This window comes from Cavia porcellus, unplaced genomic scaffold (genome assembly GCF_034190915.1).
Source record: "Cavia porcellus strain 051 isolate PalLab524CR breed Dunkin Hartley unplaced genomic scaffold, mCavPor4.1 scaffold_34, whole genome shotgun sequence".
NCBI lineage: Eukaryota > Metazoa > Chordata > Mammalia > Rodentia > Caviidae > Cavia > Cavia porcellus.
In genome coordinates this window covers 1,484,066-1,772,423 of record NW_026947517.1, presented here as the reverse complement: position 1 = coordinate 1,772,423, position 288,358 = coordinate 1,484,066, and the positions used below count along the sequence as shown (strand labels likewise).

The following is a 288,358-nucleotide window of genomic DNA, read 5'->3' as shown; positions in this document are numbered from 1 at the left end:
TCTTCTCATTCCAGATGAATTTTAGGCGTGATTTCTCTAGATTTATAGGGTATATTGATGGTATTTTTATTGGGATTGCATTGAATCTGTATAACAGTTTTGGGAGAAGGGCCATTTTCACAAAGTTTGTTCTTTCTATTCATGAACAAGGTATGTCTTTCCATTTTCTGAGATCATCTTCAATTTCTTTTTGCAGTGTGTAATAATTTTCCCTGTATAGCTCTTTCACTTCTTTCATAAGAGTAATTTCTAAATATTTCATTTTTTGCTTGATAGGGTGAAGAGTGTGGTTTCTCTTATTTCCCTCTCTGTGATTTGGTTGTTATTGTACTGGAATGCTGTTGATTTCTGAATATTGTTTTTGTATCCAGCTACATTACTGAATTTATTCATTATATCTAAGAGTTTATCAATGAAGTTTAGGTGGTCTTCTTTGTAGAATATCATGTCACCTGCAAACAATGATAATTTAACTTCTACTTTTCCTATCTTTGCCCCTTTTATTTCTCTCTCTTGTCTAATTGCTCTGGCTAGTACTTCCAGTACTATATTGAATAGGAGTGCTGATAAGGGACATCCATGTCTTGTGCCTGATTTTAAAGTAAAGGCTTTCAATTTTTGGCCATTTAGTATGATGCTGGCTGTTGGTTTGACATAAATGGCCTTTATTATATTGAGGTAAAGACCATCTATTCCAATATTCTGTAAAGTTCTTATCATGAATGAATGTTGGGCCTTATCAAAGGCTTTTTCTGCATCTATAGAAATGATCATGTGATTCTTACTTTTGGCTTTATTGATGTGATGGATTGCATTTATTGTTTTATGTATGTTGAAGCATCCCTGCATTCCTGGGATGAATCCCACTTGGTCATGGTATATAATCTTCTTGACGATTTGCTGCATTCTATTTGCCAATATTTTATTGAGAATTTTTGCATCTGTGTTCATTAGGGAGATTGGTCTATAGTTCTCTTTTTTAGTTGGGTCTTTCTCAGGTTTTGGTTCTAGAGGAATATTTGCTTCCAGGAATGACTTAGGAAGGATTGCTTCCCTTTCAATTTAATTGAATAGTTTGAGAAGTGTCAGCATTACGTCTCCTTTGTATTTCTTGTAGAATTGTGCAGTGAATGTATTTGGGCCTGGGCCTCTCTTTGTAGGTAAGGACTTAATTATATTTTCTATTTCATTAGTAGAGATTGGGTTACTCAGCAGTTTTACATCCTCATGATCTAGCTTTGGTACTTGATATATTTCTAGAAACCTGTCTATTTCTTCTATGTTATCAAACCTTTGAGAGTAGAGGTTTTCAAAATAGGTGTTGATGATCTTCTCTATTTCTGTAGAGTCTGCAGTGATTTCACCTTTTTCATTTCTTATTGCATGAATTTGAGCTTTTTCTTCCCTTTTTTTTATTTAAGAGGAAAAAGAGAAAAACACAAAACAAAACAAAGCAGTGTAAGGTTACACATAATACAGAACTACAAAAAAAAACATAACAGTAAGAAATCACCTGTTAATAGATTACATAATATCATCTTGGAAATAGTTGCTCAAATCACAGTATCAAAGAATACAAAGTAGACATTCAAACGGAGAGACTGCAAACAGCCATGTACTAAATTAAAATTTTTCTTCCCTTTTTAAAATAAGGTGCCTAGGGGATTGTCAATTTTATATATTATTTCAAAGAACCAACTCTTTGATTCGTTGATTCTTTGGACTGTTTTCTTAGTCTCACTGCATTGATTTATGCTCTGATTTTCATAATTTCCTCTCTTCTTTTGGCTTTGGGCTTGACTTGCTCTTCTTTTTCTAGCTGGTTGAGATGTAGGATCAGGTTATTTATTTGTATTCCTTCTGTTTTTCTGATGTGGGAATTCAGTGCAATAAATTTTCCTCTGAGAATGGCTTTCATTATATCCCACAGATTCTGGTATGTTGTATCTGCATTTTCATATTCTTGTAGATATTGTTTAATTTGTTCTGTAATCTCTTCTGTGAACCACTGATTATTCAAGAGTGTGTTATTCAGTTTCCATGTATTTGTGGGATTTTTGCAGTATCTTTTATCATTAATTTCTAATTTCAAAGCACTATGATCCGATAACATGCAAGGGATGAATTCAACACTTTTGCATTTTTTAATTATGTTCTGTGGGCTAATATATGGTCTATTTTAGAGAATGATCCATGTACTGCTGAGAAGAATGTGTACTCTGATGTTGTTGGGTGGAACATTCTGTATATGTCTATCAAGCCCATTTGTTCACAGGTGTGACTCAGTTCTGTTATTGCTTTGCTCATTTTACTGTCTGGTTGATCTGTCCCTTGGTGTCAATGGCGTGTTAAAGTCTCCTGTTACAATTGTGTTACTGATAATTTGAGTTTTCATTTCTGTTAATAGTTGTTTTATATAACTGGTTGCTCTGTAATTTGGTGCATATATATTTAAGATAGTTATGTCTTTCTCTTGCAGTTTTTCCCTAATGAGTAGGTAGTGACCTTCTTTGTCCTTTATGACCATTGTTTGTTTAAATTTCACATTGTCTGCAAAAAGAATGGCTACTCCTGCTTTTTTTGTTTGTTTGTTTGTTTCCTGTGGCATGAAGTATTGTTTTCCATCCTTTGACTTTCTGTCTGTGAGTATCCTTCTTGGTTAGTTGGGATTCCTAAACAGCATATAGTTGGATTTTGTTTCTTGATCCATTCTTCTAGTCTGTTTCTTTTGATTGGTGCATTGAAACCATTTACATTAATGGTTATAACTGTTATAAGCTGGTTTACTGTTGACATTTTATCTCTGTGCTGTTGCATCTTTATCTTTCTGTTCTGTTTAATTATCTGCTTTGCTTAGTAGTTTTTTCCTTTGTGTATCTAAACTGTCTCTCTATATTTTTTGCAGTGTTGGCTTGGTGTTGAGCTGTTCTTTGTCATGGAAGTATCATATTTCACCATCGATATTGAATCATAATTTTTCAGGGTATATCAACAGTGTTCAAAACCAAGCTATTGGTATAGCTGGGCTTTTCACCATGGGAAAAGTGAAGTGGAAAATTAAGGAAATAAATAACTTTCTCATGTCTCAAAAATGTCACATCATTTCCCATCTGTTATAGTCAGGGTTTGCAAGGAAAGAAGGCAAAGAAGGAAGGAAAGAAGATTTAATATGTAACTTATAATTGCTAAGGTCTTTTAAAAATATTCACCCCCTAAAAAATGAGATTTAGACAGGTGTAGATCTGTTCACATACTAGAGACCTAAAGAATCCAGGTGAGAACCTGAATCCTATGACAATATCCTGCACAAGTCCTGCTGAAGACCTAGAACCCATGGCAAGGACTGTCACAAGTTCACCTGGAGATCTAAAGTCACTGCCAATTTCTCATGCATGTCTCTCTCAAGGTTGTGTACTAGGAAGGGTCAAAGCAGAGTGCTGGAAGCTACAAAGTCTGTGGGCTTGGGTACAGAATCTGTGCCATCAGGCTGAGTGATCAGTACTGGAGCCAAGACATGAAGCTCAAGATAAGGGGCAGAGATCTGTTAAAGAGGACAGTAACCATACACAGTAAAATGAGGCCCTGAGCTCCTCTAATGATGATGATGGCTGAATTCATATCTGGAAAATCAGTACTACCAGATTCTCCATGAGAATGAACAGCCTAGCACCTTCCCTCCATTTCTCCTTTGATGCTGTTTGCAACAATACTTCAATGCATGCTCTGTTCCCAAAACCATGATGACTCAGTTCACTGGCTGATCCAAGTTGACAATTACTAAGTGGCCAAAACACCAAAGCAGTTATTTAGATACATAAATTCTAAAACACACTTTATGGGGACTGAGGATTTATCTCAGCGGCATAAGCATCTGCTTGGCAAGTGCAAGGTCATGAGTCTGATAGTACAAAAAAAAAAGTATTTTGTATCACTCCATAACTTAAAGTATTCCTCTGGTCTACCTCACATAAACAACAGTGAGAACATAAGAAGCTCATTGAAATGAATTATTCAGGAACACAAACCTTCACAATGTATTCTTCACATGTGCCTTCACATATCTCACACAGAAACTATGTACTCTGTGTTTGCTATACTCTAATTAACTGCAGGGATTTGTGTGAAATTGTAGACAGGGTTATCAACTCTCTGATTATACAAGGAAATTTTTTTTTAAAAATTTTTTTTTGTCTTTTTCATTTTTATTGGTACCAGGGATCGAACTCATGACTGCCTGCTTGCAAGGTAGGCGCTTATGCCATTGAGCTAAATCCCCAGCCCCTATACAAGGAAATTTTAAAAATCTTTTCCAGGACAATTAGAAAAAAAACATTATATACACGTGTACACATATGTTTAACTGCAGGACACTGACAGCACTGAACGCAGGACAAAATGTCATGAGTCTGGTGTTATGCACATCACCACCTCAATAAGGTTACAGTGGCTACAGATAATGGGCCTAAATGTGCCAATATATTAACAACCAAAATAGTTGGAATGAAATATACCGAATATGCATTGTATTTAATATACCAAATCTAAACTGGACCTGGTGGCATGTGTGTGTAAGCCCAGTACATGAGAGGCTGTGGCAAGAAAATTGTTTGAGGCCACTCTGGGTTATAAAGTTATCTCAAAGCCAGCATGAACTGCATAGCAACATGCTTCCTCAAAAAGACAAATATATCAAATCTAATGAACACAGTAGTGTAATAGTGCTGGCCTTGTTACAGTAGCATCATGCTTATACTGACCTGTTGTCTACTAGGAAAACCTAACTTAGAGCCCATTTCATAATAAAATGTCATATCACTTACTGAATGGAGTACACTGATGAATATTTGTTATTTATCATTGGTATTTGATGGCTGACAGAGTAGTGCTTGCTCCTGCTCTTCACAGAAAATGTGACTATTGTTGCAGTAAACAAGAATCTTATGAATCACTGCAATAAGCCCTTAATTCTTTGGGAAAGAGACCCACTAAAGAAGTACTGCACTGAACAGACTTACTACTTTTGGTCTTTTGCATACTTTGAACACTGACTTCAGTAGTGGTTGATCTATTACTTACATTTCCACCAACAAAGTTAAATAGTTCCTTTTGTCCTGCAGTCTCATGAACATTCTTTTGATTTTGTGGTGATTTGTTCTCCCTGCAATGAGATGATAATCCTATTTGTATTTCCCCCTTGTGAAAAAATGCTCAATAGTTCTTCAGGTATTTCTTGGCAATTTCTAACTACTTTTTTTTGTCTTTTTCATTTTTTTTTAAATTTTATTTAAAAGGAAAAAGAGAAAAAACAAAACAAAATAAGCAGTGTAAGGGTACAAGTAATACAGAACTACAAAAAATAAAACAGTAAGAAATCACCAGTTAATAGATTACATATTATCATCTTAGACATAGTTGCTCAAGTCACAGTATCAAAGCATACAAAGTGGACATTCAAACAGTGAGACTGCAAACAGTTGTGTTCAATGATCCAGCCAAAAACATTAATATGGGCAGCTATTTAACACCCCTAAACACACTTGCTGTTGTGTGTTTTAGAGCACTTTTTTTCCTTCTTTTTTTACAGCAAAATTTACACATTTTGGGTTTTATTACTCCTTACTTCTTATTACTTTTTTGGGGGGAAGAGAATAAAGTCAAATATGGCAAAAAAAAAAAGCTGTCAGTCAAAACCAAGGATAGACATAACACATGATGTAAAAACAGAGTACGAGGTTATCAACAATGGTTACCATAACGTCTCTTGTTTCCTTCAAAAGAATTGTCTATCTCATTAGGTATTATAAAGTTGAACAAAACAGTAGAGAACAAGATAAAACTTAAGCATTGTAAACATTACAGGACTTCCAAAGGAGAAAATAGTCAAACCAGAATGGGCATCTTAGTGAATCTTATTGCCTTCAAAGTAGTTGCCTATATCCACAAACTTGATACTATCATACAGAATGGAACAGAGTCTAATCAGTCAAAACAAGATAGTGGGAGTATTACAGTAATTCAAAACAAGTTAATAGGAAATCAAAATGTTACTATAATATATCCTGCTAATTTTTAAAAAATTTTCCTCTTAATTAAAAAAACTATAAAAAGTTACTAAATAATTTTTTAATGAATAAGTGAGAGACTGAGATAAAAGAGGACATAACAATATAACAATTCAGGTCAAAGCATGACTGTTTCAGCAACCTAGTGCTTCACCACCAAATAACCTGACTTAATAGGAGTTACCATAGTGTCTGTCTTTTTCCTTGAAATATTTGAATAAAACTTCATATACTATAGCTTCAAATATTTCCATATCAAGAAGCCCAGAATAAATCCTTTCTAATTAATAAGTGAAAACTTTATAAGACTTCAAGGCCACATAATGGTGAATCGTGATTACCACATATTTTTATATATTTGAATTATTATTTACATTAGAAAAACTATTTTGTATTCACATGTGCGAGATTGATTTATTTCACTTATGAGTATGGTCTCAAGCTGTGCCCATTTATTGATAAATACCTCAATGTGATCATTCTTTACAGCTGAGTAATACTCCATTGTAGAGAAATACCACAACGTTTTATCCATTCCTCAGTTGATGGACACTTGGGTTGTTTCCAAGATCTGGCGATTACAAATTGTGTTGCTATAAACATAGGTGCACATATATCACTATGGTATGCTGCTTTCAGTTTTTCGTGGAATAGATGGAACAAATGGGACTTCCAATCCCAGCTGTGAGAAATCTCCAGACTGACCTCCACAAAGGCTGTACTAGTCTACACTCCCACCAACAGTGTAGGAGAGTTCCTTTTTCTGAAGGCCTCTCCAGCATTTGATGTTGTTGGTTTTCTTGATCCTGGCCATTCTTTTTTTTTTTTTTTTTTAATTTAAGGAGAAAAAAAAACAGTGAAAGGGTACATGTTATACAGATTTACAGAAGAAAAAAATGAAAAGTAGGAAATCACTAGTTAACAGATTACATATTGCCATCTTAGAAATAATTGTTCAAGTCACAAAATTAAAGCTTGTAGAGTGGACATACCAACAATGATACTGCAAACAGCTCTGTTCAATGATCCAGTAAAACTCTGTGATATCATTTTCTATCTTATACACTTAAATATACATGCAGTTATATAGTTTAGAGCACTTTCTTTTCCTCTCTTTTGTACAATGACTATTACACATTTTGGGTTTCAGTGCTCCCACGGTTCTTATTGCTGTTTTGGAAGAGAGTAAAACCAAATGAGATATAACAGAACAGAATCGGTCAAGTCAAAAGGGTGGACATAATAGATAATATAAAAGCATAATACAAGGTGATCAACAGTGGTTACCATAATGCCTCCCCCATCTCTAATAGAATTGCCTATATCATTAGTTATAATACAGTTGAACAAAACAGTAAAGAACAAAACCGACAAAACCAAAACATTGGAGACATTGTAGGTCTTCAAAAGTAGATAAAAGTCAATGAGAATGAGCGTTACAATGAATCTCATTATCTTCACAGCTGATGCCTAAACTTTCAAACCTGATACTATCCAGCAAAACAGAATAGGGGAACATCAGTCAAAAATAAGATGCTGAGAGTAATACAGGGCTTCAAATCGAGATAATAGAAAGTCAAAGTGGGTTACTTTATTATATCCTGCTATTTTTTCCCTTTAATTAAACGGATAAAAATAAAACGGATAAAAGTAAATAATGGAGTGGAGATTGAGAAAAAAGAGGGCATAACAGTGAAACAGTGCAGATCAAAACATAACCATTTAAGCAGAATAGTGTTTCACCACCAGATGATTCTGACCCAAAAGTAGTTACCATATTGACTCTTTCCTTGAAGTCCTTGAGTACAACTTCGTATACTGTAGCATCAAGTATATCAAAACAATATAAAACCATTTAAGAGAATGACAGCATTACAGAGTATTTAGAATCAACTAACAGAAAATGAACAATGGTTTCTGTATAATCTCCTTGTCTTTAAAAGGTTTTTGCTTATACTATCGTACATAATAAAATCCAATAAGATACAACCTGTTTAGACCTTTGGAGACAGAAGAACAAAAACTAGAAGAGACTTCAAAACAAGATGATACTAAATCAGTATTACCTATTAAGATGTCATTTTCTCCAAAATAGCTGTTCCTATCATCCAATCTTCTCTGTCTCATTTCTGTTGAGCTCTTTTTCTGTCAGTAGCTGTCAATTTGTCTTCTTCATTTTGTTCTCTGCTCCATTCGTTGTGGCCTCCCCACCACTATTTCTGGGTTCTTTGGATTTTTCTTTTTTTAGAATATCCTGCAATGCTTTCTGTAGGGTTGAATTGGTGGTTGCAAATTCCCCCAGTTCCTCTTTATCCTGGAAGCACCTTGTTTTTCCATCAATTTCCAGGGAGAGTTGTGCAGGATATCTCAATCTTGGCTGGAGATTATTATCTTTCAAAGCTTGAATTATTTCCCCCCATGCTCTTCGTGATTTGATGGTTTGTGCAGAGAAATCTGCTGTAATTCTGATGGGTGTTCCCTTGTAAGTGGTCTGTTTCTTGTCTCTTAAAGCTTTTAATATTCTGTTCTTGTATTGAATTTCTGGAATTTTTATTATTATATGCCTGGGTGTTTCTCTGTTAGGGTTGTAGGTAGCTGGGGTCCTGTATGCCTCATACATATGAGTATCTTTATCTTTTGCTAAATTAGGAAAATTCTCCTGGATTATTTCTGTGAGTAGCTTTTGTAGTTCACTTGTTTGTGTCCCTACTTCTTCTTTTATGTTCTTAATCCTTAAGTTATGGCTCCTCTTATCATCTTCTTGTCTATGTATTATTGCTGTTTGTTTCTTTGTTATTTTTAAGAAGTTTTTCATTTCATTCTCCCATATTACAAGTCTGCCCTCCAGTTCAGATAGTCTGTCCTTAGTTTCTTTCAAGCTGTTATGCCAGTCTTGGATAGACTTCTTAATTTCTTGATAGTCCCTTTGAACCTGCTTCATGTACTCTATGCTTTCTCTGTTTTCTCCATCAAACAATTCTCCCCTCTTTTTCTGTTCTTCCATTCCACCATCTGTTTTTTCCTGGGTGGTGCTTAGCATTTCTCTAACTATTCTGCATACTTCTAGCTTCAGGTCGTTGATAACTTCATTCCTGAATTGGTCTATGAGGCTCTCTATATGGCGCTTAATGTCTATTGGTGCGGTGTCCGCTATTGCCTGTTTCTCAGAATTGGGGGCCAAGGAGCCTTTCTTGTTGCTTCCCTGCCCCATATTCTCTGTTCCTTATATATATGCAAGCTTACATAGGAGGCACAGTTCCCTGCCTGTCAGCCACAGCCTGATCAAATTGCGCTGGCTAAGTGTTCCCGCCCACCGCTGCACACCAGGGAGTTACGGACTAGGTAGCCTAAGCGGGAGTCAGTCGCCCCTCCGGGCCACCGTCAGGCTCTGGGATCTGGGTTAGGCCAGCCTACCAAGTCCGCCTGCAGCGTCACGCAGGCCAGGCACTTTTCACCAATCCCGTCCGAGAGGGGAATGTGTGGCTGGAGTCGCCCCCAAACCCTGCTCTTACAGGACTGCCCAAGCCCAGAAAGTCCTCCACTGGAGTCAAACTGTGGTAGAGTGTCAGTTTCTCTCACTCACCTTGCCACAAGTCGGTGTACGCTTCCTTGTCCATCCTGTTTTCGACTCCGTTCGCAGACTCCCATTCCCAGAGCTTCTGCATCTCTCCTTGCCGAGCCACTGTGGAGGCAGCCAGCCGCCGAGTGGTGGGAAACCCAAATCGCGGTTTCCAATGGCGCAGGGTCCAGCCTCCACACCGAGTCTTTTCTGTTCCTATTTTAGCACCAGGATTGCATTCCAAGTTGGTTTCTCTCAGCCCAGTTCATTCCTGAGTCAGCAGAGCATATCTCTACCAGCTCATGTCTCCTTAGTCTGCATCATTCCTGACTTCTGAGCCAAGCCTTTCAGAGAGCCTCCGGTAGTTTCTGTTATCTGTCCACCATGTTCTCCCGGAAGTCAATCCTGGCCATTCTTTCAGAAGTGAGATGGTATCTCATTGTGGTTTTAATTTGCATTACTCTAATGAAAAATGATGATGAACATTTTTTCATGTATTTATTTGCCATTTTCATTTCTTCATCTGAGAAGTGCGTATTCATCTTACATGCCCATTTTTTTATTGGATCTTTGAATTTTGGGGGTCTGAGCTTTATTAATTCTTTATATGTTTTAGACAAGAGTCCCTTATCTGAGAGAGAGTTCACTAAAATCTTTTCCCAGTTTGTGGGTTTTCTTTTCACTATGCTGGAGATTTCTTTTGACATGCAGAAACTTTTTAATAAGAAGTGGTCCAAGTTATTGATTCTGGGAAGTATTTCCCATGCGGTTTGAGTCCTGTTCATGAATTCACTGATGGGAGAATGGCCATCTTCACAATGTTTGTTCTTCCTATCCATGAGCAAGGGATGTCTTTCCATTTTCTGAGATCATCTTCAATTTCCTTTTTCAGTGTATTATAGTATTCACTGGATAAGTCTTTCACTTCTTTCATAAGAGTAATTCCTAAATATTTCATTTTTTTGCTTGCTAATGTGAATAGTCCAGTTTCTCTTATTTCCCTCTCTGTGATTTTGTTGTTTGTGTATAGGAATGCTATTGATTTCTGAGTATTGATTTTGTATCCAGCCACATTACTGAATTTATTTATTGTATCTAAGAGTCTTTCAATGGAGTTTAGGGGGTCTTCTATGTAGAGTATCATGTCATCTGCAAACAATGATAACTTAACTTCTTCTTTTCCTATCTTTACCCCTTTTATTTCTCTTTCTTGCGTAATTGCTCTGGCTAGTACTTCCAGTACTATATTAAATAGGAGTGGTGATAAAGACATCCTTGTCTTGTGCCTGATTTTAAAGTAAAGGCTTTCAATTTTTGGCCATTTAGTATGATGCTGGCTGTTGGTTTGTCATAAATGGCCTTTATTATATTGAGGTAAAGACCATCTATTACAATTTTCTGTAAAGTTTTTATCATGAATAAATGTTGGACCTTATCGAAGGCTTTTTCTGCATCTATAGAAATGATCATGTGATTCTTATTTTTGGCTTTATTGATATGGTGGATTACATTTATTGATTTGCGTATGTTGAACCATCCTTGCATTCCTGGGATGAATCCCACTTGGTCATGGTGTATAATCTTCTTGATGACTTGCTGGATCCTATTTGCCAATATTTTATTGAGGATTTTGCATCTGTGTTCATTAGGGAGATCGGTCTATAGTTCCCTTTTTTAGTTGGGTCTTTCTCAGGTTTTGGTACTAGAGTAATATTTGCTTCCAGGAATGACTTAGGAAGGATTGTTTCCCTTTCAATTTCATTGAATAGTTTGAGGAGTGTCAGCATTAGGTCTTTTTTGTATTTCTTGTAGAATTCTGCAGTGAATCCATCTGGGCCTGGGCTCTTCTTGGTGGGTAAGGACTTAATTACATTTTCAATTTCAGTAACCGAGTTTGGGTTATTCAACAGTTTTACATCCTCTTGATCTAGCTTTGGCTCTTCATATGCTTCTAAGAATCTGTCTATTTCTTCTGTGTTATCAAACTTTTGAGAGTAGAGGTTTTCGAAATAGGTGTTGATGATCTTCTGTATTTCTATTGGGTCTGTAGTGATTTCTCCTTTTTCATTTCTTATTGCATGAATTTGAGCTTTTTCTTCCCTTTTTTAAATAAGGTTGGCTAGGGGCTTATCGATTTTATTTATTCTTTCAAAGAACCAATTCTTTGATTCATTGATTCTTTGGATTGTTTTCTTAGTCTCTATTGCATTGATTTCTGCTCTGATTTTTATAATTTCCTCTCTTCTTTTGGCTTTGGGCTTGACTTGCTCTTCTTTTTCTAGCTGTTTGAGATGTAGCATCAAGTTATTTATTTGTATTCGCTCTGTTTTCCTGATGTGGGAACTCAGTGCAATAAATCTTCCTCTCAGGACGGCTTTCATTGCATCCCACATATTCCAGTATGTTGTATCTGCATTTTCATTTTCTTTTAGGTATTGTTTGATTTCTTCTTTAAATTCTTCTGTGACCCACTGATTACTCAAGAGTGTGTTATTCAGTTTCCATGTGTTTGTGGGATTTTTGCAGTATCTTTTATCATTAATTTCTAATTTCAGAGCGCTATGATCTGATAACATGCAAGGGATGATTTCAGCTCTTTTGCACTTGTTTAAATATGTTCTGTGAGCTAATATATGGTCTATTTTAGAAAATGATCCATGTACTGCTGAGAAGAATGTGTATTCTGATGTTGTTGGGTGGAACATTCTGCATATGTCTATCAAACCCATTTGTTCACAGGTATGATTCAGTTCTGTTATTTCTTTGCTCATTTTCTGTCTGGTTGATCTGTCCCTTGGTGTCAATGGTGTATTAAGGTCTCCTGTTACAATTGTGTTACTGATAATTTGAGTTTTCATTTCTGTTAATAACTGTTTTATATAACTGGGTGCTCTGGAGTTTGGTGCATATATATTTAAGATAGTTATCTCTTCCTCTTGGAGTTTTCCCCTTACGAGTATGTAGTGACCTTCTTTGTCCTTTATGGTCATTGTTGGTTTAAATTTCACGTTGTCTGAAAACAGAATGGTACTCCTGCCTTTTTTTGGATTCCTGCTGCATGAAGAATTGTTTTCCATCCTTTGACTTTCAGTCTGTGAGTATCCTTCTGGGTTAGATGGGTTTCCTGTAAACAGCATATGGGTGGATTTTGTTTCTTGATCCATTCTGCTAGTCTGTTTCTTTTGATTGGTGCATTGAGACCATTTACATTAATGGTTATTACTGCTAAATGCTGGTTAATTGTAGAAATCTTATCTCTCTGCTGTTGCATCATTATCTTTCTGTTCTGTTTAATTATTTGCTTTGCTTAGTGGTTTTTTCCTTTGTGTATCTAAACTGACTTTCAATGTTTTTTGCAGGGTTGGTTTGGTGTTCAAGAAGTTCTTCAGCTGTTCTTTGTCATGGAAGTATTGTATTTCCCCATCTATTTTGAATGGTAGTTTTGCAGGATATATCAGTCTAGGTTGGAAATCATTTTGCTTTAGGATCTGGAATACTTCACTCCATGCTCTTCTTGACTTTATTGTTTGTGATGAGAAGTCTGCTGTGATTCTGATAGGTTTTCTTTTATAAGTGATCTGTCTTTTCTCTCTGACAGCTTTTAATAATCTATTCTTGCATTGGATTTCTGGGATGGTGATTATTATATGCCTGGTGTAGTTTTGTTTTGGTTATGACTATTTGGAGTTCTATATGCTTCACTGATCCTGATGTCAGTTTCTGATCTCATGCTTGGGAAATTTTCAGCTATTACTTCTCTAAATATCCTCTTGATATCCTTTATGTTGTCTCCTTCTTTTTCATTAATCCCTATCATTCTTATGTTATTCTTCTTTGCATCGTCTTGCAGTTGTTGAATTGTTGTTTCCTGATTCCTTGTTATTTTAAAAGATCTTTCCTTTCCTGTTCACTAGCTGCAATCCTGTCTTCAAGGTCTGAAATTCTATCTTCACTTTCATTAAGGCGGTTTTTACAACTTTCAGTGGAGTTTTTTATTTCCTGTGTATCTCTGTGCATCTGCATTATGTATTCTGTTTGTTTCTTATATTGCTCGCCTAGGGATTCTATCTTTTTGTTTAGTTCCTCCAATTTTTTATCTGTGTTTTCTTTAGATATATTTAGAATCTCTTTCATTTCTTTTATCATTTCTTCTTTTATCTGGGAAATTATTTTGAGTTTGAATTTCTTTAAAGCTTACTGGAGTTGCTTGTCAACTTCAGTAGCTATTTGGTCTGATATATGAGGTGGATGGGATATATTTTCTTCTAAATACATTCCTCCTAGAGTTTTCTGAGATGGGCTGGAGGTTTGAGGTTGTAATTTGGTCTTTCGTTTTGTCATTTTCCTATATTTCTGTGTTTCAAGTGTTATTTGAAAGCTTCCTCAGGATCTGTTGAAAATCCCCTTCTATGTTTGCAGCTACTGAGACTCTGGCACCATGCTACCCCAAGCCATTGGGCCTGCAGAACCAATGGCCCTCCTCTGCTTGTTCAGAACTCTGCAGTTCCAGACAAGCTGGGCCTCAGGGACACTGTGCGCCCACCTGCCCCTTGGAAGCTCCACAGCTCTTCAATCGCAGCTGGGTTAGGGTACTCACCACAGGCCTCAGTGCCTCAGGAGCCTGTGATCCCTCCCTGCTTGCAGAGATATCCACCGTCCTCCAGACAAAGGAAGGGGCTTCTGCAGGCACTCCAGATCCGCCCAGCTCCTCCTCTGCACACCAACGGCTAGGCGTTGCTGGGCTCAGGGGATAGTGTAGGCCCACCCACCCATCGGGAGCTCAGCAGACCTCCAAGTGCAGCCGGGATGGGGAAGCAGATGTAGTGGTCTCTAACCCGCTGCTCCACTTCACTGCACCCGGAAGCCTGGGGGGTCCAGAACAGTCTGAGATTTGGGCAGAGTGTGCTGAGCACTTACCACAGGCTGAGGTGCCTCAGGAACCTGCAATCCCTCCCTGCTTGCAGAGATATTCAGTCCTCCAGACAAAGGAAGGGGCTTCTGCAGGCACTCCATATCCGCCCAGCTCCTCCTCTGCACACTGATGGCTAGGCGCGGCTGGGCTCCTCATTTCAGTGGCACTGCCTTTTAAACATGGTGTTTGCTTGTGTCAGTAAAGGTTTCTGCAGCTTTCGTTGAGTTATAGGAAGCCAAGCAACTGAACTGAGAAATATGGAATTTCATTAGCTGGTCTCAGGACCACTTGTATACAGAACCCCCACCCCCATTTCAGGATCTAAACAAGAGGCTCTGAACTGGAAAGTCACAGATGTTTTAAAAGATAGAATCACAAAATATCCTGTTGGAAATCATTTAGCTAGACTCTTATAATAATTTTTGGATGACAACTGTATTCTGCTTCTTTTGTTGAGCAGATTAGTTTTTTTTCATTGGGTACAGCTCATTTTGCTTTTCTCCTGGGACTTCTACCCTAAGTGATTTTCCATTGTGCTGGGTGAAATACAGGGCACCATTTAAATGCAAAGCTCAAGATGGCATCTATTATTCCAAGCTATAACATGGCTAAGTTACAAGCCTCAATATTTTCTGCAGTAAAAATAACATATCTATATTCCCAACAGTTAAGAGGCTGAAACAGGAGTGCTGCTTTGAGGTTAGGGCAATTCTGAGCTCTGTAAGGGGTTCAAATCTAGCTGATATACATAGAGAAAACTTGTCTCAATAAAACAAAAATAACTAAACAAATAAATCCAAACAAAACAGCTGAATGGAGATTAATTCCTACAAATCTTAATTGCCTTGTCTCAGGCATTAATTTTTTGTATATACACATTTTTTGAGACAGCAAATTTAATACTAGATTGGAACTCACTGCTAATGCTACAGCCAATTAGGAGCACTGATTCTTGTGGTGAGTCAGTGCAAGAGTCCCTATTCACTGTCACTAAAGCAGAGCTTATAGTAGGACCCTGTAGGATCAACACCCATAAAGCCCAGAGACAGACAAATATCTCATCAATCACTTTGATATACTACCAATGATATCTCTTCAAATCTCATTTAGGCCACTGAGTCCTTTGTTCTTAATATACTTAAGCAGCATTTTGATATTTGAATTTGGTTTCATAGAATAAAACATAAATAACATCAAATATGGTACATAAATAATAACTCAAATGTTCATGGAAAACTGCTGTATGTAAAAAATGAATAAACAATGAAACCAGGTAAAAGCTTCAAATTATAGCTCAGTGTCACCAAGTGATCACTTTACATTCAGATATAATAAATATATAGGGAGGCTGATGCAGGAGAACTTCCTTGAGTTTGGGGCTAGCCTAAGTTACAGAGCTGTCTCAAATAAAGAAACCCTGACTGAGAAACCTCACAGACAATGTGAAACTTGAAAAGTGACTGCATAAGACACATTTGGTTTGCTTTAAAAATTATAGCCATGGGGCCTGGGGATTTAGCTCAGCAGCATAAGCACCTGCCTTTCAAGCAGGCAGTCATGAGTTTGATCCCTGGTATTAATAAAAAGGAAAAAGACCAAAAAAAAGTATAGCCATGAAATATAGAAAAATTCCAAAATATTCAACATTTTCTGAGGAACAATGTTGATATCATACATAGTATACAGAAAACACTTTCAGAGCTGGGTATTTAGCTCACAGCATGAACACCTACCTAGCAACCTTGAGATCATGAGTTCAATCCCTGTTACAAAAAAAATTCAAATTTTACCTTCATGACACTTTGTCATAATTAGAGATAATCAAAATTGGATCTCAAGGGAAGAACACAGAATTCATGGGTTTAAAGAGATGTGGAATAATGATTGTTACCAGAGCTGGTGTTATTCACCTCAAGGAAGAAGCAATAAGCCACCTTTAACTTCATGCTTGCCCTAAGAATACCTGACTTTTAGTGAGGACGCTCTCTGTTGTATGTCCTGCTATTGGCACATTGTTTCCTGCCAGTCACTTCCACATCCTTTCCATGTTTGTCTGATCCCCCCGAAGCAGAAAACCCTTCATGACTAAACTATTGATATTCCTGCACAATTTCAATTTAGGGCATCTCCTTTACACCACTTACGAAAGTCCACTGCAGAGAATTTCCATATTTAAACAATGTCTATGATCAACCAAGCTATTAAATCAGCTGTTAATTCAGAGATGACACCCATATTCCTTTCCATTCTGAATAATATCACCTGTATATGTTCATGCAAATGACTAAATTTAGGAATTTTTCAATGAGGATCTAACAGGCAGCCCTTTCTGGAATTTGTCCTTAGCAAGCACACTTTACTCTGCCCTTGATAACACTTTTAAATCGGTTTCATTTTTGTCAGAATTCAAACTTCTATCACTGTTCTCACAAACATAGTCTATGAGCAGGTTTGTAACAAAAAATATGCTCAGAAATTCTTTGCATTGTTCTGTGTAATACACAGGAGTTCACCAGGTGTTTGGGAAGCCTTCCTCTACTGAGGCACATCACTACACATCTCTGAATTATTAGGACTTTTGGCAACACCTGTCATGAGGATGGAAATGTGAGAATATACCATAAATTTAGGCGATCCTTATAAATACAAAAAAGCACAAGTTTAAGGAGAGCTTTTGTGGATATGAGGCCCTGCATTACAGATATTTATAAACTTTAGAACCTAAAGATTGCTGCTAACTGGAATGAGAACAGAGACCAAGCTCAGTACTGCCGCCCCAGTACAAAATGCATCAGATTCAGGGTCTCCCCAAGCTCCTTCCTCTGCCCCCTATAACGGAGGTGCCAGGGTAGTAGAGAACTTCAAATATGATACTCCAGTCTGTTGCTATCATAGTTAGCTCAGGGTTCTGGGGACACAAAATCATGCTTATTCCCAGCAGGAGTAAAAAGGGACAGTGGATGACCCAAAGCCAATACTAGAATACATCAGGAAATGAAGCTATCTAAATACCTGTGTCTACAGACACCAGAACTGCTTCTAAACACTTGTAACTGGTTTCTCCCAATTCCACCCTATTTCTGGGCTCCCATCCAAAGCCTCACCATTCTGAGGCTACGGGGTCTCCCAGGTACTTTGTTAATCAGGCCACAGGACTTCGAAACTAGGAAATGAGATGCAGCAAGTATTCTGCTCCCGGTTTTGTGCTCCAAACAGGCAAATAATGCCTAGACAATGGAAGAGACCCAAGAGACCACCTGTCATGGCTCACCTAATTGGACATTTCATATAGCCTGCCTCTTCATCACTGATTGACTGCTGCTCTACTACCCTCCTTCTGAGTTAAAAATAAAGAGGGAAAGGAACTCCTTCCTGCAAGAGAGGATCCCAAATGATAGACTGTAGTCAGAGACTTCTGTAGCTGGTTGTCTTCTACAATGTTGATCTCAGTTACATAGAGGAATATGTGTACAAAAGGGCTTTACTTCAGGCTTTTGATTTCCAAATCAATTTTATTTCAAGGATAAAATGAAAAAAATAAACTAAAACTAAATTTCAGGACATGTGAATCAGAGGGCAACACTGGTATATACATTGCACACTGTCATCCCCAGATCAGTCACCCAGAGCACAAGACATCTGTATTCAATTTTCAGAAAAATACTGTTATGGGAAGCTGAGTTAGTTAAATACTATTGGCAGTGAGACAGGGCTAGGTCCTCCAAGGAGCCCATGCAGAAACCCAGATACCTTGCACCTATGTATAAGATGGATGTGATAGTTTGGACTCCGGAATAAAACCCAAGGAAGCAAGAAATTAAAATTAGGGGAGCAAAGGCTTTATTTTAGGCCAGGCCTGGCAATGCAATCTCCAGGAGCCAATTTGGAGACTGCCAGCCTTACAGCTAAAAAGGTTGGGTTTTAAAGCCAAAAACCACAGGAATGTTGCAAACTTTGACCCAGTTTGATAACTTCCTTGTAGTTAAACTTTTCTAAAAGGCAGCACATTGCAGGTAGGCTGAAGGGGGATGGGGGATTACAAGAAACTGAAACTTAAAGTTTACTTAATCTAAAAAGAATAGGGAGGGGAGGGGGATTTACAACGAGCTGAAATTTAAGTCTTTACTGGAGATGGAATTTTAATCTCTATTGAAATGGCGCATACAGAAGAGAAAGGGGGTCCATTGGTTAGAACTATGTTACAACAATGGACAGCTCCTGTTAGGGGCCAAGCCTCAAGACAGAAAATCAACAAATTCATCCATACTCTAGGGACTGATATTCTAAATAGTTCCCTAGCATTCTGAAGAAGTCAGGAGTCACCATTCAAATATCCTGGACTGATACTGTAATTAGTTCCTATCAAGAGTCACCCTTCCAACCTCCTAAGGGAAGCTTCACTGCTGCCTAAGAATGCCTGCTTTCTATGTGACTCCCTTCCCCATTTGTTCCCAATTTAATTAACTTTACCTGTACTATTTATCTTATTGACAACCATAGATCTGTCCCATCTTATGCCCATCTGCATTTTGAGTTCCCAGTTTTTTCCAACTTAAACCCATCTCACCATATGATTTTACTCTATAAAAGTCCTTGAAAAAGACAGTCTTTGCCAACCCACTCAGGATGAATTTGCTCTCTCCCACAGCTGTCTTTCTCCAAATAAGTATATTATCTTGACTTTTGTTGTTCCTAAAATTCATTTTTTGACTTCAGAGAACACAAACTCATACCAGGATAGTAGACCGGGAGTTTCATTCCCCTATAGCAATACCACTATAATTTTTTCTTTTTCTTGAAGTCAGAGAAATCAGTAGATGATTGTGTTCTTAAATGTTGATCTCACCTCTTAAGGGACACTTGCACTGAAGGGCTTTATCCTTGCCTTTAAGTGCTGCTTCTGTTTTCTGAAAGTGAACTGATCTGTAGTTTTTTATACTTGTACAATGCATTAAGGAAATGACTAAAACCTTTTCTTGTGAATTGTTTACCACTAACTGTGGAAGAAGACACATAGCAAAAATTCTTTATTTTCATTTTGTAATTCAAACTGAAGGATGCACTTGAAAGAGTTTGGCCTAGAATAATTAACAGGACACCATGGTGGTAGTTCATCAGGGTTAAAGTTCAAATCAGCCATGTTTACCCATATGGCTATTTCCTCTTTTTTTCCCTGAATGCAACTTCCTTATTCCTTTCCCAGGGGCCCCAAGAAAATTCCTATCAGCTCCTTGCATGACATCAATGTCAGTGCCAGGCACCACATAGAGCAAAATTTCACATATACCCCATAATCCCATAATCAGTCAGAAAAAAAGGCAAACCCTTGGTGGCTGTAGGCTCCCCTCCACATTCTTTAAATAGAAAGGACACTTTTACTTTTTCTTATATTCTGCTTCTCTATTGGTCCACAAAATCCTAACTGACAAGATTATATAGTAAGTCCAAAAGATGAGAAGTATAAAACAAAAGAGGCCTTTATTCTGAGAATGCGAAGAGAGAAAACAAAAGCCCCCTGACCACTGGAGTCTGGCTTTCTCTCTCATGGACTCATGGCATGGGGGCATATAAGCAACCTAGGTTTAGGGTGGAACCTGAGGGGGCATTAGGGATGCACAGGTAGTCCATTGGTCTTTGTTTGGCACCATAGGTAAATTCCTAGGTGCAGGGAAGTTGCAGTTACAGGGAAATTCCTAGGGGTGGGGGAGATAGGAGCTCCTTGGTTCTGCCTCACTGGCTACAGTGTCTGTCTCAGCCCAAACACTTTCAGTAACAGTACTGATTCTTGTATATGTATGAAGCTAATTTAGCTCTTCAGTAATTCTCATGTTAAATGCCACGAGGACCCAATGGAAATTAATGAAGTGGGCTCTTGCTTCACTCTATCAGCGTCAATGCAGTAAGTTTAATCCTAAGATAAAAATAAATCTTCATATAAATTTCAAAACACAATTATTCATCAAAATACAACCAAGGTCCTAGAGACCTACAGACAGCTTTCAATAATATAATAGAAGCCTTCTAGAAACTGACAAAAATACACAGTTTTTCTAATGAAAAATTGTTCAAGCAGCCCATAATGTAGAAACTTTTCTGAACAAAATAGGTGAATCTTCCTTTTAATAAGATATAACCTACTGCAATGGCAATGTCTAGTTATTGCTAAATAATACACTCAAACCAATTATTTAACATCTATAATGACTGATGTATACAATTTTATATATTGCCAGGACTACAATCACTGTGATTAATCACTTAAAACTGCAGGAGAAGGAACAAATTTCAGACCTTATATAGTATAGTCATGTTAATTTGGCTCATGTTAATGGTTTAGGGGAATGAAACTCCTTACCTACTATATGTCTGGTATGAGTTTGTGTTCTCTAAATTTAAAGAATGCATTTTAGGAATGATGGAGTTTAAGAATGGAACATATTTATTGAGGGAAGGAAAACTTCTGAGAGACAGAAGGGGTCCTGAGTGGGTTGCCAAAGACTCTGTCTTTTTGAGGAGCTTGTACAGAGTTAAACCATGAGGTCAGATGGGTCACAGGAGGGGAAAAATAGGAATTTTCAAGATTAGCATAAGGCGGGATAAGACTGTGGTCAACCAATAAGGTTAATCTCTTAGGTAAAATTGATTAAATTGGACCAAATGAGAGAGCAAGTCACATACTAAGTGGGCCTGTTTAAGAGCAGGGACACTTCCGGTAGCTGGTTGGGATGGTGACTCTTGAGTTCCTCAGGGTGATCAGAGAACTATTTGGACTGTTGGTTCTTGGCACTTGGTTGTATTTCCTTGCCTTTTCTTTTGAGATTTGGCCCACAGCAGGAGGTGATTGTCTCTTCCAATGCTACAAGCAATCTGAACTTATTTTCTGGCTCCACTGAGGGCCCAGCCCTGTTGTTACAGGCAGGTGAGTTGGTTAGAAATATATAGCCAGGGAGACAGGATCAGGTCCTAGAAGTGGCCAGTGCAGAAGCCCAGACACCTTGCAGCCATGGGGGAGACAGATACCTCTTGTTATGGGCCAGGCCTCAAGACAAAATATTTCTTTAAAAATGCAGATCATGCAAAGGTTTTAGAACATTTAGCAGATGTTTGATATTCAAATTGAAATAGGACAAATATAATCTTGCCCTGTTTGATGTCAAATGCACCAAGTTTGTTGGCTCACAACATAAAGGAATGAAGTCACAAAACAAAAGAAGTTCAACAAGTTTTCTGCGAAAAAAGAGAGAAGAAGAGCCCTGGATTTTCAGGAGTGCTCTTCAGTGTTTCAGTCACAGACCTATTGTCAGGGGTCATTTATGCAGCAAAGTCACACTGTGGCTACAGTGTGAGTCCCAAACTACAACCAACCTATAAGCTAGTAGTGAATGGCTTAACTAATACTAATATTATTTAACCTGGGAAGAAGTCACCCAGAAAAAGTATGTTGAAAGAGCAAAGGCATTTTGTGGGAACAACAGTCCAGTTGTTCTGGTCATTGAGTATGGTAATTGATGACTATCTGGACTTCCTGGAGGAAGTAGTGGTAACAGTAGTACATTTCAAGCTATTCTTTTTCTCTTCAGAAGGCATGTAGACATGGTCACTGCATCTTCACCTTTATGTCTGGCTTTCTTCAGCTGAGCCTGTATAGGGATTGTTGTGTTTAGTTTTTTATGTAGACTCCTTTGAGGTTCCAATTCCTCTCTGGCTGTGTATCAATTTTTCTCTACTTTGACCTCCTGTAGTAAAATCACAATACCATTTGACTGGATAACGTGATGCTTATACATTTAATAAAATATTATTCAATAGAGGCCAGGGTTTAGCTCAGCAGGCAGAAGTACCTGCCTGGGAAGTGCTAAGTTGTGAGTTTGATCACCTGTACCTAAAAAAAAAAAACAGTGTTTTAAACTGCAATGAAAGAAAATAGCTTCATTTGTGAAGATGTACATTAACAAGAGTTTTAATTAAATATGTCAATGGTAAAATAAACATTGGTAATAGTGATATATAGAACCTGAAGATCTTGGGCTGGGTTTTGAGCTTAGTGGTCAAAGCAATGTTACAAAGCCTTTGCATGAAGCTACCTGCTTGCTCTGAGTTTAAGATTTCAATGAGTTTTTGGACCTCTTCATTCTAGCAAATTGCAGATTTATTGGAGGAAGGAGGTCGCTGTTGTGCTATAGCACAATAGGTACCATTCTTAAATCTGTATTTGTCACAGCTTCCAGGATGCCACTACATGGCCAGCTGTCTGCTGCAACATCATTCCATAAGTGCCAAGTAGGTCAGCTTTCATTCAACTCTATTATTTTTGTTTTCCTTTAATAGTCTTTCTCTCTCCCTTGGTTTTTTTTTTTTTTTCATTTTTATTTTTTTGTTTTTAAAGATGTAGTCTCACTTTGTAGTTCTGGCTGGCCTTTCACTCACTGTGTAGGTTAGACTGTCCTTGAATAAATGGCCATTCTCCTGTTTCAGTCTCTTTAAAGCTGTGAAAAAGAGGTGGGCATCATAACACATGGTGTTTGTCATTTTCTTCCCTCCTTTTCAGCATTATTCTTTCATTTCAGGGGCACTTACATTTAATGCAGAGGTCTGCTTCTGTCAGTAATCTTTCTGCATATTGAGGTGAGTTTGTGAACAACAGTATAGGAATCCAAGCATCCAGAGGGTAAATTTGGAATTTAAATATTTGAGCTCAAAACCACTTTTATATAGACCCCCTTCCCCATTTCAGAATCTAAACAATTGGCTCTGAACAGGAAAGTTAGGCATTTTTGAAAGAGAGAACCACAGAAGACATGCCATTGGAAACAATTTAGATAGAATCTTAAATTAATTTTTGGTTGACACCTGTATCCTGCTTCTTTTTTTAGCAGATTACTTTTTTACTTGGGTAGAGCTCCGTTTGCTTTTCTCATGGAACTTATATCCTGAGTGATTTTTCATTTTCCTGGATCAAATACAGGGCACTAGATAAATGCAGGGTGCAAGATGGAATCTGTTATGCCAGGCTACAATACAGCTGAGCTACAGTGTCAAGCCTCAATATTTTCTAGGATCAAAAGCACATAATGTTTGAATATTTCACTGTTTATGATGTTCTTCCTTAGAGTAAAGCGTGATCTATAGTTAGGACATGCAAAGCTCACCAGGACTCTCATTGCTTTCCACTGGTCTTTTTCTCATCATCCTTAAATACAGTACTCTGAATTCTTAATACTAATGCTCACATTCGATTCATATTCCTACCTGTGACATCTCCTTTTTCTGAAGTAGTCTATCCTGGTATCCTGGGCTCATAAGAGATAAAAACACATCTTCTGATTCCCTACACTCAAAAGATGTTATGTGTTATATTGGACACTTTTCCTTTAAAGGAATGGTAGTTAATGAATGCATGTGTATCTCATGACTGTTTCTTCAGGTTTCAAATAACACCAGGAATTCTTTCAAGTTTTATGTGCATACCTGTAATCCCAGAACTTGGGAGGCTGAGGTAGGATAATCAGTGTGAATTGACTGGACTAGGAAGTGAGTCCATAGTCAGCCTAAACTGGATGGGGAAATCCTGTCTCAAACAAACAGAAGAAAATCCTATTATTGTGGATATCCTTGGGAAGAAGAACTCAAAAGTTTGAAACTCTTAAGATCGTACCTATTATGTTTCATCTGGTGAATATAAGAGACCAGTAAAACTACCTTCAAGGATATGGAAAAAACTCAAAATATCTTATTGCAAACTGTCATACAGATGTAATGCATTGCCCACCAAAATACCACTAGGATAGCTCACAAATGTAGAGAGAACATTTCTAAAATTCATCTGGAAACAGAAATGCTCTAGATCGCCAAAGACATTGCTGGGCAACAAAGGTAACTCAGGAAGCATCACAATTCCTGACTTGCTATTATACTAGAAAGCTACTATTAGAAAATCGGCATAGTTCTGGCAAAAAAACAGACCTGAGAATCAACCAAAAAGACTAGAAGATGCAAATAGAACTACAAACACACTCTGCTACTTTGTGTTTCACAAAGAAGCCAAACATGTCCACTGGAAGTGAGATAGCCTCTTCAATAAATGGTGCTGAAGAAAATGACTTTTCTCATACTGAAGACTTAAACTGGAGACATGTCTATCACTATGAAACAAACAAAAGTCAAACTAGATTAAAGATCTACATATTAAAACAGAAAAACTAATGAGGCTTCATGAACAAAATGCAAATTTTAAAGAATCAACCCCTGGGACCCCATCTTATTAAAAAATATTTCTACATCAAAAGAAATCACTAACAGAGTGAAAAGACAATGCCCAGAATGGGCAAGGAATATCTTTCTATTTATAATAATCTGTTCAATATCCTTTTCCAGAGTACTGTAATTTTCAATATGTAAGTCCTTTACTTTCTTAGTTAGGTTCTTTCCAAGTATTTTGTTTTCTGGGAGGCTATCTGTAAAGGCTGTAGTTTCTGTAACTTCTCTCTTGGTGAATTCATTGATTGTGTACAGGAATGCTATTGATTTTTGATTCTCAACTATGTCTCCCGCTACATTATTGAATTTGGTTATTAATTCTAGGACTGTTTTGGTGGAGTCTTTGGTATCTTCTATTTAGAATATCATATCATCTGTGAATAAGGATAGTTTAATTACTTTCTGTTATATATTTATTCTTATTTCTCTCTTTTGTCTAACTGGTCTGCCTAATGTTTCCAGAGCGATATTGAATGGGAGTGGTCATAATAGTGATCCATGTCCTTTTGATAACTGTAAAATGAAAGATTTCTGTTATTCTCTATTTAGTATGATGCTGGAATTTTCTTTGTCATTGTCTGATTCTTTTTGTCTTTTTGTTTTTTATCAGTGCTGTGATCAAACTCACAACCACACAATTGCAAGGCAGGTGGTTATGCCACTGAGCTAAATCCCCAGTTGTGTCATTGTTTGATTTTATCAGCTTGAGGTAAAGGTCATCTGTTGTTATTTACTGTAGGGTTTTTTTTTTTATTTAAGGAGAAAAGAAAAAAAGTGAAAGGGTACAAGTTATACAGATTTACAGAAGAAAAAAATGAACAGTAGGAAATCACTAGTTAATGGATTACATATTGCCATCTTAAAAATAATTGTTCAAGTCCCAAAATTAAAGCTTGTAGAGTGGACATTCCAACAATGATACTGCAAACAGTTCTGTTCAATGATCCAATAAAACTCTGTGATATCATTTTCTATCTTATACACTTAAATATACATGCAGTTATATAGTTTAGAGCACTTTCTTTTCCTCTCTTTTGTACAATGACTATTACACATTTTGGGTTTCATTGCTCCCATGGTTCTTGTTTACTTTTTTGGAAGAGAGTAAAACCAAATGAGACATAACGGGACAGAATCGGTCAAGTCAAAAGGGTGGACATAATAGATAATATAAAAACATAATACAAGGTGATCATCAATGGTTACCATAATGCCTCCCGCTATCTCTAATAGAATTTCCTATATCATTAGTTATAATACAATTGAACAAAATAGTAAAGAACAAAACCGACAAAACCAAACAATTGGAGACATTGTAGGTCTTCAAAAGTAGATAAAAGTCAACGAGAATGGGTGTTATAATGAATCTCATTATCTTCTCAGCTGATGCCTAAACTTTCGAACCTGATACTATCCATCAAAACAGAATAGGGGAACATCAGTCAAAATTAAGATGGTGAGAGTAATACAGGGCTTCAAATCGAGATAATAGAAAGTCAAAGTGGGTTACTATATTATATCCTGCTATTTTTTCCCTTTAATTAAACGGATAAAAATAAAAAAGTAAATAATGGAGTGGAGATTGAGAAAAAAGAAGGCATGACAGCAAAACAGCGCAGATCAAAACATAACCATTTAAGCAGAATAGTGTTTCATCACCAGACAATTCTGACCTAAAAGTAGTTACCATATTGACTCTTTCCTTGAAGTCCTTGAGTACAACTTCATATACTGTAGCATTAAGTATATCAAAACAATGTAAAACCATTTAAGAGAATGACAGCATTACAGAGTATTTAGAATTGACTAACAGAAAATGAACAATGGTTTCTGTATAATCTCCTTGTCTTTAAAAGGTTTTTGCTTATACTATCATATATAATAAAATCCAATAAGATACAACCTGTTTAGACCATTGGAGACAGAAGAACAAAAGCTAGATGAGACTTCAAAACAAGATGATACTAATAACCTCCAGCTAAGATTGAAATATCCTGCACAACTGTCCCTGGAAATTGATGGAAAAACAAGGTACTTTCAGGATAAAGAGGAACTGGGGGAATTTGCAACCACCAATTCAACCCTACAGAAAGTATTGCAGGATATTCTAAAAAAAGAAAAATACAAAGAACCCAGAAATGGTGGCGGGGAGGCCACAATGAATGGAGCAGAGAACAAAATGAAGAAGACAAACTGACAGATACTGACAGAAAAAGCGCTCAACAGAAATGAGACAGAGAAGATTGGATGATAGGAACAACTATTTTAGAGAAAATGACATCTTAATAGGTAATACTGGTTTAGTATCATACTGTAGGGTTTTTATCACAAATCAGTGCTTGATTTTATAAAAAGCTTATTGTGCATTTATTGAGATGATTACCACGTGACTTTTGTTTTTGACTGTGTTAATATGACATTTAAATTTGTTGATTTGCATGTACTGAAACATCCCTGACTTCCTAGGATTAATGCAAGTTGATCATATTTTAAACTCTTCTTGATGATTTGCTACATTCACTTTGCTAATATATTGCTAAGGATTTTTGCCTCTTATTCATTAGGAAAACTGTCCTATAGTTTACTTTTTCTGGTTGGGTGTTTCTCTGGTGTTAGTATCAGGGTAATAGTTGCCTCCAGGAATGAGTTAGGAAGAACAGCTTCTCTTCCAATGTCATTAAACAGCAGTGGCCTTAAATTTTTTTCTACATTTATTGTGGAATTCAGCAGTAAATCCATCAGGACCTAGACTTTTTTATGTTGGCCATTTGCTTTTCTGTTGTCATTGTTTTTCTTTTTTTTAATGTGCTCATGAGATAGGCTCTCATTATTTAGTTCAGGTTGGCCTTGAGCTTATTTGTAGTGCTGTTATTCTCGAACTCACAACAATCCTTGTACCTCAGCCTCCCAAGTTCTGGGATTACAGGAATGCACCACCATGCCCAGCAGCTGACACATTTTTAATTAGATCTTCATTCTCATTTACTGATACTGTATTTTCTAGAATTTTTATATCTTCTTGGATCAGATTTGGCATTTCATATGTTTCTAGGAATCAGTGCATTTCTATATTTTCTAACCTATGAAAGTATAAGCTTTTCAAGTAGATATTGATGATCTTCTGAATTTTCACAGGATCTGTAATTATTTTATTCTTCTGATTCCTCAGTGCTTGGTTTTCAGTCTTTATTTTTTTCTTTTATGATATGGTTGTCCAAGGGTTTATCAATTTTGATTATTCTTTCAGTGAACCACCTCTTTGATTAACTATTTGTATTGTTTTCTTGTTCTGCATTGCATGAATTTCTTGCCTGGTCTCATAATTTCCTCCCTTGTATGGGATTTGTGTTTGTCTTGCCATTCTTCTTCTGGAAGAATGAGATGCAACATTACATTATTTGTTTGTGTTCTTTCTATTCCCTGATGTGAGATTTGACTACTATAAATTTCCCTATTTGGATTTATTTCATTGAATCCCATAAGATACAGGATTTTGGGTCTATGTTCTTGTTAGGTTGTAGGTATTTTTAAGTTTCTTCCTTTATTTAATCTGTCACCCATTGGTTGTCTAGAAGAGTGTTATTTAATTTCCATATAGTTACGCAGTTTTTGCAACTTCTTTTACCATTATTTCCCAATTTAAATACATGCTTAAGAATACTAGCCTTAGGCTGCAAAGCCAATAAAGTAATAAAAGGATTAAGTTTTTTATACCTCCATTGCTATCAACTCAGCATGTGCTCTAAACCAGTCAGACTGTTGGTGGTGGGAGGAGGTGACTGTGGTGCTCATCTCCCAGCCAATGCAATGGCTAGCTCCCAGGAAGTGTAAGTTACTTTCTTGTTTTTCTTCAGAGAACCAGAATAGCTTCCACAGAATCACAACATGGGAACATTGGCTAGTTTCCCCTACCATTCCACATATGACATCCACCAGCTCACAGCAAGGGCATATTAGCTTTCTATTTCTCCTCTCAGGCCTGGGATGGCTCTGGATTGTTAATTTTTTCTTCAGGATGACTTAGTGGAGACATATTAAACCTGCATATCTGTGTGTATGTCCTACAGAAAATAATTCATATTTAGGTCTTTGATTGGAGTGGAAATAATTGTCTTGAGGAAAGTTGTGTCATGTAAGAGGATTTGGCATTGGTGAACCAAAACAGTACAGTGGAATATAACAGCTTTTGTATATGTGAATTGTCTTAAACAGGTTTGATACTTGTTCCTGTCATCATCCAACAATACCAGATTTCAGTGCTGAGTCTTTAAAACAGATACATTTTATGTTTCATGTTGGGGTCTTTTCCTAGAAACCAAGATGCCAAATAGGTGTACCAAAAAGGCTCTAAGAAGTGAGAAAAACAGCATGGTCTTCAGGACTGTAGGAGGAGAGAGAGATCCTAGGCAGAGCTCATCACTCTGCTAGCCAGTTGGCCAACCTGATGCAGGCAGGAGTTGAGTGGACAATGGAGGAAACCTGAACAGGATCTTGGGAGAGGTTCAAGACCCACTCCAAGCAACAGATGATGGTAACTGCAGAGAACTCTCCCACAGAATGTGTGTAGGTGGCCTCAGCTGTGGCCTACATTGCCACTTGAGGCATCTCTTGATTCTCAGTTCAATCATGCCTGTGCCGCATCACAGCCCTGCATGAGTATTCAGCTTCAATGACTTCAAGATATTCCTCCATTTTGTTTGGTTGATACACAGATGGGTGACCAGGTGAAGATGTAGAAGGTGTGTTAGAGCTCCCACCACTGCACAATCCATCCATCCATAATGGTAGTCAGCTATCAGCATAGATAGCAATTGTCAAATGATGTTGGTGATAGGAGATTCACCCACAGACAGTATTTTAAAATTGCACAGTACCTCCCAAGTCCAGACTTTTATGTAGAAGGTTCAAGATCAAGCTATCATGAGGAGTACACTAAAGACAATTGGTTCTTTACTTCCTATCAAGGCCAGTTCTTATAACCATGCATAGCTCCTCATATCTCTTCTGTCAGTGTCTGCCACCTGGAAGAGTCATGGCCATTGCTTGACCATGTTGATTTCTGTGAAACCTTAGGAGACTTTTCTGGTGACTCGTGACTCTCCTTAGGCATACCTTGCATCAAAGGTCACTTTCCTCTGTGGTCTCATCATCTTCCTGATCATAATATTAGGTACTCACTGGTTATCTTCTGATGATGAAAGCGGGATTTCTGTTACATCTTGAGTCTCCTCCAAGCTTTAAATGCTGTGGACAAAATACTGGCTATCCATTTAGCCCATCTGTGTCTCTCATTTTTGGTCCTAAACCTTAGCTGTTGGACATCCAGAAGAAAAGATTGATCACAATATAATACATTAGAGGCAGTAAGGTTAACATTACTATTTTATCTAAACATGAAACACCTTAGAACATTAAGTGAAATGTATTTTCTACTATCCATGGATATTTTTTAACATTTGAATACCTGCAGTGTTAACAGTGACATATTTTACATAGTAAATCAGAAATCAGAACCGTACATATTATTGTATTATGACATCCTTGCAATAATCTGAATTTCTCTTTTGACATAAAATATCCATTTTAGTCAAGCACCCTTATGAAATACCCAAGAAGTCTCTTATGTATCATTGACCAATTTATTGACCTTTAGTGGAATGTGAATCTCACAAGTCTTTGGTATTAGGAGAGGTATGAACATGGAAAAAGTCTGCTACCATAAGCAATCCCCATTTTTCAATCTTGGAGGCCTATGCCTCCAGAAATATGAATATATCAAATACATCATCAATTTGACAACAATAAACTGTCATAACCATGTGAAACCTTTACATAGACATCTTCAATGCAAAAAAATGCATTAATTCTTTTGATAGTGACCAATGTGAAAATTTTGGAGTACATTTCATAACTTTAGTTAAGGTGTCTCCTATAAGACTATGGAGATCATTGATGTCTTTGATCAATAAACAAGCACTGGTTAAAAATGTTACCCAGCAGTTAGTTTATGATTTATCAATCAGAGCCTTGTCCAGCAATCTTAGTCCTAAGGGACTTTGTTTATTCATCCTAATAATATCATTTCTAAATAATGAGACTATCAAGCCAATGATAAATAACAACACATTTCATTCATATACCCTGTCTCTGTGACATTCGGAACACCTGGCAACCAAGATAAAAGCATACTTTATAAATTCACTGCCAAAAGTAATCTTTGATTATGTGATCCAGATATGGAAAAAGACAAAGATTCCTGAGCTCAAAATGAAAGGAACAACTGTTCACACAGTGGACAAGTGGATAAACATAGACAGACAACCTGTGTGGATTCAAACACAGAAATAAGCACAGAACTTGTGCGGGTCCGTAAGAACCCTTTAAGTTCCTCAGAGGCCATTTATGTACTTGTACCATACCCCTTTGTTAAACTAGCTCATCTCTTACACCCCATGCTCCCTGTGCTGGAAAATCTGTACACTTCCAGCACTCAGGTTGTTCCCAGATGTTCTGGGACACTTGAGCACTCCTGTATGGGCAAAATTGATTTCTGCTTTACAGGTTTGAACAATCACTAGCTCAGCAACTCCCAGAAACTGCTTACAAACTAACTGAACAAACAGACAACTGATATATGGATAGACTGACAAACATCTTATAATATCAAGTGAACTTGAGCTTATCCTGAAGCCAAATTACAATACATTTTACAAAGTTAGAGTCTACAACTTGAATTCAACTGACTGATGTATTAATGACCACTTTCTTGAACAATTTCTTGACCAGTCAGTTGAATTTTTTATAGTCCAACTAGTTGAGATCCTGTATAAAAGGAATTGAGGCTTGAATCAGGGAGAGCTGAAATGGTGGAATTATGATGTGGAGCCTGTGGTGCCAATGCATTCATGCAGGGCAAACACAATAAGCAGAAATCCACACAACACCTTGGCAATAACACACAAACATCCCTCTTCCCCAGATCAGCAGGGGCAAGGAGCCTCTGCCCACTAGGGTCTGGGGGTGTTTTGTATAATACAAAAGGCCTTGTCAGAGGTATATTCTGGTAAAAACATATTTGAACTAGGGAAGATGAACGCTTTGTTGGGAAAGAGAAGTGACTTAAAGTAAATAGCACCATCGACAGAATAGTAAGAACCTGAGCAGGAAGTGCATTATTCTTCTTTAATTGTTTCAAGAGAAGAGATTTGAGGGTATGATGAGCTTGTTCAATGATTGCTTGGTCAGTGTCATTATAGGGGATACAAGTTACATGAGAAATGTTCCATGTGGAACAAAAGAAAGCAAAAGCCTGTGAGGTATAGGCTGGACCATTGTGAGTTTTAAGGAAGGAAGATACACCCATGAGTGCAAATGCAGCCAAGAGATGTTGAATTACATGTTGGGCAGATTCAGCATGCAGTGGTGAAGCACAAATAAAACTAGAAAATGTATCAACAGAAACATGAAGAAATGAAAAAGAAATCAAGGAACAGTGTGTGGCATGTTTACCAAGGTTCATTGGAACAGAGGCCATGAGAGTTGACAGCATCACAGGGAAAAGGGTGAGGCATGGCAGTGCAATGGAAATCAGTGTAAATGAAAGCACTAGCTGCAGAAGTTGGAATATGAAACAATTTGTGCAAGGAACACGCTGATTGTTGAAAGAAGGTGGGGCTTCCTTTAGTGTTATCAAATGAGCATAGACTACAAATTAATCTCAAGAGCAGCCTGAACTGCATATAGAAACAATGTTATGAAAAGACCCTGCCCAAAAAAAGAGGGAACAGAATATTCAGTGCTTGATCAGTAATTATCATATCAAACAACAGGTAGGGCTTAATGACTACCTGTATGTAAAAGAAAAAGAGGGGCATGGTGAAGTCAAAGAGGAGCCTGTAGATGCAAAACAGGGACATTAAGTGTGAGCCTATTGCTAAAGGAGAGATAACAAGAGAAGATAAGTGTGGGATAGCATTATGTACCGATAAAGAGGCAGTGACTAAGTTAAGGACTTAGGATGAAAAAACTTTGCAAAGCAAGGATAACACAGAGAGCTCACTGCATTGACAAGAGGTTTGTGGTGGTGAATACAGGTGTTTCCAAGTATTATAAAAACATATGTTATAGCTTCATGAAGGGGGGTTCCATCAGTGAAGACAATGAGGACACTATTTAAAGGGGTGCTAACCAAATAAGTTTGAAGAGAAAAGGGAAGTAGGGTAAATAGAGACAAATAATGATCATGGAGCATATCAAAAGAAATGGAACCAACATAGACAGCAAAAGCCACTTACAGAGGCCTTGATTTTTTTTTTTTTTTTTTTGGTCCCAGGGATCAAACTCATAACTGTGCACTTGTAAGGCAGGCGCTCATACCACTGAGCTAAATTTCCAGACCTGAGTCTTGCAGAGGGAACAGCAGGGGACAGCAAAAAGGAAAAGTCAGCCTTGGTAAGTGGTAAGACAGTATTTATTAAATCAATTCCAAGGACTATAGGTGTTCCAGTACATCCTCAAGTGAAGAGAGGGAATAGCACTGACAATGGGAAATAAAGTATTTCCAGCTGAGTGGAGTAAAACAAAACCATCATCTCCAGTGTGCAGCAAACTTGAAAAGGAAAGCTTGTCAATACCTACAGAGAGGCTTCAGCATTCATCTCCCAGGGGAATAGCAGTAGCCACCACAGTAGAGTGAAATGCTTGATTTCCATGAGTAACATCACAAGTTTTAGAGGAGACAAGGCAAGACAATTAGCTGGGCTACAGATTCAAAAAATTAATTGAATGGGTAAAAGAGATCACAATTGAAGCAACAATATGCCCATATAACGTGCATCAATAATGTCAAGGATAACAAAAGTGCCTGTTTTTTTATGCAGGTGAACAGGAAAGAACTGTCCAACTGTCCCAGGAGGTAAAGGATCATGAAAAGTAGTAGGAACCTTCTTAAACATAGCAGGGAATTCCAAGCTAGTGTCAGGTTTCATAGAAACATCTTTCAATGCATTTCTGTAGCCTTGGTTTGCATTTTTGTGTGTTAATTGCTTTAAGAAGATAGAGGCTACTGCCTTGTTGTCCACCTGGCATTCAATAGCTTTATTTAATCTTCTATAAAGGCAAGGCAAGGTTCAGTGTTCTCCTGTTTAATAGTACTAAAAAACCTTGTGTGCCCACAGATTCATGGATTCTTATTCAAGCTTTTAAAGCAATTTGAGGATAATAGCCTGAGGGTGGCAATGAACATGTTGACAAATATCTGAAAAATCTCTTGCCCCTCATAATTCAGCAACTCCTATAGGAATATAGCAATCAATATTATTTATAGCTTGCATGTCCTCAGCACAAGAACATTCTTAAGCCACACCTGACGTTGGGCTGGAGTGATAATAGTACACACTGAGACTTTCCAGTACAAAAGGATCATATCACAATCATGAAGGATACCCTCAATAATGCCAATTACAAAAGTACTTTTAAATCTTTATCCTTTGACAGGCATTTTAAACTCTTTATCTTTCTTGTTTTTGTTGTTTGGAACATGGTATTGAACTCACAAACTTGTGGGTGTCAGGCAGCCACGTAGGCCACCGAGATTACCCCCTGCCCCTTTTAACTCTTTAAATAGAGTACTGCAAACTTTCAAAGTGGGGCTCTTTTCCTGTTGATACAAAAGAGGTCAAGCAATTAATTTGCCATGTTGTTTACCTTCTTGCGCCATCTTTTACCTAGGAGGTCCAAGAGGTGAAGAGTTGCCCAGAGGTTTTACAGGGTTTGCATATTTTGGAGGCAGCAGCAAGAGGAGGTGAGAAGCAGCACAAGAGAGGCATCCAGCAAAACTGGGAAGCCAACCTTGTGTTGTTCCATTTGCCTGCCTGCCAAATGTCACAGAATCCTCGCAAAGATACCAAGTGTGCAAGACAGGGATCACAGCTCAAGGCTCCTCAATGCAGCAGTTTATGTATGTTTTTCCCAATCTGCCACAATGACCACACCAACCTAAGAATAACAAGGATCATGAATTTCCCACATGAGGTGTACCAAACTATCCTTGAAAGTAACATGGCCCACCTTCCTAAGGAAAAGCACTTTGCATTATATTTCTGTTGCACCTCAGACACAGAATTCTCCATGATTTAATGGGTCAAGGGATTTTTTTCAAAGAAAATGAAAGGATTTTCCAAAAAGTGAAATAGACATGTTTCGGGGCTGTATTCCATCCCAGGAACTCAACAAATGTAAGTTACACTCCACATCAGACATCTCCACTCTAGAGTCCCTGTTCAGGAAACAAGATTTTGGGTTCCATTCCTGGATCCACAGCCCCTCAAACAGGTGCATGGGAAAGGCCCAAAACAATGAAACAAGTGACACAATCTTTAGGACTGCAGGAGAAGTAAAAGTCTTGGCGGAGCTCATAAGTCGGCGAGCCACCTGGCTGAATGATGCTGGGTAACAAGTATTTAATCAGAACCAGAAAGGAGTTTACTGGACAATGGAGGAAACCTGAGCAGGATCTTGGGAGGGGTTCAAGGATCCCTCAGAGCAACAAATGATGCTAATTTAGGAAAACTATATTGCCCTAACTTTCCCCCTGGGATGTCTCCTCATTCTCAGTTCACTGATGCCCAGGCCATGCCACAGGCTTGCATGTGTATTCAGCTTCAATGGCTCCAACATTTTTGCATATAATTAGATCAATCACAAATGCACATCACTCAGGTCTCATTCATCACTGACACTTTCTCTCACTCCCAGACATGACCTTTCAATTTTACTGAATACTGATAGACATTTGCCTTATCTCATCACATTTATGCTTAATCACCATGCTCCACAGAAATGAATTTGTCAGTCTGAGCCATGAGATGCTGAGGACAGAGTAACACTTCTTTTTTCATCAATACTGTTTCTCAGCATGCATAATATTTTTAGACCAAGTGAGTATAAAACTCATAGTGGTTATAATAAGGAAAAATTAAAAGTGCAAAATGCTATAAGAAAATGAGAAAAGGCAGTGTGAAGCTCATTAGCTCAGTTGAAGAGTAAAATTGCATTTTGCCTAGAGTTGTTTGAATAACACAAATAGGTTAATGAGACAATGTTAATATAGTATTGATGGCAGAAACAGTAGTTTGAAGCAAAGACATGAGGGTCTGCTGACCATAGAGACATGGCATTGTTAAACACTGTGTAAATGTAAACCAAAAATGAGAAGGGAGGCTCTGAGAAACTTATCCCTCTTGTGCTTGTAGAAGTCTAGTAACAGGTTGAAGAACCACTTAGGTTCAAGGCCAATTCTAGATGGAATAGGGGGAGTCTATAGTTGAATTTTCATGAGTTCAGATAGGTCTATAGAGTTGATTATTGGGAACTCAGATTGTGCCTCCTACATTTTTTTCACATCAGCAAAATCACTAAAAGATTTGGGAGACTTGCAAATTATATATTTTTCAGAACAGAACAATTTTAAGCAACACAGTATTTCACCTCAAGACAACCCGATATATCAGTAGCTACCATAATTTCTCTTTCCTTGAAATAATTGAGTAACTTTCATATACAATAGTATAAAACACAATGAAATAGTATAAAACCATTAAAGAGAATGAAATAATTACAGGGAATTCAAAACCAAATTACAGAAAATGGAAAATTGTTATCATATTCTCTCATTATTCATAAAAGATTTGTTTATACTATCACACATAATAAAATCCAATAAGATAAAACATGATGTAACCAATGGAAATAGAAGAACAAAAGCATGGCAGCACTTCAAACAAGATGATATTAAATTAGCAGTGGCTATTATACTGTCTTATTTTCTTAAAAATAGCTGTTCATACCATCACAGATAATAAAATCAAACAACCCAGGATAAAACCATTCCAACTAATGAATGGGAACATTATAAGTCTCCAAAGCAATGTAATGGGGAATCATGATTACCATAAACTCTTATGTACTCTTAACTGGCTCTTACACAAGGGAGAGTATACAGTATTTATACATGTGTCTTTGATTTATTTCATGTGTGAGTGAGGTTTCAAGTTGCATCCATGTATTTATAAATATCTCAATGTGATCATTCTTTATAGGTGAGTAGTACTCCATTGAATTAAAATACCACAGATTTTTATCCATTCCTCAGTTTACGGACACTTAGGCTGTTTCTAAGATTCAGCTATTACAAATTGTGCTGCTATAAAAATGGGTGTACATATATCACTGAGGTATGATGCTTTCATTTCTTCTGGCAATATACCTAGAAGTGGAATAGCTGGATCAAGTGGGACTTCCTTTCCCATCTGTTTGAGAAATCTCCATACTGACCTCCATAATAGTTTCACCAGTCTAAACTCCCAAGAACAGTGCAGGAGCGTTCCATTTTCCCCACACCCTCCCCAGCATTTGTTGTTGGTAGTTTTCTGGATCCTGGCCATTCTTCCTGGAGTGAGATGGAATCTCAGTGTGGTTTTAATTTGAATTTCTCTAATGAGTAATAATGAGGAACATTTTTTCATGTATTTATTTGCCATTTGTATTTCTTCATCTGAGAATTATGCATTCATCTCAAATGCTATTTTTGGATTAGATCTTTGAATGTTGGGGGTTTGATTTTTTAAAAAAAATTTTATATGTTTTAGACAGAAATCCTTTGTCTTAGGGATGGTTCACTAAGATTTTTCCCAGTTTCTGTTTTTTTTTTTCATTATGCTGGAGATTTCTTTTGACATGCACAAACATTTTAAGAAGATGTGATCCCAGTTATTGATTCTGGGAAGTATTTCCTGTGGGGTTTGATTCCTGTTCATGACTTCTCTACCTACTCCTATGTCTTCAAGAATTGCACCCTATTTATCTTCCAACAGATTTAGTGTTTCTGTTATAATATTCATATCTTTAATCCAGTTACATTTTAGTTTAGTACATTTTGATAGGCATCAGTCTAGATTTAGTTTTTGGCCTATGGTGAGCCAGTTTTTCAAGCACAATTCATTTAAGAGACTGTGGTTCTTCCAGTCAACATGTTTGGCCCCTTTATCAAAGATAAGATAGTTGAGTTTCTTTGTAGTTGTGGTTGTATCTTCTAATTTATTCCACTGATCTTTAGATCTGTTTTTGTTTCAATACTATGTTGATTTAATTATAATTGCTTAGTAGTATAAGTTTGACTCAGGGATTGTGATGCCTCTTGCCTTTCCTTTGCTGCTTAGAATTGTCTTTGCTATTCTAGGTCTCTTCTGGTTCCAGATTAATTTTAGGAGTGATTTCTCTAGATCTGTGAGGTATGTTGATGCTATATTCATTGGGATTATAGTGAGCTTGTATAACACTTTTGAGAGAAAGGGCATTTTCACAATATTTAGTCTTCCTATGCATGAACAAGCGATGTCTTTATATTTTCTCAGTTTCTCTTCAATTTCTTTTTCAGGATATTATAATTTTCCTTATATAAATAAATTTGCTTCTTTTGTGAGATTAATTCCAAAGTATTTCATTTTTTTTTGGTTGTTAGTGTGAAGGTTGAGGCTTCTCCTATTTCTTTCTCAATGATTTTGTTGTTAGTGGATAGGAATGCTATAGATTTTTGAGCATTAACTTCGTATCCAGCTACTTCGCTGAACTTACAGTATCTAGGAGACTTTCAATGGAATTTTGAGGGTCTTCTATGTAGAGTATCATGTCATCTGCAAATAATAATAATTTAACTTCCTCCTTTCCTATCTTTACCCCTTTAATTTCTGTTTAATATCTCATTGCTCTGGCTAGTATTTCCAGTACTATTCTGAATAGGAACAGTGATGAGGTACATGCTTGTCTTTTGCCTTATTTTAAGGTAAAGGCCTTAATCTTTTTGCCATTTAATATGATGCTGGCTATTGGTTTGTCATAGATGACCTTTATCATATTGAGGTAAAGATCATCTCCTCCAATTTTCTGTAAGGTTCTTTTCATGAATGGAAAATGCACCTTATGGAAAGATTCTTCTATATCAATAGAAATGCTCACGTTTTTCTTACCTTTGGTTTTATTAATATGGTGGATTTCATTGATTGATTTACATATGGTGAAATATCCCTGCATGCCTGGGATGAATGGCACTTGTTTGTGGTGTATCATCCTGAAGATTTGCTGCTTCCTGTTTGCCAATATTTTATGGAGGAATTTTGCATCTGTGTTCATTAGGGAGATTGGCCTGTAGTTCCCTTTTTTAGTTGGATCTTTCTCAGGTTTTGCAACTAGAATATTATTACTTCCAGGAATGATTAAGGAAGAACTGATTTTCTTTTGATTTCACTGAAGTGTTTGAGGAGTACTGGCATTAAATTTCTTTGTATATCTTGAAGAATTCCACAGTAAAACTATCTGGGTATGGGCTCTTCTTTGTATGTAAGGAGAATTATAATGTTTTCAATTTCTTTAATAGAGACTGATTTATGCAATAGTTTTATATCATCTTGATCAAGCTTTGGTAATTCATACGTTTCTAGGCATCTGTCCATTTCTTCTGTGTTATTAAACCAATGAAATAGATTATTTTAAAATAGGTGTTGATAATCTTCTGAATTTCCCAAGAGTCTGTCGTGATTTTGTCATTTGCATTCCTTATTTCATTAATTTGAGCATTTTCTTCCCTTTTAAAAATAGGGTAGGTTAGGTGCTTATCAATTTTATTTATTCTTTCACAGAACCAACTCTTTCATTCATTGATTCTTTGGATTGTGATCTTAGTCTCTATTGCATTAATTTCTGCTCTGATTTTTATAATTCCCTCCCTTCTTTTGACTTTGGGCTTCACTTGCTCTTGTCTTTCTAGATATTTGAGGTGTACATCAGGTTCTTTCTTTGTATTCATTCTGTTTTCCTGATGTGGGAAGTCAGTGCAATGAATTGTCCTCTGGGGGCTGCTTTATTGCATCCTACATATTCCAGTAAGTTGTACATGTGTTTTTGTTTGCTTTTAGGTATCATTTAGTTTGTACTTTAATTTCCCCTGTGACCCTCAGATTGCTCAAGAGTGTGTTATTTAATTTCCATGTGTTTGTGTGATTTTTGCAGTTTTTTTATCATTAGTTACTAGATTCATAGTTCTATGATCCTATACAATGCATGGGATAATTTAAACCCTTTTGCATGTATTTAAAAATGTTCTGTGGCCTAGTATATGGGCTATTTTAGAGAATATCCCATGTAACTCGAGAAGAATATATATTCTGATTTTGTTGTGTGGAACACTCTGTATATGTCCATCATGTCCATTAGTTTACAGGTGTGATTCAGTTCTGTTATTTCTTTGCTGATTTTTGTCTGGTTGATCTGTCTCTTGGTGTCCATGGTGTGTTAAGTTCTCCTGTTAGAAATGTGTTTTTGCTTATTTGATTTTTCTTTTCTATATATAATTGCTTTGGATAAATTTGTGTTCTGGAATTTGGTGCATATATATTTAAGATAGTTATCTCTTCCTCTTGAAGTTTTCCCCTAACCAGTATTTAGTGACCTTTTTTATGTCTTAGAGTCATTCCTGGTTTGAAGTTCACATTGTCTGCAAACAAAATAGCTACCCTTTTTTTTCACTTCCTGTTGCATGATGTATTGTTTTCCATCCTTTGACTTTCAGTCTGTGAGTTTCACTTTGAGTTAGATGTGTTTCTTGTAGACAGCATGTGATTGCCATTGTTTCTTGATCCATTCTACCAGTCTGTTTCTTTTAATTGGTGAATTGAGCCCATTTACATTAATGTTTATAACTGTTATATATTGGTTTATTGTTGACATGTTATGTTTCCATACTGGTTAATTGTCTGCCTTGCTTAGTAGTTTTATTCTATGAATATCACAAGTGTCTTTCAGTATTCTTTGCAGGGTTGCCTTGGTAGTCATAAATTTCTTAGATGTTCTTTGTCATGAAAGTTAAAGATACAACAGCAAGAAATAACATGCCAATGCTTACAAATTATTTGTCAATATAAAATGACTGCATCCTTTATTGGCAATTCAAGTACACAGAGGCCAGGCAGCATAGGCTACAAGGCTAGGTTCAGGTGACAGGAAACACCATGGAGGTTCCTAACCCATGTGCTTCTCGATCATGCAACACAGAATGTAATGCCTTAATATCTGTAGAGAATCTATCAACAGCCTTCAAAGCCAAGCTATTGGTATAGCTGGGCTTCTCCACATGAGAAAATTGGCATGGAACATTAGCTAACTAAAGAAATATGTCATGTCTGAAAAATGGCACCTCTTACCCTTTCTCAACTATTGTAGTCAGGATTTGCAAGGAAAGAGATTTAATATGGAACTTATAATTGATAAGATTATATTAAAATATTCACTCCCAAAAAGTCAGATTTAGAGAGGTGTAGATCTGTCCACATACTAGATACCTAAAGAATCCAGCTGACAATTTGAATCTTATGACGATATACTTCTTAAGTCTTGCTGAACACGTAGAGTTCATGGCAAGGACCAACACAAGTTTACCTGGAGACCTAGAGGCACTCCCAATGTCTCATGCAAGTCTCTATCAAAGTTGTGTACTAGGAAGTGTCAAAGTTCATTGTTGGAACCTACAGATCTGTGCACTTGGGCACAGCATGTGTGCCATCAGACTGAGGGATCAATACTGGAGCCAAGACAAAAAGCTCAGGATGAGTGCCAGAGATCTGCAAAAGAAAACAGTAGCCATACACAGGACTAATGAGTTCCTGCCCTCCTCCTCCTCTGATGATGATGATGTCTGTGTTCATATCTGGAAAACTGTGATACCAGCTTCTCCATGAGAATTAACAGCCCAGCACTTTCCCTCCATTTCTCCTTTGATGATGTTTGCAACAATCCATCAGTGGATGCTCTATGCCCAAAACAATGGTGCCTCAGTTCACTGGGTGATCCAAGTTGACATTACTAAGTGGGCCACACCACCAATGCATTTCTTCAGATACTTAAATTCCAAAACAGACTTTGTAAGTGCTGAGGATTGATCTCAGTGGCATAAGCATCTGCTTAGCAAGCTCAAAGTCAAGAGTTTGAGACTCTGTAAAAAAAAAAAAGGACGCTTTATAACTTCATATCTTAAAGTAGTCATCTGGTACACCTCCCACAAACAACAGTGAGAAAACCTGAGGCAAATTCAAATGTAATAATTAGGAAAACATACCTCCACAGAGTTGTCTTCTCATGTGCCTTGACAAACCTCTCACGGGAACTATGTGGTCTCTTTCCTGTGTGTGTGTGCTGCACTCTACTTAACTGTGAGCTTGTGCCTCAAAGTGTAGACAAGGTTATTGATTATATAAGGTAATTTTAAAATCTTTTTGAAGGAAAGTAGATAAACAAACAGTTATATACATTTAAACACATAAGTCTCACTGCATTACACTGACAGCACTGGACCCATGAGAGAATGTCATGAGGATGGTGGTATGTACATCACCACCCCAATAAGGTCACAGTGGTTATAGATGCTGGAGGTAAAAAGTGGAAATACTTTAACAACCAAAACAGTTGAAATTTAAAAAAAAATACTGAATATAAAGTTAACATACCAAATCTAAACTGGGCCAATGGCATGGGTGTGTAACCAAGTACTTGAGAGGCTGAGGCAGGAAAATTTTTTGAGACCACTCTGGGTTACAAAAGTGATCTAAAATCCCACCTGAACTTCATAGCAAGATGTTGCCACCAAAAGAAAAACAGTTCAAATCTAATTAACACAAGAGTGTAATGGTGATGGCCTTGTTACATTAGCATGACTATCATGCTCATATCATGCTTATCACACTATGAATACCTAACGTAGAGCCCATTTCATAATAAAATACCATATCATTTACTAAACAGAGAACACTGATGAGTATTTGTTGTTCATCATTAGCATTTGGTGGTGATGGGGCAGTGCTTGCTGCTGCTCTACACAGAAAAGTGACTATTGCTGCAATAAACAGGAATATGCATGAATCACTGCAACAGGTCCTTAGATCTTTGAGTATGAGACCCATTAAAGGAAGCATTGCACTTTGTGGACTTAATATGTTTAATCATTTGAATACTTTGAACACTGACTTCAGTAGTGGTTGAAGTACTTGCCTACATTTCCACCAACAAAATTAAATTGTTTCTTTTCCCCTACCATCTCATGAGTGTTGTTTTGATCTTGTGGTGATTTGTCTCTGCAATGACATGGTGTACTGATTTGCATTTCTCTACTGTGCATAAATGCTCAATAGTTCTTCAGGTATTTCTTGACAATTTGTACCTGTTCTGAAAAGTGTGTATTCATCTCACATTCCTATTGGATTTACATGTTAGCTGTCAAGGAGTAACATGCAATCTTCTCCTATCCTGTAGATTGTTTCTTCATCATTTTTTATTTGACTTTTTTTGGTTGTTTCTTTTTTAGCTTCTTCATTTGTGCACAAATATTAAATTATTATAAAATCATTTTTCATGTTTTGTTGCCCTATCTTATTTTGTATAAAAAGCAGCAGCAGTAGCATTGAGTAAAAAAGTTTTGATAATGCCTCTACTTTCAGAACCTAGAATGCCTGCCTCATTCATGTTTCACTATGTTTTACTCTAATACAGGCATATTTAAGACTGCTGCACAAATTACCATGAAATGCACATTTCCTGGGACAAAAAAAAAAAAAAAAGAAATCATGATTTTCATGATTCAGCTATCCTATCCTACATTTATATTCTTGACCTAAACTTACCTGTTTCCTTAAACTTTAAATGCAGTTATAAAAACAACTTCCACACATTCTGCTAAATCATCTAGCAAAATTGCCTCCCAAAGTCAGCTTCAAAACCATGACTGTTCCATCTCATCCTCTGCTGATGCTGGGACTAAAGGAAATCACACTTAGCCTAAGGCTTTATACGTAAGTCCTTACCAGTGCAATTATTTAAATAAAAGATAATTAATTAAATATTGCATACATTTGTTAGTTTTTCTAAAATAACAACAAATATAAAAGTGAGTATTGTAATGTGTTCAATACAAGAATCAACTGGTTAAAATGACAACTACCCCGGTGACGCTCAGTATAGTCAGTGCAAAAACAAATGTGCTTCCCAAGTGATGTTGGGGGATAACTGCTGAGTGGCCAAGTGATAAAAGTATGATCCAAAAAATTCACACATATATATCTCAAAGGAAGATTGAGACTCATGGCCTGGGATATCTTAAATTCTCTCATAAAAATCTGAATCAAAAGCAGAGTTGGTGCATATTTATAATCCCAGGACTCAAGAGGCTGAGAGAGGAGGGCTGTTGTGAAGTCAAGGAAATTGTAGGCACCATACAGGTTTCAAATCCAGTGATACACATAGTGAAATCCTGTCTCAATAAAACAAAACTAAAGTAAACAAAGCAGAACCAAACATCACAGCTGAATGGAGACTGAATTCTTCAAAGCTTAATTCCTTGTCTTGGTGATTAATTTTATGGATAGACACATTTTTTGAAAAAGCAATTTGGATGCTACATTGCAACTCACAGCCAAATGGGAGCACTGATTTTTGTTCTGAGTCACTGCAATGGGCACTGTGTCCCCACTGTCTCTAAAGCAGAGCTCACAGTGGGATCCTGCAGGACCAGCATCCACAAAGCAAAGGGGTAGGCAAATATCTCATGAATCACTTTGATAGACTACAGATGATATCTCTTCAAATCTCATTTAGGTCACTGAGTCCTTTGTTCTTAATATACTTCAGCAGCATTTTGAAATTTGAATTTAGTTTCATATAACAAAACATAAATAACATTAAATATGGTACAGAAATAATAACTCAAATGATAATGGAAAACTGTGTATGTAAACAATGTATAAACAATGAAACAAGGCACAAGTTGCAAATTATAGCTCAGTGTCACGAAACGATCATCTTTCACTCAGAAATAAATATATCTTGGGAGGCTGATGCAAGAGAACTGCCTTGAGTTAGAGGCCAGCCTCAGTTACACAGCTGTCTGAAATAGAGAGAAAAACCTTGACTGAAAACCCCACAAAAAATGAAACTTGAAAATTGACTGCATAAAACACCATTGGTTTGTTTTAAAAATTATATCCATACAATATAGTAACATTCCAAGAACATTCAAGACATTCTGAGGAAGAATGTTGATACTTTCCATAATATACAGAAAACACATTCATGTTTGGGTATTTCTCTCAGTGGCATAAACACCTGTCTGGCAAACATGAGCTAATGAGTTCAATCCCTGGAACAAAGAAAAAGTGATTCAAATTCCTGCATCAAGACATTGCCACATAATTAGAGAAAATCAAAATTAGATCTCAAATATGGAACACATAATTCACGGGTTAACACGTATGTGAAATACTGAATATAGAAAGAGTTGGTGGTATTCATCTCAAGTAAGAAATCAGAAGCCAAATTTAACTTCATGCTTACCCTAAGAATACTCGATTTTCACTGAAGATCTTCTCACTTGTAAATCCTGCTATTGGCACCTTGTATCATGCCAATCAATTGCACAATCTTTCCATTCTCCTCTGATCCACACTACACAGAAAACCCTTCATGCCTAACTATGGATATCCCTGCAGCAAAACTTCTATTTAGGGATTCTATTTTACTCAACTTAGTAAAGTCCATTGCAGAGAATTTCTATAGATAAACAATGTATATTATCAGCCAAGTTGTTAAATCAGCTGTTAATTTAGAGATGACACGCCTATTCCTTTCCATTCAGAAGGATATCATGTGTATGAGTCCATGCAAATGCATAAATTTTGGCATTTTTCAATGAGGGTTTAACAGGCAGGTGATTCTGGAATTTTTCCTTAGGAAGCACACTTTACCCTGCCCTTGATAACACTTTCATATATGCTTCATTTTTCTCAGAATTCAAAAATCCATGGCTGTTCTCACAAACTGTCTGTGAGTAGAGGTGTCACCAAAATAATTATGTTCAAAATTCTTTTGCATTGTTCTCTGTGATGCACAGGAGTTCAAAAGGTGTTTGAGATGCCTTCCACCACTGAGGCACATCACTACACATCTTCAAATACTCAGTACCTTTGCCAACACCTGTGATGAGGATGGAAATAAAAGAACATACTATAAACTTAGGAGATCACTCTAAATACAAAAAAAAAAAAAAACCCACAAGTTTAAGGAGAGCAGTTGTGGCTATGAGACCCTGTATCACAGACATTTATAAACATCAGACCCTCCAGGTCTGCTTCTCACAGCAATGAGAGCAGAGACCTTCCTCAGTACTTTTGCAGCAGCTACAAAATGCATCAGAGTCAGGGTGTCCCCAAGCTCCTTCCCTCACTGAGCTTGTGGAGGTGCCAAGGCAGCACAGAATTTCAAAGATGATACTGGAATCTGCTGCTGTCAAAGTGAAGATAGAGTCACTCTTGCCACCAGAAAGAGGCAAAATGCACAATGGATGACCCACAGCCAATGCTGGAGGACCTCCGGAGCTGAAGCTAACTAAATACCTGAGGATTGAGACACCCAGAACTGCTTCTAACCACTTGTAACTGGTTTAGCCCATTTGCACCCTATTTCTGGGCTCCCATCCACAACCTCAGCATTCTGTGGCTTGAAGATCTCCGAGGTTCTTTCCTAACCAGGCCACATGACATTGAAACGACTAAATGAGATCAAGCAAACATTCTGCTCCAGTACTGTGCTCACAACAGGTCAATAATGCCCAGATAGGAAGACCTAAGAGACCACCTGCTGTGGCCCACCTGCTTGGACAGTTCATATAGCCCACCTCTTCATCAGTGATTCAGTCTTGCTCTACTGCTCTCCTTCTAAGTCAAGAATAAACAGGGAAATGAACCCCTCCGTGCAAGAGTAGATCCCAAATGATAGACAGTATTGCAGACTTCTGAAGCTGAATGTCTTCTACAGTGCTGATATCCACAGAGGAGTGCTTGTACCAAAGAGATTTACCTCAGGCTTTTTATTTCCAATTCCATTTGATTTCAAGAATAAAAATAAACTAAAATTAAATTTCAAAACATGTCAATCAGGGGACAACAATGGTAAATGCTTTGCAAACTGTCATCCCCAAATCATTCACACAGAGCACAAGACATTTGTATTCAGTTTTCCAAACAATGCTGTAATGGGCAACTGAGATAGTCAAATAATTTTGGCAGTGAGACAGGGCTAGGTTCTCCAAGGATCCCATGCAGAAGCCCAGATACCTTCAACTATAGGGAAGGCAGGCACTTTCTGCTAAGCATCAGACTTCAGGACAAAAGATTAAGCAAATGTATTCATATTGTAAGGTTTGATATTGGAAATGGTTCTCTAGCACTCTGAGGTAGTCAGCAGTTACCATTCAACTAAAGCCTGATATTCCAAATAATTCCTATCATCCTGGTGAAGTCATGAGTCACCTTCTGAACCCCTTAATTGAAGAGTCACTAGTGCATAAAAATGCCTACTTTCTGTGTGACAGGCTTCCCCATTTGATCCCAATTTAATCACTTTTACCTGAACTATTAATTTTATTGGCTCCCATATTTCTGTCCCATCTTATGCATATCTGCCTTGGGAGCTCCCAGTATTCCCACCTTAGATCCATCTCACAAAATGATTTTACTCTATAGACATCCCTAGAAAAGACAGTCTTTGGCAACCCACTCAGGACCCCTTCTCTCTTTCAGACAGCTTTTTTCTCCCAATAAATAAATTCTACTCTTAAATTCTGTTGTTCCTAAAATTTATGCTTTAATTTTAGAGAGCACAAACTCACACCAGACATAGTAGATCAGGAGTTTCTTTCCCCTGTAGCAACACCATTATAAATTTTTCTCTTTAGTGAACTCAGATAAATGAGTAGTAGTTTGTGTTCTATAAAGCTGATCTCACCTCTTCAGGGATACTCTCATTGAAGGCCTTTATGCCTGCATTGAAGTGCTGCTTCTGTTCTCTGAAAGTGAACTGATCTGTAATTGTGGTTATGGTATCTACAATTTATTAAGGATATGACTCAAAATATTTCTTGTGAATGGTTACCACCAGCATTGGAGGAAGACACATAGCAAAACTTCTTTATTTTTGTTTTGTCATTCAAACTGAGGGATGTACTTGAAAGAGTTTTGCCCTAGAATGAGTTACAGGACCTCCTGGTTGTAGTTGAACATGGTGGAAGGCCCAATCAGGGATGCTAACCATATGGCCGCTTCCTCTTTTTCCCTGATTACAACCTCCTCATTCCTTTCCCAAGGACCTGAAGAAAATTCCAATTAGCTCCTCACATGACAGAAATGTCTGCTTCCATCTCCACATCCAGGCAAAAATCACATATACCCCTAACCCCATAGTAAAAAAAAAAAAAAAAAAAAAAACCTTGTTTTTTTAGGCTCCTCCTCACATTCCTTAAATACAAAGGCCACTTTTCCTTTTTTCTTATATTCTGCTTCTCTATTGCACCAGAAAATGCTAACAGTACTGATTCTTGTCTATGTATATAACTAATTTACCTCTTTAGTATTTCATATGATCAATGTCATGAATATATAATTGAAATTACTGTAGTGGACTATTGCTTCACTCCATCAGTGTCAATGCAGTGAGTTTAAGCCTAAGATAAAAATAAATCTTCATATAAACTTCAATGAAGAAAAAGCATCAAAATATAAACAGGGTCCAACAGATGTACAGACTTCTTTCAATAACATAATAGAAGCCTTCTACAAAAAGGCAAAAACACACAGTTCATGTATCTTAAAATTGTTGAAGCAGCCAGTAATGTAGAAATTGTTCTGATTGAACGCCTTGTTCTACTCTTTCCCCCCTTCTCACTAGTGCACTTGGCTAGTCTAAAGAAAAAAAAAGAAATTGTTCTGAAAAATTTTATTTGAACATTCACTTTTATATGAGATAACCTACTGCCATGGCAATATCTAGTTCTTGCTAAATTATACACTCAAACCAATTATTTTACATTCATAATGACTGATATACACAACTTTATACACTGCCAGGAATACAACCACTGTGAGTTGTATTGGTCACTTAAAACTGCATGAAAAGGGAAAAGCATTCAGACAAATCATAAAGATATTTATGTGAATTTGGCTCACATTAATGATAGAGGGGAATGAAATTCCTGACTTACTATATGTCTGGTATGAGTTTGTGTTCTCTAAAATAAAACAATAATGTTTAGAATGATGGAGTTTAAGAATTCAATATATTTATTGAGAGAAAGAAAGCTTCTGTCTGAGAGACAGAAGGGGTCCTGAGTGGGTTGCCAAAGACTCTGCATTTAGAGATTAATAACGGAGGTTAGATGGGTCAAAAGAGGGGACAAATGGGAATTTGCAAGATGAGCATAAGGCGGAATAGAGCTGTGTTCAACCAATAGGGTCAATTGATAAGGTAAAATTGATTCAATTAAGAACAAATGGGGGAGTATGTCACATAATAAGTGGGCTTCCTTAACATCCGGGACTCTTCCTGTAGGGGGTTGGGATGGGGAGTCTTGACTTCTTCACTGGTTTAGAGAACTATTTGGACTATTGGTCCTTAGCACTCGGTTGTATTTCTGTTGGCATTTGTCTTGAGATTTGGCCCAGAGCAGGAGGTGATTGTCTCTTCCAAGGCTATAAGAAATCTGAATTTATTCTCTTGCTCCTTTGAAGTCCCAGCCCTGTTGTTACAGGCAGCTGAGTTAGTTAGAAATATATAGGCAGTGAGACAGGACAAGGTCCTAGAAATTGCCAATGCAAAAGCCCAGATACCTTGCAACCATGAGGGAGATGGATACCTCCTGTTGTGGGTCAGGCCTCAAGAAAAAACACCAAGCAAATGCATCCCTATCCTAAGGGCTGAGCCAGTGCTGACAGACAGGCTTGGACTGGCGCTGACCTGGCTGCTGCCCCAGTCTCAGCCCCACTCCTGGTCCCGTTGTTCTGTTGCCCCCTACATCATATAACTTTTTTCTAGAAAATATCTGGTGGATCATAGCACAAGGAGTCAAAAGGGAATTTATAATTATCTCTTAACTGTAGCTGTTAAACATCCAGAAGATTAATACCATACAGTACAGGACAAGCAGTAAACTTAATATAGAACATTAAAAGGAAGTGTTATTTTCTATTAACCATGGGTGTTTTAACATTTGAGCACTGAAAAAATTTGTGACATATTTTGTACTGCTCACTATTACATTACATAAGTTTTTGTTAAAAATTATTATTTGACTGGTGACCATGTATTGGCCTGATTTAAATCACCAGGCTGGAACACACAAAAAAAGGCATAAGACATCTAGATATGAAAGAAAACATTTGTCATCATAAACAATTGCAATTTTATATTTGAAGGCATGAAAATTCCATCAGATCAGCAACAATGAATTGTCTTAGTAATATGAACTTTACTGGAACTTTTTCCAATGAGGCTAAAGTGTTTATTTGGACCTCCCATCAGTGAACCTGACCTGCTTAACGTACCTGGTTGTTCATGTGTAAATACCATATAGTCTCCCTAGTGTGAGAATTGGTAAGAGTACATAAGAGTTTTTGGTAATCCTGCTTCCCCATTACATCGCTTTGGAGCCTTATAAATTTCCATTCATTACTCAGAATGGTTGCATCCTGGGTTGTTTGATTTTATTATCTATGATTATTTGAACAGCTATTTTGAAGAAAACAAGAAGTTATAATAGCTAGTGTTGATTTAATATCATCTTGTTTTGAAGTGCTAACATGCTTTTATTCTTCTGTTTCCTTAGTTCTATCTTGTGGCATCTTACTGGATTGTATTATGTGTGATAGTATAAATGAATATTTTATGGACAATGAGATAATATAGTAACCATTGTTCTTTTTGTGTTATTTCATTCCAAATAATCTGTAATAATTTCATGCTCTTTAATGGTTTTATAATATTTTATCTTTGATACTATTTTGTATGAAGATATACTCAAAAACTTCAAGGAAAGAGACACTAAGTTAGCTACTGATATGTCAGGTTTTATTGTGTTGAAATACTGTGTTGCTTAAACTGCTGTGCTTCAATCTCATATGTTAAGTCCTCTTTTATTTTAATCTCTTTAAAATTAAAATAAATTTTTAAAAAAGTTCCCAGGTGGCCACGTTCTTGTTTATCAATTGGAGTGCTGTCTGATGTTGCCTCACCCCAAGGGATTTTGTTTAACCAATTTTAGCATCATTTTGACCAGCTGGCAACTTAGGTGGAAGCATGTCTTTTAAATCTGTTACCCAAATAAACCTTTATTACATGATCTGAAAATATAAATGTTGAGGAAAACGTTGTTGAGCTCAAATAAAAAGAAAAAGCTGCTAACAGAGCAGACAATTGGACAAATGGACAACAGATATATAAACTGACAATCATCTTATAAAATTAGAATGCACTCAAATATATTTGGCCAACTTGAACTATGATAAATAGAGTAGAGTGAACCTTCTTATAGATCAATTAATAGAGATCTTGAAAGAATAAGAATAACAGAAAAGGAACATAATTGATGGCTAACCTGAGGTAGCTCAGAAAGTTAAAAAGACAGAACACAAATATTAGTTAATCTTTTAGGCCCAGCCTGTTCCCAAAGCAGCAGTAGAGATGAGCCCAGCAGGTGCATGTGTGTAATCAACATGGCTGCTGGCAACCATGTGGCCTGCCAGAAGGCTGCAATGCCTGAGACTGAGTATGGTGGGCAGGCAGAGAAAATGGCAATGCAGGGGAAGGAGAAAAAGAACCTCAGATGGGACAGACGGCTAGAGCAGGGGGATTGAGAAATCAGAGCCTTGTGAGAAATGCTACGGGAAGGATGAGAGACCCTAGGGGAAGGATTGGAGACCCTAGGGGGAGGATTGGAGACCCTTGTGTGTGACGGAGGAGGAGAGGATGACGCAAGACTTATAGAAACTTTTGGCTGAGAAAGCAGCGGGATTTGGTATGAGAGATATGGGGAGAAGCTGTAAAGACAGAAGCCGCATCGTAAATTTGGGGAATTGGAGATCCTGGTGGAGCAGAGCGAGCCAGGAGTACTTGGGCCATCACAGAAGACAGAGTAAGAAAACCACATCCTTAAAGTGAAGAAGGCCTAAAAATGAAGGGGTTTTGCCAAGTTCTCACCATTTTGACAAAAGCATAAATAAGAGACCAGCTTTTTGGTTGTTGTAGCCTTTTAGAGGACAAAAGCACCAAGGTTATGAACCAGGCACCAAAAGGTGTGTTTTCTGGAGGACAGGAAGTGGTCCCCATGACAGAATTATAAGGGAGCTGAGAGAACAGTTTCACATCAGGAACTAAGAGCTGTAGCTCCTCCAAGGAATGTGGAAGCTGTGCTTGGTCACACACAACATTAGAGATCATAATCTATTTTGAAAGTTTGTTAGGCAGAGTCCCAACACCCATTCTTCTTGGCAGGTAACTAAAGAGAGCAGGGCGGGGTCCCAGCACATAAAAATCTCAGCGTTACCTCCAGCTGTGTGGACTAAGGGATGTGGAAACTAGTAACCCTGTTCAGGGATGGCAGGATGGGTTTTCTGTCACAAGCTTGCTAAAGAACAGAAACAAACAAACAACCAAACAAAACCGGAAAGTATCTCACCCATGTTCAGTGAGTAAGGTTGCTGTTGCATGCATATTAGCAGTGGCAAGTAAACCATCCAGGAGGAAGAAACTGGTGGTTTTAAAGCAAAGGGACTCAAAATGGGAGGGATTCCCAGGAGACACTCAATCTGCCTTAAGGAACCAAATGATAGGATTTTTGACGTGGTAAAAGAGAGAATACACAGTAAAAATGTCATGTAGGGGCATACATATAGTTTAGCACTGGGGTGGTGCTAAAAGGTCGCATTGCTGATGTGCAAGTACCTGATTGGGACTCTTTTCATGCCACAGATAAGTTGCAAAGGAGAGGGGAAAGTGACCTCAAGGTAAATGTCCCCTGGTCTCACCTCCCAGTGCTGAAATGTCCCATCTAGAGCAAAATCCTGTCAATTTATTTCTCTCAAAAAATATATTCTGCTCTTACCTCCGTTGTTCCTAATTATTCATTCTTCAGTTTTAGAGAACCTAAACTCATACCCAACATAGTAGGTCAGGAGTGGCATTCCCCTATATCACTGTCTGACTGCTTATATTTCTAACTAACTCAGCTGCCCATAACATTAAGGATCATTTATCAACTTCTCTTAGCATAATTGTAGCAAATAAAATGTACTTAATGAATATAGTGAAATATATGATTAAAATGAAAAAAATAATTATCACAGTTTCTCTAGCATCACCAAATATTTTCAGGTTTCAAGTATGTGAAAAAATAAAAACAAAAACAACTCTCAGCAAATACCCAGGAGTATACGGGACAGTATATCATTCACTGTATTTACCATGTTATCTGTAGATATTTTGTAGAACACAAAAGAAAAATTGAGCCACTGAATGAACAACTGTCAATTTCAGTAATTGTGCTTGTAGCACTACATGGTTGACAACTGTAGAAATTTTATTTTTCGTACCAGGGATTGAACTCATGACCTTGTGCTTGCCTGGCTGGTTCTTGAACCACTGAGCTCAATCCCCAGCCTGAACAACCTTAGATTCTAAATATGACTATTATCACTCTTTAATTTGCCATTGACAGATTTAGATTTGAAAATTTTATTCATCTACATATTCACAAATGAAATTATTTTCTTTCCTTGCATTTTAAATCATTTTTTTAGGTACTGGGGATCAAACTCACAACCTGGCTCTTGCCAGGCAGGTACTTTTGCCTGCTGAGCTAAAACCCAGGCCCCTATTAAATAATATTTTCTTAAATGTATAAATATCACTATATCCATTCAGATAGTATTGTGATTTTACTACAGGAGGCCAAGGTAGACAGAAATTGATATACAGTAAGAGAAGAAATAGAACCTCAAAGTAATCAATGTAAAAAACTAAATACAACAATCTCTGCTAGAGGCACAGCTGAAGAAAGCCGGACCTGTAGATGCAGTGACCAGGTCTACATGCCTCTTAAAGAGAAAAACAATAGCTTGAAATGTACTACAGTTACCACCACCTTCCCAGGAAGTCCAGGTAGGCATCTATTACCATACTCAATGAACAGAACACCTGGGCTATTGTTCCCACAAAATTCCTTGGCTCTTTCTGCATACCTTTTCTGGGTGACTTGCTGCCCTTCTGAATAATATTAGTTAAGCAGCTATACAGTTATAGGTAAATTGTAGTTTGAGACCCACACTGTACTTACATTCTGAATTTGCCGTATAAATGACCCCTGACAATAGATCTGTGGGCTAAACACTGAAGACCCCTCCTGCAGTAGAAGGGCTATTAGGTCTTTTTTCCAAGAAATCTTTTTGAATTTCTTTTGATTTGTGACTTCATTCTTCAATGCTGTGAGTCAACCAAGTTGCTGCATTTGCCATCAAACAGGGAAGGATTATATTTCTCCTGTTTTAATTTGAATATGAAATATGTGCTAACAGCCAGGTTCCAAAGTCTTGATTGCAACCTGCTTGTTTGCTCTGAGTTTGACATTTCCTTGAGCTTTTGCACCTCCTGTCTAGTAGACTGCAGATGTATTGGAGGAAGGAGATCACTATTGTGATGTAGCACAATAGGTCCCATTCATAACTGTATTTTTCACTGCCTCCTGGGTGCCACTTCATGACCAGCTTTCCTCTGCAACATCATTCCATAATTCCCATTTTAGTTAAGTCAACTTTCATTCAGCTCTAATATTTTTGTTTTCTTTCTCTATTTCTCAGTTTTTATATTTTTTCATATTTGTTTTTTGTTTTTAAAGACATAGTCCCACTTTGTAGTTCTGGCTGACCTTGCACTCACTATCTAGGGTAGTCTGTCCTTGAATACATGGCCATTCTCCTGTTTCAGCCTCTTTAATGCCAGGTAAAGAGGTGGGTATCATAACACATGGTGTTTGTCTCTTTCCTTCCCTCCTTTTCACTATTATTCTTTCATTAAGTTGACACTGTATTTAATCTACATTCTTGCTTGTGTCAGTAAACCTTTCTGGAGCTTGAGGTCAGTTTGTGAACAACAATATATGAATCCACACAGACAAAGGATAAATTTGGAATTTAAATAGCTGTGCTCAGAACCATTTCTCCCATTTCAAAACCTCCCCCATTTCAAAATCTAAACAAGTGATCCTGGACTGGAATGTTAAGAGTTTTTAAAAGAGAGAATCACAAAGAACATCCTATTGGAAACAATGTAGCTAGAATCTTATGTTAATTTTTGGTTGACACCTGTATCCTGTTTTTTGTTGTTGTTGTTGTTGTTGTTGTTGTTGTTGTTGAGCAGGTTACATTTTTTTCTTTGGGTACAGCTCATTTTGCTTTTCTCATTGTACTTATATGCTGAGTCATTTTCCATTTTCCTGGTTCAAATACAAGGCACTAGTTAAATCTAGGGCTCAAGATTGTGTGATTTATGCCAAGCTACAACACAGCTAGGATACAATGCCAAGCCTTAATATTTTCTGCTAAAAACACACATAATATTTGACTATTTCAATATTTGTGACATTCAGCATTATAATAAAGCCTGATCTAGAGTTATGAAAGACTAAAGTCACCAGGTCTCTCATTATTTTCCAGTGGTCTTTTCGCTCATCTTCCTTAAATACTCTCTTAATTCATAATGCCGGTGCTCAAATTTGACACATATTCCTAGCTGTTATGTCTTCCATTTTTGTAGTAGTGTAGTCTGTTACCCTCAGACCATAAGAAATAGAAACACGTCTTCTGATTCCCTAAACTCCAAGGGTATTATGTGTTAATTTGAACAATATTCCTTTAAGGAAATGACAGTTAATGAATACATGTGTATCTCATGACTGTTTCCTCATCTTTCAAGTAACACCAGGAATTCTTTCAGGTGTCAGGTGCACACCTGTAATCCCAGAACTTGGAACCCTGAGGTAGGATTACCAGGGTGAATTTACTGGACTAAGATGTGAGTCCACAGTCAGCCTGAACTGCATAGGGAAACCCTGTCCCAAACAAATTGGAAAAAAGTATCTATTATTGCTGATATCCTTGAGAAGAAGAACTCAATTGATTGAAACTCTTAGTATCATACCTTTTAGAATACATCAGGTGAGTATAAAAACCAGTAAGACTATGTTTAAGGATATGGAAAACTCAAAAAATATCATATTGCAAACTATTATAGAGATATAATTCAATGCCCATCTAAATAGTATTAGTATAGCTCACAAATATAGAGAAAACTTTTCTAAAATTCATTTGGAAATAGAAAATATCTAGAATACCAAAGACATTCCTGGGCAACAGAGGCAAGTCAGGAGGCATCACAATTCTTCACTTGGTATAATACTAAAAAGCTACTGTCACAAAATCACCAGAGTCCTGGCAGAAAAACAGACCCAGTAATCTATCAAACACACTGGAGATGGAGATACAACTGCAAACACACTCTGCTACCTTGTCTTTGATAAAGGAGCCAAATATATTCACTGGAAGAGAGATAGCCTCTTCAATAATGCTGAAGAAAATGACTTTCTCCATACTGAAGACTTAAACTGGGTCTATGCCTAACACCATGAAATAGACTAAAGTCAAACTAGCTTGGAGATCTAAATATTACAACAGAAACACTAATGCGGCTTCATGAACAAAACACAAAATTTGAAGAATCAACTTCAAAGTATCAATCACTGGGACTCAATCTTATTAAAAAATATTTGTACATCAAAAGAAATCATTAACACAGTGAAAAGACAATGCACAGTTTGGGCAAGGGATATCTTTCCATTTTCTGATAATCTCTTCAGTATCCTTGTACAAAGTACTGTAATTTTCAATATGTAAGTCCTTGACTTTCTTTGTTAGGTTCATTCTAAGTATTTCATTTTCTTGGAGGGTATTGTTAAGGGTGTGATTTCTGTAAATTTTTTTCTTTGTTAGGTTCATTCTAAGTATTTCATTTTCTTGGAGGGTATTGTTAAGGGTGTGATTTCTGTAAATTTTCGCTTAGTGAGTTTATTGTGTACAGCAATGCTCTTGATTTTTGGTTGTTAACTTTGTCTTCAGGTACATTATTGAATTTGGTTAAGTCTAGAAGCCTTTAGGTGGAGTAATTGCCAAGCTCCAACTGTGTGGCCTAAGGACTGCTAGATATGAAAGAAAAATACATAGAATCTACATAGAATATCATGTCATCTGTGAATAATGATAGTTTACCTACTTTCTGTTATATGATTATTCTCATTTGTCTCTTATCTCTAATTGTTCTGCCTAATGATTCCAGAGCCATATTCAATAAGAGTGGTGATAGTAATCATCCTTTTCTTGTTCTTAATTGTAGTGTGAAAGTTTTTAGTTTTTCACCATTTAGTATGATGTTGGGTGTATTTTTGTCTTTGCTTGTTTTATCAGATTGAGGTAAAGGCTCTCTATTGTTACATACCACAGGATTTTATTACAAATCAGTGCTTGATTTTATCTAAAGCTTATCATGCATTTATTGAGATGATCACCATGTGACTTTTGTTTTTGCCTGTGTTGATATAACATTTAAATTAGTTGATTTGCATGTACTGAAACATCCCTGCCTCCCTGGGATGAATCCAAGTTGTTAGGTTTTAAAATCTTCTTGATGGTTTGCTACATTCACTTTGCTAGTATCTTATTAAGGATTTTTGCAACTATGTTCATTAGGAAATCTTCCCTGTAGTTTTTTTTTTTTTTTTTTTTTTTTTCTGGTTGTGTCTTTCTCTGGTATTAGTATCAGTGTCAGTGTAATGCTGGCCTCCAGGAAAGAGACAGGGAAATCTGCTTCTCTTTCAATTTCATTAAAGAGTAGGGGCCTTCAATTTTCTATACATTTCTTATAAAATTCAGCAGTAAATCCCTGAAGACTTGGACTTCTATACGTTGGTCAGTTGCCTTTTTGTTGTCTTTGTTTGCTTCATTTTAATGTATTTTGCAGAGGGTCTTATTATGCACTGGAATGGCCTTGAGCTCACATTGTAGCCCTGGTTCATTTCAAACTCCCAACAATACTTCTACCTCAACCTCCCAAGTTCTGGGGTTACAGGCATGCACCACCCGGCCAGTACCCAATAAATTTTAATTAGATCTTCAGTCTCATTGACAGATACTGCATTATCTAGAATTTTTATATCTTCTTGATATAAGCTTTGGCAATTCATATGAATCTAGGAATTGATTCATTTCTATGTTATGCAACCTAGGGAAGCATGAGTTTTTGAAGTAGATACTGATGATCTTAATTTTCACATGATCTGTAGTTTCTTTACTATTTTCAGTCCTCAATGAATGGTTTTGAGTAGTTCTTTTCTTCTTTTGATGTGGTTGGGCTAAAGGTTTATCAATTCTATTTATTCTTTCAATGAACCAACTCTTTGATTCATTAAACCTTTTTACTGTTTTTATGTTCTGCACTGCATTACTTCCTTCTCTGATCACTATAGTTTCCTCCCTTTTATTGGCTTTGGTGTTTTCATGCCATTTTTTTCTGGAAGTGTGAGGCACAACAGTATATCTTTATTTATGCTCTTTCTATTCCCTGAAGTGAAATTTGAGTACTATTAATTTCCTACTTTGAACTGCTTTCATTGTATCCCATGAGAACCAAGGTTTGTATCTATATTTTTGTTGTATTGTAGAAACATTCAGGTTTCTTCCTTTATTTCATCTGTGACCTCTTGATTGTTTGGCTGAGTGTTACTTAATTTCCATATATGTATGAGGATTTTGTACCTTTTTTTACAATTATTTCCCAATTGTATTGCACTATGGTCAGGTAACATGCATGGGGTAACTTCAGTTTCTTTGCATTTACTTCAGCATGTTCTGTAGACTAGTTTATATGGCATGTTTTAGAGAACCTCCCCTGCACAGCTGAGAAGAATGTTTATTCTGAATATGTTGGGTCACATACTTAGTAAACATCTATTCAGTTCATTTGATCACAGATTCAGTTTTACTTTCTTATTTGTTTGCTGATTATTAGTCTTGGTCACATATTTGTGATAGTGGGATATTAAAGTCTCTTGGGTCTGTTGTATTATTTTTTGTTTGCATTATTTTCATGTCTTTTAACAATTGCCTTATCTTGTTGGATGCTCGTATTAGATGCACACATATTTATGATTGTTATCTTATCCTTTTAAAAACTTTCCATTAACATCTATGCATTGAGGCTCTTTATCTTTTTGGTCATTCTTGGTTTGAAGTTCATATTGTCTGCACAGAGAGTAGCTACTCATGCTTTTTGCTGGGCCTCTGTTGCATGGAAGATTGTTTTCTGTCCTTTGACTTTCTGTCTCTGAATTTCCTTTTGAATTAAACATGTTTTTCTGTATACAGTATATTTTTGTATATTGTTTCTTGATCCATTTCACCCATCTATTTCTTTTGGTTGATGAGGTGTGACCATTAACAATGATATGTATTGGTTTGACTTTGTTGTAATATTGTTCTGCTGTTGATTCTCTGCTTTTCTCCTCTGTTTAATTACTTGTCCTGCCTGGTTGTTTCTGTGTTTTTCTTGGAATTGTGGCCATTTTTACCTCTCTCTAGAATAACTTTCATTACTTTTTCTATGGTCAGTCATATATTTCTTCAGTTTTTCTTTGTCATGGAAGTATCTTATGTTTCCATTAATTTTGAAAGTTTTGCAGGATACATCAATCTGGATTGGATGTTCTTTCCTTTCAGAACTTGTACTTCTGTCTAACTTCAAGAGTTGTTCTTCTGTTTCAACTACAGCTTTCTTCTTTACTTGGATATTTGTGTTGAGAAGAGTGAGGTAGGTTCATGAACAAAAATAAAGGGATCAAAGCATACAAATTGATAAATTTGGAATTTGATTAATAGAGCTCAGGACCACTCATTTAGATTACCTGCCAGTTTCAGAGTCCACACAAGTGGCTCAACTGGAGACTTACAAAGCTTTTAAACAGAAAAACACAAAGTGACATCCTGTTGGAAACAATTGAGCTAGAATCTTACATTAATTTTTAGTTGACATTTGTATCATGTTTCTTTCATTGAGCAGGGTAATTTTTCTCCAGGTGATGCACCTCATTCTGCTTTTCTCACAGGACTTGTACTCTAAGTCATTTTCCATTCTCTTGGGTTAAATATAGGCAAACAGTTAAAAGAAGGGATCAAGATGATGTTAGTTATGCCAGGCTACAACAAAGACTGCTAAGAATTTGATGTGCTTTCAATTATAAGTGATCTGTCACTTTTCCTTAGTAGCATTTTAAACTGTGTTCTTGTGCTGTATTTCTGGAATCTTGAATATTATATGTCTTGGTGTAGTTTTATTTTGGTTATGTCTGTTTGGTGTTCTATATGCTTCACTTATTTGTATGGCAAGTTCTTTAATCATGCTTGGGAAGTTTTATTCCATTATTTTGTGAAGTATTTTTTATAGTATTTGAGTTGTCTCTGGCTTTCTCATTGACCCCAATCAATCTCATTCAATTCTTTTTTGATGCATTTTGTACCTGTTGGATTGATCTCTCATAGTCCCTTGCTAATTTTAAGATAGTATTGTTTTCATGACAACTAGGTACAATTTTGTCTTCAAGATCTGAAATTCTAAACCTATCTTTTTTTCAGTCTGTGCATATAATTTTAATCTCAAAGGTCCACTTTGTATTCTTTGATACTGTGATTTGAGCAACTATTTTCAAGATAATAATATGTAATCTATTAACAGGTGATTCCTTACTGTTATGTGGTTTTTTTTTTTTTGTAGTTCTGTATTACATGTACCCTTACACTGCTTTGTTTTGTTTTGTGTTTTTCTCTTTTTCCTCTTAAATAAAATTTTTAAAAAAAGGTTTTATATATCTCTTATATAGCATTGAACTTGTTGAAATCTTGTTTGGATCTCTTTCATGTATTCCATTTCTTCACTATGATGGCCAACCATTGTTTTTCATTGTTTTCCTATGTTCATCTATTCTTTTATTTGTGTGTTCTCTAGTATATTTGACTTAAAGTATGTTTTTGTATCTGAAAGATTTTCTCTGTAAACTTTTCCACTTTTTTTCAGTTCTGGGTGATCAATGCAAACAATTTTGAGAACAGTCTCTAGTTCATGGGTTGCACTGTCATGCACCACATAGGATCTAATATGCATTCTGCATAATAAATAAACCATGTGCCTATCGTCAGTGTAATCAATATATACTGCAAAAAAGTGTATATTGCATCAGGGATGGGGTCCTTCTGGCAAATGCAGGCTCAAGAACAAAGCATCAACTTTCCTCAACTTAAGACCTCACTAATGGAGTTTCTGGGAACAATCTTTCTATCATAGGAACATGCACATTTATACTTTGCTGTATACACAACCTAACAGAGACACATGGAGATCTCACTGTGTGCTGACTGCCCCAGATCCCCAGAAGCAGCCCACTCTTTTGGAGACAAGTGAATCCACACCGCCAATATCTGGTGATGACTGAGTCATGGAACAGAAAGTGAAAACGAAAAGCAGGCAAATCTTCTGGAGGAGCCCTCAGTCTGGCTCCAATGTCCTGCCTTTGTAGCTCTGTTCAGATCACTGATTCTAGCAAAGTGTTCAAAACTGCTGTCTCCTCTCTGACCACAGGCTACAGGCTCAGAAGTGGATGTAACAGTGCCTGCTGAAGGTGCCTGCTGCCCCTCTGTAGCTGCTGTCTTGGAGGACAAAGCCACTTGTCCTCCTTCACCTCCCTCCCCACCTCTCCCACCCAGCTTTGAAGGCTGAGCTGTTACCAGAAAGTCTGGGTGGAGACACTTAGCAGGGCCTTGAACATATACTTATCTGGCATACAGCTTTTGAGTAATATATCATGGGAAGGAAAGTTATAGTAAAAAGTGACATCTGAGTGGCAGGAATCTTGCTCTGTACATCATGACTGCAGCAACAATGTGGTGGGGATCAAAACACATAGGGTTCTTGCCACACTCCACAGCTTTTCACAACACAGCAGCCCTATTGCTGGTGGCACAGGTGCTTGCCTCACACCAGCACACTGGCCTACAACCTCACTGTGCAGCTGGACTTGGGAAATCAATTCTGCTGTGATTCAGGTGAGAACACAATGGAAGCCTGGCAAATAGGTGACCAAAACAAAATAAGAATTGATGGTGGCCATATCCTGAGGCTGGGCACTGAGACAAAGTCCCATTGTAAACAAGTGAGGCTTGCACCTCTCTCCTGTTCAGGTGCTGTCCAGCTTCTCAGGGGCCCAGAGGCTGGGCCATTAGAAGACTGACCACAATGTCACACCTTATAATACCTTCCATTGCTCTTAGGACAGGACCGAAATGCATGAGCACAGGGGGCAGGAATTTGCACGCAGACACATTTGGGCTGGGGCACACTTATTTGCCTTTATTCAAAAGTGTAGCACATATCTGAGGGTCCTGCTTCACGGTCTGGTGCACCCAGCCTTTATTCCCTGAGCAGATACAATTCTGCCCATATCATATGAGCCATTTCAAAGATACTGTGTCTACCTGGATTCTGACAGACAGGAGCACCAGCATTTGTCTCCCCACATATCCAGGAACACATGCATCACACAGGGACCCAAAGCTTAGGTCAGGTCCTGGGTTGCTCCACAATCAGATTGATCTTGATCCCCCAGTTCTGACCACCATGTCCTGAGGAGAACTCTAGAGCTTAGAGCCAAGAATAGAATTCCTGGTAGCCTTAGTCCCACGTTGTGAATCAAGGACAACACATTTTGGTTCTAGTTTGTTGTGGGTGACAACAAATCAGCCATACCTGTGGGTACTGGATTCTCTCTTCTGGGGGAGTGCAGAGCAGCTCCCAGTCCAGCCAGGGCTAGCACAAGCCAGATGTGTGCTCTTGAGAGGAGAAGTGTGTAAAAGAGGAGGATGGAGGGATACCTGGGGAAAGAGAGAATGGAAGCTGGAAGAAGAAGGCTGAGAAGTCCCTGAGCTGCACAATGGTTGGCACTTCATTTTGTTACACATCATGGGTGACACCGTTTTGGCTGATAGCACCAAACTGCACCGCTATATTTTGGGCAGCTACACATGCAGTGTCTCCACTTGTAGCTCCACCAAAAGGTTCAGAGAAGACTGGGGTGGACAAGGAAGGACCTGGGTAGACAATGTCAAGCAGTCACACAATCTGTGTTGTGCAAATTCACTGCCAGACAGAGCCAATACCCACTGCCACCCTGACCCAGAAATAGCAGGCCAGGAACTGCCTTGTTCAATGCAAGAGGCCCATCCTGATGCCCTCACAGGCACTGGGGTCCACACATCAGAATAGGGATGCCCACCTCTGCTGTTCCCACATCCCCTGAACCTGCCCTTGTTTTGTGCCCTCCCTCATGGTGCTCAGCTCCCACATGGTACCACACAGAGGGGCCTGGATTTTTCCATGCTACCTGGCACTGATCCTGTGCTTCAGCTTGCTGTGCACAATACCAGTTCAAGTGACTCCCCTCAGGCTCAGGGAGTAAGGGAGGCCACAATCCCAGTTATATTGCTGACACATGTGAAAGTGGGGCCAAGAGATGCTATTGCGCTGGACTTTCAGCCCGGGAATGATGCCCATCAGAAGGTGGTCAGAGCAGCAAGCAAGGGAACAGCACATCTGCTGCTTGGAGAACCATGTTGAAGTCCAGTTCAGGACAGCTGAGACCCTCAGTAACCTGTGCGGCACAGGGGCTGGATGGAAGTGAGGCAAATGTCATCACAGGGCTTAGGAAATGATGCCAGGGAAGAAGAATGAAACTCAGTCTCCTCTCAAAAGGTGTACTCACCAGGGATTTGAACTTTAGTTAGTCATCAGTGCCATGGATCAGGGTACAGGGCATTTGGGTTTGTTCACTGTGTCTGAGGTATGACAGTCCTTGCAGGCACTTGGTAACAATGAATAAAGAGGATGAAGTTGCCTCAATGGACAATTCAGTCAAGAACAACCTCCAACCCTCCCAGTTTACTGGTGGCCCAGGAGGAGACAATCCCAAAGCAGTTAGCTGCTATGCAGGAAGGGATAGGGTTAAGCATTCATTCTTTGGAAAGGTGGGGTTAAGGAAAATAATACTAGTAACTGCAAACACCCCTTTAAATTGTTTACTTATATCAGATGATATCCTCAAGGTAATGAGAACCACAGAAGTCACTGCTTTAGGCTGAGGACTTCGCTCAGCAGCTTCAACACCTGCTTAGAAAATGCAACATTGTGAGTTTGAACGATGCTACTGAAAAAACCAAAACAAAAATGAGAAATTACTTTAAACCAACCAAAAGAACACACACACACACACACACACACACACACACACACACACACTTGTAAGTCATCTAGAGTAAACAGTGTTTGTTAAATTACCCTATGAAACTGGCGTAGTTGTGCACAACTGCAATTCCCATACTGTAGGAATCTGAGACAGGAACATCAGAAGTTCAAGCCTAGGCTGAAGAATATGGAGACTCAAAAAAATGGAGAGAGAGTGAGACAGAGACAGAGACAGAGATAGAAAGAGCAAGGAAGGAAGCAAGACTCATAAGGCCATGAGTTCAGTCCCCAGTGAGTGAGTGATAGACAGAGAGAGAGAGAGAGAGAGAGAGAGAGAGAGAGAGAGAAGTTAAACAGAAAAAAGCTATGCACACACTATAATACCCAAATCTCTACTCAGAAGTGTTCTAATCCACCATTTGTTTAGGTTAATTTTGTCTTTTTGAAACAAGGTCTCACTTTGTAGTTCAAGGCTATACTTGAGCTCACTGTGTAACCTAGGTTGGTCTCAAACATTAAAGAATCCTGACTCAGCCTCTTGAGTGCTGGGATTACATGCTTGTACCACCCTGCCCTGCTTCCACTATTTTTTAAAACACAGGCTTCAGAAAGGTTTGCTAGAGGGAGACACAAAATGCACTCAACTGTGGAATGTGGCTGCTCAAAGAGATGAGCCACCTAATCCACCAGTTTTGATGCACAGTGAACAATGCAACAGGATCTATAATGTGATTCCAGGAGAACAGAAAGTGCCTCCCTCTAGAGGTGAGGACCAGTCCTCCCCATATGTGTGTGATAGATCTCTCCAGTACAATCCAGCTGTGCTTGTATTGGGGAGGCAGTTTTGACAGTTACCCCAGCAGCTCTCTTCACTCTGCTATTGCCTGGCAGTGTATACTTTTGGCATTGAACTCTGCAGGGTGCACCCCCAACATTTTTCCTTTAGTAGTTAGGAAACACTGTCAGCAAAACAAAGGGGCCAGAGACAGGGACTACTGAACATTTATCACAATTGTCAAGACTGTTTTGAGAGATGAGCCTTCCATAATCCTGCCTCTTGGGCTGGGAACAATGACCCAACCAGGTTGATGGCTGGGTGCAAGGAAGGCAACTGGCAGCCTGAATTTCTGAAAATGCTGGCAGATGCCAACCAATGATGACTCTGCTCTCAGTCAAATACTTACCAGTCATGAGGTCATTTAGCCACTAGTCCATGAAATTAGTGCCCTCTGGAAGAGCATGGGGTGGGATGCAGCTGCCTCCCTTGTCTGGGGCCTGAGGCTCACAGAACAGAAAGGGAGGTTGCCAGACATCTTCCAGGTCTCTCTGCCTGTCCATGGGAGCCTGGCAGGAAGTGAAAGGGTGCAGAGTAACCTCCCTGGGCAGACACGCTACCTCCCTCCCAAACCTTGACCACATACTGAAATCCACAGTATCTTGTTCCTGGGACCCACCACACCCTGCCTGACATGGGGTTCATTCTGCAAGTGACAGAATATGGTCCCCTAGGGTATGGTTCCCACTGAGCACAGCTTCCATAGATGTGTCTGCCTTTTGAGGCCCAGGTTCACCCTTCCCCTTTTGGAACCTTTATTAAGTGCTGCTCTGTTATTCTGAGACTGTGAGTCAGCTTCAACACAGACAGTCATGGCCTCGGCCATAACCAAGTGCTAGGTCACAGGTTTGAGCAGCCATAGAGAGCTTGGTTGGAGAGGATTACATGCAGTGTCTTGGTTGCTGACCCCAACACACTATTCTGTGCACCCAGCAGGAGGGGAGCTTCCTTCCTGTGTAGACAGAGCCTTGTGGTGGGGAAGAAGCCACTGCCCAGCTCCTGGCTGCAGACCGCATCATAGTGTTCTCTTTTGCTCTGCATAGCTCCCATGGAGCATGAAGCCCACTCTCTGAATGGACTTTTCCTACTAATAATCAACCCCAAACACATCAGGAGTCTGACTTTGACAGAAACTTACTTTTTGGAGCTGAGCAGCCCTGTGCCTGGATTTTTTGGTGTGGGATTTCATCAGTCCAGGTTCACCATGCTCTCACAGGTCAAAGGCCCAGTCTCAGACAGCATAAGACTTGAAAGGTGGCCTGTGAGACACAAGGTCAAGTGCAGGTCTCTAATTACACAGGGCCAGCACTGCGCCCTTGGGTATCAGATGCATGGTCTATATGGGAAATGGGTTACACTCAGCTGAATTCAGCAACGTGGGCAAGAATTCCTGAGGCTGAGAGCATGGGAACATATAGCAGGCTGGGCCTCTTGTGTGCTGTCTTAGTTACTTTTCTCTTGCTGGTGAGGCAAAATAACAGACACCCAAATTTAAAAAGTTCAGGGTGTTTTAGTTCACACTTTGGAGAGGTTTCAGTCCATTACCTCCTGGCTTCAAGGCAGGGTGGGACATGGCAGAGGGCAACAGTCCATGGCAGTGGAAAACAGTAAAAACAACAGGTGAGGAGGGGAGACGAAGTCTCCTTCCATCCCTTACAATGTACGCAGGTACCAACCCTAGGGCAGGTGTGCCACAAACACCCTTAATCTCAGCATTAGACCAAGAATCCATCACAAACTTAGTTTCAGCAACTTTTGAAAAAACCCTTCTCCTGTGACTAGATGAGGCTTTGGGGGTACAACCAGACACAAAATATAATGTGTGCAATATGTACTACCAGTGAGAGATGGTACAGCCTTCTAACCTGGCTCTAATGCAGAAACTTAAATCCAGAAGCTAGGGACTCACTGCTTAATTTCTAAAGAACCTTCCTGTGTACATAAGAAGCTCTGTTACCCAAGGGCTCAGTCAGGTGGCCATGAGTCCCCAGCAGGAAACAGGAATAAAGATGGAGTTTTTTCAGGCCTCAGATGCAAAGCAGAGGCCAGGCAACCCAGGTAGAGGGAGATTCACTAGGGCTCTGAGGAAGGCCACCTGGGGGCTGATAAGTGAGCCTGAGCTGGTCTAGGGTTTGGCAAACCACAGGGTGAGAATAAATTCTAGATGGGGATGGGAAGGTGGGTGAGATCAGCTTCCAGAAGACCTGGCTTCCCCACCAGGCCAGCAAGCCCCAGGTGCTGTCTGAAAGGCTGCCATGGGGAACTGTACTAAAGGACGTGGTTCATCACATGGCTGGTGTCTTCTGTGCTGTCACTAGAAAAGTGAATCCTTTCCCACTTAGGCAATCCCAAAACAGACAAAGTTAGACCTCCTGGTAATCTGTTCTGGCTGGCTGGTGGCTTTGAGGGCTTCCTGGATCATAAATGCTGGTGAACACCCCTTAGTGACTGTCTGCTCTGTGGGCCTGGGTGTCCCTATCATCCCTACCATGGGGGAGCAGGGTTATGAGACAGGGTGTGACCCCTCCAAGCTCACTGTGCAGGGCAGACCCTGCAACTCTATGTACAGCCTGTGCTTCCAGAAGCTGCCAGGTGTCTCTGTGCTATACTCAGAACTCTGGGAAGATTTCAGGGAGTCCTGATGGTCCCATTCTCTGCTTGTCTGAGATCTCAGAAGCTTCTTGCACACTACTAGTCATTGCACCATCAGTGCTGCCCCAGACATCACCCTGGAGCTAGTCCCTGCAGGGCTGCAATCCACATACCTGTACCACAGTGGGGCCTCGCAATAACAACAGATGCCAGCAGGGGGAGAGAGTGAGCTAAGGGGATTCTGTAATGAGGCCCAAAGAGGGCAGGGAATATTCAGGGTCAGATTACATTTTCAGCACTTCCCTCAAGGGTGTGTAAACAGCAGGCCTGTGGTCCTGTCCCCAAAGGAAACTGGGGTCTAATTCTTCAAGTATCACCTCCTCTCTGCTCAGCCAACTCAGCCAGGTGCCAGGTCACTGTCCACACATTAGTGGGAGCATCAGAATAGGGACATGGACACTAAGTCACTTCACCTCCTGTCATGATTTACTTCTGCTGTTTTAGTTCACTGTAACTCCTGGGCCCATTTATTCCTTTGGCACTGATGTGACTGTGCTTCTACACTGTCCCAAGCTCTGACACATCATCACATCAGCAGGGGTGCACTCACCCAAAACCTAGGCCCTTGCTACTTTGTCCATGTCTCAGGGAAATTATCCAGCCCCTCAGGTCAGAGGTTGAGGCCCCACTAGGCTAAATGACATTGTACCAGGAGAGAGTGAACACAGCCACTCAGCCTTTCATGGCTAAGGAAACTGGAACCAATTTCTTCAGAAGCACCACAGGGAAGTACCCTGTGTGTCATCATATACAGGTCCCCACTCCCACACCCAGGACAATCCTGTTTTCTCATCTCCAGAATGTGTGGTTGTCACAGGATATGTGGGATGATACTCTTCATATAGGAAGCTAATGACTTATTTGCTCACAACTGATCTGAAAATGCTATTATTTCTAACTGCACCTTCTGAAATTTAACCTTTGAGTATCACTACAGATTCCAGCACTCACGGTGGGGCATGGCTGGGCCAGTAACTTCAGGCTTCCCATGTCTCATCACAGACTGGAAATCAGTCAGTGGAGAACCTGGCAGTGGTCTGCACAGTGAGGGTGACACAGGCAAAAGGGCTGCACAGCCTGATGGAATCCCTGGAGCAGGACTTTCTGCACAGCTGCCCTATCCACAGCTCTTCCTTCCCAGGTCCCTCAAGGGCCAACATTTCCCCCCCACAGGTGGGAAGGTGAGTTTGCTCTCAGGTGCACAGGTGCCACCTAGAGCTGAGTCTTTGAAATGTGCTTATATCTCCGAGCCTCAGTTCACTGAGAAATGAGAATTGCACCCAGTAACAGTGCAATTCTCAGAACAGTGAATTGTACCTAAGGACAATCTTACAGGGTCCCTATGGAACAAAATGGGGTTTCCAGGCAATTGCTGACCCCAGCCAAGGCTCTGTGGAAGGCCTGCTTGAGTGGCCATGTTTATTCTCCATTGAGCTGCTCTCTCAATGGTAAAGGCTTGTTTCTCCTGCACTGATCCCTACACTGAATAAACATTCTCTCTTTATTGTAGAGGAGATTGGAGAGTTGCTCTATGGGCATTGGGATGTATTAGTCAGAGCCAGATTCTCTGAGGACTGGCAGAGGCATCAGGCCCTTTTAGACATCTGGGCAGGAACCAGTTGTTACCATGAGTACATGAATATACATAGAGCTACACCATGCACAGACACTTTTCCGGGCACTGACCATGATCCAATGACCAGGAAATATGTATCTACTCCCCTCTTGACCCTCCACACTAGTGGGGGCTACCCTGAATGGCAGATCATGTATCACTGACATTATGGTACATGAGAACCCCTCTTGTCTTCCCTAGACAAGGATGCACAACAGTGGAAGAGGAGCCCAGAGGAAGCACAGAGTACTGGGTGGCAAGTCACTGCGCAATCTAACAAATGAGGAAAGGTGGAACAGGACACATCCCTCTCTCCCCTCACTTCTCACATGTTTATGGAAGACAACCCCTGTTCCATAGCAGACATTTTCCATCCCCCATGAAGGCAACATGCCACTGGAGAGCACTAGACAGATATGTGTACAGCTTCCCTGAAGAAGGGAGAGATGATCACCCCAGTGTCCACAGACTCTCCCGTGGAGTCATCTGTCAGTCTCTCAGGGCTGTCTGGGCCAGCACTGCTTCACTGATGGTGGAGATAGAGTGAACTCGGCTCTCCACTGCTGGAGCAGCAGGCAGGTGTGGAACTCAGCAGCTTGCCTTAGGTGAGCAGTTTGGGAGGGAGGACCAGACCTCACACTCAGCTCCCCACACCTGTCTCCTCCAGAACCACAGCCCTGCTTCTTAGCTCTAAGCAGCAGCTCCAAACCCACATGGACCCTCCAATGAAACTCCACTTCTCTGAGCTGGAGCACTGTGAACCCACTGAGGCAGAAACAACGGTGAGATGGACTGGGTATAGGCTTGAGGGTATGTGAGGAGGACAAAGCTAAGGGACCACCCTGCAACTCTGAGACACAGCAGTCAGTGGGTGGATGCAGTGTGGGACACTTCCTGATAGTGGATTTTTGCACAGAGCTGTCTCTGACATGCACTGGGAAGGTTGTTTGCTCTGCAAGGAACATGGGAAATGGATGATCTTTCCTCCTTTTGTTGTTGAAGGGTTGGCTGGACACCAAGTTCAAGGACCAGCTGAAGAGTTTGTACCTGATTCATCTCCAGTGCCTTCATCAGCTCTGGGACCACGGGAAGAGGCAGCACCAGGAAGCCATCTCTGACAGCTCCACAGCCTGTGTCAGCTCCTTAACTCCACTGAGGCCAGCTCCTGCTGAATTCGTGACTTTCCCATCTCCTCCACTATGTTTTCCATTTCCTTGCACTTACCTCTATACTCTTTTTAAATATTATGGCATGAATTAATTTTAAACAAATTATAGGATTTCATTCATTTTAATTAAAATCCTCAGGAAATGGCACTATCACATTCTCAATGTGCACAGCCTTCATTTCTGCCCAGTTCCAGAATGTTTCCCCCAACTTCATTCCCATTTGGACACCATTCCCTCTCTTCCCTGCCATCCCAGCCACCACTAATCTATCTGCCTCTGTGATTTATTACCCCAGGTTTTCACATCAGTGCATCACAGCTCTGTTTGGCCAAGCAGTACTGGAAGAGATTAACTGATATTTGTCTTTCATAAAGGGGACTATCCTAGATAGACTATAGGATATAAGTAAAAGTTAAATACATTCATCTTTGAGGTTGGAATTACCTTTCCATTTGTTTTGTGAGATACGAGATGAACTCTTACAATTCAAAAGGGGATCTGCTCATATGGCCAACAAGTGTATAAAATACACAGTATCCCACTGCAGATACATTCACGGACATGTCACTGAGATGTGCTGTGTCCCCATTTGACTTCAGGTTTTAAGGCAAGTGGGGAAGTGCAGTGGGGAGAAAATGGAGGGGCAGAGCAGAGCCCTTTCCCTCAGCTCCCATCAGACCTCTACACAGGTCCCTGGACCTCATTTAGCTAAGCATAAAGGTTTCTTCCACACACAGAGCTACACAACAACAACACAAAACAATAAAGAAAAAGCTGCATAACTTCTTAACTTTCCTTTCTAGATTGTTGTTCACAGCACTGTTAGAAGCAGAAAGGAACTGGGACCCTCCCTACCCTGCAGGTAGATGGTGCGGGCACCAGTGTGGGCCATGGGAACCAGGGGAAGCTGCAGGGATGCTGAGCTCAGTCTCCCTGTGCCCACAGGGAAAGAGGCCAAGGAATCTGGTCATGAAATAACCATGGATGCAAGATGGATGTGTCTGAGGAAAGTCTCAGTTTTTACAATGAATACCTCTGACATCCATGTGCATACACACAGAGATGTGTGTGAGGCAGAGTGACAGATGAGAGTGAGGCAGAGCCTGGAAGACTTGCCCATCACTTAATGAAGTGGAGCTGCAGAGGATGGAAAATGTGAGCACTCTTCTTGGTTTACTCTCAAAGCACTTTATTGTACAATGACATCTTTGGGTGGGGAAGTGGCACAGGGAAGTAACAGGAACCTGGAGAAATAGATAAATATACCAAGATTTTCTTTTTTCTTTTTCTAAATATGGCATTTACAATAAGAGAGAATATATTAATGACATACACATAGTTCTCCAGTAGCAGAGTCATCCATGGGCTTGTCATTAGCAGACTCAGAAGACAGAAGGGTGAGGGAAGGGAAGGGAGGTCCATATAAAGGGGGAAATGGGGTTTAACCTTAGTTGAAAAAAATGTCACCTGAGACTCCTTACTTAAATCAAAGAGAGATGCCACCATTTCCCAGTGTGTAGGGGGGAGGGTGGGGATGCAGCACAGAGTACAAGGCTGGGCTGGAAGAAGACCAGGGCTCAGCTGTGGGAGAGGGAATCACAGTATGCCTACCGGGCCACTATGTCTCTGCTTTTCTTTCGCAGTTAAAAACTAACAAGAAAACAACACAACTACCAGGATAGAGGAGTTTCCAAAAAAGGAGCCACCAGAGACATGAACAATAGAACCATGTTAAATTTTTAAAAAGTATTTACATGTCATCTGTTTGTACATTGGCTAGTTCTGTAGGAAAGGTGGGAAGCCGTGTACCACTCAGCTGCTCCACAGATATGAAAAGTGTTGCTGTAGGTTCCCCTCATTAAAAATCCTTCAGTGTAGAAATATGAGGATGTAAGCTGAAATAGTCACTGAGATAATGGTGTTGACAAGGGGAGAGACAGTGTCTCCTCTTCTGGAAAGGAAGAGAACTTGAAGATTGTGTCATTAGCAGCTCTGGGAATGTCTGCCAGTCTCAGTACTCCTATAGTGAGGTGTCAAGGTGGCCCCTTCCACAAGTCACAGACCACGGGTAAGGTGGAAGTAGGAGAGTGTGTGGAGCCTGCTGTGCACTGTTGCTGGAGAGAACCCTGCCCTGGCACCATGCTCTCAGACTACGGATTGCACTATGTGTTTACATAAAATCCCGTCATGATTTCAGGATGGGTGGCAGCCTCTTGTCTACTGGAAATTATTTTTCATGTTTGGGCATAAAAAACCTTAGACAATGTGCTTAGCCAGGTGAACAGAAATGACATTACTTGGAAAAATCTAGGCAACACATTTTGCAGTGGCAGATTCAAGCTACTGAATCTACTGAAGCCCATATTTTGGGGATAAAAAGACATGAGTCAGGGTTTGCTGTACAAGATGCTGGGAGGCACAGAAATGTGCCCAAGTTCACTTTCTGCTTCGCTTCACTCATTCTACCAAGCTGCAGAGTAGATTCTGAGCATCCAAGACCTTAAGGTTTGAACTGCAGTAGAAATCTGTAAAAACTCAGGCAAGTGGAGAGTAAAAACAAAAGAAAAGCTTTTTTGGCAAAATGCAGTTTTAAATATATGGTTAAATAAATAAAAAAAAAACCACAAAATGAAAAAGAACAAAGAAGAAGAAAAGGTAATGCTAATGCTGTGTTTGTTCCAATGCTGCAGCCATAGTCAGAAAGGAGAGGAGTGAAATTTGCAGATTGGAAGGGTCACTGTGGTGAACGCACTTGGCCTAGGAGGCTGAGGGTGTGTAGACCCACTATGTGAGCAACACCCAGGCAGTATCAGGCACCTGGTGGAGGCGGACATAGGACTGATGTGGCAGAGTCTTGGCTGCATCCTGGCAGCTCTGCCTTGCTGTCCCTGCAGGGCTGCAGCATGGATGTGGTGGGGGAGAGGAGTGTAAAGCAGGCGGTGCTGGGCTCCTCTGCACACTGCACACTCCGTGTTCAGCCTGGCAGCAGGAAGATTCAGGTCCTCCTCACTGGTAAAAGAGACTCTGAAGAAAATCTCTTGTTCTCCTCTGAGAGGTATTGGCACAGGTGAACCGGTGCTTTCTAGGGGAGGAGGGCATTGCCACCCCACCATGGAAGGGCTCCGCATGTGTTAAGGTTTTAAAAATTAGTCATAAATGATGTGTTGTTTTTCTGAATAACAAAACTCCTTATTTTATATATCTATAAGGTGACGTTTGAAGTTTCTGTACTGGGCATATCCTTCATTTTACATAAATGAAAATTAAGTCATCCATTTTCACTCATCTGTTTGAGAAATTACATACTATTTTTTTCTTAACTAGGTTGGGTACAAGAGAAGAAATAGTGAGTTGGACACTAGCAATAATTCAATGGAAATTAAAAATTGAAAAACCACAAAACCATCCCTCCGAGGATGAGTGGTCTGCCACTGACCAGCTCCTCTCTCCTGTCCTCACCTGCTGTGCTGGCCTGTGTCTCTTCACTGCTGGGTGGAGAGAGGGCTAGGCCACAAGCTCTCTGTCATCTCAAGTAAGACTGAGGACATGGCCTAGGACATGGCCTTCTTTCAGCATTTTCAGTGCCTGTAAGTTTATAATTCACTCAGCAGCTTTGCTGTCATGGGTTCATGGCTTCTAACTTTTCACACCTTAACTGAGTAAGAATAGAATATGGGAAACTGTAAATCTCACTTTTTGTTATGAAGACTTAGCAGTGGATGTTCCAGAAAAAATGTATACATGTTGAATTTTATAGTGACAGATTTCACACCTGAAGTCTCCACATTGAGTTGGAGCCTGGAAGAGCAAGTCTAGGGGGTGCTCAGATCCCTGTGGAGATCTGATGTCAGTGGAAAATGGTCCAGGCAGACATAGAGGACACCATGGCACCAGGGGCAAGAAAGGCCCAGGTCCAGGCCTCCTGATCCACAAGTCAGCTTCCAGCAAAACAGCATACACTGCACGCTGGACAGAAGAGGGCTGGTGCGGCCCTGCTCCCAGAACTCCTTCCTGAAAGCTCTAGGCTCCTTGGCTGACTCAGGGAAGCACTGTATGAGAAGGTCAGCCTGTTACCGAGCCCACCTTGACAGAATGTCTTCCACCCAGGTGCAGATTTCAACTGCCGCGTGTGGACTCACCACAGCTATGGAGCAGGACAGGTGTTTACAGGGAGCAAATCAGGAGATGGGGACACTTCAGGCAGGCCAGAGTATGAAGCCTGAAATAAGATATGGGCACTGACCAGCTCCAGTTTCCTTCAGCGGTAAACTCCCGACAAGAACAGTATGCATTAAGACTAAGTAACTGAAAGGAGTTACTGACAAAAATATATAAAACACAAAAGTAAATGGCTGCATCCCTAAGTAAAATGAGATGTGACCCTTAATGGGAATGTGGTCTCCTTTGGTGTCACTGACCCACACCCATAAGGAACAAACACACTGATGAACAGAGCAAAAATTAATATAGGTGATGGGTCAACAATCAAAACTCATTAATAACAACAACAAAACTAGGATAAGGCAAATGACCCAGTGAAGTGTATAATAAAAAATAAATAATAATCATTTTTGGATTCTTCCAGGAAATTGAAGGGAAAAATCCAACACCAACTTCTTTTAGATGACAAAGTTACCCTGAGAATGAAGCCTGACAATAGTATATTGAAAAATAAAATAAAATAAATGAAAACACCCTACTGACCAATATTCCTAATGAACATAAGCAAAATTATTCAGCTAAGTACTTGTCAGCTAAATTGGCCCGCACATGCAAAAGTTAAGCACCACAATCAACACTCGGCTCAATCTCAGTGATGCAACAACTGTCCCACTGTAAAAACCATTCAGTGCCACTTCTCACTCATAGAATGAGACAGAAGTAACCTCTCAATACATTTGGAAAAATAGCTTTGAAAAATACTGAGTTTCAACATTTTCTTATTGTAAGAACTACCCACACATGATATTTTGGAATAATGGACCTCAGCACATCAAAGATCATGCATGAGAAGCCCATCCCAGACATTGTGCTTAGAGGCTGACAAGCTGCAAAATTTTCTTCACAGATCAGGAACCAGACAAGGCTTGCAATGCCTTTCAACACAGTACTCCTATCCCTAGAATTTACTCAAGAATAAGAAATCAAAGGCTTCCATATCAGAAGGGAAGAATTAAGCATGGTCTCTGTTTCCTGAAGACACCACCTTTCGTATAAGAAATTTATATATCACTGAAAAGCTTTTAGAACAAATTCACAAATCACATAGGGTGCAGGGTACAAGATCCACATGTCTTAAACAATTCATATCTATGTGCTTCAAACAAACTGCAGCCTCAAATACAAAGAACACAATTCACTTCGTAATTCATCAATTAGAATTAACACTTAGGATAAATTTAATTAAACTCACCTGTTGTTTAAAATATGTAGAAATTGATGCAATCAGTGAAATAGCACTAACAGAAGAAAACACATAGCATGATGGTGGATAGGAAGAATTCATGTTGTTATAATATATGTGCATTCCAGAGCACCCAGACATTTCAAAGCATTCCTGTCAAAATACCACTGATATTTTCTTAGAAATCAAAAAAATTAATATGAAAATTCACAAAGAAGTACAATATGCTCTAGCCATGTAAAGAACATTAAACTTAGAAGTACCAAAATCCCTGGTGTCAAGGTATATTTTAAAGTGACAGCAGTTCAAAAGGTTTTATACTGCAATAGGACCACAGATTAAAATGACTAGCCCAGATACAAAAGAACTCATAGAATCACCAGGAATTTGATATTGTATCTTCCTTCCATTCCTGTCCTTTCCTATATTTTCCTTTTCTTTTTCTGGTCAGGGACTCCCTCTGTCTCTCTGGCCTAAGCTGAAATCAGAGTGTGTTGCAGGCTTGTCTGGAACTCCCAGGAATCCTGCTGCCTCAGTGGCCTGAATGTAGACATGACAGGCATTTTCACCAATCCCTGCGCAGCCAATGAGTTTTTAAGAACACCATGATGAAACCACATCTGCTGGTGTGGCTTGTAAGCTTACCACTCTGGAAGACTAAAACAGGAACATTATAAATTCAAGGAGAGACTCACCAACTTAGCAACTTATTAAGAAACTCCTCAAAAAAGGAAGACTTTTAAAAGTGGAAGGTAATGGAACTAAATACAAAACCTCTGTATTCAATTCTAGAAACTAAGTGTAAAACCAAAACCATAACCAAAACAAAAATTTTGGAAAGTAGAAGTGGAAGGCAAAAATATTTTACCCTGGCCTGACCTTCTGGAGGGCAGTGGGCCCCAAGTAGCTTTAACGTCCACATCTTTCTTGGGATTTGACGTCAGTCATCAATTGCCATGAGTTTATCAGAGAAAAAGAGACTGTGCTTTCAGGATACCAAGCCGCAGTCCCACAGCAGAAGGCATTTGGAGTGATCTCCTGAATCCCAGGCTGACCACTGTTACAGTTAAAAAGCTGTGACTCTACTAATATTGTTAACAGGATTTTGAGTCTTGCTCACTATGAAAGAAACTGTGGATTAGAAAGGTAGGAGATAGCTTAACTGGATGAATTTTTCTACAAAGAGTCTAAAGATCAAAGCCAAGTATTTTATTCCACGAATACACAAAATTACTGCCAATTGTCAACTCAGGATAATGCACACCTGTAATTCCAGCCCTCTGGGAGTGAGAGGAAGGAAGAGGAAGAGTTTAACTCTAGCCTGGGAAACTCAGAGAACTGGTGAGACCATGTGTTAAAATCTTTTTTAAAAACTTACAAATGTATGAAATTATTGATCATTAAGAAATCCTGCAAATCACTGTGCAAGGTACTTTAACCACTGTTATTCTACAATTATTTTTATCTTTCCATAGACTTAAAAAGAGTATCTTTTATATGGTCCTTATTTTTATTTTAAAAAAGGAGCAATCCCTTGATCAACTTCTGATTGTAAATATAAATTTAGGTGATGATAAAAAGCAATGATGATTTCTCTTCATACTGAGCTATGCAAATCCTAAGAAGGTATATTCAGTAGCATATCTAGAGTCATCTCAGTAAAACTTTCAAAAAAGTGAAACAATGCAAATCTGGTAACACATCAATGGCTACATGATGGTAAACCTTATGGTAGGTGTGCTGACTAAAGTACACTTATTAGAAAACCTCACATATGTTTTTATTCTGAATTCACAGTCAATATTTGACTTTGTGTTTTTAATTGTTTTTTTCCCTCTTCTTTCTCTCGTTCTTTCTTTCATTCTTTGTTTGAGACAGGGTTCTGCTATGCAGTTGAGGCTGGCCTTGATCTTCCCTTGTAGCCCAGAATGACCTCAAACTTACAACAATCCTCCTGCCCCAACCTCTGAGTACTGGAATGACAGTGTGTACCAACATTGCTGACTATGTCTTCCTTTTTAAATTTTCTACAAAAAATACTTACTAAGAGTTATGTGATATTCTTATATTTTCTCAGGTTGATTATACAAAATCAAATCAGAATCCACAGAAAATACAGTTTCAAAATCCTCACCAACATATAACATAATATAAAATAACATAGCATAGCACAGTATAATATAATAAAACAAATCAAAATAAAATGAAAAGCAACCACCTAATTCTGCTAATCAACTGCTTCCAATGATACTTTAAAATTTTTTAAGTTAGCCATAAACCAGCAATATGATCCAGTAATTTCACATTTAAGTAGTTTTCCTTTAAAATAAAAGTCTGCATCGACTTAAGCCCATGTATAAGAATGGCTATGGCAGGGGCTGGGGATTTAGCTCAGCGGCATAAGCACCTGCCTTGCAAGCAGGCGGTCGTGAGTTCAATCCCTGGTACCGATAAAAATGAAAAAGACAAAAAAAAAAAAAAAAAAAGAATGGCTATGGCAGCTCGCTTTCACTGGTTGACCCAGAAACAGAAGAAATGGCCATCAGCAGATGGGTGAGGGGTGCATGAACAAGTCACAGCTGGTTTTTGTTCAGCCTCCCAGTGGGCATCACACTGGGAGCTCAGCATGGAGACAGTGCTTGAAGGAGACCAACCAAAAAGCATTGCGCCTGATCAGCCTCAGGGTCATCACCTCTAGGAAAGGTAAACTACCTAGCAGGGACAGAAAGCCCATGGTCTATATGGATGGGAGGACAGGAAGTTATACCTGTTGCTATGAGACAAGTTCCCCAGGAGGCATGTGCATGTGTCTTTCCTCAGCATGGGGTGATGATGTCCATGGACTTGGAAAGCCACTCCTTGCAATCACCACCTGCTGACCCCTCCACAGGATGTGAGAGGGCAGAGTACTACATTGTGTGGCCGAGTTAAACATCTAAGGATAAGAAATCATTCATATGCACGTGAGAGTAAAACTTGCTAGGAATCCTCCCCTGGACATATGGGGGTAATAACATGAAACATTTAAATCCTTTGGGAAAATTATTTTGGATATTCTGGAAACTTCTCCATACTCTCTAATTGAATTGAAATGAAACTAACATGAAGCCAGGAAAGAATCTCATCCTAAAATTTGACAGATCTCTAAGTGAAACCTAATTCTCAATGAAAAGTACTTTTGGATGGAAATATGCACTTGGTATCCAACCTGCCACATCTGAGGCATCTACCTGTTTGTTGTATTAAAAATTTCAAAGTGAAAAAAAGTGTAAAACCACACTCAATTTTCTATTTTTTCACTTGCCATTTCTAAGGAACACAATAAAAAGAAAGGGGGCGTCAGAGGGGACAGCGCAGCTATGGACCCCAGCACATGACACAACTTCCTTGGAAACAGGTCTAAACAGAACTCTGAAGGCTCTGGTCACCAGGCACCTTTTTCTGGCAACAGGCACTTGGTTCAAGAGAGTGACCAGTGAATATACTGTGCTGCTTTCCAAGGCCTTGATACCCCAGCCTCAAGATCCCGCCTGGGAAAACTACATGGGAATGAGGGAAAGGATGGTTCAGTGGACCAAGATGCTTCAGGATGCTTACCAGGAACTGCCCAAATGTCAAGGGCAGCATAGGCTTCCCAAGAGACCAGAGAAAAGAGGGAGCCTGGGACAGGTGTCTCTAGGCTTGGCCACTTGCCCTTCAGAGACACCAAGTACAGGACAGGTACATTAAGGCCTGGCCACCTAGGTGAGTTCTCCTAAACATTCCCCATTCTAAATCATCAGTGAAATGGCTCTGAGGACAGACACCAAGGGCAGAAGCTCTGCAGAAGGGGCAGGTGCTGGGATGCATGAGCCTGTGCTCCTGCAATGTTCCCACCCAGGACAGGGCATCCTCGAGGACAAAGGCAGAGCTCATGTTGATCCACAGTCTCCAGAGTCATCTCTTGTCCTCCTGGGTAGACGTCTGGTACAGATCTGTCTGTCTTTAAGGAACATAAAGTTATCTGGGTTCACAAAGTGAAACCTGTGGTGTCTGAGTCTCAGGCTTCCTGTTGGCGGCTGGGCACTGCCCCACCCGAGCTGCCTACAGGAGATCAGCATGGAGATGGAAACTGGAACATGTGTGCCACATCCCTGATCCAGACATGGTACCCACAGTAACAACATATATCAGCTCCGGTGCAGGGTGTGTGAGCAGAAGTAACTGTATGGAGACCCACAGATGACTGAGAGGAACTTTGTGTCAGGTCAATCCTTCCAGCACCTCCCTCCAGGACTTTTCAAACACTGGGCCCATGGTCCTGCTCCAAAGGAATCTTGACTCCAAGTGCTCAACTACCATATACTCTCAACTCTGTCTCTACCTTGTCACAGGCAAGGTCACTGTACACATATTAGTGGGAGCAAGAGAAAGGGGAGAGACGAAAGTCATTTCATTTCTTGTCATGATTGAATTCTGCCATTGCACCTTATTGTCAGTCCTGGGCCTGGTGTCCAAGGACAATTAGTGAGCTGTCTTTCCCCTGCTGTCTCCAGCTCTTACACAGCATCACCTTGCTAGAGATGTGCTCACCTCAAATGTCATCCACTCTGTCCATTTCTCTGGCACTTGTTTCATGGGAGTTTTCAGGTTCTGCAATTAGTATTGAAGGAGCCTCTGGGCAAAATGAGCACAAGAAGAGATCAGTGAACACAGCTGCTCAGCCTCCCATGGCAATGGAAGAGGAACTTAATTCCTTCCTGGGAACTTTTCATCAGAAACCTGAGAATATTCTGAGGTGTCTCATTAATGGACCTGGACATGTAGAATCAGCCTTTTCTCATCCCTAAAATGGGGGGCCGTCTTAGGACTCATAGCTTTTGTTCATGCATAGACTTCTTTTCAACCTCTCTATCGAGGTGATCTGAGCATACTAGTATTCCTAAGTGTGCCTTGTGAAATGTAACTTTTAATATGACAATTCCTTGTCTGCAAGGACCATCCTGTGAGCCCATTACCACGAGGCTCTGTGGACCAATCGGAGTGTGGGCTTTGCTTCATCCACAAACCCTCCTGAGAAGCCACATGCAGGACACCAATTCCATATCCACCCACAGTCTCACCACATTCTCAGAAGTCTGGCAGCAGAGAGCCTGGCAGAGGTCTGTACAGGAAGCACGGTGCAGGCAGATGGGCCTCACAGCCTGAAGGAGCCTATGGAGCTGGCTTCTGGATAGATCCTCCAGATATATGCAGATCGCTTGGCTCCTCCAAGGATCACATCTCTAGCCCACAAGCACCAAGGCTGAGAAGGGGAGTTCTCACCTTAGCAGCCCAGTGGGACTTGGCTACCTTTGGATTCAGGTCCTGGCTATATGCAAGGGCCTCAATCAACCCTAGTTTACAATGCTGAATGGGTGGGGTCTGAGTGGATTAAGACCTTAGGGTCACTAAGGATGAAATGGGGGCTCCATGCCAAGTGTGGCCTTGGCCCAATGAAGACCTACTGTGGAGGCTGTGATGATTCTAATGGATGATCTTCCATCTCATTCACTGACCAATAATTGGTGGTTGCAGTTCTGTTCATTGGAAAGGAGATTAAAGAGTCACTTTTGTGGACTTCAGGGTTTGTTCAACACAGGAAATCTTAAGAATAGCAAATTTTCCATGGCTGTCAGATGTCATGGAAGAGCAGATAGATGTCATCAACCCACAAATGTACATGAAGACACACTGTGTGCAGACAGTTTTCTGGGCATTGACCATGATCCTATAAGCAGAGCCAGTGCAACCACTGCCCTTTTGAGTTTTGATGTTCTTTGGAGGCCACAAAATCACCCTTGGCAGCAGAACAGATATTGCTCACCTCAAGGCCATTGTTCTGGTCCCCAGGCCTCCCTAGATGTGGGGACAGACCATAAATGAGGAGTTATACAGAGGCTAAGAGAACTGGGCAATGCATCACTGCCTGAGCTAGAGACTGAAGCGACACAGGACAGACACTGATTGATCCCTCAGTTCTCAGATATTTATGGAGAGGCAGCCCTGAGCCTTTGAGTGCAAAGACAGGAAAGATTCCACTCTCTGTGTTCACCACACTGAATTGCACTGGGGATGGGCAGGGAGAAACTGTGTCAGGATTCCCTGTACAAAGCAGAGGTATGATTCAATTGAGCAAGAAATCCCACCCACTGAGACTTATGTCAGCCTCTAAGAGTTCCTTGGGCTGTAAATACCCAATTATGGCTGGGTGAGGATGGGGATGGATGTTGTACTGACTGAAGAGGAGGCCCATGCACCCCTCTCTACAAGTGAGCTGTGCAGACATTGTGGCAGGAAAACCCAGGCCTCTCACTCTGCTAGCTCCCTGTCTCCCCAGGTCTTCTGTGCTTGATGCCCCATTGGAAATGTATGCCCATGTGGATCCCCAGGCTGAGCTTCTCCTGGAAAAGCTGGAGCCTCTTGAACCACCAGGGACTGAGCCCTAAAATGAATAGCCCTGGAGTGTGGGATGTGGGCTTTTGGGACGTGATGGCCTTGGAACTCAACAAAGTGCCCATATGCTTGGTGACCCAGGAGTGTGACACACTCAGCAGTCAATGTGTGAATACAGTGAGGGAGGCTTTGTTGGGGCTGTATTGGTGCACATGCCTGCCTAAACAGGCAGTGGGAAGGTTTTGCTCAGGAAGCCCATGGACAGTTGGCGATCTTTTCACTTCCTGCGACTACAGGGCCAGGTTCAGCCCATGCAGAAGTTGCACCTGCAGACCTTGTGCCAGCTTCCCCTGCAACTCCCTCACCTGCTGTGATCCCAGAGCAAGAGCCAGCACCTGGATTCCTTTGTCCACCAGCTAAGCCTCCTGGTGCCTCCACTCAGGAGTCATCTCTTGAGGTCTACTTGCGGGCAGCTCTTGACCCACACCTTCCATTTCCGTCTTTTCCAGATTTACTTATCACTGTATTCATGCTACACTTATTTACCAGATATATGTTAGTGATAGAACAAACAGATAAGATTTAAGATTTTAATGTTGTTTAAAATAATCAGCTTGCTGGCATTCAGTGCATTCTCAATTTGAAGCTAATTTCCCCAAGGTCCACATCCAGAATATAATCTTCAAATATTTACACAACAGTGTTTTCTTTTCTTTCACCTCTTGCTCCATCCCAACCACCACAGAGTATATATTCTCATAATTAACCTATATTACATTTCGCTCATCAGTGCCATAAAGTTCAATTTAACCAGAGAATGCTAGTAATGACTTTCTATGGTTAGAGTTAAGTTTTGGGTTTGGCTAGACTTTTGTTTTTTAAATTTTATTTGAGGAGAAAAAAAAAGCAGAGAAAGGGTACAAGTTATACAGATTTATAGAAAATAATAAACAGTAGGAAATCACTTGTTAATGGATTACATATTGTCATCTTAGAAATAATTGTTCAAGTCACAAAATTAAAGCTTGTAAAGTGGACATTCCAACAATGATACTGCAAACAGTTCTGTTCAATGATCCAATAAAACTCAGTGATATCATTTTCTATTTTATACACTTAAATATACATGCAGTTATATCATTTAGAGCACTTTCTTTTCCTCTCTTTTGTACAATGACTATTACACATTTTGGATTTTATTGCTCCCACGGTTCTTATTACTTTTTTGGAAGAGAGTAAAACCAAATGTGACATAACAGAACAGAATCCGTGAAATCAAAAGGGTGGACATAATAGATAATGTAAAAACATAATACAAGGTGATCAACAATGGTTACCATAATGCCTCCTGCTAACTCTAATAGAATTGCCTATATCATCAGTTATAATAAAATTGAACAAAACAGTAAAGTACAAAACCGACAAAACCAAAACACTGGAGACATTGTAGGTCTTAAAAAGTAGATAAAAGTCATCGAGAATGGGTGTCATAATGAATCTCACTATCTTCACAGCTGTTGCCTAAACTTTCAAACCTGGTACTATCCAGGAAAACAGAATAGGGGGACATCAGTCAAAAACAAGATGGTGTTAGTAATACAGGGCTTTAACTCAAGATAATGGAATATCAAAGTGGGTTACTATAATATATCCTGCTATTTGTATTTATTTTTCCCTTAACTAAAAGGATAAAAATTAAAAAGTAAATAATGGAGTGAAGATTTAGATAAAAGAGGGCATAACAGCAAAACAGCGCAGATCAAAACATAACCATTTAAGCAGAATAGTGTTTCACCACAAGATAATCCTGACATAAAAGTAGTTACCATATTGTCTCTTTCCTTGAAATCCTTGAGTACAACTTCGTATACTGTAGCATTAAATATATTAAAACAATGTAAAACCATTTAAGAGAATGACAGCATTACAGGGTATTTAGAATCAACTAACAGAAAATGAACAATGGTTTCTTTATAATCTCCTTGTCTTTAAAAGTTTTTGCTTATACTATCGTACATAATAAAATCCAATGAGATACAACCTGTTTAGACCAATGGAGACAGAAGAACAAAAGCTTGATGAGACTTCAAAACAAGATGATACTAAATCAGTATTACCTATTAAGATGTCATTTTCTCCAAAGTAGCTGTTCCTATCATCCAGTCTCCTCTGCCTCCATTCCATTGAGATCTTTTTCTGTCATTAGTTGTCAGTTTGTCTTCTTCATTTTGTTCTCTGCTCCATTCATTGTGGCCTCCCCGGGTTTGCTAGACTTTTAAGGTTAGGGTTGGGCTAAGCTCCCAAATATTGTATCATTACCCACTGTATTGGTCATAAAGAAAGGACAATCAAGACAAAGCAGCACCTTGTGTTGCCAATGTCTTAGTCCTGAGATGTGTGCTCAATGCACAAAACTTTGAGAACAGTCACTGGTTGTTGGATTGTACCACTGTGCACAAGATGGGGCCTAATTTGCATTCTATGCATCACATTTGCAATGGACCTAGCACCAATGTAATCAGCATACATGCTATATATGTACTAATAAAAATATACAATAATCTATAAACAAAAATTTTTTTGTAGTTCTGTATTACATGTACCATTACACCGCTTTGTTTTGTTCTGTGTTTTTATCTTTTTCCTTTTAAATAAAAATTTTTTAAAAAAGAAAATCTATTCAGACATGTGGGAAAAAAAGAACAACTGATGAGAAACCTCACACAGGAAGGACATGCTCTAACTGGCCAGCAGTGGGTCCTTCATGCGGATGCAAACCTGTAGAGCAAAGTATCAGCTGTCCTCAATCTACATCCTCATTAATGGAATTTCTGGGGCTAACCTTCCTATCATAGGAATATGCACTTTTATACTTTTGTCTATGCACATTCTAACAGAGACACACAGAGGACTAACCGTGTTGAGTACCAGAGATGTACAGAAGCAGCTCAATCTTGGGGAGACAAGTGAACCCACACTGCCAACAGCTGGTGTTGACTGAGTCATGGAACAGAAAGTGGAAACCAAATGCAGCAAAGTCTTTTGGAGGAGCCCTAAGTCTGGCTCCCAAGTCCTGCCTTTGTAACTCTGTTCAGACCCCTGATTTCTAGCAAAGTGGTCAAAACTGCTGTCTCCTTTCTAGCCTCAGGATACAGGCTCAAAAGTGGGTCTAACAGTGACAGCTGGAGGTGATCCTTGCCCCTCTGTAACTGCTGTCTTCGAGGAGAAAGCCCCTTGTCTTCCTCCTCCTTCCTCCCCTGTCACTCCCACTAAGTTTTGAAGACTGAGCTGCTGCCCAGGGGTTTGGGAAGAGATGCTCAGCAGGGCCTTCAATACACTTATATCAACATACTTTTATATGTGACATACTGTGTCACATACAGACAGTTTTCCAGTAAATTATCATGAGATGGAAAGATGTAGTAAAAAGTGACAGTTAGTTGGAAGGAACCCTGCTTTGTACACCAAGATACCCACATCAATGTGGTGGGGAAGGAAATGTATGGGATTCTTGCCCCACTCCGTGGCCACTCAAAACTCAGCTGCCCCATTGCTGATCACATCCCACCACACTTGACTAAATTCTCATGGACAACAGGACTCGAATACTAGGTATTTCCCTCATAATCCAACGAGCAGGAAAGTGAGAATGCAGCAGTGCCTGGCAACTAGCTGGCCAGACAGAAAAAAGAGATGACAATGGCCATGACCACCTTACCTGGGGGTCAGTCACTGAGAGGTACATTATGCACAGGTGAGCCTTGGGCCATCTCCTTTCCAGGTGCTGTCCACTCCTGAGGGGCCCAGAGATATACCAAAAACAGGGGATGACAATTCTAGGCCTTATAACATGGTCATTTGGTCTTGGGACAGAACAGAGATGTACTGTAACAGTTGGGAAGAATTTGTCCCCGGACACAGTTGGGCTTGGGCACCCTTATTTCCCTTCCTTGTAATGTGTGGTCGAGATCTCAGGGTCCTGCTTTAAGGTCTGGTGCACACAGATTTTGTTCCCTGGCCAGATCCTACAGGAGTTATTTCAAAGTTACTGTTTCTACTTGGATTGTGCCAAAGAGGAGCGTCTGCATTTGTCTTTCCACATATCCAGACACATGCATCACATGGCAACTCACAGTTTAGATCAGCTTCTTAGACGCTCCACAGATTGGAGTTTCCAGACTGACCTTGAGACCTCTATTCTAAGCACCATGTTCTGAGAACTTCTAGAGCTGTGAGACAACATTAAGCATTCTAGGAACCTCAATCCTAGGCCTTGGACCAAGTTCAACACAGATTGGATTAAGCTTGTTCTAGGGGATAACCAATACTGGTGGGAACAGGACTCTCTCCACGACAAAAAGGGATGGAAGGGGCCTAGAGCAGCTCCTAGGCCAGCCAGGGCTAGCACAAGCCCAGCTGTGTGCTCTTAGAAGGAGAGGAGTATAGAAGGAGGAGGGAGGGATGCCTGAGGAATGAGGGAATGGAAGGAGGAAGATTAGAAAAAGGCCCCAAATTACTCAGTGATGGACACCACTCAGTGATTTTGTTACCCACCATAACTTTTGGGTGACAGCAGACACCAGTGACACTGGATTTTGGTCAGCTACACGTGCATTGCCTTCTCCTGTGACTCCATTCAAAGGTCCAGTGAAGATTGGAGTGGAAAAGGTGTTCCTGGGTATACTAAGTCTGGTAGGGGAATGACAAAAGAATGACTTTATGGGAGGATGTCCTGGGCATGGAGCAGAGGTACACACTCTGTGTTGCCCAACGTGGCTGCCAGACATAGCCAGTGTCCACTGCCACCCTGACCCAACACCCCCAGGCAGGGATATCCCTAGCTATTCAAGAGGGCCATCCCTATATCCTGACAGACACTGGGGTCCACTTATATCTGAGGAGGGCTGCCCAACTCTATGGGTTCCATAGCACCCGATCCTGCCCTTGCTTTGTGCTCTCCCTCATAGCACTCACCTACAACGTGGTGCCACATATTAAGAACAGATGGCTTGCAGAGTACATGGGGAGCTGCTTTCAGGAGGGTTTGTGCTGGACATGGGTTCTCCCTACCATGCGTTAATGCTGTGCCTGGTTTTAACACACTATGATACACAGGAAAAATGAGTCTCCATGTGTTCAGGAATCAAGGGAGGCTAAGATATGCTGGCAAGTAGCTCCACCTGTGTGTGAGAGGGGCCAATGGACCCTATTATCCTGGCCTACAGCCTGGGACTGACTCACCTCAGACCATGGTCCTACCAAGCTGCTCAAGAACTGCTGCTAGGGGAGCTGTGTTCCACTTCCAGGTCAGAACACTTGGGAATATTAATGCCCTATGGGGTACAGAGGAGGGATGGAATTGGGGCAAATGTCCATAACAGGGCTTAGGAAGTGCTCACCAAGACACATGCATAAAACTTGGTCTACATTCTTAAGCTGTATCCCAACACAGAATTGGGCTTTTGAATGTGATGCATGGCTTGGAACAGGGCACAGGAAGTTTAGTTTTGTGGGGTATTAAAGTGTCCTGTGTCTGTGGTATGATATTTTCTCAGAGTTAGGGAGTTGAGTGGGTATTTTAGTGGGTAAGATCCCCAGGGAGAAGAAACCACACAGAGTCAACATTAGCAACAGTAGTAAGCAAGAATTTTTATTATCCAGACTGTATATATCAGCCATCCTCAGGAATTATTTCTTGTATACTGTCACAAGCCTGAGCATATTCATGGCTGTCTACATTAACTCATGCTTATATAACTATGTCCATGGTGTGCACATGCCACTCGGTTGAGTGAGGTCCATACCGGTCCTCATACCCTTTGATATTGAAACAATATGCAGTGGTTTTTCTCATTCAACCAACTCAAAAATCAGGGAAAATGTGCTTATTGTAAGTGACCCATAGGGTGGACTCACATACGCAAAGAACACGACAACACTAAATGTAGAGCATAATACCACTAATCCCACCACAGTGCAGCTTATGGCCATGCAAAGCTAGGTGGATCCCAAGGACTCTCACCACTGCATGAGCAGGCCCTGCTTCAAGGAATGAAAGGCACAAAATTCCAGGTCCATTACTTTTTTTTTCATTTTTTACTTTTTTATTTAAAGAAAGAAAACAAAATTAAACAAAATACAAAAAAGCAAAAAGGTATAGAATATAGAATTCAAAAAAGTTAACATCTTAAAATCACTAGTTGATACATTACATATTGTCTTAAAAATAGTTGTTAAAGTTACAAAAACAAAGCATAAAAAGTCACTGAACACTGAAACATTGACAGTGCAAACCCTCCTGTTCAGTGATCTAACAGAAATTTAGTAATATGGTCATCTATCTTACATACTGTACATACCATTATATCCTTTAGAACACTTTACTTCACTTTCTTTTTTATAATATCTATTATACTTTTTTGGGTCCCATTACTTTGTCAGTTTTTATTATTTTTTTTCAGTAGAGAGACAATGTAATATTTTCTAATGTGAATCTTATTTATTTTACTAATGAGGATATTCTTGTTACCTTCATTTACCTATAAAGGCCTCAAGATCATCCCTTTGTATAGATGAGTAGTATTCCATTGTGTAAAAATACAATTTCTTCATCCACTTGTGGTTGATGGGCAGTTTGGTTGTTTCCAAGATTTAGCTATCACAACTGTGCTCCACATATGGGTGCACATATATCACTGTGACATGATATTTTCAATTTTTCTGGGAAAATACCCAGTAGTGGAACAGCTGGATTAAATGAAACTTCCATCCTAGTTTTTTGAGGAATTTCTACATTGATTTTGACAGTGCTTTCACCAGTCTGCATTCCCACCAATGGTGAGAAATTTCTTTTTCCCTTCATGCTCGCCAACATTTGTTTCAGTTTATTTTTGATGGCAGCCATTCTTCCCAGAGTAAGATGAAACCTCCGTGCTGTCTTAATTTGCATTTATCAAATGACCAGTTATGGTGAACATTTCTTCGTATATTTGTTTGTCATTTGTATATCTTCCTTAGAACTGTGTGCTCATCTCTGATGTTCATTTTTGATGTTTTTCAATTCTTTGTATGTTCTGCATTTAAGTCCTGTGTCTTATATCCAGATGCTTTCTCAATCTGTTAGGTTTTTTTTCCTCACTTGTCTGATTTCTTTTGAAGTATAAAAACTTTTGGTAATATGACATCCCAGTTGTTGTTTCTTTGAAATATTTCCTATGCACTTTGCATTTCATTCATGAATTCTCCGTCTACTCCTATATCTCCAAGATTTCTACCTACCTTGTCCTCCAGTAGATTTTTGTTTCTTTTTAAATATTTAGATCCTTGATCCCCTAGGACTTAAGTTTAGTGTATGGTGATAGTTATGGGTCTAGTTTCAGTCTCTGGCATGTAAACTCAATGTTTCCAACAGCATTTATTAATGAGGCTATCTTTTTCGAGTGAACATGTGTAGCCCCTTTGACAAATGTAAGGTGGCTCTGTGTCTTTGTAGTAGTGTTAGCATCTTCTAATCTGTTCCATTGATTCTCAGGTCTATTTCTTTGCCAGTACCATGCTGATTTTATTACTGTGGCTTTGTAGTATAATTTCAAGTGAGGAAGTGAGATGCCTCCTGTCTTTCCATTGTTGCCCAGAAATGCTTTTGTTATTCTAAGTTTCTTCTGTTACCAGCTGAATTTCAGAAATATTTTCTCTACATCTGAAGGTATGTTAATGATATTTTGAATGGGATTGCTTTGAATATGTATAAGAGTTTTGGAAGTATGGCCATTTTCACAATATTGACTCTTCCTAACCAAGAGCAAGAAATATCCTTCCATTTTCCAATATCCTCTTGAATCTCCATGATCAGAGTAGTATAATTTTCAGCATACAGTACTTTTACATTCTTAGTTAGGTTGATTTCTCAGTATTTCTTTTTTTTTTTTTTTGATGCTGAGTATTTCATTTTATTGTGAAAGGCTACATTTCTGTAATTTCTCTCTCATGGAGTTTTTTTTTGTGTGTGTGTGTGTACAGGGATATTATGGTTTTGTGAATGTTGACTTTGTATCCAGCTATTCGGCTTAATTTTTTTAATTTGTTTGTTACCTCTGTGGTCTTTCAGTTGACTTTTTGGGATCTTCTATGTAGAGTATAATGTCATCTGCAAATAATGATAATTTAACTTCTTCTTTCCCTATTTTTATTCCTTTTATTTCTCCCTCTTGTCTGATTGCTCTGGGTAATATTTCCAGAACTATATTGATTAGGAGCGGTGACAGTGGACATCATTGTTTTGCTCCTGATTTTAGTGTGAAGCCTTTCAGTTTTTGTCCATTTAGTATAATATTGGCTGTAGGTTTGTAATAAATGGTCTTTATGACATTGAGGAACATAGTGTCTATTCTGAGTTACTGTAGGGTTTTTTTTTAACATGAACAGTTGTTGTATGTTATCAGAAGATTTTTCTGCATGCATTGCAATGATTACACGATTTTATTTTTGGCTTGTTGATGTGGTGTATTACATTCACTGATTAGTGTATGTGGAACCATCCCTGCATTCCTGGAATAAATACTACTTGGTTATGTTGTATAATCTTCTTGATGATTTGCTACAGTCTATTTGCCTATATTTTATTGAGAATCTTTACATCAATGTGTATTAGTGGGATTAGTCTATAGTTCTGCTATAGAGTTGGATCACTCTCTGGTTTTGATATCAGAGTGACACTTGCTTCCAACAATGAGTTAGGGAGGACTGATTCTCTTTCAATTTCATTGAAGAGTTTAAGGAGTATTGGAGTCAGATATTCTCTGAATTTCTTATGGAATTCAGCCCTGAATAAAGCAGGATCTGGGCTTTTCTTTGTTGGTAAGGTTTTAGTCATGCTTTTGATTAAAGTAGCTGATACTGGGTTATTCAAAATTGGTATATATTCTTGACTGAGCATTGATAAGTCACATGTTTCTAGAAATCCATTTCTTCTGCTTTCCATCCTATGTGAGTAGAGATGTTCAAAGTAGGTGTTCATGATGTTTTGAATTTCCATGGGATGTACAGTAATTTCTCTTTTCAGTCCTTATTGTGTGTTTTTTTCTTGATAAGCTTGGCTAGAATTTTATCAATTTTATTTTCGCAAAAAAACAATTCATTTATTCATTTATTCTTTGTACTGTTTTTTTATTTCAATTTCATTAATTTTTCTTTAATCTTTAGAATTTCCACTCTTCAATGAAAGTTGGGTTTGATTTGCTCTTCCTTTTTTAGAAGCTTGAGATGTAGCATTAGGTTATTTATTTGTGTTCATTCATTTTCTTGATGTGACTACTTATTACTATGTATTTCCCACTTAGGACTGCTTTGTGTCCCATAGGTTGTGGTATGTTATTCTGCATTTTTATTGTATTATAAGTTTTGTTTTATTTCTTATTTAATTTCATCTGTAACCCATTGGTTTTTCAGAAGTTTATTATTTAATATTCATGTATTTAGGCAGGTTTTGCAGACTTTTTGTCACTGATTTCCAATTCTAGTGCACTATGCTCCCATAATACATATGGGATAATTTTACTCCATTTGCATTTACTTCAAATATTTTATGGGACAATATATGGTCTATTTTGGAGAATATCCCATGTAGAGCTGAGAAGAAAATATGTTCTTATGTGGTTGAGTGCAATACTATGTAAACATCCACTAAGTCCATTCACTCACAGGTATGATTCAGTTCGTTATTTCTTGGCTGACATTTTGTCTAGTTGATCTATCTCTTTGTGACAGTGGGGTGTTAAGGTTTCCTATTGCAATTGTATTCTTGTTTGTTTAGTTCTTCTTGTCCATTAGGATTTGTCTTACATAGTTGGGTGCTTCTATATTTGATGCATATAAACTTATAATTGTTAGTTCTTCCTGTTATATTTTTCAATATACAAGTTGTAGTGGCCTTCATTAACTCTTTTAATCATTTTAGGTTTGAAATTCACTTTGTCTGCAAACAGAATAGCTACCCCTGCTCTTTCTGGTTTCCTGTTGCATGGAAACTGTTTTCCATGATTTGATTTTTAATGTGAGCTTCTTTTTGAGTCTGATGTGTTTCTTTTATGCAGCATACTGTGGGATTCTATTTCTTGATCCATTCTGTCAACTTGTTTCTTTTGATGAGTTAGTTGAGCCCATTTACATCTATGGATATCACTGATATGTACTGGCTTGAATTTGCCATATTGTGTTTCTATTTTTGGCTGCCTGCTTTACTCCATTGTTTAGTTTTCTGTCCAGCCTGGTGGTTTCTTTCTGTTTTTCTGGAGATTGTGGTCGTTTTTATCTCTATATAACATGTCTTTCAGTATTCTTTCTAGGGTTGGTTTGGTGGACCTGAATTTCTTCAGTTTTTCTTTATCATGGAACTATCTTATTTCTCCATTAAATTTGGATGAAAGTTTTGCTGGATACATCATTTATGGGCTGAAAGTTGTTTTCTTGTAGGGCATGAAATACTTCACACGAAGCTGATCCTTAACCTGAAGACTTGTGCTGAAAATTCTGCTGCGATTCTAATAGGCTTTCCTTGATAGGTGAGTTGTGTCTTTTTTTCCTAACAGTTTTCAGTATTCTGTTTCTATGCTGTGTGTATCAATCTTAATTATTATATATCTGGGTGTAGATTTATGTTGGTTGTGACTGTTTGACAGTCTGTATGTATCACTTTTTTGTATATCAGACTTTTACCGTATTGGGAAATGTACTACTATTATTTCTCTGAATAGTTTATTTATGTCATTAGTATCAACTCCTGTACCTTCACTGATGTGTATTACTGTGATATTTCCCTTCACATCATCTTGAAGCTACTGAATTGTTATTTCATGTTGCTCTGTTGTTTTTAGAAGTTCTACCCCCCTATGTATGACACTGTCCTCAAGCTATCCTCTGCTTCTTATAAATAGCTTTACCAGCTTTCAATAGTTTTTTGTCTTGGATATCTCCTTGCACTTGTTTCAGGGATCCTGCTTATCTTCTACATTATTCATTCAAAGTTTCAATTAATTTCCCATGCTCTTGTCTTTTTTAAAATCTATTTCTTCTCTAGCTATGTTGTGCAACTAGTTTAATAAGTTTGGTCTTTCTGTATTTGCATGGGACATTCTTTCTAATTTGATTTCTGCTATGGCCTCATGGATTTCTCTCTTTACTTCAGTTGCTATCTTTCCAGAGATTTCTGTTATATGACTTTTAAGATCCTCTATTTCAGTGTTACCTGTACTTGCTCCTGATTGACTAGATGTTTGAGATTGCATTTTGCCAATTCACCTTGTCATTTTCATCCTTTGGGTACATATTTGGTCTTCCAATACCAACACAGTGTGGATTTTAGGGTCCTATTGTGTGGTTGATGTTTGTGCAATTGCTGGGCACCAAAATGAAGAGGAGAGCCCATCACCGGAATTCTTCCTGCAGGGCCTGTTTTGTGAGTTCTATAGCCTTCCTGGACTAACTATCCTAAAAGCATAGATCTAGGCAAACCCTTAGTTCTTGCTATTGCTATGTCTTCAGGTTGGTGCAGGTCACCAGATCTCCCTGTCTATAGTGTTTGTGTCAGCTGAGGCCCTATTGTGTCACTGGGTGTTTTATAAGCTCTTTTAATTTTCTCCAAGTGAGGGGAGGCCTTATTGGTCCACTCCTCAACTTGTCTGTTGTTCTCTGTGTGGAGTGTTACTCACTGTCTTGCCAGGTTTGCCAAGGGCTTGTAGTTGGAGGGAGCTTCATTTCTGCTCCTATTTACCTACTGCAGACCTCTATTTTAGGGGCACACTCACCACACTGACTGGAGCCTGCTGACAGCTTCTGTTTGCATGAGGGGTTCCTGAGTCTCTCATCGAGCCAGCATGGTAATCCACTGTAGTCCAAGGTTTTAGGAGAAAGGGTCAGAGCCAAAGTTCAACTGTAATATTTGGTCCAGGAGGTGGAGGAGTTTCTGACTGTGTGGGGCTGAGTGGCAGTCCAGTGTGTCCTTGGTTGCCAAGTTGTGGGGCAGACCCATGGTGGCAGTCCGGGGGTCTCAGATGAACATCCATTTATTGGAGGGCTTCTTGTTCCTATCTCTTGTTGGTCAGAGATATAAATGCCATATTCTACATGAAAGACAGTGCAAGTACCTTGTTGGGCTGTGGTTCCCAAATCAAGTCTCATGTGGTTTTGCAAAACCACCTTTCACATTTGAGAAGTTTCATCCATGAGCAACACCAAGCCTAGCAAATAAAGTTAATGGCATGGGCCCTGCATTAACAAGGGTTTAGGTCCATGATTTTTGTCCTTGGTAGCAACACAGCCACCAGAGAAAACCACCAGGCCATCTGTACAATATGGTGGCACCTATAGAACAGTTTCACAATATTGCAGTATGTCCATAATAATGGGTTTGATGGTGTCATGGAAATATAGGAATACATAGGTGGTATCCTGGTCAGTGTAGGGATAGTTATTGTCAGCCCTAGCTGACACAGACTTAAGAGGCTTCCACAGTAAGCCAATCTGTGGGCATCACCCTGATGAGCTTGTTGCCACCCCAAATGTCTGTATCATTTTTTAGTGATACACAGTTACACAGGTGAAGACATATCCACACCACAATGGGGTGCCCCAATGCTGCATTTACCTGTTGAATAAAAGTGGGGCTGCATCCAGTTATGCTCCTTAGTTCCCTGTTATCCATCCCCAGACACTGTACATAACAGACCCCAGGCCCTGTGGTGCGGTCATGCTCTCCATATCAGCACCTTGCTGGTCTGGCATCTCTGATCCCAGCTGCTGCTGTCAACAAGTTTATCAAAGTCTGTTTATCTGCTCACAGGTTGTCCTTTTCACATTCTGTAGAACTTGTCACATAGAGGCAGTGCTGGTGGAATAAATTTGGCACATCTTCTGTGGGCTCAACTTTGTGTTATCACCCCATTTTCCCATAGCTATAACATCCATGTTGAGACAGTTTCACTCACATTTTAATTCAACTGTCTCACCAGCTCCCATATTCCAGGGCTATGCAGATTGTATATGTGTATCATGGGTAGAGAGGAGCAGTCCCTCAAGTCCCCCTCCTTGGGCTAGGGGCTCCTCCACATCCACCTTCTGTCAAGTAGCAGGTCTGAGGGAACTCACAGAGACTGTCCTGGTCATGGGGCCTTAACCTCAGAAGGAGGCGGAGCTCCCTGGCTCATGCAGTGTGACTTCAGCAGGAGCCTGCAGTGATTCGAAGGCCTCTGTGGGATCCACATGTCTATCACTTCTGAAGGCCTTCAACATGCCCTTGGGAGTCATATGGACCCTTCCCAGTCTGTGCATGTCTCAACATTATCAGTAATCAGGTAAGTGAATATTCATCTCACAAGGAAATACCTTGCTTATGTGTTGAAGAGCAGTAAGAGCCGACTTTGTTTTTTAGGTCAAAGTACACTGGTTTTGGTGAGGAAGGAGACTCCTTTTGCATTGCTAGTAGTATATTCACTTCAGAAATCATCTTGGTAGTTAATTTAACAGTAGCACATCTGACTACCTTAACATTCTGTGAATCCATTCCTATGTCATGAAGACAATTTCACAATCTATTCACATTAGCTTTGTTTTCAATAACTGAAAACTACAATGTGAATATCCAATAATATCTAAATGAATAAAAAACTACAGTAAGCCATTACTTGAAATTCTAATAAAAAATATAAAAACACTGTACAGTAACCTCAGAATGATTGATTGGCAGAGAGGACAAATTTTGTTCAGTCATTACATACATTTGCAAAATATTTAAATATACAAGGCAGGTCAGTCTGTTCCTATCTGATACATGAGGTAATACTCTATTCTAATAAGAGTTGCTGTGGATCAGGAATCCAGGAGGCTTTTCTGTGGCTGCTACCATAGTAGCTTGGTGCACAGAGCTACATACTCAGTGAACATGCTGCTAGGGCAGAATTTGGTCTCAGGCTTTGTCCTCTGTCTACACGAAGAACTCAGGACAAAAGCCTAATGTCTCCTCTGTCTGTTCTCCCTTTTCTCACTCAAGTTTCATCAGCCTCTCCTCAGGGAAGCTGCAGAGATAGGAGCGACTTCTTTGAAGCCAGAGATCCAGAGAGGGATCAAAAAAAAAAAAAACCCACCATACTGGAGAGAACAAAGGAAAATATCAGGAGATTGGTCAGAGTTATTTTGTGTGAACCTTAGTAGTACCATCACATAACCTCTGTCATATTCAGTTATTTAAGACTGAGTCAGGAACTGGGGAGAGAACTCATGATACAATACTTGCTTACCATGCATGAGGCCCTGGGCTCAATTTTAGCACTGCTAATGCAAAATTAAAATAATAATAATAATAATAATAATAAAAATAATAATAATCCACAAACTTAGGACCATAGGGCTGGGCATTTAGCTCAGTGGTACAAGTGCCTGCCTTGCAAGCTGGCAGTTGTGAGTTTGATCCCCGGTACCGATAAAAAGGAAAAAGACAAAAAATAATTTAGGACCATAATATAGTGAATAGGTTACTCAAGATATGGCCATCACAAGATGAACTTTCAGCTACTGAGTAGGAACAAAGACCATAGGCCTGGTGGCTCACCCAGGTGTGAATATAGGAGCTATGGACTTAGATATGGGGATGTATCTCCATCCATAGTGCTTGCTCAGCCTATGTGAGGTTCTGATTTGAGTCCACAGTACCAATATATAGAAGAAATTGTGATGCTTAGGGAAAATATGGATGGCTGAATCAATGCATTTCCACGTCCTCATGAAGCCACCAGGGAAACATGTCCCAGGAGGTGAGTCTCATTTCTACCACCACACAGCAGGAGCCAACATTTTGAGCACTGTGTTCCACGTCCATCCTACCCTTTCCTGGATTTCACTTCTAATTCTGTGCTGTATGTATATGTGAAACCAGCCCACAGATTTTACAAGTGTTATCTCACATCACCGAAGATGTTCCCAGGTGGCAGATGCCAGGATGACCTCCACAGAGTACACTAACACATTGGGAAGCTCCTGAGAGTCATGGTGTCTTGTCTAGGTTGACATAAGAAACCAGAAAAACAAGTTTTATCCAAACCCCTGACGTTGGCATCAGAGCTGAGACCCTGCCTGCACTGCTGGTTTTCTTAGCCATGGGAATATTTGCATCCTGCCAAGGATCCATCACATGGGTGATGAAGCTGCTGTTTATTGTGAAGGACAATGGAGATTTATTCTTTGGGATTCCCTATTATCCAGAGCAGGAATTTCTGTAAGGTATCATGGTCCACACAGAAATCATGCAGGAAGCTGGAGGATGCATTTTATTATCAATTTACTAGGCTCTGACAGATGCAATGACCAGATTAATCATAAACACTGTTGTCTTGTGCTTTAATGCTGTACAGGCCACAGTCATCCTGGAGAGAACACCATGTAATACCCACATTTCTGTGACTGTGCCTAACTTCCTGGCCTCTGTACATGTGAACACATAATAGGGTTAGGGGAGTTCCTCTGAGGTACACAGAATGAGGTGATGCATCATTACATAAACTGAAGATGGAGGAAAGGCAGGCAGAACCCACACTCTCTGTCCACTCACTTTGCAGATATTTATAGTACAGCACCTCTGTAGAGTGACCATGAGTAGAGTAACACTGCAGACACCACTCTTGCTCAGAGACAACAGTCCCCAAGGGTTCAAAAGGGAGGTGTATGTCAGGCTTTCCTGAAGAAGGGAGGACAAGTGGTCACAGCACTATTAGGGACTTCTGTCAGCACGTGAGGACAACCTGGGATAGCACTACCCCATTCAAGGCAAAGAAAAGGCTGGGGCAGGGCTCTGCAACTGCAGCAGGAGGTTGATGTCCAAATCTATAAGATGCCCAGTTGACTTAGGCCAACTTGAGCTCACTGAAAATGAGGACTGAAGTCAGAAGGGTTTGGCCTGGGTCTGTGGGCCTCTGGGGAGTGCATGGGACACTTTAGACAGACAAAGACTCCAAGATTTCGGGCCTCCTGCAACACTGAGACATGCAGAAGTGAGCAGGTCAAAGAAGAATGGGAAGCTTTCCTGTGGTGGATTTGTGCACAGAACTGTCTGTGACAGGCACTGGGAAGTTCTAGGGCCTGCAAGGAACAAGAATAGTTGGTGATTTTTCTCCTTCTGCTGACACAGGGTAGTACCTAACTGAGCTCAAGTCCCACATGCAGAGTTTATGCTAGATCCATCTACAGTGACCTCACCAGTTTTGGGATCAAAGTGAAAACTAAGGCCAGGCAGCCTGTCTTGAGGAACTCTAGAGCTGAGGCTTTTACTGGCTCCACAGCAAGCATCCTGAACTCCACTTAGGGCCAATCCTGCAAAGCACCTACCTTTCCTTTCCCCTCTCCTTGTACACCTTGTATTATTTTCAGTTTACATTTCTACTGCTAAGTCTATAATTCTTCTAGACATTAAATTCTAGTAAATTTACCTTTAAATATAAGATACAATTTGTTTCATCATGTTCAATTAAGTGGCATGCAAGTACATCATCATCTATTTGTAAATTTCCACATCTGTTGATTTCTAGCTCTCTACTCAGTTTTGGACCCATCCATACCCCTGTCCTCTCCTGCTATACCCCACCCAACTCTGACCTTTTTCTCACTGCAATTTAGTATTCTGGGGCTTTAATAATCATTTATCAGATTCTGTTCAGTCAAATTTTACAGGAAGACACTGGCTGCTGTTGCTCTTTGATAGAAGAGAAAACCCGAGGTGGACAATTCTATCAGGAAAATGTAGAGACCATTGTGTACCTACTCATCTTTTCATTTTGGAAAAGTGTTCCCATGACCTCAGTGATAGAAGGGAGCTAGAAAGGTCTGATTCATTGCATTTGAAAAACAGAAACAAGTATAATGTAAAAACTACAACAAGAAACCTTTCCTTACAAGCCATAGTCAGACAGATAGTTTGTGATACAGGTGTAAAAGAGGTGTCATGAGTCCATTCTGTGAGAGATGAAAAATTCTTATAAATCAAAAGAGAATCACCACAAGTGACCAACAAGGGCAGAAAACACTGAGCCTCCAAAGCTGATTCATGCAGGCACACATCCCTGGCATGTGCTGTGTCTCCATCTGATGGCAGGTTTTAAGGCAGGTCCTGAACAGCACTGGGGAGAACATGGGGGGCAGAGCAGAGCCCCATCTGGCAGCTCCCATCAGAGTGCTATGACTTACAGAGGTTTATGTCTTACAGAGAGTTGCACAACTTTGTAAGATTTATTTTCAGGAGTTTGATTCATGGATGTTTGAAGCAGGAAGAAACTGGGACCATCCCTATCTTCCATGTAAAGGGTATGGGGCATCAGTGTGGGCCACAGGATGCAGGGAAAGCTGGGGGGATGCTGAGATTAGTCTCCCTGGGTCCACAGGAAAAGTAGCCAAGGAATCTGATCATGAAATAATACATGGGTGTGAGAATAAGGATCTGGGTTTTCAAAGTGAAATGTCTCTGACATTATGGGGTCCTGTCCTAAATCCCGGATCTCCCAAACTAGTTTATGGTGGAGGTTAAATAAAAAGTGAGAAATTATATGATTTGTAGGGCTCCACTTTGAGGGTAAAGACAAAGGATTCTCTGTGTCAATCCACTTACATTAGGACCAAGGACAAAAGGCAGAGAAACTGAGGAAAGCACAACCAATGAGCAGGACCGTGGGAGTCACTTCAAGGATGTCTCCAAGTAATGAATCAAGTCAATTCAGTAGCACTGTCTTATCATGAAGACATGGTAGAAGTGAGACTGTAGGAGTAATCTTTGCATCTGCAGTCTCTACCTAGTTAATTGGTGTTGGAGCCAGACTGTCCACAGCTGTAGCCTTATCTTGCCTTTTGAGGTATCTCTGGCCTCACAAGCCACTACAGGCCTCAGCCAGGACCTGTGATTCATAGAGGTTCACTTACTAGGAATCAGCTCCAATCTCCAGGCAAGGGGCCTGGGCCTCGGACAGATTGACAGCTAAAGATAGAAAGCAAATTAGTAAAATTTAAATCCTGCTCAGAGCCGCTTCATCTCCTAGTGGTTTCCAACATGACGTCAAGGTGCATCCACACATAGACATGTAAGAATCTATGTCCAAAAATGGTGTCTCAGCACTGTAGCTCCTTGTGGTGACCCTGGCTCAAAATAAAAAAAGAATATTAAAACAGAAGTTAGTCTAGTTCAGTGCAAGGCCCTAGTCATAGTTTATGTCTGTGGCCCCCAGGCCTCATGCATTTATATTATGCATTTGTGACTGGTTCATTGTTTATCCCTTGGACTGGGGGTGTGAGTGCTACACAGACCTAGGGGTGGAGCCAGGATGTGATGTAATGGCAGAAAGAAGGCCTGTCTTGCTCTTTTGCCTGTTTCCTCCTTGCTGTTTGTAGCAGTCATGAACCTCGGCCCTGCCATGACAGCCTGCCTTAAAGCCAACTGAGTATGGACTGAAACTTCCAAAAATTGTAAGAAATAAACCTTTCCTTTCCCAATTTTTGGCATCAGGTATTTTGTCTCAGCAAACAGTATAAAGTAACTAAGACAGCCCTGCATTCAATTCCTAGAATTCTGTTAAGGAAAAAAACAAACAAAAAAACCAAAAAACTGGGAGCAAGGGGAAGGCCTGCAGAGTACCACTGCTTGGGCTTTCTGAAGAGCAATGTGCCCCAAGTACCTTGAGCCTTCACACCTTTCTTTGGCAGTCTGATTTTAAAAATTGATCAGTTCCACGAGGGATGGTGAAAGGAGGATGTTCACCCAAGAATACAAAATCTCAGTCACAGTGGAGAGGAAATTTTGAATTCTCTACTAAACATTATGGTAACCACAGTTAATAAGAAGGACAACTTTCAAAACTGCTAAACAATAGGATTTGCAGTCTAGTCACTGTGAAAGAATTTCTAGATTAGTAAGGTGGTAGGTACATTAACTAGATTGATTCTTTCTACAAAGGAGCCATAGATTAAAGGCACATTTTTATCCCATAAACATACATAATTATTGTGAATTTCTAAGTAAGGATAGCCTGTACCTATACTCCCAGCACTCTGGGAGGACCACAAGTTTAAACTCAACGTGTGAAATTGAGTGAATTATTTAGACCCTGTCTCAAAAAAAAATTTTTTTTAAAGTGCAGGGGCATATAGCTCATGCAGAAATCCCCAAGATCACTAAACATAAAATATAAAAATGCATAATATGAAACTGCATACTTCATACTAGTTTCATACTGTGCAGTTTTAGAGTATATAGTTATATAAAGTATACTATAGTTTATAAATATACTATTGTTTCATAGTATATAAACTGCATAGTATGAAATCTTTAATCTATTTATAAGGGTTTTCATAATTTCTTTATTTTTATCTACTTGTGCTACATTAAAATAAGATAAGAGGAAAAAGGGTTTGTTCATTTTGTTCTGAGATAAGGTCTTGCTATGTACTGCAGCCTTACCTTGAACTCACCAAGTATTTCAGGCTAACGTGGCACTCCCTGTTGATGCACCTGTCTAACCCTCCAGAGTGCTGGGATTACAGGCATGAACCACCATGCCCAGGAAGAAAATTTTTTTTTAATTTATTTTAAAGAGAATGAAGCCAAATGAAGCAAAACAGAATAGAGTCAATCAAAATAAAAAGACGAACATGGTACATGACTTAAAAACATAATCCAACAGTAGGTTGTGTGGCCTGTCTCACAGTCTGCACCGAAAATGACTCAACATCTTGCTGAACTCCAAATTTCCCAAGATAATTGGACAAAAACCTAGATTATGAAAGATGTAAACATGACTTATTTAGGCACCAGTTCATGTCAAGTGTCAGGGAAAGAACAGAGAACTCTGAATTAGTATTTCCAAATTCTGGAATTTATCCCAAGAAAAAATGATGTATGCTCAATGCAATTTTTCTAAGCCGAACTGGACTTTTGTACATGGTCAGTAACAGGATAACTAAGTAAACTTCTACCTATGCATATAATATAAATATTCAACACTATGCAAATATATAAATGATATGAGCAGAACTGGGTAGTAATATTTACAGACAGCCGAATATGGGCAAGATGGGTATTCTGTAGCAAAGTTCAATTATGTGGGTGAATTATTTTTATTTGTGGATTTAAATTTTTAACCCTACTGATCACACTTTGCCTTGTTGTCAAAGCCCCATGCTGCATTCAGTCTCCTCACAAAAGCTAAACACCTAAGTGGCACCAATATTAAAAGAAGCAGAAACCCATTATCAATGGAAGGGACTTGAGCTAAAGCATGTGCAGGTAGAATAATAACTGCTATCTTACTGTAATGTCTTGGTCCTCTCTCAGTCTCTGCAGGGAAGAGCACAGAGTGAAATGAAATCATCGTTTTGGGGGTAAATGTCCCCGGCTCAGCACAGCCAGGCTCAGTGACAGCAGAGGCCATGTGAGACCTGAGCCACCTCCTGCAGGTCCCACACCAGGACCGGGCTCCCAGCAGCGCCTGGCGGAGGCCAGGGACTCCGGGCCGCGCGCCAGGCCTGGCTGTGCGGACCCCTAAAGGAGAGGAGGGAGGAAGGGAGAGAGGGGCCTTGCGGGCTGAGGCCAGGTCACCACCAGAGCCACACCCGCCGCCATGGGCCCGCGACCCCGCCGGCAGGACTCCCTGCCAAGGCACCTGCGCCCGCTAACCTCAGGGCCACCGGGCCACGCCCCTGCTCACAGCCGGCTCCCTCCTGCCAACCTGGCCCAGATTCCAGCCCCTGCCCCGCCGCAGGCTAGGCCACTGAAGAAAGAGTGTTCAGGTCTCCTGAGGGCTTCTCTAGCGGCAAAATGGCCACTCCGTGCACAAGACAGTCATCCACTGCGAAGGCGAGGCCAGGGCCAGGACTGACTGGGATGTGCAGGCGCAAGGCGAGGGACAGCCCGTGGGCACAGCACACGCAGGTTGGGCCAGGTGGAGTGTAATCTTCGCTTGAGGCCAGTGGCTGGGCTCAGAAGCTTGGGAGGCGGGGCAAGGGGCGTAGCCAGAAAGTTGGGGCCCAATAGGTATGTAGCCCGCCTGTGGGGGGAGAATGAGGAAGGGGGCGTGGCATTGGGGGTTGGGTCAAGCTGAAGGGAGGTGTGGTTGCAGGTCTCAGATGAGGCTTGTGGGAACTCTGAGCCCCAGGCCTGCTATGACAGGAAGCAGAGAGTGGACTGAGTCTGAGGCTTGAAATTTATGGATGTCTGGACTCAAATCTTCCCAGGCCTGACACCTTAGGCACACTGCTTCTCTTCTGGGAGCCTCAATTTTCACTATTGTTATTCTCCTATTATTTCACTTTGAAATATTGTGCGGTTTTTTCCATTAAAAAAACAAACCGTTATGAATGGCAATACTCATCTCTTGGCACTGCTGTGAAGATCCAATGAAGAGATCTTCCCATGGTTCCTAGCATATAACAAGTGCTCAGATACAATTGTTATTTGTGTTGTTGCCCTTCTTTTATTACAGAGAAATGAGTGCTTTTGGTATCCATCCTCTGATTTCTTTATATCTTAAAAGTATCTTTACGTGGGGGCTGGGGATTTAGCTCAGCGGCATAACTTGCCTTGCAAGTAGGCGGTAGTGAGTTCGATCCCTGGTACTGATAAAAAAAAGTATCTTTACATGTTAATATAACATATTAATATGTAACACTTATAGGTATCAGGCCAAGGCCCCTTTGAGATGCTTTAAATATGTTAATTCTTACAACAGTGTGAGATAGGAATTATCTTCATTTTCATAGCTGTGTGAGCCTACACACCAACTTTTCCAAATACCTTTTCCAATAACAAAGCAGTGGACAGAATTTTAACCCAATGGGCCCAACACCAACATCTCTGTTAACTAACCCATAATTAGCACAGCACAGCTGCAGTTCTGCTTTTGGATTTTTCACATGAGTGAGGAAGAAATTGTTCATGGGAGGTTGCACAGGTAGCTAGAGGCAGTTTGTGTTAGGGTGCACTACAGGATCAGATTTAATTTGTGTGTGTGTGTGTGTGTGTGTGTGTGTGTGTGTGTGTGTGTGTGTGACAGATAAGGATTTACAAAGCAGGCTTAGGAAGGCCATCTGCAGAGTCCTGTGGAGAAGAAGACAAAAGTGCCAGGTGCTCATTGGAGATGCAAAAGATCAACACACAAGTCTAAGGCCTGGAGTTCACAGTCCTGGGAGAGTCTCTGGCAGGAAGCAGAAGAATCTGTGCTAGGATCCTGGAAATGACACCTAAGGTGATGGCAAGGACTCAAACTCTTCTGAAGAGGCAGAAGCCAGACTTTTTACTACCTCCGGGATGCAAGACTATTGGTTGCTCACCACACACAGAAGGTCTTCCATCTTCAATGCGTTAGTAATCTACACACAAACACAAAACACAATCACCTAGGAGTTCTTTGTTTGTTGGCTGTTAGTTTTTGAGGCAGGATTTTCTTTGGAGTTCAGGCTGGCCTTGAACTCACTGTGTTGCTCAAGCTAGTCTCAAACTCAGATTTTGCTGCCTCAGCCTCCCAAGTGCTGAGTTTACAGGTATGCACCACCATACCCAGTTCCTCCTTCATTTGAATGCACTTATTCCATCATTCTTGCCATTTTCTTCTGAATCAATTCTGGAAGTCCTCTTATAAGGATCTTTAGTTTTGCTGTTGTGGTTGCCTCAAGGTCTTGAATCAGTTCAAACTATTTACCTTTCATGATCATTTTGATTTTGGAGAAGAGTCAGAAGTCACAAAGATTCAGATCTGGTGAATGAGGTGGATGAAGACACACCATAATGTCTTTATGAACCATTCTTCCCATTGGATGGCACTCAGCAGCAGCTCTCACTATATTTTTTATCTCAATTTGTAAAGACACTTGCAAAAGAGGACTTCCAAACTGCTCCAAAAATTGCAAGAACAAATGGAGAAGTGTGTTTGAAGCAAGGAGGTGTATTTTATTTAGTTTATTTTCAGAATGTGATTTTTAAGGAGGATTAATGAGTATGTATCTCTTATTGTAGTAAATTTAAAGAATTTGAATGTTAGCGGTATATTTTCATCAGCCCTTGTACTTCTTCCTTGAGGTTATTAATTAAACATCTGCATATTCAGTGTCATTTATACAAAATGATTGGGACAAGAAGTGTTTTGAATTTCTGATTTTTTCATTTATTGGAGAACTTGCATAGACATAATAAGTTGTCTTTAGGATGGGACCCAAGTCTAAACATGAAATTTATTTATAGTTCATATATACTTCATACTCAGAGCCTGAAGATAATTTTATACCATATTTGTATTAATTTTGTGGTTAACGTGTGTATTGTGTTGTTTCTCTGGTGTGGGAAACTGAAAATGTAGATAAGGACTAAAATAAAATAGATATTTGAACATTTTCTAATGAGAAGGGGAATTATGGATGGAGGAGGGAGAAAGGAAGAAGGGAAATGAAAAAATGATGAGAAAGAAGGAAACAGGCCTTCCATAAACAAGAAGGGGAAGGGAGTTGAAGGAAAGCTGCAGGAATGGAGAAAAAAAAGATTCAAATCATGTATAGTACAAATTTCCCACGATTAACATGATCATTATTTACATCTAAAATGTACCAATAATCTTAATTAAATAACATTTTGTGTTTGAAACAAAATTTCTTTTTGTGGAATTTCTCAATTTGGCACTACATAAGTACTCAAAAGTTTTGGATTTTGAAGCATTTCAGACTTCAGATTTCAGATTAGGAATGCTCAGCCTATATTTGGATAGTGATTTGATAAATATCCCCCTACCTCAGTAGACCATAAGCTTCATGCTGAGAGTATGAGAGCTGTCTCTTTGCCTCTACTGGTGTCATAGTTTATGTCAGTGCCCCTCCCAAGCATCATATAATTATGAATGTGGCCAAATCCAGTATTTCTGATTGGTTCATTGTCTAGCACTCAGATTGCTGGTATGAGTGCTACACCTGCCCAGGAGTGGAGCCAGCATACAGTGTACCTGAGGGAAGAAGGCGTGTCTCTCTCTTTTGCTGTTCATGCTTGCTGTTTGCAGGCACGATTAACTGCTTCCTCTCAACCATGTCACTTTGCCTTGGAGCTAACTAAGTATGGACTGAAACCTCTGACCTGTAAGAAATAAACTTTTCCTTCTTGCATGTTGGGTATCAGGTATTTTGTCTCAACAACCAATGAAAAGTAACTCACACAACTGGTAATCAGTGTTTCTCAACTCAATGCCTGACACAAGAATGGTGCACTCTTGTTGATAGAAAGAAAACTAGCAGTAGCACACAATTATAGATTTGTATCACACAGAATTTCACTGCTTCCAAGGCTCTGCAGTGAAATGAGGTCTCCCCTCTGTAGGCACTAAGATTGTCATTTATTTTGCTTTATTATAGCAAATAATGCTCCTCTATCCATGTTCCATTCTCCCTATGGTCTTAAAAATCAATTGTAAGCTTTTATACAATCTCATGCTGGGCATGGAATTCAGGACCTCCTGCATGCTAGGCAAGTGCTCTACCCTCAAGATACGTTCCAGTCCTCCCTTTCTTATTGCTGGACTTTAGGCCATGGGAATGTACTGCAGTTTTAGCCCCAAGCTGACTGAAGTTACTTGACAGGACACTGTAACTACGCAACTGAGCCTAGTAAAACCAGAAAATTGAGTGCCAATTATAAAATTTTGCAATAAAGCACTGAGTTTGGGAATGCTTTGTTATACAACAATGGCTAATGAGCAAGATAGGTGCAAGAGAGGAACTATTCACAATAACCAAGGCAAACAATCAGTCTAGGTATGTGTCAGCAAGAGAATGGGCAAAGCAAACGTGGCATGCACATGTGCACACATGCACACATGCACACACAGACACAGACACAGACACACACACACACCCTATTCAACCATAAAGAAGAATGAAATACAGTCATATGCAGAAAAATTCAGGGAAGTGGAGGATATCATGTTAAACAAAATAATTCAGACAGAAAAATATTGCATGTTTTCTCTCATATGTGGAAACTAAAAAATAAAGTAGAAGAGGGGCTACACAGGCCTGGGAGGAGAGTTGGAAGAGAGCGAGAAGATAGGAGAGGGGTTGACAAACTTGACCAATACACAGTATATGCATATATGAAAATATCATAATGAATCCCCTTACTCTATACAACTAGTATGCATCAATAATTATAATGTGTAAAAAGGAAAAGAGATGGAACAAATTTTAAAGCATGTGGGCAGGTACATGCTAATGCATACATTGCTTAATCCCTTGCTAATCCCATGCACCTGGGGCGTTGCAGGTAATAGGAGTGCAGTGATTGCTGGGAAATCATCATTGGCCATATTCAAGGCTCACACACTTGCATGTGGAACATGAATCAAGAGGCCCACGGCTAAGAAGCTCGCTATCATTTGATAAAAGGTCCTCTCCCCCCAAGTCATGTACTATAGAAAAAAGATCCCCTACCTTCATATGGCAGGGTGGTAGCTGCCAGACACCAGGAACAGGGTCTGCATGCTGACTCTCCTATTGTAGAAATGACATTGAACAGATCTGCTCACTTTTCCACACTTAGTTTTCTCACTTACAAATGATCACTTATGTTAGCAGCAGTATAGAGACCGGAGGTGAGAAACAGCATTTCCATGGTGTTCATGAGTTAGAGGTGGCCAGAGGAAACTGTTTTGCAGCATCTTCTTCAGCCTTGCATCTCTCGCCATCAAGGATGAAGAACAAGGCTCTTGTTTCCCTAAGGAAAACAAGAGCACAATGGGTGGTCCTGCAGTAGGAGTCAGCAGAGGTCAAAATCAGGTTACCATGCTGGGGAGCTTTGAAGTTTCATCATTGAATCCTCTAATTTTTATTTTTTTGTTTGTATCTCAATCACTGTTTTGATAATTATGGTAATATTTACATATTTCAAAAAGTACAATAAACAAGGAAAAATTAGAAATATTTGCTCTTTTTCTATGTAGAGAGGTAACTATCTTTGGTACATTTTTTAGCCTCCCTTTTCTTGTCAATGATTTATTGTAGATGTGGTTCCAGGGTGATTAATTTAGGTTTACATCACTGTAACAGGAATCAGTGAAATAGGAATTAGGATTCTGCCAGGCATTAAGGGCAGCAGCCCCAAAATGGAGTCAGGAAGTCCAAAATGGAGCCTGCTGAGTTGTGAACTTCCAGCGACCTTACACAAACATCTGCTGACTGTCCTGCAGGTTTTTGGGAACTGTCCAGAGCATGATCATGCAGGACATTGGCGGAAGGGTACATGGGCTGTGCATGGGCACTGTGTGAACACTTGTTGGCCTGTTTTGTGGACTCAATGAAGATGTTGTTGGGTGAGGTCACAAAATTAGAGAATGTACATGTTGAAGACATCAGCAACAGTGGTAGGCAGAGTGGAACAGAGCAGAGAACCACTGTTCTTGAAGTATAATTCTTACACAGGTTGTTATCTCATCTTTACATTCTTGAGTAGTGCTCTAACCTGTTCATGGGAGTTCATCTGTGCTAAGTCATGGTTATATAACTGTACCCCACTGTGTGCCTGTGCAGACAAACAGGGTCATGTTCTCAGTTGTCTTTAGATGTCACTGAACTGTGAATCAGTCTGAGTGGTTCCCCACAACAATACATAGATTGAACCCTGAAAAGTAGGTAGTCTTCCATAGGGTAGCTCTTTTCTAAATCCATTAACAACTTCTGGATAAAGGCTCCCTCATGGGTATCCTACTCAGAACCGCCTCTTTGCTGGTGGGAACTTTACTCCCTTGCCTTTATATCTATCAGAGAGGATGAGGCTAAGGGGTTAATTGCTTGTGAAGTCCCCAATGACAGCAGGGAGGCAGACTTCAGCACATCAGCAGCAGCAGGCAGCAGTCAGGGAAAATTGTGTCTTTATCGTTCAGCCACTGTATATGTTGTTATGTTTACATTCTTGCATGCTGGCCTCCCAGAGGTGCCACAGGCTGATGATCAAGCCACAAGGATTGCTGAGGGACAATTACAATCCAAAGCCTCACACACACAAACAAGAAGCGTTTCTCATGTGTGCATCACTCAGGGGCCAACAGTGGTGTCCAACTCATGTCACCTGCACTTCCTTCCCCTCAGTGGGACCCTGCAATTCTTACAGCAGAGGAAAAAGAATTTTTACTAATTATTCAATATCAACTACAAAAAATAGATGTCTAAAGATATGGTACATTGTAAACTCTATTGCAATCGAGGTGTACCCCCTCAAGGCAGCCCCATAAAACAAATGCAGTGAAGTTTGTTGTAGAGGATTCCCAGAGTGATTTTCAGAGACAGCTCCATGATTACACAGACTCCTGAGTCACATGTGCATCTGACTGTTAGCTAACAAGGATGTTCCTGGGTGAGAGGTGTTGGAGGAGGAGATGAAGATGTTCATTCGTTCTGTAAGTCTAGGAACATCCTTCAGTTTCACCTTCAGCGGGTTTGCATACTGTCCTGTAGCCATTTCCTGACTTACTTCAGAAAGTCTTAGCTTTCCTGATTTTCTTTTATTGTCTTTCACAGCCCTGACTCTTAAGGCTTCTAGTGGGTAGTGACATGTGTCACTTGCATTCATGTCTCACAACTATTCTCTCCTTGCCCAAACCCTAGTCAGGATCCTCTAGTCACCTGACAGTGTCTGAGAAGTCTCCACAAAGAGGAGATGGGGACCTCCACTCATCCTGGGCCTGGTGCAGATATTCCAGTCTTGTCATGGAGGAGAATTGCTATGTAACCCTATGAGAGCTTCAGGTAAATTTAGTAAGCAGATTCAAAGATGCAGGCAGTCAGAACAGAGTGCATGTGCTCAGATAATGAGGCCCATTATGGTCTAGGGCTGGGCGGCTTCTGTGTTATTGCGAATGATAATCTGTGCAGTTTGTGAATCTATAGAAGGCAGGGCCTCAAGTTACAGGCAACAGGCAATGGCCCATTTTCTAGGTAAAAGGCAAAAGAAGGCCCAGTTTAAGGCCTTATTTTATCTTGAAGACAATGGATTTTTTTTCATTGAGTTTCTTGGAAGGAAAAAAAGACATTGTAACTTTGGATACATTTGTATCCTGAAGCTGGGATTTCCCAGGAACCATCTCTGGCTATACCTGGCCTTCACATTACCAGTCCTCTGGACATATCTTTGCAAACCAAATTGTGTTGTCCCAGCAGCATTCCACTGAGACTCCGGGTTCTGCATTCTTTATAAACACAATGCATTTGTAAAACTTCCTCCAGAACAAACACTCATATGGCCTAGTATAGCACAAAGTCCCTGGCGTGACCAGAAGTTAATCTTGTTTAAGTTAATCTGTTATCCATATCTGGGTCAAATGGGACCAGCAATCCTAGTTTTTTTAGGAATCTCCACAATGATTTCCACAGTGGATGCACCAGTGTATGCCCCCACCAGCAGTGGAGAAGGTTCCTTTTTGCCCACAACACCTCTAGCACTTCTTATTGGTTGATTTCTTGACACAAAGATTCTTTTCAGGGTGAGGTGGAATCTCAGTGTTATTTTAATTTTTCACCTATATTTATTTCATATTTCTCACTCTCAGTTCATTTTTGGCTTCTGTGTTCATATCTGCATTGTCCAGTTTTAGCAAGTGTCCTGCTAAGGCAGTTGGCCACAAGCTTCCATCCCTGATGTCTGATCACCCTTAACATCTGATTGGCTCCTCATCCTCCACCATCACGCAGCTCATGCCTGTTCAGCCTGGCTTGCCCTCTGGAAGCATTCCATTAGGCTGTCAGGAAGCAGCTCCCTTCCATCTGCTGCTCACTCTTAGTGTTGTCAGCTGCCTGATCTGACCCTGACCTGCAGCTGTACATCCCTAATTTTCCTAGGTGCATGTAGAGTTCTCTGTCCTCCACTGGTGAACCCCTCACAGTGGCACCTGTCTCTTTCAGGAAGGTCCCTATATTGTGAGAAACTTCTTGACAACACAAATGGGGCCCAAAGTGGTGGCACAGAAGACTGTGGCAACTTCCTGAATGAACTAAGTGAAGAAAAGCCCTGGGTTTAGCTGCCTACTGCTTCCATGGTTTGTTGTACTGTGCCCATCCCAGGACAATTTTTGTCAATATCACGAGAATCTCAGGTACAGTTAAGACTGCATATGTTTAGAGCATACAAAAATAACAAGTGCTCTCTGTCACACAGTGTACATCTAAAGGTTAAACAGCAGTAAAATATTTCAACATCTCTTTAAAGTTGGTCATGGTACTTAAAGTTTGATCTATATCTACTGGAATTTATTAAATAATCATTTTGTTATTGCATAAATAAGATATAATTGTATTAGTTAATAACTATATATATATATATATATATATATATATAGTCATTAATGCTCTATCCTAAATTTATTAGATTTCTACAGATGTCTGTTAAAAAATCTAAATTTTGCCTAAAGTGTAAAATCTAAGTAAATGTACACAAAGTTTTCATACGGCATTGAAATTAATTATTGGTAACCTCACGGTATATCAAATATATTTCTTTTATCAAGGATGTAGGGTTTTATATGGTATAGCATGTGAGAAAGACACCTTATCATATTGATGACTACAGTAGTACAACTGTAGTCATCAATACTAAACTACAGTTGTAGGTGAGATCTGGTGTACGTAGGAGAGATGGCAACCAGAGGAATGTGATTACGTTGGTGACTTTGTCCCACTCCATTTGTGTGCACATGAGGGTTTGGATCAGAGAGATGCTGTTTGCACAAAATCCCTAAAGTGATGTTTGCACAGTGACAGGGCTTGGTTGGTTGGCTGGCTTTGTCTTTTGCAAAAAGTATTACCAGCATCCCCCTCACTCAGCCTAACTGCACCAGGAGCCCTCTCTAGTCCAGCATTGTAGTTCACAGAATGGCCAGGAGGTGGCGGCGGAGCAGCGAGTCAAGTTTGACAAGTTTTGTAGGAAGGCAGCAGGGAAAATGAAGCTTTGGTAACAAGGAATAATAAAGGAAAACGTTGAATTCAATGAATTTTCATAAATGAAATGAACATTCACCTTTTATGCTCTTTTCTGGCTGCTTCTTCTCTCTTCCCCCAAGATAAATCCTATCCAGTGATTAGTTTGTCCTGTTTTTATCAGTTATACATATGCATGTTCATTTATATCCATATATGTACTCTTACAGTTTGTGTTTCTTGAGGGTCTGACTTTTTCATTTATCTTTATGTTTGCGAGATTTACACACTAACTCATTCACAAAGCCATTACATTATGACCTGCTTCATGTAGCTGTAGATATCTTACTTCTCATGGCTCCGTGTTTCTCACCTTCATTTGTTCCTTCTCCTGGCTGGTCTCTTCTCCTCACAGGTAGATTGCCGTCTTGAACTGTATAGTGAGACTCTGTCTCAAAAAGAGAAAAAACCATTAAGTCAATGAAAACACTGGTGATTGCATTTGTTACTGTGGATCATCTTATGCTTTTGGGCCACTGTTTTCAGCTTTGAATTATATTAAATCTGACACATGAAACAGACCAACAGATGACTTGAGTATTGCATGAGTTGCTCTGAAATGAATGCAGTATGAGCCAACCTTTGACAAACTATCAGTGTGCATGCAACAGCCAAGATAACATTAATTGTGTGAAAGCATACCAAATGCAAACCTTCACTTTTCAATAAAAGGTTGTATCATTGAAGGCTTTGTGATTGTGTTTTTCTCTCAAGCAAAATATGTCAATGGATGAGCAGTTTTTTCTAAACTAAAACTTCAGTTCATTAATCAGATCTAGTTACAGTGTAGGCAGTGCAATAAATAAGTGGGTTTTGGCTTGCAGTATGGGCCCTTGTTCTCTAAAAGGTTTCCCTTACCTGATCCAGGAGACCTGAAGGGTGAGGATTCCATGTCCAGGTTTCCTGTCTGGTCTCTGGCACTCACTGGGGTCCCAGGCATGGACAGAGCATTCAAATAGGATTGAATTCATCAGCTCATGCAAGGCAGATCCCAGCCTGAACATCAGTTCACTGGAAACTGTGAGAGTCAACAACCAAGTTTGGGACACAGCCAATCAGAGCTCTGCTGAACTTGTAGTAGCAACACCTGATTCATCTAGCTCTTTCCCCTAAAACACAGAAGGTGGATCATCCACACACTCACCCTGCAAAGGTTCAGCTTTGTGGGGCATCTGGGTTTCACTGAGGAGTGGGGAGTTGCAAGGTGTGGGTCACTATGCTACTGGTTTCCATGGTGTAGAAGGGGACAGTCTCTAAAGAGTTCACATCACTGCAGAACTGACCCTAAATTGGGTGTGGCTTGGATCCAGTCCCTCTTTGTTTCTACTGCCTCATGTGCCACACAAACCCATCACGTGGAGTGTAGTCTGAGGCTCTGCAGACCAAGGATCAGGGACAGCAGCTTGATTAGATTCTGTGACTGCTTGCTGGTCTACAGGATCTCAGTGAGAAACCCAAACCACATGTCCTGTTGATGGGGTTGTAAAATGGACTGACTGCTGTAGGGAACAACATAGCTGTCCTCTCCAAATTCTATAGAAGCTTTCTATGATTGAACAATTCTAAATATGTTTATACAGCTTAACAGAAATCAGGAGCTCAAGCAGATACATGCATTCCCATGTTCACAATAGGATTATTCCTAAGAGCCAAAACATGGGGAAAAAACCCCAAATCGTGGATGAACAAAAGGTGCTATGTATATATCCTGCAATATTATCTTAAGGGAAATAAAACAGAGAGAAAAGGAAATGTTATATGATTGCAAATATGTCATGGCCCAGAAGAGTCCATTTCATGGAGACAGACAGTATAATGGTATTTCTAGGAGTAGAAGGTAGTGAAATGATGCTATTGTTGGGAGGGTTCACAGTTTCTGTTCAGAAACAGAGTTTTGGAGCAGGGACGGTGCTGATAATTGCCCAAGGTAAGTGTTCTTAACTCACTGACAAAATTAGTGGATTTTGTGTTGTGCATATTTTAGCATATTTTCAACAGTCTATAAGAGATGATAAATTGGACAGAAGAGATGAGTGAATTCAGGGACAATTTTTTGAAACCCTGTTCACATTTTGAGGAGTAATACTCTCCTGGGTCCTGATCATAACACACATCCCATATATCACTCAGAAGACAATTTACAGTTAAAACTTCCCGTCTGCTGACTGTGCACATCAGATTTTTCACCTACACTCAGTAACGTGTCTCTGATGGCTTCATTCTAAGCAGAGGGAGAAGAAGCATTTGCAAAAGATCTCCATGACCACTGATGTCCTCAGGAGGCTCCCACTCTACAGGTCTGTAGTGGGGTTAGGGCCACTCCTCATCTGCTCTTCTTTCTTTATTAAGGCAAAATTCAATCTAAAATTCAGCATCTGTCCTGGAGCAAACAGCTCAGAGGCAATTCATGCACTCAGAGCTGTGAGACCCTCACCATGCCTGGTAAAGAATACCTTCACCATCCCAGGTGGTAACCTAGGTTCGTTAAACTGTCATTCTCCATTCTGCACGCTCAGCCATGAACCACTATTGTGCTTCCTAAGGATTTGCCTCTTCTGGATATTTATACAAATGGAAGCATAAAATAAGTAAATATTTACATTTGACAAAAATTTAATATATTAATCACAAGAGTTCTAAATCATGAAGAATACATTTAACAGTATATTTGTACACAGCCCATTATTTAAATGCATAAAAAAATTGAAAACAATTCCCACATCTGACCTGAAAGTAAGTGTGAAATTATGGTAAATTCTATAAAAGCTGTGTAGGTTGAAGCACCTATGTAAACATAAAAACAATTGTCTTGGTCAAGGTTTCCCATTAGTAGAACACAAAATCCAAGATGCACAACTTGGAAGAGGATATGTTTAATCTAGCTTATAGTTTCAGCAGAGTCAGTCCTGCCTGATTTTAACATATTTCAGACAATAGATAGGAGATGATAAAGAGGACAGAAGAGATGAGTGGATTCAGGGACATTTCTGTGACTCTCTGTTGACTTTTTGATGAGTAGTGTGCTCCCGGGTCCTGATCATAACACACATCCCATATATCATTCAAAGGACAAAATTTTCAGTTGAAGCCTCCAGTGTCCTGACCATGCACACTTGTTTTTTCACCTACACTCAGTAACACATCTCTGATCCCTTCATTCTGGGCAGAGGAGGGAGAAGAAGAACCATTTGAGAAATGTTTCCATGACCAGTTATGTCCTCAGGGGGCTCCCACTCTACAGGTCTGTAGTCAGGGGTAGGGAGACTCCTTATCTGTGGTTCTTTCTTTATTAAGGTAAAAGTCAATCTAAAATTCAGCATCTGTCCTGGAGCACACAGCTCAGTGGCATTTCATGCACTCAGGGCTGTGAGACCTTCACTATGCCTGTTAAAGAACACTTCCACAATCCCCAGTGGTAACCTAGGTTCATTAAACTGTCATTCTCCATTGTCCACACTCAGCCACAGACCACTACCATGCTTTCTAAGGTTTTGCCTGTTCTGGGTATTCATATAAATGGAATTATAAAAGTAGGTAAATATTTACATTTTAGAATAATACAGTTCCATTAGTCACAAAATCTCTAAATCAGGGAAGACCACATTTAACAGCATATTTGTGAACATCTCATTTAAAAGGGAAAAAATTGAAAACAATCCAACATCTGAGTAGAAAGTAAGGGTGAAATTATGGTAAATTCTATAAATGCTCTGTAGGTTGAAGCACATATGTAAACATAAAAACAATTGTCTTGGTCAAGCTTTCCCATTAGTAGAATCCAAGACCCACAGCGAGAAGAGGAGAAGTTTAATCTGGCTTATGGTGTCAGGGGAGTCAGTCCTGCCTGGTTCCAAGGGAGGGACACCACAGCAGGAGGGTGTGATGGGGCAAAGCTGCAGAGTTCATGGTGGCCAGGAAGCAGAATAGAGGCACAGTGCGAGGGAGGAAGGGGCCAGAGACCAGATGGAGTACCTAGCGTCATTCCACTATGACCCATACAGATGAGCCCAGAAGTACACTTTACTAATCCCTTGGACAGCTCTCAAGCCCATGAAGGTGACCATGAATATTACTCATCACATAGCAGAAATTTTGTGATATTAAAATTATATGTGATTTACATATGTGCATATATACCGTATTTTGAGGTTATTTCCACCTTTAAAATTCTAACCAAAGTCAAAAAATGGTGAATTTTGTGTAATAGAAATAAACTTTCCTTAGGTATATTTTATAAAATCAACCCCAAAAGACTGAAAAACATAAGAGCAGGGTTTAAAAATACTCACAGGAAGAGACAGAAATCTTAATTCTGTTTTGAAGAACTACTCTGAAAGACAGTTAAACATTCAAGGCATGAAATATTCAACTTCACACTAAGTATCTTCCCCAGGGAAATGAATGCTACAGCTATACAAACACAAGAATGACTGCAGCAAACTTATTTTTAAGACTAAACCTGGAAACAATACACAAGGCCTCAGCTGATGGACGCATGAGGATTTGTGGTTCATTCACACAGCGGGATGTGATGGCTCCACCACTGACAGGGAGCAGCACATGGGAAACCTCACATGGTTATGAGGATTGAAAAAACTCTACTTGCTCCCCCCAAACAAAAACAAAAACACTCTGTATAGTGGGTGGTCACAGAGAGGTCACAGACCTGTCACCTCTAGAAAATACAAAGTGATTCCCAGAGACAAAAAGCAGGTGCATTGCTTAGGATAGAAGGAAGCAATTGTAAGGAGCCATAAGGAAAATTTGGACATGACTTATGAACATATGAGAGGATGTTCACTAGTCCCAGATGCTTCAGAAAGCTCACCTGGAAACACCCAACCATCATGGGCAGCTCAGGCCAGGACTAACCAGACTTAGGCCAGAGGCTCCCAGAGATAAGAGGGAGTCCAGGACAGTTATTCCTAGGCTCAACCACCAGCCACTCAGAGACACTGAGTCCAGGAAAAGTTCAGATACTGGGAAGGTAAGTTCTTACCTGAGAAGCCCTTTGGAACTTGGCCACCTGTGCATTCAAGTCGTGGCCATGAGCAAGCAGCTGAACCTCAGTTTAAAACACTGAAAGAGGGGTGCTGAGTGGGTACAGAATGCATGGTAACTGAGGAGGAAATGGGGGCTCCATGGGAAGGTGACAGCTGTGGTCTTAGCCCCATGAAGACCAGAGGATATGCTGATTCCCAGGGATGACCTTCCACCCCCTCCCCACTGACCCACACTTGTGGAAAGCTGTTCTATTCATTGGAAAGGAGATTGGAGATCGGGGTGTGCTCAGGACAGGAATTCTTGGGGATGGCAAAGTGTCCATGCCCATAGGTATCATTGGAAAGTGGGCCGATGTCATCAAGCTACAAATACACATGAATACACCCTGTGTGAACACACTTTTCTGGGTATTGTCCATGGTCCTGTAAGCAAAACAGGTACAAACACTGCCCTTTTGAGTTTTGATGTTCTCTGGAGGTCACAAAGTCAGCACTGGCAGTAGAACACACATTGTTCATCTCAAAGCAGTTTTTCTGGGTCCCAGGCCTCCCTAGATGTGGGTACAGACCATGCAGGAGGAGTTGTACAAAGACAAAGAGATCTAGGCAAGAGATGTCTGCCTGACCTAGACACTGCAGAAAAGCAGTACAGACACTGATGACCTTTCACTTCTCAGATATTCATGGAGCACCAGTCCTGAGCCCTTGAGTGCAAAAACATGGCAGATATCAGTCTTTGCCTTTGCTGAGCTGACATGCAGTGGGAAAGGACAGGGAGACACTATGTCAGTCTTCCCTGAGGAAGGGAGTGGTGTCATACCAATAAGCAAGGACTGCCTCCTATGGAGCATTCTGTCAGCCTCTCAAGGCTCCCAAGGCCCATAGTGCCACACTGTATTTGGGATACAGTGGGAGCGGATCCTGCCCTTATTGGGCTAGAGGTCCAGGTGCCCTCCCTAAGGTTACTTATGTAGGTAGTGTGTGAAGAGAGGCAAGACCTCTCACTCTGCTGCCTCCCTGTCTGCCTCAGGTCCACATCTCCTGTCCTTGACTCCTCACTGCAGCTGAACTCCAAGGTGGTTACCCAGGCCAAGCTTCTCATGGACCATCTGGAGCCTCCCACTACCCTGGAGCCTAAGTCACAGGTAAGGAGCCCTGGGATGTGGGCTGTGGCCTTTAGGGTAGGGAATGCCCTAGGGAAATCAGCAATGTGTCCAGATGATGGGAGACCCAGGAACATGAGCCCCTCAACAGTCATTTTGGGGCAGCAGACTGGGAGGCTTTACTGGGGCTGTGTTCATGCACACAGCTGCCTCTGAGAGGCAGTGGCAAGGTTTGTTCCTGAGAGGTACCTGGAATATCAGTGATGTTTTCTCCTCCTGCAACTGCAGAAGCAATTCCAGTGCATGGTGAATTTGCACCCACACAGCTCGTGCCAGCTCCACCTGCAGCTCCCTCACCAGCTCTGGCCCCACAGCAAGAGCGAGCACTTGGATTCAGTTCTCCACCAGCTGCAGAGCTGGACCTCCTGGTGGCTCCCCAGCAGGAGTCATCTCTTGAGTTCTACCTGCAGGGAACCCTTGACCCACACCCGCCATTCCCCTCTCTTACAGATTTACTTATCAGTGTATTCATTGCTACCCTTATTTCCCAGAGGTATGGTAGTGATGGAACTAATATAAATAAAGTTTAAGATTTCAGTCATGTTTAAAATAATCAGCCTGGTAGCATTCTGTGTATTCTCAATGTTTTGCAAATTTCACCACTGTGCACTTCCAGAACATTTTCCTCAATTTTGTACAGAAAGGTGTTTTCTTTTTTTCACCATCCTGCTCCATCCCAGCCACCACTCATCTTATGTCCTCATAATTTACCTCTGCTACATTTTCCACATCAATACCATCAAGTTTCTCTTGAGCCAGAGGGTGCTGGATGTGACTTTTTAATGTTGCTTTTTTGTAAGAAGGCAGAATCTTAAGTTAATGTCCTTGGTTAGTCAATCACAGATTCAGTAAATTATCCAGTATTCTTTTCTGGGGCAAGAAATACATATTATGGTTAAATACACAATGCAATATGAGTGAATAATATAGGACATAGTGGCTGTTGTTCCACCCAGGAACAGTGGCCTCCCTCCTAGGTGCTACTCTTTCAGTCTCATTTTAGGGTCAGCCTGAGTGTTTTAACTGTTGGGTGGGGAGTGTGTCTCAGAAAACAGCTCCTCACCGATTGCATCTAGGATGTGGAGACAGAGTCCTGTCAAGCTCTATGCAATAGGAAGCAACCACCTTTGTAAATCTCATTTTGTGTGTTAGATTCTTAACAGTGGAATTTTTCAGTCATGGTCATAGAACCTTTGGTAGGACCAGTTACTGTCCATGGGTCTGCATATACATTGTCCAGGCACAGAGCTTCATGATGACCTCTGGCAAATGCAGCTCTGCAAGCTGTGGTGTTCCCATGGGGACACTGCATCCCCATGACATCTCAGCAGACAGCACAACATCATGACATGGCCTCACCTCTGCTTCTTGAAGATGGATGAACATTGCCTACAACTTGACTCACTTTCTCTTACAAATTACTGAATCTCAGACCATTTTGGACAATTGGGGCTTAAGGTTCCTAGGGGAATTTTCTTCCATATTGCCCCAAGATAGTTGTAGAATCCTCTTGATTGAGCTTCTTCACAATGTAATAAGTTTTGTATTTATGTAGGAGGGTTGAACTGAGGGCGTTCCCACAGAGTGACATCCCCAGCTCCTTTTAGTTTTTGAAATATAAATTTGACACCAAGTCTCACTGTGCAGCTAAGTTGTTTAGTCTGGGTTCAAATATGTGACCCTCTTGCCCTAGTCTGGTAGAGCATGGGGATTATAGAGACTCAAACCTCAACTGATTTCTCTAGGCATTTTTAAAAAACCAACTCCAAATCTACTGCTATAGTCTGGCTGACCACCCTTAGAACATGGTTGATTGCTATCTCTCTCCAGGCTGTACCCAGGGGTCATTCTATGAGATGTCAATAACTTTCTGCACTTGAGGCTAAAATGCCAATACATAGAAGCAATTGCATTGCTTAGGGAACATAAGGATGGCCAAACTGATGAACTTCTGTCTCCTCACGATGCCACCAGGAAAACATGTCCAGAGGTGAGTGTCATTTCCACAACCAGGCAGGAGGAACCAGCCCAGTGTGCACTGTATTCACCTCCATCCCAACCCTTCCCAGATTTCTCCTCTATTTCTATACATTATGTACCTGGGATACCAGCTGCCAATTTTCACAAATGTCATCTGATACCTCTGATGATGTCCCTAGCAAGCAGATAACAGTATGACCTCTATAGTGCATGTTTTACCTAGGTTTACATAGGAAGTCAGAAGGAGCACGTCTTTTTCCTCAGAAAAGGCACCCTGGCTACACTGCTCTTTTTTCTTTCCTATGCAGAAACTTTGCCTCCTACCAAGGAGCCCTTGCCTCGGTGAAGCTGTTCTCTTCACTGTGAAGGACACCAGAGAATCATTTCATGGGCTTCTATGGTATGCAGAGCAGTAATCTCTGGGGGATACCAGAGGACACAGACATCATGGAAGGAGCTAGAGGATGCTTTAAATCATGAGTGTACCAGGCACTGACCATGAATAATGCCAAGAGCAGATGCAACCATTGGTCTCCTGTGCTTTCATTTTGTCCAGGCTCACAATCAACTTGGACCAAATACTACCAATATTATAGACTATGTTCCTGGCCTCTGTACATGGGGACACAAAATAGAGGAGGGATGTCATGGGAAGGCACACAGAATGGAGTGATGCATCAGTATATGAACTGAGGATGAACGAAAGGCAGGCAGGACACACTCCATCTGCACTTCTCAGATAGTTAGAGAGCAGCACCCAGTAGAGTACCCATGAGTAGAGTAACACTGAATACACCACTCTCTTTCTCACAGAGGCAACATGCCATGAGGTCGGGAAAGGGAGATGCATTTCAGGCTTCCTGAAGAATGGAGGACAGGTGGTCACAGCACTGTCCAGGGACTTCCATTAGCACATGAGGGCTGCCTGAGTCAGCATTGCCCCATTCAGGGCACAGTGATGGCTGGTGCTGGGCACTCGGTAGCTGGAGCAAGAGGCTGGTGTCCAACTCCACAGGATGCCTTGGGAGGGCAGTTTGGGAGGGAGGCTGGACCTATACTGCTGCTTACAATTGTCCTCCCTAGGACCAGTGCTTCCTTTACTGACGCCTGGAAGGTGCTGCTTACCAAGTTGGGACACCCAGTCCAAATTAAACTGAGTCTTTTGGAACAACCTGAACTCACTGAAGATGAGAACTACAGTGAGCAAGGTTTGGCCTTGTTCTATTATTCTCTGTGGAGGGCATGTGTAACTTTACATGCAGAAAGACTCTCAAACTTGGGGCCTTCTGCAACAATGAGGCATGCTCAAGTGAGTGGGGTGAGGCATAACAGGAAACTTTTCTCGGGTGGATTTGTGCACAGAATTGTCTTTGAGAGGCCTTGGGAGGCTTTGGGGCCTGCAAGGATCAAGGAGAGTTGGTGATTTCTCTCCCTTCTCTGAGGCAGGGCTCGTACCTGACTGAGCTCAAGTCCTATTTGCTGAGCTTGTATGAGCTCCACCTCCAGTGACCTCACCAGCTCTGGGATCAATGTGAAAGCTATGCCCAGTTCAGTACCAGCACTTCATGAATTTCAGAGCTGGGGCTGTTGCTGGCACCATGGTAGACATCCTGAGCTCTGCATAAGGCCAAGTCCTGTAAAGTATTGTCTTTCCCTCCCCTTCCCTTGTAACCCTTGTATTTCTTTCAGTTTGCATTTCTACTCTTATGTAATTCTTCTAAACATTACACTCTAAGTTAATTTAAATTAACAGTTAAGATTTTATTAGTTTCAACATGTTCAACTCAGTAGCCCTATCATAAGCACATCGCCAATTTGTACAATATTCACATCTGTCGAGTTTCAGCTTTCTGCTGTTTTGGACCCATCCATAGCCCTGTACTCTCCTGCTAGTCCCCATGTGCTTCTAACATTTCTCTCGATGTGATTAGCTACTCTGAGTCTTTCGTATCAATGCATCAGATTCTGTTTGTCCAAACATTACTGGTGGAGACTGGCTGCTATTGCTCTTTGAAATAAGAGAAAACTCCAGACAGACAAAGTCTACAGGGAAAATGTAGAGACAATTGTGTATATACTTATCTTTTCATGTTGGAAAAGCTTTCCCATGATTTCAGTGACAAAACAGAGATTGAAAGTTCTGATACATGGCATTTGAAAAACAGAAACAAGACTAATGTAAAGACCACAGCAGGAAACTTTTCTGTACAATCAATATTCAGATAGATGATTGTTATTACAGGTGTGAAAGATGTCTCAAAAGTACACTTTATGAGAGAAATGACGCATTCTTTTAACTCAAAGGCAATCATCATACATGGCCAACAAGTACAGAAAATATTGAGCCTCCCAAAGCTGAAGCATGCAGGGGACAGATCCCTGAGATGTGCTGTGTCCCAATTTGATGGCAGGTTCTAAGGCAGATGCTGAACAGCACACATGAAATTATGGGGTGCAGAGCAGAACCTTGACACACAGCTCCCATCAGAGCTACACACTGGTGTCGCTGGAGCATGCAGGGCTAAGAACAGTGATTTCTCCCAGAGAGAAACTTGCACAACTTTTCAAGATTTCTCTTCAAGAGTTTGATTCACAGTACTGTTTGAAGCAGAAAGGAACTGGGACCCTCCCTAGCCTCCACATAGAGGGTGTACAGAAGAGCTACCTGGAGGATATTGTGCATGGTTGCTGGAACTAACTGGCCCCAGGGCCACAGAGGTGAAGTCTAGGAACTGACAACCTCATGGTAGCACAAGGCTTTCCAAGAACCAGCCAGTGAACAGGGAGTCTCTACTGCAATCCAATGCTTCCCAAAACCAAGACCAGCTTGGGGAAAGGACATTTGGATGTCAGGGTGGCCAGTCAATTAATGAGCAGCCCTTCCTGGTACAGCTGTGCAAAGCATCTCCCTCTGGGGATAACGAACCAGCAGGTCCAACTCACTGCCTTTTTCAGGTCTGGCAGCAAGGAAGTCACACAGAAGCACACCAACACAGTTGAAGTTTTCTCTAACTAAATTGTTTAGCTTCCTTTGAAGAAATGATTGAAAATGCACAGGTCTGGAGAAACAAGGCTGACAAAAGTGCTCTGCATGTTGTGTAAATAAACTAGCCCTTGACAAGACATGGGAATAATGCCTATGAATTGGTCTACAATGGCAGAGGCATAAAATCTCATGCAAGAAGATTCCATAAATGCAAAAGAAAATGGCAAATAAATGATACATGTACATGATTTTCCTTTGGAAGGATAATCCCTGCAACAACCTGGATTTACCAAGCCACATCAGTAAACCCAGGGCAAAACCTACCACACCATTCCATCACCCAGCAGTGAAGGCTCAGCAGCTCTGCTCCCTGCTTGTTGCAGCTGCTGGTTGACTATTTCTAGGTGTTTCTATCTGCACAAGCCATCTGCCCCTCTCTCAGCTCATGACTGCCAGGGTGTGGGCTGGACTATATGTTTACATAAAATCCCATCATGATTTCAGGATGGGTAGCAGCCTCTTGTCTACTGGAACTTATTTTTCAAGTTTGGGCATAAGAAACCTTAGACAATGTGCTTATCCAGTTGAGGGGAAGTGAAATTGTTTGAAATAAATGCAGAAAACTCATTTTGTCAGTGGCAGATGCAGTTGGTACTGAAGCCTATATTTTGGAGGTAAAAAGACACGAGTCAAGGTTTTCTCTTCAAGGTGCTAGAAGGCAAAGAAATATCCCCAAATTCAGTTTCTGCTTTGTTTCCACCATGCTATGAAGCTGCAGATTGGATTCTGAGCATTCAAGCATATGGGTTTGAAGTGCAGTAGAAATTTGTAAGAGCTTCTGTTAACTGGGGCATGAAAAGACAAATAAAGGGTTTTTGCAAAATGCAATTTTAAATATATGTTTAAATAAAAAAAGAAACCACTAAAACAAGAACAAAAAGAAAAGGTAGTGACAATTTTGTGTATTGTTCCAATGCCAAAGCCTCAGTCAAAATTTGCAGACTGGAAGGGTCAGTGTGGTCAGTGATCTTTGTGTATGTGGGGCTGAGAGTGTGCCCCACCCACTATGCCAGCTGAACACATGGCAGCACCTGAAGCCTAGTGGAGGTTGAGCCCAAGACTCAGGAACTGAGGATCCTGGCACTGAGGAGGCAGAGACTTGGCTGCACCCTGGCAGGGCTGCAGCATGGATACAGTGGGGGAAAGGGGTGTAAGGCAGGCAGTGCTGGGCTCCTCTGCATGCTGCTCACTCCCTGAGCTGCCTGGAAGCAGGATGATTCAGGACTTCCTTGCTGGAAAAACAAACACTGAACCAAATCTCTTGCTGTGCTCTGGCAGTAGCAGGCACAGATGCGCTTGGTGACTTCTAGGGTGGCTTCTAGCACCACTACACTGTGGAATGGCTCTGCATGACCTCGTGTGTTAGAGATAGTGATAAACAGAGTGTTGCCTTTCTGAATATCAAGACTCCTTTACACACACACACACACACACACACACACACACACACACACATATAGATAGATATTCGAAGTATGTACTGTGAATTTCATTGTATGTAATGTAATTAAATCATCCATTTTCACTTACCTATTCAAGAAATTAGCCACTATTTGTTCTTAACTAAACTGAATAGAAGTAACATTGAATAGAGCACTATAGTTAACTCAATGGTATAAGAAAATGGACAAAAAAGAAATAGGCATACCCCCAGGATCATGGTCTGCCATCGATGAGCCCCTCTCTCCTGCCTCACCTTCTGCGTGGGCCTCTGTGTCTTCACTGCTGGGTAGAGAGAGGGCCAGGCCATAAACTCTCTTTCATCTCAGGTAACACCGGGGGCATGGCCTGAGACATGGCCTTCTTGCCGCATTTTCAGTGGCTGTAATTTCATAATTGATGCAGCAGCTCTGCTGTGGTACATTCAGTGGTTTCTAACTATTCACAGCTAAGCTGAGTAAGAAGAGAATATGGGTGTTGTCAGCCTCATTCTTTATAATGAAGCCTTAGATGCTGAATTTCCAGGTTAAATGTATACAAGTTGAGTTTCATAGTCACAGATTTCACACCTGTAGTTTCTACATAGAGTGGCAGACTGGAAGAGGAAGCCCAAAGCTGTGCAGATCTCGGTTGAGATTTGAAGGTGGGGAAGATGGACCAGGCAGAGGTGCTGGACACCATGACACCTAGCCGGAACCATGGCAAGAAAGGCCCAGATTCAGGGCTGCTAATTCATGAGTGAGCTTCTCAGCAAAGCAGCACAGCTTGCAGGCTGGACAGGAGATGGCTGGAATGGCGCTGCTGCCAGAGCTCCTCCCTGCAGGCCTAAGGCCCCTTATCTCCCTCAGGGGACCTTTGTTCAAGAAGGTCATCCTGTTACAGAGCCCAATTTGACTGAAAGTCTTCCACTCAGGTGCAGATCTCAACTGCCTCATGTGGACTCACCACAGCTGTGGAGCAGTTCAGAAAATGGGGACACTGCAGGCTGGTCAAGGTATGGAGCCTGAAATAAGAGACAGGCTCATGACTGCTACAGTTTCCTTCAGTAGAAGCAGCATGATGAGAATATTTTGCTTAAAAGACTAAATAACTGAAAATAGTCACAAGAATATTCACTGTAGGGTTAGTTTGAGGATACCAAAGAAAATGGCTGCATCCCTAAGTAAAATGAAATATGACCCTTAATGAATGTGTGGTTTCCTTTGATGTCACTGACCCACAGACATTAAGGACAGACACACTGATGAACAGAGCAAAAATTAGAAAGAAAAATCAATATCCAAAAGCCAAAACAAACCCTTGGAAAGTAGGACAGCAGGGAAAATAATGTTTTACACTGGCCTGGCCTTCTGTAGGGCAGCGTGCCCCAAGTAGCTTTAACTTTCACACCTTTCTGGGGGTCTGAATTCAAATAATAATCAAATTCTGGGAAGGATCAAATAAAAAGAGAATGTGCTCCAAGGACACCAAACCTCAGTCCCAGTGCAGAAGGCAATTATGCTGATGCTCTGAAGCACATGCTGACCACAGTTAAAAAGCACAGAATCTACAACACTGGTAATGGGATTTTCAGTCTTATTCTGTGAAAGAAAATGCAGGCTAGGAAGGGAGCAGATAGCTTAAGTAGATTGACTCTTTCTGCAAAGTGTCTAAAAACTGAAGCTGAACATTTTATTCCATGAATACACAACATTGCTATCAATTGCCAATGCAGGATTATATACACCTGTAATCCCAGCACTCTGGGAGGGTGAGAAAGAATGAGGAAAGATTTAAGCCTAGCCTGGGAAACTTAGAAAATTAGTGAGACCATGTATTAAAATTTGTAAATAATTTTACATATGTATGAAAATATCCATCATTTAGAAATTCCAGAAATCCCAGTGCAAGGTACGTTAACCACTAGTACTCTATAATAATTTTTATGATTTTATACACTCAAAAAGAGTATCTTTATGAGATGCTTATTATTATTTCAAAAAAGGTAGTAATCCCTCTATCAAATTCTTGTTCAAAATATAAATTTAGGACAGAAAAAATAAGAATGATCAAATTCTCTTCATACTGAGCTACTCATATCCTAAGAGGGTATATTAAGTAGCATATCTGCACTCATTTCAGTAAAAACTTTAAAAAATTAAAACAATGCAAACACCAGGCAGAACATCAATGCCTACATGATGGTAAATCTGATGCTAGTTGTGGTGACTAAAACACATATTCAAGAAAACCTCACAAAGATTTGATTTCTCAGTTGACAGGTGACTTTTGACTTTTCATTTTTATATTATTTTGTCTTTCTTTCTTTCTTTCTTTCTTTGATTTTGTTTTTAGAAAGGGTTTTGCTATGCAGTTCAGGCTGGTCGTCGTCTTATCTTGTAGCCCAGGATGACCTCAAACTCACTACAATCCCCCTGCCTCAACCTTCTGAGTACTGGAATGATAGGCGTGCACCAACATCCCTGACTGAGTTTTCCTTTTTAAATTTTCTCCAAAGCAAAATTAGTCAGATTATGTTATATTCTTATATTTTCTCAGGTTGATTATTCAAATTCAAATCAGAAAGCACTGAAAACATGCTGAAGGAGTTTCAAAATCCTAACCAACACATAACATAGTGGAACATAACATAGCATGGCATAGTATAGCATAATAAAACAAAACAAAACAAAAACCAACCACTTAACTCTGCTTGAATCAACTGCTTCCAAAGATACTTTAAGAATTTCTAAGGTAGCCAGACAACAGAAATATGATCCACTAATTTCACATTCAAGCACTTTTCTTTGAAATAAAAGTGTATATACACACAAGAACATGAATAAAACTGGCTGTGGTACCCTGCTTTCAAGAATCAAGCCATAAACAGAACAAATCCCCATCAGCACATAGATGACACATGCATGAACAAGTCGCAGTTGTTTGGTTCAGCCCCATAATAGCAGGTGGTGACAGCACAGGAGGAGCCCAGCACGGAGACACTGCTTGAAGTATACCAAGCAAAGAGCATTGCCACTAAAGAGGCTCAGCACCATCACCTACAGGAAAGGCAAACTACCCAGGAGGGACACAAAGCTCATGGTCTGTTTGGGATGGGAGGACAGGAAATGAAAGCAGCTGCTAGCAGACAAGTTCCCCAGAAGTGACACACATGTGTCCTTCATCCACATGGGGCAATGGCATTCATGGCCTTGCAAAGCCTTAACTTGCTCTCACGACCTGCTGTCCCCCCTCACAGGCTGTCAAAATATGGAGCACTACAGTGTGTGGCTGAGGTAAACATCCAAGGACTCATAAGTAATCATTCATAGGCATGTGAGAGCAAGACTTGCTAGGAATCCTCCTCCCGTGGACATGTGGGGGTTTTAACATGAAACATTCACATCCTTCAAGGAAAAGTATTATGGGCAATCTGGGAACATCTCCATGCTCCCTAATGGAACTGAAATGAAACTAACATATGCCCAGGAAAGCAAGTCACCTGAAAATGTGACATATCTCTAAGTGAAGACACTGAACACCTCATCTTCAGAGACAAGGGACCCTTTGGATGGAATTGTGTGCTTGGCACCATGCCTGCCACATCTGAAGCATCTACATGTTTGCTGCATTTAAATTTTCAAAGTGTAGCAAAATGTAAAACCACACTCAGTTTTCCAGTTTTTCACCTGCTGTTTCTAAGGAAAACAGATTTATTCCACAATAAAAATAAATTGGGCTTTAGAGGGGGCAGCCCAGCTATAGACCCTAGCGTGTAACCTCATTTGCTTGGCAACAGATCTAAACAGAACTCTGAAGGATCTGGTCACCAAGCACCTTGATCTGGTGACAGTGGCCTTCACAGGCACTTGGCTAGAGAGAGTGATCAGTCAATATGTCATGCTGCTTTCCTAGGTCTCAAAACCCCAGCCTCAGGACTTGCCATGGGAAAACTACCTGGGAACAAGTGAGAGGATGGTTCACTCAGCCAAGATACTTCAGGATGCTCACCGGGAACTGCCCAACCGTCAAAGGCAGCACAGGACAGGATTCACCAGGCCCAGTCTCCAGGCACCCAGATAGAAGAGGGAGCCTAGGCCAGATGTCCCTAGGCTCTGCCACCAGCCACTCAGAGACACAGACTCCAGGACAAGGCTATTTAGGCTTGGCCACCACTGTAAATCTGCATAAACAATTCCCTCCCTAGGTCATCATTGTGAGGGGGTCTGAGGACAGGCACTGAGGGCAGATGCTCCTGCGCAGGGACAGGGAAACTGAGCCTGGGCCACTGTCATGTTCACATTTCCATCTAGGACAGGGCTGGCAGGAGGAGAAGGGCAGCAGCCATGTTTATCCACAGCCTCCAGAGTCATCTCCTGTCCTCCTGGGTAGAAGTCTGGGATAGTGCTTTTTGTCTTTGAGGAACATAAGTTTATGTTGTTTAACAAAGTAAATCCTGTGGTTTCTCAGAGCCTCAGGCTTTCTCCAGGCTTCGGGGCTCTGGCCCAACAGAGCTGTACACAGGACATGGGCATGCAGCTGGCCCCTGGGCCCTGTGTGACATGTCCCTGCTCCAAACATGGTACCCAGAATAACAATAGATATCTGCCCTGGTGCAGGTTGTGTCAACAGAAGGGACTGTATAGCGGCCCATAGAGTACTGAGGTGAATTTAGGGTCAGATTAACCGTTTAAGTACATCCATCCAGGACTTGTCAAACACTGTGCACCTGTGGTTCTTCTCTCAAGGAATCTAGACTCCAAGTGCTCAAATACCATATGCTCTCTACTCAGCTTCTACCTTGTCACAGGCAAGATCATTGTACACACATTGGTGGAGAAGGGAAAATGGGATACAAACACAAAGACACTTCATTTCTTGGCGTGATTTGAATTCTGCCCTTGTATCTCATTTTCAGCCCTAAGCCTGGTGTTCATGGACCATTAGCTGGCTGCCTCTCCACCCTATCCCCAGCTCTTACACATCATCAACTCACCAGAGATGTGCTTACCTCAAATGTCAGTCCACTCTGTCCATTTCTCTGGTGCTTGTCTTACAGGAATTTTTCAGGAACCACATTTCCTTTCATAGGAGCCTCAGGGCTAAATGAGCACAAGAAAAGAAAAGTTAACACAGCTGCTCACCTTCCATGGCTATGGAAGAGTAGCTTAATTCCTTCCTGTGGACATTCTATTGGGAAACTGGGGAACATTGTGTGGGGCCTCATTAATGGATCTGGACATCTAGAATGATCCTCCATTTTCTCATCTCTAAAATTGGAGGCCATCTTAAAACTCATAGGTTTTGTTAATGCATAGACTTCTTTTCTGCCTCTCCTCTATCGAGGTGATGTGAGCATGGTAATATTCCTTAGTGAGCCCTGTAGCACAAGCCTCTGTGGACAATTTAGAGTGTGGGCTTTGCTTCAGCTCCAACCCTTCTGAGAAGTCATGTGCACGACACCAATTCCATGTCTCCCCACTGTCTCATCACAGATTGGAAGTCAGCCAGCAGAGAGCCTGGCAGATGTCTGTACAGGAAGCCAGATGCAGGCAGATGGACCTCACAGCCTGAAGGAGACTCCAGACTTAGCCTTCCTGGACAGCTGCCCCAGGTCAGGCCATTCCTCGCTGGCTTCCTCCATGGCTGACATCTCAGCCCTGCAGGCACCAAAGCTGAGAATGTGAGTTCTTACATTAGCAGCCCAGTGAGACTAGGCCACCTGGAGATTCAGTTCCTGGCCATGTGCAAGTTGATCACTCAACCCCAGTTTACAATGCTGAACGATGAGGTGCTGAGTGTATTGAGAACTCAGGGTCACTGGGGATGAAATGGGCGCTCCATGCAAAGTGGTTAGCTGTGGCATTGGCCCCATGAAGACATACAGTAGAGGCTGTGCTGATTCCCATGAATGATCTTCCATCCCCTTAGTGACCAACACTTGGGGGAAGCTTTCTATTCTTTGGAAAGGAGATTGGAGTGTCACTATATGGGCCTCAGGGTTTGTTCAACACAGGAAACCCTGAGTACAGCAAAAAATCCATGACTGTCACATATCATGGAAGAGCAAATAGGTTTAATTATGCTACAAATACACATGAAGACACGCTGTGTGCAGACACATTTCTGGATATTGGCCGTGACCTTGTAAGCAGAGCAGATGCAACTCCTGCCCATTTGATTTACAATGTTCTTTGGAGGCCACAGAGTCACCATTTGCAGCAGAACAGATATTGCTCACCTAAAAGCCATTTTTCTGGACCCCAGGCCTCCCTCAGTGTGGGTATAGACCATGCATAAGTGGGCAAGCCATGGATCATAGCCTAAGCTAGAGACTGCCGAGAGGCAAGACAGATACCGACTGACCTCTCACTTCTCAGATATTCGTGGAGCAGAAGCCCTGATCCATTGAGTGCAATGAAATGGCATATAGCAGTCACTGCCTTCAACAAGCTGACTGCACTGGGGAGGGGCAAGGAGACAACGTGTCAGAAAGTCCAAGTGTGCTACAACTATGCAAGGTCTCCCTCTCACAGAGACTTCTTTCAGCCACTAAGGGCTCCTTGGGACCAAAGTGCCCCACTCTGGGTGGGAGAGGCTGTGGCTGGATGCTTTACATATTGGGCAGAAGGCCTACACACCCCTCCCTACAGATGAGTTGCCTAGGTATATCACGACTCTCACTCAACTGGCTCCCTTCTGCCCCAGGTCCACATCTTCTGTGCTTGACTCTTCATTGGAACTGTACTTCCATGTAGATCCCCAGGCTAAGTTTCTTCAGGAACACCTAGCGCATCCTGAATGTCCCAAGCCTGAGCTCCAGAGTTTATGGGCTTGTGGGCAGGGGATATGCCTTAGGGTTAGGGTTAGGGTTAGGGTTAGGGTTAGGGTTAGGGTTAGGGTAAAGTGGTTTTCTGTAAGGCTTGAAATTGTTCACTCCAACCTCATCTTAACCTGAAGGTTTGTGCTGAAAAATTTGCCTTAATAGTAATCATAGTCTTTCCTGGACAGGTGAGTTGTGTCTTTTCTCTCACAGTTTTAGTATTCTCTTTTTAAGCTGTATGTCTGGGATCTTCATTATTATATGTTTGACCATAGACTTATGTTTGTTATGACTGTTTTGCACTTTGTGTGTCTCACTTTTTTGTATATCAGGCTTTTCTTCATGTTTGGAAATTTTTCTGTTATTTTTTTATGTGAATAGCTTAGTTATGTCATTTGCATTGACTCCTGCATCTTCACTGATGTCTATTAGTCTTACATTGCTTCTCTTGGCATCATGTTGAAGCTGCTGGATTGTCATTTCATGATGCTTTGCTATTTTTATATGTTCTACACTTTCATGATCACTCCCTGCAATACTGTCCTCAAATTATGAAATTCTATCCTCTGCTTCATTTAAATGGTTTTGCCAGCTTTCAATATTTTTTTTGTTGCTTGAATATCTCTTTGAAAATGTTTCATAGATTCTGATTGTTTTCTAAATTGTTCATTCATAGTTTCAATTTACCATGCTCCTGTATTTTTTTTGTTTTATCTGTTTCTTCTCTAACTATGTTGAGAAACTTGTTTACTACATCTGTTATTTCTTTACATGAGACATTATTTCTAATTTGATTTCCTCTATAGCTTCATGGATCTGTTTCTTTACTTCATTTGCTATCTTTTGAAGTTTCTGATTTATGTCTTTTAAAGTCCTCTATTTCAATGTCAGTTGGTCTTGCTCCTGATGGACTAGATGTTTGAGATTGCATTTTGCCCTTTCTTTTTGTCATTTTCCCATGGGTATAACATCCATGGTGGGACTGTTTCACTGACATTTTGCTTTAGCTCTTTTGGCCGCTCCCATATTCCAAAGCTGTCTAGATTGTGCACATGTATTATGGGTAGAGAGGAACAGTCCCCCGAGTCCCTCTGCTTGGGCTAGGGGCTCCTCTACCTCCATCTTCTGTCAATTCATAGGCCTGTCACGCAATACCAGGGAACTCTCACAAGAACTGTCCTAGTCATGGGGCCTTAACTTCAGGAGAAGTCAGTACTCCCTGGGTCATGCAGTGTAACTTCCACAGGAGCCAGCTGTGATTCCAAGTCCTCCAGCGGACTCAGAATTCTAGCACTTCTAAGGCCTTCAACATGCCCTTGGCCATCACATGAACACTTTCCAGTTTCTACATGCCTCCTATCATTGTCAATTATCAGATAAGTGAATATTCATCCCACAAGAGAAACCCTGTAGATGTTTTGAAGAGCACAAAGGAGACTTTCATTTTTGTTCAAAACATGCTGGTATTGGTGAGGAAGTTCACGAAGGAAATTTCTTCTGTCTTGCTTGTGGTACATTCACTTCAGATACCATTTTGGCAATTAATTTCAGGTTAACTCATCTGACTATCTTAGGATTCTTTGCATACAATCCTCTACGTCATGAAGAGAATTTTATAAGATATTCACTTCAACTTTGTTTCCAACAACTGAAAATTGCAATGTGAATATCCAATAACATTTGAATGAATAAACAAACCACAGCAAACCATGAAGTGAGAACCTACTAAAGAAAATCCATAGGAAAACACTGTACAGTAATCTCACTGTACATAATCATTAACAATTATGATTGGTGAAAGAAGGCTGAGAGGTCAAATTCTGTCCACTCATTACATACATTTTCAAAATATGACAAGACACGTGTGATAGAAGACAGGTCAAATCATATAAGAGATATTCTCTGTTCTCTTAAAGTTGCTGTGTATCAGGAATCCAGGAGGTTTTGCTGGGTCTGCCACCATCATATCTCTGTGAAGAAAGGCTCAGGAGAGATGGCACTAGGGAAAAATTTGCTCTCAGGCTCTGTCCCTTGCTTACAGGCAGGACCCAAGGAAAAAGCCTGATTCCTTTTGGACTGTTTTCCCTTTTCTCACTCAAAGCTCCTCAGCCTCTCCTCTTGCAAGCTTCAGAGACAGCAGTGAATTCCCCGCAGCCAGACATCCAGAGAGGGAGAAAAATGAATACTAAAATGTAAGAGAGAACATAAGAGGAAAAGAACAGAAGATGTATAACAGTTATTTTAATGCGTGAACCTTAATATTCACATCACATGATGTCTGCCATTGTCAGTTATTTAACAGTGAGTCAGGAGCTGGGGAGAGAGCTCAGCATAGAGTACTTGCTTACCATGCATGAGGCCCTGGGCTCAATTTCAGCACTGCTAATGCAAAATAACAACAACAACAATAATAATAATAATAATAATAATAATAATGATAATTCACTAAGTGAGGCCCATAATGTACGGAATGGGCTACTCAGCTTTTTGCATCAGAAGATCAGCTGTCAGCTATTGAGTAGGAGTCAGGTCATGGGAGTGCTAATTTACAAAGGTGTGAGTGTAGAAGCAATGCCAGAAGATTTGGGGGTGCAACTCCATCCATAGTGCTTGCATAGCCTGTGTGAGTTCCTGACTCAAGGCCATAGCATAGTACATAGCAGAGATTGTGATGCTTAGGGAACATAAAGATGATTGAATTGAAGAACATCTGCCCCCTCACAATGCCACCAGGGAATATGTCCAGGAGGTCAGTGTCATTTCTACCACCAGGCAGCACTGTATTCCACGTTCATCGCACCCATTGCTGGATTTAACCTCTAATTCTGTATACTATGTACACAAGACACCAGCTAACAGGCATTACAATTGTCATCTCAGGCTGGTGATAATGTCCCTAGGAAATAGATGCCAGGATGACCTCTATAGTGCATGGGGACACTCTGTGAAAGACCTGAGGGAGGGTTTCTTGTCTAGGTTTACATAGGAAGACAGGAGGAGGATTTGGTTCTAAACTCAGATCTTTCTCCTCAGAGCTGTTTCCCTGTCAGCACTGCTGGTTTTTCTTAGCCTTGGAGAAGCCTTGCCTCCTACCATGGATCTGTCACTTGGGTGAAGCTGTTCTCTTCATTGTGAAGGACACAGGAGAGTCGTTCCATGGGCTTCCAAGATATCAAGAGCAGGAATCTCTGGGTGATACCATAGGACACAGGTTCACACAGACATCATAAAAGGAGCTGATTAGTGCTTTTAACCAGCAATTTACTAGACTGTGACCATGATGCAATGACCAGACCAAATGTAGCCACTGTTCTCTTGTGATTCCATGTAATCCAGGACACAAGTCCCTCTAAAGAACAGGTCAGGCTCTACCCACATTACTGTGAATTTGCCTAACTTCCTGGCCTCTGTATATGTGAACACATAATAGGGGGAGGGGTGTCCCCAGAAGGCACACAGAATGGCAGGATGCATCCCAATATGAAGTGAAGAGGAAGGAATAGCAGGCAGAACACACTCCCTCTGATCACTCACTTCACAGATATTTACAGTGCACCAACCCTGTAGAGTAAGCACGAGTAGAGTAACACTGCAGACACCATTCTCTTTCTCACAGAGACAACACCACGAGGGTGAGAAAGGAAGATGGATTTCATGCTTTCCTAAAGAATGGAGGACAGGTGGTCACTGCACTTTTAGGGACCACGATCAGCAGGGGAAGGCTTCTTGGACCAGCACTGTCCCATTCAAGGCAGAGAGAAGGCTTGGCTGGCCTCTCTGCAATTGGAGCACGAGGCTGGTGTCGAATTCTACAAGATGTTCCAGCTGAATTGGACCAACCTGAGCTCACTGAAAATAAGCACTTTCTTCAGAAGATTTTGGCTTTGGCCTGTGAGCCTTTGGGGGAGTGCATGGAACACTTGACAAGAAAAAAGACTGCCAGTATTTGGACTTGCAACCCTGAGACATGCAGAAATGAGTTGGTCTAAGCTGAATGAGAAACTTTGCTGGGGTGGATTTGTTCACAGAGTTGTCTGTGACAGGCATTGGGAAGTTTTGGGCCTGCAAGGAACAAGGACAGTTGGTGATTGTTGTCCTTCTGCTGATGCAGGGCTGGTTCCTGACTAACCTTAAGTCCAAATTGCAGAGCCTTGGTCATCTGCACCTCCAGTGACTTCACTAGCTCTGGGATCAAAGTGAAAACTAAAGTCAGGCACCCTGTCTTAAAGAATTCCATAACTGGCACTTTTACCACACCATGACAGGTGTCTTGAACTCTACTTAGGAGCAAGTCCTGCAAAGCACCTGCTTTTCCCTTCCCATCCCCTTGTAACCCATCCCCTTGTATTTCTTTCAGTTTTGATGTTTGCTCCTATGTCTATAATTATTCTCAACATCAAATTCTAAGGTAAATTTAATTAAAAGTTAAGATTTCATGCATTTCAACATATTCAATTCAGTAGCACATCATCACATCACTAATTTTTACAATTTCCACATCCATTGAGTTGCAGCACCATGCTCAGTTTGGGAACTTCCATATCCTTGTTCTCTCTTGCTACTCCCCACCCACTCTGACATTTTTGCCCTCTAACTTAGTACTGTGGGTCTTTAATATTCATGCATCAGATTATGTTTGGTCAAATATTCCTAGAGGAGACTGGCTGATATTGCTCTTCAATAGAAGAGAAAATTCCAGATAGACCAAAGTGTACAGATAAAATGTGAAGACTATTGTTTATCTACTCATCCTTTCATGTTGGAAAAGTTTTCCCATGATCTCAGTGGTACAAGGGAGAGAGAACGATCTGATTCTTTACATTTAAAAAAACAGAATGAAGAATAATGTAGAATCCACAATAAGAAATCTTTGCTTACAAGCAGCAGGCAGATAAATAGTTTGTATTAGAAGTGACAATGAGGTATAATGAGTCCATTCTGTGAGAGATGAAAAATTCTTGTAATTCAAAAGAGAATCACCACATGTAAACAAATGTAGAAAATGCTGAGCTTCTCAATGCTGATTCATGGAGGCACACATCCCTGACATGTGCTGTGTCCCCATCTGATGGCAGGTTTTAAGGCAAGTGCTGAACATCACTGGGGAGAAAATGGTGTGCAGAGAAGAGCCCTGTCCAGTAGCTTCCATCACAGCTCTACACAGGTGTCCCCAGACCTTGAAATGCTCACAATAGAGATTATCCCACACAGAGATCCGCATAACTTTTCAAGCTTTCTGTTTAAGACTGTGGTTCAAAGCACTGTTTGAAGCAGGAGGAAACTGGGAGCCTTGCTACACTCCACATAGAGAGTTCAAGGCATCAGAGTGGGTCATGAGAACCAGGGAAAGCTGCAGGGATGCTGAGCTCAGTCTCGCTGGGCCCACAGGGAAAGAGGAAAAGGAATCTGCTCACGAAGTAATCACCGATGAGAGTGGGATGTGTGCATGGAAGATCTTGGTTTTGAAAATGAAATGTCTCTGACGTCAATGTGTGTTCACACACAGACATGTAAGAATCTATGGCCAAGATTGGTGTCTCAGCAGTGTACTTACGTATGCAAACACTGACTCAAAATAAAAAAAGAAATTTGAAAACAGAATATACTCTAGTTCAGTGCACGGGCCTGCATTCAATTCCCAGAATTGAGTTAAGGAAAAAAATTGGGAGCAAGATGAAGGGCTGCAGAACACCATCACCTGGTCTTTCTGGAGAGCAGTGTGCCCCAAGCAGCTTGAGCCTCCACATCTTTCTTGGGCACTTTGATTTTAAAGAATGATCATTTCCATGAGGGATGGGGAAAGGAGGATTTTCACCCAAGAATACCAAGTCTCATTAACAATGGAGAAGAAATTTTCAATGATTACCAAACTGCCTGGTGACCACAGTTAATAAGAAGGATACCTTTCAAAACTGCTAAACAATGGGATTTGCAGGTGTAGTCACTGTGAAAGTATTTGTAGGTTAGTAAGGTGATAGACACGTGGTAGACACATTAACTGGATTGATTCTTTCTACAAAGGAGACATAGAGCAAAAGCACATGTTACCCCACAAACATTCATAATTACTGTGAATTACCAAAGGAAGATATCCTATACCTGTACTCCCAGCACTCAGGGAGAGTAAGGAAGGAGGACCACAAGTTTAAACCCAACTTGGAGAGCTGGGTAAATTATTTAGAGATTGTCTCAAAAATTTTTTAAAAATGACAAATTTTTAAAGTGCATGGGCATATAGCTCATACAGAAATCCCTGGGATCATTGAACACAGTGTACTAACCACTATTCTGTTATGAAAAAAAATTAATCTATTTATAAAAGTGTTTTCATACTTTATTAATATCTATCTGTGCTACATTAAAATAAAAAAGAAAAAAAATTGGTTGTTTGTTTGTTTTATTTTCCTCTGAGACAAGGTATTCCTATGTACTGCAGGCTGACCTTGACTCAACAAGTATTTCAGGCTAGCCTTGAACTCCCTGTGATCCTCGTGTCTAACCATCCTATGTGCTGGGATTACAGACATGCACCACTATGCCTTGCAAGAAAGTGTTTTTTTTTTAATTGTCAAGAGGATAAAACCAAATGAAATAAAACAGAATAGAGTGAATCAAAACAAAAGGATGAACATGGTACATCAGTTATAAATAAAATCCAACAGTAAGTTGTGTGGCCTCTCAGCTGGTACAGAAAATGACTCAACAGCTTGCTGAACTCCAAATTTCTCCAGATAATTGGGAAAATACCTAAATTTTGCAAGGTGTCTATTGTTAACATGTCTTGTCTAAGAAGCAATTCATATCAAGTACCAGGGAAAGAACACAGAACTTTGATTTACTATTTCCAATGTCTGGAATTTATCCCAAGAAAAAAAGATATATGCTCAATGCAGTTTTTCTTAGAGGAACAAGCCTTGTGTACATGGTCAGTAACAGGATAACTAAGTAAACCTCTACTTATGCATATAATATAAATATTCAACACTACTCAAATACATAAATGATGTGAGCACAACTGGGGAGTATGGTTAGAGACAGCCAAATACGGACAAGATGGGTATTCCACAGCAGGTTCAACAATGTAGGTGAATTATTTTTTTGTGGATTTAAATTTTTAAACTGCTGATCACACTTTCTCATCCCTCAAAGCCCCATGCCAGATTCAGACTCCTCACAAAGCTTAAACACCCAAGAGGAGCCAATATTGAAACAAGCAGAAAGCCCTTATCAGTGGAATGAACTGGAGACAAAGCATGTGCAGGTAGAATAAAAACTGCTATCTGAAAGGTTTTGGCCCAGACAGGACACTGTAGCCAGGAAAGCCACAACTGGAAGCAGGAAGCCCAATCTTGCCCTGCCCCTAGGAAGTTACCTGTGATGCCATCTTCCCGCCCCTGGGAATTTAAATATGGCGCCAAACCTAGGACCAATGGGCTACCTGTGTATCCCTAATGCCCGCCTTAGGTTCCACCCCAAACCGAGGCTATTTACAGGCCCTCACGCCACGTGTCCCCCGGAGAGATCGCCGGACGCCAGCGGTGGGGTGCCGGTCATCTCTCTCCATGTTCTCAGAATAAAGGCTGCTTTTTATTTTGTATTTCTCATCTTTTGTTAATATTTTTCATCTTTTGGAAATAACTCTATCGCTATCTTAGTATAACCTCTAGTTCCTCTCTCAGTCTGCAGGGAGGAGATCCAAGTGGAATAAAATCATCAGATTGGGGTAAATGTCAGCAGCTCAGCAGGGCCAGGGTCACTGAGAGCAGAGGCCATGTGAGACCCACAGTCGCCCTGCCCACAGGTCCCACACCAGGGCTGGGCTCTCAAAAGCACCTGGGGGCGGGCAAGGATCCTGGGCCACATTCCAGGCTGGACATGCGGACCCCAACAGAGAGGAGAGAGGAAAAGAGGGCCCTGAAGACCTGAGGCTAGGTCGTCCCAGTGCCGCGCCCGCCGTCTCCCCAGACCCCCAACCAAGGGCACCTGCGCCTCTACAGTTTGGGCCACCAGGCCGCGCCACAACTCAACACCTGCTGCCGCCCACTTACCTGGCCCAGACCCCAGTCCCAGCCCAGCCACAGCTTAGGCGGAGGAAGGAAGGAAGAGTGCTCAGGTCTCCAGAAGGGGTCCCTAGCGGCAAAATGGCCACTCCGTGCATCCCCTGTGAAGCGAGGCCGGGGATGGGACGGGACTGATTAGGATGAGGAGGCCAGTGGCTAGGGACCGTCCCTGGGTGTGGGCCGCCCAGGTTGGGCAGGGTGGAGTGTAATCTTCGCTGGTGGCCAGGGGGTGGGGCCAAGCGATGTGAGGGGCGGGGCCAGAAGCTGGGACCCAGGAGGTGCAGAGCCCTCCAGGAGGCAAGAATCAGGCGGTGGGCATGGCAGTGGGGGTTAGGGTTTCTCTGAGGTTGGGTGTGGCTGCAGGTTGAGCTTCTGGGAGACTGAGCCCCAGGCCTGCTGTGAGAGGAAGCAGAGGAGTGGACTGAGTCTGAGGCTTGGAATTTATAGATGTCTGGACTCAAATCTTCCCGGGCCTGACACGTTATGTGCACTGCTTCTCTTCTGGGAGCCTCAATTTAAACTGTTCTTATTCTCGTATTATTTTGATTTGAAATATTGTGTGGCTTTTTTCTATTAAAAAAACAAACTGTGATGAATGGCAATACTCCTGTCTTGGCACTGTTGTGAAGATCCAATGAAAACCCTGCAGAGCTCTTCCCATGGTTCCTACCATACAGCAAGTGCTCAGATGCCATTGTTATTTGCATTGTTGCCCTTCTTTTATTACACAGAAATGAGTGCTTTCAGTATCCGTCGTCTGATGTCTTCATAACTTAAAAATGTGTTTACATGTTAATATAGCACACTAACAAGCATATGTAACACTTACAGGTGTAAGGTCAGGGCCTCTCTGAAGTGCTTTCCATATGTTAATTCTTACAAGACTAGGGGTTAGGAATTATTTTCACTTTCATAGCTGTGTGAGCTGACACACCAACATTTAATACCTTTTCCAAAGACAAACGTGTGGACAGAATTTTAACCCAGTGGGCCTAATACAACACCTCCGTTAATTAACCCATACTTGGCACAGCACTGCTACAGTTCTTCTTTAGGTTTTTCACATGAGTGAGGCATGAAATTGTTCATGGGAGGTTGCAAAGGTAGCTAGAGCCAGTTTGTGTCAGGGTTCACTAGAGGATCAGATTTAATTTGTGTGTGTGTGTGTTTGAGACACATAATTGATTTACAAAGTAGGACTAGAATGGCCTTCTGCAGAGTCACGCGTAGAACACAAAAGGGCCATGTTCTCCTTGAAGATGCAGAAGAATTGGCTGAAGGTAACATGGACTATTCGTGGGCACTGTGTGAACATTTGTTGGCCTGCTTTGGGAACTCAAGAAAGATTTTCTGGGGTGGGGTCCCAAGGTCAGAGAATGTACATGTTCAAGACATCAGCAACAGTGGTAGTCAGTGTGGAGCAGAGCAGAGAACCACTGTTTTTGTTGTAAAATTCTTATCGTTTGCTATCTCATATTTACATTCTTATATAGTTCTCTAAGCAGTCCATGGTGGCCAGGGAGCAGAGTAGAGGGAGAGCGCCAGGGAGGATGGAGCCAGAGACCAGAGGGAGAACCTAGTGTCATTCCTCCATGACCCCTACAGATGAGCCCAGAAGTATACTTTACTAATCCCTTGGAAAGCTCTCAGGCCCTTCAAGTTGACAATGAAGTCAATCATCACATAGCAGAAGTTTTGTGATGTTAAAATTATAGGTGATTTACATATATGCATATATATATATATATATATATATATATATATATATATATATATTGTATTTTGGGTTTTTTCCACCTTTAAAATTCTATCCAAAGTCAAAAAATGCTGAATTTTATTTAATAGAAATAAACTTTCCTTAGGTAAATTTTATAAAATGAACTGAAAAAGACTGAAAACTAAATGAACAAGAGTTTTAAAAAGAACAGGGTTTTAAAATACTCACAGGAAGAGCCAGAAATCTTTACTCTGCTTTGAACAACTCCTTGAAAGACAATTAAACAATTTCTGAGTTAGACAAGCAAGACCTGAAATATTCAACTGCACACTGAGTATCTTCCCCTTGAAAATCAGTGCTACAGCTATACAAACACAAGAATGACTACAGCAAGTTTATTTTTGAGCTCAATACAGGAAACACCAAAAAAGGCCTCAGCTGATGGACTCAAGAGGATCTGTGGTTCATCCACACAATGGGTTGTGATGGCACAGCCACTGACAAGGAACAGCACTTGGGAAACCTAACATGGTTATGAGGATTGAATAAACCCTACCAGCTCCCCCCAGAACAAAAACAGAAACCTTCTGCATCCTGTGTGGTTACAGACCTGTCACCTCCTGAAAATACAAAGTGTTTCCCAGAGACAAAAAGCAAACACATTGCTTAGGATGGAAGGAAGCAAGTATAAGGAGCCATAAGGAAAATGTGAAGGTCACGTAAACATCACCACTTTGGTGTTGATTTTCAAGGGGCTCATGTATGACAAGATTCCTAGAGGATTTTTTGTTTGGTTTTAGTTTCAGTTTTGTTTATTTTTGGTACCAGGAACCAAATTCAGGACCCTGTGCTTGCCAGGGAGCACTTTGCCACTGAGCTATATCCCTGGCCCATGTCAAGTTTTATAGAATTTTGTATTTAAACCTGTTAGTTCATTGCATGTCAATTATAATGAAATAAAATTGCTTTTAAAACACTTCTCATCTGAGCTATCCACAAAAGCATTATTTAGTATAGATTTACTGACAAGCAATTTTTTATAGATTTATTTCTAAGCAGTATTGTTTATTTATAGATTATTTTATATGGTCTGTTTATTTATAGATTTATTTAATTTTGCTGTGTTGAAGATTGAATCCAGTGCCTTGGTCCTTTTATCATAATTTATTCCCAGACAGGACCCTGCTAAATTGCTAAGTTGTTTACATTGGGCTGGAATTTTATTATATTTATTGGCATTTTTGTATACTTAAGAATAACAAAGGTAACTAAATTGATTAGTGTCAAGTAAATCAATAAATACAGCTTAACAATCAATAGCTGGGTGTGATGGTACATGCGTGTAATCCCTGCAATTAGGAAGCTGAGGCAGGAGGATTGTTGCAAGTTCTAGGTCAGCCTAATTTACATAGTGAATTGAAGGCCAGCCTGAATTACACAGTGAGAGTCTTAAAAAATAAATTAATAAAATAAAATAAGATAAACCCTGGACTAAGGCAAGGAATTATCTTCTAGTCCAAAGCATGGGCATCTTCAGAGGATTCACTTTCGAAGGTGTTATGATTTGTATCTGGGTGTCCCCACCAAAGCCTCATGAAATCACAGAGGCAGCTAAACCTAGCATCTGTGATTGGTTCATTGTTTAGTGCTGTGATTGGTGATGAAAGTGCTTCACCTTTCTGGGGTTTGAATTATCGGAGTAAAAGAGGTCTCACCAGTTCATTTTGTGAGAGAAGTGAGAAAGTCTTGTAATTCAAAAGGAAATCAACACCTGTGGCCAACAGCCTCCCAAAGTTGATAAGCACAGGCACAAATCACTGAGATGTGCTCTGTCCCCATCCAATGGCACATTTTAAGGCAGGAGCTGAACAGCACTGGAGAGAAAATAGGGGACAGAGCAGAGTCCCATCCCGTAGCTCCCATCACAGCTGTATACAGAGCCATCCTTAGACCTCACAGGACTAAGAAGATAGGTTTCTCCAACAGAGAATGCTACACAAATTTTCAAGATTTCTTTTCAAGGGTTTGATTCACAGTACTGTTTGAAGCAGGAAGGAACTGGGACCCTCCTTAGCCTTCACGTAGAGGATGCACAGCAGAACTGTTTGGAGAATGCCGTGCATGATTGTTGGAGGGAACTCTGGCCAGGGCCACTGAGGTGCAGGTCTAGGGGTGAAAAACTCATAGCACAGCAAGGTTTTTCATGGGCTAACCAGTGCGCTGGGAGTCTACACTGCAAACCAGTGCTTCCCAACACCAGGGACAACACCGAGCAAGGGTATTTGGATTCCAGAGTGGCCAGTCAGGTGAGGGGCAGCCCTGACTGACACAGCTGAGCAGAGTATCCCTCTGGAGCTGAACCCTGAGCAAGTACATCTCACTTCTTTTTCAGGTCTGTCAGCAAGGATATCACACAGAAGCACGGCAACACAATTGAAGTTTCCTCAAACTAAATCATTTAGCTTCTTTTTGAAGAAATGATTGAAAATGCACAAGTCTGAGAAAAACAAGGCTGAGTACAGAATTCTGCATATTGTGTAAATAAACTGATCCTTTACAAGTCATGGAAATAATGTCTGTGGGTGAGTCTGCAATGGCAGAGGTGTGGAACCTCACGCATGCAGGTTTCACAATTGCAAAAGAATAACTCCAAATAAATGCTACGTGGACATGATTTCCCTTTGGCACTGCACTACAGCAATCTAGATTTACTGAGCCACCTCAGTAAACCCAAGGCAAAACCCACCAGATGATTCCTTCACCCAAATGTGAGGGTTCAGCAGCTCTGCTCCCTGCTTGATGCTGCTGCTGGTTGACAATCTCAAGGTGTTTCTATCTCCACAAGCCATCTCTGCCCCCTTAGCTCATGATTCCCTGGGTGTGGATCAGACTATGTCTTTACATAAAAAGCCACCATGATTTCAGGATGGGTAGCAGTCTCTTGTTTACTGGAAATTATTTTTGAAGTTTGGGTGTAAGGATCCTTAGACCATGTGCTTAGCAATTTGAGGGGAAATGAGATTATTTGAAGTAAATGTAGGAAACTCATTTGTCAGTGGCAGATTGTTAGTATTGAAACCCATATGTTATGGGTAAACAGGCATGAGTCAGGATTTGCTGTACAAAATGCTGGAAGGCACAGCAGTGTCCCCAAGTTTAGTTTCTGCTTTGCTTCCCTCATTCTACCAAGCTTGAGAGTGGATTCTCAGCATTCAATCACATAGGGTTTGAACTACAGTAGAAATCTGTAAAAACTTATGTTAACTGGGGAGTGAAAAGACAAAGAAATGCTTTTTTGCAAAATGCAGTTCTAAATATATGCTTAAAGAAACAAAGAAGCCAGAAAAAATAACAACAAAGAGAAATATAATGACAATATTGTGTTTTGTTCCAATGCCACTGCCTCAGTCGCAAAGATAGGAGCAAAATTTGCAGAGTAGAAGGGTCACTGAAGACAGTGGTCTTTGTGGTCTTCCTCCCCAGAGGTGCAGAGTGGGTGCCCTGCCCACTAAGCCAGATGAATTCAGGACAGCACCTGAATCCAGGTGGAGGCTGAGATCAGGACCCAGGAACTGAGGCCCCTGGGGCTGAGGAATCAGAGTTTTTGCTGCATCCTGGTTTCTCTCCCTTCCCTTGCCTGCAGGACTGCAGCATGGATGAGGTGGGGGAAAAGGCTGTAAGGCAGGCAGTGCTAGGCTCCTGTGCAAGCTGCACATTCCCTGCAATGCCTGAAAGCAGTAAGATTCAGGACATTCTTGCTGGAAAAATACTCACTGAAGAAAATCTCTTGTTGTCCTATGGCAGTAGTAGGCACAGGTCAGCATGGTGGCTTTTATGGTAGGAAGGGCAGGGACACCCACCGCAGCAGGATCCTCATGGCTTTATGTGTTGGGAATTTTAGAAGTTAGTTATGAGAGATGTGTTGGCTTGCTGAATACCAAGCCTCCTTATTTTATATTTACAGTGATATTTGAAGTGTCTGTATTGTGCATAACTTTCAGTATATTTAATGAAATTAAATCATCCATTTTTACATACTTATTCAAGAAATTAGCCACAATTAAATATATATTTTATTCAAATATGATTTGAATAAAAGGAATATTGAATAGAACGCTCTAAATAATGAAATGGAATGGAAAAATGGAAAAAAACACCAAAAAGGCTTCTCCCCAGGTTCAGTGCTCTGCTCTCCAGGAGCCCCTCTCTTCTGTCCTCACCTGCTATTCAGGCCTGAGTCTCTTCATTGCTGGGTGGAGAGAGCGCCAGGTGTTGAGCTCTCCTATCATCTCAGGTAGAATCCAGGACATGGCCTAGGACATGGCCTTCTCTCAGCATTTTCTGTGACTATAATTGAATAATTGACTCAGCAGCTCTGCTGTGGTACATACATGGTTTCTAACTATCCACACTCATAACTGAATAAGAAGAGATCACGGGTGTCTCTCAATCGCATTTTTTATGAGGCCATAGAAGTGGAATTTCCAGGTTAAATGTATATAAATTGAATTTCCTGATCATAAAATTCACACTAAAACTCACCATAGAGTTGGAGCCTGGAAGGGGAAGCCCAGGGCTGCTCAGATCTCTGTGGAAATCTGAAGTAGGGGGAAGATGGACCATGCATATGTGGAGGATACCACAGCATGTAGTAGTGTACCATGTGCAAGAAAGGCTCAGGTCCAGGACTCCTTATCCATCAGTCAGCTTCTCAGCAAACAGCATACGCTGCATGCTGGATAAGAGAGGGCTGTTGTGGCCCTGCTGTCCAAGCTCCTCCCTGCAGTCCTGAGGCCCCATGTCTCACTCAGGGGAACACTGTATGAGAAGATCAGCATGTTTCAGAGCCTACCTTGATGCAATGACTTCCATCCAAGTGAGATCCTGATCTCAACTGCCACTTGTGAATTCACCACAGCTTTGGAGCAAGACAGGTGTTTACAGGCAGCAGGTCAGGAGCGGGGGACACTTCAGGCAGGTAAGTCTACAAAGCCTGAAATAAGAGGCCTGGCCCTAGCCTGCCCCAGTGTCCTCCAGGAGTAACTGCACCCTGTAACAATGTACTTTAAAAGACTAAATAACTTAACAGATTACTCACAAAAATATATACTTTAGGGGTAGTTTGAAGATACAAAAGTAAATTGCTACATCCCTAAGTAAAATGTGACAGGATCCTTAATCAGTACATGATCTCCCATGTCGTCCCTGACCCACACCCTCAGAAGAAAACACACCATTTGACATAGCATTAACAAACACGGGCAATGAGTCAACAATCATAACTGCTTAATAACAACAACAAATGCCAGGATATGATAAAGGCCCTGCTGACTTGTATGAAATGTATAGTAAAGAATAAATACTGGATCTGGCCATGTTGGGACTTAGGCAGCTGAACAAGAAAACAATTATCCTGCCTTCCTGGCAAGCACCCCTAATGCAAGCCAGGAGGAGAACCAGTCAGCATCTCTGGTGAGCATACTGGTACATGGACTGAGAGCCATACATCTCTTTTGCCCACCCTTGGTCAGCAAGGAGAGGCAGAATTCTGAGCATCTCTTGGGAAGATGACTGTGTGCAATATAGAAAATATGGGGTATTTTTTTCTATTTTGTGTTTGAAAACAAATGTTGTCTTTAATATTTTGCTGTGTTTAATTATTTTGCTCTATTCAATATTATCTTTTGACTGGTTTTAAAATGTTCTGTGTTTGTTTGGATTTCACTATAACTAATTGAATGGAAACCAATTGTGAAGATAATGAGATATAGTATGGTGCCTACTACTGTTATCATGGACCCTGCTGTGAAGGTCTGTACCAATTTCACTGCATTGTCTTGATTTGCTTTGTTCTGTTTGCTCTGTTGTATTTTACTATCTTCAAAATAAAATTTTGAAAAAGAATAAATACTAATTATTTTCATGTCTTTCAAGGGAAGGGAACCACCACCAATTCCTTTTAGATGAGAAAGTCATCCTGATAATGAAGCCAGAACATAATGCATTAAAAAAATGGGAATGCTCTAATGCCCAATATTCTTAATGAACATACACAAAAATATACAACTAAATGCTCATCAGCTAAATTCACCAGCACATGAAAATTTTAAATAACACAATGAACACTGGGTTCACCCTCAGTGGTGCTAGAATGGTTCCACTTGCACAAATCATTCAGTGTCACTTGCCACATTCACAGCATGAGGCACAGCTAACCCCTCAAGAGATTTGGAAAAATCACTTTGAGAAATTCAAAAGTTCATCATCCTTTCATGATAAGAACCATTCACACACCATGTGTAGGAGGAATGAATTTCAGCACAGCAAAGAACAGACATGACAAGCCCATCACTGACATCATGCACAGAGCCTGACAAGCTGCAAGATTTGCTTCTCAGGTCAGGAATGAGACCAGGCTTTGGACTCTTTTCAACACACTTCTTCAAGTCCTAGTCCTAGAATTTAGTCAACAATAAGAACCCAAAAGTTTACCAAATCAGAAAGAAGAGTTAAGAGGTGTCTCTGTTTCCTGAGGACACAACATTTCATATAAGAAACTTAAAACTCCACTGAAAATCTTTTAGAACAAATGGACAAATAACTTCAGTTTCAAGGTGCAATATCCATATGTCATAATCAATTCATATCTATGTGCTTCAAACAAACTGCAGCCCCAAATACAAGGAACACAATTCATTTCATAATTCATCCAAAAGAATTAATACTCATGTAAAATATAAACCAAACTCACCTGTCCTTGGAAATTATAGAAATTGAAACAATGAGTGAAGTGGCACTAAGAGAAGAAAAGACAGACTGTGATGGTGGAGGGGAGGAATTCATGTTGTTATAATGTACATGCTACCCAGAGCAACCAGGTGCTTAAATTCCATTCCTGTCACAATATCAGTTCCATTTTGGCACTGCTAGAAAAAACAAAATGAAAATGCACAGGGAAGGACAAAGAGTCATCCTATAGCCATGGAAAAAACATTAAAGTTAGAGGCAACAAAATACATAGTTTTCTGGTATATAATAAAGTGACAACAGTCAAAGGGTCCTTTACTGCAAGAACTGCACCACAGATTAGAAAGGCCAGCCCAGTAGAGAAAAACTCATACAGTCAACAGGAATTTTGTTTTGTTTCTCCCTTTTCCTTTCCTTCCTTCGCCTCCCCCACCCCCTCTGCTTTCCTTCATTTCCCTTTCCTTTAGTTTTCTTTCTTTTTCTTTTTTGAGTTTTGGTCAAGTTCTTCCTGTGTAGCTCTGGCCTAAGCTGAACTCAGAGTGTGTTGCAGGCTTGTCTGGAACTCCCAGGAATCCTGCTGTCTCAGCCTCCTGAGTGCAGGCATTGCAGGCATTTTCACCATTCCATGCTCAGCCAATGAGTTTTTAACAACACTATGATGAAACCAGGTCTGGTGGTGTGGATTGTAATGCCAGCAGTCTTGAAGGCTGAGGCAGCAACATCACAAATTTAAGGACATCCTTGGCAATGCAGCCACTTATCCAGAACCTGGATGAAAATAAAAAGAATTTTAAATGTGGAAGGCCATGGAGCTAAGTGCAAATCTCAGTATTCAATCCATAGAAACTGAATGCAAAGCAAAAAAAAAAAAAAAAAAAAAAAAAAAAACCTTGGGAAGTCCAACAGTAGAAAAAACAGTATTTTACACTTTCCTGGCTTTCTGGAGGGCAGTGTGCCCCAAGTGACATTAGCTTTCACACTTTTCATGTGGTTTGACTTGAAAAAATCATCAAAATCGAGGCGGGAGAACATGGCGTACAGATAAAAGATACTACGCAGGCTCTCTGAAAGGCTTGGTTCAGAAGTCAGGATGGTGCAGACTAAGTAGACATAAGCCGGTAGAGATATGCTCTGCTGACTCAGGAACGAACTGGGCTGAGAGAAACCAACTTGGAATGCAGTCCTGGTGCTAAAACAGGAATAGAAAAGTCTCAGTGTGGAGGCTGGATCCTCACCATTGGAAGCTGAGATTTGGGTTTCCCACCGTGCAGCAGCTGGCTGCCTCTACATCGGGCTCAGCAAGGAGAGAGATGCTCAGAAGCTCTGAGAATGGGAGTCTGCGAACGGAGTCAAAAACAGGACGAACAGGGAGGCGTACACTGACTTGTGGTAAGGTGAGTGAGAGAAACTGACACTCTACCACAGTTTGACTCCAGTGGAGGACTTTCTGGGCTCAGGCAGTCCTGCGGGAGCAGGGCGCGGTGGCGACTCCAGCCACACATTGCCCTCTCGGACGGGATTGGTGAAAAGTGCCTGGCCTGCATGACACTGCTGGTGGACTCAGTAGGCTGGCCCAACCCAGATCCCAGAGACTGACAGTGGCCCAGAGGGGTGACTCCCGCGTAGGCTGCCTAGTCCGCAACTCCCTGGTGTGCTGCCAGTGGGCGGAAACACCTAGCCAGCGCAATTCGATCAGGCTCTGACTGACAGGGAGGGAAGCTGGGCCTCCTTTGTAAGCTTGCATATATAAGGAACAGAGAATATGGCAAAAGGCAGCAACAAGAAAGGCTCCTCGGCCCCCAATTCTGAGAAACAGGCAATAGTGGACACCGCACCAATAGACATAAAGCACCATATAGAGAGCCTCATAGACCAATTCAGGAATGAAGTTATCAACGGCCTGAAGCTAGAAGTATGCAGAATAGTTAGAGAAATGCTAAGCACCACCCAGGAAAAAACAGATGGTGGAATGGAAGAACAGAAAAAGAGGGGAGAATTGTTTGATGGAGAAAACAGAGAAAGCATAGAGTACATGAAGCAGGTTCAAAAGGACTACCAAGATACTAAGAAGTCTATCCATGAGTGGCATAACAGCTTGAAAGAAACTAAGGACAGACTATCTGAACTGGAGGGTAGACTTGTAATATGGGAGAATGAAATGAAAAACTTCTTCAAAATAACAAAGAAACAAACAGCAATAATACAAAGACAAGAAGATGATAAGAGGAGCCATAACTTAAGGATTAAGAACATAAAAGAAGAAGTAGGGACACAAACAAGTGAACTACAAAAGCTACTCACAGAAATAATCTAGGAGAATTTTCCTAATTTAGCAAAAGGTAAAGATACTCAGATGTATGAGGCATACAGGACCCCAGCTGCCTACAACCCAAACAGAGCGACACCCAGGCATATAATAATAAAAATTCCAGAAATTCAATACAAGAACAGAATATTAAAAGCTGTCAGAGACAAGAAACAGACCACCTACAATGGAACACCCATCAGAATTACAGCAGATTTCTCTCCACAAACCATCAAATCACAAAGAGCGTGGGGGGAAATAATTCAAGCTTTGAAAGATAATAATCTCCAGCCAAGATTGAGATATCCTACACAACTGTCCCTGGAAATTGATGGAAAAACAAGGTGCTTCCAGGATAAAGAGGAACTGGGGGAATTTGCAACCACCAATTCAACTCTACAGAAAGTATTGCAGGATATTCTAAAAAAAGAAAAATACAAAGAACCCAGAAATAGTGGCCGGGAGGCCACAACGAATGGAGCAGAGAACAAAATGAAGAAGACATACTGATAGCTACTGACACAAAAAGAGCTCAACAGAAATGAGACACAAAAGACTGGATGATAGGAACAGCTGTTTTGGAGAAAATGACATCTTAATACGTAATACTGATTTAGTATCATCTTGTTTTGAAGTCTCATCTAGCTTTTGTTATTCTGTCTCCAATGGTCTAAATAGATTGTATCTTATTGGATTTTATTATGTACGATAGTATAAGCAAAAACCTTTTAAAGACAAGGAGATTATACAGAAACCATTGTTCATTTTCTGTTAGTCGATTGTAAATACTCTGTAATGCTGTCATTCTCTTAAAAGGTTTTACATTGCTTTGATATTCTTAATGCTACAGTATACGAAATTGTACTCAAGGACTTCAAGGAAAGAGTCAATATGGTAACTACTTTTGGGTCGGGATTATCTGGTGGTGAAACACTATTCTGCTTAAATGGTTATGTTTTGATCTGCGCTGTTTCACTGCTATGCCCTCTTTTATCTCAATCTACACTCCATTATTTACTTTTTTATTTTTATCCATTTAATTAAAGGGAAAAAATTGCAGGATATATTATAGTAACCCACTTTGACTTTCTATTATCTCGATTTGAAGCCCTGTATTACTCTCACCATCTTGTTTTTGACTGATGTTCCCCTATTCTGTTTTGATGGATAGTATCAGGTTCGAAAGTTTAGGCATCACCTGTGAAGATAATGAGATTCATTATAACGCCCATTCTCGTTGACTTTTATCTACTTTTGAACACCTACAATGTCTCCAATGGTTTGGTTTTGTCGGTTTTGTTCTTTACTGTTTTGTTCAATTGTATTATAACTAATAATATAGGCAATTCTATTAGAGATAGCGGCAGGCATTGTGGTAATCATTGTTGATCACCTTGTATTATGTTTTTACATTGTCTATTATGTCCACCCTTTTGACTTGACCGATTCTGGTCTGTTATGTCACACTTGGTTTTACTCTCTTCCAAAAAACCAATAAGAACTGTGGGAGCAATGAAACCCAAAATGTGTAATAGTCATTATACAAAAGAGAGGAAAAGAAAGTGCTCTAAACTATATAACTGCATGTATATTTAAGTGTATAAGATAGAAAATGATATCACAGAGTTTTATTGGATCATTGAACAGAACTGTTTGCAGTATCATTGTTGGAATGTTCACTCTACAAGCTTTAATTTTGTGACTTGAACAATTATTCCTAAGATGGCAATATGTAATCCATTAACTAGTGATTTCCTACTATTCAGTTTTTTCTTCTGTAAATCTGTATAACTTGTACCCTTTCACTGTTTTTTTTTCTTTTATCCTTAAATAAAATTTTAAAAAAATTTAAAAAAAAGAAAAGAAAAAATCATCAAAATCCATGAGGGATTAAAAAAATAAACAGAAATTGCTTCAAGGACATCAAGTCTCAGTCCCAGTGCTGAAGGCATTTGCAGTGATATTTTGAAGCACATGATGACCACAGTTACAAAACTGAGAATCTACAGACAGTGTTAATGGGATTTTCAATCTTACTTACTTTGAAAAAACTGCCATTTAGGAGGGTGATATATAGCTTAACTAGATCCACTCTTTCTTCAAAGTGTCTAAAGATCAAAGCTAAATATTTCATTCTATATGCACAAAATTACTGCTGATTACCAACACAAGATAATATACATTTGCAATCCTAGCACTCTGGGAGAGGGAGGGAGATTAAATAAGGAAAGGTTTAAGCCTCACCTGGGAAACTCACAATCTTAGTGAGATCATGGCTTAAAATTTGTAAAAAGATTAACAAATTTTACAGATGTATGAAAATATAGATCATTAAGAAATCATTGTGCACAATACAGTAGCCAATGTTATTCTCTCACAATTCTTATGTATTTTATTCTTTTACAGACTTAACAATACCATCTTTTATGTGGACCTTATTAATATGTACATGAGTTACATTAAAATAATACAAGAAAGTCTTTCCAAAAAACAGTAATCCTTTGCTCAAATCCTACTTCTATATATAAAGTTAGTACTAAAATAAAAAGAACCATCAAATTCTCTTTACACTTTGCTCTCCAAATCCTAAAACTGTATATTCAGTAGCATATATACATTCATCTCAATTAAAAGGTCAAAAAAATTGAAACAGTTTAACTTCTTGGCAGTTGATCAATGTCTACCTCATGGTAAACCTAATGCGCAGTGTGCTGAATAAAGTACATATGTAAGAAAAATTCATCAAGATTTGATTTGTTGATTTGTAGGTGACTTTTGTGGCTTTTTAAACCTTTTTTTAATGTATTATTTATTTCTATTTATTTATTTATTTTTGAGACAGGATTTTTCTATGAAGTTTTGGCTTTCATTGAACTCACATTGTAGCACAGGCTGACGTCAACTCACAGCAATCTTACTGCCTCAGCCTTGTAACTTCTGGCATTAGAGATGTTTACTACCAAACCTGGTTCTTGTTTACTTTTTAAATTTTTTCCTAAGTTAAATTACCCAGGATTATGTGATATGTCATAGTTTATCAGGTGAGTTATACAAAATGAAGTCAGAAAGCACTGAAAATGCACTGAAAGAGACTCAAAATCCTCACCAACACTAAACATAGTGTAACATAACATAACATATTATAGCGTAAAAACACAACAAAACAAAGCAAAACAAAATGAGAAAACAGGGTTGGAGATTTAGTTCAGTAGTATAAGTGCCCACTTGGCAAACCTGAGGTCATAAATTCAATCCTCAGTACCAAAAAGAAAACAACCGCCTAACTCTGGTTTTAAAAAATGCTTGCAAGTGTACCTTAACAGTTTGTAAGCTAATCAGACACAAGACATATAATCTTGCAATTTCACATCTAAGTACTTTTCCTTTGAAATAAAAGTCTATCGCCACGCAAGACCGTGTATAAGAATGGCTGTAGCAGCTGGCTTTCCAGGGCCAACCCGGAAACAGAACAAATGGGATCAGCAGATGGGTGACAGATGCATGAACAAGTTGCAATTGGTGGGTTCAGCCCCATGAGAGTGTGTGGTGGCTCCACTACCAATAAGCAGCACTATGTAAAGAGCCCAGCACAGAGATGCTGCTTGAAGGAGACCAACCAAGAGCATTGAGACTGAACAGGCTCAGCACCATCACCTCTAGGAAAGGCAAACTACCCAGCAGGGACACAAAGCCCATGGTCTGTTTGGGATGGGAGAACAGGAAGTGAACCAGTGACTAGGAGACAAATTCCCCAGGAGGGATGCCCATGTGTCCTCATCAGCACGGGGTGATGATGTCCATGGCCTTGCAAAGCCTCCCCTTGCCCTCACCACTTACTGTCCCTCCTCAAAGGAGGTCAGAGTATGGAGCACTACAGTGTGTGGCTGAGGTAAACATGAGTAAAACTTGGTATGAATCCTCCTTTCCTGGACTATGGGTGTTATAACATGAAACATTTCATATCCTTTAATGAAAATTATTATGGGCATTATGGGAACATCTCCATGCTCCTTAATGATAATGAAGTGAAACTAACATAAGTCCAGAAAAGACAGTCAAAATAAAATTTGAGAATTCTTTAAATAAAAAAACTGTGCACCTCATCCTCAAGGGAAAGGATCTTTTGGATGGAAAAGTCTAAAAATACACACATTTTGCTAGTTTTTTAACTTGCTGTTTCTAAGGAGGACACAGATTAGCTCACAATAAAAACAAAGGAGGCATCAGAGGGGGAGCCTCAACTGTCGACCCCAGCACATGACCTCACTTGCTTGGTGACAAGTCCAAACAGGAATCTGAAGACTCTGGTCACCAGGCACTGTGGTCTGGTGATAGTTGGCCTTCATGGATGGCTGGCTCAAGAGAGTGAACAAGGAACATGCTATGCTGCTTTCCCGGGGCTAGTGGCCCCAGCATCAGGACCCCGTGTCAGGGAACCATGTGGGAACATATGGAGAGGATGTTTCACTTGGTCCAGATGCTTCAGGAAGCTCAACTGGAAACACCCAGCTGTCAGCAGCTCAGGCCAGGACTCATTGGCACACAGAGGCACCCAGAGGCTCCCAGAGACAAGAGGAAGCCCAGAACACATATCCCTAGGCTCAACCAACAGCCACTCAGAGACACTGAGTCCAGGACTAGTTCAGATACAGGCAAGTTAAGTTCTCACCTGAGCAGCCCCGTGAGACTTGGCCACCTGTGTATTCAAGTCCTGGCCATGTGCAAGCACCTCAGTCTTGGTTTACAACACTGAACTGTGGGGTGCTGAGTGAATCCAGAGTGCAGGGTCACCGAGGATGAAATGAGGACTCCAATGCAAGGGATTAGCTGTGGCCTTGGCCCCATGAAGACCTGCTAAGGAGGCTGTCCTGATTCCCAGGGATGACCTTCCACCCCCCTCACTGTCACACACATAGTGAAAACTGTTCTGTTCTTTGGAAAGGAGATTGGAGAGTCACTCTAGGGGATTCAAGGTATGCTCATGGCAGGAATTCTTAGGAATGGCAAAGTGTCCACGGCCCACAGGTGTCACTGGAAAGTGGGTGGGTGTCATCAAGCCAAAATACAAATGAAGACACCCTGTGTGAAGACACTTTTCTGAGTATTGTCCATGATCTTGTAAGCAGAACAGGTGCAACCACTGCCCTTTTGAGTTTTGATGTTCTTTGAAGGCCACAGAGTCAGAATTGGCAGCAGAACAGATTTTGTTTACCTCAAGGAAGTCTTTCTGTGTCCAAGGCCTCCCTTAGAAGTGGTTACAGAGCACATCGGAGGAATTCTACAGAGACCAAGAGAACTGGGCTGCAGATCTTTGCCTGACCTAGACACTGCAGAAAGGCGGGATAGACATCAATGACTCCTCACTTCTCAGATACTCATGGAGCACCAGCCCTGAGCCCTTGAGTGCAAAGACATGGCAGATATCAGTCTTTGCCTTTGTTGAGCTGACATGCAGTGGGGAAGGGCAGGGAGAAACTGTGTCATACTTCCCTTAAAAATGGAGTGGTGTCATACCACTAAGCAAAGACTGCCTCCAACGGAGCATTCTGTGAGCCTCTCAGGGATCCCAAGGCCCGCACTGCCACACTGTGTTGGGAGAGGGTGGGAGTGGACACTGAACTTGCTGGGCTAGAGACTCATGTGCCTCTCCCTAAGGTAACCTGTGTAGGTAGTGTTAGAAGACAGGCCAGACCTCTCGCTTTGCTACCTCTCTGTTTGCTCCAGGTCCGCATCTCCTGTCCTTGACTCCTCACTGGAGCTGAACTCCAAGGTGGATAGCCAAGCCAAGCTACTCAGGGACCAGCTTGAGCCTCCTAAGTCCCTGGTGTCTGAGTCACAGGGTAAGGAGCCCTGGGATGTGGGTTGTGACTTTGAGAGGAGGAATGTGCTAGGGAACTCAGCAATGTGTCCAGATGATGGGAGACACGGGAACATGATCACCTCAGCAGTCAGTGTGGGGATGCAGTCTGGGAGGCTTTAATGGGGCTGCATTCATGCACACAGCTGCCTCTGACAGGCAGTGGGAAGGTTTGGACCTGAGAAGTCCCTGGAAAATCAGTGATGTTTTCTTCTCCTACAACTGCAGAGGCAATTCCATTGCATGCTGAATTTGCACCAGCAAAGCTCATTCCAGCTCCACCTGCAGCTCCCTCACCAGCTCTGACCCCACAGCAAGAGCAGGCACATGTTTTCCTTCCTCCACCAGCTGCAGAGCTGGATCTCCTGGGGGCTCCCCAGCAGGAGTCATCTCTTGATCTCTACCTGCAGGCAGCTCTTGACCCACACCTGCCATTCCCCTCTCTTCCAGATTTACTTATTATTCTATTTATTACTATTCTATTCTGAGCTGTCAGTGATAGAATCATTGTAAATGAAATTTAAGGGTTTATTCTTGTTTCAGTTGATGAGTTTGGTATGATTTAGTGCATTCTCCATATTGTGAAACCTTCACCAGTGTCCTCTTCCAGAATATTTTCATCAACTCACTACACAAATATATTTTCTTTTATTTTCCTTCCTACTAGATCCTGGCCACCACTCATCCTGTGTCCTTGTAATTTACCTGTCCTACCTTTTCTACATCACTGCAGTTACGTTTCTCCTCTGCCTTACCCTGTTGCAAGTAACTGTTTAATCTCGTCTTATCTGAGAAGAGAAAATCCAGACAGATTGCATTAATTTCTCATGCATGTATTCATGGACTCTTGGAAGGGCATAGAAAAAGAATTCAGGATTTTTTTTGTAATTCTTAGGATTTTTTGTTTTGTTAATTATGTTCCTGGCTTTATAGACACATACACATCAAAACTGCTCAGTGTTTAATTACATGTAGGTCATTTCATATCAATTTCATATGAAAGAGACTAACACACTTTCTTTTGTTACAGAGCAGCACCATGGGAGTGTCACATCCATATTTATTCTTTAGATATTTCCAATGATAAAGTTTTAATTTTAATTTCTGAGTGCTTAACTTGCAAAAAATCACAAAAGTATTGTAGTTGTAATACAACCATTAAAATGTGAGGCACTGTGTGTTCCAAAGCAAGTCTACAACCCAGTATAGAAAGTGCAGTGTCACAGGAAGCATGTCCATTGAATTCCCCTGTGGTTTATCTCCATGCAATGTCATGAATATGGCTGCCTATGTCCTCCTCTCTGGACAGAGTAAATTTGCATAAAGTCTGGCTCAGCATGTCATCACCTATAAGTTGTAGTTCTTACCCAGTAGTTCAGTCAAAGGACAAGACACATGAACACAGCCCAATTAAGAATGGGCTGTGTTCATAAGAAAAGAAACATAATGGTCAACGAGGCAAACAAGCTGGAGAAATGAGCACTGGGAAACAGCAGAGGCATCAAGTCCCAGGTAGTAAAAACCAGCCCAGAACTCGAATCCACCAGGCTCCTGGCCAGGCTGGGGTAGATGGTGGGAACCCAAGAGCTCTCCATGACTCCTCAGGGGCTGGGGTGGGTCTTCAATCACAGATCTTCTGTGTCATGGTGTAAACCCCTGCAGCCTTCACAGAGGCCAGCTGATTGGTTGCTCCAAGCTGTAAATATGTCCGGCTGAAGTTATTCCCCCAAGTCCTGGCCTGCACTTTGCTGCCACTGGGGGCTGGGCAGCAGGAGAGGTTAGATCACTGATTCAGCAGCCACTAGGTTTCCCACAAAGAAATAGCTGAGCACGTGGGTACCCCAGTATGAGCTAAAGTGTAGGTCCTGAATTCGATGGATGATAGAAAGTTTTCCCATGGTCTTTGAACCAAGTAGGCCTATAATGTGTCACAGGCTTGGGGAAAGGCATCGGTGACAGTGAGTGGTGAGTTCTATGTCCAAGCCTTGCCCTGCCCAATGGACTGCATGTGACAATGGCAATGTGAGGTAACCCATAGGTGATGGCCTTAGTAGGGATGGTATCAAATTACAGGCAGGTGTGGATGGGGACAGTGCCCAGGTGAAGAGAACCCCATGTGACCCTCTAGTGCCTCACCCTCAAGCATGCTAGAATCTCCACAATAAAGGACTATGTGTGTTATTTCATTTCCAATGGACATTTCAGAACCAGTGCCAAGAGAGGGACAATGCCAGGCCCAAGGCACAGGATATGGGCAGAGCGAAGAGGATGGGGGAGAAGTCCAAAAGAGAAAAACTTCCTAACACAGGACCGATTCCACTCCCAAAGGATTAGAAAAGCAGCCCTCAAGCTCCTGGGCCCTGAGCCTAAACATATGGGACTGATTTCAAGCAGCATCCCAGGGGATACACACATGCACACACAAACACACACACACACACACACACACACACACACACACACAGACACACACACACACAAATGAACACACAGTGATGCCATGGGCACCCACTGGATAGCACAGAGCAAAAATGATCTGATTCATTCAATCTACATGCCTCAAATCTCCCCTTATTCCTGGGCTGAACTAGGCTGGCACCAACACAGAACAGGACAATATGTCACTGGCCACCCAGAAGCTGGAAGGCTGGAGGAGAGGGACAAATCACTGCAGAGTGTAGTGGAAGAGAAGACCCAGTGCTATATCCCAATAAAGCAAGGGCACACAGAGGTCAAGGTCACTACATGGGGGCATCTGAATAGCCTCAATGAGATGGAGCTGATGCCTGAACCTGAGACATGCAGCCCCTAATGCTGTACAGAGCAGAGTCTGTGTGGCAAAAGATAGAGAACCAACCATTTAGAGATTCAAAGTCAAAATTTTTTTTAGTCAAGAAAGAGATGAGAAGCGAGAGCAGAAGGCCTGGTGAGAATAAGGGAGGGGAGGAGTGGGCAAGGGACAGGGGTGGGGGTAGAACCTCACATCTGCTATAGTGCATCAGTGAACACTGAGGTATGTGTGGCTGCAAACTTAGGTACAACAGGTAAACTTCAGTTCTTTCAGGTTCTATGGGTTAGGAATTCAGGAGGTGCTGCTGGGGGATCCACCATAGTTTCTCCTGACCAGGCTGCAGGCTCAGTGGACACACCGCTGTGGCAGAATCTGTTCTCACGCTCTCTCTCTTGCTAACAGGCAGGAACACAGTTATGATGGAGGTCTGATGTCTCCTCTGTCTGTTAACCTTTTTCTCTGCAAAGAGTCAGCCTCTCCTCAGAGAAAATGTAGAGATAGTCAGAGATTTAGAGAGGAAGACAGAATGAAACAGAGAGGAAGGAAGGAAGAACAGAGGAGGGAGAGAGCAGGAGGTTGGTCACAGTCATTTTATGGGTGAACCTTGATAGTCACATCCCATTACATCTGCCATGTTCTGTTATTAAGAACAAGTAAGGAATTGGGGAGAGAGCTCAAGATAGAGCACTTGCCTACCATGCGTGAGGACCTGGGCTCAATTTCAGCCTGGCTAATACAAACCAGAACAAAATTCACTACATGCGACCCATGCTCAAGAAATGGGCTACTCAGGATGTGGCCATCAGAAGGTGAGCTGTCAGCAGTTGAGCACCCTTGCCATGGGAGTGGTGACTCATACAGGTGTGAATGTAGGCACAGTGCTGGTAGATTTGGGGGTGCATCTGCATCCATAGTGCTTGCTTAGCCTGTCTGAAATCCTGACTTGAGGGCACAACACCAATACATAGAAGAAATTGAGATGCTTAGGGAACATAATGATGGATGATCTGATGAACTTCTGCCCCCTCATGATGCCACCAGGGAAACATGTCCAGGAGGTGATTGTAATTTCCACCACCATACAGTAGGAACCAGGCCTGTGTGCACTGTGTTCACCTCCCTTCCACCCTTTCATGGAAGTGACCTCTAATTCTGTATACTCTGTACACATGACACCAGCCCACAATGTTTAAAAGTGTCATCTCTCACCTCTGATGATGTCCCTAGGAAGCAGATGCCATAGTTCCGGGGAACACACTGGAAAGGAACTGAGAGGCATGGTGTCTTTTCTAAGTCGACAAGGGAAGTAGGAAGGAGGAGTTGGGTCTAAAACTAGGTCTGCTCAGACCGGGGACCTTGGCTTCATTGTGGTTTTTCCTTTCCCATGGGAAAGCTTTGCCTCTTGCCAAGGATCCATCACTTGGTTGGAGCTGTTGTCTTCACTCTGAAGGACAGTGGGCAGTCATTCCATGTGCTCATGGTATCCAGAGCAAGAATCTCTGGGTGATGCCAGATGACCCAGTTCCACACAGACATCTTGGCTGGAGCTGGTGGGTGCCTTAAATCATCAAGGTACTAGGCTCTGACCATGATGCAATGACCAGAGCAGATTCAAACACTGGCCCCTTGTGCTTATGAAGGCCACACAGTCACCTGGAGAGCTGACCGGGTACTAACCACATTACTGTGAGTGTCCCTAATTCTTGACCTCTGTACACATGGACATAAAATAGGGGTAGGGGACACCCATGAAGGCACACAGAATGGGGTGATGCATCCGTATATGAACTGAAGGTGGAGGAAAGGCATACAGGAAGCACTCCCACTGTCCACTCAGGTTTCAGATAGTTATAGAGCAGCACCCTGTTGAGCCCCCATGATTAAAGTAACAGTGCAGACTCCACTCTCTTTCTCACAGAGGCAATATGCCACAAGGGTGGTAAAGGGAGTTGCATTTCAGGCTTCCTGAAGAGTAGAGGACAGGTGGTCACAGCACTGTCCAGGAAACTCTGTCAGATAGTGAGGGCTGATTATGGTTAGCTCACAGGATACCCTGGGAGGACAGTTTGGGAGGGAAGCCAGACCTGTAGTGCTGCTTACACCTGTCCTCCTCAGGATCAGAATTTCTCTTCTTGGCTCCTGGCAGGTGCTGCTGAGAAAGGTGGGACAGCCAGCCCAACCTAATCTGATTGAGTTGGGCCAAGCCTAGCTCACTGAAAATGAGAACTACAGCGAGAAGGAATTGGCCTGGGTCTGTTGGTTTCTGAGGAGGACATGGGACACTATAGAGGGAGGAAGACTCTCAGACTTGGGGCCTCTTGCAACCCAGAGGCATGCAGAAGTGAGTGGGATGAGGCAGAATGGGAAGCTTTCCTGGGGTGCATTTGTGCACAGAGCTGTCCCTGACATGCCCTGGGAGGCCTTGGGGCTTGCAAGGAGCAAGGACAGTTGGGGATTCTTCTAAGGCAAGGCTGGTACCGGACTGAGCTCAAGGTCTACTTACAGATCTTGTGCCAGCCTCACCTCCAATGACCTCACCAGCTCATCAACCTGAAAATCAAGGTCAGATACCCAGTCTGGTGGGATTCCAAGGCAGGTCTGCCACTGGTTCCATGGCAGGTGTCCTCAGCTCCACTTAGGGCTCAGGTCTTGCAAAGTATAGGCCCTTCGTTTTCCCTTCACTTTACCTCTTCTATTTCTCTCAGTTTTCATTTCTACTCTTAAATCTAAGTTCTTTAAAACATTAAATTGTAAGATAATTTAATTTTAAGTTAAGGTTTCATTAGTTTCCACATGTTCAGTTGAGTCATATGTAAGCCCATTGTCAGTTGGTATAATCTTCACATCTGTCTAGTTCCAGCTTTCTGCTCAATGTTGGACCCATCCATACCCCTGTTCTCTCCTGCTAGTCCCCACCCACCACTGACTTTTCGCTCACTGTGATTTACTACCCTGTGTTTTTCATATCAGTGCATCAGATTCTGTTTGGCCAAACATTCCTGGAGGAGACTGGATGCTATTGCTGTTTGACAGAAGAGAAAACCACAGATAGACAAAGTCTATAGGGAAAATGTAGAAATCATTGTGTATGTACTCATCTTTTCATGTCGGAAAATGTTTTCCATGATTTCAGTGATACAAAGGGAGCTACAAATGACTGATTCATTGCATTTGAAAAATAACAATAATGCAAAAATCACAACAGGAAACCTTTCTTTACAACAAATAGTCAGATAGATGGTTTTTATTACAAGTATGAAAGAGGTCTCATGATTCCATTTTGTGAGGGAAATGACAAATTCTTCTAACTCAAAGGGAATCACCAGACATGGCCAATAAGCACACAAAATGCTGAGTCTCCTAAACCTGATACATGCAGGCACACATCCCTGAAAATGGATTCTGAGTGTTCAAACACATAGGGTGTGAACTGCAGCAGAAAGCTTTAAAAATTTCCTTTAACTGGGGTGTGAGAAGACAAGGAAAGTTTTTTGGCAAAATACACCTCTAAATATGTATTTAAAGCATCAAAGAAACCATGAAGAACACAAAGATGAAGACAAACAGGAAGAGGAAGAAGAAGGAGGAGGAGGAAAAAGAAGAAGGAAAAGAAAGAAAAACAAAAAGTAATGACAATGTGTGGGGTTTTGTCTCCAAAGCCTCAGCCTCATTTAGAAAGGAAAGGATCAAAATTTGAAGAATGGAATTGTCACTGTGGAAAATGGACTTTGCCCCAAGGCACTGATGGTGTGTCTGGCCCGCTATGAATGTCCAATCCAAGGCAGAGCTTGGAGCCTGGTGGGGGCTGAGGCCAGGACCCAGGAGTTGAGGCCCCTGGGGCTGAGGTGGCAGAGTCTTTCCTGCACCCTGGTGGCTCTGCCTTATTGGGCCTGCAGGGCTGCAGCATGGATGCAGTGGTGGAAATGGGTGTAAGGCAGGAGGTGCTGGGCTCCTCTGCATGTTGCACACTCCCTGCTTGGCCTGAGGACAGGAAGACTCAAGACCTCCTTGCTGGAAAAAGAGACTCTGAAGAAGATTCTGGTTGTCCTCTACCAGACAGAGATGAACACAATGACTTCTCAGGTAGGGAGGGCAGGACACCCACCAGAGCAGGATCCGCATGGCTTCATGTGTTGGGGGTTTAGAAGTTAGTCATGAATGATGTGTTGCCTTTCTGAATAAAAAGACTCCTTGTTTTATATGTCTATAAAGTGAAGCTTGAATGTTCTTCTATATGCATATCCTACATTACATATAAAAGAGTATTAAGTCATCCATTTCTACTCACCTATTAAAGAAGATACCAACTATTTATTCTTAAGTGAATTGAACAGATGAGAAGTAATATTGAATGGAGCACTATAAATAATGCAGTGGAAAATAAAATGGAAAAACCACAAAGGCATCCCTCCCAGGATGAGAGGTCTGCCATTGACCAGCTCCTCTCTCCTGTCCTCAACTGCTGTGCTGGTCTTTGTCTCTTCACTGCTGGGTGGAGAGAGTGTCAGGACACAAGCTCTCTTCCATCTCAGGAAAGATCAGGGATATGGCCTTCTTTCAGCATTTTTCAGTGTCTGTAATTTATAATTAACTCAGCAGCTGTGCTGTCGAACATTCATGGTTTCTAACTGTCCACACCTTAACTGATTAAGAAGAGAATATGGTGTCTATCAATTTCATTTTTATAATGACCCTTAGAAGTGGAATTTCCAGGTTAAATGTATATAAGATGAATTTGAGGGTAGCAGATATTTCACCTGAATCCTCAGCATAGAGTTAGAGCCTGGTAGAGGAAGACTGAGTCTGCTCAAATCTCTGTGGAGATCTGAAGTCAGAGAGATGGTCGAGGCAGAGGAGCAGGACACCATAGCACCTAGCAGGAACCATAGCTAAAAAAGGCCCAGTCCAGGCTGCCTCATTCATCAGTGAGTTCTAAGGGAGGCATCACACACTCCATACTGGACAGGAGAGAGCGGGAATGGTTTCAGAGCTCCTCCCTACATGCCTGAAGCTCCCTGTCTAACTCAGGGGAGCTCTGTATGAGGTCAGTCTGTTACAGAGCCCAACCTGACTGAATGTTTTCCACCCAGGTGCAGATCTGAACTGCCTTATGTGGATTCACCGTAGCTATGGAGAAGGACAGGTGTTTACAGGGAGCAGGTCAGGAGATGGGGACACTGAAGGCAGGTCACGGTATGAGCCTTAAATAAGAGACCAGGCCCTCACCAGGCCCAGGTTCTACCAGCAGTAACCACACCCTGCAAGAATGTGCATTAAATCTGAGTAACTGAAAGGAGTTACTTACAAAATTATATATTATAGAGATAGTTTGATGATAGAAAAGTAAATGGTAGCATCCGTAAATAAAATAAGATGTGACCTTTAATGGATATGTGGTGTCCATTGCTGTCCCCGAACCACATGCATCAGAAGGAAATAGTCTGATTAACAGAGCAATAAGGAGTACAGGCAATGGGTAAAAATCACAGCTGCTTAATAACAACAACAAAGCTGGCATACAAAAAGTGCACTGGTGAATTTTATCCAGTATATAATAAAGAATACTGATTGTTTTTCAATTCTTCAATCAAGTTGAAGGAAAACCCACCACCAACTTCTTTTAAGTGACAAAGTTAATGTTATCCTGAGAATGAAGCCAGACAATAATGTGTTAAAAATAACATAAATGAAAACACTCTGCTGGCTAATATTCCTACCAAACATACACAAAATTGTTCAGCTAAATGTTTGCAACATTAACTCACCAGCATATTCAAAATTAACCAACATGATCAATACTGGGCTCAATCTCAGTGGTGTAAGAATGGTCCCTCTCTCACAAACTATCTGTTTCCACTGGTTTTAACATGTTGTATCTTACTATATTTTACTATATGTGATAGTATAAAGAAAAATTTTTATAGGCAAGGAGATATTATAGAAACCATTGTTCGTTTTCTGTTAACTGAGTCTAAATACCCTGTAATTCTTTCATTCTGTTGAATGGCTTCACACTGTCTTGATATGCTTGATGCTATCGTATACAAAGTTATACTCAAATAATTCAAGGAATGAGGCACTTTGATGGTTACTATTATGTTAGATTTTCTGGGAGTGAAACACAATTATGCTTAAATTGTTCCATTCTGACCACTGTTGTTCTATTACAATGTCCTCTTTTATCTCAATCTCCAACCTTTTTTTTAAATTAAACTATTTTATTTTTTTCAATTAAGGGAAAACTAAATTTAAAAATAGCGGGATATATTATAGTAATTATTTGTTTTCCTATTAACCTGATTTGAACCCCAGTATTGCTCTCCACATCTTGTTCTGATTTTACTATATTCTATTTTGTTTGATAGTATCAAGTTTGAGGGTATAGGCAACCACTTTGAAGGCAATAAGATTTATTATGATGCCCATTATAGTTTGACTATGATCTTTTTTGAAATATTGCAAGGTCTCCAGTGTAGGTTTTATTGGTCTTGTTCTGTACTGTTTTGATCAATTCTATTATACCTGATGATATAGGAACTCTTTTTAAAAATAGCAAGAGGCACAATGGTAACCATTTTTGATCATCTGATATTCTATTTTTGCATCATGTACTATGCCCATCCTTCTGTTCTAACTGACTGTTTTATTTAATCATGTTAGGATTTATTCTCTTCAAAAAATGTAATAAGAACTGTGGGAGTAAAAAAACTCAAAATGTGTAATTGTTATTGTAAAAAAAGAGAGGAAAAGAAGGTGGTCTAAGGGATATAACTGCATGCTTGAGTGTGTAGGATGGAAAACCATATTACTGAGCTTTTGTTGGATCACTGAACAGAACTTTCTGCAACCTCACTGTATGAATGTCCACTTTATATGCTTTAATTTTATAATTTGGACAACTGTTTCTAAGATGACAATATGTAACCTATTGACTAGTGATTTCTTACTGTATTTTTTCTTGAAATTCTGTATTACTTGTACCCTTTTATTGCTTTGTTTTTTATTTACTTTCTTTTTTCTCTTTAATTAAAAAATAATCAAACCTGGAATGGATATCTTTTATTCATTTATTTTTTTGGCTCTGGAAATCAAACTCATGACCTCACCCTTGCCAGGCAGGTGCTTAAGCCACTGAGCTAAATCCCCAGCACACCAATGGATATCTTTTACATCTTTCCATCTTCAGAGTAGTTGCCTCTGCTCTTGAACTTGATACCAACAAGCATACCAAATGTGAATAAAATCACTCAAGGCCAAATAACATTGAAACAATCCAGCTTCAAAGAAGATCAGTCATAGAAGACAATGTAAGTAATATAGGTATTCAGTTTTAGTTAATAGGAAATTAAGGATAATTACCATGGTATAACCTGATATTTTTGGGTTATCTCTCTGTGCCCTCAAATCTAATATGAGTAGACAGACCAGAACAAAATATAATTAAACTAAACAGAACAACAAGACTTCTTTAGCTTTTAAGTCCTGATACACTTTTAACAATGTCCTCTGCCTTCTTTTATTAGGCAATTCCTCAGCTTTCTCCTTCTCAGGATACTATTATTCACTGTTCAGAGTGATATTAGTCTAGTCTCTTGTGTTCCATTTCAGCATACATAAAGATAAAGACAGCTACTATGAAGAGAATGAGAGACATTATGGTAGTCAATATCGACTTCCCCAAAATCAGTCTTGAATATTGAAAAAGCCTGCATCATCCTGTAATTATTTGATTAGTTCTATAATATTCAGTATATATTCATTGTGTGTGAGGATGGGAACAACTATTTGGAAGAAAAATAGAGACAGTAAGATAGACAGTGAACAATTCCAGTGGACTTGCTTTGAAATCTGTGTTTCCTTAACTTGTTTCCTTATGAACTGTTCTGCTCTGTTTCGCCATGTTTAATCTTACCCTCTTTAAGAAAAAAAATTGTGTAGGACAGATAGGCATATTAAAAACTTTTTGGTGGATCATTGAGGTGAACTGTTGATAGTGTCATTATTTGAATATCACTTTGTATGCTTTAAATTTGTAACTTGAACAACTACTTCTAAGATGACAATATGATACTAGTCAACTAGTGATTTCTTATTGTTTATTTTTCTGAAATTCTGTATTATTTCTACATTTTTTCTCTTTAAATAAACAACATTACAATTCACCAAAAAATATAAAATTTAAGTTTTAAAGACAAAATATTAAGTACATAGGCACTATCCATACTTGAAAGTGAAAAAGCCCATTTCAGTTTAGCATGTTTAATTACAAGATGCCATGTTGAAGCACAAAAACACTTTAAAAAATCTAGAGAGGTACAGTGATTAACTGAAAATCAAAAAACATATGCAATTGAGTAGAGATCCACCTCAGATTTGTCATTTCTGGAATATTTGTGAAGAAATATTGACATCAAACTTCTGTATTGATTATTTCTTCAGGTCTCCTTGGGATTTTTAAAGTAAACTGTCTGAACAGTGATGCTTTTTCTAAGTATTTAACAAGAAACATGGATTACCATATTTCTCACATTGTTAATCCCATAGCATCTCTGCCCAGTGAGCTCTTTCAGATATGTAACAATGATCAAGTATGCTGAGAGTATTCCCATAACACATAGGAATTATCTCTTGTGTGAGTTTTTTCATGTATTTCACTTACAATCTGGCTGCTGAAAATGTCTCCACTTGCTTACATAGCCAGTGGTTCTTCCCAGTGTGAATTCTTTCATGTGTTTTGCAATGACTATATGCAGTAAAAGCTTTGTCACATTGTTATGTACATAGGCTTTCTCACCAGTGTGAAGTCATTGATGTATTTTACAAAATCAATGTGTGGTGAAAGCTTTCTCACATTCTTCACATACACAGGGTTTTTCAATCATGTAAATTTTATAATGTATTGGACAATGAGCATTTCTCCTGAAACCTTTCCCACATTCCTTACATATGTAAGTTTTCTGCCCAGTGTGAAAATTTTCATGCATTATGCAATATGTACATGTGCTGAAACCATTCTCATGATGCCTATATACACTGGTTTTATATTGAATGTGAACTTTCATGTTTCTTACAATCTCCCTGTGTTTTAAAAGCTTTCCCATATTGCTTACATACATATGGTTTCTCTCCAGTGTGAATGCTTTCATGAACCTTACAATTTGCACTTGTGTTAAAAGCTTTCCCACATTGCTTACATACATATGGTTTCTCTCCAGTGTGAATTCTTTCATGTTCCTTACAATGTCCAGGTCTGGTAAAAGCTTTCCCACATTGCTTACATACATATGGTTTCTCTCCAGTGTGAATACTTTCATGTTCCTTACAATGTCCAGGTCTGGTAAAAGCTTTCCCACATTGCTTACATACATATGGTTTCTCTCCAGTGTGAATTCTTTCATGATTCTTACATTCTCCCTGTGTTCTAAAAGCTTTCCCACATTGCTTACATACATAGGGTTTCTCTCCAGTGTGAATTCTTTCATGAACCTTATAACTTGCATGTGTGTTAAAAGCTTTCCCACATTGCTTACATACATATGGTTTCTCTCCAGTGTGAATTCTTTCATGTTGCTTACAATGTTCAGATCTGGTGAATCTTTTTCCACATTGCTGACATATATATGGTTTCTCTCCAGTGTGAATTCTTTCATGTTCCTTACAATGTCCAAGTTGGGTGAAACCTTTTCCACATTGCTTACACACATAGGGTTTCTCTGCAGTGTGAACATTTTCATGTATTTGAAAATGAATTTTACTGCTAAAAGCTTTCACACATTTCTTACATATATGCGATTTCTGCCCAGTGTGAAGTTTTTCATGGATTACACAATAAGTACATGTGCTGAAAGCTTTCTCACAGTGCTTATATTTATAACGTTTTTCTCTGGAGTGAAGACTTTCATGTACTTGACAATATGTACGTGTTGTAAAAGCTTTCCCACACTCCTTACATATGTAGGGTCTCTCTCCTCTGTGAATTCTTTCATGTTTCTTACAAATTCCATTTGTGGTAAAACCTTTCCCACATTGCTTGCATACATAGGGTTTCCCTCCACTGCAATATTTTTCATGGATCTGAACATTGTGGTGTGTTTCTGTTACTTTCACATTCACATTACCTTCTGCAATACAAAGGAATACTTCTTTACACTGATTCCAAGATGTATGTCCATAGGATTTCCCTAGCTTGTAATTTCTGTAAAGAAAAAATCACATATAGGATTTATAACCATATTACTAAGCTTTTCTTGGAGAGTTGAACAAAACTATTTGCAGTCTCACTGTTTGAATCCCCACTTCATATGTTTCACTTTTGTATTTCATAACTATTTCTACGAGCAGGATATGTAATCATCATCTTGCGATTTCTTACTGCTTATTTTCACTTTGAAAGCAGTATTATTTCTACTTATTTTGTCTTATTTAATCTTTCCTTATATTAAATTTAAAATAAGAAAAATTCACAGTGAAATGGGTCTCCATTTAATGACTGCATTAATATCAAGTTCTGTTTTTAATGCCTGCTAAGAAATTCTGACCATGAAGCAACAGAATGGCCTTGTAAGATATGTTGAAAACAACCATTCCCAAAAGACTGGTACACATTTGGAAATCTTAAAAATTGGTACTTTGAAATGCAGAATCTTTAGCTTCATTTTGGGCATGGGTACATACATGTATCACACGCAGATTATTTTCATATGTTTTGCCATCACAATCTCCCTTCTGTCCTTAACCTGTTGTTCCCTTTTCGATATGGTCAGTCTTACTTTTCTCTGTCAACTCTGTTTCATTTCATTCCACATTTTGTATTTTGGTTTCTCATCTAAAAGAAACCCAGTGACCTTTTAAGTTTTATAGCTGAGCTATTTCACTGAATTGATGGGTGAAAGACCCATCTAATTCATATGGCAAATGACATTATATTATATATTTTTTGACATTATATAACACATATTTTTCTTTTCTGGGCTGGCAATGAACAACAGGTATTAGCATAAATCTATAGCTTTTTAAAAATCTATTTTAAGAGATTTTCACTGATCATTAAGCTGGGAAGTTTGAACTTGAATTTGCCATTCTGCAAAATCTGATTCCTAGTGTGCTGGGTTTACAAGAATGCACAATCACAGAGAGTCTATTAACATTTTCCTTCTCCACAAATCCAGTGATAGATAGATATGCTTCAAGGCCTGATCTGTTATAACTTGATCTGCTTTGTATATGAGTAAGCATGTATCAGTATTTTATGTGGATTTTGAGATTTTAAAAATATCCAGGACAAGTATGAGGGGATCAATTTCTAGAGAAACCTGCATACAGATATTCAAAATGAGTGTACTAACATTCCACCAGCCTACTAAGAGTATTAATCAGAATTGCTGATTGTCTAGAGCATGGCTTGGAAACATGAGTACTCAGTTTTATTTCAAATTCTATTGCAATCTTAGCAATTGTTACATAATGAGTGTGTTGTATTCACATGTATATATGGATAGAAAAACTGAAGGCAGAATGTCATAACTCAAAGTGTATGCCTTTCGTACACATCTATATGCAATGTCATACATTTTCATGATTTAATTCCCTCGTATATACACTAGCTTATACATCTTTGGAGAATATTACTGACATTAAATTGAATGGTGCCTCATTTCTCTGGTGGTCATTTTTCTGCTGAGTCACTAATTACACAGGAACATTCCTCTCCTTGTGAGTGTCAATTACCTTAAGTATCTCCAGTAAATTTTGCCTTCTTTTTCAGCTTCCTGGATATCCCCAAGTCCTCCTGAATTGTAGACATAGAAATACCAGGACTCAGTTGAGTAATACATACAAATTAATAGATTTTGTTTAGATTTACGATATAATGTGTCCAGGTCTGAGCTATTTTTAAAAATATTTTCATATTGTTTTTAACGAAACAGCACTAATGAGCAACAAACAATATTCTGACAGCATGAGTGCCAAAAAGTATTCATCCTTACCTATTGCAGCCATGTTCCTAAAGATTTCACCCATCACATTTCTGTAGAGGTTCTTTTGGGATGGACTCAGCAAAGTCCACTCATCATTGCTGAAGTTCACAACCACATCCTCAAAGGTCACCGCCTCCTAAAGGATCATACACATACTTCTCAAAGAAAGGTTGAGACCCCAGGTTTGGGGTATCTTAAATTCTCTCCTAGAAATCTGAATCAAAAGCAAAGTGTGGTGGCACATATTTATAATCGCAGCACTCAAAAGGTGGAGACAGGAAGGTATCAGTGAGGTCAGGGCAATTCTAGGCTCCATAGGGTGTTCAAATCCAGCTGATATACATACGAAAAGCTTGTCTCAATAAAACAAAACAAAACTAAACAAATAGGGGGCTGGGGATTTAGCTCAGCGGCATAAGCGCCTGCCTTGCAAGCAGGCAGTCGTGAGTTCGATCCCTGGTACCGATAAAAATGAAAAAGACAAAAAAAAAAAAAAAAAAAAAAAACTAAACAAATAAAGCCAAACAAAATAGCTCAATGAAGACTGATTTGTTCAAATTTAAATCCATGTCTTGGTCATTAATTTTGTATCTATACACATTTTTGAAGACAGCAAATTTGATGCTAGATTGCAACTCACTGCTAATGTAACAGCCAAATAAGAGCACTGATTCTTGTGACACATCATGGCAAGACTCCCTGTGCACTGCCTCTAAAACAGAGCTCACAGTGAGAAGCCTACAGCACCAGCAACCGCAAAGCACAGAGGCATATAAATATCTCATCAATTGACTGGGAAGCTAGGTAAGCACCTCCCCTCCCTGGTCAGCAGTGGTGGTTTGGCAGACTGCAGCCCTTCCAGGGGCAAACCAGCAGCAGCTCCTGTGATCCATGCCATGCTGGAATTTAGAACACTATGAGGCCAATTAAGCACCACTTCTCCCTGGTAAGCAGTGGCAGTCTGGCAGACTGCGGCCCTTCCAGGGGGAGAACCGGCAGCAGCTCCTGAGATCCGTGCTATGTTGGAACTTAGGAAGCTGTGAATCCAAACAAGCAGCCTGTCTCCCTACTAAGCAATAGTGAACCTACTGATTCACAGCCTAGAATCAAACATCCCACTTCCCTACCCCTCTTCTCCTGTCACCCCCCCCCCATTAGCAAATGGGAACCAGAAATCTGAGCGTTTCCTGGGAAGTAGATCATAGCAAGTAAGGGGGACTTCCTTCTACTATCTCTTTGAAGGGAAATGTTTTTATTATTGTTTCACTCTATTCTGATTAATGGTACTGCTCAATTCAATATTCTGTTTTGATGAGTTCTATATTGTTCTGTATTTCATCTCATTTTGATATATGTGATTAAAGAACAACTATTACAAAGATAACAAAATATACTGTGATACCTATTACTGTTATCCCAGTAACCTGTTGTGAAGTTGTGTACCAATTTCACTGTATGAACTTAGTTGGCCTTATGCTGCCTTGTTCTGTTGTATTTTACCAATTTCAAAATTAAATAAAAAATCTCATCAATCACTTTGATAGAGTACAAATGATGTCACTTCAAAACTCATTTAGGCCAATGAGTACTTTGTTCTTAATATACTTAAGCAGCATTTTGAAACATTAATTTGGATTCATAGAACAAAACATAAATAACATAAAATATAGTATATAAATAATAACTCAAGTGTTAGTGGAAAACAGCTGTATTTTAAAAATATGTATATACAATGAAACCAGGCCCAAGCTGTAAATTATACCTCACTGTCACCAAGTGATCACTTTCAATTCAAATATAAGAAATGTATCTTGGGATGCTGGTGAAGGATTTCTTCCTTGAATTTGGGGCTATCCTAAGTTACACAGCCATCTAAAATAGACAAACCCTGATTGAGAAACCAAACAGACAAAGTGAAACTTAAAAAGAGAATGCATAAGACACCTTGGGTTTGTTTTTTAAAAATTATAGCCATAAAATAGAGAAAAATTCCAACAATATTCAACACTTTCTGAGAAACAATGTGGATATCTTGCATACTACACAGAAAATATTTTCATAGCGGTGTATTTAGCTCAGTGGCATGAATGCCTGTCTGGAAAGCATAGGTCATGCATTCGATCCTTTGTACAAAAAAATTGAAAATTTCACCTTCATGACACTGGGGCATAATTAGAGATAATCAAAATTAGATCTAAATTGCAATGGAACAAAAAAAATCATGGATTGACAGGGATGCGGAATACCGATTTTTGCCAGAGCTGGTGTTGATCACCTCAAGGAAGCAATCAGAACCCAACTTTACTTCATACTTACTCTAAGAACTACCTAACTTTCAGTGAAGACCCTCTCTGTTGTATGTTCTGCTATTTGCTGCCTGCATCCTGTCAGTCACTTCCACATCTTTTCCACACTCCTCTGATTCATCCAAACAGAAAACACTTCATGCCTAACTATTGATATCGCTGCAAAATTTCTATTTAGGGCTTCTCATTTACACCACTTAGATATGTCCATTGTAGAGAATTTCCATATTTAAACTATTAACAACCAAGCTTCTAAATCAGCTCTTAATTCAGAGATGACACCCCTATTCCTTTCCATTCAGAAGGATATCACGTGTATATGTCCATGCAAATGCCTAAATTTTGGCATTTTTCCATGAGAATTTAACAGGTAGCCCTTTCTGGAATTTGTCCTTCACAAATTTTTACCCTGTGCTTGATAACACGTTCATATTTGCTTCATTTTTCTCAGACTTCAAAACTCTATGGCTGTTCTCACAAACCTAGTCTGTGAGCAGGGGTGACACCTAAATAACTAAGTATGTTCAGAAATTATTATGCAATGTTCTGTATAATACACAGGAGTTCACCAGTTGTTTGGGAAGCCTTTCTCCACTGAGGCACACTACTACACCTCTGAATTCTCAGGACCTTTGTCACTACCTTTCATGAGGATGGAAATAGGAGAACATATTATAAATTTAGGAGATCACTATAAATACAAATAAGCCCAAGTTTAAGTTGAGCCATTGTGGCTATGAGGCCCTGCATTACATACATTAATAAACTCTGGACACTCCAGATCTGCTAATCTGAGGAAATAGAGCATAGACCTAGCTCATTACTGCCCTACAAGCTACAAAAGCATCATAGTCAGGGTCTTCCAAAGCTCCTCCTAATGCCTAAGATGGTGGACTTACCAGGCTAGCAGTGAATTTCAAAGATGATACTTGAGTCTGCTGCTTTCATAGTGAAGCCAGGGTTCTGGGGACCCCAAATTACCCTTGCCAACAGCAATAGCAAAAGGGATAGTGAATAACCCATGGCCAAAACTGGAGGACCTCAGGAGCTTAAGCTAACTAAATACCTGAGGCTCCAGACACCGGAACTACTCCTAAACACTTGTAACTGGTTTTACCCAATCCATCCTATTTCTGGGCTCCTATCCACAACCTCACTATTCCATGGATCCAGGATCTCTCAGGTTCTTTGCTAATCAGGCCACAGGACATCAAAAGTACTAAATGGGATCCAGCAAGTGTTTTGCTACCAGTATTGTACTCAGAAAAGGTAAATCATGCTGAGACACTAGAAGAAACAAAAGTCACAGCCATCAATGGCCTGAAAATTGGACAGTTCATATAGCCTGCCCCTTCATCACTGACTGACTCCTGCTCTACTGCCCTCCTTCTGAGTCAAGAATAAACAGAGAAATGAACCCCTCACTGCAAGAGTGGATCCTAAAAGATAGACTGTAGTGGAAAGACTTCTCCAGCTGTCATTCTTCTACAGTGGTGAACTCAGCTCGACAGAGGAGTGTTTGTACTGAAGAGCTTTACCTCAGGCTTTTAATTTGTAAATCCATTTTATTTCAAGGAAAAAAGAACACATCAACTAAAATTAAAATCAAAACATGTCAATCAGGGGGCAACAATGGTATATACATTGCACACTGTCATCCCCAGATCATTCACCCAGAGCACAAGACATCTGTAATCAATTTTCCAAACAGTACTGTTACAGGGACCTGAGTTATTTAAATACTATTGGCATGAGACAGGACTAGATCCCCCAAGGAGCCCATGCAGGAGACCGGATACCTTGCAACTATGGGGAAGACTGACACCTCATGCTATGGGCCAAGGCTCAAGACAAATGATAAGCAAATTCATCCATATCCTAAAGATTGATATTCTAAATAGTTCCCTAGCACTCTGAGGAAGTCAGGAGTCACCATTCAAAGAAATGTATCCTTATCCTAAAGACTGACATTCTAAATAGTACCTATCATCCTGAGGAACTCAGGAGTCACCCTCCCAAACCCCTAAGGGAAGAGACACAGCTGTCTAAGAATGCCTGCTTTCTATGTGACTCCCTTCCCCCTTTGTTACCAATTTAATCAACTTTACCTGAACTTATAATCTTATTGGCTACCATAACTCTGTCCCATCTTATGCCCATCTGAATTGTGAGTTCCTAGTTTTCCCCACCTTAAACTGACTTCACCACATGATTTTACTCTATAAAGGTCCCTAGAATGGGCAGTGTTTGGCAACCTGCTCAGGATACCTTCTCTCTCTCAGGCAGCTTTTTTTCTCTCAATAAGTATACTCTTCTCTTAATCTCTGTTGTTCCTAAAATTCATTCTTGGACTTTACAGGACAAAAACCTAATATCAGACATAGTAGACCGGGATATTCATTCCAGTATATCAATATCAGTATATACTTTTCTCTTTCTTGAAGTCAGAGAAATCCAGTAGTTTGTATCACACATTGAAGGCTTTTATCCCTGCCTTTAAGTGCTGCTTCTTTTTCTGAAACTGAACTGATCTGTAATTTTCGTTATGGTATTGACAATGCATTAAGGAATTGACTCAAAATATTTCTTATGAATGGGTTACCAACAGCCATGGAGGAAAACAGATAGCAAAAATTCTTTGTTTTGATTTCTTCATTCAAACCAAAGGATGTACTTGAAAGAGCTTTGCCCTTCAAACAATTACAGGACCTCATGGTTGTAGTTCAAGGTGGAAGAAGGTGAAATCAGGGATGCTTACTCATATGGGAAGTTCCTCTTTTCTCCTTGAATACAACTTCCTCTTTCTTTCCAGGGGCCGAAAGAAAATTCCCATCAGCTCCTTGCATGACATCAATGTCCCCTCCAAGCACCACATCCAGTCAAAAGTCACATATACCCCATAACCCATTAGTCAGTGGGGGGGGGGGTGGGAGTCAAACCTTTGGTGGCTGTGGGCTTCTCTCCACATTCTTTAAATAAAAGGCCAGTTTTACATTTCTTATATTCTGCTTCTCTACTGTGCTAATTTACCTCCTCAGTAATCTCAGTAATCTAACCCACTTTAAAGCTATCTCATCACATGATTTTATTCTATAAGGTCTCTAGAAAAGACAGAGTCTTTTGCTACAGGCTCAGAATCCCTCCTGTTTTTCTCAGATAGAAGCTTTCTGATAAGATTTTTGGTGTAGTAAAGAAGAGAATACAAATTCAAAGTGGCCTTTGTTCTAAGAATATGGGGAGAACCCCATGACCACTGGGGGTCTTGCTTTTTCTTCTGGAAATATGTGGGCACCATACATATAGTTTTTGACTTGGATGGTGCTTAATTAAAGGTGGCATTGCTGATATGCAAGTAACTCATTGAGATTCTTTTCTGGCCACAGGTAGGTTGAATAGGGAAAAGGAAAGTGACTTCAAGGTAAAAGTGCCCTGGTTCCACCTCCCAGTTCCAAAATATCCTATTTAGAGCAAAATACTTTCACTTTCTATCTCTCAATAAATATATTCTGCTCTTCAACTCTGTTGTTCCTAAAATTCATTCTTGCACTTTAGAGAACACAAACTCATACCAGACATAGAAGTTCAGGAATTTCATTCCACTTTATCAGAGTATGGTTGCCTGTATTTCTAACTAACTCAGCTGCCTGTAACTTTAAGAATTGTTTATCAATTTGACTTGGGGTAATTTTAGCAAATAAAATGTTCTTAATGTATATAGGGAAATATATCACTAAATTGAAAAAAAATGATTATCGCATTTGTTCTAGCTAGCATCAGCCAACATTTTCAACTTAAAAGTATGTGGGAAAACAATAAATAAAAACAACTCAGAAAACAGCAATCCTATAGGGGGCACTACATCATTTACTGTAATTGCCATGTTATGTGCAGGTATTTCATAGACCACAAAGGAAACATTAAGCCTATTAATTAACAAGTATCAGTTTCAATAAATGTGCTCATAGCACTGCAGCAATGACAACTGTGAATTTTTTTTTTTTGTATGAGAGATTGAACTCATGACCTTGTGCTCTCTGGGAAGCTCCTTGTATCACTGAACTCAATCCCCAGAACCAACAACTTTAGATACTAAATATGACTATTAACAATGTTTAATTTGCCATTGACATATTTAGTTATAAATTTTGTAAACCTACATTTTCACAAATGAAATGATTTTCTTTCCTTACAGTTTAAATTACTTTTGTTTATAGGTACCAGCGATCAAAGTTACAACCTAGCACTTTCCAGGCAAATGTTTCTGCCTGCTGAGCTTAAATCCCTGGCCTGTATAATGAATATTTTTAAATGTATAAACATCACTTTATTCATTCAAATAGTATTGTGATTTTAGCAAAGGATGTCAATGTAGAGAAATTGATATACAAACAGAGAGGAACTGGAACCTCAAAGAGTCAATGCAAAAAACTAAACACAATAATCACTGCTACAGGCACAGCTGAAGAAAGCCAGAACTGAAGGTGAAGATGCAGTGACCATGTCTACATGCTCCTGAAGAGAAACACAATAGTTTGAAATGTACTGCAGTTACCAACACCTCCTCCAGGAAGTCCTGATAGGCATCAATTACCATAGTCAATGACTAGAACAACTGAAATATTGTTCCCACAAAATGCCTTGGCTCTTTCCATATACCTTTTCTGGCTGACTTGTTCCCCTGATGAATAATATTAATTAAGCAGCTATAAGCTTATAGGTTGATTGTAGTCTGAGACCCACACTGTACCCACATTGGGACTTTCCTGTATAACTGTCCCCTGACAGTAGGTCTGTGGCCAAAACACTGAAGACCACTCCAGAAAATTCAGGGCTATTCTTCTTTCTTTTTTTCTAAGAAAATTTTTGAACTTGTTTTGGTTTGTGGCTTCGTTTCTCAATGTTGTGAGCCATTAAACTTGGTGCATTTGACATCAAACAGGGCAGGATTATATTTTTCTTATTTCAATTTAAATATGAAATTCTGCTAAAGGCCATGCTCCAAAGCCTGGATTTCAAGCTGCTTGTTTGCCATGAGTTTAACATTTCCATGAGCTTTTATAAGTTCTCCATTTAGTGAACTGCAAATGTATTGGGGGAAGGAGGTCACTGTTGTTCTGTAGCACAATAGGTGCCATTACTAAATCTGTGTTTGTCACTGCCTCCTGGATGCCACTACATGGCCTTCTTTCCTCTGCAGCATCATTCAATAATTCCCATTTTGCATAAGTCAACTTTCACTCAGCTCTATAATTATTTTTTTAATAGTCTTTCTGTCAACTTGGTTGCTTATTTTTTTTTCATTTTAGTTTTTTGATTTAAAGACATAGACTCACTTTGGAGTTCTGGCCAGCCTTGCACTCACTATGTAGGTTAGCCCGTCTTTGAATACATGGTCATTCTCCTGTGTCACCCTCTTTGTTGCTAGGGAAAAGAGGTGTGCATTATAACACATGGCATTTGTCTTTTTTCTCCTCTCCTTTTCACTATTATTCTTTCATTTCAGTGCCACTGTCATTTAATCCTGGTGTTTGCTTGTGTCAGTAAAGGTTTCCGCAGCTTGAGTTGAGTTTGTGAACAACAATATAGGAAGACAAGCAAACCAATTGAGAAATGTGAAATTTCATTAGCTGGTCTCAGGACCACTTGTATAAAAAAACCCCACCACCATTTCAAGATCTAAACAAGGGGCTTTGAACTGGAAATTTACAGATATTTTAAAAGATAGAATCACAAAAAGATCATGTTGGAAATCATTTAGCTAGAATCTTATAGTTTTTTTGGATGACAACTGTGTTCTGCTTCTTCTGTTGAGCAGGTCAATGTTTTTCTTTGGGTACAGCTCGTTTTGCTTTTCTCCTGGGACTTGTACCCTGAGTGATTTTCCATTTTTCTGGGTGAAATACAGGGTACTAATTAAATGCAAAGTTCAAGATGGCATCTACTATGCCAAGCTACAACACAGCTAAGTTACAAGCCTCAATTTTTTCTAGGGTAAAAACACACATATCTATAATCCCAGCACTCAAGACACTGAGGCAGGAGTGCTGCTTTGAGGTTAGGGCAATTCTGCACTCCATGAGGGGTTCAAATCTAGCTGATATACATAGAGAAAACCTGCCTCAATAAAACAAAGCTAAACTAAACAAATAAAACCAAACAAAACAGCTGAATGGAGACTGGTTTCTTCAAATCTTAATTCCATATCTTGGGGATTAATTTTTGTATATACATTTTTTGAGACAGCGATTTCATGCTATGTTGCAATTCACCACTAATGTAACAGCCAAATATGAGCACTGATTCTTATGCTGAGTCACTGCAAGAGTCGCTGTGTATTGTCTCTAAAGCAGAGCTCATAGTGAGAGCCTGCAGGACCAGCATCCATAAAGCACAGAGCCAGACAAATATCACATCAATCACTTTGATGTACTACCAATGATATCCCTTCAAATCTCAAATAGGCCACTGAGTCCTTTGTTCTTGATATACTTAAGCAGCATTTTGATATTTGAATTTGGTTTCATAGAACAAAACATAAATAACATCAAATATGGTACATAAATAATAACTCAAATGTTCATGGAAAATTGCTGTATGTAAAAAACGTATAAACAATGAAACCAGGTGCAAGCTTCAAATTATACCTCAATGTCAACAAGTGATCACTTTCCATTCAGATATAAGAAATATATCTTGGGAGACTGATGCAGGAGATGCTAGCCTAAGTTACAGAGCTGCCTGAAATAGAGAAACCCTGATGGAGACACCCCACAGACAATGTGAAACTTGAAAAGTGACTGCATAAGACACTTTTGGTTTGCTTTAAAAAGTTATAGCCATACAATATAGAAAAATTCCACAATATTCAACATTTTCTGAGGAACAATGTTGATATTATCCATAATATACAGAAAACACTTTCAGAGCTGGGTATTTAGCTAGCAGCTTGAAAACCTAACTTGCAAGCTTGAGAACATGAGTTCGATACTTGGTACAAAAAAAATTCAAATTTCACCTTCATGATACTTAGTCATAATTCAAGATAATAAAAACTAGATTTCAAGTGAATAACACAGAATTCATGGGTTGACAGAGATGTGGAATACTGATTGTTACCAGATCTGGTGTTATTCACCTCAAGGAAGATATCATAATTCAACTTTAACTTCATGCTTACCCTAAGAACTACCTGACTTTCAGTGAAGACCCTCTCTGTTTTATGTCCTGCTATTTGCACACTGTGTCCTGCTGGTCACTTCCACATCCTTTCCATGTTCCTTTGATCCACCCTAAGCAAAAAACCCTTCATGCCTTAACTATTGATATCCCTACACAATTTCAATTCAGGGCATTGCTTTACACGAATTAGTAAAGTCCATTACAGAGCATTTCAATATTTAAACAATGTATATGATCAACCACACTATTAAAGCAGCTCTTAATTCAGAGATGACACCCATATTTCTTTCAATTCAGAAGGATATCACATGTTTATGTTCATGCAATTTAGGCATATTCCTACATTTTGGCATTTTTCATTGAGAATTTAACAGGCAGCCCTTTCTGGAATTTGTCCTTAGCAAGCGCACTTTACCCAGCACTTGAGGACACTTTTATATCTGCTTCATTTTTCTCAAAATTGAAACTTCTATGGCTGTTCTCACAATATAGTCTATCAGCACATGTGTCACATAAAGTATGTTCAGAAATACTTTGCACTGTTATTTATCATACACAGGAGTTCACCAGGTGTTTGGAAAGCCTTCCTCCACTGAAGCACATCACTACACATCTCTGAATTTTCATAATCTTTGGCAACACCTGTCATGGGGTTGGAAATGCGAGAACATACCATAAATTTAGGCAATCCCTATAAATACAAAAAGTACAAGTTTAAGGAGTGCCGTTGTGGATATGAGGCCCTGCATTACATACATTTATAAACTTTAGAACATCAAGATTGCTCATCCCTGGAATGAGAACAGGGACCAAGCTCAGTACTGTTGGTCCAGCTACAAAATGCATCAGAGTCAGGGGCTTCCCAAGCTCCTTCCTCTGCTCCCTATGGTGGAGGTGCCAGGGCAGTAGAGAATTTCAAAAATGATACTCCAGTCTGTTGCTATCATAGTTAATTCAGGGTTCTGGGGACACAGAATCATCCTTGCTCCCAGCAGAAGAAAAAAGCGTAAAAGTGGACGATCCAAGGCCAATGCTAAGAAGAACTCAGGAGCTGAAGCTAACTAAATATCTGAGTCTAAACACACCAGAACTGCTTCTCACCATTTGTAGCTGGCTTCTCCCAATTCCACCCTAATTTTGGGCTCCCATCCAAAGCCTCACCATTAAGTGGCTTAGAGGGTCTCCCAGGTTCTTTGCTAATCAGGCCAGAGGACATCGAAACCAGTAAATGAGATCCAGCAAGCATTCTGCTCCCAGTTTTGTGTTCCAAACAGGTACACAATTTCTACACACTGGAAGAGACCCAAGAGACCTCCTGCCACGGCTCGCCTGATTGGACATTTCATATAGCCCGCCTCTTCATCACTGATTGACTGCTGCTCTACTGTCCTCCTTCTAAGTCAAAAATAAACAGGGAAAGGAACTCCTTCCTGCAAGAGAGGATCCCAAATTATAGACACTAGTCAGAGACTTCTGAAGCTGGTTGTCTTCAACAGTGTTGATCTCAGCTACACAGAGGAATATGTGTACCAAAGTTCCTTACCTCAGGCTTTTCATTTCCAAATCCATTTCATTTCAAGGATAAAAAGAAAAAATAAACTAAAACTAAATTTCAAGACATGTGAATCAGGGGGCAACACTGGTATATACATTGCACACTGTCATCCCCAGATCACTCACCCGGAGCACAAGACATTTGTATTCAATTTTCCTAAAAATACTGTTATGTGGAGCTGAGTTAGTTAATTATAATTAGCAGTGAGACAGGGCTAGGCCCTCCGAGGAGCCCATCCAGAAACCCAGATACCTTACAACTATGGAGAAGATGGACAAATCCTGCTATGGGCTAAGCCTCAAGACAGAAGATCAACAAATTCATCCATATCCTAAGGACTGATATTCTAAATAGTTCCCTAGCCCTCTGAGGAAGTTAGGAGTCACCATTCAAAGAAATTTATCCTTATCCTAAAGACTGACATTCTAAATAGTTCCTATCATCCTGATGAACTAAGGAGTCACCCTCCCAAACCCCTAAGGGCAGATTCACTGCTGACTAAGAACGCCTACTTTCTATGTGACTCCCTTCCCCCTTTGTTCCCCAATTTAATCAACTTTACTTGAACTATTTATCTTATTGGCTACCATAGATCTGTCCCATCTTATGCCCATCTGCATTGTGAGTTCCTAGTTTTCCCCACCTTCAACCAATCACACCACATGATTTTACTCTAAAAGTCCTTGGAAAAGACAGTCTTTGCCAACCCAGTTAGGATGCATTTGCTTTCTCTCACACAGCTTTCTTTCTCTCAATAATTATATTATCTTGACTCCTGTTTTTTCTAAAATTCATTTTTTTTACTTCAGAGAACTCAAACTCATACCAGACATAGCAGACCTGGAGTTTCATTACCCTCTAGCAATAACAATGTAAATTTTTCTTTCTTTAAGTCAGAGAAATCAGTAGATGATTGTATTCTTAAATGTTGATCTCACCTCTTAAGGGACATTTGCATTGAAGGGCTTTATCCCTGCCTTTTAGTGCTGCTTCTATTTTCTGAAAGTGAACTGATCTGTAGTTTTGTTTATTTGTACAATGCATTAAGGAAATGACTAAAAACTTTTCTTGTGAATAGTTTACCAGTAACCATGGAAGAAGGCACATAGCAAAAATTCTTTATTTTCATTTCTTAATTTAACCTGAAGGATGTACTTTAAAGCCTTTTGCCCTAGAATAAAGTACAAGGCATCATGGTGGTAGTTCATCAGGGTGAAAGGTCAAATCAGGGATGCTTACCCATATGGCGACTTCCTCTTTTTTCCTTGAATACAACTTCCTCATTCCTTTCCCAGGGGCCAAAATAAAATTCCAATCAGCTCCTTACATGATGTCAATGTCAGTGCCAGCACCACCAAATTTCATATATACCCTATAATCTCATAATCCTTCAGAAAAAAAAAAAAGGCAAACCCTTGGTGGCTGTAGGCTCCTCTCCACATTCTTTAAATAGAAAGGACAGTGCTACTTTTTCTTATATTCTGTGAAAGGGTTTTGGCCCAGTCAGGTCTCTGTAGCCAGGAAAGCCTCAATGGAAAGCAAAAAGCCCCCATCTCCCCCGCCCCTAGGAATTTACCTGTGATGTTATCTTTCAGCCCCTGGAAATTTACATATGGCACCAAACCTACGACCAATGGGCTACCTTTCCATCCCTAAAATCCTTCTTAGGTTCCACCCCAAATCGAGTCTACTTACATACCCCCACCCCATGTGTCTGCCAGAGAGATGACTGGAGTCCAGCAGTGGGGGGGGGTGCCAGTCATCTCTATCCACGTTCTCAGAATAAAGGCCTCTTTTTGTTTTATACTTCTCATCTTTTGGAAATGTTTTTCATTTTTTGGAAATAATCCTATCATTCTGCTTCTCTATTGGGCCATGAAATCCTAACAGTACTGATTCTTGTCTATATATGAAGCTAATTTACCTCCTCAGTAATTCACATGTTCTATACTGCGAGTATCCAATGGAAATTAATGCAATGGGCTGTTGCTTCACTCTATCAGTGTCAATGCAGTAATTTTAATCCTAAGATAAAAATAAATCTTCATACAAGTTTCAAAACAGAATTATGCATCAAATTATAGCCAAGCTCTTAGAGGCCTACAGACAGCTTTCAATAATATAATAGAAGCCTTCTAGAAACTGAAAATACAGTTTATCTAATTAAAAATTGTTCAAGCAGCCAATAATGTAGAAATATTTCTGAACAATTATAGATGAACCTTCTCTTTTATAAGATATAACCTAGTACCATGGCAAAGTCTAGGTCTTGCTAAATAATACAATCAAAGCAATTATTTTACATTCATAACGATTGTTGTATACAATTTAAGATATTGCCAGGATTATAATCATTGTGAGTTATATTAATCACTTAAAACTGCAGGAAAAGGAACAAATTTCAGACATTATAAAAGTATAGTCATGTTAATTTGGCTCATGTTAATGGTATAGGGGAATGAAACTCCTTACCTACTATATAACCGGTATGAGTTTGTGTTCTCTAAAATTGAAGAATGAATTTTAGGAATGATGGAGTTTAAGAGTGGAATATATTTATTGGGAGAAGGAAAGCTTCTGTCTGAGTGACAGGAAGGGTCTCAGTGTGTTGCCAAAGACTTTGTCTTTTTGAGGAACTTGTATAGAGTGAAATCATGAGGTTAGATGGGTCCAGAGGAGGGGAAATGGGAATCTGAAAGTTAAGCATAAGGCAGAGTAGAAACGTGGTCAACCAATAAGGTTAATTGCTCTGGTAAAATTGATTAACTTGGGAGCAAATGGGAGAGCAAGTCATAGTAAGTAGGCAGATTTAAGAGCAGAGAATCTTCTTGTAGAGGGTTGGGATGGTGACTCTTGTGTTCCTCAGGGTGATCAGAGAACTATTTGGACTGTTGATCCTTAGCACTTGGTTGTATTTAATTTACCTTTTGTTTTGAGATTTGGCCCACAGCAGGAGGTGATTGTCTCTTCCAATCCTGCAAGCAATCTGAACTTATTTTCTGGCTTCTTTGAGGGACAAGCCCTGATGTTATAGGCAGCTGAGTTAGTTAGAAATATAGAGCCAGGGAGACAGGATCAGTTCCTAGATGTGGCCAGCTCAGAAGCCTACATACCTTGCAGCTATGGGGAGACAGATACCTCCTGTTATGGGACAGGCCTCAAGAGAAGATACCAAGCAAATGCATCCACATCCTAAGAACTGATTTTCTAAATAGTTCCCTGTCACCCTGCTGAAGTCAGGTGTCACCCTTTCAGTCCCATAGAGGAGAGTTACTGCTCTGTAAAATGCCTGCTTTCTATGACCTCACTTCTCCATTTGTCTGCAGTGTAAATGATTTTACCTGAACTATTAATCACATTGGCAAAACATAGCTCTGTCCAAAGTTTTGTGCACCTGCCTTGTGAGTTCCCAATTTCCCCCACCTTAAACCCATGTCACCTCATGATTTTATTCTATAAAGTCCCTAGAAGATATGGAGTCCTTGACAACCCACTTATGACCCCTCCTGTTCTCTCAAACAGAAGCTTTCTGATAGTGTTTTCACTGTGGTAAAGGAGCGAATATAAATTAAAATTGGCCTTTATTCTAAGAAGGTGGAGAGTACCAAATGACCACGAGACATCTGGCTTTTTATGCTGGATACGTGGTGAGGGGGATTATATTTACTGTTTGACTGGGGTGGCGCATAAAGGCGGCATTGCTGATGTGCCAGTAGCTGATTGGGGCTCTTTTCATGCCACAGATAAGTTGCCTAAGGGAGGGGTAAGTGAGCTCAGGGAAAATGTCCCCTGGCCTGCTTCCCACTGCTGTAATATGCTATCTAAAGCAAAAATATTACAGTTTTTTCTCTCAATAGTTATATTCTGCTCTTCACCTCCCTTGTTCCTAAAATTCATTCTTCTATTTTATAGAACACAAACTCCGACCAGACACAATAGGTCAGGAGTTTCATTCCATTATATCACTATCTGACTGCCTATATTTCTAACTAACACAGCTGCCTGTAACATTAAGAATTATTTATTTATTTCACTTAGCATAATTGTAGCAAATAAAATGTACTTAATGGATGTAGTGAAATATCCCATAAAATTGAAAAAAATCATTATCACAATTTCTCTATCATCACCAATCATTTTCATCTTTCAACAATGTGGGGGAAAAATAAAAGCAGCTCTCAGCCGATAGCAATGATATAGTGCACAGTTTATTACTCACTGTAGTTACCATGTTATTTGTAGGTACTTCATAGCTGACAAAAGAAACATTGAGCTTTTTAATGAACAATTATCAGTTTTCATAGTTGTGCTTATAGTATTACATGGTTGACAACTGTAGATTTTTCTTTGGTATGAGGGATTGAACTCCTGACCTTGTGCTTGCCAGGCAGGTGCTTTGACCACTTAGCTCAATACCCAGAACAACATCTTTAGATTCTAAATATGACTATTAACATTGTTTAATTTGCCATTGACATATTTAATTTAAAATCTTGTTAATCTACATGTTCACAAATAAAATTATTTTCTTTCATTGCAGTTTAAAGCACATTTTTTTTTTTTAGGTACCGGGGGTCAAACTTACAACCTAGCACTTCCCAGGCAGGTGATTCTGCCTGCTGAGCTAAATCCCAGGCCCCCATTAAATAATATTTCATTAAATGTATAAACATTACTTTATCCATTGAAATAGTATTGTTATTTTAATAGAGGAGGCCAAAGTAGAGAGGAATTGATATACAGAGAGGAAATGGAACCTTAAAGGAGTCAGTATAAAAACCTAAACACAACAATCCCTGCTAGAGGCAAAACTCAAGAAAGCCAGAAAGTGAAGATGTAGTGACCATGTCTACATGCCTCCTGAAGAGAAAAACAATAGCTTGAAATGTACTACAGTTACCACCACCTCCTCCAGGAAGTCCAGAGAGGCATCGTTACCATACTCAATGACCAGAACAACTGGACTATTATTCCCACAAAATCCCTTGGCTCTTTTAACATGCTTTTTCTGGGTGACTTCTTCCAAGTTTGAATAATATTAGTTAAGCCACTAAAAGCTTATAGGTTGATTGTAGTTTGAGACCCACACTGTACCCACATTGTGACTTTCCTGTATAAATGACCCCTGACAATAGGTCTGTGATTTAAACACTGAAAACATTCCTGAAAATCCAGGACTATTCTTCTCTCTTTTTTCCCAGAAAAATTTTGAACATCTTTTGTTTTGTGCCTTCATTCCTCAATGTTGTGAGCCAACCAACTTGATGCATTTCACCCCAAACAGGGCAGGATTATATTTGTCCTATTTCAATTTGAATATGAAATATCAGCTAAAGGCCATGTTCCAAAGCCTTTGTGTGAACCTACTTCTTCCCTCTGAGTTTAAGATTTCCATGAGCTTTTGGACCTCTTCATTCTAGCAAATTGCAGATTTATTGGTGGAAGGAGGTCACTGTTGTGTTGTAGCACTATAGGCACCATTTCTATCTCTGTATTTGTCACTGTTGCACAGATACCACTACATGGCCAGCTTTCCTCAGCAACATCATTCCATAATTGCCAATTTAGGTCAGCTTTCATTCAACTTTATTGTTTTTGTTTTCCTCTAATAGTCTCTCTCCCTTGGTTTTCTATAATTTTCATTATTATTTTTTGTTTTTAAAGATGTAGTCCTACTTTGTGGTTCTGGCTGGCCTTTCACTCTCACTGTGTAGATTAGATTGTCCTTGAATACATGGCCATTTGCCTGCTTCAGCCTCTTTAACGCTGTGGAAAAGAGGTGGGCATCATAACACATGGTGTTTCTCATTTTCTTCCCTCCTTTTCACTATTATTCTTTCATTTCAGGGGCACTGACATTTAATCCAGATGTTTGATTGTGTCAGTAAATCTTTCTGCATCTTGAGGTGAGTTTGTGAACAACAGTATAGGAATTCAAGCATCTAAAGAATAAATTTGGAATTTAAATAGCTGAGATCAGAACCACTTGTATAAAGACCCCTTTCCTATTTCAGAATCAAAACAAGTGGCCCTGAACTGGAATGTTAAGCATTTTTAAAAGAGAGAATCACAAAAGACATCCTGTTTGGAAACAATTTAGCTAGGATCTTAAATGAATTTTTATTTGACACAATATGTATCCTGCTTCTTTATTTAGCAGGTTACTTTTTTTCTTTGGGTACAGCTCCTTTTGCTTTTCTCATGAAACTTATACCCTGAGTGCTTTTTAATTTTCCTGGGTCAAATACAAGGCACTAGATAAATGCAGGGTGCAAGATGGCATCTGTTATGCCAAGCAACAATACAGCTGAGCTACAGTGCCAACCCTTAATATTTTCTAGAGTAAAAAGCACATAACGTTTGAATATTTCATACTTTGTGATGTTCATCCTTATAATAAAATGTGATCTATAGTCAGGACAAGCTAAGCTCACCAGGTCTCTCATTGCTTTCCACTGGTCTTTTCCTCATCATACTTAAATACAAGACTCTCTCAGTTCTTATTACTAATGCTCACATTTGATTCATATTCCTACCTGTGACATCTCCTGTTTCTGCATTAGTCTAGAGTGGCATCACCAGCCCATAAGAGATAGAAACTCATCTTGTGATTTCCCACACTCCAATGAGGTTATGTGTTAAATTAGACATTTTTCCTTTAAGAGAATGACAGTTAATGAATACATGTGTATCTTATGATTGTTTCTTCATGTTTCAAATAACAGCATTAATTCTTTCAAGTGTTATGTGCAAACCTGTAATCCCAGTACTTAAGAGGCTGAAATAGGACAATCAATTTGAATTTACAGGACTAAGAAGTGAGTCCACAGTCAGCCTGAACTGCTTAGGGAAATCCTGTCTCAAACAAACAGAAAAAAAATATCATGTTATTGTGGATATCCTTGGGAAGAAGAACTCAACAGTTTGAAACTCTGAGGATCATACACTTTAGGTTTCATCTGGTGAGTATAAGAGACCAGTAAAACTACATTCAAGGATATGGAGAAAAGTCAAAAAATCTTATTGCAAACTGTCATATAGATGTAATGCATTGCCCAACAAAATACCATTAGAATAGCTCACAAATGTAGAGAAAACATTTCTAAAATTCATTTGGAAACAGAAATGCTCTAGATCACCAAAAACATTGCTCGGCAACAAAGCCAATTCATGAAGCATCACAATTCCTGACTTGCTATAATACTAGAAAGCTACTATCAGAAAATCAGCATTGTTCTGGCTGAAAAACAGACCTGAGAATCATCCAAAAAGTCTAGAAAATTCAAATAGAACTACAAAGAGAATATGCTACCTTGTCTTTGACAAAGGAACCAAATATGTTCAGTGGAAGAGAGACAGCCTCTTCAATAAATGGTGCTGAAGAAAATGACTTTCCTCATACTGAAGACTTAAACTGGAGAAATGTCTATCACTATGAAATAAATATGTCAAACTAGATCAAAGATCTAAATATTAACACAGAAACACTAATGAGGCTTTGTGAACAAAATACACATTTTAAAGAATCAACCACTGGGACACAATTTTATTAAAAAATATTTGTACATGAAAAGAAATCATTAACAGAGTGAAAAGACAATGCTCAGAATGGGCAGGGGATATTTTTCTATTTTCTGATAGTCTCTTCAATATCATTTCCAAAGTACTATAATTTTCAATATGTAAATCCTGGACTTTCTTTGTTAGGATCTTTCCAAGTATTTCATTTACTTGGAGGCTATTTAAAATGGTGTGGTTTCTGTAACTTCTCTCTTTGTGAGTTTGTTGATTGTGTACAGGAATGCTATTGATTTTTGATTGTCAACTTTGGCTCCAGCTACATTATTGAATTTGGTTATTAATTCTAGGACTGTTTTGGTGGAGTTTTCAACATCTTCTATTTAGAATATCATATCATTTGTGAATAATGATAGTTTAACTATTTTCTATTATATACTTATTCTTATTTCTCTCTTTTGTCTAATTGTTCTGTCTAGTGTTTCCAGAGCTATATTGAAGAAGAGTGGTCATAGTAGTCATTCGTGTCCTTTTAATAACTGTAGAATGAAAGTTTTTAGTTATTCTCCATTTAGTATGATGCTGGATTTTCTTTATCATTGTCTGATTTTTTTTTTTTGTCTTTTTTTTTTTAAGGTACTGGTAATCGTACTCACCACCACACAATTGGAAGCCAGGTGCTTATGCCATTGAGCTAAATCTTCAGCCCCGTCATTATTTTATTTTGTCAGCTTCAGGTAAAGGTCATCTTTTTTTATTTACTCTAGGGTTTTTATCACAAATCAGTGCTTGACTTTATCAAAAGCTTGTTGTGCTTTTATTGAGATGATCACCATGTGACTTTGTTTTTGTCTGTGTTGGTATGACATTTAAAGTTGTTGATTTCATGTACTGAAACATCCCTGCCTTCCTGGGCTGAATCCAAGTTGGTCATGTTTTAAAGTCTTCTTGATGATTTGCTACATTCACTTTGCTAGTATCTTTTTAAGGATTTTTGCATCTATGTTCATTAGGAAAACTGTCCTATAGTTTTCTTTTTTTGGTTGGGTCTTCCTCTGGTGTTAGTATCAGGGTAATACTTGCCTCATGGAATGATTTAGGGAGAAGAGCTTCTCTTTCAATATCATTAAACAGCAGTGTCCTTAAATTTTTTTCTACATTTATTGTAGAATCCAGCAGTAAATCCACCAGGACCTAGACTTTTTTATGTTGGTCATTTGCTTTTCTGTTGTCATTATTTTTGTTATTTTTTTAGTGTGCTCATGACACAGGCTCTCATTATTCAGTTCAAGTTGGCCTTGAGCTCACTTTGTAGCCTTGTTTAGTCTCAAACTCAAAACAATCCTTGTACCTCAGCCTCCCAAGTTCTGGGATTAGAGGAATGCACCATCATGCCCAGCCGCTGATAAATTTTTATTAGATCTTTATTTTAACTGATACTGTATTTTCCAGAATTTTTATATCTTCTTGGATAAGATTTGGCATTTCATATGTATCTAGGAATCGGTGCATTTCTATATTTTCTAACCTATGAAAGTATAAGCTATTAAAGTAGATATTGATGATATTCTGAATTTTACAGGCTCTGTAGTTATTTTATTCTTCTGATTCCTCAATGCATGGTTTTCAGTATTTATTTATTTTTTCTTTTTTGATATGGTTGTCCAAGGGTTTATCAATTTTGTTTATTTATCCAGTGAACCAACTCTTTGATTCATTAATTCTTTGAATTTTTTCTTGTTCTCCATTGCATGAATTTCTTGTCAGGTCTTATAATTTCCTCCCTTGTATGGGATTTGTGTTTGTCTTGCCATTCTTCTTCTGGAAGATTGAGATGTAACATTTCATTATTTGTTTGGGTTCTTTCTATTTCCTGATATTAGATTTGACTACTATAAATTTCCCTATTTGGACTGCTTTCATTGAATCCCAGAAGGTACAAGATTTTGCATTTATATTCTTTTTAGGTTGTAGGTATTTTAAAGTTTCTTCCTTTATTTCATCTGTTACCCATTGATTGTTTAGGAGAGTGTTAAGTTCCATATACTTATGAAGTTATTGCAACTTCTTTTACCATTATTTCACAATTTAAATACATGCTTAAGAATACTAGCCTTAGGCTGCAAAGCCAATCAAGTAATACAAGGATTAAGTTGTTTTTATACCTCCATTGCTATCAACTCAGCATGTCCACTAAACCAGTCAGACAGTTGGTGGTGGGAAGAGGTGATTGTGGTGGTCCTCTCCCAACCAATACAGTGGTGAGCTCACAGGAAGTGTAAGTTACATTCTTGCTTTTCTTCTGAGAAACGGAATAGCTTCCACAGAACCACAACATGAGCATATTGGCTAATTTTCCCTACCATTCCCCTTATGAATTCCATCAGCTCATAGGAAGGGCAAATTAGCTTTCTATTTCTCCTCTCAGGCCTGGGATGGCTCTGGATTGTTAATTTTCTCATCAGGAAGACTGGGTGGAGACATGTCATAAAACCTGCATATCTATGTGTGTGTCCTACAGAAAATAATTCATATGTAGGTCATTGATTGGAGTGGAAATGTCTTGAGGAAAATTGTGTCATGTAAGAGGATTTGGCATTGGGGAACCAAAAAAAAAAATACAGTGGAAAAGAACAGCTTCTGTATACTTGAATTGTCTTAAACAGGTTTGATACTTGGTCCTGTCTTCAACAATACCAGATTTCAGTGCTGAGTCGTTAAAATAGATACAATTAATATTTCATGTTGGGGTGTTTTCTTAGACACCAAGACACCAAAAAGGGCTAACAAAAAGGCTCTAAGCAATGAGAAACACAGCATGGTCTTCAGGGCTGCAGGAGGAGAGAATTCCTTGGCAGAGCTCATCACTCTGCTACCCAGCTGGCCAACTCATGCTGGCAGGAGTTTAGTGGACAATGGAGGAAACCTGATAAGGATTTTGGGAGAGGTTCAAGACCCACTCAGAGCAACAGATGATGCCAACTGAAGAGAACTATCCCACAGTAAGTGTTTAGGTGGCCTCAGCTGTGGCCTATCTTGCCCCTTGAGGCATCTCTTCATTCTCACTTCAGTCATTCCTGGGCCACATCACAGCCCTGCATGAGTATTCAGCTCCAATGGCTCCAACATATGCTTCCTTTTTGTTGGGTTGATACACAGATGGGTGACCATCTGAAGATGGAGAAGCTGTGTTAGAGTTCCCACCACTGCACAGTCCATCCATTCATAATGATAGTCAGTTGCCAGCATAGATAGCAATTTTCAGAGGATGTTAGTGATCCAAGATTCATCCACAGACAATATTTTACATTGCACTGTACCTACAGAGGCCAGACTTTTCTGCAGAATGTTCAAGACCAAGCTAACATAAGGACTGCACTAAGGACAATTGATTCGGTACTTCCTATTAAGGCCAGTTAGGTCTGCTCAAGAACAATCTTATAACCATGCATAGCTCCTCATATCTCTTCTGTCAGTGTCAGCCACCTGGAAGAGTCATGGCCGTTGCTTGACCACGTTGATTTCTGTGAATGCTTCGGAGATTTCTCTGGTGAATCTTGATTCTCCTTAGGCACACCTTGCATCAAAGTTCACTTTCTTCTTTGGTCTCATCATCTTCCTGATCAGAATACCAGGTACACACTGAATATCTTTTGATGATGCAAGCAGAATTTCTTTTACATCCTGGACCTCCTCCAAGCTTGAAGTGCTGGGGCCAAAATATTGTATATCCATTATCCCATCTGTGTCTGTCATTTTGGTATCTATACCTTAGCTGTTGGACATCCAGAAGAAAAGATTGATAACAATACAGTATAGTAGAGGAAGTAAGGTTAACATTACTGTTTTATCTAAACATGAAACACCTTAGAACTTTAAATGAAATGTATTTTCTACTATCCATGGATATTTTAACATTTCGATACCTACAGTGTTAATAGTGACATATTTTACATAGGAAATCAGAAATCAGAACCATACATATAATTGTATTATGACCTCCTTGCAATAATCTGAATTTCTCTTTTGATATAAAATATCCATTTTAGTCAATCACCCTCATCTAATACTCAAGAAATTTCTTATGTATTATTGACCAATTTATTGAACTTTAGTGGAATATGAATATCACAAGTCTTTGTTATTAGCAGAAGTATGAACATGAATCAAAAGTCTGCTACCATAAGTAATCCCCATTTAAAAACCTTAGAGGTCTATGCCTCCAGAAATATGGATATATCTAGTATATTATGAATTTGATGACAATCAACTGTCACAACTATGTGAAACCTTTTCACAGGCATCTTCAATGAAAAAAATGCATTAATTCTTTTGATATTGACCAATGTGAACACTGAGGAGTACATTTCATGACTTTAGTTAAAGTGTCTCCTATAAGGCTATGGAGATCATTGAGGTCTCTGATTAATAAACAAGAACTGCTTAAAAACATTACCAGGCAGCCACTTTCTGATTTATCAATTAGAACCCTGTTCAGAAATCTCAGTCAAAAGGGACTTTGTTTATTCATCTTAATAATATCATTTCTAAATAATGAGACTATCAAGTCAATGATAAATAACAACATATTCCATTCATATACCCAGTCTTTGTGACATTTGGAACAGCTGGCCAGAAGGTACAAGCATACTTTATAAATCAGTAAAGAAACAAATCTTTGATTATGTGATCCAGATATGGAAAAAGAGAAAGATTACTGAGCTCCAAATGAAAGGAACAGTTGTTCACAGAGTGGACAGGTGGATAAATGTACACAGACAACCTGTGCTGATTCAAACACAGAAATAAGCACAGAGCTTGTGGAGGTTTTTGAGAACAATTTAAGCTCCTCAGAGGTCATTTGTTTACTTGTTCAATACTCCTTTGTTAAACTAGCTCATCTCTTATGCCCTGTGCTCCCAGTGCTGGAACACCTGTACACCTCAAGCACTCGGGGTCTTTCCCAGATGTTCTGGGCCACTTGATCACTCCTGTATGGGCATTTTTGCTTTCTGCTTTACAAGTTTGAACAATCACTAGCTCAGGAACTTCCAACAACTCCTTACAAACAGACTAAACAAATACACAACAGATACATGGACAGACAGACAAACATCTTATAAAATCAGAGTGCACTTGAGCATATCCTTAAGCCCAATAAGAAGTTAGAGTCTACAAAGTTAGAGTCTACAACTATAAATCAACTAGTTCTATTTTTTATAGACCAACTATCTGAGATCCTGTATAAAAGGATCCAAGGCTTGATTCAGGGAGAGGTGAAATGGTGGAACTAGGCTGTGTAGCCTGTGGTGACAACTCATTCCATTCAGGGCCAACACAATGAGCAGGAATCCATACAAGGCCTTGGCAATAACATGGAAATGTCCCCTCTTCCCCAGATCAGCAGGGGCACCAGACCCTGCCCACTTGAGTCTGGAGATGTTTTGTATAATACAAAAGGCTTTGTCAGAGATATAGCCTGGTAAAAACATATTTGAATTAGGTAATAAGACAGCCTTGTTGGGAAAGGTAAGTGACTTACAGTAAATAGTACCATGGACAGAATAGTAAGAACCTGCACAGGAAGTGTACTATTCTCCTTTAATTGTTTCAAGTGAAGAGATTTGAGGGTATAATGAGCTTGTTCAATGATTGCTTGGCCGGTGGCATTATAGGTGATAAAATTACATGAAAAATGTTCCATGTGGAACAAAAGGAAGCAAAAGCCTATGAGGTACAGGCTGGACCATTTTCAGGTTTAAGGAAGGAAGATACACCCATGACTGCAAATGTAGCAAGGAGATATTGAATTACATGTCGGGCAGATTCACCATGCAGTGGTGAAGCACAAAAAAAGCAGAAAATGTGTCAACAGAAACGTGAAAAAATCAAAAGGAAATCAAGAAACAGTGTGTGGCATGTTTACCAAGGTTCATTGCAGCAGAGGCAATGAGAGTTGACAGCATCACAGGGAAAAGAGTGAGGTATGGCAGCACAATGGAAACCAGTGGAAATAAAAGCTTTAGCTTCAGAAGATGGAATGTCAAACCATTTATGCAAGGAACAAGTGCATTGGTGAAAAAAGACATGGCTTTGCTTAGTGTTATCAAAAGGAGTGTAGACTACAGAGTAAACCCAAGGCCAGACTGAACTGCATAGAGAGAACCTGCCTCAAAAAGGCCAAAGGAGTGGGAGGGGGTCTGTAGAGTATATGCAATCCTTGATCAGAAATCGCATTATCTTGTAAAAAGCCAGGTAGGGCTTACTGACCACATTTATGTAAAGGAAAAAGCACAGCATTGTGAGGGCAAAGAATTTGTACATGTAAAAAAAAAGATACTAAGTGTGAGTCCATTGCCACAGGAGAGATAAAAACAGAAGATAACTTAGATAAAAACAAAAGAAATAAAACAGAAGAAAACGAGCTCACTTCTTACACTCCGTGCTCCCAGCGCTGGAACACCTGTTCACCTCCAGCACTCCATGCCCTCAGGACATTTCCAAGATGTTCTGGGCACCTTGAGCACTCCTGTATGGGCACTTTTGCTTTCTACTCTACTGGTATGAGCAATCAGATGCTTAGCAACTTTCAGCACCTGCTTACAAGTCAACTGGAAAAACAGGCAACTGACATGTGGACAGACTGACAAACATCTTATAAAATCTTATAAAACATCTTATAAAATCACAGCACACTTGAGTATATCTTTAATCAAGCCAAATTATAATACCTTCTTACAAATTTAGATTTTACAGCTACAAACCAAACATTTGGATTTGTTATACACCAACTAGCAGAGATCTGGCATAAAAGGATCCAAGGCTTGATTCAGGGAGAGGTGAAATGGTGGAATTATGTTGTGTAGCTTGTTGTGCCAACTCATTCCATGTAGGGCAAACACAATAAGCAAAAATCCACACAAGGCCTTGGCAATAACATAGAAGTATCCCATTTTACCCAGTTAAATGAGGGCACCAGACCCAGCCCACTTGAGTCTGGAAGTGTTTTGTATGATACAAAAGGCTTTGTCAGAGATATAGTCTGGTAAAAACATATTTGAATTAGGGAAAAAGAAAGCCTTGTTAGGAAAGAGAAGTCACTTACAGTAAATAGCACGATGGACAGAATAATAAAAATTTGTGCAGAAAGAGCATTTTTCTCCTTTAATTGTTTTAAGAGAAGAGATTTCAGTGAACAAGGAGCTTGTTCAATGATAGTATGGCCACTGGGATTATAGGGGATACAAGTTACATAACCAATTTGCCATATGGAACAAAAGGAAGCAAAAGCCTGTGAGGTATAGGCTGGATCATTGTCAGTTTAAAAAAGGAAGATACACCCTTGACTGCTAATGCAGCCAGGAGATGTTGAATTACATGCCAGGCAGATTCACCAAGCAGTGCTGAAGCACAAATAAAAATAGAAAATGTATCAACAAAAACTTGAAGAAATGAAAAAGTTTTAAGGAGGAGCACTGTGTAGCATGTTACCATGAGTCATTGGAGCAGAGGCCATGAGAGTTGACAGCATCACAGGGAAAAGGGGGAGCCATGGCAGCACAATGGAAAGCACTGGAAATTAAGGCTCTAGCTGCAGGATTGTGAAACAATTTGTTCAAAGAACAAGCTGTTTGGTGAAAAAGGTGGGGCTTTCTTTAGCGTTATCAAATGAGGATAGACTACAAATTTATCTCAAGATCAGGCTGAAATGCTTATAGAGACACTGTGTCGAAAAGACCTTGCCCTAAAAAAGAGAGAACAGAATATTCAGTGCTTGATCAGTAATAGCCTTATCATATCAAACAACAGGTAGGGCTTAATGACTACATATATGTAAAAAAAATAGAGTTGCATGGTGAAGGCAAAGAAGAGCCTGTGAGATGTAAAAAAGAGATAATAAGTGTGAGTCTATTGCTACAGGAAAGACAACAAGAGAAGAAGATAAGTGTGAGTTAGTATTATGTACATATAAAGAGGCAGTAACTAAGTTAAGGACATGGGTTGAAAAAACTTGCAAAGCAAGGATAACACAGAGAGCTCACTGCATTCACAAGAGGTTTGTGGCAGTGAATATAGGTGTTTCCAATTATTATAAAAACATGTTACAGCTTCATGATGGGGTATTCCATCAGTGGAGACAGTGAGGGCACTATTTAAAGGGGTGCTAATGAAATAAGTTTGAAGAGAAAAGGGAAGTAGGGTAAATAGAGACAAACAATGATCATGGGACATATCAAAAGAAATGGAACCAACATAGACAGCCAAAGCCACTTGCAGATTTTTTTTTTTTTTGGTCCCAGGTATCAAACTCATGACTGTGCACTTGTAAGGCAGGCACTCATGCCACTGAGCTAAATTCCCAGACCTGCGTCTTGCAGAGGGAACAGCAGAGGACAGCAAAAAGGAAAAATCAGCCTTGGTAAGTGGTAAGACAGTATTGATTAAATCAATTCCTAGGACTATAGGTGTTCCAGTACATCCTCAAGTGATGAGAGGGAATAGCATTCAAAATGGGAAATAAAGTATTGCCAGGTGAGTGGAGTAAAACAAAACCATCCACTCCAGTGTGTAGCAATCCTGAAAAGAAAAGGTTGTCAATAGTTAAACAGAGGCTTCAGCATTCATCTCCCAGGGAATAGCAGTAGCCACCACAGTAGAGCCAAATGTTTGATTTCCATGAGTAACATCACAAGTTTTAGAGGAGACAAGGCAAGACAATTAGTTGGGCTACAGATTCAAAAAAATTAGTTGAGTGGGTAAGAGAGATCACAGATAAAGCAACAATATGCCAGTATAACCAGCATCAATGAGGCCAAGGATAACAAAAGTGCCTCTTTTTTGATGCAGGTGAACAGGAAAGAACTGGAGAGCTGTCCTAGGAGGTAAAGGATCATGAAAAGAAGTAAGAACCTTCTAAAACATACTGGAGAATTCCAAGCTAGTGTCAGGTTATCATAGAAACATCTTTTAAAGCATTTTTGTAGCTTTGGTTTGCATTTTTGTATGTTAACTGCTTTAACAAGACAGAGGCTACTGTCTTGTTATCCACCTGGCATTCAATAGCTTTATTTTATCTTCTATAAAGGCAAGGCAAGGTTCAGTCTCCTCTTGTTTAATAGTACTAAAAATCCTGTGTGTCCACTGCTTCAGGGATTCTTTTTCAAGCCTTAAAAGCAATTTGAGAATAATAGCCTGAGGGTGGCAATTAAATTGTTGGCTAATATCTGAAAAATCTCTCTCCCCTCATAATTCAGCAGCTCCTATAGGAATATAGCAATCAAAATTATTTGTAGCTTGCATGTCCTCAGCACCAGTATGTTCTTAAGACAAACCTGATGTTGGGCTGGAGTGATAATAGTATGCACTGAGAGTTTCCAGTCCAAAGTGGTCATTTCACAACCATGAATGATACCCTCAATAATGCCAATTACAAAAGTACTTTTAAATCCATATTCCTTGACAGCGATTTTAAACTTTTTATCTTTCTTGTTTTTGTTGTTTGGAACATGGGACTGAACTCACAACTTTGTGGGTGTCAGGCAGCCACTTAGGCCACTGAGATTATCCCCTGCCCCTTTTAACTCTTTAAATAGAGTACTGCAAACATTCAAAGTGGGACTCTTTTCCTGTTGATACAAAACAGGTCAAGCAATTAATTCATCATGTTGTTTACCTTCTTGGACCATCTTTTACATGGGAGGTCGAACAGGTGAAGAGTTGCCCAGAGGTTTTACAGGGTTTGCATATTTTGGAGGCAGCAGCAAGAGGAAGTGAGGAAGCAGCACAAGTGAGACATCCAGGAAGACTGGGAAGCAACCGTGCGTTGTTCCCTGTGCCTGCCTGTCGAATGTCACAGCATCCCAACAAAGATACCAAATGTGCAAGACAGAGATCAGAGCTCAAGGCTCCTCAATGTAGCAGTTTATGTATGTTTTACTCAATCTGAAACAATGACCACACTGACCTCAGAATAATAAGGAGAATGATCATGAATTTCCCACAAGAGGTGCACCAAACTATCCTCGGAAGTAACATGGCTCACCTTCCTAAGGAAATGCAGTCCTGCATTATGTTTCTGTTGCACTTCAGACACAAAATTCTCCTTGATTTAATGGGTGTAGGGACTTTTTTCAAAGAAAATGAAAAGATTTTCCAAAGAAAGTGAAATAAATGTGCTCTGAAGGCTGTATTCCACCCCAGGAACTCAGCAAAAGTAAGTTACACTCTACATCAGACATCTCCACTCTAGAGTCCCTATTCAGACACCAAAATTTTGGGTTCCATTCCTGGATCCCCAGCCCCTCAAACAGGTGCATGGCAAAAGATCAAAACAATGTAACAAGTGACACAATCTTTAAGGCTGCAGGAGAATTAAAATTCTTGGCAGAGCTCATAAGTCTGCTAGCCACTTGGCTGAATGATGCTGGGTAGCAAGTATTTAATCAGAACCAGAAAGTTTAGTGGACAATGGAAGAAATCTGAGCAGGATCTTGGGAGGGGTTCAAGGATCCCTCAGAACAACAAATGATGCTAATTTAGGAAAATTATTTTGTCCTAACTTTCCCCTGTGATGTCTCCTCATTCTCAGTTCAATCATGCCGAGGCCATGCCACAGGCTTGCACATGTATTCAGCTTCAATGGTGCCAACGTTTTTCCATATAATTACATCAGTCACAAGTGCACATCACTGTGGTCTCATTCAAACTCTGCCACTATCTCTCACTCCCAGACATGGCCTTTCAATGTTACTGAATACTGATAGACATTTGCCCTATCTCATCACTTTTATGTCTAGTCACCATGCTCAACAGAAGAGAATTTGTCAGTCTGAGCCATGAGATGCTGAGGACAGAGTAACACATTTTTTTCATCAATACTGTTTCTCAACAGGCATAATATTTTTAGACCAAGTGAGTATGAAACTCATAGTGGTGATAATAAGAAAATATTAAAGTGCAAGATGCTTTAAGAAAATGAGAAAAGGCAGTGTGAAACTCATTAGGTCAATTGAAGAGTAAAATTCCATTTTACCTAGAGTTGTTTGAATAACACAAATAGGTTAATGAGACAATGTTAATATAGTATTGTTGGCAGAAACAGTAGTTTGAAGCAAAGACATGAGGGTCTGCTGACCATAGAGACATGGCATTGTTACACACTGTGTAAATGTAAACCAAAAATGAGAAGGGAGGCTCTGAGAAAGTTATCACTCTTGTGCTTGTAGAAGTCTAGTAACATGTTGCAGAACCACTTAGGTTCAAGGCCAATTGTAGATGGAATAGGGAGAGCCTATAGTTGAATTTCCATGAGTTCAGATAGGTCAATAGATTTGTAATAATTGATTATTGGGAACTCAGATTGTGCATCCTACATTTTTTTCACATCAGCAAAATCAGTAAAAGATTTGGGACACTTGCAAATTATATTTTTTCAGAACAGAACAATTTAAGCAACACAGTATTTCACCACAAGACAACCCCATATATCAGTAGCTACCATAATTTCTTTCCTTGAAATAGTTGAGTATGCTTTCATATATAATAGTATCAAACATAACAAAATAGAATAAAACCATTAAAGAGAATAAAATTATTACAAGGCATTCAAAACCAAATAACAGAAAATGGAAAATTGTTACCATACTATCTCATTATACATAAAAGATTTGCTTATACTGTCACACATAATAAAATCCAATAAGATAAAACATGATGTAACCAATGAAAACAGAAGAACAAAATCATGGTAGCACTTCAAAGCAAGATGATATTAAATTAGCAGTGGCTATTATAATGTCTTGTTTTCTTAAAAGTAGCTGTTCATACCATCACAGATAATAAAATCAAACAACCCAGGATAAAACCATTCCAACTAATGAATGGGAACACTATAGGTCTCCAAAGCAATGTAATGGGGAATCATGATTACCATAAACTCTAATTTACTCTTACCGGTTCTTACACTAGGTTCTTACACTAGTGAGAGTATATGGTATTTATATATGTGAGTTTGATTGATTTCATGTATGAGTAAGGTCTCAAGTTGCAACCATTTATTTAAAAATATCTCAATGTGATCATTATTTATAGCTGAGTAGTACTCCATTGAATTAAAATACCACAGATTTCTATCCATTCCTTAGTTTGCAGACACTTAGGCTGTTTCCAAAATCCGGCTATTACAAATTGTGCTGCTATAAAAATGGGTGTACATATATCACTGAATTATGATGCTTTCAGTTCTTCTGGGAATATGCCTAGAAGTGGAATAGCTGGGTCAAGTGGGACTTCCTATTCCAGCTTTTAGAGAAATCTCCATGCAGAACTCCATAATGGTTTCACAAGTCTAAATTCCTATGAACAGTGCAGGAGAGTTCCATTTTCCCCTCAGCCTCTCCAACTTTTGTTGTTGGTAGTTTTCTTGATCCTGGCCATTCTTTCTGGAGTGAGACGGAATCTCAGTGTGGTTTTAATTGCATTTCTCTAATGAATAATGATGATGAATATTTTTTCATATATTTATTTGCCATTTGTATTTGTTCATCTGAGAATTGTGTATCCATCTCAAATGCTATTTTTGGATTAGATCTTTGAATTATTGGGAGTCTGATTTTTTTTAATTCTTTATATGTTTTAGAAAGAAATCCTTTGTCTGAGGGATGGTTCTCTAAGATATTTTTTTCCCAGTTTGTGTTTTTTTTTTCCACTATGTTGGAGATTTCTTTTGACATGCACACACTTTTTAATGAGATGTGATCCCAGTTGTTGATTCTGGGAAGTATTTACCAGGTGGTTTGATTCTTTTTCATGAATTCTCTACCTACTCCTATGTCTTCAAGAATTATAACCTATTTATCTTCCAACAGTTTTAGTGTTTCTGTTATATTATTCATATCTGTGATCCACTTACATTTAGTTTAGTACATTTTGATAAGCATGGGTCTAGTTTTAGGTTTTGGCCTATGGTGAGCCAGTTTTTCAAGCACCGTTCATTAAAGAGTCTGTGGTTCTTCCAGTGAACATGTTTGGCCCCTTTATCAAAGATAAGATGGTTGAGTTTGTTTGTAGTTGTGGTCATATCTTCTAATTTATTCCATTGATCTTCAGATCTGTTTTTATTCCAATAACATGTTGATTTTACCATGATTGCTTAGTAGTATAAGTTCAACTCAGGGATTTTAATGCCTCCTGCCTTTCCTTTGCTGCTTAGAATTGTCATTGCTATTCTAGTTCTCTTCTGGTTCCAGATTAATCTTAGGAGTGATTTCTCTAGATCTATGAGGTATGTTGATACTATGTTCATTGGGATCACAGTGAATCTGTATAACAGTTTTGATAGAAAGGCTATTTTCACAATATTTAGTTTTCCTATGCATGAACAAGTGATGTCTTTCCATTTTCTGAGATTCTCTTTGATTTCTTTTTCGGGATATTTTAATTTTCCTTATATAGATTATTTTTTACATCTTTCATGAGATTAATTCCAAAGTACTTCATTTTTGGGGGCGGTAGTGTGAAGGGTGTGGCTTCTCTTACTTCCTTCTCAATGATTTTGCTGTTAGTACATAGGAATGCTATTTATTTTTGAGTATTGACTTTGTATCCAGCTACTTCCCTGAATTTCTTGTATCTAGTCTCCTAGATACTTCCAATGAAATTTTGAGGGTCTTTTATGTAGAGTATCATGTCATCTTCAAATAATAATATTTTAACTTCCTCTTTCCTTATCTTTACCCCTTTAATTTTTGTCTATTATCACATTGCTCTGGCTATTTTTTCCAGTAGTATTTTGAATAGGATCAGTAATGAGGGGCATCCTTGTCTTGTACCTTATTTTAACATAAAGGCCTTCTGCTTTTGGCCACTTAATATGATGCTGGCTGTTGGTTTGTCATAGACGACCTTTATCATATTGAGGTAAAGATTATCTATTCCAATTTTCTTTAAGGTTCTTTCAGGAATGGAAGTTGCGCCTTATGAAAAGCTTTTTCTGCATCTATAGAAATTCTCATGTGATTCTTACCTTTGTTTTTACTGATATGGTGGATTTCATTGATTGTTATACATATGGTGAAACATCCCTGCATGCCTGGGATGAATCACCCTTGGTTGTGGTGTATCATCTTGATGATTTGCTGCATCCTGTTTGCCAATATTTTATTGGGGATTTTTGCATCTGTGTTCATTAAGGAGATTGGCCTGTAGTTCTCTTTTTTAGCTGGGTCTTCCTCAGATTTTGCAACTAGAATAATATTTGCTTCCAAGAATGATTAAGGAAGAATTGCTTTCCTTTTGATTTCATTGAAGTGTTTGAGGAGTACTGACATTAAATTCCTTATTATTTCTTGTAGAATTCCACAGTGAATCCATCTGGGCATGGGCTCTTCTTTGTATGTAAGGAGAATTATTATATTTTCAATTTCATTAATAGAGATTGAATTATTCAGTAGTTTTACATCTTCTTGATCGAGCTTTGGTACTTCATATGTTTCTAGGAATCTGTCCATTTCTTCTGTGTTATTAAACCAATGAAAATAGACAATTTTAAAATAGGTGTTGATGATCTTCTGTATTTCCCAAGAGTCTGTTGTGATTTTGTCATTTGCATTCCTTATTTCATGAATTTGAGCCTTTTCTTCCCTTTTTTAAACAGGATAGGTAAAGTGCTTATCAATTTTATTTATTCTTTCACAGAACCAACTGTTTCATTTATTGATTCTTTGGATTGTGTTCTTAGTCTCTATTGCATTAATTTCTGCTCTGATATTTATATTTCCTCCCTTCTTTTGACTTCGGGCTTCACTTGCTCTTGTCTTTCTAGACATTTGAGGTATACCATCAGGTTGTTTATTTGTATTCTTTCTGTCTTCCTGATGTGGGAAGTCAGTGCAATAAATTTTCCTCTGAGGACTGCTTTATTGCATCCCACACATACCAGTAAGTTGTATTTGTATTTTTGTTTGCTTTTAGGTATTGTTTAATTTGTTCTTTAATTTCCCCTGTGACCCACGGATTGCTCACGAGTGTGTTATTCAATTTCCCTGTGTTTGTGTGATTTTTGATGTTTCTTTTATCATTAGTTACTAGATTTATGGCACTATGATATTATAACATGCATGAGATAAATTCAACTCTTTTGCATTTATTTAAAAATATTCTGTGGGCTAGTTTAGGGTCTATTTTAGAGAATATCCCATGTAATGCTGAGAAAAATATGTATTCTGATGTTGTTGTGAAGAACACACTATATATATCCATCAGGTCCATTAGTTTAAATGTGTGATTTAGTTCTGTTATTTCTTTGCTGATTTATGTCTGGTTGATCTATCTCTTGGTGTTCATGGTGTGTTAAGTTCTCCTGTTTGAATTGTGTTGTTGCTTATTTGATTTTTCTTTTCTATATATACTTTCTTTGGATAACTTTATGTTCTGGAATTTGGTGCATATATATTTAAGATAGTTATGTCTTCCTTTTGAAGATTTCTTCTAACCAGTATGTAGTGACCATCATTATGTCTTAGACTCATTCCTGGTTTGAAGTTCACATTGTGTGCAAACAAAATAGCCACACTTTTTGTTGTTGTTTTTTTTTTTTTTTTTTTTTTTACTTAATGTTGCATGATATATTTTTTCCATCCTTCAACTTTCAGTCTGTGAGTTTCATTTTTGGTTAGAAGGGTTTCTTGTAGACAGCATTTGATTGGCCATTGTTTCTTGATCCATTCTACCAGTCTGTTTCTTTTAATTGGTGAATTGAGCTCATTCACATTAATGTTTATAACTGTTATATATTAGTTTACTGTTGACATGTTATCTTTCCATACTCGTTAAATGTCTGCCTTGCTTAGTAGTTTCATTCTATGAGTACCTAAACTGTCTTTCAGTATTATTTGCAGGGTTGGCTTGATGGTCATAAATTTCTTTAGATGTTCTTTGTCATGACAGTTAAAGATGCAACAGCAGGAAATAACATGCCCATAGACTTGCAAATTATTTGTCATTATAAAATGACTGCATCTGAGAGTGCACACTTTATTGGCAATTCAGGTACACAGAGGCCTTGTAGCATAGCCTACAAGGCTAGGTTCAGCTGACAGGAAGCACCATGCAGGTTCCTAACCCATATGCTTCTTGAGCATGCAACACAGAATACAATGGCTTAATATCCATAGAGAATCTATCAAAAGTCTTCAAAACCAAGCTATTGATATAGCTGGGCTTCTCCACATGAGAAAAGTGGCATGGAACATTAGGTAACTAAATAACTTTGTCATGTCTGAAAAATGTCACCTCTTCCCCTTTCCCATCTGTTGTAGTCAGGGTTTGCAAGGAAAGAGATTTAATATGGAACTTATAATTGAAAAAATTATATTAAATTATTCACTCCCAAAAAGTCAGATTTAGAGAGGTGTAGACCTGTCCACTTACCAGGTACCTAAAGAATCTAGCTGACAATCTGAATCCTATGACAACATACTTCTTAAGTCCTGCTGAACACCTACAGCCCATGACAAGGGCCACCACAAGTTTACCTGGAGATAGAGGCACTGCCAATATCTCATGCAAGTCTCTATCAAGGTTGTGTACTAGAAATAGTCAAAGTTCAGTGTAGGAAGCTACAAAGTCTGTGCACTTGGGCACAGCATGTGTGCCATCAGGCTGAGTAATCAGTCCTGGAACCAAGACAAAAAGCTCAGGATGAGGGCCAGATATCTGCAAAAGAAAACAGTAGTCATGCACAGTACTAATGAGGTCCTGTGCTCCTCCTCCTCTGATGATGATGATGTCTGTGTTCATATCTGGAAAACTGTGATACCAGCTTCTCCATGAGAATCAACAGCCCAACCTTTTCCCTCCACTTCTCCTTTGATGGTGTTTGCAGCAATCCTTCAATGGATGCTCTATGACCAAAACCACGGTGCCTCAGTTTACTGGGTGATCCAAGTTGACATTACTAAGTGGGCCACACCACCAAAGTAGTTCTTTAGATACTTAAATTCCAAAATAGACTTTATGGGTGCTGAGGATTGATCTCAGTGGCACAAGCATCTGCTTAGCAAACTCAAGGTCATGAGTTTGATCCTCTAGAAACAAAAAAGGACGTTATATAACTCCATAACTTAAAGTAGTCATCTAGTCTACCTCACATAAACAACAGTGAGAAAACCTGAGGCTCATTCAAATGTAATAATCAGGAACACATATCTCCACAGAGTTGTCTTCTCATGGGCCTTGACAAACTTCTCATGGGAACTATGTGGTCTCTTTCCTGTCTGTGTGTGCTACACTGTACTTAACTGTGGGCATTTGCATCAAACTGTAGACAAGGTTATTGATTATATCAGGGAATTTTAAAATCTTTTTGAAGGAAAGTAGAAAAACAAATTGTTATGTACATTTGTACACATAAGTCTCACTGCAGTACACTGACAGCACTGAACCCAGGAGAGAATGTCATGAGGCTGGTGGTATGCACATCACCACCTAAATAAGGTCACAGTGTTATAGATGCTGGAGTTAAAAAATGGAAATACTTTAACACTCAAAACAGTTGAAATAAAAACAAATACTGAATATGCATTTAACATACCAAATCTAAATTGGGCCTGATGGCATGTGTGTGTAAGCCAAGTACCTGAGAGGCTGAGGCAGGAGAATTGTTTGAGACCACTCTGGGTTATAAAGAGATCTCAGGCCAACCTGAACTTCATAGCAAGATGTTTACTCCAAAAGAAAAACAGTTCAAATCTAATAAGCATAGTGTAATAGTGATAGCCTTGTTACATTAGCAAGATTATCATGCTTATATCGTGGTTATCACACCATGAAAACCTAACTTAGAGCCCATTTCATAATAAAATGTCATATCATTTATTAAACAGAGTACACTGATGAGTATTTGTTGTTAATCATTGGCATTTGGTGGTGATGGAGCAGTGCTTGCTGCTGCTCTCCACAGAAAAGTGACTATGGCTGCAGTAAACAGGAATATGTATGAATCACTGCAATGGGTCCTTAGATCTTTGAGTATGAGAACCACTAATGCAAGCACTTCACTTAGTGGACTTACTATGTTTAATCATTTGGATACTTTGAACACTGACTTCAGTAGTGGCTGAAATACTTGCTTACATTTCCACCAAGAAATTTAAATAGTTTCTTTTCTCCTGCTGTCTCATGAGTGTTCTTTTAATTTTGTGGTGATTTGTCTCTGCAATGAGATGGTGTACTGATTCACATTTTTCTACTGTGCATAAATGATCAATAGTTCATCAGGTATTTCTTGTCAATTTGTACCTGTTCTGAAATGTGTGTATTCATTTCACATTTCTATTGGATTTACATGTTAGCTGTCAAGGAGTAACATGCAATCTTCTCCTATCCTGTAGATAATTTCTTCATTCTTTTTCATTTAAATTTTTTTTGTTTTGTTTTTTGGCTTCTTCATTTGTGCATGAGTATGAAAATCTTATATAATCCTTTTTGCTTGCTTTGTTACCCTATCTTACTTTCTATAAAAAGCACCAACAATAGCATTGAATAAAAATGTTTATTAATGCCTCTACATTCAGAACATAGAATGCTTGGCTCATTCATGTTTCACTATGTTTTACTCTAATACAGGCATATTTAAAACTGCTGCACAAATTACTATGAAAAGCACATTTCCTCAGCCAAAAAATCATGATTTGTACTTTGCTTCAGTTATCCCATCCTACATTTATATTCTTGACCTAAACTTACCTGTTTCCTTAACCTTCAAATGAAAGTATAAAAACAACTGCCACACATTCTGCTAGATCATATAGCAAAATTGCCTCCCAAAGTCAGCTTCAAAGCCATGATCATCTGATCTCATCCTCTACTGATGCTGGGACTAAAGGAATCACACTTAGCCTAGCGCTTTATACATAAGTCCTTACCACTGCAATTGTTTAAATAAAAGATAATCAAAAACTGCATACTTTTGTTAGTTTTTATCAAATAGCAAGAAATATAAAAGTGACTATTGTAATGTATTCAAAACAAGAATCGATTGCTTAAAATGACAACTGCCCCAATGACGCTCAGCATAGTCAGTGCATAAACAAATGTGTTTTCCAAGGGATGTTAGAGGATAACTGCTGAGTGGCCAAGTGATAACAGTATGATACTAAAGATTCATGCATATATTTCTCAAAGGAAGGTTGAGACTCAAGGCCTTGAATATCTTAAATTTGCTCACAAAAATCTGAATCAAAAGCAGAGATGGTGCATATCTATTACCCCAGCACTCAAGAAGCTGAGAGAGAAGGGTTGTTGTAAAGTCAAAGAAATTGTAGGCACAATATGGGTTTCAAATCCAGCTGATGCATGTAGTGAAAGCCTGTCTCAATAAAACACAACTAACCTAAACAAAGTAAAACCAAACATCCCAGCTGGATGGAGACCGAATTCTTCAAAGCTTAATTCCATGTCTTGGTGATTAAATTTATGTATAGACACATTTTTTGAAAAAGCAATTTGGATGCTAGATTGCAACTCACAGCCAAATGGGAGCACTGATTTTTGTGCTGAGTCACTGCAATGGTCCCTGTGTCCCCACTGTCTCTAAAGCAGAGCTCACAGTGGGAGCCTGCAGGACTAGCATCCACAAAGCAAAGGGGTAGACAAATGTCTCATGAATCACTTTGATAGACTACAGATGATATCTCTTCAAATCTCATTTAGGTCACTGAGCCCTTTGTTCTTAATTTACTTAACCAGTATTTTGAAATTTGAATTTAGTTTCATACAAGAAAACATAAGTAACATCAAATATGGTACATAAATAATAACTTGAATGATAATGGAAAACTGTGTATGTAAACAATGTATAAACATTGAAACAAGGCACACATTGCAAATTATAGCTCAAAGTCACCAAGTGATCATCTTTCACTCAGAAATAAGAAACATATCTTGTGAGGCTGATGCAAGAGAACTGCCTTGAGTTTGAGGCCAGCCTCAGTTACAGAGCTGTCTGAAATAGAGAGAAAGACCCTGCCTGCAAAACCCCACAAAAAATGAAACTTGAAAATTGACTGCATAAAACAACACTGGTTTGTTTTAAAAATTATATTCATACAATATAGTAACACTCCAAGAACTTTCAACATGTTCTGACATAGAATGTTGATACTTTCCTTAATACATAGAAAACACATTCATGTTTGGGTATTTATCTCAGTGGCATAAACACCTGCCTGGCAAGCATGAGCTAATGAGTTCAATCCCTGGTACAAAAAAAAAAAAAAAAAAAAAGATTCAAATTCCTACTTCATGACACTGGCACATAATTGGAGAAAATCAAAATTGGATCTGAATTATAGAACACAGAATTCATGCTTTAACATGTATGTGGAATACTGATTATTGACAGAGCTGTTGTTACTCATCTCAAGTAAGAAATAAGAAGCCAACTTTAACTTTATGCTTACCCTAAGAACTACTTGACTTTCAGTAAAGATCCTCTCAGTTGTAAATCCTGCTATTGACACCCTGTATCATGCCAATCACTTGCACATCCTTTCCATCCTGCTCTGATCCACACTACACAGAAAACCCTTCATGCCTAACAATGGATATCCCTGCAGCACAACTTCTATTTAGGGCTTCTATTTTACACCACTTAGTAAAGTCCATTGCAGAAAATTTCTATATGTAAACAATGTGTATTATCAGCCAAGCTGTTAAGTCAGCTGTTAATTCAGAGATGACACCCCTATTCCTTTCCATTCAGAAGGATATCATGAGCATGTGTCCATGCAAATGCATGCATTTTAGCATTTTTCAATGAGAGTTTAATAGGCAGGTGATTCGAGCTGAGAGAACAATTTCACCTCAGGAACTAAGAGCTGTAGTTCCGCCAAGGAACCTGGAAGCTGTGCTCAGTCACACACAACATAAGAGATCATAATCTATTTTGAAAGTGTGACAGGCAAAATTCCAACACCCATTCTTCTTGGCAGGTAACCATGAGAGCAGGGCAGTATCTCAGCACACAAAAGTCTCAGTGTTACCTCCAGCCATGTGGCCTAAGGAGTGTGGAAACTAGTAACCCTGTTTATGGATGGCAGGATGGGTTTTCTGTCACAAGCTTGCTAAGGAACAGAAAAAAAAAAAAAGACCCAGATGGTGTCTCACCCATGTTCAGTGAGTAAAGTTACTGTTGTATGCATATTAGCAGTGGCAAGTAAACTGTCCCGGAGGAAGAAAGAGGTGGTTTTAAGGAAGAGAGACTCAAAATGGGAGGGATTCCCAGGAGACACTCAATCTGCCTTAGTGGTCAGGGAACCAAATGATAGGATTTTTGGCGTGCTAAAACAGAGAATACAAAATAAAAATGTCATGTATGGGCATACATATAGCTTTCCATTGGGGTGGTGCTTAAAGGTGGCATTGCTGATGTGTAAGTAACTGATTGGGAGTCTTTTCATGCCACAGGTAAGTTGCATAGGAGAGGGGAAAGAGACCACTGGTCCCACCTCCCAGTGCTGAAATATCCCATCTAGAGGAAAATCCTCTCAATTTCTTTCTCACAAAAAATATATTCTGCTCTTACTTCCATTGTTCTTAATTATTCATTCTTCAATTTTAGAGAACCTAAACTCATACCCAACATAGTAGGTCAGGAGTTTCATTCCCCTATATCACTGTCTGATTGCTTATATTTCTAACTAACTCAGCTGCCCATAAAATTAAGAATCATTGTCAACTTCACTTAGCATAATCGTAGCAAATAAAATGTACTTAGTGGATATAGTGAAATATATGTTTAAAATGAAAAAAAAATAATTATCACAGATTCTCTACCTAGCATCACCAAACATTTTCAGCTTTCAAGTATGTGGAAAAATAAAAACTAAAAACAACTCTCAGCAAATACCCATAGTATAAAGGACAGTATATCATTCACCGTATTTACCATGTTATCTATGGACATTTTGTAGACTGAAAAAGAAAAATTGAGCCGTTGAATGAACAACTATGAATTTCAATAATTGTGCTCATAGAACTACAGGGTTGAGAATTGTAGAAAAAAAATTTTGGTACCAGGGATTGAACTCATGACTGTTATACTCTAGAAAAAATAGCTTCATTATATTTGAATTATAGCAAATTCCCTGTAACATGTCCATACCATATATATGTTTTCCTTCTCTATCTGGGTGACCTAATTGATATGTTAATCAATGCTCTCCACTGTAAAGAATTTTAAAATCTTACCTAATTGATATGTTAACCATTGCTGCCCTCTACAAATAACAGATGTAGTGCTAAAATAAGCTAACAAAGATTGTTAATTGCTACTAGACTTCCTATTCTCTGCTGAAGGAAACAGAATTGATTCCTGTTTACAGGAAATCTTGCTTGTTTGCAGGAAAATCTGCTTGTTACCTGAACTTTGCTCTTCCCAGTGTAATCGCTGTGATCTTGTTCTGTAGTGCTCCCCAGCCCCCCTCCTTACATTGTGAAACCAGCAGCTGTTTGCAGTTTTACAAGATAAAAGCCTGCCTTTTAGTTGGGAGGTGGGCAGTCTGCAAATTGGCTCCTGGAGACTGTGTCACCAGGCCTGGCCTAAAATAAAGCCTTTGCTCCCTAAATTTTAATATCTTGCTTCCTTAAATATTATTCCAAGGTCTGAGTTATCAGAATGATCTTGTGCTTGCCTGGGTGGTACTTGTACCACTGAGTTCAATGCCCAGCCTGAACAGCCTTAGATTCTAAATATGACTATTACTACTGTTTAATTTGCCATTGACAGATTTAATTGAAAATTTTGTTAATCTACATCTTTACAAATGAAATTATTTTCCTTCCTTGCAGTTTAAATCACATTTTTTAGGTACTGGGGATCAAACTAACAACCTGGCACTGGCCAGGCAGGTACTTCTGCCTGCTGAGCTAAAACCCAGGCCCCTATTAAATGATATTGTATTAAATATATAAATATCACTTTATCCATTCAAATAGCATTGTGATTTTACTACAGGAGGCCAAGGTACACAGAAATTGATAAACAGTCAGAAAGGAAATGGACCCTCAAAGAATCAATGTAAAAAAACTAAATATGGGGGCTAGAGATTTAGCTCAGTGGTATAAGTGCCTGCTTTGCAAGCAGGCAGTCGTGAGTTCAATCCCCAGTACCAATAAAAATGAAAAACACACACAAAAAAAAAAAAAAAAAAAAAAAAAAAACAAAAAAAACCTAAATACAACAATCACTGCTAGAGGCACAGCTGAAGCAAGCCAGACCTAAACGTGAAGATGCAGTAACCATGTCTACATGCCTCTTAAAGAGAAAAACAATGTGATAGCTCAGACAACAGAATAAAATCCAAGGAAGTAAGAAATTAAAATTTGGGGAGCAAAGGCTTTATTTCCATACCTGGGAGCACAGTCTCCTTAGGTTCGACCCAAAGACCATGCACCTCACAGTTGGGGGAAGAGGCTTTTAAAGCTGAAAATCACAGAAATGTTGTAATCACTGACACAGTTAGATAGCATCTGGGCTTTACAAAACTTCCTGAAATTTCCTTGAAGTTAATCATTTTCTAAAGAACAACACATTTTATTATAGACCACCGGGTAGGGGAGGGAGTTATAAGAAACTGAAACCTAAGGCTTTTACGGCCTTCCAGGAAATTGAAACTTAACCTAGATAGATAGGAAGGGGGAAGGTGGGAGGGGGAAGGGGAAGGCAGTGTAGTGCAAAGAGAACAGAAATAAGGCACAATGGTTAGAGTTAGGCTATAACATTCCCCTCTGATGTTGTAACATAGGCCAAATCCTTGGCCTTATTATTTTATTATTACTTAAGTGCCTCTGGGAACACACCCATATGTTTGTTGTCTAACCATCATTAATTTTCTGTTTTGCATCTAATATCTGATATACATAGTCAGCTTATTGATTATGCAGGGGCCTAGAGTAACTAATACTAGAATCATAACAAGAGAACCAGCTAACATCGCTATTATACTAGTCATCCATGGTGGGAGGGAGAGCATTCGTTCCATCCACTGCGGAGTTCCTTGTCTTAGTTTTTCTCTTTCCTGTAGACATTTCTGGAGTTCAGCCAAATTTTGTTTTACTATCCCAGACTTATTAGCATACAGGCAACATTTTTCCCCTAATGCCAAACACAATCCTCCTTTTTCAGCTAATAGGAGGTCTAGCCTTCTACAATTTTGGAGAGCTACTTCAGCTAATGCACTGATTGAGCTTTCTAAGGCCTCAATGGCATTGTGAATTTGTTTCATTCCTTCATCTACCTGTTTGGATAAAATGTGGTAATGGTGTGTACTAACTCCCAGGGAGGCAGAACCCAGCCCGAGGGCTGAGAATATACTGATTCCAGCCATAATAGGAAGAACTGGACTTCTCTTATCTATTTGGTGGCTGGTAGAGATGAGGGCCCTATTTTCTTCTTCTTCGGAATGCCAGTAAATTCTAGGCAGGATCTGGGTCAGCACACAAACTTCATTCTGGTCAATAACAAACTTTCCTGAAGCAATAAAGGGGTACCATCCCAAAGTACAAGCCCACTAATGGCTGGCTGGGGCCACTATGGGAGTATTATTACCAGACCCTGTAATGCGATAGGAATGGGAGAGATCACAATATTCAGGAGCCGTGTGGCTGCAGTGATATATATAGGACCTATTTAAACCCTCTAGACTGGTACTTTTCCACAGAGATTGAGGGAGAAATATATCCCATCTGGTGGCACTGGAGGCTAGTTTACTGGTGACTGTGATGTAACCCTTGTAGAACGGACTCTCAGAGGACAGACATAGACAACACGGGATTGTCAGACCACTGTCAATGGATCCATTAATTAGCTCAGCTACTATTTCTAAGGGTTTGGAATATCTCCATCATTGAGGGTGGCATGGGGGTTTCAGGCTCAGCACCAGTTACTAATGAGGGTGTAAGTTTCTGTCTAGACTTCACTGGGCCAGTTTCTTGTGGCCTCTTAGTGGTTGCAAGTTGGAATGGGTTTGATCTGGACCAGGCACCTCAACTTTGATCCAATATTTGAGGTCCTCTTTCTTTTTCCACATGCACATTTTTACTTGGGGTTGGTTTGTATCATATAGAGTTCCAATACAAAGGGCTTCAGGCACTGGAAGCATTGGAGTATGCCTCCAGAATTGGCTTGGAATGGACATTGGCACCTTTATTGGAGTAGGGACCACCACTGGGCAGCATTCCCTTTTGTATTGAACTACAGGAGCTTTTCTAGGTGGTTTATATAGAATATTAATATTAACTCTAGGGTCATACCCAGTGCAAAAGATCTTAACACAGAGTACCTACTTTTCGGTGGACACTGCTGCCCTGGCCACTCATTTGCCGTTCTGGATGAAGCTGCTTCCATCGATGAAATAGTTGTTGGCATCTCCCAAATGCTCATTGGTGAGATCATCCCATAGACTCTGTTGTAGATCTAGGATGTCAGCACACTCATGGAGAGGTGTGTGTTGACTCTCTGGGTCATCATTGCGCATAAGGGTGGCTGGGTTTAAAGCTGCAGAAGCCTTGAAATCTACTGACTCTTGGTCTAGCAGCAGAGCCTGATAGTGTAAAATTCTAGTGTTCGAGAGCCATTTCTTAGGAGGGGTTTTGAGAAGAGTCTCTAAACTGTGGGAGGTCACCACAGAAATCTTTTGTATAAGAGTGAGTTTTTTAGCCTCCTTGAGTAACATCACCACAGGGGCTAGGATTCTTAGGCATGGGGACCACCCTCCTGCTACTGTATTGAGTCTCTTAGAGAGGTAGGCTATAAGCCTCTTCCAAGGGCCAATGTCTTGAGTCAAGACTCTTTTTACAATGCCTATGAGTTCATCTATAAACAAGGTAAATGGCTTGGTAACATTAGGGAGTCCCAGGGCTGGAGCCTCGGTCAGGGCCTGTTTGAGCTATTAGAAGTCCTGCTCGCGGTCATTGGTCCAGTCTAATGGCTTTTGGGTCTCTCCCTTAAGAGAGACATACATCAGGTAATCCATTTTGATGAAATTTAGAATCCATAGCCTACAGTACCTGACAGCTCCCAGAAACTTGCATACTTGTTTCGTAGTTTCTGGCGTTGTTATCTGTAATATGGCTTGGACTCTTTCTCTAGACAAAGTTCTTTTGCCTTCTTGTAACTTGTGGCCCTGGTAAATCACAGACTGGTGGCACAACTGAGCCTTCTTAGCTGAGACTTTATAGCCTAATTGCCCCAAAGTCTTTAACAGTTCCTTGCTTGTCTCTCGACAAGTCTCTAATGAAGAGGAGGCTACCAACAACTCATCCACATACAGAGCACTATCTTGGGGTGTTCTTCCCTAAATCTCAAAAGATCTCTGGCTAGTGCCTCATCGAAAAGGGTGGGCGAGTTCTTAAAGCCCTGAGGTAAGTGAGTCCAGGTCAGCTGTTCTTTCACTTCTGAATCTGGGTCAGTCCACTCAAAGGCAAAAAGGAGCTGACTCACCCGTGTGAGGGGCAGAGTGAAGAATACACCCTTGAGGTCCAAAACAGAGTACCAGTTGTTCTCTGGATTGTGGAGGCTAAGAAGAGTATAAAGGTTAGGCACCGTTGGGTGTAGAGTCAGTACTCATCTATTAATCTCTCGGAGATCCTGTACAAGACAATAGTCATTTTTCCTGGCTTCTGGACTGGAAGTAGAGGTATATTCCTTGGAGAGACACAAGGAATTAAGATACCATTGTCTCTTAATCTCTGAATGTGGACTTTGATCCCTTTTTAGGCTTTGATCCCTTTGTAGGCATAACAGGTATTGCAAATGGGGTGTCCCTAGGGTAGGAGCTCCACCACAAGGGGCAGCAGGTTAATTGCTAGCCCTGGGGGGGTGTTGGGTTCTGCCCAAACTTCTAGGATTTCCTGCTTCCATTTGCTTAACAATTTTAATTCTAGGTCAGTTTATAATGGCTCAGGTACACTTGACAAATTTCCCAGTAGGCGGTAATTTTCTCCTACTGGGACAAGAGCTAGTACTCTGATGCCTTCTGAGTCCAGAGTTGTATCCACCCCCAGTTTTAGTCTTGGCTCATGTGTAAATAAGTCAATATGCACTTGCAATATATGGAGGAGGTCTCGTCCCAAGAGAGGGTCTGGACACTCAGGAACCCATAGAAAATCATGTTGGACCAGGTTATGTCCAGGTCAAGCAAAACTAGCTGTCACTTTTGGGTACAATTTTCATCTCCCTGTGGCTCTGATCACATTGACTGAACTCTTGGTTAGCTTTCCTAAAGGTTGGGTCAGCACAGAATAGGTGACTCCTGTATTGACCAGGAAGTCCACCAGTTGCTTTCCCACTTGAAGAGTTATCCAGGGCTTGGGGGGTGGTGTCGATCCCTGACCTCCTCATTGTTGAGACAACAGGGACTTTATCTCTTTTTATAGCTTGACATTTAACGTTGGGCAATATTTATGCCAATGTCCCATCTCTTTGCAATATGCACATTGTTCTTTATCTAAAGGAGGCCACTGGCCTTTAACCTCCTTTTTCCCAATGCTAGTCAATCTTTTAGATTCTTTCTCACCAAGCAATTCCAAAACTTTAGTCATCTTTTTATTTGTGGCTTCTAGTAGGGTCTCCCTGTTGTTGAAAACCTTCTGTGCTATCTCCATCAACTGGCTGAGGGACATCCCTTAAAATCCCTCAAGTTTCTGTAACTTTTTCCTAACATGGGGGGCCGAGTGAGACACGAAAGCAATGTTAATCACTTGAGTGATTTCAGATGCCATCAGATAAATTGGAGCATGTAATCTGTAAGCCTCTAGGAGGTGCTCCAAGAACATAGCAGGAGACTCATCAGCTAACTGTCTTACCTCACTCACTCGAGACAGATTGGTAGACTTGTTAGCAGTGGCACGAAGTGCATCTAGGAGCCTCAGGCAATAATCATCAAGAGCCTTCTTACCTCCATCCGTGTTGGGGCCCTATTCAGGTTGAGAGGAAGGGAACAGATGTTCACGTCTCTGCTGATGAGCCCATAGAGTTCCACCCAGATCCCAAACTCCCTTTTGTCCTAGAGTGTAGATATGCATTCTTTCCTTGGCCATAAAAAGAATGCGCAGGATCTGCTAACAGTCATCCCAAGTGAGGTTATGGGTAGAGAAAACAGATTTTATAAGGTTAATCAGAGTTTCTGGGTCCTTTGAGAAAGGGGGGATTTGAGTTTCCAGTTAGAGATCAGAGAAAGAGAAGGTAGTATACACAAACATGGAGCCCCCTCTTGAGGGTGGGGACTTCCTGCAAAAGGTACAGCAGTGCTGCTTCGGGACCTTGTTCTGGAGGTCACTCTAGCCTTGGGTGGTGGGAGGTTTGGATAAGATGATGCGGGGAGGAGTGGTGAGTCAGGGTGGGGACTAGGGGCAGGGTACAGGGGAGGGGGCAAGGGTAGAATGTCTAGTGGGTCAGAAGAGTCTTCACTTGGAGGCAAGACTGGAGGTGCATTGGGTCCAGGTGCCGCGTCTTCAGACTTTGTTTTCAGTTTGAAGGCTGCTAGAACTCCATCCTGAGAGGGCTTAATCCATGAGGGGGCATCATAGATTATATCTATCCAAATCTGAATACAGACAACTTGGTCAGGATGAACAGGGGGCCCAAACACATACTGGTGAACAGCCTGCGTAGTTCCTAGGTCAAAAGATCCAGAAGGGGGCCAGACCCCTTGGGTCCCCAGCGGCCACTCCTGTGTGACAAAAGTTGTTAATCTGGCCTTATGAACCTTTTTCACATATCCCTCAGCTCATCACTTAAATTATTTGAAGTGATCAAGCACAAGGCCAAGGGGAGCACTAGAAAAAGACTTGGTCTGACCCATGGCTGGCAATGGCGCTGGTTTACTTTTCCTGTCAGGAAATTTAAGAGACAAAGACAAGGTCAGAAGGAAAAGACCAATTATTAATGAGAAGAAGAGAATGGTTAAAATTTCTCTGGCTGGCTTTGGGCTTGCAGAAGTGGTTCCTACGAGAAAATGATCTGTAAGAGTCAGGTGACCAAAAGGACAATTAGACCACATAGACACAAAGCCAAACATAAAAGACATGACACGCTGCAGCAAAAAATGGCCTTTGCTCAAAAATTCAATCAATTCTGGATTTTTGTAGGAATTTACCAAACTAGCCAATGGTGCAGTTCGCTACCTAAGGCAGAGTCACAAATGGACAGAGTGCATTGCAAAAGCCAACTGACTCCGGACTCAGGAGATCCCCGCACCCCAAATTGAGGGCATCCCCTCCAAAAGTACAAAAATACAAAGTGACTATGGCCCAAAAAGCCCTCCAGAGTACTTACTTTCAAATGTTCAGAATTGAGTCTGGGGTCTTGCTCCCCTCCCAGACAAGACCCCAAATGTGATAGCTCAGACCCCAGAATAAAATCCAATGAAGCAAAAAATTAAAATATGGGGAGCAAAGGCTTTATTTCCAGAACTCAGGGCACAGTCTCCTTAGGATCCACCCAAAGACCGCGCTCCTCACAGTTGGGGGAAGAGGCTTTTAAAGCTGAAAACTGCAGGAATGTTGTAATCACTGACACAGATAGCATCTGGGCTTTACAGAACTTCCTGAAATTTCCTTGAAGTTAAGCATTGTCTGAAGAACAACACATTTTATTATAGACCACGTGTAGGGAAGGGGGTTACAAGAAACTGAAACCTAAGGCTTTTAAGGCCTTGCAGGAAATTGAAACTTAACCTAGATAGATAGGAAGGGGGAAAGAGGAAAGCGGAGGCAGTGCGGCACAAATAGAACAGAAATAGGGTGCAATGATTAGAGCTATGCTATAACAAATAATAGCTTGAAATGTACTACAGTTACCACCACCTTCCCCAGGAAGTCCAGATAGGCATCTATTACCATCCTCAATGACCAGAACAACTGGACTTTTATTTGCACAAAATGCCTTGGCTCTTTCTGCATACCTTTTCTGGGTGCCTTGCTACCCTTCTAAATAATATTAGTTAAGCACCTATAAGCTTATAGGTTTATTGTAGTTTGAGACCCACACTGTACTTGCATTCTAACTTTGCTGTATAAATGACCCCTGACAATAGATCTGTGGCCTAAACACTGAAGACCCCTCCTGCAATGGCAGGGCTATTCTGTCTTTTTTTTTCCTAAGAAAACTTTTTGAACTTCTTTTGATTTGTGACTTCATTCTTAAATGTTGTGAGCCAACCAACTTGCTGGATATGCCATCAAACAGGGTAGGATTATATTTCTCCTATTTTAATTTGAATATGAAACAGCTGCTAAAGGCCATGATCCAAAGCCTTGATTTCAAGCTGCTTGTTTGCTCTGAGTTTGACATTTCCATGAGCTTTTGGACCTCCTGTTTAGTAGACTGCAGAGGTATTGGAGGAAGGAGGTCACTATTGTGATGTAGCACAATAGGTCCCATTCATAACTATATTTTTCACTGCCTCCTGGGTAACACTTCATGACCAGCTTTCCTCTGCCACATCATTCTATAATTCCCATTTTAGGTAAGTCAGCTTTCATTCAGCTCTACTACTTTTGTTTTCTTTTAATAGTCTTTCTATGTTCCTCAGTTTTTTATATTTTTCATTTTTCTTTTTCAAAACATACTCCCACTTTTTTTTTTTGTCTTTTTCATTTTTACCGGTACCAGGGATCGAACTCACGACCGCCTGCTTGCAAGGCAGGTGCTTATGTCACTGAGCTAAATACCCAGCCCCCATACTCCCACTTTTAGTTCTGGCTAACCTTGCACTCACTATGTAAGTTAGTCTGTCCTTGAATACATGGCCTTTCTCCTGTTTCAGCCTCTTAAATGCTGGGTAAAGAGGTGGGTATCATAACACATGGTGTTTGTCTTTTTTCTTCCTTCCTTTTCACTATTATTCTTTCATTAAGGTGACACTGTATTTAATCCAGGTGCTTGTTTGTGTCAGTAAACCTTTCTGGAGCTTGAGATCCCATTTGCAAACAACAATATAGGAATCAAAGCAGCCAAAGAATAAATTTGGAATTTAAATAGCTGCACTCAGAAACACTTCTATACAGACTCACTTCCCCCATTTCAAAATCTAAACAAGTGGTCCTGGACTGGAAAGTTAAGAGTTTTTAAAAGAGAGAATCACAAAGAACATTCTATTGGAAACAGTGTAGCTAGAATCTCATGTTAATTTTTGTCTGACACCTGTATCCTGTTTTTTTTTTTTTTTTTTGAGCAGGTTAAATTTTTTTCTTTGGCTACAGCTCATTTTGCTTTACTCACTGGACTTATACAATGAGTGATTTTCCATTTTCCTGGGTCAAATACAAGGCACTAGTTAAATGTAGGCCTGAAGATGCTAGGATACAGTGCCAAGTCTTAATATTTTCTAGGTAAAAACACACATAATATTTGACTATTCCAATATTTGTAATGCTCAGCATTATAATAAAGCCTGATCTAGAGTCATGAAAGGGCAATGTCACCAGGTCTGTCATTATTTTCCACTGGTCTTTTTCCTCATCTTCCATAAATACTCTCTGAGTTCATAATATTGGTACTCAAATTTGACACATATTCCTAGCTGTGATGTCTCCCCTTTTTGCAGTAGTGTAGTCTGTTATCCCCAGCCCATAAAAGATAGAAAGACATCTTCTGATTCCCTACACTCCAGTGGTATTATGTGTTAATTTGGGCACTTTTCCTTTAGGGAAATGACAGTTAATGAGTACATGTGTATCTCATGACTGTTTCCTCATCTATCAAATAACAACAGGAATTCTTTCAGGTGTTGGGTGCACCCCTGTAATCTCAGGACTTGGAATGCTGAGGTAAGATAATCACTGTGAATTTACTGGACTAAAGTGTGAGTCCACAGGCAACCTGAACTGCATAGGAAAACCCTGTCTCAAACAAATAGGAAAAAAAATATCTATTATTGCTGATATCCTTGAGAAGAAGAACTCAATAGTTTGAAACTCTTAGGATCATACCTTTTAGGATACATTACTTGAGTATAAAAACAAGTTAGACTACCTTTAAGGATATGGAAAACAAAAAAACCATGTTGCAAACTTTTATACATATTTAATGCAATGCCCATTCAAATACTATTAGTTTAGCTCACAAATATAGAGAAAAATTTTCTAAAATTCCTTTGGAAATAAAGAAGATTTTGAATACTAAAGACATTTCTGGGCAACAAAGGCAAGTCAGGAGGCATCACAATTCTTCACTTGCTATAATACTAGAAAGCTTCTGTCACAAAATCACCAGAGTACTGGCAGAAAAACAGAACTGATAATCTATCAAAGAGACTAGAAAATGTAGACACAACTACAAACACACTCTGCTACCTTGTCTTTGATAAAGGAGCCAAATATTTTCACTGGAAGGGAGATAGCCTCTTCAATAATGCTGAAGGAAATGACTTTCCCCATACTGAAGACTTAAACTGGGTCCATGCCTATCATCATGAAACAGACAAAAGTCAAACTAGCTTGGAAATATAAATATTACAACAGAAACACTAATGAGGCTTCATGAACAAAACACAAATTTTGAAGAATCAACTTCAAAGAATCAACCATGGGGACCCCATCTTATTAAATATTTGTACATCAAAAGAAATCATAAACAGTGAAAAAACAATGCACAATTTGGGCAAGGGATGTCTTTCCATTTTCTGATAATCTCTTCAGTATCCTTTTACTAAGTACTGTATTTTCAATATGTAAGTCCTTGACATTCTTTGTTAGGTTCATTAGAAGTATTTCATTTTCTTGGAGGATATTGTAAAGGATGTGGTTTCTGTAACTTCTCTCTTAGTGAGTTGATTGTGTACAGGAATGCTCTTGATTTTTGATTGTCAACTTCATCTTCAGCTACATTATTGAATTTGGTTAAGTCTAGAAGTCTTTTGGTGGAGTAATTGATATCTTCTATATAGAATATCATGTGATCTGTGAATAATGATAGTTTACCTGCTTTCTGTTATGTGATTATTCTTATTTGTCTCATGTCTTATTGATCTGCCTGTTTCCAGATTGTATTGAATAGGAGTGGTGATAGTAATCATGCTTTTGTTGTTCTTAATTGTAGTGTGAAAGTTTTTAGTTTTTCACTATTTAGTATGATGCTGAGTATATTTTTGTCTTTGCTTGTTTTATCAGATTGAGGTAAAGGCTCTCTATTATTACATACTGCAGGATTTTATTACAAATCAGTGCTTGATTTTATCAAAAGATTATTGTGCATTTGTTGAGATGATCATCGTGTGACTTTTCTTTTTGCCTGTGCTGATACGACATTTAAATTTATTGATTTGCATTTACTGAAACATCCCTGCCTTCCTGGGATTAATCCAAGTTGGTCAGGTTTTAAAATCTTCTTGATGATTTGCTACATTCACTTTGCTTGTATCTATTAAATATTTTTGTATCTACGTTCATTAGGAAAACTTGCCTATAGTTTTCTTTTGCTGGTTGTGTCTTTCTCTGTTATTAGTATCAGTGTAATGCTGGCTTCCAGGAAAGAGACAGGGAGAACTGCTTCTCTTTCAATTTCATTGAAGAGTAGGGGACTTCAATTCTCCTACACTGTTGGTGAGAGTGTAGACTGGTACAACCTTTGTAGAGGTCAGGCTGGAGATTTCTCAAAAAGCTGGGATTGGAAGTCTTATTTATTCCAGCTATTCCACTTCTAGGCATATTCCCAGAAGAACTGAAAGCATCATGCCACAGTGATATATATGCACCTATGTTTATAGCAGCAAAATTTGTTTTTTATTCTTTTTTTTTGTCTTTTTCATTTTTATCAGTACCAGGGATTGAACTCATGACTGCCTGCTTGCAAGGCAGGCACTTATGCCACTGAGCTAAATCCCCAGCCCCAACAGCACAATTTGTTATTGCCAGATCTTGGAAACAACCCAAGTGTCCATTAACTGAGGAATGGATAAAAAAGTTGTGGTATTTCTTTACAATGGAATATTACTCAGCTATAAAGAAGGATCACATTGAGATATTTATCAATAAATGGGCGCAGCTTGAGACCATACTCATAAGTGAAATAAATCAATCTTGCATGTGTGAATATCGAATTATTTCCCTAATGTAAATAATGATTCAAATATATAAAAATATGGGGTAATCATGATTCCCCATTATGTGGCCTTGAAGCCTTATAAAGTTTTCACTTTTTAATTGAAAAGGCTTTATTCTGGGGTTCTTGATATGAAAATATTTGAAGCTATAGTATATGAAGCTTTATTCAAGTATTTCAAGGAAAAAGACAGACACTATGTTAACTACTATTAAGTCAGTTTATTTGGTAGTGAAGCACTAGCTTGCTGAAACAGTCATGCTTTGACCTGTATTGTTATATTGTTATGTCCTCTTTTATCTCAATCTCTCCCTTATTCATTAAAAAAATACTTAGTTATTTTTATGGTTTTTTTAATTAATGGGAAAAATTAAAAAATTAGCAGGATATATAATAGTAACATTTTTTGATTTCCTATTAACTTGTTTTGAAGTCCTGTAATACTCCCACTATCTTGTTTTGACTATTAGACTCTGTTCCATTCTGTATGATAGTATCAAGTTTGAGGGTATAGGCAACTACTTTGAAGGGAATAAGAGTCACTAAGATGCACATTCTGGTTTGACTATTGTCTCCTTTGGAAGTCCTGTAATGTTTACAATGCTTACGTTTTATTGGTCTTGTTCTCTACTGTTTTGTTCAATGATATAATACCTAATGAGATATACAATTCTTTTTAAGGAAACAAGAGACATTATGGTAACCATTGTTGATAACCTTGTATTCTGTTTTCACATAATGTGCTATGTCTATCCTTGGTTTTGACTGACAGCTTTGTTTTGCCATATTTGACTTTATTCTCTCTCCCCCCCAAAAAGTAATAAGAACTAAGAAATAATAAAACCCCAAAAGTATAAATTTTGTTATAAAAAAGAGAAGGAAAAAGTGCTCTAAAAGATACAACAGCAAGTGTGTTTAGGGGTGTTAAATAGCTATCTATATTAATGTTTTTGGTTGGATCATTGAACACAACGGTTTGCAGTCTCAATGTTTGAATGTCCACTTTGTATCCTTTGATACTGTGACTTGAGCAACTCTCTCTAAGATGATAATATGTAATCTATTAACTGGTGATTTCTTACTGTTTTTTTTTTTTTGTAGTTCTGTATTACTTGTACCCTTACACCACTTTGTTTTGTTTTGTTTTTTCTCTTTTTCCTTTTAAATAAAATTTAAAAAAAAAAGAGTAGGGGCCTTCAATTTTCTATACATTTCTTGTAAAATTCAGCAGTAAATCCATGAAGACCTAGACTTCTATATGTTGGTCAATTGCCTTTTTGTTGTCATTGTTTTGCTTCATTTTAATGTGTTTTGCAGAGGGTCTTATTATGCACTGGAGTGGCCTTGAGCTCACATTGTAGCCCTGGTTAGTTTCAAACTCACAACAATGCTTCTACCTCAGCCTCCCAAATTCTGGGGTTTAAGGCATGCACCACCCGGCCAGTACCCGCTAAAATTTAATTAGATCTTCAGTCTCATTAACAGATACTGCATTATGTAGAATTTTTATAACTTCTTGAGTCAGCTTTGGCAATTCATATGTATCTAGGAATCAATTCATTGCTATATTATCCAACCTAGGGAAGCATAAGATTTTGAAATAGATACTGATGTTTTTCTTAATTTTCACGTGATCTGTAAGTATCTTACTGTTTTCAATCCTCAGTGAATGGTTTTGAGTGGTACTTTTCTTCTTTTGATATGGTTGGCTAAGGGCTTATCAATTGTATTTATTCTTTCAATGAACGAACTCTTTGATTCATTAAATCTTTTTATTGTTTTATGTTCTGCACTGCATTACTTTCTTCTCTGATCATTATAATTTCCTCCCTTTTATCGGCTTTGGGTTTGTCATACCATTTTTTTGGAAGTATGAGGTAAAGCAGTAGATCTTTATTTATGCTCTTTCTATTGCCTGATGTGAGATTTGAGTACCATAAATTTCCCTCTTTGAACTGCTTTCATAAGAATCCCCTGAGAACCAAGGTTTGCATCTGTATTTTTGTTGTGTTGTAGATATTTTCAAGTTTCTTCCTTTATTTCATCTGTGACCCATTGATTGTTTGGCAGAGTGTTATTTAATTTCCATATATTTATGAAGTTTTTGCAAATTCCTTTACAATTATTTCCCAATTGTATTGCACTATGGTCAGGTAAAATGTATGGGGTAACTTCAGTTTCTTGACATTTACTTCAGCATGTCTGTGGACTAGTTTATGTGGCCTGTTTTAGAGTACCTCCCATGCAGAGCTGAGAAGAATGTTTATTCTGAATAAATGTTCTTGGTAAAGAATGGCACACATACTTGGTAAACATAGATTCAGTTCATTTGTTCACAGATTCAGTTCGACTTTCATATTTCTTTGCTGATTATTAGTCTAGTTCATCTATTTGTGATAGTGGGATATTGAAGTCTGGTCAATTGTGTTATTCTTTGTTGCATTATTTTCATGTCTTTTAAAAACTGCCTTATAATGTTAGGTGCTCGTGTATTAGATGCACACATATTTATGATTGTTATCTGATACTTTTAAAAACTTTCCATTAACATGTATGTAGTGAGGCTCTTTATCTTTTTGGTCCTTCTTGGTTTGAAGTTCATGTTGTATGCAAAGATCATAGCTACTCACGCTTTTTTCTGGGCCTCTGTTGCATGGAAGATTGTTTTCTGTCCTTTGACTTTCAGTCTCTGAATTTCATTTTGAATTAAACATGTTTTCTGTATACAGCATATTTTTGTATATTGTTTCTTGATCCATTTCACCCATCGATTTCTTTTGGTTGATGTAACCATTAACAATGATACGTATTAGTTTGTCTTTGTTGTAATATTGCTCTGCTGTTGATTCTCTGTTTTTCTCCTCTGTTTAACTACTTGTCCTGCCTGGTTGTTTCTGTGTTTTTCTTGGAGTTGTGGCCATTTTTACCTCTCTCTATTATAACTTTCATTACTTTTTCTAGGGTCAGTTTTGCAGCCATACATTTCTTCAGTTATTCTTTGTCATGGAAATATCTTATGTTTCCATTAATTTTGAAAGTTTTGTAGGATACATCAATCTGGATTGGATGTTCTTTCCTTTCAGGACTTGTACTTCTGTCCAAATTTCAGGACTTCTTTTGTTTCAACTACAGCTTTCTTCTTTACTTGGATATTTGTGTTGAGAAGATTGAGGTAGTTTCATGAACAAAAATAAAGGAATCGAAGCATACAAATTGATAAATTTGGAATGTGATTAATAGAACTCAGGACCACTCATATAAATTCCCTGCCAATTTCAGAGTCCAAATGTGTGGCTGAACTGGCAACTTACAAAGCTTTTAAACAGAGAACCACAAAGTGACATCCTATTGGAAACAATTGAGCTAGAATCTTACATTAATTTTTAATTGACACCTGCATCATGTTTCTTTCATTGAGCAGGGTAATTTTTCTCCAGGTGGTGAAGCTCATTCTGCTTTTCTCACAGGACTTGTACTCTGAGTAATTTTCCATTCTCTTGGTTTAAATATAGGGCACCAGTTAAAAGCAGGGTCAAGACGATGCCAGTTATGTCAAGCTACAAAAAAGAGTGCTAAGAATTTGATGTGCTTTCAATTATAAGTGATCTGTGATTTCTCCCTAACCACATTTTATAATGTGTCCTTGTTGTGTATTTCTGGAATCTTGGATATTATATATCTTGGTGTAGTTTTATTTTGGTTATGTCTGTTTGGAGTTCTATACTTCACTTATTTGTATGGAAAATTCTTTATTCATGCTTTGGAAGTTTTATTCCATTAATTTGTGAAGTTTTTTTATGGTATTTGTGCTGTCTCCGGATTTCTCTTTGACCACAGTCAATGTCATGCAATTCTTCTTTGATGCATTTTCTACCTGCTGGATTGATTTCTCATATTCACTTGCTACTTTTAAGATACCACTGTTTTCATGACAACTAGCTACAATTTTGTCTTCAAGATATGAAATTCCAAACCTCTCTTTTTTCAGTCTGTGCATATAATTTTAATCTCTTATAGGTTTTATATATCTTTTATATAGCATTGAATTTGTTGAACTCTTATTTAGATCTCTTTCATGTATTCCATTTCTTTGCTATGTTGGTAAACCTTTGTTTCTCATTGTTTTCCTATGTTCATCTATTCTTTTGTGTGTTCTCTAATATATTTGACTTAAAGTATGTTTTTGTATCTGAAAGATTTTCTCTGTAAACTTTTCCACTTTTTTTCAATTCTGGGTGCTCAATGTAAAAAATTTAGACAAACGTCTCTAGTTGATGGGTTTCACTATCATGCATCACATAGGATCTAATATGCATTGTGCATAATAAATAAACCATGTGTCTATCATCAGTGTAATCAATATACACTGCAAAGAAGTTGTAAAAAATAGTAAAAAATATATCATATATAACCAACAAAATAAACAGAAAAAAATCCACTTCTTACTTGTGGTGAAAAAAAGAGCAACTAATGATAAATCTCACACAGGAAGGACATCCTCCAGGCATCAAGGAAGGGGTCCTTCAGGCAGATGCAGGCTCAAGTACAAAGCATCAACTGTCCTCAAGTTAAGACCTTACTAATGGAGTTTCTGGGACCAATCTTCCTATCATAGGGACATGCACTTTTATACTTTGTTCTATGCACAACTTAACAAAGACACATGGAGATCTCACTGTGTGATGACTGCCCCAGATCCCCAGAAGGAGCTCACTCTTGGGGAGACAAGTGAATCCACACTGCCAATAGCTGGTGATGACTGAGTCATGGAAGAGAAAGCAAAAACGAAAGGGAGGCAAATCTTCTGGAGGAGCCCTCAGTCTGGCTCCAATGTCCTGCCTTTGCAGCTCTGTTCAGATCCCTGATTTCTAGCAAAGTTATCAAAACTGCTGTCTCCTCTCTGACCACAGGATACAGGCTCAGAAGTGGGTGTAACTGTGAGAGCTAAAGGTTCCCCCTGCTCCTCTGTAGCTGCTGTCTTGGAGGACAAAGCCCCTTGTCCTGCTCCGTCTCCTTCCCTGCCTCTCCCACCTAGCTTTGAAGGCTGAGCTGCTGCCAGGCAATCTGGGTGGAGATGCTTAGCAGGGCCTTCAACATACATTTATCTGGCACACAGCTTCTGAGTAACTGATCATGGGAAGGAAAGTTATAGTAAAAAGTGATACCTGAGTGGCGGGAATCTTGCTCTGTACATCATGACACCAGCATCCATGTGGTGCGGATCAAAACACATAGGGTTCTTGCCACAATCCACAGCTTTTCACAACACAGCAGCCCTATTGCTGATGGCACAGGTGCTTGCCTCACACCTGCACACTAGCCTACAACCTCACTGTGCAGCTGGACTTGGAGAGTCAATTCTGCTGTGATTCAGGAGACAGTGAGCAAGAACAGAGAGAACACAATAGAAGTCCTGCAACGAGGTGGCCAAAACAAAAGAAGAGCTGATGGTGGCCATAACCTGAGGCTGGTCACTGGGACGGCATCACGTTGTACACAAGTGAGCCTTGGGCCTGTCTCTTGTTCAGGTGCTGTCCAGGTCCTGAGGGATCCAGAGCCATGCCATTAGAAGGCTGACCACACTGCTACACCTTATAATACCATCCACTGCTCTTAGGACAGGACCGAAATGCATGATCTCAGGTGGCAGGAATTTGAATGCAGACACATTTGGGCTGGGGTACACTTATTTGTCTTTATTCCAAAGTGTAGTACATATCTTAGGGTCCCGCTTCACCGTCTGGTGCACCCGGCCTTTGTTCCCTGAGCAGATACAATTCTGCCCATATCACATGTGTCATTTCAAAGTTACTATGTCTACCTGGATTCTGCCAGGCAGGAGCATCTGCATTTGTCTCCCAACATAACCAAGAACATGTGCATCACACAGGGACCCAAAGCTTAGGTCAGGTCCTGGGTTGCTCTACAATCAATTTGATCTTGATCCCCCAGTTCTGACCACCATGTCCTGAGGAGAACTCTAGAGCTTAGAGCCAAGAATAGAATTCCTCGTAGCCTCAGTCCCACATTGTGAATCAAGGACAACACATTTTGGTTCTAGTTTTTTGTGGGTGACAACAAATCATCCATACCTGTGGGTACTGGATTCTCTCTTTGTCAAAATGTCTGGGGGAGTGCAGAGCAGCTCCCAGTCTAGCCAGGGCTAGCACAAGCCCAGATGTGTGCTCTTGAGAGGAGAAGGGAATATAAGTGGAGGATGGAGGGATGCCTGGGGAAAGAGAGAAGGGAAGCTGGAAGAAGAAGGCTAAGAAGTCCCTGAGCTGCACAGTGGTTGGCACTTCATTTTGTCACCCACCATACTTTTTGGCTGATAGCATCAAATTGCACCAGCTATATTTTGGGCAGCTACACATGCAGTGTCTCCTTTTGTGGCTCCACCGAAAGTTTCAGAGAAGACTGTGGTGGACCAGGAAGGACCTGGGTAGACAAAGTCGGGCAGTCACACAATCTGTGTTGTGCAAATTCACTGGCAGACAGAGCCAGTGTCCACTGCCACTGTGACACAGCAACAGCAGGCCAGGAACTCCCTTGTTCAATGCAAAGGTCTATCCTGATTCCCTCACAGGCCCTGGGGTCCACACATAACAGAAGGGCTGCCCACCTCTGTGGTTTCCACAGAACCTGCTCCTGCCCTTGTTTTGTGCCCTCCCTCATGGTGTTCAGCTCCCACATGGTGCCACACAGAAAGGCCTTGACTTTTCCATTCTACCTGGCACTGATCCTGTGCTTCAGCTTGCTGTGCCACAGTACCAGTTCAAGTGACTCCCCTCAGGCTCAGGGAGTAAGGGAGGCCACACTCCCAGTTATATTGCTGCCATGTGTGAAAGTGGGGCCAAGAGATGCTATCGCCTTGAAATTTCAGCCCAGGAATGATGCCCATCAGAAGGTGGTCAGAGCAGCAAGCAGGGGAACGGCACATCTGCTGCTTGGAGAACCATGTTCCAGTCCAGTTCAGGACAGCTGAGACCCTCAGTAACCTGTGCAGCACAGGGGCAGGATGGAAGTGAGGCAAATGTCATTCACAGGGCTTAGGAAATGATGCCAGGGAAGAAGAATTAAACTCAGTCTCCTCTCAAAAGCTGTACTCACCAGGATTTGGGCTTTAGTTAGTCATCAATGCCATGGATCAGGGCACAGGGCATTTGGGTTTGTTCACTGTGTCTGAGGTATGACAGTCCTTGCAGGTACTTGGTAACAATGATCAAAGAGAATGAAGTTGCCTCAATGGACAATTCAGTCAAGAACAACCTCCAACCCTCCCAGTTTACTGATGGCCCAGGAGGAGACATTCACAAAGCAGTTAGGGGATAGGGTTAAGCATTCATTGTTTGGGAAGGTGAGGGTTAAGGAAAATACTACTAGTAATTGCAAACACCCCTTTAAATTGTTTACTTATTTCAAATGACATCCTCAAGGTAATGAGAGCCACAGAAGTCACTGCTTTAGGCTGAGGACTTCACTCACCTGCTTCAGCACCTGCCTAGAAAATGCAAGGTTGCTAGTTTGATCCATGCTACCAAAAAAACTAAAACAAAAAATGTGAAAGTACATTAAACCAAACAAAACAGCACACACACACACACACACACACACACACACACACACACACACTTGTAACTCATTTAGAGTAAACAGTGCTTGTTAAAATCACCCTTTGAAACTGGCATAGTTATGCACAACTGCAATTCCTATACTGTAGGAATCTGAGACAGGAACTTCAGAAGTTCAAACCTAGGCTGAAGAATATGGAAATGAGAGAGAGAGAGAGAGAGAGAGAGAGAGAGAGAGAGACAGAGAGAGAGAGAGAGAGAGAGAGAGAGAGAGAGAGAGAGAATGTTAAACAGAAAAAAGCTATGCACACATTATAATATCTAGTTCTCCACTCAGAAGTGTTCTACTCCACCATTTGTTTAGTTTAGGTTTGTCTTTTTGAAACAAGGTTTCACTTTGCAGTTCAGACTAGACTTAGGCTCACTGTGTAGCCTAGGTTGCTCTCTAACTTTCAAGAATCCTGACTCAGACTCTTGAGTGCTAGAATTACAGGTGTGCACCACCATGTCCAGCTTCCACTATTTTTTTTAAAACACAGGTTTCAGAAAATTTTGCTAGAGGAAGACACAAAATGCACTCAAGCATGGAGTGTGGGTGCTCAAAGAGATGAGGCACCTAATCCACCAGTTTTGATGCACAGTGCACAATGCAGCATGATCTATAATGTGATTCCAGGAGAAAAGGAAAGTGTCTCCCTCTAGAGGTGCGGACCAGTCATCCCCATATGGGAGTGATAGGTCTCTCCAGTACAATCCAGCTGCCCTTGTGTTGGGGAGGCAGTTTTGACATTTACCCCAGCAGCTCTCTTCAATTGCCAATAGTCATGAATCTGTCTTCACTCTGCTATTATTTGGCAGTGTATGCTTTTGGCATTGAACCCTGCAGGGTGCACCCCCAATGCTGTTCCTTTAGTAGTTATGAAACTGTCAGCAAAACAAAGGGGCCAGAGATATGGATTACTGAACATTTATAACAATTGTCAAGACTCTTTTGAGAGATGAGCCTTCCACAATCCTGCCTCTTGGGCTGGGAACAATCAACCAACCAGGTTGATGGCCGGGTGCAAGGAAGGCAACTGGCAGCCTGAATTTCTGAAGATGCAGACAGATGCCAACCAATGATGATTCTGCTCTCAGTCAAATACTTACCAGTCATGAGGTCATTTAGCCACTAGTCCATGAAATTAGTGCCCTCTGGAAGAGCATGGGGTGGGATGCAGCTGCCTCCCTTGTCTGTGGCCTGAGGCTCACAGAACAGAAAGGGAGCTCCCCGACATCTGCCAGGTCTCTCTGCCTGTCCATGGGAGCCTGACAGGAAGTGAAAGGGTGCCGAGTAACCTCCCTGGGCACACACTCTACCTCCCTCCCAAATCTTGACCACATACTGGAATCCACAGTATCTTGTGCCTGGGACCCACCACAACCTGCCTGACATGGAGCTCATGCTCCAGGTGACAGAATATGGTTCCCTAAAGTATGGCTCCCAGCTTCCATAGATGCCTCTGCCTTTTGGAGCCTAGGTTCACCCCTCCCCTGTTGGAACCTTAATTAAGTGCAGCTCTGTTATGCTGAGACTGTGAGGCAGCTTCAACACAGACAGTCATGGCCTTGGCCATGACCAAGTGCTAGGTCACAGGTTTGAGCAGCCATAGAGAGCATGGGTTGAGAGGATCACACGCAGTGTCTGGGTCACTGACCCCAACACTCTATTCTATGCACCCAGGAGGAGGGGGGCTTCCTTCCTGTGTAGACAGAGCCTTGTGGTGGGGAAGAAGCCACTGCCCAGCTCCTGGCTGCAGACCGCATCATAGTGTTCTCTTTTTCAACGCATAGCTCCCATGCAGCATGAAGCTCACTCTCTGAATGGACTTTTCCTACTAATAATCAACTCCAAACATACCAGGAGTCTGACTTTGACAGAAGCTTACTCTTTGGAGCTGAGCAGCCCTGAGCCTGGATTTTTTGGTGTGGGATTTCATCAGTCCAGGTTCACCATGATCTCACAGGTCAAAGGCCCATTCTCAGACAGCACAAGGCTTGAAAGGTGGCCTGTGAGACACAAGGTCAAGTGCTGGTCTCTAATTACACAGGGTCAGCACTGCGCCTTTGGGCATCAGATGTGTGGTCTAAACGGGAAATGGGTTACACTCAGCTGAATTCAGCAATGTGAGCAAGAATTCCTGAGGATGAGAGCATGGGAACATATATAGCAGGCTGGGTCTCTTGTGTGCTGTCTTAGTTACTTTTCTCTTGCTGGTGAGACAAAATAACAAACACCCAGATTTTAAAAGGGGAGGGTTTATTTAGTTCACAGTTTGGAGAGGTTTCAGTCCATTACCTGCTGGCTTCAAGGCAGGGTGGGACATGGCAGAGGGCAACAGACCATGGCAGTGGAAAATGGTAAAAACAATAGGTGAGGATGGGAGAGGAAGTCTCCTTTCATCCCTTACAATGTAAGCAGGTACCAACCCTAGGGCAGGTGTTCCACAAACGCCCTTAATCTCAGCATTAGACCATGAATCCATCACAAACTTAGTTTCAGTGACTTCTGGAAAAACCATGCTCCTGTGACTACATGAGGCTTTGGGGGTACATCCAGACACAAAATGTAACATGTGCAATATATATACTGCCAGTGAGAGATGGTATAGCCTTTTGACCTGGCTCTAAAGCAGGGACTTCAATCCAGAATCTTGGTACTCACTGCTTAATAACTCAAGAACCTAACAAGGTCTTAATATCTCAAGAACATAAGAAGGTCTGCTGCCCAAGAGCACATGCAGGTGGCCATGAGTCACCAGCAAGAAACAGGAATAGAGATTGTGGTGTTTCAGGGCTTAGATGCAGAGCAGAGGCCAGGCATCCCAGGTAGAGGGAATCTCACTAGGGCTCTGAGGAAGGCCACCTGGGGGCTGATAAGTGAGCCTGAGCTGGTCCAGGGTTTTGGGAACCACAATGTAAGAATAAATTCTAGATGGGGAGGGGAAGGTGGAGGAGATCCGCTTCCAGAAGGACACAGCCTGGCTTTTCCCACCAGGCCAGCAAGCCCCAGGTGCTATCTGAAAGGCTGCCATGGGGAACTGCAATAAAGGGCCTGGTTCATCATATGCTTGGTGGCTTCTGTGCTGTCACTAGAAAAGTGAATCCTTTCCCACTTAGGCAATCCCAAAGGAGACAAAGTGAGACCTCCTGGTCTGCTGCCTGGCTGGCTCGTGGGTTTGAGGGCTTCCTGGATTATAAATGCTAGTGAACAGCTCTTAGTGACTACCTGCTCAGTGGGTCTGGGTGTCCCTACCATCTGTACCATGGGGGAACAGGGTTATAAGACAGGGTGTGGCCCCTCCAAGCTCACTGTGCAGGGCTGTCCCTGCAGCTCTCTGTGCAGCCTGTGCTTCCAGATGCTGCCAGGTCTCTGTGCTGTATTCACATATCTGGGAGGCTTTGTGGGAGTCCTGATGGCCCCCTTCTCCGCTGGTCTGAGATCTCAGAAGCTTCTTGCCTACTACTAGGCACTGCACCAACAGTGCTGCCCCAGACATCAGCCTGGAGCAGGTCCCTGCAGGGCTGCAATACACATAGGTGTACCACTGTGGGGCCTCCCAATAACAACAGATGCCAGCAGGGGGAGAGTGCGAGCTGAGCGGACTCTGTAATGAAGCCACAGGAGGACAGCAGATCTTCAGGATCAGATTACACCTTCAGAACCTCCCTCCAGTGTATAGTAAATAGCAGGCCTGTGGCACTGCCTCCAAAGGAACCTGGGGTCTATGTCTTCAACTATCACATCCTCTCTGCTCAGCCACTAATTCGGCCAAGTGCCAGGTCACTCTCCAAACATTAGTGGGAGCATCAAAATAGAGACATGGACACTAAGTCACTTCACTTCCTGTCATGATTTACTTCCGCTGTTTTAGTTCACTGTAACTCCTAGGCCCAGCTATCCCTTTGGCAGTGGCATGACTGTGTTTCTACCATATCCCCAGCTCTGACACATCATCACATCAGAAGAAGTGCACTCATCCAAAACCTAGGCCCTTGCTACTTTGTCCATGTCTCACGGTAAATATCCAGCCCCTCAGGTCAGAGGCTAGGGGCACACAAGGCTAAATGACATTGTACCAGGAAACAGTGAATACAGCCACTCAGCCTTTCATGGCTAAGAAAACTGGACCAAATTTTTTCAGCAGCACCACAGGCAAGTACCCTGTGAGTCATCACATACAGGTCCCTATTCTCACACCCAGGACAAGCCTGTTTTCTCATCTCTAGAATGTGTTGTTGTCACAGGACACATGGGATGATACTTTTCATGTAGGGAGTTTATGACTTATTTGCTAACAAACTGATCTGAAAATGCTATCACTTCTAAATGCTCCTTATGAAATTTAACCTTTGAGTATCACTGCAGCTTCCAGCACTCACAGTAGGGCATGGCTGGGCCACTAACTCTAGGCTTCCTACTGTCTCATCACAGACTGCAAATCACTCATTGTAGAACTTGGTGGTGGTTTGCACAGTGAGGGTGGCACAGGCAGAAGGGCTGCACAGCCTGATGGAGCCCCTGGAACAGGACTTTCTGCACAGCTGCCCTATCCACAGCTCTTCCTTCCCAGGTCCCTCAAGGGCCAACATTTCCACCCCACAAGCACCGATGCTGGGATAGTGAGTTTGCTCTCAGCTGCACAGTGTGACTGGGCCACCTAAAGCTGAGTCTTTGAAATGTGCTTACATCTCTCAGCCTCACTTCACTGAGAACTGAGAATTATACCCAGTAATAGGGCAATTCTCAGAAGAGTGAATTGTACCTATGGCCAAGCTTATAGGGTCCCTATGGTACAAAATGGGGTTTCCAGGCAATTGCTTCACCAACCAAGGCTCTATGGAAGGCCTGCTGGAGTAGCTGTGTTTATTCTCCATTGAGTTGCTCTCTCCATGGGAAAGGTTTGTTTCTCCCTCACTGATTCCTACACTGAGTAAACATTCTCTCTTCATTGTAGAGGAGATTGGAGAGTTGCTCTATGGGCTTTCATATGTATTATTCAGAGCCATATTCTCTGGGGACTGGCAGAGGCATCAGGCCCATTCAGACATCAGGGCAGGAACCAGTTGGTACCATGTGTACATGAATATACATAGAGCCACAACACGCACAGACACTTTCCAGGCACTGACCATGATCCAATGACCAGGAAAGATATATGTACTCCCCTCTTGACCTTCCACATTAGTGGGGGCTATCCTGGCTGGCAGATCATGTATCACTGACATTATAGTACATGAGAACCCCTCTTGGTTTTCCTAGACATGGATGCACAACAGTGAAAGAGGAGTCCAGAGGAAGCACAGAGTCCTGGGTGGCAAGTCACTGAGCAATCTAATGACTGAGTAGAGGTGGAACAGGACACATCCCTCTGTCCTCTCTCTTCTAACATACTTATGGAAGACAACCCCTGTACCATAACAGACAGTTTTCCATCCCCCATGAAGGCAACATGCTGTTGCAGAGCACTACACAGATGTGTGTACAGCTTCCCTGAAGAAGGGAGAGATGGTCACACCAGTGTACACAGACTCTCCCATGGAGTCATCTATCAGTCTCCCAGGGCTGTCTGGACCAAGACTGATTCACTGATGGTGGAGATAGAGTGGAACTGGGCTCTCCACAGATGGAGCAGCAGGCAGGTGTCTAACTCAGCAGGTTGCCTTGGGCAAGCAGTTTGGGACTGAGGACTAGAGCTCACACTCAGCTCCCCATACCTGTCTCCTCCAGAACCACAGTCCTATTTCTTAGCTCTAAGCAGCAGCTGCAAACCCACATGAACCCTCCAATGCAGCTTCAACTTGCTGAGCTTGAGCATTGTGAACAAACTGAGGAAGAAACAAGGGTGACGAGGACTGGTAAGGTCTGTGGGTATGTGAGGAGGACAAGGCTAAGGGACCACCCTGTAGCTCTGAGACACACAGGAATCAGTGGGTGGATGCAGTGTGAGAAACTTCCGGATAGTGGATTTGTGCACAGAGCTGTCTCTGACAGGCACTGGGAAATTTGTTTGCACTGCAAGAAACATGGGAAATTGGTGATCTTTTTCCCTTTTGCTGTTGAAGGGTCAGCTGCACACCAAGCTCATGGACCAGCTGCAGAGTCTGCACCTGATCCATCTCCAGTGCCTTCACCAGCTCTGGGACCACAGGAATACCCAGCACCAGGAAGCCCATCTGTCAGCTCAGAGGTATGACTAACAGGGTCTCCACAGCAGGTGGCAGGTCCTCAACTCCCTTGAGGCCAGCTCCTGCTAAAAACTTGAGTTTCCCATCTCCTCCACTATTTTTTCCATTTTCTTGCCCTTACCTCTATACTCCTTTTAAATATTATGGCATAAATTAATTTTAAACAGATGATAGGATGTCATTCACTTTAATTAGCATACTCAGTGCAGTGGCATGCACACATTCTCAATATGAACAATCTTCAGTTTTGCCCAGTTCCAGAACATTTCCCACAACTTCATTCCCATTTGGACACATTTCCCTCTCTTCCCTGCCAGCCCCAGCCACCACTGATCTTTCTGCCTCTGTGATTTAGTACTCTAGGTTTTCACATCAGTGCATCACAGCTCTGTTTGGCCAAGCATTAATTGAAGAGACTAACTGATATTTTTCTTTGATAAAGAGGACAGTCCCAAATAGATCCCAGTTTATAAATAAAACTCAGATACATTCATCTTTGAGGTTGGAATTGCTTTTCCATTTGTTTTGTGAGGTAAGAGACAAATACTTGCAATGCAAAAAGGAATCTCCTCATATGGCAAACAAATGTACAAAATGCACAGTATCCCACTGAAGATACATTCAGGGCCATGTCACTGAGTGATGCTGTGTCCCCATTTGACTTCAGGATTTAAGGTAAGTGGGGAACAGCAATGGGGAGGAAATGGGGTGGGGGAAGCAGAACCATTTCCCTCAGCTCCCATCCAAGCTCTACACAGGGTCCCTGGACCTCTCTGAGCTAAGCATAGAGGTTTCTCCCACACAGAGAGCTGCACAACAACAACACAAAAAAAAATAAAGAAAAATCTGCATAACATTTTAACTTTCTTTTCAAGATTGTTGTTCATAGCACTTTTAGAAAAGGAAGGAACTAGGACCCTCCCTACCCTGCAGGTAGAGTGTGCAGGGCACCAGTGTAGACCACAGAAAGCAGGGGAAGCTTCAGGGAAGCTGAGCTCAGTATCTCTGGGCCCACAGGGAAAGAGGCCAAGTGATCTGATTATGAAATTCCCATTGATGCAAGATGGATTTGTGTGTGGAAGATCTCAGTTTTTACAATGAAATATCTCTGCCATCAATGTGCATACACACAGAGATGTGCATGAGACAATCAGAGGGACAGAGGCAGAGTGAGGCAGAGCCTGGGAGACTTGCCCATCACTTAATGAATGGAGCTGCAAAATACTGGAAATGTGAATGCTCTTCTTGGTTTTACTCTCAAAATCCTTTATCATACAATGTCATTGTTGGGTGGGGAAGTGGCACAGGGAACTAACACAAACCTGGTGACATAGACAAATATACCAAGATTTTCTTTTTTTTAATTTTTCTAAATCTGTCATTTGTAATAAGAGAGCATATATTAATGGCATACAAATAGTTCTCCAGTAGCAGAGTCCTCCATGGGCTTGTCAGTCGCAGGCTCAGAAGACAGAAGTAGGGTGAGAGAAGCAGAGCAAGGTCCATATAAAGGTGGAAATGGCATTTTGCCTTAGTTGAAAAAAATGTCACCTGAGACAACTTACTTAAACCAAAGAGAGATGCCACCTCTTCCCAAGGTGTGTGTGTGGGGGGGGGCAGCACAGAGTACAAGGCTGGGTAGGAAGAGAGCCAGGGCTCAGCAGTGTGAGAGGGGATCACAATGTACCTATCAGGGCCATTAGGATGAGTGGTCTGCCATCCACCAGTTCCTCTCTCCTGTCCTTTCCTGCTGTGAGGGCCTGTGTCTCTTCACTGCAGGGTAGAGAGACGGCCAAGCCATAAGATTTCTGTCATCTCTACTAAGACTGAGGACATGGCCTAGAACATGGCCTTCTTTTAGCATTTTCTGTGCCTGTAAGTTTATAATTCACTCAGCAATTTTGCTGTGTGCTATGTTCATGGTTTCTAATTTTTCACACCTTAACTGAGTAAAAAAGAACACGGGTGTCTTTCAATCTCACTTTTTATAATGAAGACTTAGCAGTACATTTTCCAGGTGAAATGCATACAGGTTGAATTTCATAGTCACAGATTTCAAACCTGAAGTCTCCACATTGAGTTGGAGCCTCGAAGAGGAAGTCTAGGGGTGCTCAGATCTCTGCGGAGATCTTATGTCAGGGGAAAATGGGCCAGGCAGTGGTAGAAGACACCTTGGCACCAGGGGCAAGAAATCCTGAGGTCCAGGCCTCCTGAGCCACAAGTCAGCTTCTCAGCAAAGCAGAATACACTACACACTGGACAGAAGAGGGCTGGAATGACCCTGCTACCAGAACTCCTCCCTGTAGGCCTGAGGCCCCTGACTCACTCAGGGAAGCACTATATGAAATGGGAAGTCCATTACATAGCCAATACTGATGGAATGTCTTCCATCCAAGTGCAAATCTCAACTTCTACATGTGGATGCACCACAGCTGTGGAGCAGGACAGGTGTTTACAGGCAGCAGGTTAGGAGGTGGGGCACTGCAGGCAGGTCAGTTTCTGAAGCCTGAAATAAAAGACGGGCATCTGATCAGCTCGTTTCCTTCAGCAGTAACCACCCAACAAGAACATTTTGCGTTAAAAGTCTAAGTAACTGAAAGGAGTTACTGCCAAAAATATATGCTGTAGTATTAGTTGGAAGATACAAAAGTAAATGGCTGCATCCCTAAGTAAAATGAGATGTGACCCTTAATGGGAATGTGGTCTCCTTTGGTGTCACTGAACCACATCTATCAGGAACAAACACACTGATAAACAGAGCAAAAATGAATATAGGCAATGGGTCAACAATCAAAACTCATTAATAACAACAACAAAACCCATTATAAGATAAATGACTCAGTGAATTTTTTCAAGTGCATAATAAAGAATAAATAGCAATCACTTTTGGATTCTTCCTAGAAATTGAAGGGAAAGAACCAACACCAACTTCTTTTACATGACAAAGTCACCCTGAGAGTGAAGCCAGACAATAATGTATTAAAAAATAAAATAAAAAACAATTGAAAACACCCTACTGACCAATACTCCTAATGAACATAAGCAAGATTATTCAGCTAAATGCTTGTCAGCTAAATTTGCAAACACATGCAAAATTTAACCACCATGATCAACACTTGGCTCAATCTCAGTGATGCAACAACCATCCCACTATAAAAACCATTGAGCATCACTTGCTACTTTCACAGAATGAGACAGAGCTAACCCTTCAATAGAGTTCGAAAAATAGCTTTGACAAATTCCAAAGTTCAACATTTTGTCATGGTAAGAACTACTCACACACCATGTATAGGAAGAATGGACCTCAGCACAGCAAAGATCATACATGAGAAGCCCATCCTAACATCGCACTGAGAGGCTGACAAGCTTCAAGATTTTCTTCTCAGATCAGGAACCAGACAAGGCTTGCAGCAACTTTCAACAAAGTACTCCAAGTTCTAGCCCTAGAATTTACTCAAGAATAAGAAATGAAAGTTTCCAAACCAGAAAGGAAGAATTAAGCACTGTTTCTGTTTCCTGAGGACACAACCTTTCATATAAGAAACTTACATCCCCACTTAAAACCTTTTAGAACAAATTCAAAAATCACATAAGGTGCAGGGTACAAGATTCACATGTCCTAAACAATTCATATCTATGTGCTTCAAACAAACTGCAGCCTCAAATATAAAGAATACAATTCATTTTACAATTCATCAAAAAGCATTAATGCTTAGGAAAAATTTAACCAAACTCACATATTCTTTAAAATTTGTAGAAATTGATGCAAGCAGTACAGTAGCACTAACAGAATAAAACACATACCATGATGGCAGATGGGAAGAATTCATGTTGTGATAATATACATGCTACCCAGATCAACCAGCTCTTTCAAAGCATTCTTGTCAAAATACCACTGATATTTTCCTAGAAATGGAAAACACAATATAAAAATTCACCAGGAAGTACAAAGTGTCATCCTTTAGCCATGTAAAGAGCATTAAATATAGAAGCACAAAATACCTGGTTTCCAAATATATTATAAAGTGGCAGCAGTCAAAAGCATCTTATACTGAAAGAATAGGATCACAGATGAAAATGACTCGCCCAGAGACAAGCCAACTCATAGAGTCAGCAGGAATTTGGATTTGTTTCTTCATTCCATTCCTATCCTTTCCTGTATTTTCCTTTTCTTCTTCTTTTCAGGATCTCCCTCTGTCGATCTGCCCTGAGCTGAAATCAGAGTGGCCACTGAGGCAGCAGGCTTGTCTGGAACTCCCAGTATTCCTGCTGCCTCAGTGGCCTAACATTGCAGGTATTTTCACCATTCCTTGCTCAGCCAGTGAGTTTTTAATAACACCAGGATGAAACCACGTCTGGCGGTGTGTCTTGTAATGCTATCACTCTGGAAGGCTGAGGCAGGAACATCATAAATTCAAGGATAGACTCACCAAATTAGCAACTTATTGAAAAACTCCTCAAAAAAGGAAGACTTTGGGGGCTGGGATTTAGCTCAGTGGCATAAGCGCTTGCCTTGTAAGCAGGCAGTCATGAGTTCGATCCCTGGTACTGATAAAAACAAAAAAAAGTCCAAAAGGAAGACTTTTAAAAGTGGAATGTAATGGAGCTAAATGCAAAAGCTCTGTATTCAATCTCTAGAAACTGAATGGAAAATCTAAACCATACCCAAAACAAAACCTTGGAAAGTAGAAGGGAAGGTAACAAAGTTTTATTCTGGCCTGGCTGTCTGGAGGGCAGTGTGCCCCAATTAGCTTTATCCTTCACATCTTTTTTTTGGGATTTGACCCAATCATCAATTTTCATGAGTGATCAGAGAAAAAGAGAAAGTGCTTTGGGGATATCAAGCCTCAGTCCCCCAGCAGAAGGCATTTGGAGTGATCTTCTGAAGTGCATTCTGACCACAGTTACAGTTAAAAAGCAGTGACTACCAATATTGTTAATTGGATTTTTAGTCCTACTCATTGTGAAAGAAACTGCAGATTAGGAAGGTGGTAGATAGCTTAACTAGATGGATTCTTTCTACAAAGTCTAAAGATCAAAGTCAAATATTTTATTCCATGAGTATACAAAATTGTTTGCCAATTGCCAACTCAGAATAATGTACACCTGTAATCCCAGCCCTCTGACAGCGTGAAGAAGGATGATGAAGGGTTTAAGCCTAGCATGGGAAACTCAGAAAACTGCTGAGACTATGTCTTAAAATGTTTAAAAACAAAATTTTACAAATGTATGAAATGATTGATCATTAAGTAATCCTAGAAATCACTGTGCAAGGTACATTAAACACTCTTATTCTACAATTATTTTTTATTTTCCATAGACTTAAAAGAGTATCTTTTATATAGTCCTTATTATTATTTCAAAAAAAAATAGCAATCCCTTGATCCACTTCTGATTCTAAATATAAATTTAGGAGAGGAAAAAAAGCAATGATCACATTCTCTTCACACTGAGCTACCCAAATCCTAAGAAAGTATATTAAGTAGCATATCTGCAGTCATCTCGGTAAAACATTTGAAAAAAATGAAACAATGCAAACCTAGCAGCACATCAATGTCTACATGATGGTAAACCTTATGCTAGGTGTGCTGACTAAAGTACATTTGCAAGAAAAACTTACATATGTTTTTTATTCTGAATTCACAGGTGATATTTGACTTTGTATTTTTAAACTTAATTTTTCTCTTCTTTTCTTTCTTTCTTTCTTTCTTTCTTTCTTTCTTTTACTCTTTCATTCTTTTTTTGAGATGGGGTTCTGCTATACAGTTGAAGCTGGCCTTGATCTTCCCTTTTAGCCCCAGATGACCTCAAAATTACAACAATCCCCCTGCCTCAACCTCTGAGAACTGAAATGACAGGTGTGTACCAACATCACAGACTGTGTTTTCCTTTTAAAATTTTCTCCAAACAAACTTACTCAGAGTTATGTGATATTCTTATATTTTCTCAGATTGAATATACAAAATCAAATCAGAAACCACAGAAAATACAGTTTCAAAATCCTCACCAACATATAACATAATGTAACATAATATAGCATAGCACAATATACCATAATAAAACAAAACAAAAAGCAACCACCTAACTCTGCTTTAAACAACTGCTTCCAAAGATACTTTAAGAATTTCTAGTTAGCCATAAACTAGTAATATAATCCATTAATTTCTAGTTAGCCATAAACTAGTAATATAATCCATTAATTTCACGTTTAAGTTGTTTTTCTTTAAAATGAAAGACTGCATCCACTCAAGCACATGTATAAGATTGGCTGTGGCAGCTTGCTTTCAAGGGTTGAGCCAGAAACAGAAGAAATGGACATCAGCAGATGGGTGAGGGGTGCATGAACAAGTGACAGCTGGTTTTGTTCAGCCCCACAATGGCATGTGGTGGCAGCACAGCCCAGGATGGAGACATTGCTTGAAGGAGACCAACCAGAGAGCATTTTGCCTGATCAGCCTCAGGGCCATCACCTCTAGGAAAGGCAAACTACCCAGGAGGTACTCAAAGCCCATGGTCTGTTTGGAATGGGAGGACTGGAAGTGATATCAGTGGCTATGAGACAAGTTCCCCAGGAGTGATGTGTGTCCTTCCTCAGCATGGGGTGATGATGTCCATGGCCTTGGAAAGCCTCCCCTTGCAATCACCACCTGCTCTCCCCTCCACAGGGTGTCAGAGTATGGAGCTACAGTGTGTGGCTGAGTTAAATATCTAAGGATGAATAAGTAATCACTCATAGGCCCATGAGAGTAAAACTTCTTAGGAATCCTCATCCCCTGGACAGGAGGAGGTTATAACATGAAACATTCACATACTTCAAAGAAAATTATTATGGTTATTCTGGGAATATCTCCATACTCCCTAGTGGATTTGAAATAAAACTAACATAAGCCAAGGAAAGAAACTCATCCTAAAATTTGACAGATCTCTAAGTGAAGCCTAATTCTCAATGAAAAAAAAAAAACTTTTTGGATGGAAATGTGCACTTGGTTCCCAGCCTGCCACTTCTGAAGAATCCATATGTTTGTTGTATGAAATATTTCAAAGTGAAGAAAAGTATAAAACCACATTCTGTTTTCTAGTTTTTCACTTGCGATTTCGAAGGAACACAAATTTGTTCCACAATAAAAAGAAAGGAGGCATCAGAGGGGGCAGCCCAGCTATGGACCCCAGCACATGACACAAATTCCTTGGCAACAGGTCTAAACAGAACTTTGAAGCTTCTGGTCACCAGGCAACTTTGTCTGGTGGCAGTTGACCTTCACCAGCACTTGGCTCATGAGAGTGACCAGTGAATATGCTGTGCTGCTTTCTGAGGCTTTGAAGCCCCAACCTCTTGACCCTGCATGGGAAAACCACATGGGAATGAGTGAAAGGATGGTTCACTGGGCCAAGATGTTTCAGGAAGCTCACCGGGAACTGCCTAAAATCAAGGGCAGCACAGGGCAGGGCCCAAGAGCCCCAACTCCCAAGACACCAGAAACAAGAGGGAGCCCAGGACAGGTGTCCCTAGGCTCAGCCACCAGCCACTCAGAGACACCAACTAGAGGACAGCACATTAAGGCCTGGCCACCTCTGTGAATTCTTCTAAACAATTCCCATCCTAAATCATCAGTGTAAGTGCTCTGAGGACAGGCAGTGAGGGAGATCCTCTGGGGCAGGGGCAGGTATTGGGAAGTGTGAGCCTGTGCTCCTGTCATGTTCCTACCCAGGACAGGGCTGGCAGGAGGAGAAGGGCAGCACTCATGCTTATCGAGAGCCTCCAGAGTCATCTCCTGTCCCCCTGGGTAGAAGTCTGGGAAAGAGCTGTTAGTCTTTGAGGAACATAAGGTTATCTGGGTTCACAAAGTGAAACCTGTGATGCCTCAGAGTCTCAGGCTTCCTGTTGGCTGCTGGGCACTGCCCCAACCATGCTGCACACAGGACATTGGCATGGAGGTGGACCCTGGGCCCTGTGTGCCACATCCCTGCTCCAGAGATGGGACCCACAATAACAGGAGATATTGGCTCCAGTGCAGAGTATGTGAGCAGAAGGGAATGTATGGAGGCCCATACACGACTAAGAGGAATTTTGGGTCTGATTAACCCTTCCAACACCTCTATCCAGGGCTTGTCAAACACTGGGCCCATGGTCTTACTCCAAAGGAATCTGGACTGCAAGTGCTCAACTATCATATCCTCTCTACTAATCCTCTACCTTGTCACAGGCAAAGTCACTGTACGTATATTGATGGAAGAGGAGAAAGGGAACAGACACAAAATCGTTTCATTTCTTGTCATGAATGAATTCTGCCATTGTACCTCATTTTCTGTACTGGGCCTGGTGTCCAAGGACCATTAGCAAGGTGTCTTCCTCCACTGTCCCCAGCTCTTACTCAGCATCACCTCACCAGATGTGTGCTCACCTCAAATGTCAGTCCACTCTGTCCCATTCTCTGGCACTTGTCTCATGGGATTTTTCCATGCACTGCAGGTCCTTTTGCAGGAGCCTCTGGGCTAAATGAGCACAAGAAGGTGAGCACAGTGGCTCAGCCTTCCACGGCTATAGAAGAGGAACTTAATTCCTTCCTGGGGACTTTTCAGCAGAATCTTGTGAACATTCTGAGGTGCCTCATTACTGCACCTGGACATCCAGAATGAGCCTCCTTTTCTCATCTCTAAAATGGGTGGGATGTCTTAGGACTCATAGGTTTTGTTCATACATAGACTTCTATTCAACCTCTCTATTGAGGTGATCTGAGCATGCTAGTATTTCTAAGTTTCCCTTGTGAAATGTAAGTTTTAATAAGAGAATCCCTTTTCTGCAGGGGCCCTCCTGTGAGCCCATTACCACTAGCCTCTGCAGACTAATTGGAGTGTGGCCTTTCCTTCAGCCCCAAAACCCTCTGAGAAGCTATGTGCAGGACACCAATTCCATGTCTACCCACAGTCTCAGAAGTCAAGCAGCAGAGAGACTGGGAGAGGTCTGTACAGGAAGCACAGTGCAGGCAGATGGGCCTCACAGCCTGAAGCAGCCTAAAGAGATGGCCTTCTGGATAGATACCCCAGGCACAGCCTCTCCTCCTTGGACTTCTCCAGGGCTAAGCTCTCTACCCTATAGGCACCAAAGCTGAGCAGGTAAGTTCTTACCTAAGCAGCCCAGTGGGAATTGGTCACCTGTGGATTCAGGTCCTGGCCCTATGCAAGGGCCTCACTCAACCCTAGTTTACAGTGCCAAACAGGTTGGGAATGAGTGGATTGAGAGCTTAGGGTCACTGAGGATGAAATGGGGGCTCCATGCCAAGCAGTTAGCTGTGGCCTTGGCCCGATGAACACCTGCCGTATAGGCTGTGATAATTCTGATGGATGATCTTCCATCCCACCCAGTGACCAACACTTGGTGGATGCAGTTCTGTTCATCAGAAAGCAGACAGGAGAGTCACTCCATGACAGGAAATCTTGAGAATGGCAATTTGTCCATGGCTGTCAGACAGATAGGAAGAGCAGATATGTGTTACCAACCCACAATCGTATATGAAGACACACTGTGTGCAAGCACGTTTCTGGGTATTAACCAAGATTCTGTAAGCAGAGCCAGTGGAACCACTGCCCTTTTGAGTTTTGATGTTTGTGGGAGGCCACAGAATAACCCTTGGCAGCAGAACAGATATTGCTCACCCCAAATCCATTGTTCCAGTCCCCAGGCCTCCCTAGTTGTGGGTACAAACCATGCACAAAGAGTTATACAGGGGCAAAGAGAATTGGGCACTGCATCACTGCCTGAGCTAGAGACTGCAGAGATGCAGGACAGACACTGATTGATCCCTCACTTCTCAGATATTCATGGAGTGGCAGCCCTGAGCTTTTGAGTACAAGGACAGGGCAGATTGCAGTCTCTACCTTCTCCAAGTGACTTTCACTGGGGAGGGGCAGGGAGATACTGTGTCAGGATTCCCTGAAGAATGTAGATGTATGATAAAACTAAGCAAGTTCTCCCTCCCAATGAGACTTCTTTCAGCCACTAAGGGCTCCTTGGGCCCTCACTGCCCAATTGTGGGTGGGTGAGGATGGGGCTGGACACTGAATCAACTGGGCAGGAGGTCCATGAAACCCTCTTTACAAGTGAGATGTGCAGGCATTGTGGGAGGAAAGCCCAGGTCTCTCACTCTGCTGGTTCGCTGTCTGCCCCAGTTCTTCTGTGCTTGAGGCCACATTGGAAGTATATGCCCATGTGGATCCCCAGGCTGAGCTTCTCCTGGACCAGCTGGAGCCCCAGAGACTGAGCCACAGGGTAACTATCCTTGGAGTGTAGAATGTAGGGTTGTGGGGAGGTGATGGCCTTGGAACTCAGCAAAGTGCCCAGATGCTGGGTGACCCAGGAGTATGACACACTCAGCAGTCTTTGTGGGGATGCAGTCAGGAGGCTTTCCTGGGGTTGTGTTGGTGCACATGGCTGCCTCTGACAGGCAGTAGGAAGGTTTTGCCCAGGAAGTCCATGGAAAGTTGGCAATTTTTTCATTTCCTGCAACTACAGGGCCAGGCTCAGCCCATGCAGAAGTTGCACCTGCAGACCTTGTGCCAGCTCTACCTGCAGCTCCCTAACCAGCTGTAATCCCAGAGCAAGAGCCAGTACCTGGGTTCCTTTGTCCAGCAGCTGAAGTTCTGAGCTTCCTGGTGGCTCCACTTAGGAGTCATATCTCGAGCTCTAACTGCGGGCAGCTCTTGACCCACACCTGCCATTCCCCTCTCTTCCAGATTTACTTACTATTGTTTTCACAGCTACACTTATTTACCAGAGATAGATTAGTGATAGAACAAATATAGATAAAATTTAAGATTTTAGTGTTGTTTAAAATAATCAGCTTGCTGGCATTCACTGCATTCTCAATGTTGAGCAAATTTTCCCAAGTCCACTTCCAGAACATATTCTTCAAATTTTTACACAATGGTGTTTTGTTTTCTTTCCCCTCTTGCCCCATCCCAGCCACCACTGATTGTATGTCCTCATACTTAACCTATATTACATTTCCCACATCAATGCCATAAAGTTTTATTTGGCCAGGAATGTTGGTAGTGACTATCTTGGGTTAGAGTTAGGTTTAGGGGTAGGTTAAACTTAGGGTTAGGGTTGGAGTAAGCTCCCAATTATTGCATCATTACCCACTGTATTTGTCATAAAGAAAGGACAATCAAGACAAAGCACATCCTTATGCTGGCAATCTCTTGGCCCTGAGCTGTATCCTCAATGCACAAAACTTTGAGAGCAATCACTGGTGGTTGGGTTGTACCACTGTGCAAAAGATAGGGCCTAATATGCATTCTATGCATCACGTGTGCCCTGGTCCTAACACCAACATAATCAGTCTACACTGTAAATAGGTAGTAAGAAAAAATGTCCAGTAATCTGTAAACAAAACACAAAGCAGGAAAATCCACTTCTGACATTTGGGGAAAAAAAGAGCTATTGATGAAAAATCTCACACAGGAAAGACATGCTCTCTTTGGCCAGCAATGGTTCCTTTGTGCAAATGCAAATCTGTGGAGCAAAGCATCAGTTGTCCTCAATCTATGTCCTTGCTAATGGAATTTCTGGGGCTCATCTTCCTACCATAGGAACATGCACTTTTATATTTTTCTCTATGCACAACCTAACAGAGACACATAGAGGACTCACTGTGTGCTGGGTACCAGAGCTCCTCAGATGTAGATCACACTTGGGAAGACAATGAAACTCACACTGTCAATAGCTGGTGATGACTGAGTCAAGGACAGAAGGTGAAAACCAAACACAGGCAAACCTTCTGTAGGAACCCTCAGTCTGGCTCCCAAGTCCTGTATTTGTAACTCTGCTTAGACCCCTGATTTCTATCAATGTGATCAAAACTGCTGTCTTCTCTCTGGCCTCAGGATACAGGCTCAGAAGTGGGTGTAACAGTGACAGCTGGAGGTGCCCTGGCCCCTCTGTAACCACAGCGTTGGAGAAAGACTCTTGTCTTCCTCCACCTTCCTCCCTTGCCTCTCTCACTACATTTCAAAGGCTGAGCTGCTGCCCAGCTGTCTGGGTGGAGATGCTCAGCAGGGCCTTCAACATAGTTTTATCAGCATAGTTTTATATGTGACATACTGTGTCACATACACACAGCTTTCCAGTAAATGGTCTTGAGATAGAAAGATGTAGTAAAAAGTGACAGCTAACTGGAATGAAACCTGCTTTATACACAAAGGCCCCACATCAAAGTGGTGGGGGAGGAAATATATTCGGTTTTTGCCCCACTCTGTGGCCACTCAAAACTCAGCTACCCCATTGCTGATTACAAATATTCCTGCCCCACCCCACCACACTAGACTAAAGACTCACGAACACAAAGACCAGAAACCTAGGTGTTTGCCTCTGGAGCCAATGGCAGGAAGGTGAGGACACAGTGGTGCCTGGCAACTAGCTGACCAGACAAAAAAGAAATGAAGTGGCCATGACCATCTTACCCGAGGGTCAGTCACTGATACAGAGCCATATTATGCACAGGTGAGCCTTGGGCCATCTCCTTTCCAGGTACTCTCCACTCTTGAATGACCCAGAGACATACAAATAGCAGGGTGATGACACTGCCAGGAGTTATAACACAGTCATTTGGTTTGGGACAGAACACAGATGGATGATAACAGAGACGGATGAGTTGGGAAGAATTAATGCCCAGACACAGTTGGGCTGGGGCATCCTTATTTCCCTTCCTTCCAATGTGTGGTCCAGATCTCAGGGCCCTGCTTCAATGTGTGGTGCACATAGCCTTTGTTCCCTAGCCAGATCCAATTCTGCCCATCCCACAGGAGCCATTTCAAAGTTACTGTTTCTGCTTGGATTGTGCCAGACAGAAGCATTTGCATTTGTCTCCCCACATATCCAGATATTCATAAATCACATGGTAACCCACAGATTAAGCTAGCTCCTTAGATGATCTACAGATAGGGATTTCCAGACTGACCTTGAGACCTCAATTCTGAGCACCATGTTCTGAGGAGAACTTCTAGAGCTGAGAGCTAAAATTAGGGGCTCTTTAGTCCTAAGCCCTGGACCAAGTGCAACACAGATTGGAACCAGCTTGTCCTAGGTGATAACCAATCAGAAATACTTGTGGGAACAGGATTCTCAGACAGAATGGGATGGCACAAAGCATCCCCTAGACCAGCCAGGGATAGCACAAGCCCAGCTTTGTACTCTTACAAGGAGAATGGAATATAGCAGGAGGAGGGAGGGGTGCCTGAGGAATGAGGGAATGAAAGATGCAATAACAGTAGAAAAAGGCCCTGAGTTACTCATTGAGGGACACCTGATTTTGTTACCTACCATACCTTTTTTTTTGTCTTTTCTTTTTCATTTGTTTATCGGTATCAGGTATTGAACTCATGACTGCACACTTGCAAGGCAGGTGCTTATGCCACTGAGCTAAATCTGCAGCCTCCACCCACCATACATTTTGGGTGACAGCAGACAACAGTGACACTTGACTTTGGGCAGCTTCACATACACTGCCTCCTCCTGTGATTCCATTCAAAGGTCCAAGAAAGATTGGAGTGGACAATGGGGGCCCTATGTAGACAAAGGTTTGTAGGGGAATGACAAAGACAGTGTGAGAGGATGTCCTGGGCATGTGGTAGTGGTACACACCCTGTGTTGTTCAATGTGGCTACCCAACACAGCAAGTGTCCAAATGCCACCCTGACCCAATACCCCCAGGCATGGATCTCCATAGCTCATTCAAGAGGGACATCCCAATATCTTGAAAGACACTGGGGTCCACACACATCAGAGAAGGGCTGCCCAAATCTATGGGAACCATAGCACCTGCTCCTGCCCTTGTTGTGTGCTCTCCCTCATGGCACTCAGGTACAACATGATGCCACATGTTAAGAACAGATGGCTTGAAGAGTACTTGGCAAGAGTCACCTTCAGCAGGGCTTGTGCTGGGGAAGGGATCCCCCTGCCACACATTAGTGCTGTGCCTGGTTTTAATACATCAAGACACATAGGAAAAGTGAGTCCACATGGGTTCAGGAATCAAGTGAGGCTAAGATATTCTAGTAAGTAGCTCCACTGTGTGAGAGTGGGGCCAACAGACACTATTGTCCTCAGCCTCCAGCTTGGGACTGACTCACCTCAGACCATGATCCGGGCAGTCTGTTCAAGAACTACATGTCTGCTGCTTGGGGAGCTGCGTTCCAGGTCCAGGTCAGAACATTTGAGATCTTTCATGCCCTGTGGGGTACAGAAGAGGAATGGAAGTGGTGAAAAGGTCTATCACAGGGCTTAGGAAGTGATCACCATGGCACAGGTATATAACTTGTTGTCCTTTCTAAAGCTGTATGCCAACAGAGATTTTGGCTTTAGGATATGATACATGGCTTGGAACAAGGCACAGAGACTTTAGTTTTGTGGGACATTAAAATGCCCTGTGTCTGAAGCATGAAATTTTCTCAGAGTTAGGGAAGGTGAATTGGTATCTTAGTGGGTATGATTCCCAGAGAGAAGAAACCACATGTAGCCAACATTAGCAACAGCAGTAAGCAAGCATCTTTATTATCCAGCCTGTATATATGAGCCATCATGAAGCATTACATGCTTGCATAGTGTCACAAGCCTGAGCACATCCATGGCTGTCTATGTTAACTCATGCTTACATAACTATGCTTATATAACTATGCTTATATAACTCATGCTTATATAACTATGTCCATGCTAATCGGTTGGGTCAGATTCCATAGGTCATCATACCTTTTGGTGTTGAAGCAGTGTGCAGTGGTTTCTCACATTCCACCATCTCAAAGATCAGGGAAAGTGTGCTTATTATAAGTGATGTATAGGGTGGATTCATGCACACACAGACCATGACAACAATAAATGTAAAGAATAATACCACAAGTCATGCCACAGTGCAGCTAATGGTCACCCAGAGCCAGGTGGATCCCAAGTATTCCCACCACTGCATGAGCAGGTCCTGACACAAGGCATCAAGGACACAAAACTCCATGTCCATTTCTTTTTGTTTTATATTTTAAAAAAATTTTAATTTAAACATAGAAAATAAAATTAAAAGAAAACAAAATACAAAAAAGCAAAAAAGTGTAGAATATAGAATTCAAAAAACTTAACTCCTAAAATTACTAGTTGATACATTACATATTGTCATCTTAAAAACAGTTGTTAAAGTTACAAAACAAAGCATAAAAAGTAGCTAAATACTGAATCATTGACGTGCAAACCCTTCTGTTCAGTGATCTAACAGAAATTTAGTAATATGGTCATCTATCTTACACACTATATGTATCATTATATCATTTAGAGCCCGTTTCTTTGCTTTTGCTTTTACAATATATACTATACTTTTTTGGATCCCAATTCTTTGTCAGTTTTATTATTTTTTTACACTAGGGAGACAATGAGAGAGGATATTCTCAAGCATATTCTTGAATATTCAAATATATTCTCAGCATACAGGTGTTTTACTTATAAAGGCCTCAATCTTTTCTATAGCTGAGTGGTATTCCATTGTGAAAAAATACAATTTTTTCATCCACTTGTGGTTGATGGCATTTTGGTTGTTTCCAAGATTTAGCTATCACAACTGTGTTGCACATATGTCACTGTGAAATAATTTTTTTCAAATTTTCTGCGAAAATACCCAGAAGGGCAATAACTGGATTGAATGGAAAATCCAATCTTAGTTTTTTGAGGAATTTCCACACTAATTTGCACAGTGCTTTTATCAGTCTGCATTCCCACACCAACAGTGGACAAGTGTTCCTTTTCCCCTTCATGTTGCCAAAATTTGTTTCAGTTGATTTCTTGATGTCAGTCATTCTTTCCAGAGTAAGATGCAATCTCAGGGCTATCTTAATTTGCATTTATCAAATGGCCAATATTGGTGAACATTTCTTTATGCATTTATTTGCCATTTTCATATCTTCATCTGAGAACTGTGTACTTACTTCTGATGCCCATTTTTGGAAAGGGTCTTTGAATTTGTGGGCTTGACATTTTTCAATTTTATATTGAAATTTATATAATTTCATTTTATATGTTCTGCATATAAGTCCTTTGTCGTCTGTCCAGATTCTTTCTGTCTCTGTGGGGTTTTTTTTTTTCACTTTATTTGATTTCTGTTTAAGTCCAAAACTTTTTAGTAATATGAGATCCCAGTTGTTGATTCTTTGAAGTATTTTCTATGTGATTGTGTTTTATTAATGAATTCTCTGCCTACTCCTATGTCTCCAAGATTTCTATCTACCATGTCCTCCAGTAGATTTTTGTTTCTTTTTTAATATTAAGATCCTTGAAACACTTTGACTTTAGTTTAGTGTATGGTGATAGGTATGGGTCTAGTTTCAGTCTTTAGCATGTAATGTCAATTTTTCTAACACCATTTATTAAAGAGGCTATCTTTTTCCAGTGAACATATTTAGCCCCTTTGGCAAACTTAAGGTGGCTCCGTGTCTTTGTAGTAGTGTTTGCATCTTCTAATCTGTTCCATTGATCCTCAGGTCTATTTCTTTGCCAGTACCATGCTGATTTTATTATTGTGGCTTTGTAGTATAGTTTCAAGTCAGGAATTGAGATGAGTCTTGTCTCTCTGTTGTTTCCCAGAAATGCTTTTGTTATTCTAGATTTATTTGGTTACCAGATGAATTTCAGAATTACTTTCTCTAGATATGAAGGTATGTTAATGATATTTTGATTGGGATTGCATTGAATCTGTATAACAGTTTTGGAAGTATGGCCATTTTCACAATATTGGCTCTTCCTAACCAAGAGCAAGACATATCCTTCCATTTTCCAATATCCTCTTGAATCTCCATTTTCAGAGTAGTATAATTTTCAGCATACAGGTGTTTTACATTTTTAGTTAGGTTGATTCCTAAGTATTTCATTTTTTAGATGCTATGGTGAAAGCTGATATTTTCATAACTTTTCTCTCATGGAGTTTTTTTTTTTGTGTGTGTGTGCAGGGATGTTATTGATTTGTGAGTGTTGACTTTCTATCCAGCTATGCTGCTGTATTTGTTTGTTGCCTCTAGTAGTGTTTCAATTGAGATTTTGGGGTCTTCTATGTAGCATATCATGTTGTCGGCAAATAATGATAATTTAACTTCTTTCCCTATTTTTATTCCTTTTATTTCTCCCTCTTGTCTGATTGCTCTGGTTAATATTTCCAGAACTATATTGACTAGGAGAGGTGACAGGGGACATCAGTGTCTTGTTCCCGATTTTAGTGTGAAGGTTTTCAGTTTTTGTCTACTTAGAATACCATTGGCTGTAGGATTGCAATAAATGGTCTTTAGACTTTGAGGTACATAGCGTCTATTCTGAGTTACTGTAGGGTTTTTATCATGAACAGTTGTTGTATGTTATCAAAAGCTTTTTATGCATGCATTGCAATGATTAGGCGATTTTTATTTTTGGCTCTGTTGATGTGGTGTATCACATTCATTGATTTGTGCATGTTGAACCATCCCTGCATTCCTGGAATAAATCCTACTTGATTATGTTGTATAACCTTCTTCATGATTTGTTGCATTCTATTTGCCTATATTGTATCAAGAATCTTTGCATCATTGTTCATTAGTGAGATTAGTCTATAATTCTGCTATTTGGTTTGATTTCTCTCTGGCTTTGGAATGAGAATGACACTTGCTTCTAAGCGTGAGTTAGGGAGGACTAATTCTCTTTCAATTTCATTGAAGAGTTTAAGGAGTGTTACAGTCAGATCTCTGAATTTCTTATGGAATTCAGCCCTGAATCCAGTGGGATATGGGCTTTTATTGTTGGTAAGTTTTTAATCACATTTTTGATTAATGTGGCTGATATTTGGTTACTCAAAATTGTTATATCTTTTTGATTGAGCATCGATAGTTCATATTTCTATGAATCTATTTCCTCTATTTTGAACCCTATGTGAGTAGAGATTTTCAAGGTAGGTGTTCATGATGTTTTGAATTTCCATGGGATCTACAGTAATTTCTCTCTTTTCAGTCCATATTGTGTGGATTGTTTTTTTATTGATAAGCTTGGCTAGAGGTTTATCAATTTTATTTTCTCAAAAAAACAGCTCTTTGATTCATTAATTTGTAATTTCTTTGGTTTCAATTTCATTAATTTCTGCTCTAATCTTTATAATTTCCACTATTCTATGAACTTTGGGTTTGACTTGCTCTTACTTTTCTAGAAGCTTGAGATATAGCATTAGGTTATTTACTTGTGTTCATTCCATTTTCTTGATGTGACTACTTATTACTATATATTTCCCTCTTAGGATTGCTTTCATTGTGTCCCATAGGTTGTGGTATGTTGTTTCTGCATTTTCATTGTATTATAGACATTGTTTTATTTCTTGTTTAATTTCATCTGTAACCCACTGGTTGTTCAGGATTGTTATTTAATTTCCATGTATTTGTGCAGGTTTTTTAGGGATTTTTGCCATTGATTTCCAGTTTTAGTGTACTATGGTCCCATAATATGCATGAGATAATTTCGCTCCATTTGCATTTACTTAAAAATATTTTATGGGATAATATATGGTCTATTTTGTAGAATGTCCCATGTGCAGCTGAGAAGAATATATGTTCTGATATGGTTGGGTGGAATACTATGTAAACATGCACTAAGTCTATTCATGCACAGGTATGATTCAGTTATGTTATTTCTTTGCTGACTTTTGTCTAAGTTGATCTATCTCTTTGTGACAGTGGGGTGTTAAAGTCTTCTATTACAATTGTGTTCTTGGGTGTTAGCTTTTCATGTCCATTAGTATTTGTGTAACATAGTTGGGTCCTCCTGTATTTGGTGCATATATATTTATAATTGTTAGTTCTTCCTTTTGTAGTTATCCATGTAAAAGTTTGTAGTGGCCTTCATTATCGCTTTTAATCATTATATGTTTGAACTTCATTTTGTCTGCAAACAGAATAGCTACCCCTGCTCTTTCCAGGGTTCCTGGTGCATGGAAACTCTATTCCATGCTTTGACTTTTAATCTGAGTTTCTTTTTGAGTCAGATGTATTTCTTGTATACAACATACTCTGGGATCCTATTTCTTGATGTATTCTGTCAACCTGTTTCTTTGATAGGTGAATTGAGCCCATTTACTTGTATGGATATCACTAATATATACTGCTTTGACTTTGCTATATTGTGTACCTGTTGTTGGTTTCTGCTTTTTCTCCATTATTTGGTTTCTTGTCCAGCCTGGTGGTTTTTTTCTGTTGTTCTGGAGATTGTGGTCATTTTTACCCGTATCTTGCATGTCTTTCAGTATTCTTTCTAGGGTTGGTTTGATGGACATGAATTGATTCAGTTGTACTTTGTCTTGGAAGTATCTTGTTTCTCCATTAAATCTGAATGAAATTCTTACTGGATACATTAGTCTGTGCTGAAAGTTGCTTTCTTAAAGGGCTTAAAATGCTTCAGTCCAAGCTCTTCTTAACGTGAAAGTATGTGCTGAAAATTCTGCTGTGATTCTAATAAGCTTTCCTTTATAGGTGAGTTGTATCTTTTCTCTAACAGCTTTCAGTATTCTGTTTTTATGCTGTATGTCTTGGATCTTAATTATTATATATCTGGGTGTAGATTTATGTTGGTTGTGACTGTTTGACATTCTTCATGCCTCACTTATTTGTATACCTTTTCTTACATTTGTGAAATTTTCTGCTATTACTTTCTGTGAATAATTTAGTTATGTCATTAGTATCCATTCCTGTGTCTTCACTGATGCTGGTTACTCTTACAGTGTTTCTCTTGGCATCGTCTTGAAGCTACTGAGTTTTCACTTCATGTCGCTTTGTTGTTTTTAAAAGTTCAACCCTATCATGATCACTATGTTCAACTCTGTCCTCAATGTATCCTCAGCTTCATTCAAATGGTTTTGCCAGCTTTCAATAGTTTTTTGTCTTGGATATCTCTCTGCATTTGCTAAATGGATTCTGCTTGTTTTATACATTATTCATGCAAAGTTTCAATTTCCCATGCTACTGTTTTTTTTAAAAAAAATATTTCTTCTCTAGCTATGTTGAGCAACTAATTTAATAAGGTTGGTATTTCTGTGTCTACATGAGACAGTCTTTCTAATTTGATTTCTGCTATGACCTCATGGACTTGTTTCTTTACTTCAGTTACTCTCTTTTGAGAGATTCCTGGTGTATGAGTTTTAAGATCCTCTGTTTCAGTGTTGCCTGTTATTGCTCCTGATTAACTAATGCTTGAGAATGCACTTTGCCAATTTGCTTGTCATTTTCAAAATTGGGGTACATAGTTGGTCTTTAAATCCCAACGTAGTTTGACCTTTAGGGTCCTACTGTTTGGGGGATGTTTGTGCAATTGCTGGGTACCAAAATGAAGAGGAGATCCAGTCGCCTGAATTCCTCCTGCAGAGCCTGTTTTGTGAGTCCTATATTCTTCCCAGGCTAACTAGCTTAGAAGTATTGATGTAGGTCAACGCTTACTTCCTGCTATTGCTATGTCTTCAGGTTGTTGCAGGTCACCAGATCTCCCTGTCTATAATGTTCATGTCAGCCTAGGCTCTACTGTGTCACTGGGTTTCTTATAAGCTCTTTTAATATGCTCCATTTGGGGGAGACCTTATTTGGGCACTCCTCAACCTGTCCAATATTCTGTGTGGAGAAGGTGAATCTTCACCCTCTTGTCAGGTTTTCCAAGGGCTTATAGTTGGAGGAAGATTCATGTCTGCTCCTGTTTACCCACTGCAGACCTCTATTTTAGGGGTAAAATAACCACATTGACTAGAGCCTGATGATGGCTTCTGTTTGTGTGAGGCTTTCCTGAGTCTCTCATCGAGCCAGCATGGTAATCCACTATATTCCAAGGTTTTGGGAGAAAGGGTTAGAGTCAAAGTTCAATGGCAATACTAGGTCCAGAAGGTGGGGGAGGTCCTTCAAGGGGTTGGCCTGAGTGGTTGTCCAGTGGGTCCTAGGTTGTCAGTCAGAGCGGTGGCCTGTGGTGGCAGTCCAGGTGTCTCAGGTGCACATCCATTTCTTGCAAGGCTTCTTGTTCCTATCTCTGCTGGTGAGGGATATAAATGCCAGATTCTACATGCAAGAGAGCACAAGGACCTTCTTGTGCTGTGGTTCACAAATCAAGGCTCATGTGGTTTTGCAAAACCAACTTTCACATTTGTGATGTTTCATCCATGAGAAACACCAAGCCTAGCATGTGAGGTTCATGGATTGGGCTCTGTATTGACAACGATTTCAATCTGGGTGGTGAGGTCCATGATTCCTGCCCTTGGTAGCAACACAGCTACCAGAGACATCCTCCAGGCCACCTGTACAATATGGTGGCACCTGCTGAGTATTGTGTCACTTATAGAACTGTTTCACAATATTGCAGAGTGTCCAATATAATGTGTTTGATGGTGTCCTGGATATATGGGAAAACCCAGGTTCTGTCACAGTCATTGTGGGGATAGATATGGTCATCCCTAGCTCACACAGACCTAAGAGGCTCCCACAGTAAGCCAATCAGTGGGCACCACCCTGATGAGCTTGTTACCACCCCAAATGTTTGTATCATTTTTCGGTGATACAGTTACACAGATCAAGTTGTATCCACTGCACAGTGGGGTGCCCCAATGCTGAATTTACCTGTTGCATAAAATGTGGGGCTGCATCCAGTTATGCTCCTTGGTTCCCTGTTACCCAACCCCAGACACTGTACATAACAGGACCCAGTCCCTGTGGTGTAGTCATGTTCTACAAATCAGCACCTTGCTGTCCTGGCATCTCTGATTCCAGGTTGCTGCTATCAACAAGTTTATGAAAGTGTGCTTTTCTGCTCACAGGCTGTCATATGCACATTCTGTAGAACTTGTCACATATAGGGAGTGATGGCTGGAATAAATTTGGGACACATTCTGTGGGCTCACCTTTGTGTTATCAGCACCATTTTCCCATAGCTGTAAAACCCATGTTGGGACAATTTCACTCACATTTTGCTTCAACTGTTTCACCAAGTCTCATATTCCAGGGCATTATGGGTAGAGAGAAGCATTCCCACAAGTCCCTCTCTTAGGCTAAGCGCTCTTCCACCTCTACCTTCTGTCAAGGAGCAGGCCTATCATGAAATACTAGAGAACTCTCACAGGGACTATCCTTGTCATTAGGCCTTAACCTCAGAAGGAGGCAGTGTTCCCTGGGTCATGCAGAGTGGCTTATGCAGGAGCCAGCAGTGATTCCAAGGCCTCTATTGGGTCCAAGTGTCTATCACTTCTGAAGGCCTTCAACGTTCCCTTGGGAGTCAGATGGACCATTCCCAGTATGCACATGTCTCTTATTATTATCAGTAATCAGGTAAGTGAATATTCATCACACAAGGAGAAACACTGCTCATGTTTTGAAGAGCAGACTTTGTCTTTTACATCAAAGTACACTGATATTGGTGGGGAAGTGTAGGAAGGAGACTCCTTCTACCTTGCTAGTGGTACATTCACTTCAGAAATCATTTTGGTAGTTAATTTAAGAGTAACACATATGACTACCTTAACATTCTGTGCCTCCAATCCTCTTTATGTCATGAAGAGAATTTTGCAAGATATTCACATCAACATTGTTTTCCTTAAACTGAAAACTACAATGTGAATATCCAGTAAAACCTGAATGAATAAACAAACCACAGCAAGCCATGCACTGAAAGTCTGCTAAAAACATAGCAATAACCTCAGAATGACTAATTGGTGAAAAAAGGTAGAGAGGTCGAATTTTGTTCAGTCATTACACACATTTGCAAAATATGACAAGACACATGTGTGATAGAAGGCAGGTCAGTCTGTACCTATCTGATATAAGAGATAATATGCTGTTGTATCAAGAGTTGCTGTGTATGAATCCAGGAGACTTAGCTGGGGCTGCTACCATAGTAACTCGGTGCACAGAGCTACATACTCAGTGAACTTGCCAGTAGGGCAGAATTTGCTCTCGGGCTCTGTCCCTTGCATACCAGGCAGGACTCAAAAGCCTGATGTCTCCTCTCTCTGTTTTCTCTTTTGTCATTCAAGGTTTATCAGCCTGTCCTCAAAGAAGCTGCAAAGACAGGAGTGACTTATTCGGAGCCAGAGATTCACCCCCAGAAAACCCCCACAATACTGGGGAGAACAAATGAAAAAATGAGGAGGTTGGTAACAGTTATTTTGTGTGAACCTTAGTAGTACCAACACACAACCTCTGCCATATCCAGTTATTTAAGACTGAGTCAGGAACTGGGGAGAGAGCTCAGGATACAACATGTACTTACCATGCATGAGGTCATGGGCTCAATTTCAGCACAGCTAATGAAATATAATAATAATAATAATAATAAACCACAAAGCTAGTCCCATAATATAGGGAACAGGCTACTCAGGATACGGCCATCACAAGATGATGTTTCAGTGACTGATCAGGAGCACAGGCAATAGGCCTGGTGGCTCACACAGGTGTGAATATAGGAGCTATGGACATAAATATGGGGATGTAGCTCCATCCATAATGCTTGCTTAGTCTGTGTGAGCTCCTGATTTGAGGCTACAGCACCAATACATAGAAGAAATTGAGAGGCTTAGGGAAAATAACGATGGCTGAATAGACACACTTCCACCCCCTCATGAAGCCACCAGGGAAACATGTCCAGGATTTAAGTCTCATTTCTACTGCCATACAGCAGGATCCAGCATTGTGTGCACTGTATTCTACCTCCATCTTAACCCTTCCTGGATTTCACTTCTAGTTCCCTGCTCTATGTAAATTTGATACCAGCCCACGGATTTTACAAATGTTATCTCACACCACTTATGATGTTCCCAGGTAGTAGACGCCAGCATGACCTCCACAGAGCATAGGAACACATTGGGAACGTCCTGAGAGGCATGGTGCCATGTCTAGATTTACATAGGAAGTCAGGAGGACAAGTTCAATCCAAACCCCTGACTTTTGCCTCAGAGGTGAGACCCTGCCAGCACTGCTGTATTTCCTTAGCCTTGGAAAAGCATAGCATCCTGCCAAGGATCCATCACTTGGATGACGAAGTTGTTGTTTATTGTGAAGGACAACAGAGATTCATTCTGTGGGCTTCCATGTTATCCTGATCAGGAATCTCTGTGAGATATTATGGAACCAGGTCCACACAGAAATCATGGAGGGAGCGGGTGGGTACCTTTAATCATCAATTTCCTAGGCTCTGATAGATGTAATGACCAGATTCAGCATAAACACTGTTGTCTTGTGCTTCAATGTTGTTCAGGCCACACAGTCACCCTGCAGCGCAGATGAGGTACTACCCTCATTATTGTGAATGCACCTAACTTCCTGTCCTCTGTACATGTGAACACATAATAGGGTAATGAGAGTCCCACTAAGAATGGGGTGATATATCATTATATACACTGAAGATGGAGGAAAGGCAGGCAGGACCCCTCCTCTCTGTCCAAACACTTTGAAGATATTTATAGTACAGCACCCCTGTAGAGTGACTATGAGTAGCATAACATTGCAGATACCACTCCTCCTCACAGAGCCAACAGGCCACAAGGGTGGTAAAGATAGGTATATGTCAGGCTTCCCTGAAGAATGGAGGAAAGGTGTTCATAGCACTATTAGGGACTTCTGTCAGCACAGGAGGACAACCTGGCCCAGCAATGTTGCCTTCCAGGCAATGAAAAGCCTGGGGCTAGGATCTCTGCAACAGGCACAGGAGTTTGATGTCCCACTCTACAAGATGCCCAGTTGAGTTCAACCAACCTAAGCTCAATGAAAATGAGAACTGCAGTCAGGTGGGTTTTGCCTGGGTCTGTGGGCTTCTGGGAAGTCCAAGGGACATTTTACACAGACAAAGACTCCAAGACTTGTGACCTCCAGCAACACTGAGACAAGCAGAAGTGAGTGGGTCAAAGAATGGGAAGCTTTCCTGGGGTGGATTTGCACACAGAACTGTCTGTGACAGACACTGGCAAGTTCTAGAGCTTGCAAGGAACAAGGACAGTTGGTGATTTTTCTCCTGCTAACACAGGGTAGTACCTAACTGAGCTCAAGTCTCACATGCAGAATTTATGCTACATCCATATCCAGTGATCTCTCCAGCTTTGGTAGCAAAGTGAAAACTAAGGCTATGAACCCTGACTTGAGGAATTCTAGAGCTGAGACTTTTACTGGCTCCACAGCAAGCATCCTGAGCTCTATTCAGGGCCAATCCTGCAAAACACCTGCCTTTCCCTTCCCCTCCCCTTGTACCCCTTGTATTATTTTCAGTTTATATTTCTACTCCTAAGTCTGTAATTCCAAACATTAAATTCTAGTACAATTTAAATTAAAAATTAAGATACCATTAGTTTCATCATGTTAAATTCAGTAACATATAAGCACATCATCAATTTGTACAATTTTCACATTTGTTGAGTTCCAGCTTTTTGCTAAGTTTTGGAGCCACCCAAACCCCTATCCTCTCCTGCTATAACTCACCCAACTCTGACCTCTTTCTCAACGTTATTTAATACTCTGGGTCTTTAATAACCTTTTATCAGATTCTGTTCAAATTTTACTTAACAACAGTGGCTGCTATTGCTCTTTGATAGAAGAGAAAACCCCAGATAGAGAATGAGTTCATTCTGTGAGAGATGAAAAATTCTTGTAATTTAGAGCAGAAATCAATGCAATAGAGACTAAGAAAACAATCCAAAAAAATCAACGAATCAGAGAGTTGGTTCTTTGAAAGAATAAATCGAATCGATAAGCCCCTAGACACCTTATTTTAAAAAGGAAAGAAAAAGCTCAAATTCATGCAATAAGGAATGAAAAGGCAAAATCATTAGGGACCAAGTAGAAATACAGAAGATCATCAACACCTATTTCGAAAACCACTACTCACATTTTTTTTTTTGGTCTTTTTTTTTCTTTTTCTTTTTCGGTACCAGGGATCGAACTCACAACTGCCTGCTTGCAAGGCAGGTGCTTATGCTGCCAAGCTAAATCCCTAGCCCAAAAACCTCTACCCTCAAAGATTTAATAAAACAGAAAAAGTAGACAGATTCATAGAAGCATATGAAGTACCAAAGCTAGGTCAAGAAGAAGTAAAACTGCTGAATAACCCAAATTCTATTAATGAAATTGAAAATGTAATTAATCCTTACCCACAAAGAAGAGCCCAGGCCCAGACACATTCACTGCAGAATTCTACAAGAAATACAAAAAGACCTAATGCTGACACTCCTCAAACTATTCAATGAAATTGAAAGGGAAGCAATCCTTCCTAAGTCATTCCTGGAATCAAATATTACTCTAGTACCAAAACCTTAGAAATACCCAACTGAAAAAGAGAACTACAGGCCAATCTCCCTGATGAACACAGTTGCAAAAATCCTCAAGAAAATATTGGCAAATAGGATGCAGCAAATCATCAAGAATATCATACACCATGACCAATTGGGATTCATCCCAGGCATGCAGGAATGGTTCAATATAAATAAATCAATAAATGTAATCCACCATATCAATAGAGTCAAAAGTAAGAATCACATGATCACTTCTATATATGCAGAAAAAGCTTTTGATAAAGTCCACCATTCATTTATGATAAGAACCTTGCAGAAAATTGGAATAGATGGTCTTTACCGCAACATGATAAAGGCCATTTATGACAAACAAACAGCCAGTGTCATACAAAATGGCTAAAAAGCCTTTGAAAGCCTTTACTTTAAAGTCAGGCACAAGACAAGGATGTCTGTTTTCACCACTCCTATTTAATATAGTACTGGAAATACTAGCCAGAGCAATTAGACAAGAGAGAGAAATAAAAGGTGTAAAGACTGGAAAAGAAGAAGTTAATTTATCATTATTTGCAGATGACATGATACTCTACATAGAAGACCCCCAAAACTCCATTGAAAGAATCCTAGATATAATAAATAAATTCAGCAATATAGCTGGAGACAAAATCAATATTCAAAAACCAATACCATTCCTATACACTAACAACAAAGTCACAGAAAAAAAAAATAAGAGAAGCCACACCCTTCACACTAGAAATCAAAAAATGAAATATCTAGGAATTACTCTCACAAAAGAATTGAAAGACTTATACAGGGAAAATTATACACTGAAAAATGAAATTGATGATTTCAGAAAATGGAAAGGCATCCCTTTTTCATAGATAGGAAACATAAATATTGTGAAAATGGCCATTCTCCCAAAACTGTTATACAGATTCAATGCAAACCTGATAAATATACCATCAACATACCTCATAGATCTCAAGAAATCACTCCTAAAATTCATCTGGAACCAGAAGAGACCTAGAATAGCAAGGACAGTTCTAAGCAGCAAAGGCAAGGCAGGAGGCATCACAATCCCTGACTTGAAGTTATACTACAAAGCAACTGTAATAAAATCGACATGCTACTGGAATCAAAACAGAGCTGAAGATAGATTAGAAGATACAAACACAACTACAAACACACTCAACCACTTATCTTTGATAAAGGGCCCAAACATGTTCATTGGAAGTATGGCAGTCTCTTTAATAAATTGTGGTGAAAAACTGGCTCTCCATATGCCGAAAACTAAAACTAGACCCATGCCTATTACCATATACTAAAATAAAATCTGAAAGGATGAAAGATCTAAATATTAAAACAGAAACACTAAATCTATTGGAAGACAAATTGGGTAAAAATTTGAAGACATTGGGGTAGGTAGAGAATTCATAAACAAGATTCAAACCACATGGGAAATACTTCCCAGAGTCAATAAGTGGGATCACCTCTTATTAAAAAGTTTCTGCACGTAAAATGAGATCTCTAACATAGTGAAAAGAAAACCTATGAACTGGGAAAAAATCTTAGTGAGCTGTCCCTCAGACAAAGGACATCTTTATAAAGCATATAATGAATTAAAAAAATCAGACCCACAATATTCAAAGACCCAATCCAAAAATAGGCATCTGAAATGAATATACAATTCTCAGATGAAGAAATACAAACAACAAATAAATATATTAAAAAATCTTCATCATCATTGGTCATTAGAGAAATGCAAATTAAAACCACACTGAGATTTCATCTCACTCCTAAAAGAATCACTAAGATCAAGAAAACCACCAACAACAAATGTTGGAGAGGCTGTGGGGAAAAAGGAACTCTCCTGTACTGTTGGTAGGAGTGTAAACTTATGCAAACATTGTGGAGGTCAGTGGGAATGTTTCTCAGAAAGTTGGGATTGAAAGCCCCATTTGACCCAGCTATACCACTTCTAGGCATATTCCCAGAAGAACTGAAAGCATGATACCACAGTGACATATTTGCACCCATGTTTATTAGCAGCACAATTTGTAATAGCCAGATCTGGGAAACTACCTAAGTGTCCATCAACTGAAGAATGGATAAAAAAGTTGTGGTATTTCTATACAATGGAGTACTACTCAGCTATAAAGGATGATCACATTGAGATATAAATAAATGTATGCAGTTTGAGAACATACTCATAAGTGAAATAAATCAAACTCACATGTATAAATACCGAATAGTTTCCCTAGTGTAAGAAATGATAAGAATACATAAAAGTGCATGGTAATCATGATTTCCATCATATTGGTTTGAAGCCATATAATGTTTTCATTCATTATTTGGAATGGTTTTAATCTAGGTTGTTTGATTTTATTGTCTGTGATAGTATGAATAGTTATTTTGAAGAAAATTAGGCAGCGTAATAGCTAGTGCTGATTTAATATCATCCTGTTTTGAAGTCATACTAAGTTGTTGTTCATCTGTTTCCATTGGTTTTAACATGTTGTATCATATTATATTTTAATATGTGCAATAGTATAAAGAAAAATTTTTATAGGCAAAGAGATAGTATAGAAACCATTGTTCAATTTCTGTTAGCTGGTTCTTAATACCCTGAAATACTTTCATTCTCTTGAATGATTTCACACTGTCTTGATAAGTTTGATGCTATAGTAAACAAAGTTATGCTCAAATATGTCAAGGAAAGAGACACTATGGTAACAACTATTATGTCAGGCTATACGGTGGTGAAACACAATGATGCTTAAATTGTTCAGTTCTGACCTGTGTTGTTCTATTGATATGTCCTCTTTTATCTCAATCTCCCTTTTTTAAAAAAAGTAATTTCTTATTATTTTTAAGGGAAAACTATACTAAAAATAGCAGAATATATTATAGTAACTCTTTTATTTTCTTATTAACTGATTTGAACCCCTGTATTGTTCTCCACATCTTGTCCTCACTGATTTTACTACATTCTGTTTTGCTTAATAGCATCAAGTTTGAGGGTGGGCAACCACTTTGAAGGCAACAAGATATTCTATGATGCTCATTATGGTTTGACTATTATTTTCTTTGGAAGTCCTCCAATGTGGGTCTTATTGGCCTTGTTATGTATAGTTTTGTTCAAATCTATTATAACAGATGATACAGGCAACTCTTTAAGATAGCAAGAGGCATAATGATAACCATTGTTGATCACCTGGTATTCTCTTTTGCATTATATACCATGTCCATCCTCCTGTTCTAACTGACTCTGTTTTGCTTTGTCACGTGGGATTTTTTGTTTTGTTTTGTTTCATTTGTTATGTTTTTATTTTTTTTTTCCTCTTCAAAGAAAAAGTTACAAGAACTTTGGGAATAATAAAACCCCAAATGTGTAATTGTTATCATAAAAAAGAGAGGAAAACAAAGTGATCTAAATGATATAACTGCATGTATATTTAAGTGTATAGAATAGAAAACCATATTACTGAGTTTTTGTTGGATCATTGAACAGAACTGTCTACAACTTCACTGTATTAATGTCCACTTTGTATGCTTTAATTTTGTAATCTGGACAACTGTTAATGAGATGACAATATGTAATCTATTAACTAGTGATTTCTTACTGTATTTTTTCTTGAAATTCTGTATTACTTGTACTCTCTTACTGTTTTGTTTTGTTTTTCTCTTTAAATAAATAAAAAAAAAACAGAATCACCACATTTGGGCAACAAATGCAGAAAATGCTGAGCCTTCAAAGCTGATTCATGCAGGCACACATCCCTGAGATGTGCTGAGTCTCCACCTGATGGCAGGTTTTAAGACAGGTGCTGAAAAGCACTGGGGAGAATATGGGGGCCAGAGCAGAGACCTGCCTGGCAGCTCACATCAGAGTGCTACACACATTTGTCCCTGGACCTGGCAGGGTTAACAACAGATCTTTATCCCTTACAGAGAGCTGCACAACTTTGCAAGATTTCCTTGAAAGAGTTTGATTCACAGCTATTTGAAGCAGGAAGGAACTGGGACCATCCCTCTCTTCCACATAAAGGGTGTGTGGTACCAGTGTGGGTCATAGGAAGCAGGGAAAGCTGCAGGATGTGAGAACAAGTATCTCAGTTATGAAAGGGAAATGTCTCTGACATCAATGTGCATCCACACATAGACCTGTAAGAATCTGCATGTAAGAATGGTGTCTCAGCAGTGTAGTTACTTATGGTGACCCTGGCTAAAAATAAAAAAGAATTTTAAAAACAGAAGTTAGTGTAGTTCAGTGCAAGTCCCTTGTCATAGTTTATGTCTGTGGCCCCTAGGCCTCATGCCTTTACATTTTGCATTTGTGATTGTTTCAATGTTTAGGGCTTGCATTGGGGGTGTGAGTGCTTCACAGGCAGGATGTAGAGCCAGGATGTGATGTACTGGCAGGAAGAAGTTGTGGCTGGTGCTTTTGCCAGTTTCCTCTTTGCTGTTTGCAGCCACCATGAACTGCGGCCCTGCCATGTCACCCTACCATGGAGCCAACTGCGTATGGATTGAAACCTCCACAAACTGTAAGAAATAAACCTTTCCTTTCCCAAATTTTGGCATCAGGATTTTTGTCTCAGCAACCAGTAAAAAGTAACTAAGACAGCCCTGCATCCAATTCCTAGAATTCAGTTAAGAAAAAACAAACAAACAAAGAAACAAAAATTGGGAGCAAGGTGAAGGGCTACAGAGTATTGCTGCCTGGTCTTTCTGAAGAGCAGTGTGCCCCAAGTACCTTTAGCCTCCACACAATTCTTGAGCACTCTTATTTTAAAAAATGATCATTTCCATGAGGGATGGGGAAAGGAGGATGGTCATCCAAAAATACAACGTCTCAGTCATGGTGGACAAGAAATTTTCAGTTCTCTACTAAACTGTATGGTGACTACAGTTAACTAAGAAGGATAGATTTCAAAACTCCTAAACAAAGGAATTTGCAGTCCCAGTCACTGTGAAAGAATTTGTAGGTTTCTAAAATGGTAGGTACATTAACTAGATTGATTCTTTCCACAAAGGAGCCATAGATGAAAAGCACATTTTATCCCATAAACATACATAATTATTGTAAATTTGTAAGTAAAGACAGCCTGTATCTGTACTCCCAGAACTCTGGGAGGTAAGGAAGAAGGACCACCAGGTTAAACCAAACCTGGGGAATTGAGTAAATTATTTAGATACTGTCTCAAGAAACAAACAAATAAGAACAAATTTTAAAAGTGCAGGGACATATACCTCATGCAGAAATCCCTGGCATCACTGAACGTAGTACATAAACTGCATAGTATGAAATTGTATAGTCTTTCTTTTATTTATTTATTTATTTATTTATTTTTTGTCTTTTTGAGACGTAGTCTTGCTATGCACTTTAGGCTGGCCTTGAGCTCACTTTTTAGCCCAGCTGGTTTCAAACTTGCAAGGATTCTCTCACCTCAGCCTTCTGAGTGCTGGGATTACATGTGTGAGCCACCAAGCCCGGCTGAAAAATTTCATAGTTTCATACTACACAGTTTTGCAGTATATAAATTTATATAAAGTATGCTATAGTGTATAAAGCATACTATATAGTTTCATAGTATACAAACTGCATAGTATGAAGACTTTCTTTATAAAGGTGTTTTCATATTTGCTTTATTAGTATCTACTTATGGTACATTAAAATAAGAAAAGAGGAAAAAGGGGTTGTTTATTTCGTTCTGAGACAAGGTCCTGCTATATAGTGCAGCCTGATCTTTAACTCAGCAAGTATTTCAGGCTAGCCTGGTATTCACTGTGATCCTCCTGTCTAACCCTCCATAGTGCTGGGATTACAGGCATGCACCACCATGCCCAGCAAGAAAATATTTTTATTTCATTTTTATTTTTAAGAGAATAAAATGAAACGAAACAAAACATAATGGAGTGAATCAAAACAAAAAGATGAACATGGTACATGACTTAAAAACAAAGTCCAATAGTAGGTTGTGTGGCCTGTCTCTCAGACTGCCCAGAAAATGACACAACCTCTTTCTGAACTCCAAATTTGACAAGAAATTTGGGCAAATACCTAGATTTTGAAAGATGTAAACATGTCTTGTTTAGGCACCAATTCATATCAAGTGGCAGGGAAAGAGCAAAAAACTTTGACTTAGTATTTCAAATTCTGGAATTTATCCGAAGAAAAAATGATATGTGTTCAATGAACGTTTTCTAAGAGGAACTAGACTTGTATACATGGTCAGTAACAGGATAACTAAGTACAACTGTACCTATGCATATAATATAAATATTCAACACTATGCATATATATAAATGATGTGAGCAGAACCGGGGAGTAATGGTCAGAGACAGCAGAATAGGGACAAGAAGGGTATTCTGCAGCAGGGTTCAACAATGTGTGCGCAGTATTTTTGTGGACTTAAATTGTGGAATCACACTTCCTCATGACTCAAAGCCCCATGTCGCCTTCAGACTCCTCACAAAACCTAAACACCCTTCACAAAACCTAAACACAAAAGTAGCGCCAATATTAAAAGAAGCAGAAAGCCCCTTATCAGTGAAACGGACTGGAGCCACAGCACGTGCAGGTAGAATAATAACTACTATCTTACTGTAACATCTCAGTCCTCTCTCGGTTTCTGCAGGGAGGAGTTCCTAGTGGAATGAAATCGTCATTTTGGGGGTAAATATCCACGGCTCAGCATGGCCAGGCTCACTGACAGCAGAGGCCATGTGAGACCCCAAGCCGCCTCCTGCAGGTCCCACACCAGGACTGGGCTTCCAGTAGCCTGGCTGTGCTGACCCCGACAGAGAGCAGGGAGGAAGGGAGAGAGGGGCCCTGCGGGCGGGGGCTAGGTCGCGCCCAGCGCGTCACCCCCACCGCCCCAGCCCATGACCCCGCCATAAGGACTCCCTGCCCGGACAGCTGCGCCCACTAATGTGGGGGCCACCGGGCAGCGCCACTGCTCGCTGCCGGCTCCCAGCGGCCTACCTGGCCCAGACCCCAGCTCAGGCCCCGATGCAGCCTAGGCCGCTGAAGGAAGAGAGCACTGGTCTTCAGACAGCATCTCTAGTGGCAAAATGGCGACTCCAAGCACAAGACCGGCATGCACTGCGAGGGCGAGACGGGGCGCGGGCAGGTCTGAGCGGGGATGTGGAGGCTCATGCTCAGGCCGTCTGTGGGCGTGGCCCGCCGGGTGTGGGGCGGGGCAGCAGAACCTTTGGTCCTGGAAGGGGGTGGGGCGAAGGGTGTGAGGGAAGGGCAAGGGGCAGGGCTAGAAGTTGGGACAAAGCAGGCGCCAAGCCTGTCAGTGGGGCAAAAATGAGGCAGTGGGCGTGGCAATTGGGGTTAGGGTCCCACTGAAGCAGGGTGTGGCTGCCAGTGGAGATCTCTGATGAGGCTTCTGGGAGACTCTGAGCCCCAGGCCCACTATGACAGGAAGCAGAGGAGTGGACTGAGTCTGAGGCTTGGAATTTATAGGTGTCTGGACTCAAATCTTGTAGCTCTGAAACCTTGGGCCCACTGCTCCTCTTCTTGGAGCCTCACTTGCCAATACTGTCATTCTCCTATTACTTTGTTTTGAAATATTGTGGATTTTTTTCCATTCAAAAAACAAACCGTGATGACTGGCAATACTCCTCTCTTGGCGCTGCTGTGAAGATCCAGTGAAAACCCTGCAGAGCTCTTCCCATGGCTCCTAGCATATAGCAAGAGCTCAGATGCCATTGTTATTTGCGTTGTTGCCCTTCTTTTATTACAGAGAAATGAGTGCTTCCTGAATACATTGTCTGATGTTTTCATATCTTAAAAATATGTTAATATAATGTACTAACAAGCTTCTTTCACACTTATCAGTGTCAGGCCAGGGCCTCTTTGAGGCGCTTTACATATGTTAATTCTTACAAGAGTGTGAGTTAGGAATTATCTTCATTTACATTGCTGTGTGAGCCTAGACACCAAAAAAAATACCTTTTCCAATGACAAAGCAGTGGACAGAATTTTAACCCAGCGGGCCTTACACCAACACCTCTGTTAAGTAACCCATACTTAGCACAGCATCGCTGCAGTTCATGGGAGGTTGCACTGCTAGGTAGAGGCAGTTTTTGTCAGGGTTCACTATAGGATCAGATTCAATTTCTCTCTCTTTGTGTGTGTGTGTGTGTGTGTGTGTGTGTGTGTGTGTGTGTGTGTGATATAAAGGATTTGCAAATTAGGTTTAGGATGGCCATCTGCAGAGTCAGGTGGAGAACAGCGCAAAAGGGTCAGGTGCTCCTTGGACATGCAAAACCTCCAATCACAAGTCTGAGGCCTGGAGCTCTCTGCAGAGTCCCTGGAGAGTCTTCAGGGAGCAGAAGAATCTGTGCTAGGTGCCTGGAAATGGATACCTAAGGTGATGGCAAGGATTCAAACTCTTCTGAAGAGGCAGAAGCCAGACTTTCTCCTTTCCCATTTTACAGCTTCCAGGATGCAGGCCTGTTGGTTGCCCACCACACACAGGGAAGGTCTTCCATCTTCAGTGAGTCAGTAATCTACACACAAACACAAAATTGTGCTGAAACGATCAGCTAGGTGTTCTTTGTTTGTTGGTTTTTGGTTTTGTGAGACAGGGTTTTGCTATGGAATTCATGCTGGCCTTGAACTCACTGTGTTGCCCAAGCTAGTCTCAAACTCAAAGATTTTATTGCCTCAGGCTCCCAAGTGCTGAGTTTACAGATATGCACCTCTACACCAAGTTCCTCCTTTATTTGAATGCACTTATTCCATCATTTTGCCATTTTCTTTGAAACAGTTCTGGAACTCCTCTTATGAGTATCTTTAATTGTGCTGTTGTGGCTGCCTCAATGTATTGAATCAATTCAAAATATTCATCTTTCATGGTCATTTTGAATTTCAGAAGAGTCACCAGATCTGGTGAATCACGTGGATGAGGACACACCATAATGTATTTATGAGCCTTCCTTTCCATTGGATGGCACTAAGCAGGAGCACTAACTATAATGTTTATTCCAATATATAAAGACACTCACAAAAGAGGACTTCCAAACTCCTTCAGAAATTGCCAGAACAAATGGGGAAGAGTTCTTAAAGTGAGGATGTGTATTTTATTTAATTTATTTGTCTAAATAGGTGCTTCTTAAGAAGGATTAATTGCCACATATCACTATTGTAGTACATCTAAAAAATTTAAGTATTAGAGGTATATTTTGATCACCCATTGTACTTCTTCCTTCAGGTTTTTAATTAAACATCTATAAATTCAGTGTCCCCTATACAACATGATTGTGACCAGAAGTATTTGGAATTTCTATAATTTTATTGGAATATTTGCATATACATAATAAGTTATCTTGAGGATGGGACACAGTTTAAATATGAAATTTATTTATGGTTCACATATACTTCATACTCATAACCTGAAGATAATTTTATACAATACTTTTAAGGAGTTTGTGTTTGACATGTGTATTGTGTTGTTTCTCTGGTGTGGGAAGCTGAAAATGTAGATAAGCACTAAAGTAATCTAGATATTTTGAAAATTTTCTAATTAAATGAGGAATTATGCATGTAGGAGGAAGAAAAGAAGGAAGAAAAAAGAAACAAATGATGAGAAAAGAAGAAAACAAAGCTTTCATAAACAAGGAAGGTAAGAGAGTTGAAGCAAAATTAGGGGAATGGAGAATAACACATTCAAGTTTTTATTGTACGGTACAAATTTCCCACGGTTTCCATGATCATTATTTACACCTAAACTATACCAATAATCTTAATGAAAAAAATATTTTGTGTTTGAAACAAAATTCTTGTTGTGAAATTTTTCACTTTTGGCCCTGTATCATTACTCAAAAGTTCTAGACCTTGAAGCATTTCAGACTTTAGAATTCTGATTAGGAATGCTCAGCTGACATTTGGGTAGTTATTGGATAAATATCCCTCCACCTCAATAGACTGTAGGCTTCATGGTAAGAGTATGACAGCAGTCTCTTTGTCATGGTTAACCTTAGTACCCCTCAAGCCTCATGCCATCCTGGATGCGACCATATCTATGTTTTCTGATTGGTTGTTTTCTAGCACTCAGATTGATGGTATGAGAACTACACCTGCCAAGGGTGGAGCCAGCATACAGTGTACCTAAGGAAAGAGGACTTGTGTTTCTCTTTTGCTGTTCATGCCTGATGTTTGTAGCCACCACAAATTACTGCCCCTCAGCCTTTTAACCTTGGAGCCAACTGAGTATGGACTGAAGCCTCCAACCTGTAAGAAATAAACCTTTCCTTCTTTCATGTTAGACATCAGATATTTTGTCTCAACAACCAGTGAGAAGTAACTAAGACAACTTGTAATTATTGTTTATCAGTACCCAACACAATGCCTGACACAAGAATAGTATGGTTTTGTTGACAGAAAGAAAGTAACCAATAGCTAACATTTTTAGATTTGTATCACACAGAATTTCACTACTTTCAAGGCTGTGCTGTGAAATAAGGTCTCATCAGTTTTCCTCTCTATAGGCACTAAGCTTGTCATTTCTTTTGCTTTATAATAGCAAATAATGCTCCTCTATCCAGTTTTCATTTACCCTTCAATCTTAGAAATCAATTCTAAGCTGTTATACAATCTTAAGCTGGGCATGTAACTCAGGATCTCCTTCATGCTAGGTGAGTCCTCTACCTCAAGATACATTCCAGCCCTTTCTTTTTTTTCCTGGAGTTTAGGCCATGGGGATGTACTGTGGTGGATGTCCAGCCCAAATGAGTCACCAGGGAACTGCAGTTTTAGCTGCAAGCTGACTGAAGTTCCATGACAGTTTACTGTAATCAAGAACTACCCAACTGAGCATAGACAAACCAAAAAATTGAGTAATAATTATAAAATTTTGCAATAAGGCAATGAGTTTGGGAATCCTTTGTTATACAACAATGGCTAATGAGCAAGAAAGGAGCAAGAGAGGCACTATTCTCAATAACCAAGGCAAGCAATCAGTCTACATATCTGTCAGCTGGTCAACAGGAAAAGAAAACATGGCATGCGCATGTGCACACATGCACACACACATCCTACTCAATCATAAAGAAGAATAAAATCTGGTTATATGCAGAAAAATGCATGGAAATGGAAGATACAAAATAATTCAGATACAAAAGAAATTGCATGTTTTCTCTCATATGTGGAAACTTAAAAAAAGTAGAAGAGGGACTACACGACCTGGAAGGAGTGTTAGGTGAGAGGGAGAAGGTAGGACGGGGTGGACGAACTTGATTGAAGCACAATATATGCAAATATGAAAATATAATGAATCTCCTTACACTTTACAGCCAGTATGTGTCAATAAATTTAGTTTTTAAAACACAAAGGAGATGGAATAAAATTTAAAGCATGTGGGCAGTTACATGCTAATGCAGACACTGCTGAATCACTTGCTAATCCCTTGTGTCTTTGGCAGTTTTCATGTGATAGGAGTGCATAGATTGCTGGGAAAACATCACTGGCCATATTCAAGGCTCACACTTTTGCATGTGGAACATGAATCAAGAGGCCTAAGGCTAAGAATCTTGCTGTCATTTGATAGAAGTTTTTTTTCCAAGCAATGTACTATAGCAGAATTATTCCCTGCCTTCAGATGGCAAGGAGGTGGCTGTCAGACACCAGGAACAGGGACTGCATGCTGACTCTCCTACTGCAAAATGACCTTGAAAAGATCCTGTTGCTTTTCCACAGTTAGTTTTCTCCCTGAAAAATGATCACTTAAGTTAGCAGCTGTAGAGACTGGAGGTGAGAAATAGCATTTTGATGGAGTTCATGAGTCAGAGGTGGCCAGAGAAAAGTCTTTTGCAAGTGCTTCTTCACCATAATTCTGGATACTTTGTACAACCTGTTTGGTATAATTAACCAATTATTTCCTCATCATAAAGTTCTAGAAGTAAGTTTGTTGGGCCAAGAGGGTGTGACCTTTTCCAATCTGGTTACCTAGGCATGTTGAATTAATTTATATTCTCACCAGAATATCCCTATTTTCTCATCAACCTTGGCACCACTAAGTTTTTATGTTACCTGAGTTGATGGTCAGTGTTTCTCAGTTTTTTAAAATTAATGTCCAAATCAAGCTGTCCCTTCTTATGCTGGCCAAACTGCCAGATGAATATCATCTTTTCTCCCCCACTCATCAGATATTGAGTACTTCATATATGCTGGGGCTTAGAGCTGGGTTTGCAGCAGGAACCAGAAAGCTCTCACTTCCTAAGACAAGCCAGTGAGCCAGCCACTGCAAATCAAACAGTTAACAAAATGCTGATTTATTACCTTGTAAACTGTACTACATGTGACCAGTACTTACAAGCAGTTGTATAACATTTATTTTTTTAAGTTTATCAATACTATGATTATTTTATATTGATGTGGAATTCAGCACCAGACCAAATGGAGACACAGTACCACAGGGACTTTAGAAGACAGCTTTATTACACTAGTGGACTGACAGGAATCTCAGTTCCAAATCATCAGCACTGACTGGAATTTTCCAATCACTTATCTGTGTTTCCAAAACGAAGAACAAAAGAGAGATGACATAATACCTATGTTGGTTACACATTTCTTTGTCACTAAGTTGTAGGCAGAATTTATTCTTTCAGAAACAGCAACTAAATGAGGTTACTATAGTGCAACACAGAGGAAAAACCAATCATTGGTTGGGACCGGGCAGAGGTGTCCTTGAAGTGATTACTCTCGGGGGGTTGGAACAAAGATAAAGATTTCTTCCTGGCTGAGTTACTCCTATCTTGTAATTGGCACCCAGAGTATCAAGGCTTGTTAAGTCTGTAGCTTTCTAACCATGTGAACGGGCTGTGTCTCCTGGTCTCATCCTTGAACAGTGTTAGAAATATGCTTAATATTAGAAATATAATTTTTAAAATTTTATCTGCTTTAAAGTAGTTTCTACCATATGACATTCATTATAATAATGATAAAAGTGTCAGCATCTTTGGCTATAATACTTCAGAAGTTGCTGATCTTCCCTGACCATCAGTTTCCTCATCTATGAGTAAGTTAGTGCCACGCACCTAGTGGAAGAATGTTGGGAACCAGCCTTGAACCATGAATTTATGGCACCTGGCAATGAACCAAAGCCACAGTGAGGTTGCGATAAGCCACACACAATGATTGTTCTTCCTTGCAGCTATTCTGGGTACTGTTGAGTCACAGCAGCAGTCCACGTTCCAGGAATTGTTGGTTCTTTATATCCATAATTGGAAAGTGCAATCAAGGCAGCACTGCTCCCAGCACAAGGCTGCTGGGTCTCCTTCCTTGCCAGAGACCATCATCTCCCAGACCCTAAGCTGGAATCATCACCAACAACCCCAAATCATGTTCATCTTGCTTGAGCCTCTAAATACCTCATCTTGAGCTGGAGTCTATGGAGCCCACCGATCTCCTCCTCTACCTGCCCTACAACCATCTGAGAAGCAGAGTTCCTGGCTATAAACTTACAGAGTATTTCTTCTTCATGCATTGAATACCTCTGCTAGTGAAGACTGAAGACAGGGGCCCTGGGCCCTGCTTCCTGGTGACTTCACTTTCTAATTATGGATGTGAAGAACCAACAATTCCCAGCCAGTGAAAGCTGCTTACTATTACTAGTCTTCAGCAAAATGTAAATTAAAGCTCAGTGATTTACTACTGAGCATGTACAGAGGTACTATGGTTCATGAACTGTATTCCCTCTGTGTTAGAACTGTGGTCCTCAGCCCATGCTACTACTAGAAGGTGGTGGAACCTTTAGTAGTTCAAGCCCAATAGGATCAAGTTAGATCACTGAGACGTTCCCTTGAAGGAAAATAGGACCCTGTCATTTCCTCTTTTTTCTCTCTTTGCTTCCCAGTGGCCATGACATGAACAGGTTTTTTCCACTGTATTCCTACCATGATGTGCTGTGCTACCACAGGCCCAAAGCAAGAGTCAAGTGACCATATAGTAAAACCATGAGCCCAAATCACCTGCTTTTTAAATTGAATGTCCCAGGTATTTTGTTACAGTAATAGACATCAAACAAGCAACAATACTGTTGGTAAAGAAATGAAGGGATGAGAATTCACATAGATGGTCACTGGGAATTTGAAACAGTAAACTTTGGAAAGCAATTCTGTGATTTCGTATCAAATCAAACCTACACTTACAGTACAATCCAGCAAACCTCTCCTAGACACTTACCATAAAGAAATGAAAACATTCACTATCAAAAAACTTTATATGTCAATATTCATAGCAGTTTTTTGTCATTTTTTTAAAATTTTGTCACCACAAATCAGACACAGTCCAAATGTCCTTGCACTATGTCCTAGGAAATAGATGATCAAAGTGTAATATATTAATAAAATAAAATTTGACTCATGGACTCTTCTAAAAACCATTGTGTGAATGACAGAAACCACTCTATAAACATTCTGGAACCCCTTTGTATGAGATTATAGAAAAGGTAAATTTAATCTATGCAGGCAGAAGTACAGTTGCCTAGACCTGCAAACAATCAGGTAAAATTTTCACAGTGATTTAAAGTTCGTTAGTCTCAAATAACAGGATAGTCCATGTAGAGGGATCACAATTTATGACATATAAATAATCACTCTATAAAGCTTATTTTAAAAACCTGCCTTGTCTGAAAAACACACCATGTGCCCTGCATACTGGACCCTGTGGACCTGTCAGTTGTCACCTCACCTGTCCTGCCTTCACTCCCTCTGTATTAGTCTATGTTGCATTACCATAATGAAATATCTGGATCTGGATACTTCAGAGGAAACAGAGTTTATTGCAAATGGCTCAGGGTATAGTATTGGCATCTGTTCAGCTCTCATGAGGACATCATGGTGAGTGACCATGCCAGCCCCGCATCCTGAGAAGAAGTCCAAAGAGGCATCTCTTCCTTTCCAGGGGGTTTGCTGGAACTTCCACTTCCCTTTCCTTTGTCAAAATTTACTTCCATGACCACACTTTGCAGCAAAGGATGCTGGGAAATGAAGCCTTTTCCTGTGCTCATTGTTGCACTATGAGATGATCAGCAGTGGGGGAACAACTGGAGGAAGGGTTGTATAAAATAAAAGCACTGTGTTTATGTTTTTAAAAATTGTTAAAATGCAGTGCTGGGGCCATTGTCAGATTCCTGTTTCAATAGGGTTCGAGAGAAATATGAGCACTGATGTTTCTAAAACAAGACCCAAGTTGACGCTATGCTATAGTCTGGGTATCGAACTTCAAGAGTCATCATCTCAGAGCTCTGTTTCTAAAGAGAAAGAGGACACCGACACTGAGGCCTACTTGGCAACTCTGTTAGAGACAGGAAAGTCACCAACCCATGTCTCACAAAGGCCCACAAACAGTGTGAAGACCTTGTTTCACACATAGCCTTTAGACATTGTACTTCACATCCTTTATTAAATGTATCAAACATACCCCCCGGTGCAGAAAATATAGCTCTTTGCTGCATTTATAATATCAATTCCTAAATCACTTGGTTACAAGTGATTCATTCAATTTAAGAGCCATTGTGGTTTCTAAGCAATTACCTTGTATGTTGCTTTTATGGAGACTTCTTGCAAAATGAAAAAAAAAATCTAAGCTACATGTTTTTTGTTGTCTTGAAAATTTTATGAACATTAAGTCTAATCATAAAGACATTGAGTAAAGGGTTATATTTTGTGGGCATTTAAATAAATACATATGATTTTTTATTTCTCAGAGCTTTCTAAAGTTTTGGGTGTAATAAAAAATTTTAGGTCTGAAATAAAAACTAAGATCTTTAGGGTCTGGGGCTGTAGCTCAGGGTTTAGGAACATTGGACCAGCATGGGAAAGACCCTGAGTTTCAGCTTCAGCACCACAAAAATATCAAAAATGAATTAAGTCCTTTGAAACAATCATAAGCCAGGATCTTCTGTAAAAAGATTTCACCAGATGAAGTGGACTCTCCCTGGAGGCCAGGGGTGAAAGCCCTCAAGGAGTCCCTCTGCCCACAAACCTTAGCAAGGTCACTTCATTGAAGGAACATCTGGGTCCTATTCAATACCAGCAGGCAGCCAGGCAAAACAAAAGTAGAGAGAAACAGGCCTTTTCTTGATCTCAGGAACCTGGCAGAGCTGATGCACAAGGGCTGACTCATTTAGGGAGCCAGTACTGTGAAAAGCAATCAAGTTTTCTATGTTGGCCAAATCTTAGCACTCACTGTCTTAGCTCTCCACTCCTATGGTGAGATACCTGAGATAAGCAACTTAAAGAATGCAGGCTTATTGTGGCCTGTTGTGTCAGGGTTTGAGTTCATGGTCACTTGGCCGTTTTGCTTTGGACCTGAGGCAAGGCTGACTATCATGGCAGAGCAAAACTGCTCAAGGTTTAGTGGCTAGGAATTAGAGAAACAGGGGGAGGATGTTTGGGATCCTGATAGTCCCTCATTGACTTCCAGAGAACACCCATAATGGCATAACTTCCTCTCACTAAGCTCCATTTCCTAAAGGTCCACTCCTCACTGTGGTGCTACAGGCTGATGACCAAGGCTTTAAAACAAGGAACTCTGAGGATCAATTACAATCCAAACCATCACACATACAAACAAAAAGCATTTCTCATGTGTGTGCCCCTCACGGGCCAACAGTGATGTCTAACTCATGTTGCCTGCACTTCCTTCCCCTCAGTGGGATACTGCCTTTCTTACTGCAGAGGAAAAATAATTTTTACTAATTAGTCAGTGGTAACTACAAAAAACAAAAGTCAAAATAAATAGTACATGGGAAACCCTGTTGCAATTCAGGTGCACCCCTCAAAGCAGCCCCATAAGGCAGATAATGTGAGGTTTGTTGTAGAGGATTCCCACAGAGTTATTTTCAGAGACAGCTCCCCGACTAGACAGACACCTGAGTCACACATGCATCTGACTGTTAGTTAACAAGGATCTTCCTGGGTGAGAGGTGTTGGAGGGGGAGATGAAAAGCTTCAGTTGTCCTCTAAGTCTAGGGAATTCTGCAGTTTAACCTGCAGCGGGTTTGCGTACTCTCCTGGAGCCATTTCCTGACTTACCTCAGAAAGTCTTAGCTTTCCTGATTTCATTTTATTTTCTTTCACAGCCCTGACTCTTAAGGCTTTTAGTGGGTAGTGACATGTGTCATTTGTAATAGTGTCTGACAACTATTCCCTCCTTGTCCAAACCCTAGTCAGGATCCTTTGGTCCCCTGACAGGGTCTGAGGAGTCTCCACAAAGAGGAGATGAGGACCTCCATTCATCCTGGGCCTGGTGCACTGTTTCCTTGTCTTGCCATGGAGGAGAATTGCTGTGTATCCCTGTGAGAGGCTCAGGTAAATTTAGTAGGCAGAATCAAAGATATAAGCAGTCAGAACAGAGTGCAGATGCTCAGAAAATGAGGCACATTTTGGTCTAGGGCTGGGGGCTTCCATTATGATGGAAATCTGTGGATTTGTGAATCTATAGAAAGCAGGGGCTCAACTTACAGGTGACAGGCATGGCCCATTTTCTAGGTAAAAGACAAGAGAATGCCCAGTTTTAGGCCTTATTTTATCTTTAAGACACTGGATTTTATTTTATTACTTTGAGTAAGTTTCTTGGAAGGGAAAAAAGACACTGTAACTTTGGGTACATTTGTATCCTGAAGCTGTAGTTGGTTTCTTTTTCTTTCTTTTTTTTTTTTTTGGAGGGGTCTCCTTTCAACCTATACTTTTCTTTTTTAATTTTAAAGAAGAAAAAATAAAACAAAATTTCAAAACATGATAGATGTTACCATGATAGATGTAACAATGGTTAATACATTACATATTGTCATCTTTAAATTAGTGACTTAGGGTTCAAGATGTCTGCATTTAGTTGTCTGAACAATATTAGCACAAACCTTTCTCTTCAGAGAACTCAAAAATATCAGTAGTATGTTTGTTAGCTATCATCTACATATATATGTAAGTCTGATTTATTTCCTTTATGAGTATGGTCTCTAGTTGTGTCCATTTACTTATACAATTCTCAAGTTAATCCTTTTTATGGCTGAGTACTACTCTATTATATAAAAATACCACATGTTTTTGTTTATTCTTCAGTCGATGGGCATTCATGTTGTTTCCAAGGTCTGGCTATTATAAATGGTGTACTATGAACATGGGCTCACATATAGTGCTGTGGTGTGATGTTTTTAATTCTTCTGGGAATACAGAAGAGGAATAGCTATTGTTGGTTTCTATGAGGAGACACTTCCCAAAAACAAGGTGTGGCAATGAAAGGAAAACAAGAGACCAAGTTATGGGATGAGGTAGGGGCAGCAGCCTCTAGGACTGAGCCCCAAGTACAGTTCTCTCTGGCTTTTTCTTAAAGTCTTTTCTTTAAGAAGAACAGAAGTAGATGTCAGAAAGGTATCTAAGGTTCAATAAGTGGTAACTAATTGTTTAACTTTCCCAGGGATGATCTCTGGCTCTACGTGGCCTTGGCACACATCTTTTCAAAGCAGGTCATGCTGTCCCAGCAGCATTCCACTGAGATTCCAGGTTCTGCATTCATTACCTTAAACACAATGCACCTGTAAGACTTCCTCCAGAACAAACAGTCATATGGCCTAGTATAGCACAAAGTCCCTGAGGTGACCAGAAGTTAATCTAGTTTACGTTAATCTATTACCCACATCTGGTTCGAATGGTACCAGCAATCTTAGTTTTTTGAGGAATCTCCACACTGATTTCCACACTGGATGCACCAGTCTACGCTCCCACCATCAGTGGAGAAGGTTGCTTTTTCCCCACAGCCCCTCTAGCATTTCTTATTTGTTGATTTCTTGACATAGACATTCTTTTCAGGCTGAGGTGGAACCTCAGTGTTGTTTTAATTTTTCACCTATATTTATTTCATCTTCCTCACTCTGAGTTCATTTTTGGCTTCTGTGTTCATATCTGCATTGGCCAAATATAGCAAGTGTCCCGCTAAGTCAGTTGGCTGAAGTCTCCATTCCTGATATCTGCTCACCCTTTGCATCTGATTGGCTCCTCATCCTCCACCATCCCTCAGCTCATGCCTGCCCAGCCTGGCCTGTCCTCTGCAAGCATCCCATTAGTCTGGGTGAGGAAGCACCTACCGTCCATCTGCTGCTTACTCTTACTGTTGTCAGCTTGCTGACCTGACCCTGCTCTGCAGCTGTGCATTGCTAATTTTCCTAGGTGCATGTGAATTCTCTTTCCTCCACAGTTAAACCCCTCACAGTGGCACCTGCCTCTCAGGATATTGTGAGAAATTCATGACAACACAAACAGGGCCCAAAGGGGGGCACAGAGGACTGTGGTAACTTAATGAATGAACCAAGGCAAGAAACATCATGGGAGCAGCTGCCTACTGCTTTGGTGGTTGGTTGTTCTGTCCCCATCCCAGGACAATTTTTGTTGAGATCAGGAGAATCTCAGATACAGAGTTAAGGCTACATACATTTAGTGCATACAAAAATAACACGTGCTCTTTGCCACACAATGTACATCTAAATGTTAAACAAAGTGATAAATATTTCAAAATCTCTTAAAGTTGGCCCTGAAATTAAAACTTGATCTACATTAACTGGAGTTCATTAAATAGGTGTTTTGTTACTACATAATGAGATACAATTGTATTGGGTAATAAGTCTTTATATATAGTCATTAACATTGTTTCCTAAATGTATTAAATTTCTAGAGATGTTCTTTAATTCTTGTCAACATAGAATTGACAAGAATTCTGTATACATCTGTTAAAAATTTGAAATTTGCCTTAAAAATATAATAAGTAAATACATGCAAAGGTTTGTATACAGCATTGAAATTAGAGATTGCTAACCTCATGGTATATTAAATAAATTTGTTTTCCCAACAGTATAGGTTTTTTTTTAAGATGTAGGATGTGAGAAAGACATCTTATCCTTTAATGGCTTCGAGCTACACTTATAGGTGAGATTTTGGGTGCCTAAAAGAGATGGTGACCATAGGGAGGTGACTAGGTTGAAGACTTTATCCCACTCCATTTGCTGCGTGCAGAAGGACCTTACAGTGATGTTTGCACACTGAAAGGGCTTGGCTGGTTGACTGGCTTTGTCTTCTGCACTAAGTATTAACCAGCATCCCTCTCACTCAGCCCAGTTGCATCAGAAGCTGTCTCTAGCAGAGCGTTGTAGTTCACAGAATGGCCAGGAGGTAGAGAGGGAGAAGGGAGTCAATATTGAGAAGTTTTGTAGAAAGGGCAACAAGGAAAGTGAAGCTTTGGTAACAAGGAATAATAAAGAAAAATGTTGAATTCAATGAATTTTCATAAATGAAATGAACATCTGCTTCTTGTGCTCTTTTATGCTGCTTCTCCTTTCCTCCCCCAAGATAAATCCTATCCAGAGATTAATTTGCCCTTTTTTATTAGTTATACATATGTATATGCCTTTATATCCATGTGTGTGCTCTTACAGTTTGTGCTTTTTGAGGGTCTGACTTTTTCACTTATCTTTATGTTTGTGAGTTTTAGACACTGATGCATCCACAAGCCATTACATCTATGACCTGTTTCATGTATTTGTAGATGGATTTGTTCTCATGGCTCTGTGGTTCTCACCTTGATTTGTCCCTTCTCCTGGCTGGTCTCTTCTACTCACAGGTTGATCGATTTTCGATAATTGCTCTTTTGAAGCAATTATGAGTTCTGTGGCTGGGGCTATATACCTGAGTGGAATTGAGGTTATACATAATTCTGCCCTATTACCTGATATTGTCAATGTATTTCCCATGCCATGGAGTATATTCATGATCTCAGAGCCATCTCTTGTGCTTATTTGAGATTTGCTGTTTTTTGAGAGGCAAGCCTTAAACTCATAAGCTGGAATGATATTCCTGCCTCAGCTTTCTGAGCAGCTGTGTCACCAGGCATGTAGTAGCATGCCACGTTAGATTTGTCTTTAACCTCTTTCTTCAGTAGTCTTTAGGCACTTGCGTCAGGCATCTTGCTAAGTAATACAAGTGATGCTAAAAATCCCTCATAGTGTTGGGCACGTCGCTCAGTGACAGAGTTCTTGCATAGCATGTGCAGGGCCCTCGGCTTAGTAACCCATGACATCTGGTCCTCACAACCTAGAGGGAAGAGAGGTGTGCAGGTGTGTACCTGACCACTGTGATTGTGATTCAGCGCAGGCACTGAGCACCATGGCCTGTGTGGTGACCCCAGAGTCTTCAGGTTTTCCAGATCTTTAAGTGCAAATGTGGTGGAGGGAAGTCAAAGTGCAAAAGCTGACAGGGATTTGAGTGTGGGGCTGAGCTACGATGCCTGACCGTGCACTGCCTGGGAAAAGGAGCCTTCTCTTCACACCAAGGACAGAGGGGAACAGGTCTGTCTCTACCACTGAAGGGTCTTTGCTACTTTCTTCTATCACCTGCAGTACTCAGTACAGTGCTTAACACACAGTGAATTGTTATATTAGCTTCCCAAGGATAGCTTAAAGTAACAAAACCAAATGGTTTAAAACAGCAGAAATGTGTTGTTTAAAGGGCTGGGAATTCAAAATCAGAAATCAAGGTGTTAGCATGGTCATCCTCCCTTTCAGCTCACAAAGGGAGACCCATTCTTCAGCTCTTCCTGTGAATGCTGGTCTCCTGTGTACCTCTTGACTTGTACCTGCTCCACTTCTTTCTCTGCCTGTTGTCACAGAGACTTTACCCTTGTTGGCCTGTGACTCTGCTCATACTGAGGATGAATTTTACTCACTCTCACTGTTTTTACTAATAAAAGGTTTTAACTTTGAGTCTTTATGAAAAATTGGAACTTAACGTCTAAGATTTATCAAAGAGATGTTCTAATTAAGAGACTGAAACTAATGTTATGCTGTCCCCTGGCATATTTAAATCAGCATCATATCTAGTTGTTTGTGAAGAGTTTAGGAAAAGAAAGTCAAGAATATATATATATATATATATATATATATATATATATATATATGCATGCTTGACCTGGATGTGATATTAGCAGAAGTTCTACAAGGTAGGAAATGCACTCAGATGCATTTTTCAGAGCAGACCAAAAGATGGTGGTCAGTAAAATATTGCTTCCTTGTGCTGATGGCCACAAAATTCAAGATGAACCCCAGCTCAAAATCACTCACATGTTATTGGAAAATTGTAGAAATTGATGAAATAAGTGAAGCTGCAGTAAGAGAAGAAAAGACAGACTGTGATGAGGTGTGGGAAGGATTAATGTTGTTATAATGTATGTGCTACCCAAAGCAACCAGGTTTTTCAGTGCCATAGCTGTGAAAATATCAATGCTATTTTCCTAGAAATGGAAAAAACAACATGAAAATTCACAGGGAAGTACAAAAAGCCATCCTGTAGCCATGGGAAGAATATTAAAGCTAGGGGCATCAAAATACCTCATTTTGAGGTATGTTATAATCTTAGACTCTAAGCACAGGGCTGCAGATTAAGACGGCCAGCTCAGATACCACCAACTCATACAGTCACCAGGAATTTTGTTTTGTTTGTCCTTTCTTTACTTTTCTTTTTTCTTCGTTTAATTTTTCTTTTCCTTTTGCTTTCTCTTTTTTGTTTTCTGGTCAGGGTCTATCTGTGTACCTCTGCCCTGAGCTGAACTCAGATTGTGTTGCAGGCTTGTCTGGAGCTCCTAGGAATCCTGTTGCGTCAGACTCCTGAATGCAGGCATTGCAGGCATTTTCACCATTCCTTGCACATCCAATGAATTTTTAACTACAGTATCATGAGACCAGGTCTGGTGCTGTGGCTTGTAATGCCAGCATCTGGAAGGCTGAGGCAGGAATATCACAAGTTCAAAGGTACCCTCAGTAATTTAATTACTTGTTAGAAACTGTCTCAAAACAAGAAGAGTTTTAAAAGTAGAAAGCAATGGAGCTAATTGCAAAGCTCTGTTTTCAATCCCTAGAAATTGAATGCAAAAAAATAATAAATAAAATAAAACTTGGAAAGTAGGATGGGAGAGAAAATAATGTTTTACACTTGCCTGGCCTTCTGGAAAGCTGTGTGCCCCAAGTAGCTTTAACCTTCACACCTTTCTTGGGATTTGACTTCAAACAGTTATCAAATTCCATGAGGTGTCAGAGAGAAAGAGAATGTGCTTCAAAGACACCAAGCCTCAGTCCCAGTGCAGAAGGCATTTGGAGTGATCTTCTGAAGCACATGCTGACCACAGTTAGAAAAGCAGAGAATCTACTAACAGTGTTAATGGGATTTTCAGTCCTACTCATTGTGAAAGAAACTGCAGGCTACGAAGGTGGTAGATTGCTTAACTAGATCAACTCATTCTCCAAAGTGTACGAGAAGCAAAGCTGAACATTTTATTCAGTGAACACACGAAACTGCAAACAATTGCCATCTCAGGATAATGTATACCTGTAATCCTGGCACTCTGAGAGGGTGAGAAAGGATGAGGAAAGATTTAAGCCTAGCCTGGGAAACTTAGAAAATTAGTGAGACCATTTGATTAAATTTGTAAAAAAACAAAAGATTTTATAAATGTGTGAAAATATCGATCACTCAGAAATCATGGTGCAAGGTACATTAACAACTATTAGTCTATAATTATTTTTACCTTTTCATAGAGTCAAAAAGAAAACCTTTATATGGTTTTTACTATTATTTCAAAAAAATAGTAACCCCTTGAACAAACTCTTGTTCTAAATATAAATTTAGGACAAAAAAAGTGGTAAAATTCTCTTCCTAATGAGCTACCCAAATCCTAAGAGGGTGTATTCAGTAGCATATCTGGAATCATCTCAATAAAACACTCAAAAACTTTAAACAATGCAAACCTGGCAGCACATTACTGTCTACATGATGGTAAACTTTATGCTAGTTCTGTTGACTAAAGTACATGTGCAAGAAAACCTCACAAAGATTTGATTTCTCAATTGACAGGAGATTTTTGACTTTTCATTTTTAACTTATTTATTTTCTCTTTCTGTCTTTCTTCTTTCCTTCCTTTCTTTTTTTTTTCCTAGACAGGGTGCTGCTATGCAATTCAGGCTGGCCTTGATCTTACCTTGTAGTCCAGGATGATCTCAAACTCACAACAATCCTACTGCCTCAGCCTTCTGAATATTGGAATTACATGTGTGCACCAATATCCCTGAATGTGTTTTCCTTTTTAAATTTCCCCAGAACAAAATTATTAAGAGTTATGTGATACTCTTTTATTTTCTCAGGTTGGTTCCACAAAATCAAATCAAACAACACTGAAAACACACTGAAGGAGTTTCAAAATCCTCACTCACACATAACATAATGCAACATAACAGAGCATAGCATAGTGTAGCATAATAAAACAAAACAAAAGAAAAAGCAAGAACCTAACTCTGCTCTAAACAACTGCTTCCAAAGATACTTTAAGAATTTCTGTTAGCCATAAGCCAGCAATATGATCCAGTATAATCACATCTAAGAACTTTTTCCTTAAAATAAAGGTCGGTATACACTTAAGCTCATGTATAAGAATGGCTGTGGCAGCTTGCTTTCAAGGGTTGACCCGGAAACAGAACAAATGGCTATCAGCAG

The 288,358-nt window shown here is 40.2% G+C and overlaps 1 protein-coding gene across 4 annotated transcripts; it reads right to left on the bottom strand.

The window, feature by feature from the left end:
- Nucleotides 1-107,300: 107,300 nt before the first annotated feature.
- LOC134474643 (zinc finger protein 709-like) lies at nucleotides 107,301-270,921 on the bottom strand. 4 transcript variants are annotated; one of them, XR_010045508.1, is made up of 9 exons: nucleotides 270,801-270,921; nucleotides 251,670-251,769; nucleotides 171,093-171,219; nucleotides 170,833-170,893; nucleotides 169,224-169,300; nucleotides 129,817-129,907; nucleotides 113,053-113,212; nucleotides 112,508-112,582; nucleotides 107,301-107,944 (listed from the first exon to the last, which is right to left on the bottom strand). XR_010045508.1 is itself a non-coding variant. In XM_063243151.1 (5 exons), the coding sequence occupies exons 3-5, from the start codon at nucleotides 171,124-171,126 to the stop codon at nucleotides 168,145-168,147; spliced, it is 1,251 nt and encodes a 416-aa protein (XP_063099221.1). In that variant the 5' UTR covers nucleotides 171,127-171,219; nucleotides 251,670-251,769; nucleotides 270,801-270,921; the 3' UTR covers nucleotides 167,188-168,144. The 4 variants fall into 4 exon arrangements, 1 of the variants encoding a protein (XP_063099221.1); XR_010045509.1 differs by lacking the exons at nucleotides 169,224-169,300; nucleotides 170,833-170,893; nucleotides 171,093-171,219; XM_063243151.1 differs by lacking the exons at nucleotides 107,301-107,944; nucleotides 112,508-112,582; nucleotides 113,053-113,212; nucleotides 129,817-129,907 and having other exon boundaries at nucleotides 167,188-169,300.
- Nucleotides 270,922-288,358: the final 17,437 nt, after the last annotated feature.

Excerpts from the sequence above, each read along its gene's own strand:
- LOC134474643 (XM_063243151.1), bottom strand. The coding sequence starts at position 171,126 with ATGGGTGAAATCTTTAGGAACATGGCTGCAATAG. Across the intron at positions 170,894-171,092 it reads TAGGAACATGGCTGCAATAG|GAGGACTTGGGGATATCCAG; the intron begins GTAAGGATGAAT and ends TCTACAATTCAG. Across the intron at positions 169,301-170,832 it reads ATTTACTGGAGATACTTAAG|AAATTACAAGCTAGGGAAAT; the intron begins GTAATTGACACT and ends TTTTCTTTACAG.